Source organism: Polypterus senegalus, chromosome 2, assembly GCF_016835505.1.
Source record: "Polypterus senegalus isolate Bchr_013 chromosome 2, ASM1683550v1, whole genome shotgun sequence".
Classification (NCBI taxonomy): domain Eukaryota; kingdom Metazoa; phylum Chordata; class Cladistia; order Polypteriformes; family Polypteridae; genus Polypterus; species Polypterus senegalus.
In genome coordinates this window covers 79194977-79417297 of record NC_053155.1, presented here as the reverse complement: position 1 = coordinate 79417297, position 222321 = coordinate 79194977, and the positions used below count along the sequence as shown (strand labels likewise).

General features: G+C 39.0%; 3 protein-coding genes across 7 annotated transcripts; 2 read left to right on the top strand and 1 right to left on the bottom strand.

Moving 5' to 3' along the window:
• Positions 1–19657: 19657 nt before the first annotated feature.
• ankrd49 (ankyrin repeat domain 49) lies at positions 19658–25510 on the bottom strand. 5 transcript variants are annotated; one of them, XM_039744067.1, is made up of 3 exons: positions 24907–25510; positions 23329–23606; positions 19658–22731 (listed from the first exon to the last, which is right to left on the bottom strand). In XM_039744067.1, the coding sequence occupies exons 2-3, from the start codon at positions 23587–23589 to the stop codon at positions 22273–22275; spliced, it is 720 nt and encodes a 239-aa protein (XP_039600001.1). In that variant the 5' UTR covers positions 23590–23606; positions 24907–25510; the 3' UTR covers positions 19658–22272. The 5 variants fall into 5 exon arrangements, with proteins under 5 accessions (XP_039600001.1, XP_039599997.1, XP_039599996.1 ...); XM_039744063.1 differs by lacking the exon at positions 24907–25510 and adding an exon at positions 24557–24900; XM_039744062.1 differs by lacking the exon at positions 24907–25510 and adding an exon at positions 24347–24410.
• mre11a (MRE11 homolog A, double strand break repair nuclease) lies at positions 24475–161214 on the top strand. The gene is made up of 20 exons (XM_039744061.1): positions 24475–24574; positions 26070–26118; positions 46079–46211; positions 50701–50861; positions 51428–51515; positions 51706–51847; positions 66828–66942; positions 67168–67353; positions 68220–68391; positions 73359–73439; positions 86297–86423; positions 103759–103865; positions 104459–104632; positions 107660–107719; positions 111402–111609; positions 122990–123085; positions 123563–123624; positions 133896–133951; positions 136564–136663; positions 160397–161214. Exons 2-20 carry the CDS (start codon positions 26099–26101, stop codon positions 160451–160453), a joined length of 2145 nt encoding a protein of 714 aa, XP_039599995.1. The 5' UTR covers positions 24475–24574; positions 26070–26098; the 3' UTR covers positions 160454–161214.
• Positions 161215–188768: 27554 nt separating this feature from the next.
• LOC120523089 (probable G-protein coupled receptor 83) lies at positions 188769–216190 on the top strand. The gene is made up of 4 exons (XM_039744060.1): positions 188769–190294; positions 190531–190656; positions 205721–205854; positions 213525–216190. Exons 1-4 carry the CDS (start codon positions 189914–189916, stop codon positions 214150–214152), a joined length of 1269 nt encoding a protein of 422 aa, XP_039599994.1. The 5' UTR covers positions 188769–189913; the 3' UTR covers positions 214153–216190.
• Positions 216191–222321: the final 6131 nt, after the last annotated feature.

Genomic DNA, 222321 nt, shown 5'->3' with positions numbered 1-222321 from the left:
TTAGGCTGATTCTTTTATGTGAGTTATTGAAGTGATGTGTCAGCATGTACAGTAACTGAAAAATTGAAAAACTGAAGGGTATTGCCACAATGAAAAAAGAAGTTTTTAGACACAATGTTTGTTTTCCTTCAAAGTAGACTTACAGTATCACACACAGTCAAAATGTTGGGTCTCTAACCTTTACTTGTCAGTGTTGACTTTGATTCTTATACTGTATGACTGCTTCCACCCTCTAGCAAGAGAGAAAGAGAGATGTCCCATCACTCTCAACATTTAATTTAAATTGTATTCTTTTTGTATAGTATATTTGCTGATGAGGCTATTCAGTTTGTCACAAGATTTGTGACTGCCGTTGCTGTCGCTGAACCTTTCTTGTCTTTATCCCCTTGAAGTCTTCTGGGGGTCCCCACTTTGATACATATTTTTCCTTGAAGTGGAACCTCGCACTTAATGGGAGATTTCAGCATTACCTAGTAAACGACTCAACATCAGTGTGTTTTTTTAATCTCTACATCAGAGTTCTTAAACTCCGGTCCTGGAGGGGCTGCAGTGGCTGCAGGTTTTCATTCTAATCCTTTTCCTAATTAGTGACCTGTTTTTGTTGCTAACTAACTTCTTTTGAATGAATTTTGGGTGGCACGGTGGTGCAGTGGGTAGTGCTGCTGCCTCACAGTTAGGAGATCTGGGTTCGCTTCCTGGGTCCTCCCTGTGTGCAGTTTGTATGTTCTCCCCGTGTCTGCATGGGTTTCCTCCCACAGTCCAAAGACATGCAGGTTAGGTGCATTGGCGATTCTAAATTGTCCCACATGTGTGCTTGGTGTGTGGGTTTGTTTCCTGCCTTGTGCCCTGTGTTGGCTGGGATTGGCTCCAGCAGACCCCCGTGACCCTGTAGTTAGGATATAGCGGGATGGATGGATGAATTCATTTTATTTGCCCTGCTCCTGAAGACTCAGACCCCTTAATTGTTTCTTTTTCCTTAATTAGCAGCCAAACAATAATGATACAAAATGAGCCAAAACAGGACCAGCAAACTATGATCATCATACAATATCTGAAAGTAAAGAAAGGTGAAGGTCTCAGGAATTCTGATCTGCTCTTAGAAAAGAGCAAATCAACAATTTCAGAAATGTGTGCTAATGCACAATATGAGCAGCAACAAGCTATGGAATTAAATGGCAGGTTTGATTAACAACAAGAATCAGCGGTTAATGAAGAAACTGGTTGGAGTGAAATTGGAGTTTGAGGCCCTGACTTAGTTGGTCTTCTGTTGGCTCACTCACTTCACATTTCATTTCTGTTTAAGGAAAGAAATGTAGCAATTCAGAGGAATGATGAAGAAATTCAAGGAAACAAATCTTAAAAAACAAGTCAAATAAAATAAATTCAAAAGAAGTTAATGAGCAGCAAAACCAGGTCACTGATTAAGAAAAGGGTTAGAATGAAAACCTGCAGCCACTGCGGCCCTCCAGGACCGGAGTTGGGGACCCCTGCTCTACACCATACAACATTTTAGGATATCCAGGGTTAGGTAGATTTAGACTTGCCTTTTCTTTAGAACGGAGGCTCCAAATGTTTACTTACTCTTACTAGAGTTTGTGTAGATTTCAGTTTTGTTTTCCACTCCTCCATTAACAGCTGGGCTTAGTTTTAAGTACCTGAAATCCCCATCTGATTATATTGTTACTATTAGGAGATAACAACATCATGTTCAGGTTTGGTTTCTGCCTTTTGATTAATGTTTGATCCTGGGCTGAATTAAATGGATTTGATAATGAATCACTGGACTATTTTCAGAGGTAAAAACCCCAATAATCTCTGGATAGATAGTCATGTGTACATATTATATTTTATTTTGCTTTATCTGCAATTTGTACAGTGCTATAAGCTTGTTAATGGAAAGTGCACTATATAAAAATGAAGTGAACCCAAATGAATAGACAGATTAAATTAGCATATGAATTGTAGCTCCGTTCCCTAGACTGATTTGTATCTCTCATTGAGCTGCTCAAAACACATTACTGATTCTTCGCTCACACACTGATGACACATTATACTGAGGGTGCTATCAAATGCAATGAGACTTTTTTTTATTATTGCGAGAAGGGGGGAAATGTAATTAATTGTAGGAAAGAGAAAAAGCTTTGAAAATCAGAAGAAACTCAAGGAAAGGCAAAATCTTTTGGATGAGAATGAAAGACAGTAAGCACGAGGAACAGAAAAAAAAAAAAAATCCCGCAGGCACATTGCCATCTTGGGTTTTAAAAGCAGCTTTGGAGATGCACAGTAATTAATGGCTTCATTTAATTTTTTTCTGAACAAACAAGTTTTTTTTTCTAATTTCGCAGATACATTTTATCTTTTAAATGCAGCACAAGCATAAAGAATGCATGACATTTGCCCACTGACTTGCTAATTTATGGCTTAATTTTAAACTAAGGGTGTTGAAAAAGAAAGCAATTAATGCTGCCTTTATAATTACACACCTCGCGCAAGCCATTGCTTTTCATTCAGCATTACAGACAGCATCACAGGTCAATAGTTTTTTATGTCGTTAAAAGTGTTCTTCCTAAATTCTTCAGAGTTTGCACAGCTGTTTTGAACTGGAAATGTAAGAACATTAGCATCACAAATGAGGAGGCCGTTCGGTCCATCAGATATGTCCAGTTTTCTTAACCAGGCAGCAGGGTATCCACTCAAAGTATCCAAATGAATTTTTTTTTCCTGATTCCCACTGCCCTAAATGTGAAGAAATGCTTCCCCTTGGCTTCCACTGTCATCTTCAAGTGGATATTTTACTAGTGAGTAGCTAGAAACCTGCTGGATTCACTTTAAAGACACCATTAAGGATGATCTAACAGGGGGGATCTGGCCGATTATGTTAAACACAGGCAAATAGACAGCCTCCTTTCTTTTATAAAAAAGCACTTAGAGACTCTTTCAAATGATAGTTTCTTTTTCTCCCCCATTGTATGTAATTTTATAGTGGTGGTCTGCCTCTGATATTAAATCATTACATTGACACTTTTGTGTTTCTGCAGCTGCAGTCACTCAGGGGTTTTGAAGCTGCCCATCATGGAAATGGCACAAATCTGGCGTCTTTCCAAACTATCCATTCTCTTCTGAAGATAGAAGTGAAGAACTGCACAGCTGTTTGGCTGTAAAATTCTCAAACTGATTCCATTCAGAAATGCACTTTTGGTGCAGCCCTGAAGCACAGCACTGTTGAGGCTCTGTTCAGTCAGTTACAAAAGAAGCAAATCTGTCATTAAAGTTCATTGTCAGATGTATGGCAGTACGATGAAATGTTAATGTGCCTGCTACATCAGAAATACAGAAAGAAAAATGAACAAGTGAAACAGTTACAACCTCCAGCGGTGCTTTAATAACAGTCAAATATGCATTACTGCAATCCATCCAAATGATTGTGATTGAAGAGCCAGCCCTGGATGAGCTGACAGACCACTGTAGGGAATACTCACTCACACCGGGCCGATTTAAATTGGTCAATTAGCTTAACCTGCCTGTTTCTGGGATGTGGGAGGAAAGCCAGAGAAAACAGATATATATATATTATATATATATATATATATAATCCTAAGCCTAAAAGTGCAATGATTTTGTGCAACGATTTTATGTGAGGTGTTTATGTCATGTTTTTTGTCACGCTTTAAATCGGCTTATTTTAAAACCTACAGTGCATCTGGAAAGTATTAACAGCGCATCACTTTTTACACATTTTGTTATGCTACAGCCTTATTCCAAAATGGATTAAATTCCTTTTTTTTGTCAGAATTCTACGCACAACACCCCATAATGACAACATGAAAAAAGTTTACTTGAGAGTTTTGCAAATTTATTAAAAATAAAAAAACGGAGAAAGCACATGTACATAAGTATTCACAGCCTTTGCCATGAAGCTCCAAATTGAGCTCAGGTGCATCCTGTTTCTCCTGATCATCCTTGAGATGTTTCTGCAGCTTAATTTGAGTCCACCTGTGGTAAATTCAGTTGATTGGACATGATTTGGAAAGGCACACACCTGTCTATATAAGGTTCCACAGTTGACAGTTCATGTCAGAGCACAAACCAAGCATGAAGTCAAAGGAATTGTCTGTAGACCTCCGAGACAGGATTGTCTCGAGGTACAAATCTGGGGAAGGTTACAGAAAAATTTCTGCTGCTTTGAAGGTCCCGATGAGCACAGTGGCCTCCATCATCCGTAAGTGGAAGAAGTTCGAAACCACCAGGACTCTTCCTAGAGCTGGCCGGCCATCTAAACTGAGCAATCGGGGGAGAAGGGCCTTAGCCAGGTAGGTGACCAAGAACCTGATGGTCAATCTGTCAGAGCTCCAGAGGTCCTCTGTTGAAAGAGGAGAACCTTCCAAAAGGACAACCATCTCTGCAGCAATCCACCAATCAGGCCTGTATGGTAGAGTGGCCAGACAGAAGCCACTCCTTAGTAACAGGCACATGGCAGCCCACCTGAAGTTTGCCAAAAGGCACCTGAAGGACTCTCAGACCATGAGAAACAAAATTCTCTGGTCTGATGAGACAAAGATTGAACTCTTTGGTGTGAATGCCAGGTGTCATGTTTGGAGGAAACCAGGCACCGCTCATCACCAGGCCAATGCCATCCCTACAGTGAAGCATGGTGGTGGCAGCATCATGCTGTGGGGATGTTTTTCAGCGTCAGGAACTGGGAGACTAGTCAGGATAAAGGGAAAGATGACGGCAGCAATGTACAGAGACATTCTGGATGAAAACCTGCTCCAGAGCAGTCTTGACCTCAGACTGGGGCGACGGTTCATCTTTCAGCAGGACAACGACCCTAAGCACACAGCCAAGATATCAAAGGAGTGGCATCAAGACAACTCTGTGAATGACCTTGAGTGGCCCAGCCAGAGCCCAGACTTGAATCCAATTGAACATCTCTGGAGAGATCTTAAAATGGCTGTGCACCGATGGTTCCTATCCAATCTGATGGAGCTTGAGAGATACTGTAAAGAGGAATGGGCGAAACTGGCCAAGGATAGGTGTGCCAAGCTTGTGGCATCATATTCAAAAAGACTTGAAGCTGTAATTGCTGCCAAAGGTGCATTGACAAAGTATTGAGCAAAGACTGTGAATATTTATGTACATGTGATTTCTCAGCTTTTTTTATTTTTAATAAATTTGCAAAAACCTCAAGTAAACTTTTTTGACATTGTCATTATGGGGTGTTGTGTGTAGAATTCTGAGGAAAAAAATTAATGTAATCCATTTTGGAATAAGGCTGTAACATAATAAAATGTGGAAAAACTGATGCGCTGTGAATACTTCCCGGATACACTGTTATATAGTCACAATAACAAGACATATGAATCATGAAAAAGGTTTCGGGCAGCCACCCATATAATTCGGTTCCTGGCTGCAAAGTTGATGAAATGAATAAAGCACTGCTGTGCACAAAACTGAGTCCAAAACAGAACTGAGGGGCTAGGGAAAAGGTGTAGGTTTTTAAAGGGGAAGACAGGAAGTGAGATCATAGGGATCAGGCTCATGGTCTTCAGCCATTGGTTTGAGTCCGGATGTGACATCACTGGGGCCGGGGCTGGCAAGGTCTTCTTCCATAGGCTCGGTCCCGGAAGTGATGTCAAGAGAGCCAGGTGGGATCTCCTGTGAATGGTCTACAGGAAAGGGAGAAAAAGAGTCAATGCACTCTGCCACATTCCGGCATGCTTCAGAACTGCCCTTACTCAAGCCCTTTAGCTGTCTCCCATGCGCACGTGACAATATATATATATATATATACACATACATACAGCACCCTCCATAATTATTAGCACCCCTGGTTCTAATAATGTAATAATAATGTGTTCTTAGACATCTAATAAATTCTTTTTTCCCCAAAAATATAGGCTCACAACACAAAAAAGAGAAAAATCCAACCTTTAACTGAAGTACATTTATCCATCCATCCATTTTCTAACCCGCTGAATCCGAATACAGGGTCACAGGGGTCTGCTGGAGCCAATCCCAGCCAACACAGGGCACAAGGCAGGAACCAATCCTGGGCAGGGTGCCAACCCACCGCAGGACACACACAAACACACACTAGGGCCAATTTAGAATCACCAATCCACCTAACCTGCATGTCTTTGGATTGTGGGAGGAAACCGGAGCGCCCGGAGGAAACCCATGCAGACACGGGGAGAACATGCAAACTCCACGCAGGGAGGACCCGGGAAGCGAACCCGGGTCTCCTAACTGCGAGGCAGAAGCGCTACCACTGCGCCACCGTGCCGCCCGTACATTTATTCATTGGGAAAAAAAATACCACAACAAGAAATAAATGTTTTACATGAAATCATGTGTGCCACAATTATTGTCAATTCCTATAAAATAAATGTAATTGAAGCATTTTTGTAATTTCTAGTTTTTTTTTTTTACAGTTGATCAGAGTAAATGTGAATCTTTTAATTAGTAATTAATGGCTTCTTGTGTCCCTGGGGTATAAATATGATGTGACACAGAGTCCAATTGCTCGTAGCCACTCATCAACATGGGAAAGACAAGAGAACATGCCGTTCAAGTAAGGCAGATGTGTGTTGACCTTCATAAGTCAGGTAATGGCTACAAGAAAATAGCTCCTTACCTAAACCCACCTGTATCTACAGGCAGATGAATAATAAGGAAGTGTAAAACAATGGGAACAGGGATAAACAAGGCTGGACTAGGACCCAAATTTACCTTGCCACCACGCACAGTGAGGAGGATGGTAAGAGAAGTAAAAAATTCTCCAAAGCTCACTGTTAGAGAACTGCACCAAAGAGTGGTACCTTGGGGGTCACAAAGTCTCCATAACAACCATAAGACGCTATCTCCATGTCAACAGGCTGTTTGGGAGACATGCAAGGAAAAAGCCTTTTCTCACCTACAATCACAAATGTAAATGTCTGGAGTTTGCTAAGCAGAACTGGGGCTTCAACTGGGACAGTGTGCTTTGGTCAGATGAGATTAAAATTGAGATTTTTGCCAGCAAACATTTTAAGGGGGTCTGGTGTGAATCCAAGAATGAGTACACGGAAATGCACCTAAAGCTCACTGTAAAGTATGGTGGAGGATCTGCGATGCTGGGTGCTCTGTGTCTATTCCAAAGGCCCTAGGAACCTTGTTAGGGTGCATAACATCATGAACTCCTTGACATAACAGGACACTTTAAATCAAAATGTAGTGGCCTCTAACAGAAAGCTGAAGATGGGTCATCATTGGGTCTTCCAGCGGGATAATAACCCTAAACGTATGGCAAAATCTACACAAAAATGGCTCAGCAGACACAAAATCAAGCTCCTCCCATGGCCATCCCAGTCCCCAGAACTCAACCCCATTGAAAACCTGTTTGGGTGAGCTGAAGAGCAGAGAGCATAAGAGAGGTCCCAGGACTCTGGACGATCTAGCAAGATTGTGTAAAGAGGAATGGTCAAGAATCCCTGTCTCTTTATTCTTCAACCTTGTGAAATGTTATAGGAGATTAAGTGCTGTCTTGTTGGCAAAAGGGGGTTGGACGAAATATTAACAGCAGGGGTGCCAATAATTGTGGCACACATGATTTCAAGTAATGTATTTCTTAATGTGGGATTTTTTTTCCCAATGAATACATGTACTTCAATTAAAGGTTGAATTTTTCTCTTTTTTGTGTTGCGAGCCTATATTTTTGGGGAAAAAAAAATAATTTATTAGATACCTAAGAACACATCTTAACCAGGGGTGCCAATAATTATGGACGGTGCTGTATTTATATACAGTATATATATATACAGAATAGACAGTGTCATTCTTAAGATACTGGAAGGCAGCTGTGGCTGCAGGTTGCCTTTACCAATTACTGCAGTTATGAAACATCCTTCTTTTGACTTCATTTTAATTCACTTGCTTTTAAATATTTATAGCCCTAAATTGTTCTTTTCTCCTTCATTAGCAAACAAACAACAAAGAGACAACCAGCTAATGCCAGGATTCAGTTTGGTGGGCCACAACTTTCTTTCTAACTAATTTCTTAATTATAACCTGATTCTTGTTGTTAATGAAACATATCATTTAATTTTAATTTTTTCCATGCTCTCATTTAGAAATTTCTAAAAGTGTTTTTTTTTTTGTCTGAGAGCATTTTTAAAGTGTCTTGTGAACCAGAGCAGATCAATACTTTCCATACCTTCAATTTTCTTTTTTGAGATATTTTGTTGAAGCTGATATTATGTGATGTACACAAAGATGCACATGGGATCAAATTAGCTGGTCATCTCTTAGCTTGCGTGGCATTTCTTTATTGTTTGACTGTTGGTTAAGAAAAAAATGACTAAGGTAGGTCTGAATCAGAAAAATCCCCAAAACAGCAGTCAGAGCCGCATTCAGACTCAGATATTGACGGTGGAGTTTACACATTCTCTCTTTGTCTCATTGAATTTTCTCCAGCTGTTACAGTGTCCTTCCATTTCCCAAAGACATGTGTTAGCTTAACATGGGTATTCTAAAATATTCCATTATGAGGGAGTGTGCATTAGCAAGTTCTGTAATGGGCTAATGCTCTGTTCAAGCTGGTTCCCTGCCAGGTTCAGGAAAAGCAAGGATAGATGGCATATCTAAAGAGTCTGAGTACTTTTGCAAAGCACTATATAGGTGTATATACAGTATATGCTGTATATATATAATTTATATATATATATATATATGTGTGTGTGTGTGTGTGTGTGTGTGTGAATGTGCATATGTGTATTTTTTTCTTTCCTGAGGAACATAGCATAACACATGGAAAGAGACCCACAGGGTCCATGCATAAGAAGAGAGATCCATATGAATAAATCTGTATTTACTTTCTTTGTTGGTGGGCATCATATCTCACCTATCTAAGTGGGTTCCTAAAGCTGTATGTCCACATTATGTTTACAGGTTGTAGAGATTTTTACATCAGAATCAGGTACAGACAAGGACAGATGGGGCACCAGTTCATCTCAATTTCCCCTCACCTACATGCCCACATTTACTTATATGATGCCAACTTAAAATGATCAGTTAACCTAGCATGAATTTAGGCTGAAAACGGGAGTACCCAGAGAAAAACACATGTAGACATGGGGAGAATGTGTAACCTTCATATGGACAAACACTAGACTGCTAATTCAGACTCAATATATATCAGATAGCAGTGCTAACTACTGTGCCACTAACAAAATCAGTTGTTATATTTATTTATGGTGTACAAACGTCTATTTTTGATTTAAAAAATATGCACTAATGAAAGAACAGAATAAGAAAAGTGTTGGATCACTTTCAGTGTTTTAGTATGAAATGCATACCTGTAGTTGACTATAAATGGAAAGTTTACATTAATTTTATTTTGCATGTACTTTTAAATTACAAAAAAGTATGTTGAAACAAATGCAAGGGAGTAATAACTTCATTAAATTCTATTATCTTCATTCCGTTTATTTTGGTATAGTAATCTTCTCTGAGTGCAGGAACTGAGCACAGTTCATGGATAAAATGCAAATACAACCTTTGCAAATTACTAATTACATAATGAATACACAGAAAGACACAGATTTGTTCAAACACACAGTAAAACAAAGCAGCCCTAAACTGATTAGAATAAATGGAAAATATCATTATCTGTCCAATCGTTAGTTGTTGAGGAGGAGGAGGCTGGGAATTATGGCTTAATTCAGTCTCTGGACATTGGGAGGTCAGAGCCCATCCTGGCAGATGTGGGTGCAACACAAGGCACTCATTCATAAAGGCCAGTCTACAACTGTCCACTTACGCAACTCAAACACCTTTGGGATCAAGTGCTCTCTATAATGGTCTAGTAGTCAGTCCATCAGTGGTACCAGTTCTATGCCTAATGTTGCTGGGATAGGCTTTGGCCTCTATACACACTGCAAAATGGATGGATGGATGGTTGAGTGAGACAACTAGATAGTCATACTGCTGTTTACCAGGAGGACTTGTTCAATCAATGATACCTCTGATGTCATCCTTTGAGGAAGAATACATTGTGTTCTAGGTCAGGGGTGGGCAATGTTGGTCCTGGAGAGCGACAGTGGCTGCAGGTTTTTGTTCCGTTTCTTAATGAAACGTTGATTATTGCTGATGAAGCACTCACTTATCGCTCAAGTGACATTTTGATGCTTCATTTTAGTGGTCCCCTCCTTGAGCCATCACCTTATCGTGGTGGAGGGGTTTGCGTGTCCCAATGATCCTAGGAGCTATGTTGTCCGGGGCTTTATGCCTGGTAGAACCACCCAAGGCAAACTGGTCCTAGGTGAGGGATGAGACAAAGAACGGTTCAACACCTCCAATGAAGACTAAAAACTGTGGACGACGTTTTCCCTTGCCGGACGCTGGTCACGGGCCCCTCTGGAGCCAGGCCTGGAGGTGGGGCTCGATGGCGGCGCCTGGTGGCGGGCCTGCACCCATGGGGCTCGGCGGGCACAGCCGAAGAGGTAACGTGGGTCCTCCTCCCATGGGCTCACCACCTATGGGAGGGGCCAAGGAGGTTGGGTGCAGTGTGAGTTGGGTGGTGGCCGGAGGCGGGACCTTGGCGGTCTGATCCTCGGCTACAGAAACTGGCTCTTGGGACGTGGAATGTCACCTCTCTGAAGGGGAAGGAGCCTGAGCTAATGCGCGAGGTGAGAGGTTCGGCTAGATATAGTCGGACTCACCTCGGCGCACAGCTTGGACTCTGGAACCAATCTCCTTGAGAGGGGCTGGACTCTCTACCACTCTGGAGTTGCCCCGGTGAGAGGCGCCGAGCAGGTGTGGGCATACTTATTGGCCCCCGACTTGGAGCCTGTGCATTGGGGTTTACCCGGTGGGGGAGAGGGTGGCCTCCCTCTTCCTTCGGGTGGGGGGAATGGTCCTGACTGTTGTTTGTGCGTATCGCCCGAACAGCAGTTTGGAGTATCCACCCTTTTGGAGTCTCTGGAGGGTTGCTAGAGGGCATACCTTCTGGGGATTCCCTCGTTTTGCTGGGAGACTTCAATGCTCACGTGGGCAATGACAGTGAGACCTGGAAGGGCGTGATTGGGAGGAATGGCCCCGATCTGAACCCGGCGGTGTTTTTTTGTTATTGGACTTCTGTGCTCGCCACGGATTGTCCATAACGAACACCATGTTCAAGCTTAAGGGTGTTCATATGTGCACTTGGCACCAGGGCACCCTAGGCCTCAGGTCGATGATCGACTTTGTGGTTGTGTCGTGCGACTTGCGGCCATATGTCTTGGACACTCGGGTGAAGAGAGGGGCGAGCTGTCAACTGATCACCACCTGGTGGTGAGTTGGCTTCGATGGTGGGGAAGATGCGGTCAGACCTGGTAGGCCCAAGCGTGTTGTGAGGGTCTGCTGGGAGCGGCTGGCAGAGTCCCCTGTCAGAAGTAGCTTCAACTCCCACCTCGGCAGAACTTCAACCACGTCCCGAGGGAGGTGGGGACATTGAGTTCGAATGGGCCATGTTCCGTGCCTCTATTGTTGAGGTGGCTGACGGGAGCTGTGGCCGTAAGGTGGTCGGTGCCTGTCGGGCGGCAATCCCCACCCCGTTGTTGGACATCGGCGGTGAGGGATGCCGTCAAGCTGAAGAAGGAGTCCTATAGGACTTTTTTGTCCTGTGGGTCTCTGGAGGCAGCTGATAGGTACCGGCAGGCCAAGCGGAGCGGCTTCGGTTGTTGCTGAGGCAAAACTCGGGCATGGGAGGAGTTTGGAGGCCATGGAGAACGACTTTGGACGGCTTCGAGGAGATTCTGGTCCACCGTCCGGCGTCTCAGGAGGGAAGCAGTGCAGTGTCAACACCGTATATAGTGGGGATGGTGCGCTGCTGACCTCAACTCGGGCGTTGTGGGTCGGTGGGGAGAGTACTTTGAAGACCTCCTCGATCCCACTAACATGCCTTCCAATGAGGAAGCAGAGCCTGGGGACTCTGAGGTGGGCTCTCCCATCTCTGGGACTGAAGTCACCGAGGTGGTCAAAAACTCCTTGGTGGCAGGGCCCGGGGTGGATGAGATCGCCGGAGTTCCTTAAGGCTCTGGATGTTGTAGGACTGTCTTGGTTGACACGTCTCTGCAACATCGCATGGACATCGGGACAGTGCCTCTGGATTGGCAGACCGGGTGGTGGTCCCCTCTTTAAAAGGGGACGGAGGGTGTGTTCCAACTATAGAGGGATCACACTCCTCAGCCTCCCTGGAAAAGTCTATTCGGGGGTTCTGGAGAGGAGGGTCCGTCGGATAGTTGAACCTCGGATTCAGGAGGAACAGTGTGGTTTTCGTCCTGGTCGCGAACAGTGGACCAGCTCTTCACCCTTAGCAGGTCCTGGAGGGTGCATGGGAGTTTGCCCAACCAGTCTACATGTGTTTGTGGACTTGGAAAAGGCATTCGACCGTGTCCCTCGGGAATCCTGTGGGGGTGCTCGGGAGTATGGGGTACGGACCCCTGATAAGAGCTGTTCAGTCCCTGTACAACCGGTGTCAGAGCTTGGCCCGCATTGCCGGCAGTAAGTCGAGCCCATTTCCAGTGAGAGTTGGACACCGCCTTTGTCACCGATTCTGTTCATAACTTTTATGGACAGAATTTCTAGGCACAGCCAGGGTGTTGAAGGGGTCCGGTTTGGTGGACTCAGGATTGGGTCACTGCTTTTTGCAGATGATGTTGTCCTGTTTGCTTCATCAGGCCGTGATCTTCAGCTCTCTCTGGATCGGTTCGCAGCTGAGTGTGAAGCGGCTGGGATGAGAATCAGCACCTCCAAATCCGAGACCATGGTCCTCAGCCGGAAAAGGGTGGAGTGCCCTCTCAGGGTTGGGGAGATCCTGCCCCAAGTGGAGGAGTTTAAGTATCTCGGGGTCTTGTTCACGAGTGAGGGAAGAATGGATCGTGAGATTGACAGGCGGATCGGTGCAGTGTCGGCAGTAATGCGGGCTCTGCATCGGTCTGTCGTGGTGAAAAATGAGCTGAGCCGTAAGGCAAAGCTCTCAATTTACCAGTCGATCTACGCTCCTACCCTCACCTATGGTCATGAGCTATGGGTAGTGACTGAAAGAACGAGATCACGAATACAAGCGGCTGAAATGAGTTTCCTCCGCAGGGTGTCTGGGCTTTCCCTTAAAGATATGGTGAGGAGCTCAGTCATCCAGGAGGGGCTCAGAGTAGAGCCGCTGCTCCTCCGCAACGAGAGGATGGATGGATGGATGGATTTTAGTGGTCTCGCTTTGTTAAGGTTCCCCACCATTACTTGCTTATTTCAATCTTAAACAGCTGCATTCACTGTTTTAATAAGATGCAAATGACAAAGCAGCCAGCAGTTCTCCATCTAAATTGCTTCAATTTACATCTGTGTATGTTCATCATGCTCTGTTTGATTTAATAAAGCACCTAATAGAAAAATTGACAGACTGAAAATGATCCATTTTAGGCTTCAAATCCTTGGAAAGGAAAAAATCTACGATACACGAACATTACTTTGCGGGCTAACAAGCCATAAAATTAAATAAGGTCTACAACTGGCAAGAGACTGGTTTCTAATTAAGCAAGTGGGTTGGAATGAAAACCTGCAGCCACTGCAGCTCTCCAGGACCGACATTGGCCACCCCTGTTCTAGGTTATCAATAATGGCATGACCTTGTCCTTTGAGAAAGTCTGAAAATGTGCTGCAGGATAGCCATGATAACTTAAAACCTTTCCCTATAAATGAACTTCTAGAGCTAGCTGACTATACCTTGTAGCCATTCTGCCTTCAACCTTTTTTTCTTCTTCTAGGTGAAAATATGAAGTCTTCTTGGGTGTGGTAAGTGAACAGTGGAGTAGAGCACAACAATCCCATTGCCACTAAACACTGAAGCCATGGCTGTTGGTCAGTTGTTAGCCATTTAGAGCTGACCGCTGAATATCCTGCAGCTGCCTTTTCATGCACAACAGACTATTGGGAATGCCAATCAGCAGGGTACATTTCTGAATTGTTCAGCACTGAGAATCAAGATGTATTAAAATGAAAAAGAGGATTAGATGCCTTTAAAATCCATTTGGCATTGTGCCTGCTCATGAAACAAAAAAAAGCTGGCACTTCAGTGACAAACTAGCAATGGAGCATTTCTGATAGGCGAGAATTTCGTTAAGGCTTCATGTACTCAGTTGTTAGTCACTTTAAGTTGTAAACCTCCCTCATCTTAGCTTTGTGGTGCTACTACATCTATGGATGTCAGTCAGCATAGCCACATGGAGTCCAGTTACACAACACTGCCACAATGTAGGTAGCAACTTGCTTTTCGGTCATAGTGCAACCTTCAGTAACCCTAGAACATGACTAAATTGAACTGGCATAGTCTCTCATACTGAGGTAGAGTATACAAAGACAGCAGCACGTGAATCTGTGAAGTTGAGAGTAACTTAAGAAAATGTCATCCTCTGACAGACTCAGAGGATTTAACATGTTTAGTCTTGAGCAGAGAAGACTGCATGGGGGCCTAATCCAGGTGCTCAAATTTCTCAAAAACATTGATAAAATAGATCCAGTAGAATTCCTTCATCTTAACTGTGAATCATGTACTTGAAGGACATCATTGGAAATTAATGAGAAGTGCACTTAGGACTGAAGCCTGGAAGCACTTCTTTATGTAATTTGCTGTATTAGTCGGCAAGGAGTTATCAGGTCCAAGTAGCTGAAGCAGAAACCTTGAAACCCTTTAAGAAGTATCTGGATGAGATATTAGGACAGCTTACTGTAGCTATTAGCTAAATAAATGAGCTTGATGGACTGAATGGTCTGCTCTTGTTTATGAAAATTCTTATGTTCTTATGTAAAACAAGCACTAAGATGTTTTATATATGGCCAGCCACTGAAGATAACAATTAGATTTTTGCCATTGGCATCAAATCTGCACCTACAACAACAACATTTATTTATATAGCACATTTTCATACAAAAAGTAGCAGTAAAAGAGACACAGTAAGAAAATACAATAATTCAACTTTAATTAACATAGAATAAGAGTAAGGTCCAATGGTCAGGGTGGACAGAAAAAACAAACAAAAAAAAAAAAAACTCCAGACGGCTGGAGAAAAAAATCAAATCTGTAGGGATTCCAGACCATTAGACTGCCCAGTCCCCTCTGGACCTAGTGACTAGTAGTCAAAAGTTAAGATGTCAAATGCATTAAACAAGACAACCTGAAATGTCTCTTGTACCTTTAAGGTTTTGGTTCCACAGACACATACTGTATTAGCAGAACTTCTCTTTTTTTTAATCTATAAAGCATCTATTTGATGCACATAAAGTACCGCCACCCTCATTAGGCTCTTCAAACATATTAGTTGCTACTGATGTAGAAGAGTAGACATTGTTGCAATCGTAGCCAGACAGCTTTATCTACAAGTATTTCGTTTCCAAGGAAACATTCTCATTCAGTTGGCCATACTTATGCCTACAGGACCTAGCTGCTGCAGAAACCTGGGCAACCATGGTCCTAGCACATAACTAGTCATTATTTCATTATTTAATAGATTTTCTATATATTTATGCCTTCTGTGCTTGAGATCCTGTTGCATAGATTGTTCGCCCTCTGATAGATCCTCAGCCATTGAATCGGGCACAGATAAAAACCTTTCATGTTCAGAAAATTATTCATTGCCATTTTTCTTGCTCTACTCCTTCTGAGTCTAAGAATGCTATTTTTATTCTTCTGTGCAGCACATTTTATCAAGAACATTATCCTAAAGTACTTTGTCCAAATTTACAGCAGGATATATTTATTGATTTGTTGGCATATAGTATATACTACTCTATGTGTAATAGAAATACCTCTTCCCACCTAAAACAGCAATACTAACCAGAATTCAAATTATAGTATGAAAGTTGGTTACATTTACAACAGCAAACTGATCCAGGGTGAGTAGCTGTGGGTGCCCTGCTCTGTCCAGAGGTTGGTTCTACCTGGTGGTAGTAGGATAGGCAGAGACCTGCCGAGACCATGAGCAGGGTAAGTGCATAACAACAATGGCTGGTGCAGAATTATCAGTACAAGTTTATCTCACTCTGTATGGACTTTGCATTCTCTGCTATGTCATATCCATGTCCTATTTGCTCACAGAAAATAACTAAAATATATGTTGTTTTGAAAATCCTCAAATGTACGTTCTACCTGTTTTTCTGAACCTGTTGTATTCACATCAGGGATACAGGGAGACCTAGGCTATCCTGGCAGGAATCCACTTGAATGGAGTGCAAGTCCATTACATAGAACATCCACACACACAACCACACTTACCCAAAGTGTGACAATTCTCTGAATTATACTAACACAAGTCAAAGGGAAATGGTAGAAAACCGGAAAATCTGGAGAAAACCCACTGGAAGAATGTGCAAACTCAGAATTTTAACCCAAACCTCGTGATGGAAAGGAATAATACATTGAAAACTCTGCCACATGTTTACAGATTTGCTGATGCTAGCCTCCTTATGGTTTCAAACCCCCATTTATAAATACTCATTAGACTTTGTAGCACACTCTGGAACACTCTTCTTAGTTCTAGACACAAGGATCTGCCTCTCTTGACATTCAAACTCACCTTTTCTCTTTTGACTTTTAATTTGCCCTCCCTTTATTCATACTACTTGTAATTCATAATGACCTTCTTTCCTTTGTAGGCCATCCTGGGAGATAAAATACAATTTATTTTTGTATGGCTTAAAATCACACAAGAAGTGCTACAATGGGCTTTAACAGGCCCTTCCCCTTGACAGCCCCCAGCCTTGACTCTCTAAGAAGACAAGGACAAACTTCCAAAAATAACCCTTGTAGGGAAAAAATGGAAGAAACCTCGGGAAAAGCTGTTCAAAAAGAGACCCCTTTTCAGGTAGGTTGGGCGTGTAGTGGGTGTCAAAAAGAAGGGTCAATACAATACAATACAATAAACAGAACAGGACAAATCCTCAACACAGTATAAAAACAAAGAAATTACAAGTACAGAGCAGAATTAAACAGTAGATGATATCACATAATATGATTTGGATTTGTTTAGAGTCCTTGAGTCCTCAGTCATCAAGCTGCCTCCCCCATTTGGCCATTCCACAGCTGAAACATTGCTTGGCCAGCCAATCCGATGAATGGACCCCTCTACCTCACGTTTTCTGCGATCCTTCATCAGGGATGACTTTACCTTAGGGAGGCAAATCAACTTGGCAGGTGGGCTGTGGCACCAAGTGCCACATTTGAGTACCGAGAAGAGAAACAGAATGGGTGAGGGTTAGTAACAAATTATAACGATCATGTTACTTATGTGTTAGTGCTAATGACTGACAACAGAGATGCAGTCAGATACAGTTAATCAGCAGCTCTAGTCAGGATATGCTAAACTGAAGTAGTGAGTCTTCAGCCGGGATTTAAAAGCCAAGACTGAAGGGGCATCTCTTATAGTAGCAGGAAGACCATTCCACAGTTTAGGGTCAATGTAAATAAAAGCCCAACCTCCCACTGTTACTTTATTAATCATTGGAATCATAAGCAGACCGGCATCTTGAGATCTTAATTTGCGCTCTGGTTTGTAAGTCATGATAAGTTCAGGCAAGTAAGCCAGACCTTGGCCATTTAATGCTTTATATGTTAAAAGGAGAATTTTGAAATCTGCCCTAAACTTAACCGGTAGCCAGTGTAATGATTTAAGAACTGGAGTTATATGCCATTAATATCTTTTTCAGTTTTCCCAGTTTTGTTTTTTGGTGTGTAGTCATTGTACCCCCTCATGTTACTGTGTCTCTCACCATTGCTCTGTACCCTTTTTTTGTAATCTCATACAATAGCTGTTTGGAACTTGTCCAGTTCCTTCTGATATTTATACAAAATCTGCCACATAATGTATTCTAGAAGTGCATCTTGCATGTTTTTTTTATCTTTTGTATGAGCAACTTGCTTTATTTAATTATTGTTTTGTAATTTTATTAGTCTTGTGGAGATTTTTTCCCAGGAAGCTAGAGGGCAGACAATCCAGCAGGTATAAAATATGTCTCACTTTCTGTTCACATTGAGAAAGGGGCCAAGTAGGGCTGGTAAGAAGTGGCAAGATACCCTATCTGGCTGCTAGGTGGAAGCAGTGAGATGAAGTTGTCTTCCTATGTGAATGACAGACACTGTGCAGGTCAAATAGACTCAAAAAACTCTTGTGGCCACTAGAGGGTACACAATCCCAAACTAGTAGAAGTAGGTCCCTATTTGTACCATTACAGGAATGGGCATTGTGCAGGCTGACTGAGAGCTCCAGACCGTCAATGGCTATTGAAACCTCATGACTGCAGAAATGCCAGTCATTTCTAAAGGCCACAATTTTTTCTTAGAAGTCAGAGTGATTCTTAATGTTTTAGACCTAAAGTTGTCACTGGAAGCCCCATTATATAAAATTTAAAATGACTAGAAAAAAACAACTAAGAAAATGCACAAATGGCATATCATTTTAGTGCTTTAACTGATTTGAAATATGGAGCATTTAACATGTTTTAGTTACTTCAGTCAGTTTTCACATTTATGTTTTTGACCCTATGTTAGGATATAGCGGGTTTGATAATGGTTGGATGAAATATTTTTCCCATATTCAAGAATAAGTGATAAAAGAATGCAGTTACATGCATTAGTTAACTACATTTAATGCAAGCTTTTAATAGTACTTTACAATGTCGGGTAGTTAAACAAATAGGCTTGTGCTGGCTCAGTAGCTTGATAGCAGATTCTAATTCAAGTGATATAAAAATGGCATTGATTGATATACTATTATTACTTGTTGGTTGTGAAAGGTCTGTGATTAACTGTTAACTCAAATTTCTTAAACATGAGATTTTTGTAAGACATAACTGATGGAGAGTTCAAATCTCTGTTGAAGTCTCAAGGTAAAATTAATGGTTGCTTTGGTCCAAAGGTCTGGAGTTTTGCCTATAAATATGTTTAAGTGTTAACATACTGTAAATACTGAGTGCATATTTGTTCACACCATACTTACAGAGCAATACTTACATATATGGTTTTCTTTTACATTAATCTCTACAAAATTACTTTTTTTTTTTTAAACAATAAACATTTCCAGTTAACTTATCTCAAGCAACAGGAGAAATGAGCTGGTTTACTACTAGATGTCTGACTTGCACGTGCACATCACCTAGCATTTAACTAACTTTTTCTGGGGATCTGTTTTACCATCAGAAGCAGTGTTTGGGTACGTGAAAGAGACTAATATACAAACTATACAAGAAGAAGTGCCCTCCCTCTCTTAAGGTAAAATAGAAACAAATTCACAGAATATTTCTCTGTTTCAAAGATAGACAGGTTAAAAAAAAATTACTAATGCTATTCAATAAGAGATACTGAAGTTTCAAATAATTTGAATAGGGCTCTGTATGCAACACATTTCTGTGAAAATTAAACTTTCCAGACAAATTACCCTGAAAAATAAATGTACCAAATTTCAACAAAATGAGCCCACTTGGAGCAGAGTTGTTTCATGCAGCTGGACAGACAGAAGTGCACATCGTGACCTTTGTAAATATAGGGCGAAGATGTCACTGACTGCGCGTTAGTACGTGGTAACAACTGCTTCACAAAACAGCACCACCCACTGTAAACAAAATGGTGACAAAAACAACGCATAAATCATTCAACTATGTTTAAGAATTTTTATGTGAAAAAAATGGGGGGATTTTAAATCCATATGTTCAAAAAAACAAATAAAAAAATCAAGAAATGTATCAAAACACAGTGGGAAAGCAACAGAAAATTAACATTAGCAGCCAAGTCATAACACTATTACAGCTCAATACAAATATATCAAGATTATTTTTAATGGTTATGAATTTAGGAGGACTCTTTACAGTTTCAAGAGACATTATACAATCTCAAATTCATGCTTTTACTGAATATCTTGAGAATGTAAAGTAAATTTCCAGGTTACACTACTGAATAAGACTTCTTGACTATGTTTAAGAAGCTGTTTGAGTGAATAATAAAGGTATATGCTATTCAGACTAGATTTTCTAACAATAATTATCAGTTTGACTCCTAACTTAATATTTAAAAGGCATGGGTTATCATTATTTCATCTTTCACATACATAAAACATAGTATTGTCATTAATATTTTAAACTCAAACACAGGGTTGTGGCAATTGGCACAATGCAGAAACCAGCCCTGGTGAGAATGTCAGTCCGTCCTGTACTGCTCTGGATATGCAATAATGTGTGTGTCGCTATGAATAAAGTCATGTGACTTTACTAGCATTATTTTTGCTATGTTTTTTGAGATTTAGATTGCATTTAAATAAATAAGTATTTTGCTTACATTATAAGCTGTGTGTTTGGGAATCAACACCCTATTTAAGTATAAAACTTTTTACATTTTTCCTTCAAACCAAAGTACATTCATACAGCCGAAGAGCCAAGTTCCTCAACAACAGAGAAGATTCTTGCCCAAGATTATATATTTTTTTTTGCTCAACCAAAGAATCTTGTTCTGATTTTGGTGATTCTGTCCAGTACTCTGACAACTATTTAGCTAAAGAAGTATTTTTTTTTCTGTTTTGTCCTTTGTTACCTATTTTAATGTGGGTGTCTTCTGTTGAAGAATTAGACAATTAGCAAAGGTTGTAGAATCAAAAATATCGAGTGTAGTGCCTCTTGCAAAGTGCATACCCCACAACATATTAACATATAAACCTGACCTCACTCACATTAAGTCCATTTTGAACAAACAGTATGGATTAAAACTATTTCTCCTAGGGAGCAAAATAATAATATAAATAATATACAACCAACACCAGTCCTATATATATTTTTTACAATAAATATTTGATAAAAAAGAAAGCACAGCTTTAACATGTGTGACATACTATTAACATATTTCTGGTCTGTATGTCTCCTCAACTTGAAACAATTTCACTGTGACTAAATTCTCTACTTATGCTCTTGACAACAGTATTCTTAGACACGTTAAGCTTTCTTCACAATTACTGTAAACCTTAAGAGAGTTCCCTGTACGTGTTTAACTGAATCTCTTGTTTAATTCTGCACCATTTTTCCTATTTCATCATATTTGCAGATGCAAAGGTACATTTTTTGTATTCAGTGCAAGTTAAATGGCCAAGTGGGTAGAATTCCTGCCTCCTCAATATGCAGGGGCATTGGTTTGCTGTCTAGCTATAAAATATTCTGTGCTGAAATGAGTGTGTTAGCATAAGTTTGTTTTCACAGTCCAAAGACATGCCCTCAGATTGTCCGGCCGTGGTGAGTGCATGTGTGACAGCACACCCTGTGACCGACTGATGACCTGTCGAGTTTCAGTTTCTACCGTGCACCCATTACTACAGGGACAGGAATTCTGGAACTTAAAAAGCCTTTCAGGATAAAAAAAAAAAAAATGAATTGATATCTTTATAAAATTAAAAAACAAATCTGATACAACTCTTGACTTTCAAAACATATACAGTATAGTACATCCACAACTATTTTAACGCATTCAATTAATTACAAGACTACAGAATCAATATTATAGCTCAAGAAAGCTCTTGAATTAATGAAGACTCAAGCCAAGTGACCAGAAGGTTATATCCTTTGACTGCTGTTTTTGATACCTTTGTTAGATTCTCTGTCTGTACAGCAAGAACTGTCTGCATTATACTGTAAATAATTCTAATAAAAGATGTAATAGGGAAGCTCACTTGCCAATAAAATGGAACAAACAGAATAGAACAGTAACCACAATATATATTTTAACAAGACATTGTGAGCAATTTATGAACCTAGAATCTGAAAAAACAATGAATCTAATTAACTGGGGTTTACAGAGGTGTGGATGAGTTTTCTTTCAATTAATAGCTTAGCTGAAACAAAAGCATGCAGATACTGCAATCATGCAGGAAATGTGTGTCATACACTGTGCAGCCAACATTAATTACTATACAATGAATTAAACTCATTACTGCAAAAACAAATGTCAAAATTCTCTCCAAATGCTTTTTCTGTAATTGCTACACTCTTCCCGTTATCTTTAATATTATGTAACAGAAATATTTCGCAGTTTCTAACTCAAAGTCTTCCTTGTTTAGGTTTCTCTTTAATCTCCAAGGAAGTCAAAGACATCAAGCGGTCACAACCTAATGCCTGGGTCTATAGCAGCATGAGATTAAGGAAAACTTTAAACCTGTTCTAAAGTTGAGGGTAACTCTCACTGTCTTCTCTGCTATGTACTATAAGTTATTTGGATAAGCGTTCACTAAGCACCAACTACTCAGGTGTTGAGTTAGTGCAAGCATCCACAATTTCAAAAAGACAGTAATGAAGACTAGTCCTTCTGGCAATGTCTAATGCTGTCTCATTGCTGCTACTTTTCAACTGTGGTTGTAAATGCCGGTTCATAAGCAACAATTCTAGAGTTTCATGGGAGTTGCTGCTGCCAGCCACAAGGTGCAGAGGGGTGAGAAACCCATTGGTCTGGGCATTGATGTCAGCCCCATACTGCAACAGATAGGAAGCCACCTTGGCATTATTCCATTTGCAGGCACTGTGCAGTGGAGTCCATCCGTCTACTGTTTTTGCATGAATATTGGCATTGTGTGCAAGCAGTTCCTGGACCACCTCCAGGTGCCCACTGTATGCAGCTCGATGGAGTGGTGTATACTGATCATCATCTGTGACATTGACTAGTTCCACATGAGCAGACAGAAGCCTTTTTACAGTTGACAGCTGAATGAAAGAGAGCAGAAAGAATATTCAGATTGATTGCATATTTTCGAAAAAGACTACATTTTCCTAATGACTAGATTGACAGTCTTTTATAATGAATACTCAAGCATTACAATGGCACAAATATTAAAGTCTTAAAAGTTATTTTGGTTCAGTAGTGGGTGCATAAGGGACTGTGTTGCTTCATTAGGAATTCTAGCTAAAGCTAATAATCTAACTTCTTTGCAGGGATGAAGACAGAGAGAACGATGGGTTACTACTTACACTGTTTTCACAGTGGATAGGCTAAGGACTAAAATGTGCAATGTTTTGATCAAACTTTCCGAGGTGGAACATTATTTCCTGAAATTATTTTGTGCACTCTGCTCCACTAATTTTTCTAACTAATTTACTCAAGATACACTATGTCTTTACAAAATATGTGGACCCACTATTGTGCATTTTTTCTCACAGATTTATTCAATGTGACCCTGAACTGCAAAAAGATGGCCCATACAATAAAAGGATGAATCAATCTGGTCATCTATATTTTCGGTTTAGCATCCTAAAATGAAGTTCTCTCCTGTCAGAAATCATTTAGGTAGTAAAAAGACTAACCCGATTTTTCTCACAAGCCCACAGCAACAGCTGATCTGGGTAATTCTCTCTCTTCATTTCCTCTTGCTGGTACCACTCTTCATCACGCTCAGCTTCCTGATAATCATCATCATCCTCCTCCTCCTCTTCTGGCCAAAGGCTATGTGTTCCCACCGGAATCAAGTGTCTGTGAGTGTCCAAAAGCTCCAGTTGATTAAAGTCTTCTGGGAAATCCATTTTAGCCCCACGGGTGGGAGATGGGGAGGCTGTTAACTCATCCATTTTAAATTTTCACAACCCTGAAAATTCAATATTTAAACGAGAAATGAACAGCAGAAAACATTTAAATGAACTGCCTAGCGTGAAAATAGTGTTAGTGTGACTAAGCAACCTACATAGAGCCTGCTATACAAAAAATGCCTTCTTGAATTAATTGGAATTTTAAAATTTATGAAGATGTCAAACAGATAAAAACTGTTTTTATTCTGAACCCTTAGTCGGCTTAGTGCCTCCTCTGCCTTCTGCTAAGCAGCACGAGTTGCACCACCTCCAACCCCCTGGAAATGAGAGTGGAGAAAATACATATTAAAACACTGACTTCTGCAATCATTATTGGTAAAGAAGGGTCTACATTCACCTCCAACAATAAAAGGGATTTGTGATGGAAAGTAGCGCTCACTACTCAAGCAATTAAACTGACCGGGCAGAAGTCACACAATGATTTTATAAGATATATGTGTCGCCCCATATGCACACAGTCAAGTATAGATAGGGGTGTTGATTTTTAACATTACATGTAAAAATAGTAGGGCAGTACAGTGAGAGTTCCTGCTGCCTTTAACGTAACAATACACTGTACGTATGTACACCTTGTAAATCGCGTACCCTTCAGCTATGCGTACTCCTTTTTTGCATCGTGGATAAGAGACGTCGGCTCAAAGCTAACGAATCCATTTTAAAAACGTCCAAATAAATCAGTTCATTATAAATAAGCAAATAAATAAATACATCGAAATTACTATGCTCATAGAAACATTACCTCTCTCACCTACGACTAAAAAGTATCCGTCCAACCACTATATGACCCGTGTGTAGTGTGGGAATTGTAGTTCATTGTCTTTAAGACTAAGTGTTATACAAACAAAAGACTACAATACCCACATTTCAACCAATGTCAGACCGGAAGAAGCGTGTACACGTTTGACCCCTAGCGTGAGGGATGTTTCACGTGTAACCAGACAGCACTCACCGGATTCTCCACTTTTAAGTAAGCAACTTTTCACATCCATGGTTCCCGACTTATACGGAGTTATTCTTTGCAAGTCTCAAGTGTACATTAGTCATGCAACACTTCCGCGTTCAATAAAGTGTCGGTGTTTTTATTTAATGCGATAGGGGTGTTTGAGTGCTTGCGCAGCGAGTTTATGTACAGGCAGCACCTCGCGAGACTCGAGGAAACGCGGGAAAGACAGGTGTAAAAGTTTGGGTCTGTTGTATTTAATTAATGGGAGTTTGAAACTAGTGTAGATTTGATGTGAGTCACATTCTGCCTACTGAATATTTGTGCATCAATTTAAATTTAAAGAATTAAAAGTTTACGTGTAATGTCATGTTGAAGCATTACTGAGCGGAGTGAAAATTTTGTCTTCCATCCGTAAAAGTTCGTTGTAGAGTTATCTTCAGTGGCGGCGTTTCTAATTGCTCATTGTCAGCTGTGCTCATCAGACGACATTATTAAGGTGGTTATGGTATATAGTCATGAAGGACTAATGTTAACAAAAAAGTCTACTGTGTACTTCTAACAGTTGGGGATAATATAAATGGAATACACGCTGTGCATCAGATTGTCGAAAACGAACTAATGGAAGCCATTAATGACTGATGCAAACGGGTAGAATGTTTGCACCTGGTCGTTAGATACTAATGCAGATTGAAGCCGCGCTCAGCACCTGATTCTCCGTGGCAGAAGAAATGAAATCCCTGCGGTGCACCTGCTCGGTAAAGATGTTTGCAAATGGAAGTCATGCTGTACATCTGATCAGCAGGGACTGAAGAAACTAGAACTCTGTTTTTGCACCTATATAGCAGTGGTTGCTCCAAATTAAAGCTACGAATAGTACCTGGTAATCAAGAGATGGGACAAGTACAAGACATGCTGTGTATATAAATGACAGATGTACATGTTTAAGCAAAATAGTGGGCCTGGGCAGCAAGAGAGTATTAAACTGCAAGAACAACTAAATAGTTGGATGCTGTGAAACTGTTATAAAACTTAATGGGAATGTGCATCTTTGTGAGATGCTTAGTGTTGAGAATTTAAAGTTAGTGCCTTGTGTTTGCATGCTCCATATCCTTTCTAATAGGAAATCTAGATAGATGTATGTTATTGAAAATTTAAGTTATTATGAAAATTAAAACTTCACTAAACAGACAGCCAGCCAAACACACACATAATAACTTCTGGCTTAAAATATAGATAAGTTTAATATAAAGATAAATTAACTTGTTGGAATTTTTTTTCTATAGATTTGCATTTTGGATGGCTCTAAATGGGAGTAAAATTACTTAAGATTTATTTTAATGTTTGATTTGCTTAAAAAATGTTACTTTTGTCTTTTGTTGAGTGTTGAAGACTATGCAGTTTATTAAAACATTTAATGGTTTGGTGTTTTTAAGTAAAAAGTTATAAAATGTGAAAAAGAAGATAATCCAAACTGTGTAGTACTATGGTAATAAATGAACTAATGTATTTCTTATTATAGGACCTACATTTGCTTTCCTTTTGGGAAAAATGAGTGCTACAGAGACCATGTGAGTTGAACCCAATGGGCATTGTCTCCTCTTAATGTTGCTTTCTTTCTTTCAGTTGTAAGCTTCTCTCCAATGGGACATTGTTAATATCAAATTAAAGGTTGTGGTCATGAAATGATGTTGAAATATTGTTGGAGCACCAGATATAATGAGATGAAACGAAAGTGGTGTGTATGATTAGGCTATATGGCCTTGCAATTTAATTTTATGTAAATTGATTTTCATCTATATAATGTCTTTTCCTATTCTGACTTCAGAGTAAAGGATGAGACATTTGAATGTTATAATAGAAATTCATTAATAGGCCCTAAAAAAAAAAACAAAAAACAAAGTGTGTCTGCTTGCTAATTGTTTGTGGGTTCCTGGTTTAAGGCACAGTTTTGAGTTTGTAGAGGCCTGATATAATTCTGTACCTGCTTATCTCAGTAAAGCTTTGTTTTGGCTTTGTTAGTCCCACAGAGCTTGGAACCCACTTTCTTTAGTGCTGTTCCAGTGCATTGTTTTACTAATATCAAACAATATGCTCTTGTAGAGCATACATACGGTATTTGTCACCACTAAGAGATCGAGGCAATCACCTTGTAGTTATTAATATTTTGTCGGGTCTTTAGGATCCAGTTAAAGAAAAACAACTTTGAGCTTCTGCTTAACCATTTCTCTCAAAAGAGAAGAAACATTATCTTTGCTATTATTTTTAGAATAAATAGTGATATGACTGATGTTTTAAAGTCTGTGGTGTTTTTTTCTGGGAAATAGCTATGGTATAGATTAATTTCAGCATCCATTGTTTTGCATTTCTAGTTTGGAGCTTGTGATGTGATTGGAGCTAGCTGGATGTGACGATTACTATGTGATTGTTATTCTGTTGCATTTATGATGAAAGATAATGGCTGGTTCCAAGTTTTTTATGGATATGCAGGGACAAGGAAAAAAGAGATCCACATATGGAACATACCTGTATCCTGAATTTGCAGCTAGATCCATGAAGTATCGCAAGTAATTTCACAAACTCTATTGAGGAAAACAGATACTGGATTTAAAATGAGCAACAGGCTTTGGCTGGTGTAAAAGTGACACAAGTGTTGATTTCATCATTAAATAGGCAAACCCAGTCACATGCACACTGTTTATGTGGTCAATTCTGAGGTGGCATTTGTTCTTCTCGGATATATTTAAGCTAGAAAACAATGCATACTCCGAGCTAGGGAAAAATAGCTCTTTAACAAAGCCATATTTGTTTGACTTTTGCTAGGGACTGTAACTGTAGATCCATAAAGAACACAAAGGTTAGAAAGAAGAAGTTTGTCTTCTTTATATTTGTCTGAGAACTGCAGTTTCCACACTTAACCCAACAAGGTACAGTGCACAAAATAAACAGTTCATGCTTTCTTTGCTTGATAAGTTTATCCTTGGTTTAACCAGGGGGATTCACTTCTGTGTAAAATTTGTATTTTGCCTTATAGCGCTTTTCCACTGCATAGTACGGCACGACATGGTTCAGTTCAGCTCAGTTTTGGGGGGTTTTCCACTGGGAACAGTACCTGGTACCTGGTCCTTTTTTTAGTACCACCTCAGCCGAGGTTCCAAGCGCGCCGAACCGTTACCAAAGCGTGGCGTGTAAACTCTGCTGGTCACTGATTGGCCGGAGAAAATCGTCATTACTGCGTCACTGAACTTGCGACACGAGACACAACAGACCCGCTAGATTTTTAGCACAGCCAGCGAAGGTTCGGACGCACCATTTTGTTTCAACCAAAAATGTCTGTTTCGTGGTCTATTGAGGAAGTACAGACGTTCCTCGTTGGTAGCGAGGCGGATCCAGCGAGAGCTGGATGGGGCGGCGCGGAATGAAAAAGTTTTCAGGAGGTCGCTAAGCTCTTGGGCGCACACGGCTACCATCGGACTTACAAACAGTGTAGGGACAAGTTAAAAAAAAATTAAGAAAAATGTGTTTGTTTGTGGCGCGTTTACGATGATGTCACGGCAGTAGAAGCGGCGCAACTATAACGACACGTGAATAATCCCGCCCACTCTAAAGCGGTACTAAACTGCAGTCGAAAGCGCAAACCGAGCGAACTGAGCCGAACCAAGGTGAGCTGTACTGAACCGTGCTGTGCCGTACTATGCAGTGGAAAAGCGCCATACGTTACAATAAAACTGTTGGTGGAAGAAAAGTGTTAAAATAATTACATTAATAAATATGTAAATGAACCGATAACATGTACAATATAGTATTTTCTTGTCACAAACAGTCCCCAAACAAATATCTTGATAAAATATTACCATATAAGTTAAAAGGTAAAGTTTTTAAGGTAATGTACGTTTCTTTCTGAAGGTATGTACTGTTATTAAATTCAGTTGTCTTGATCCAAGCTGTTTTCATGATGTTAGGAGACTGAAGAGATGATGATTGGTGTGCAACAGTTTAAATAATTATTTTACTGCATTTACCTTTCAATTGAGAAAAGTAGGCTGAATCCACAGCTGAAGAGTGTCAGCCATTGATTTTTCTATTTCCTTGACATGTGAGTAGGTGTTGCTTCACTTGAAGTAAAAAGGGAGTGAGAGAGAAGCAGAGGTGTAAGTGGCACCTTCCATTCCAAGACCATCCAGGAATGATGCATTCATTGACAGACCTCTAGAAAAAAGTTGTGGTCTCACTATAGCACTTCAGAATTCTTTAACTAAAAACCTACAACTACCTGTAATCTTTTGTTTTTTTGACATTAAACCAGATTACTTGGTATACATTGTTCAGCGAGTTGAATGAACTCATTTCAAATTAGCTCATAATCAAAGTGATAATTTATCATAAGGCCCACAAGAATGGTGCTATCAGCAAACATTGACATTATTATAGATTCCACTATGAAATTTGCCTTCACAAAATAAATTAGTGTTTGATGAGGTACAACACTGTAAGTCACTTGCAGATTGTGGTGTTCTGCTTTACCATCTGTTTCCTGTCTGAAAGAAAAGCCAATAGACAGTAACAAAAGTACTGATTGATGTCCACATTTATAAGGTTGAGAAAAACATGTTTTTTAGTTGTGTTAAAGATGATTTTAGATGTTGAAAAATATTCTGATGACCTATGGATTCTGGGCTCTCCACTGGCTTACCTTTATTTGTATTGAAGTTCAAAATATGTACTTTTTCCTTGTTTAACATGATTGCCATAATCTTCAGAGTATTTTAAAGTTTAATAAATGATGTATTAGAAAAAAAAATTGTGAAAAGTGAATGTACAAGCATGTCTCAGAACTTTTAACCTACAACAAATCAAATGCATATGTTTAGTGTTTAGCATTTTCAAATCTTAATTATTGGCTCAGATTGGACCCCAATTCTAGATAACTTGCTCCATGTCTTCAATATTCTTAAGTAAATTTACTCTTAAATAACTTCTCTCTGTGCTTCCAAGTCATCGTTAAATAAGTAATGCCTGTAATTCACCTGGCTTACTCCTGTCATGATTTTCTAAAAAAAAAATCCTTATTCTCTGCTTTTAACCTCATTTCACTATGGTTGAAAATATTAAACTCTTTCAATGTTTCCTCAGAGTTCCTTTCTTTGTGTCTTATTTTAAGTGTATTCTTTTGTGTTGTTTTAGTGTGTTTATATCCCTATAATATAGTGATTAAAATAACATACTATTCCAAATTTTTCCTAGGAAATTCATTTTCTGGTATGGCAAATGTATACAGTGTGAACATAACCTATCTTGATTTATATCTTCTTTATGCATTAAATTCCTGGCTGAGTACTCTTTTCTTGTCAACTGTCTTGCACACACATGAGCCCACTTTTGTAATTTAAGACTGTTGTGGTGAGTTGGAGGGCACTTTGACTGAGTCACTGAGGATGTCCCATTACAGGACTGTGATCAAGGGTGTGCTCCACAGCTGTCCATAAATGCTGGAAAACATTATGTAGTGTGCGCCTAATTTTACACTCCATCTTTGTTTTTTCCAGATAGAGCAGAGGCAGGTGAATTAACATTCTCATGGTCACACAGTTGTTAGTAGTAGGATTTGAAATTGTAGGTCCTAAGCCTTAAAAACTATAACCCACTGCTTGACACTAATATTTCCCTGTGGGGTGTGGAGGGCGACTAACACATGCCATATAAACAGACAAGCACTTGCTTTCATGGTGTTTCTGATACACCCGATTAACCATCTGCACTATAACTGAGGCCAGTTGTCTTACAAAAGTTCCTGGGCACATTTCCCTTCATAGTCCTTTAGAGCACCATATCTGGGGACTGTAGGTGGACAGAGTGAAATTGATAACCATGGTGAGAGCCAGTATGCTAGAAAACACTGTTGGTATACATCTAAAAGTGCCAGTAATCAAAAGCAAAAAAAATGATATCTGCTAGCCCACTACAAGCACTAATGCAAAAAAATGTGGAGAACAGGGGAGTGGGGCATCCCCCTGCAATATAAACCAGAGGCACATGTTAATTTGAAGGTAAGTGGCAAAGGTCTCCTTTCAAAAATCTGCAAGTGCAAATGTATATTGCAGAGAAATAGATTGTGGGCGGCCAGTTAAGTTTAAACTGATTCTGTTGGTCCAGGTGCACTTCTAGAATTTCAAGTATCGGCGTCAAAGCTCTGTCTATGATTGCTGCATGAGATATTACATGTATATAAAATTGAGGGTGTGGTATCCCTTAGGGCTTTCACGTACATTTAGATAAAAGCGTAACATTGATCAGGGGCTATGTTGTATATGATGGACAAAAACGCCCTATTGGATGCCACTGCATCACTCCTGACTGATCTTGACTAGAAGGACACCACTTCCATCTATACTTCTCTGTTACTCCCTTTTTGCTTCCAGTGAAGCAACACCTACTCGCAGCCATAGTGCCTTATGCCGGCATTTGAGGTTAATAGCATGCTTGCTGACCACTGACCTTCTTCCTTGAACTTTGCCATATTTTCTTCTTTTATTTCATAACTGGCTGTAGACACCAGGACACCACCTCTTCCTCAGTTGTTCGTGTATCCAATTGGCTAATGCTGCAGTTTGCCCGGTCAGTAGCTGTCTTATCCATAACGTTACCAAATTTCAATTACATCTGTCAAAGTCTTATTTTAGGGTATTTAGTTTTTCTGTTGTAGGGAGTTTACCTGTAAATACTTAAATATTAAAATGCCCTTTCTTACTAGATACTTGGTGCCAAATTTCAAATTTATAATATTAGTATTTTTTTTTTTTTATTGATGAGTGAGTTAAGTCAGTAAGACAACTTTTGAGTTATACTGAACTTTTCAGCTTGCATTTCCATCAACCTAATGGCTTGGTTTTTACTCTTGTACATATTGTCAGTTGTGGGACTTTCTATAGACAGGTTTACACCTTTCCTAATCGCGTTCAATCAGTTGGATTAACCACAGGTGGTAGACTCCTAACAAGGAGTACAAACATCTGAATAATAATAAATAGGATGTGCTGCACCTGAGCCAGATTTCAAGTGTCATAGCCAAGGGTCTGAATACTTGGGTCAATGTGATATCAGTTTTTAAAATTTTTAATAAATTTGCAAAACTTTCTAAAATCCTGTTTTTGCTTTCTCACTCCGCACTGTAAAAATCGCCAGCATTTAACAGGAATTAACTACTTTTTTCACAATAAAATACTGTAATGAAAAATGTATTGTGTAATCACAACAAGCTAAGCCACCTTCTGTCATTAGAGAACAAATTATTGTAAAACTGGATTTATTTCTTGATGTCGAAAAGCAAGGACAATTAATTCCTATGAATGAAGATAGTGTTTACTCTGTTTGTGCTCAAGTATGCTATATAAGCATGCAAGTATATACATCATATCCAATAAAACGTGTTTTATCTTGGTAGAGTAATATATTTTGCTGTACTTACCCCTATTGTATTATTAACATGTAGCCTTAGAATACCTAATCTTACAGACTTACCACTGTTTATAAGGTATTATTGTATATAACTTAACCCCACCTTCCCTTCTATATCTATAACCTCAGGCAATTAGATGTAGTAAAAAGACAAGCAGGAGTTAAGTTACACATAAAATAATGTATTACTGATAATATTCATAAATAATAACAATGCAAAGTACATTTGAATATTGGCAACCATACAACCTGATTAAATGGTGATGTGTAACTCGGGTGGCACAAAGACTTGTAGTTACTTAAAATGTCTCTAGTTAAGGCATCATTAGTGCTCAGCCTTCTTCAGAACAGGCCTCAAGCCTGTCTCAATATAGCTGAAGCTGTGCTCTTCATTGTGCTGTTCTTGTCATTACATGGTGTGATGGTCTTCATCAGTTGTTAACAAGAGAAAGATACTTCTACATCATCACAGGTTAGCAAGAGAGATGCTTTTTCATCATATGTTGGTTAGAGAGGGAGAATGTGGTTGAGCAAGCAAATTTATAGGTTTTCTGTCCAACCCCTCCAGCCAATCCAGACTGTCATACTTCAGACCAATGGGTGAAATAGAACATCTTATCTCCTGGTTCAAAACCATATGTTAAACATCCCGACTTCCTTGCAGGGGGGTTAAAAGACTTTAGCAGAGAAATACTCATCAAACTGGTTTAAGACACATCCCTCCCCAAATCCTGTCATAAAATTACAAATAGAAAGTTGTAAAGGGGGATGGGGCAAACACGAATACCTCTCGCCAAAGTAATACTAAATTACATTGGTTTGCCTAAATTATAAATAAAGATATACAAAACATTTACCAAGTTATATGCAAAATCTCACATCACAACAACATGTAAACATATGTTATTTTTTCATCCTTTTGCACATACAGCTATAAGCACTGTACATCCATTCAATATTACATCCTTCTTTCCAGAGATGGCAGGATGTGCTCTTATGTTTAGTGCTATAGACACAGAAGTGCAAATGGGATCAAGGTAGCTGGTAATCTGTTGGGTTGCTTTCCACCGAATTGATGTTTAACTGCTGGCTGTAATTAGGATTTCTGAATCTTAAAAAGCAAGTCACTCATGAACACAAAGTTGTAGCGGCAGTAATTTGTTACTAGTTAAGAAAGTGGTAGAAAGAAAACCTGCAGTCACCATAGCTATCCAGGATCTTAGTGTAACACCTGTGCTTTATATACTGCTCAAAAAAATAAAAAAATCACTTTGAAAACATGTCAGATCTCAATGGGAGAAAAATCCTGCTGGATATCTATACTGATATGGACTGGGTAATGTGTTAGGAACAAAAGGATGCCACATTATTTGATGGAAATAAAAGTTATCAACCTACAGAGGGCTGAATTCAAACACACCCCGAAAATCAAAGTGAAAAAATAATGCTGCAGGCTAGTCCATTTTGCGGAAATTTCACTGCAGCAACTCAAAATCGTACTTGGTAGTTTATATGACCCCCACGTGCTTGTATGCATGCCTGACAACGTCGGGGCATGCTCCTAATGAGATGGCAGATTGTGTCCTGGGAGATCCCCTCCCAGATCTGGACCAGGGCATCACTGAGCTCCTGGACAGTCTGAGGTGCAAACTGGCAGAGTTGGATTGACCGAAACATAATATCCTAGCAGTGTTCTATTGGATTTAGGTCAGGTGAGTGTGGGGGCCATTAAATGGTATCCATTTCTTCATCCTCCAGGAACTGCCTGCATACTTTCGCCCCATGAGGCCACGCATTGACATGCACCAGGAGGAACCTAGGACCCACTGCACCAACATGGGGTCTGACAGTGGGTCCAAGGATTTCATCCCAATACCTAATGGCAGTCAAGGTGCCATTGTCTAGGCTGTAGAGGTCTGTGCATTCCTCCATGAATATGCCTCCCCAGGTCATCACTGACCCACCACCAAACCAATCATGCTGAGTGATCTTACAGGCAGCATAACATTCTCTACAGCTTCTCCAGACCCTTTCACATCTGTCACATGTGCTCAGGGCGAACTTGCTGTCATCTGTGAAAAGCACAGGGCGCCAGTGGTAGACCTGCCAATTCTGGTATTCTATGGGAAATGCAATCAAGCTCCATGGTGCCAAGCAGTGACCACAGGTCCCACTAGATGATGTCGGGCCCTCAGGCCACCCTCATGAAGTCTGTTTCCGATTGTTTAGTCAGAGACATTCACACCAGTGGCCTGCTGGAGGTTATTTTGTAGGGCTGTGGCAGTGCTCATCCTGTTCCTCCTTCCTCTGGTCCTGCTGATGGGTTAAGGACCTTGTACAGCCCTGTCCAGCTCTCTTGGAGTAACTGCCTGTCTCCTGGAATCTCTTCCATGCCATTGAGACTGTGCAGGGAGACACAGCAAACCTTCTGGCAATGGCACATATTGATGTGCCATCCTGGAGAAGTTGGACTACCTGTGCAACCTCTGTAGGGTCCAGGTATCACCTCCTGTTACCAGTAGTGACACTGACCTCAGCCAAATACAAAACTAACGAAAAAACAAACACTGTGGAGAGAAAAATGTCAGTGGCCTGCACTTGGTAAACCATTCATATTTTGGGGGTCGTCTCATTGTTGTGCCTCTAATGCACCTGTCGTTAGTTACATAACACCAAAGCAGCTGAAACTGATTAACAACCCTCTCTGCTACTTAACTTACGAGATAAATATCCCCTCTCTGCTACTTAACTAACGAGATAAATATCCCAGAATTTTCATTGACTTGATGCTATACTCTGATCAAAAAGTGTTCCTTTAATTTCTTTGAATTTCTTGGAATTCCCCTGTCACACTTTATAAGCCTAAAGGGAATCCTGGTAATGTTAGTATATGTTCCTTAAGGACATTAAAATGCCTTTGAATAGTGATTCCTGCATCTGAGCATAAAATACCCTTTCAGCCAGTACAATTAGGAGGGGAAGAAGGGAGACCACAAGTTTGGAGAGGTTGAGGAAGTGTGATGAGTGAATCAGTCTGGTAAACAGAGGATTATGTTAGTGGTTATGTAGACAAGCCACTCTTTGGGGTAGTCTGTCATCCTTTGTGTGCTTAGGGAGTTCAGAGGCCTTACTGTTTATTATTTTCACTCCTTTTGTGTATTCTTTCTTTCACATTTGTTCCTGGGCTATCCATTATTTGTGAATATCTAGAAACGTCCATAAACACAGTATGATGTGGTAGTTTACCACTCAGTAAGAATCTGGCATTGGTGAACGTAAAATTTCAAGGTGGTAATATTGTAAATTGCTCTTTTATAAACCATTCATATATCTTCTCTCTAAGAAATGCTCAATAAAATACTGCATACATTTTGAAACCAGTCTTGGATAGTGAGAGTACATTTTTTAACCAGCTGTGTTCTAAATGTAACATTTCAACAAACACTTTGGTTACATCCAAGTCAGTTTCCTTTTCTGGCTGTACGATATATGCCCAGATTTAGACCTTTCTTGAGATTGATGTCTTTACATGCTAACAGAACTAGGCCCTATATTTTGCATATGCCTTTCTGCTTTTTACCTTATTGATGAATATTTTGACTTGCATGACAAGTACAGTAGGTTTCCTAATAAATCTGTATCCTTTAATAGCCCTGTTTATGGTAATACTGTTTTAAATATTACTGGTTAACATACAATATATCATAATAGCTTTCAAATTACTACTAACTTGCTGTTTCATCCTGCTTTATTAGAAGCTTACTAGCCAACCCACGGCGTACCATATGCCGCATAATTAGGCCGATTTTTTTAATGATTTTTAAGCACAGGGAGAAAATTAACATTTGAAAAATCGGTAATGTTATAAATCAGCAAGAAAAGCAACATTGTAACAATGCACGGAACGAACCAACACACAATCGTCCATGACTGAAAACTGGCGGACCCTCATCGCGCCTTCTCCTGCCAGACGGAGGGATGCGAGTGCACTGTGCTCAGGCGCGGAGATTGGAACGGAAGGAGAGGAGAAGGACGTGCATTCAGCTCCCTCTGTCATGCTAGTCTTCTGATTTCTCGTTCAGTATGCACTGCCCGCTCATGTGCCCACCTCCAACTCGTCACTGGAGTTGCTGTCGTCTTTACACAGTCCAGATGCATCTGTGACTCACGTAGACGTTTCATTGCTCTGTGCGGTTTTGGCTGCTTTTCTATATATAATCCACCAAGACACGTAGTCGTGAGGTGGGAGGGTGGTGTGCACAAAGGGTAGGGACGCAACCACTGGGAGCGTATGAGTCGCACTTAGTGGGAATTCCACGGTTTGCAGCCCGAATGGGGTTCAACAGCTTACCCACGCCTCTCTGCGCCGGGTAGACACACGCTCAATCTCATGCATAATTATTAATTGAATGCTAAACACTTATGGAAAGACACGGTTGTCTAAAACGGGTTGGTGTGAGAATACAACAGTAAGTGAATGAAAAGATGGAACTCTAGAGAGAGCAAAATACAACACAATAGTGAAGCCGCGGCATAACAAACGCCACATAATTATTTATTGATGGTTGAACACCAGATACAACAGAAAGTGAATGAAAAGATGGAACTCTGGAGAGAGCAACATATAATTGTCCGTGAGTAAAGAAGACGCATGTTTGTTGCGGATGCAAATTGCTGTATGTAGCGTGTAAAACAGTTTGCTATGGTGCACGCGGTCGTGCGTCCTAACCGAAAACTTGTTTTTTAAAGACTGCTTACTTCATTGTGTTTTAACCTCAGTTGGAAAGGATTGTTTTAAGGATCCCATGGGATATCCCTCGCAAACCGCTTTACACACTGCATATGGCTATTCACCGCCGCGAGAAACTTGCCTCTGTGAACAGTCAACGTGGCTTGGAGGTGCCAGGAGTTGGTGGGCGTGGCTCCTTCCTGTGTGCGCCATAGGTGTCTTACTTGTCGGCTCAGTGAATCCACGCCCCTTCCGGCGTGCTTTCCATGGTTGTCTTGCCTTAGTGAATTATATATATAGATCCTGCCTTAACTTGTGCTGTCAGGCAGTGACATACTTCATTTGCATGTCTTTGCATTTTTAAATTAATGTTTTATTCAAACTAATAAGCTAATGTGTAATGTTGGTATTATACTGATACCTTGAAACTAAAAAATAGTAAGAATGAAAATGGGCCAAGGAAAATCATTTATCAAAAATGAGAAATGTCTACAAATGCAGACTACCTTTTTCTTTATTTTACTCTTTGTATCATTCAGCTTTGCTCCATTTTATATTATTTCCTTTATTTTCATGAGATGTATTTTCCTTTTACTGAAGTACTGTGAAGAATAATCCAAATGTTGAGTTCACTAGTCCAAAATGCGTGGAACCAGAGGTCAATAGTGGAAGTCTCAGATGTCCATAACCCTGGAAGTGTTTTTCATGTCTTGATTTGGTGTCTGCTTTGGTTAATTAATCTATACTAATAAAAGGCAAAGCCCTCACTGACTGACTGACTGACTGACTGACTCACTGACTCATCACTAATTCTCCAACTTCCCGTGTAGGTAGAAGGCTGAAATTTGGCAGGCTCATTCCTTACAGCTTCCTTACAAAAGTTGGGCAGGTTTCATTTCGAAATTCTACGCGTAATGGTCATAACTGGAACCTATTTTTCTCCATATACTGTAATGGAGTTGAGCTCGAAAGCCATGGGGGGCAGAGTTTCATGTGACATCATCACGCCTCCCACGTAATCACGCAGTACGTAGAAAACCAGGAAGAGCTCCAAAAACCGCTGATGAAGACATACATTATATAATTAAAAAGGCAGCGAAACAATTAGAAGCGAGCGAGTAACATATAAAACCATATTCAGCGGCTCACGTGAACTGACGCAGTGCGCAGACAAAAAGCAACAGTTCCAAAGAGTGCTGAACAAAAACCGAATTACACTGCTACGCTCAAATAGACAAACCACATGCCGTGGTGCAATAGTAGAGGCTTCGCCTCTAGCGCCGTTGTCCGAGGTTCAATTCCTGAGAGAGGAAGCACTGAGTATGTACGCGCGCTTCACGATTCATTTTAGCCTCGCATCCCCTTGGTTTGAGACGTATGAAAAAATATGCGGTTAACGCCGAAAGACAGATCACCAATTGAAGCTTTATGAATAATGGATACTTTATTCGCAATCAATGATTGTTTTGGTAAAGCCATACTCCGTGTATTCATTAGATGAGCGGTAAAAAGTAAGAGCGAGGGAGGTAACTTATTGAGGCACGCAGGCAAAACCACAATAGCACGCTGGCTCGATGTACTGTAGTGCGTCAACTCGATCTGAATTGCGATCACATTTGAAAAAATATATCTTTTCAAGTTCTATTTAGTCCATATGTGTCAAACTCAAGGCCCACAGGCCACATCCGCCCGTGTAATTATATCCGCCGCGAGATCATTTTATATATTATTGTTATTAATGGCCTGGGGATATGAAGCGCTGGTAACACAATAAACTACAGATCCCATAATGCAGCGCTTCAGCTGCCTTGCCGAACACTTACCGCGTTAATCAAGTCTAGCTTATGATGCTGCAAGTTATTGCGAAGCTAGCCCACACAATGCCAAAGAGAAAAGGTGATTCTGAACATAGAGCCTTTAAAAACCGATGGGAGGCTGAGTATATGTTTACTGACATTGCGGTAAACCCATGTGTCTCATTTGTGGAGCTAATGTGGCTGTAATTACAGAATTTAATCTAAGACGGCACTATGAGACAAAACATCAAGATAACCTGAAAGACCTGAATGCAATGCACAAGATACAGAAAGCAGAAGAGTTAAAGAAGAATCTGACGCTTCAGCATGCGTTTTTACCGTGCAAAATCACAAAGTGATTTCAAGTGAAAGCTACTTTTAATGGAGACACAAATGCACCAGTGCAACTTGCCCCACTTTTCCTGTTGCCAAGTAATGTTGAACCAAGTCGGCACTACGGTGTTCCCAAATACGCACTTTGCTGATAAACTGAGTGCACTGCGCACTGAGTTCGCACGGCACTTTGGTGGCTTTGAAGAACAAAAAAAGAATTTTGAGTTGTTTCGCAACCCATTTGCCGTCGATGTGGAAACTGCACCTGTGCAGATTCAGATGGAGGTGATTGAGCTGCAGTGTAATGGCACACTGAAGGCAAAGTCGATACTGCACGGCCCGCACAGTTTATTCACTCCATTCCCGCAAAAATGCTCCAGCTCCGTCTACATGCGGCTCGAACCTTGTGTATGTTTGGTACCACATATCTGTGTGAGAAGCTCTTCTCAGTCATGAAGACTAACAAAACAGCACACAGGAGTCGCCTCACTGATGAGCACCTGCAGTCCATCCTGAGAATCTCCACAACACAGAACCTCACACCAAACAGAAACGAACTTGTTGCCAAAAAAAGATGCCAGGCGTCCAGCTCTGATAAAATGACATAAGAGCAAAGACAACTGAATGATTTGATTTGTTATTGCTGAAAAGAACAAATTTTATTTATATTTCCAGGGTTTGTTATGCACCATGTTCATATTTGAATTTGTATAATTTTGACAGGATATATTTTTATGGAGAGCAAAATCTTTTGGGATATTTAAAATTTAAGTTTATTTTTATATAAAATTACATTAGAGTAAAGAAATTTGAATGTTTGTTCTTTTAACGTTTACTTTATTTCTAACTTGTATAATTTAGACAGGATATATTTTTATGGAGAGCAAAATATTATAAGTTATTTAAGGTTTGAGTTGATTTATTCCAGAATAATATTCTGTCGACTAAATAAAAATTCCTTCTATTTAAAATTTAAATAGAACTTGAACAGATACGATAGTTCATAATATCCAGGCAGACTTGCACGTAAGAGCGGGAGTCATCCGTTTTAACAAACATCGTATTGCACTGATACGAAATACCCTGCCCATTTAATTATTTAGGAATGGATAAATAAATTAAGATTTTGTACAAATAATGTTTTTCATTTTCTTCCTTCATGGATTCTGGCACCCCAGCAACAGTTGCTCGCACCCCAAAGACTGTGTGTATGTATATATATATATATATATATATATATATATATATATATATATATATACTAGCAGAATACCAAGCCATAGCGGAGAAGCAGTGTGTTAAAGAAGGTACGAAAAGAAAAGGAAAAATTTTAAAAATAACGTAACATGATTGTTAATGTAATTGTTTTGTCATTGATATGAGTGTTGTTCTCATATCTATCTATCTATCTATCTATCTATCTATATATATATATATATATCTATGTTTCTATATATATATATGTTGTTCTCATATCTATCTATATATATATATATATATCTATCTGTCTATATATATATATATATATATATATACCCGCGCTTGGCAGCGGAGAAGTAGTGTGTTAAAGAAGAGAAAGAAAAGGAAACATTTTGAAAATAACGTAACATGATTGTCAATGTAATTGTTTTGTCACTGTTGTGAGTGATTAGTGTTGCTGTCATATATATATTGTGGTCCCCGGCCGGGGCTGGAGCGGCCGGGGCGCCCAGGAGGACGTGAGGAGGGCCTGTGCCTCCTCCAGACTGCGAGGGGGCGTCCTTCCTGGTTCTGTTGGGAGCCACGGGTCGGGGCATGGAAGCCCTACCCTGTAGGGGCCCGTGGCTACCGCCAGGCGGCGCCCGATGCGGTTCATCCCGTGTGGCCCTCGGCTGGGGATGGAGCCCGGCCGGGACGCCTTAGAGGACCGGAGGAGGGCGTGTGCCTCCTCCAGACCGAGTGGGGGTGTCCGTCCTGGTTAGACAGGGGGCCTCGGGTACAGGGCTTGGAAGCCCAGCCCTGTAGGGACCCGTGGCCACCGCCAGGCGGCGCCCCAGTGCCTGTTTATTCCGGGAGCCCGGCACTTCCGCCACACCAGGAAGTGCCGGGGGGAAGACGACCGGGGAGACACAGATGGCTTCCGGGTGTACGGCCGGCACTTCCGCCACACAGGGGTGTGGCCGCTGTTAAGTGCCGGGAAGCAGCTGGAGCCCATCCGGCTCCCCATAAAGGGGCCGCCTCCAGTCAGCGGTGGAAGTCGGGAGGCAGAAGGACTGAGCTTGTCGAAGGACTGGAGGCGGCCAGGAAGGCACAAGGACTGTGGGCCCTGGACTTTGGGGGATTCAGTGCCAGCAGCACTGGGGTCGTGAGTGCACGTGACTTTTATAGTTCTGTAAATATAGTGTAAATAAACAGTGTGTTGGGCAAAAATATGTTGTCCGTCTGTCTGTGTCCGGTCCAGCGTTCACAATATATATTATATATATATGCACATATACACACACACACATATATACATACACATATATATATATATATACACACATACATATATACACATACATCCACATATATATATCTACATATACACACATACATATACATACACACACAAATACATATATATATATACATATCTATACATATACACATATATAAACATATATATACATATACATACATATCTACATATATACACACACAGCTATTTCGTATCAGTGCAATACGCTGCTTGTTAAAACGGATAACTCCCGCTCTTACGTGCAAGTCTGCGTGGATATTATGAACTATCGTATTTGTTCAAGTTCTATTTAAATTTTAAATAGAAGGAATTTTTATTTAGTCGACAGAAATATCTTTGGTAGGAATGGTAAAACAGACAGGAATATTATTCGTGAATAAATCAACTCAAACCTTAAATAACTTAAAAGAACAAACATTCAAATTTCTTTACTCTTATGTAAATTTATATAAAAGATAAACTTAGATTTTAAATATCCCAAAAGATTTTGCTCTCCATAAAAATATATCCTTTCAAAATTATACAAATTCAAATATGAACATGCTGCATAACAAAACCTGGAAATATAAATAAAATGTGTTCCTTTCAGCAATAACAAATCAAATCATTAAGTTGTCTTTGCTCATATGTCATTTTAGAGCTGGACGCCTGGCATCTTTTTTTGGCAACAGGTTCGTTTCTGTTTGGTGTGAGGTTCTGTGTTGTGGAGATTCTCAGGATGGATTGCAGGTGCTCATCAGTGAGGCGACTCCTGTGTGCTGTTTTGTTATTCTTTATCACTGAGAAGAGCTTCTCACACAGATATGTGCTACCAAACATGCACAAGGTTCGAGCCGCATGTAGACAGACTTTTTTTGTTCTTCAAAGTCACCAAAGCGCCGTGCAAACTCAGTGCGCTCAGTTTATCAGCAAAGTGCGTATTTGGGAACACCGTAGTGACGACTTGGTTTAACATTACTTGGCAACAGGGAAAGTTGCACTGGTGCATTTGTGTCTCCCATAAAAGCAACTTCACTTGAAATCACTTTGTGATTGTGCACGGGTAAAACGTCCGCTGAAGTGTCAGATTCTTATTTAATTCTTCTGCTTTCTGTATCTTCTGCATTGCATTCAGGTCTTTCAGCCTCACTGATGAGCACCTGCAATCCATCCTGAGAATCTCCACAACACAGAACTCCCTGATGTTTTGTCTCATAGTGCCGTGTCAGATTAAATTCTGTAATTACAGCCACATTAGCTCCACAAATGAGACACACGGGTTCAGTAAACATATACTCAGCCTCCCATCGGTTTTTAAAGGCTCTATTTTCAGAATCAACTTTTCTCTTCAGCATCGTGTGAGCTAGCTTCGCAATAACTTGCAGCATCATAAGGTAGACTTGATTAACGTGGTAAGTGTTCGGCAAGGCAGCTGAAGCGCTGCATTATGGGATCTGTAGTTTATTGTGTTACCAGCGCTTCATATACCCGGCTTTAATAACAATAATACAGTATATAAAATGATCTCGCGGCGGATATAATTACACGCCGGGCGGATGTGGCCCGCGCCCTTGAGTTTGACACATATGGACTAAATAGAACTTGAAAAGATATATTTTTTCAAATGTGATTGCGCAATTCAGATAGAGTTGACGCACACTACAGCCTGCATGCCTCAATGAGTCATCCTCCCCTCACTCTTACTTTTTTACCGTTCATCTAATGATTACACCGAGTATGGCTTTACCAAAACAATCATTGATGGCGAATAAAGTATCCATTATTCGAATGTGTAGATCGGGATATATAAATATACATATATATATATATATATACCCGCGTATTGCAGCGGAGAAGTAGTGTGTTAAAAAAGCTATGAAAAAGAAAAGGGAACATTTTAAAAATAACGTAACATGACTGTCAATATACAGTATTTGTTTTGTGAGTGTTACTGAGTGTTGCTGTCATCAAGGATTTGATTATCATTATTTCTTTCAATCAGGTTCGTATTTGTAGGATGTGTTGTGTTCAAGCTACATTCCGTGTTTGTCAATTGTTGTAAAAATGACAGGTTTCATTCATCGATTCGTTTCTTACTGCATCAATAAACAGCTCGTCTTCTTTATCTGAGACCTGACACACTGCATGCACGGGTTTTTTTTACACTGTCTTCCTTTAGCGGGACATTGACTTTTTCCAACGTGTGCTTTGTTTCCGCAGTAGTTGGATTTATGAATATGCTTGTATGTATCAACGCTTCATATTTTTTGCTGCCTTTTCAATTGTGTAATTCGGTTTTGTTCAGCGCTCTTTGGAACTGTTGCTTTTTATCTGTGCACTGCGTCAGTTCACGTGAGCCACTCGGTGTACATGCATCGAAGGTTCCCAGCTGTGCTGGTGCCATCTCGTGCTATGTCCATGGCTGTATTTAATGTTACCTTAGTCCTGGCACTTAAAACTTTCTCTCGTAGTTTTGCTGAGTTTGTGTCAAACACCACCCTTACCATCTCATCTTCCTCTCCATAAGCACAGTCCTTCATCCGTGAATATTTATCCGTGGCAGTTTGCTATTGGATTGCCGCTGACGGACGGCCTTATATGGGTGGGCACTAAATTACAAACGCCAGCGGCAGCCTGTCTATGAACTTAATTTAAAGTGTAGGTTTACATCGTGCTTTGTTTCAAGTAGCAGAACTCATGAATATGGTTGTATATTTCACTCGCTCGCTTCTTATTGTTTCGCTGCCTTCTCAATTATATAATGCATGTATTCTTAAGCGCTTTTTTGAGGTCTTCCTGGTTTTCTATGTACTGCGTGATTACGTGGGAGGCGTGATGATGTCACACGAAACTCCGCCCCACGGCGTTGAAGCTCATCTCCATTACAGTAAATGGAGAAAAACTGCTTCCAGTTATGACCATTACGCGTAGAATTTCGATATAAAACCTGCCCAACTTTTGTAAGGAAGCTGTAAGGAATGAACCTGCCAAATTTCAGCCTTCCACCCACACGGGAAGTTGGAGAATTAGTGATGAGTCAGTGAGTGAGTGAGTGAGGGCTTTGCCTTTTATTAGTATAGATATATGTATATATATATATATATATATATATATGTATATATGTGTGTGTGTGTGTATATGTAGATATGTATGTATATTGTGGAAGTCGACCCGGACACAGACAGGCAGACACGTTCATGTCACCCACAAACACGTTTATTTACAGTATTTACAAATGTTTTCAGTGGTCACACAGACCCAGTAATGGTCACTAAGACCCCAAATTAGTGCACAAAAACCCCAAAGTCACAGTCCTGGCCACAATGCCTTTCTTCGGGCCGCTTCCACAGCTCTCCTGAGCTTCGTCCTTCCTCCTCCCGACTACAGCCTCGAATAAAGGGAGACGGCCCCTTTTATACAGTCCCCAGATGAGCCCCAGGTTTTCCCGGCATTCCTCCTCTAACCACACCCCAGCGTGGCGAAAGTGCAGGCTGTCCTCCCGGCAGCTCTCCGGGCGCCGTCCTAATTCTTCCCCCCAGCACTTCCGCCACACCAGGTAACAGGTCCCCAAGGCATTGGGGCGCCTCCTGGCGGTGACCACGGGCTCCTACAGGGTGGAGCTTCCATGCCCTGTACCCGTGGCCCCCAAAGCACGCAGGAAGGCGACACATCCGGTCCCTCATGTCATCCCGGCCGGGTCATAGCCCCTGGCATCCCTGACAATATATATGTTTATATATGTGTGTGTATATGTATATATGTGGATATGTATGTATATATATGTTCATATATATGTGTGTGTGTGTGTATATATATATATATATATGTATTTGTGTGTATATGTATATATGTATGGATATGTATGTATATATATATATATATATTTATATGTGTGTGTGTGTATATGTGCATATATATATAATATATAAATATATATGACAGCAACACTCATCACTCACAACAGTGACAAAACAATTACATTGACAATCATGTTACGTTATTTTCAAAATGTTTCATTTTCTTTTTCATTGCTTCGTTAACACACTACTTCTCCGCTGTTTTATTATATTTCTCTAAGGTATTGCATAAATTGTGGTTGTGTAGTCACAGTAGTAGTATTATCACATATACAGAGTACAGTAATATTCTTACTTGTACAGTACATGTGTAGTCAGTCACGATGATCTGCTGAGAGCCATTCAGCTTTGAGCAGTGATAATCAACTACTAACAGCAGGTTCAAATTTTATGTTCATGTTGCAGTGAGCATTAATTCTGTTTAGTTCTTTTTTTTATTGATTATGATGAGTCTTTTTTTTTTATTATCTCATCATCAAAGGTTTTCTGTAACTGTGCAGTTTTTACACACATGTTTTTTGTGTAGGTAACTCGCTGATCACTCTTATATTGGTTTACTTAAAAAAAAAAAAAAATACAAGACGTAGAAATGTGCAAGGCCTGTTGCCACAATATGAATTTAATATGTGCCTCTTTGCTTATAAAGGCATTTATACTTTTGATACTGGCAAATATTGTTCTGATTTTTATCTTTTAAGTTAACATCCTAATATCTTATACTGTACATTGTGATGATTGTTTGCAGCAATGTATTATAGTTTGAATTTCAGCAAAGTAATCCATTTATTTCATAAGAGCTTTGTAGTGAAATTAGCACAATGAAACCTGTCAATTCCCAGTCATGCTGCAACTCTATCCAAATACTGTACATTGCTTTTTCAGAGATGATGAGAACACCTTCAAGATTTTGATTGCCACTGATATCCACCTAGGCTACATGGAAAAGGATGCTGTTCGTGGAAATGACACCTTTGTGACATTTGATGAGATTTTAAAATATGCTAGAGACAACGAGGTGAGTCATTTGTTTTATATACTGTATGCAGTCTGCTCAGCTGTTTATGAGGATTACACTTCCACAAGGTGAACAGTTTAAGACGTTGTGTTTGCTTGTGCTTAAAGATTTCTTTGACTGAGTTTGTACTTAACTACACGTGAGTCAGAGGTATGCAGTATGACATAACATATACAATTTATTTAGAACAATACTTATATATTCAAATAAATGAATATATATAGTATATCTTTACAATGATACAAATTTGCTTTCTTAGTAATCTATATGGGAGTATAAGCTTGAAAAGTGAATGTAAGGTTATTTTGTTGAAAACTGAATATCTCAGTTTGTTTAAACTTAATATCTCAATAATTAAAATTATTAAACAATTAATATGAGAAAAAAGCTTGCCTCATATGTAACTGACTAATTAAAAAAAAGATCAATGAAATACCAGTGTAATGTAATCTGTATTCCTTCACAATGTAAACAGCTCATTGTAAAATACAATGCTGTAAACAGTTTAACTATATATTATAAACAGTTACAAAATCATGTATAAATTTAATAAACAAAGATTTAAAATAGAACTTATAGTATTGTACTCTGAGTTCTTTCACATGAAATGGAGAAGTGTTTTTAAAGAAATTCAAATGTAATAAAAAGATAAATAAAAACCAAAGCTGCTGGGGCTACATCTTACCTGTTTTTGGCTGATGTGATTACATTTTCAGCTTTCTTTATATTTATGTACGGCTCATGGGTAATACTTTAGATTTCACAAATATGATCTCACACATGTATTTTCAAGCAGTTGAGAGCATGAAGCTGTGCAACATCTGGAAATGAATGCAGTAAACAACAAGCAGAGGTAAATGCAGTGAACATGTAGAGAGTAATAAACACACACACAAGAGACTCAAGTTTGGATAGCCCCTGTACAGAATACAGACTTTCCGACTGATACAGATATACCGGTATATGTTTATAACAATTACACTGCATTCATTTTCAGATTACAATTCGGGTAAATGCGCATGTGCCATTTCATCCGTCCACATTACTTGGCAGACTTTAGATATTTTGCTATTTATTTATTATTGTTGGTAGTTTTTACACATGGCCAAGCATGTGCTACTTTATCTAGGGCAATCTCAAGAGCAAAATGTAAAGTAACGTTTGTAATATAAAACAGCAAGGAAAACTAATTCCCAAAAAAGTGAGATTGTTTACTCAAAATATTACTTAAAAGATTTTTTGCCTAAATGTGTTATTTGATGCAATAATGAATTACAGTACATAAGAAACAGGCTTGTATATACAACAGAAAAAGAAAGAAAGGAAGAACTTTATATGTCCCCTGGAAGGAAAACTGGCAACATGTATAATTTGAAAAATGTAATCATGCAAGTTATTTATCCATTTTTACATCATTCTTTCATGCTGTATATTCTTTCAATTTTACAATCTTCTTTTCGTCAACAGCATGATGTGCTACTGTTGCTAGTCTCTGTTACCTTTCTAAGCATTCTTTAGTAATCTGTGGCAGATTTGCTAAACTATATTAGTTGCTTGTTTACTACACTTAGGATGGTCAGGAAGTGCATAGTTAATTTTTACTTTTCATTTTCTAATGTATGACGTTTTAAAACTTATCTATGGCCATGGCTTGGGTACAGAGAACAAATATATTTTGTAGGGTTTTAGTCCTAATACCAATTTCATGTTACAAGATTTGACCAATTCCAGTACCAATTTTATTTTCTTTATTCTTTTACATATTTAACATTTTTAGTTTCATTTCTGCTCTAAGCTACTGCATAAGCAGATGTATAGAAGTCTTGTGTTCTATATTAAAGTGTTTTTTTATGATTAAACTGCAGATCACAAATGTTACCTGCTTATTTTTTATAAAAAAAAAATGTAACTCTGTATGCTTTTTGTTCAGTGTCCAGAAAAATACTAAAATAAATACATACTCTTTAACTAATAAAACATAAACACAAAATAATTAACATAATACATATGACATAAAAGAAAATAAAATGCTTATCATAATTATAAACCATAATACTAATTAAAATGCATATAAGATCTTTATCAAGAAGATACAAGGCTAATATACTAAACAAGTTTACATGTGAAATGCGCACATTTTCAAGCTAGCAATTAATTTTAATTTGAAGTTAACCTGCCTAATGTTTACTATGCAGTTAGGGTAACTACTTCTTTAACTATTCTTTTTCTGAAAATGTAAGCTGCTTTACTAATCATAAGCTCCCTTACTAGTCGCAGTCAACAGGGACTGTCACTTTTAATTAAATGACAAAATGAAAAAGGTCTGAACTCATTAAACTAATTTTTCTTAATTCCTCCTATAGACGCACCTCTCTTTTTCCTACTTGACCACATATCGGTGGTTGTTTAATAGTATTCTAGTGTTGTTATATGTGGTTCAACTTCACATTTGCATTTTCAGTACAATTTGGGATGGCAGTTTCTGAGAAGTAATTGCATGGAGAAAACATAAATCTCTATTCAAGTTTATTGGTTAGTTTTTGAACTGCCTTTGCTGCCCACATATAAGGGCATCATTTCTTTTGATAAGTAATTCTGTATTTGACAGCCTCTGTATATATATCTCCTCCATGTTTTTTCATATGGCAATAATTCTTTCAAATGCAACGATAGTGTTGCTTGCTTTGGCTCAGTCTGGCTTTTGGGTATGGCATTTTATTTTTTATAAGAAAGGTCATTATATTGTTTGATAATTATCATACATTTCTATCATTCTGGACTACTATTTTTTATTCATCTGTTTTTATTTTTTTTAATGTTTAAAAGGAGTTCCTAGAGTTTTATCAGATGATGAACAAAGACATGGTAACAGAGAACTCACTGATTTAATTGTAGACTGTTTTATTTGAACCTATTCTTACTCTTGAACTTTTTGACCAAATTCATAAAAAATCCAGATATACACATCAGGTGAAAATTTTCAGAACCACATTACATCAATTGTGCTAAATCATGTGATAGCCTTGCAAGCCGAGATTGAACCTGGACCACTGCATAATAAAATCATCTGTTGCATTAGTAAGCAATATGTTCAGCAATTTCAAATTGCTTGCAATTGCACTAAATAGAAACACATTTTTTAACACTAACAGGTCTATGATAATTCATATCTTTGGAGTATGCATTTAAAGCACAAATGATTACAATTTCTAGAGATATAGCTTTTTCATGGTCACTTAAACCATCTAATTTTATCACTTGTTAAATTATTAAACTAATTAAACATGTGAGGACACTGTGGCACAGCGCTAGTGACGACCTGGTACCCCATTCAGGGATTGTTCCTGTCTTTCTGCTTTCTGGGATTGGCGTGACCCTGGTTGGATAGATGAATGGATTAATTAAACATGTACTATGAAGATATTTCAATGTTTCATAAAAGTTTTGAAGAATCGGCGTTCTAAGCTTACAGATGGCTTCGCATCTATTACAGAGCAGATTGTGTTAGAGACAGTACTGCTGCAGTAAATTATTATTATTATTATCATTATGTGTCCCTATTTTGTTTTTCTTTTCTGTGTACCCTAATACACTTCCATATGACACTCAGACACTGGGCTACAACTTGCCTTTTCACGGCGACTTTGATATCTCACCACTTCTTATTTATTTCGGACACTTGGCGACTTTCCGAACTTGAACTTTCAAGTTTCTCCACCACTCTGTTACTCGATCAACTTCCTTTTGTTGTTTATATCACTGCTTAAACCAACAATTAGTACGTTTTTCCTTGCCTTCACTTGGTATTCTCAGAAATTCTTCTATTTCCCCTGTGCTTTTGCCATTGTCTTTTCACAAAACGCTGAACTTATGGGCTGTTTATATTGATTTGCATAGTCAAAGAGTCTTAATTCTGGGAGGATTTGGAGAGTGTCAGCAGGCGCGTGCAAGCACGTTACTTTTCACGGTGACCGGTATTTATGTAGCGGAAGAACGTGGAAGTTGGAGTACGCACAGATTTATGCATCTGGATTTTTTTGGGCATATGCACATTTTCGAATTTGTCCATACGCCATGTTTTAGTGTGAATTCTACTCACGGCGTTATGCATGAGGCCCCTTGTATCTTAAGTAAAAAAAAATCTATATATATATATTTTCATCAAAGCTAGTTTTCTCCTGAATCTTAGATTAATCTATTTTTTGCATGTTTTTATTTTACCTCAAATTTATCTAACCAGTAAGTGAACCTAGAACAATTCCTACCTCTTGCAACTATGATAAATAATGTCACCAATGCTAGTTAATCCCTACAAAATATTTACCCTCATAAAGCAAGATAGTTGTATTCAGACCAATACTCTTTAGCTGCAGATGAAAGCAATTATGCATTGTAAAAAGGACACTTTATTCTCAACTTACTGCATCTCTCACACCCTTCCTTATTCCTTTCTCCACAATTTGACTAATGCTCAAGATTATTATTGCAGGTGGATTTCATTTTGTTAGGAGGTGATCTTTTCCATGACAACAAGCCTTCTAGGAGAACACTGCACAGTTGCATAGAACTTCTCAGGAAGCACTGTATGGGTGACCGGCCTATCCAGTTTGAGATATTAAGTGACCAGGCTGTCAACTTTAGCCTGAGCAAGTAAGTTGGGTTTGTGAGTGTGCCGTTGTTACATGGTGCTCCTTGTTTGTCTTTAGATGTCTTCTCTGTTGAGCAATCAGGATGTGAAATCCATTTAAAAATTCTATTCCAACTGTGCTGGATAAATTTATTATGAATACTTTTTTGATTTAATGATAGTCATTATCAATATGCAACTGCCTCTTTCTTATCCTGTTCCACTACTATCACTTTAGGATACAGTTCACTGTTTTGATCAATGTGGGCACGAACTGACCCTTTTGGCCCTCTCAGGTTAGACAGTTTGGTGTCATTTCTTTCCCTGGAATATCTTTAATAGTTGTTGTTCCAAAATTACTTTTTAGAGTATGATGCTGACCCTGGGGATAAAGAAACAAATGTTTTGGAACATCAACAGCCTTAACTAATGATCCCTTATATTTTCTTTCTTTTTGCGGAGTCTTCATGGTTTCATGTCACCATGTATACATAGACTGATGAACAACATTTATCATTGTAATTTACAGTAAATTGTTTCAGTTTGTGAACATACTGTTTTTTTTAACAATATTGTCATTCTGTACCAGGTTTCCCTGGGTTAATTATCAGGATGAAAACCTGAACATCTCAATTCCCGTTTTCAGTGTACATGGCAACCATGATGATCCCACTGGGGTAAGTTGTTATTGTTGTCAAAGTGTAAATTGACCATATTTGTAAAGGATTTTTTCATTCTTGCATATACTGTTGAGCATCTTAAAATAAATAGAAAACTAAATAAATATTAGAAAATCTTGCTGAAAACTGTCAAGGGATTACAAATGCTATAACTCTTTTCATAGCTTTTTCTTTTTATTTTTCTTAGGCAGATGCCTTATGTGCCCTGGACATTTTAAGCTGTGCAGGCCTGATTAACCACTTTGGCCGTGCTTCATCTGTTGAGAAGATAGACATCAGCCCCATTCTAATGCAAAAGGGAAGAACACAGATTGCACTTTATGGCTTGGGTAAGGCTGTCTAGAATTTATGAAGAATTCTGAAATACTGATAAGTATTAGTAGCCATTCTAGCATATAATGCAGAAACATGTTGGATTAAAGATGATTTTAGTGTTTTTCTTAAGCTCTTTTTAACACTAGAATTCCTGAAGCCTATGAAAAAACTCATACTCCAGGGTCACCTTAAATTCCTTCACACCTCGTCAACAGCTCATTTGTTTTCCAGATGTGTTAAGCAGTGCAGGCAGCAAGCAGCCTAATATCTCATCACTCCACCGACACAGCTCAAGTCACACAGAAGATTCTCGGAGCTCAAGCCTGTTTATCTGTGTGTGAGGTGCTTGGAATTGTAGAGGGCAAATAATATATCGTCATTTGGAATACATACGTTTCATGTGTGTTATGTGTCTACAATCTATGTAAATGTAGGCTTACAGAAAATGAGAGGCAGAAATTGTTGATCACATAACTAAAACAGAAACGTTTTTTATGTTTTAGTAATAACTAGCAAAATAACCGCGCTTCACAGCGGAGAAGTAGTGTGTTAAAGAATTAATGAAAAAGAAAAGGAAACATTTTAAAAATAACGTAACATGATTGTCAATGTAATTGTTTTGTCACTTGTATGAGTGTTGCTATCATATCTATATATATATATATATATATATATATATACACACACACACACATAAACATATATACATATATACATACATATCTACATATATATATATATATATACCGAGGTGTGGCAGAAAAGTAATGAGACTGATTTTTTATTTACCAAAGTTTTTATTTTTTTCAAACATCAATGTTATCCCCTTCAAAGTAGTTCCCTTGGGCAGCTACACACCGATGGAGATGTTGTTCCCACTGTTGGTAGCAGCGCTGGAAGTCTTCAACCGGTATGGTCTTCAGCATGTCCGTTACACTCTTTTTGGATGTTTTCTAAAGTCCCGAAATGGCGTCCTTTGAGGACATTTTTCAGTTTAGGAAAAAGGAAAAGTCACACGGACTGAGGTCAGGTGAATAAGGAGGCTGGGGAACCACAGGAATGCCTTTGAGGTCAAAAATTCTGTTATGGAGAGGGCAGTTTTTCGGCACCATTTTGGCACAGACCTTTCGCATGTGCAAATGTTCAGTCAAAATTTGATGAACGGTAAATCTGTTCAAATTTAATTATTCACTCAACATTCTTAATGTTAAACGACAGTCTGATCTAACAAGAGTGTTCACACATTCAATGTTTTCATTGGTTTTCGAAGTTGAAGTCCTTCCTGAATGGTGTTCATCTTCAACGTGTTTTCTGCCTTCCAAAAATTATTTGTGCCAGCGAAAAAGTTGAGCTCGGGATAAAGAATGTTCCCCATAGGCCTGTTTTAACTTTTTAAATGTCATACTTGCCATTTAATGGCACAACGTTGCTCCAAATTCCGCTGTTCCATTTTGCGTGACGTACAACCAAAAACACAACTTCGCTAATAACAGTCACAAAAATCACGTAGTTAACGGAAGGAGTTGAAACTCGCACTGAGCTATGGGAGGGTACTGATACACGTGCTCTATCAAGGACAACAGCGCAGCGTTGCCAGATCGCTTGCAGTGTTGCCAGTCTCATTACTTTTCTGCCACACCTCGTATATATATATACACATACATATATACACATAGATCCACATGTATATACATATCTATACTAATAAAAGGCAAAGCCCTCACTCACTCACTCACTCACTCACTCACTCACTCACTCACTCACTCACTGACTCATCACTAATTCTCCAACTTCCCGTGTGGGTGGAAGGCTGAAATTTGGCAGGTTCATTCCTTACAGCTTCCTTACAAAAGTTGGGCAGGTTTTATATCGAAATTCTATGCGTAATGGTCATAACTGGAACCAGTTTTTCTCCATTTACTGTAATGGAGATGAGCTTCAACGCCGTGGGGGCGGAGTTTCGTGTGACATCATCACGCCTCCCACGTAATCACGCAGTACATAGAAAACCAGGAAGACCTCAAAAAAGCGCTTAAGAAAACATGCATTATATAATTGAGAAGGCAGCGAAACAATAAGAAGCGAGCGAGTGACATATACTACCATATATTCATGAGTGTTGCTGCCTCGGAAAGAAAGCACGGTGTAAACCTAAACTTTAAATTAAGTTCATAGACAGGCTACCGCTGGCGTTTCACATACACACAGGTAATGACGGGATACAAGTTTAATGAGAGGACGCAGGATATAAACGAGTTTTGATCACTTTGTAACTAAGTTAAAATTGTAGGTGAAGGGGTGTGCTTATGCAAATTCCGAGACTGTGTTTGTGGGGATTGACAGTTAAAGGCGGGTGGGGAGTCACGTCATCATCTCCCTCCCACCTCATTTTGCTCTGAGCTGAGCTCATGCTAACGCTGTCTTCGAAGCAACTTCCTCAGACTGCCACCAAATACTCACAGAAAAATCCACAAGTTAATACACACGCTGTCTCTATAGAGTTTCTACACACTGAATCCTCCAGGCACTACTTACAAAAGGTCACATTGACAATCGTGTTACGTTATTTTTAAAATCTTTCCTTTTCTTAGCACAAGCACAGCCGAGAAGCTTGATGCATGTGCTCCATAACGTTAAAAAATAATGCATTTAATCACACTTTGCATTACAAGCAAAGGGGAGCTTTTGTCAATGCATGATTTCCTGGTACACGGATTACATTGATCAGCGCATCCCGATTCATTTTACCCTCGCACCACATTAGTTTGAGAAGAAGTATGAAAAAATATGAGGTTAACACAGAAAAACAGATCACCAATTCAAGCTTTATGAATAATCGATTCGCCATCAATAATTGTTTTGGTAAAGCCATCCTCCTTCCATTTTATAATTTTTCCGCCACTAGCCATGATTAAATGAACGGTAAATAAAGTAAGAGCAAAGCGAGGGTGACTTATTTAGGCAGGCATATATATGACAGCAACACTCATGACAATGTCAATCATGTTACGTTATTATTAAAATGTTTCCTTTTCTTTTCATTACTTCTTTAACACACTACTTCTCCGCTGCGGTAGCGGGTATTTTGCTATATATATATATATATGAATGACCTCCAAAGAGCTGAGACTTTTGATATCATGACCGTGTCTGCAACCTGGGGTCTCCTGCCCAGCAAAAGTCGAGCAGCCAGCGCATGCATAGCTGTGCCGGCCTTTGAGGCGCTGACTGCGCTTCTGCCTTAAGTCAAAGTGAGCACTTTTAATTTTTTCATCCTCCCCCTGCGCTATAGCCCAGACAAGTGCAAACACGGGACCCCTTTTCTACACCACGGCAAAATAATATTAAGGCGATTCACAATCGAGTGAGGCACAAATTTGAACGTTCACATAGAAAATGTAATTTCAATGTACCTGTACTTCTTAAAACGTTAATGTTTTACTGTTTAATAACTTATAGACTATAATTTATTATTTTTCCCTTGCACTCAGTGACCAAACCTATACACACACATATAGACACATACAAACATACACACAAGTATATGTATGTGTATATATACACACACACACACACACACACACACACATACATACATACATACATACATACACACATATATATAATTTGTGTGAGTGTGTGTATGTATGTGTGTGTATATATGATGTAGATAGGTATGTATGTATATATATATATATATATATACTAGCAGAATACCCGCGCTTCGCAGCGGAGAAGTAGTGTGTTAAAGAAGTTATGAAAAAGAAAAGCAAACATTTTAAAAATAACGTAAGATGATTGTTAATGTAATTGTTTTGTCATTGATATGAGTGTTGTTGTCATATCTATCTATTTATATTATATATATATATATAGCAAAATACCTGCGATTGGCAGCGAGAAGTAAAAAGAAAAGGAAACATTTTAATAATAACGTAACATGATTGACAATGTAATTGTTTTGTCATTGTCATGAGTGTTGCTGGCATATATATATATATATATATATATATACACATATACACACATACATATACATACATATACATATATACACATACTGTATATATACACATACTGTATATATACATACTGTATATACAACATATACATATCTACATATATACTGTATATACACATATATATACAAATCTACATATATATATCTACATATATATATATTAGGGTGGGACTCGATTAAAAAATTAATCCAATTAATTAGAGGCTGTGTAAGAATTAATCTTGATTAATCGTATGTAATCGCACGTAAATTTGCCCCAAATCGCAAATGTTTTTTTTTAATTTAAAACGGTTTTAGTGGGCGACAGAATCAAATAATAGACATGGACATGAATATTGTAAACTGAAGCTGTTTCAATTTCTGAAAAAAAGCTTTTAAACTGCATTTGAATTCAAAACAGAAACAAAAATATCATCCCTGGTTAAAATTGGGCAGACTTAAAAATAAAGTGGTAGTTTAAGTACATTTTCAGAATAGTATTGTCTTTAAATAATAATAAATTTCTACATAAAGTGCAGTTTTCTTCTTAAAAAATAAGTCAGAAACATAAAAGGTAATTTGACCAGCTTACTCTTTAAACTCTGAGTAACATTAGCCAAAATTATTTTGTACATTAGGCTAAAACAGTGTGATCATTGAACATTTTGTAATTAGATGTATTTAGAATTACTAACGGTCACGGAAGTCCAATGATCCCCAGTAAGAGCCACAAAGTCCGCTTTCTGTAATGCATCTAATTTTGCTTGCTTTTCAGTGTGCACAAAACCATGCTTTTATCAAGGCTTCGCGGGTAGTCGAAATGATCAGTCGTAGGAACGCTTTATTCCGACTCTAACATTTTTGTAGCTGTGATGTGTGCATCAGTGTAATGGATGTACCAGGAAATCATGCATTGACAAAAGTTCCCGTTTGCTTGGAATTGAAAGTGTGATTAAATGCGTTATTTTTTAACGCGTTATGGAGTACATGCATCGAAGCTTCTCAGCTGTGCTTGTGCTAAGAAAGGGAAAATTTTAAAAATAGCGTAACATGATTCTGCTTAACCTAATATTTTTCATACGTCCCAAACCAAGGAGATCGAAGGTAAAATGAATCAGGTAGCGTACATAGTCAGTACACCCCTCTCGGGAATCGAACCTCGAATGTCGGCGTTAGAGGCTTAAGACTCTACAATTAGCCACAGCGTGTGGCTTGTCTATGCTAAAGTATGTATTGTAGATCGGGTATATATATACATTTATATATATATACCCGTGTACGCAGTGGAGAAGTAGAAGTTATGAAAAGAAAAGGGAACATTTTAAAAATAGCGTAACATGATTGTCAATATACAGTAATTGTTTTGTGAGTGTTATTGAATGTTGCTGTCATCAAGGATTTGATTATCATTATTTCTTTCAATCAGGCTCGTATTTGTAGGATGTGTTCAAGTTACATTCCGTGTTTGTCAATCGTTGTAAAGATAAGAGGTTTCATTCATCGATTAGTTCCTTACTGCATCAATAAACAGCTCGTCTTCCTTTTTATCTGTGATGTGACAAACTGCATGCACGGTTTTTTTACACTGTCTTCCTTTAGCAGGACATTCACTTTTTCCACCGTGTGCTTTGTTTCCGCAGTAGCTGCACTTATGAATATGATTGTATGTATAAGACGCTTCATATTTTTTTGCTGCCTTCTCAATTGTGTAATTCGTTTTTTGTTCAGCACTCTTTGGAACTGTTGCTTTTGTCTGCGCATTGCGTCAGTTCACGTGAGCCGCTTGGTGTTCTTGCATCGAAGGTTCCCAGCTGTACTGGTGCCATCTCGTGTAATGTCAGCTAAGACCCGGCACTTAAAAGTTTCTCTCGCAGTTTCAATGAGTTTGTGCCAAACACCACCCTGACCATCTCATCTTCCTCTGCATAAGCACAGTCCTTCACCCGTGAACATTTACCGGCAGTGTTTGTATTGGATTGCCGCTGATGGACGGCCTTATATGGGCAGGCACTAAATTACAAACGCTAGTGGCAGCCTGTCTATGAACTTAATTTAACATAAACTTACGGTTCACGCCGTGCTTTGTTTCCGCATATGCGTCATTTGCTTCATAATGTTTTTCTGCCTTCTCAATTGTGAAATGGCGTTTTGTGCTTGGAGTTCTTCCTTGTTCTCTACGTACTTACGTAGGAGGCGTGATGATGTCACACGAAACTCCGCCCCCCACTGCCATCTCCAACTCAAGACTCCATTACATTATATGGGGAAAAATAGCTTCCAGTTATGACCCTTATGCGTAGAATTTCGAAATGAAACCTGCCCAACTTTTGTAAGTAAGCTGTAAGGAATGAGCCTGCCACATTTCAGCCTTCTACCTACACGGGAAGTTGGAGAATTAGTGATGAGTCAGTCAGTGAGTGAGTGAGTGAGTCAGTGAGGACTTTGCCTTTTATTAATATAGATTAGAGCATCCCTATTTTGTTTGAAACTTTGGAAAACCTAATTTTTGTTTTATGTGAGCTATAGATATTACTTGGGACTGTCATCTGAATTAATAACTGAGATTCAAATATTTCCTATGGAAATATACTAATATATATTCAAACGTGGGATTAGCGCTCCAGACCTGCATGTATATTTCCATATGAGGTACAGTCAATTTGGAACTAGATCATTAATGTGCCTTGTTGCTATAAATTATTTTGTAAGTCACCTCTGATGCCATGTTCTAGTTTCAAAGTGTATCTTCAATATTGAACTTTGTCAAAGGATTTTTGAAAGTCTAAGTAAATTATGTCGTATGCCTTGCTTTTGTTTACTATTTCTTTGAACAAATCTAATGATGATTAGTTCTGCTGCCTCACAGCTTTGTGGAGACTGTGCTTGCATTTCTGCCTGGTCACTGCCTATTTTTATGTCCTTACCTGGTTTCTGTAAATTTTTCCTGGAGTAAAGATGCATATTATGTTAATTAGTGTTACTTAATTGGCTTAGAATAAAAACTATGTACCCTTTGATGAACTTGTGCTTTGGTTTTTTGCCTTTTGCTGTTTGTTCTTGGTCCCTGATACATTCAGTAATGAATTATATGGTTTTAAATATAGATACAGTGGAACCTCGGTTCACGACCTTAATTTGTTCCTGAACTTCGGTCGTAAACCGAGTTGGTCGTGAACCGAAGCAGTTTCCCCCATAGGATTGTATGTAAATACAATGAATCCGTTCCAGACCGTACGAACTGTATGTAAATATGTAAATATATGAAAAGATTAAGCACAAATATAGTTAATTACACCATAGAATGCACAGTGTAATAGTAAACTAATGTAGAAATATTGAATAACACTGACACAAAACACCCAGGCTCCCTGCTCAGCCTGCTCGCGCTCTCTCTCTCTCTCTCTTTATCACACACACACACACACACATACACCTCCAACCCCCTCCCTCCTCCCCCTGCCTTCCCTGTCAGCAGCATGTGCTTGCTTGCCACGTGCTCTCTCTCTCTCTGTAGCGCACACACACACCACCCACCCTCTGTCAGCAGCATGTGCAGCAGTTTTTTAAAATGAATTTTAAGCACAGTGGGGAAAAAAGGAACATTAGAACAAATCTGAACTTTAAAAACCAACCACAAGCAACCAAAAAACATTGCAGAAGTTCATGCTAATAGCCTTACAGCCCGATCGCTGTAAACACTTTTTTTAAAATGAGTTTTAAGCACAGTGGAAAAAAGGGAACATTAGAACAAATCTGAACTTTAAAAACCAACCACAAGCAACCAGAAAACATTGCAGGAGTTCATGCTAATAGCCTTATAGCCAGATCGCTGTAAACACTTTTTTTAAAATGAGTTTTAAGCACAGCGGGGAAAAAAAGGAACATCTGAAAAAAGAGAAAAGTAACATTGCAACTAATTGCGCTATGAACAACTCCATCTGTAAACACTTTCATGAGTTTTAAGCACAGGGAAAAAAGAGAACATTTGAAAAAAGAGAAAAGTAACATTGCAACAATTCACGCTACGAACTGAAAAAGTAACTTCGTAATCCGTAGTACAAAAACCACCAAGAAAACTAACCTTGCATGAGTCGAGTTCTAGCATGAAGTGTTTTCCTTCAGGTGTTTTCTCCCTTGTGATTTCTTGGGTTTCTGGTGTTTTTAGCTGTTTAGCTGGTGGGAGTGAAAGCCTCATGCAGCCATTCCAAAAAGAAAGTTCTTGTGACCCAACCTTTCGTGTTTGCCCTCCACATTACTGGCAGTCTGGCTTTGTTTACATTGTGCTGCTTGAAGGCATGAGGGTTCTCAAATTGGTAAATGAGTAAACTGGTAAACAGTTTGTCCACCTCTTGTAATTTCTTTCTTTACTTCGATTTCAGTTTTCTTCAAAACTTTCTTCTCACCACTCTTCACTTGTTTAGAAGCCATAGTTAACTGCAAAAGCACACGAAATACTGTAGAGCACAAAGAGAGTGCAGGTAACGCATGCACGTCTGACTGAGAACAATGAACAGGGCTCTTGCAGGCACGCGGCTCGCTTGCTTTCTCTTTCTCTCTCAGCCTGCCTGTGCCGGGGTGGAATTGGGGATGGTTCAGCTTGCACGTACTGCCTGCAGTTAGGCAGGCAAACACGTGCAGCAATCTCCCCCTCCCCAGCAGGCACGTGGCTCGCTCGCTCGCTCTCTCTCTCTCTCATCTCAGGCAGGCAAGGGAAACTGGCTTGTTCGTATACCGAGTGTGTGGTTGTGAACCAAGGCAAAAGTTTGGCGAACCTTTTGGTCGTGAACCACTATATATTGATGCATACTTGGATATTCTCTTTCAAGTAGTGATTCTCATTTTTAAGCTTATAATTTGAAGTACAAATTATTCTGGTTTATTTCGATTGTGTCTTTCTAATGGTTATTACATTTTCTCATAACATTTTTGTCATCAGTTGCAGTGCCGTTTTAATTAGGTTTTCTGGCTGTTTGGACCTTCATTTAGGACCATTACATTGCAGCACAAATGCTTTTAGCAAGTATTTGTGGCCTTCTTATTCCTTACAGTTTTTTCCTTTTATCACTAGTTTAATATGTATAAATCCAGTTTTTAAAAATGGGTAATATTTCTGCATTTTTTCTTCACCAGTATGTTTGATTATATTTACTATCAAAAGGTTATGTTTGTGTGAGGCAAAAATCTATCAATGAGGCTTGGTGAAATTTTGAATTAATACTTGGATACTGAGCATAGCCGCCAGTGAAGCCTAAGTTAGTTTTGTTTTTATTGTTCAATATTATTAATGTAGTGGAGATTAACACTTTCTTTGGTATTGTGTTCCATACGTAGAACTTGCTCTGCAAGGTTTTACTGCTAATTTAGATGTCTTTCTTGCAAAACCATTGGGGTCACATTTTTAGCTGTTGAAACAATGTAAACTATTTTAGATTCTGAAATAGTTATATAAACCTTAAAAGTCTAATTCTCCATATAGACTGACCATGTCTTTTATATCTAGTTAGCCTATAACTTATTTCAAATGTGTTGCATATTGTACATTTGCTTTTACTATCAGCATCAAAACCACAGATCTGAGTAGAGTTGGAAATTTTCATTGTTTGAGTTGAAATGTGTACATTGTTAATAATGACATACAATAACAATGGATAGATAGAAATTCATAGTAATTGCATTGCATATCTGCATAATTGAATTGCATATCAGTAACATTACAACATAAATATAGGGAATAGAGTAAAACACAAAATAAGGCAAATTTTTGACAAAAGGAAATAATTGAAAATGTCAATGCTTAAGATTTAGTAGTACATAAAAATTACAAAAGAAACATTTAAATCACAGGTAAAGAGAAGAAAAATATGAAGTACCATGTAAAAATGTACAAGGCAATCCAAGAAAATATTTTAAGGCTAGTTATATAGGTTTATTAAAATTGTAAACTAAATGTAAAAACATTGAATAACACTGAGAAAACCTTGAACAACAGAGAAAACTAACACTGCGCTACGAACCGCTCGCTAAAAAAACTTTTTTTTAATGAGTTTTAAGCACAGGGAAAAACATTAACATTTTAAAAATTTTTGATTTAATAAACCACCAAGAAAAGTAACATTGCAACAATGCACGCTACAAACCGATCGCTGTAAACAGAAGTGAAGTAGAGGTTAAAATCCAATTGAAGAAAGTCTTCATTAAATACAGCGAGGTTAAAACAATGCTCAGATCTATCTCTTTAAAAGCAAGCCCGGTGCATTCTTTAACTGCCTTCTTGGCCTTATGCGTCCAGCCATCTCTCTCTCTCTCTCTCGAGTGCGCGCGTGTGTGTGTCTCTCTCATGCGCGCGTGTCTCTCTCTCTCTCTCACGAGCGTGTTTCTCTCTCTCTCACGAGTGTGTGTGTCTCGTCTCTCTCTCTCTTTAAAAGCAAGCCTGGTGCATTCTTTAACTGCCTTCTCGGCCTTATGCCTCCAGCCATCTCTCTCTCTCTCGCGCATGTGTCTCTCTCTCGCGTGTGTGTGTGTGTGTGTGTCTCTCTCGCGCTCTCTCTCGCTGCACAGGGAATGCACAGGGAGAGACTGAACACGTGCGGAAATCATCGGCGGGCACAAACCGAAAGAGAAACTGGCTTGTTCGTATACCGAGTCTGTGGTCGTGAACAGATGTAAAAGTTTGGCAAACTTTTTGGTCATAAACCGATTTGTACGTGTTCCGAGACGTTCGTGAACCAAGGTTTCACTGTAGTTGGTTGTAAGCTTTGTTAAAGAATTTTATAGAAACTGGGTAAGATAAAGACAAAAAACAGTGGAAGGCCCAAAATGCTGTCAAAATCTTCTAGGCATTATCTAAAGGTCACTGTTTTAAGAAGAATAAGGAAATTAAGTAGAATGCTTGCTCAGCACCTGGCCGTCATGTATCACTAAAGTATATACATATACCACACAGTAAATTACAACTAAGAAATCCTTAATGTGAAAAGGCAACAAGCAGAATAGGTTAACATATATGAACATTATAAGACATGGAGCAATAACTGGTAGAAGAAAATGTTATGGTGTTTGGAGTTATAATTTGAAATATTAGTTTCAGAAATATGGCAGTACCAGTATTTCAAAATTTGTATAGGTACACTGATTTCTGTGATGCACATTAACCACTCTGACATGGACTGGAGGTGAATTTCTCTCAATGGTGTACTTAATCTTGTCAAAATTAATGTCATGATGTATACTGAGAAATATAAACATATTTCATTCACCCTGTTGTACTTTCAGGAAAAATAACTATAAATATTTATATTCCATACAATATTGACCCTAAACCCACTACCAACACAATTAAGTCCTACTTGTAGCGAATGTGTGAAGATGGATTGCTAGTGGTATGAGGCTGGCCACCTCAAAGTCTTGACCTAAGCAAAGTTAAGGCTGTGTGGAATTTTTTGATCTGGGAAAAGGAAAAAAAAAAGCATCCAAAGTCAAAGAAAGAGGTACAGTATTTCAAATTCAGTTTTGCATTTTAAGGGAGGTCACACAAAATACCAATATGTTTTTATTTGTAAAAAAAACTATTACTTTTTATGCTATCAGTGTTTATTTTTGCTTATTTTAGATTTTTTTCACAAGCAAAGAAATCTTATTGCCATGACAACTTGTGCACAGCAGTGAACAACAATGAAATGCTTTCATCCGTAGTTAAGAATTGCCATGCTGCTGCTTAAACCTGAGTGACACTCAGAATGTCCTGATTCTTGGCTATCCAGTATCCACCGTGAGGCAACTCGGTAGAAGGCTGTTGTCTTTGAGTTCAAAAGGAGAAATGTATTAAGTTAATAAAAAGTGTAGAAAATTGTTTGTATAAACTTCTTATACATTACCAGAGTTAAATTTGAGTCTTATATCACAAATCACCCCATGCCATCATTTCAGATTACACTTAATAAAATCAGCAGTGCAAAGTGCAGTAAATTTTGTGATTGTCATAAGTGGTGCTGTTATATTTTACCCTGAGGTTTCTGTCTAGAGCAATTATGGTTATATTGGCCTAGCGCAAGTTTTGCTTGGCATATGCCATTAGATTTGAATATTTTGAAATATCTCATTATAAGATTTTTATTTTTTGAGGAAACAAATTTAAATTTATTTATTCATTTTCCATGGTTTTAGCAACAGTCTTAGCAGTGACGCTCATACATACTTTTCCCCAAGCCTTACTTGCAAACTCATACTGTGGGATCCCAAGGTGTTCCCAGGCCATCTGGGAGATATAGTCCTTCAGGTGAGCCCTGGAGAAAGCTCATTATTTTTCTACCCACGATCTCATTCTTTTGGTCATTACCCAAATCCCATTAACATAGGTGAAGGTTGGGACATGGATTGACTGGTAAATCGAGATCTTTTCCTTCTGACTCTGCCCCTTGTTCACCAAAACAGATCGGTATAATGACCGCACAACTGCGCTTGTCATCCCAATCCGTCTGTTGATCGTATAGCCTCAGATTTGGAGATGTTGATCCTTATCTCTGCCGCTTCATACTCGGTTTCAAACCATCCAAGTGAGTGCTGTGGTTCACAGATCAATAAAACCAAGAGGACCATGTCATCTGCAAAAGGCAGTGACACAATTCTAAGACCATCGAACCAGACCCCCCTCCCCCCGGTCCACCATTCCATTGCCTGGACAGAATCCACATTTCTCCTTCTGGTTCTGAGGTTCCACAGTTGAGCAGAATCTCTTTTATAGTACCCTGGTGTTAGCATTTCCTGGGAAAATGAGAAATGATGGAGACCACCACCCTGGTCTGCAGGCTCAGTGGCACAGCTCCCTATGACCATGCAACACTGAAAAGGCACGTCAGCCATGATGGCATGACAATATCCAGAAACTTAAGCATTTCTGTGTGATCTCATCCACCCCACTGCAGAGTTGCTCATCTACCCCAGTGACCTCCCTCAAGGAAATGGGCATTGATCCCCCCCTCCTTCCCCATCAGCTTCTGGTTCTGCCTCCTCCACAGAGGGTGTGCTCATTGGATAAAGGAGCTCCTCAAAGTGTTCTTTCCACCTCCAGACAACATTCTAAGTCTGGGTCAGCACTTTTCCACCCTTGCTGAGAACAGCCTGGTGATACCAGATGGTTTGCCAGAACCTCTTTGAGCCCAAACGATAATTGCTTTCCATGGTCTCTCCGAACTCTTTCGACACCCAGGTTTTTTCTTCCATGACCTCCAAAGCCGTAGCCCTTTTGGCCTGTTGGAACCTCTCTTCTGCTCCAGGAGTCTCCTATTCTAACCATACATGGAAGGCCTCCTTTTTCATCCTGATGGAATCCCTCACCTCTGATGTCCACCATTGGGTCCTTGGGTTGACACGTTAAGAGGTATTTATGGACTTTAGTTTGCAACCGTTTTCACCCACTTCCACAATGAAGTCTTTGAACAAACCCCATTTTGGACTCTATGTCCCCAGCCATCCCCTGGGATACTTGTAAAGCTCTTTCGGAGGTTGGATTTGAAAGTGTTCTTGTCAGAGGCCTTCCTTAGATGTTCCCATTCCACCCTCAACGCCTTGCTTGGGTTTCCAGGTCTGTCCAGGTGATTCCCCGAGTGTCTGAGCCAACTCATAACCAGGTGGTTATCAATTGACAGCTCTCTCCACCTGAGGGTACAGAACATAAGCCTATTATGAAATCTATCATAGATCTCTGGTACCAAATACATTTATGAGCAACCATTTTGCTTGAAAATAGTGTTCGTTATGGACAAAACATAGCTACCTCAGAAGTCCAATAACAAAACACTGCTCAGGTCTAGATTATGGAGGCCGTTCTTCCCAGTCATGCCTCTCCAGATGTCTCAGTCATTACCCACGTGGGCATTGAAGTCTAATCAGAACTATGGAGTCCCCAGCAGTGAGTTATGTCAAGATCACTTCCAGTGACTCCAAGAAGACCTGGTACACTGAACTTACATTTGGTGAATAGGCACATATGGCAGTGAGAGTCCTCCCCTCGCCAACCTCAAATCCTTTTGTTTTCTGGGACAAACTCATGCACTAGACAGGGACTTGATAAGATGTCCACTCCCACCAGGCAACGTCAAAGTAAAGGGGAGTTGTTTATGTTTTGCCTTCTGACTCTGCCCCTTGTTCACCAATACAGATTGATATAGTGTGTTTAAGTGTAAGTGATGAATTTAAAAATATATGCTGTTCTGTTATTACTTTCAACTTTTGCTTGCATTCAAAGTTTTAAATAATGTTTTCCTGGGTCAGTATTAAATAATAAATGTAACAATGTAAAACAGCTTTATCCTTTACTGGAAATGTGTGAAGTATGATAAAGTTAGGTCAGATTCCTCAAAGGGGCAAAGACATGTGATTGAGTCTAGGAATGGCCTAAATTGAGCATTCAAAATGTGTTTTTTCCTCAATGCATTGGTGTTATTTTACATCCAAAGTACTTGAAATTAGCAAATCTGAGTTGGCACCATATAGTAGCATGTGAGTACATGTATGAATGTGCCCTTCAGTGTGCTGGACTCCTACTCACTCTTGGTTCCTGATTTTGTAAGTAGTCAGTGCTGAAATAGTAGGTTCTGGCCTCTGCCTCTCTGAACTGGATGCAACAGGTTTGAAAGAAGGTGAATGGAACTACAGTATGTGTGAATGAACTGTGTATTTATTATACCTTTAAAAAATATTTACATTTTATTATTTTCTATTTTAACAATTACAATTATTATTATAACAATAATTCTGTGTATAGCTTTAGTACTAGCAGGATATAGTGTAGTAGTAAATAAAACTTAAGAAGAATTTTTATTATTATAAAATAATCTAATTTCTGTATTTCTTGTCTATGTCCATGACTATAACTTTCCCCTCATGTATGCTTAGAAGAATTATCACATTACAAATATTTTGTGCAGTGTGCAATAGCTTTATATGTGCACCATTATTTCTGGGTCTAAGAGTTATATTCCACTTGCTCTCTTTAGGCTCAATTCCAGACGAACGCTTGTACCGAATGTTTGTAAACAAGCAAGTGACCATGCTCCGACCCAAAGAGGATGAGGACAAGTGGTTTAATCTTTTTGTTATTCACCAGAACAGGTAATAGTCACTAGGAAACCCCATTAATTTTAAAAAGAGCAAAGTTTAATGGGTAGGAGAGTATTATTAGAAGAATGGAAACAACTGAGAATAATATGATCAGGTTTATAAAATTTCCCTGAATGTAACATGAATTTTTTGGAGTCATTTGAAATTGGGCTGCCGTTTGCCTAATGATCAGTGGTCATTTGTTAGTTAGTTGACATATGTTTCTGTTCTCTACAGGAGTAAACACGGAGCAACCAACTATATCCCAGAACAATTTCTTGATGACTTCTTGGACTTAGTGTTTTGGGGTCATGAACATGAATGCAAGATTGCTCCGGAGCGCAACGAACAACAGCTATTTTATGTTACTCAACCAGGCAGCTCAATAGTGACTTCTTTGTCGCCTGGAGAAGCTGTACGCAAGTGTGTAGACAGTTATGCTCTCATTTTGGGAATAATTTCTTTTTTTTACCAGAAAGACCTTACTAAGATCATCTTGGCCTTAATTTTTGGTAGACCTGGTAGATTGCCCCTATGGTGTCCATATTTTAAATTTTTTTTCCTTGGGTTAGTGTGGTCTTAATTGTGGGTAGGGATATTGACTTTTCCCATGGTGTCCAGATTTTACATAGTCTAGGCCAGGGATTTCCAACTAGGGGTAAATTTCTCCTATTCAGTGGGTAAATTTGCTTAAAAATGGGATACAAATGTACAGATACATACAGATGCGTGAAGATCTCAATTAGTTCCTAAATTCGACATGAGACTTGCTCTTTTAGCAACTGCACTAATATTATGCAGAATTGTAGGAGAAAAGCAAGAATTAGTGTTTCACTGATTGATGTGTTCTCATCGACTCAGTATGTTTTGCCCTGGTATCTGCTCATTGCTGCTTATTATTAAATAAGTGAAATAGCATTATTATGTGTTATTTTGTTATTCTTATTTGAACTTAAAAGACAAAAATGTTAAAAACAGTATCTTAACATTTTTCCTTTTGTCAGATCACTTTACAGTATTATGGTAGTATATGGATATATAAATGCAAATTACTGAATTAAACAGAATGGAGTTTATTTTTAAAAAGTTGCCACAGGGTATGTAAATGGGGCGAAAAAAGTTGTGAATCCCTGGTCTTTTAGAACTTCTGGAAATCAAAAGTTGCTTGAATGGTCCCTGTTTGTTTGTTTGTTTGTTTTTTGTTATTTTTGACATCAGCTCCTAATCTGATACTTAGTGGCAGCCAAGGGAAATACCTGTCTCACAAGTTCTCCCTGATGCTCTTACAGGCATGTGGGATTGCTGAGAATAAAAGGCAAGAAGATGAACTTGCAGAAAATTGAGCTTCGGACTGTGCGGAAGTTCTTCATTGAGGATGTTGTTCTAGCTGACTATGAGGACCTCTTTCATCCAGATAATCCTAAAGTTCTACAGAAGATTGAGGCCTTCTGTTTTGAAAAGGTATTTTTACATACCACTGTTGTTGGCCTGTCCCTGCTTTTGCAGCTCAGCTTTCCAGGTATTAGATTATACTGCACATGATTTGTGTTGTTCTTTGTGTGTTCAGTGCACTCTCGGATGTCAGGAAAAAAACAAAACAATCCTTCCATCTGTTTTCTCAACCCTCTTACCTAGGCCAGGGTTGCGAGGCATCTGTGTCCTATCTAAGCAATCATAAGGCACAAGGCAGGAACATCACCTGGACAGGGCAGGGCACCAGTTCATTGTTCAAAACATTATTAAGCATATTAGTGTGTTCAAGAGCGTTGCACTGGGTGGCGTTCTTATCCATGTATGTCTTCTTAAGCAAAAAACCTGGGGAGTGACCAATTAGCACTTGATTGCTACCTTGTCTCAAAATTACAGTGTGTGTGTTGTGAGCCAGCTATAGTAAATCTAACTGTGTCTTTTTGCAGGTGAAGAGGCATGAAACTTTGTTCTTGGCTGGCAGAGTATTGAATCAGTGTTCCCCCAGATTGCAAGCTTAGCTGTGCAAATGTTTAATATTCTCAAATGTTGTCTTGCATTCATTTCTAGTTAGAATTATGTATTGTCTGAGATTAGTGAATTACTACCCACAAACGGTCATTGTTTATTTTATTAATTTGTTGGTCCATGCACTTTGTTGTTACTACTAATTCCTCCCCTATATATACTCAGCAAAAAAAGAAACGTCCCTTTTTCAGGACTGTGTATTTCAACAATAATGTTTTAAAAATCCAAATAACTTTACAGATCTTCATTGTAAAGGGTTTAAACAATGTTTTCCATGCATGTTCAATTAACCATAATCAATTAATTAACATGCACCTGTGGAATGGTCGTTAAGACCTTAACAGCTTACAGAAAGTAGGCATTTAAGGTCACAGTTCTAAAAACGCAGGACACTAAAGAGACTTGTCTACCGACTGTGAAAAACACCCAAAGAAAGATGCCCAGGGTCCCTGCTCATCTGCGTGAACGTGCATTAGGCATGCTGCAGGGAGGCATGAGGACTGCTGATGTGGCTAGGGCAATAAATTGCCATGTCCGCACTGTGAGACGCCTAAGACAGCGCTACAGGGAGACAGGAAGGACAGCTGATCATCCTCGCAGTGGAAGAGCCCGGATCTCAATCCCATTGAGCACGTCTGGGACCTGTTGGATCGCAGGGTGAGGGCTAGGGCCATTCCCCCCAGAAATGTCAAGGAACTTGCAGGTGCCTTGGTGGAAGAGTGGGGTAACATCTCACAGCAAGAACTAACAAATCTGGTCCAGTCCATGAGGAGGAGATGCACTGCAGTACTTCAAGCAGCTGGTGGCCACACCAGATACTGACTGGTACTTTTGATTTTGAGCCTCCCTTCATTCAGGGACACATTGTGAAACATTTTTAGTTTATGTCTTATGGTGTTGACTTTTAGTGTTCATACAAATATTTACACATTAAGTTTACTGAAAGTAAAAACAGTTGAAAGTCAGAGGACGTTTCTTTTTTTGCTGAGTATATTTTAAGATGCTATAAGTCAGACTTATTTCAGCAGAGTACATTTTGTGTGGTCTGGCAACAGTATACTGTATGTAATTGAAAGGTCTGGCCCATTAGAATTGTGCATCTGGACCAAGAAAGTACAGAATATCACTTGGATGAATCTTTGTGTTGCTCTTTGTTTTTAGAAATCAAGATAAAAGTCCAGTACTCTTATTATTAAAATTAAACAAGACATGATGGAGTCCTTTGGAAACTGAGCATATTTTGTGTTGATAGTTACAGTGATAAAATTAGTTGGCTTCTAAATGTAAACCTTCATTACACAATCAATAAGTGGATTCTGATTACATGTATTTCTATTTGGAACTCCAAAAATGACCATTTAGTTTATGGTGCTCCTGCGTTGGCCACATGTGTCTTTAGCTTTGTTTCCATCAATTTGGCAGATAATTTTTAAGTGAACATTTCAAAATTCAGTTAAAATGCATGCATCTTTTCCTTTCAACTATTTTTTTTTTGTTAAACTGTCCTAAAGTGAGTAATAAATTATTGAATTCATGAAAAACACATCCTTTCAAATAAATGTTACCTGATACAATAAAAGACATATATTGTAAAAAAAGGATTTATAGATGATGGAGAATTGAAAGTGGTACATCTCATTTGTTAAATTAATGGAGAGGGCCAGTTTTTGTCACCATTACAAATTCACATCTTGTGTATATCTACAGTGCATGCGGAAAGTATTCACAGCACATCACTTTTTCCACATTTTGTTATGTTACAGCCTTATTCCAAAATGGATAAAATTCATTTTTTTCCTCAGAATTCTACACGCAACACCCCATAATGACAACATGAAAAAAGTTTACTTGAGATTTTTTGCAAATTTATTAAAAATAAAAAAATTGAGAAAGCACATGTACATAAGTATTCACAGCCTTTTCTCAATACTTTGTCAATGCACCTTTGGCAGCAATTCCCGCTTCAAGTCTTTTTGAATATGATGCCACAAGCTTGGCACACCTATCCTTGGCCAGTTTCGCCCATTCCTCTTTTGCAGCACCTCTCAAGCTCCATCAGGTTGGATGGGAAGCATCGGTGCACAGCCAATTTAAGATCTCTCCAGAGATGTTCAATCGGATTCAAGTCTGGGCTCTGGTTGGACCACTCAAGGACATTCACAGAGTTGTCCTGAAGCCACTCCTTTGATATCTTGGCTGTGTGCTTAGGGTCATTGTCCTGCTGAAAGATGAACCGTCGCCCCAGTCTGAGGTCAAAAGCACTGTGGAGCAGATTTTCATCCAGAATGTCTCTGTACATTGCTGCAGTCATCTTTCCCTTTATTCTGACTAGTCTCCTAGTTCCTGCCGCTGAAAAACATCCCCACAGCATGTTGCTGCCACCACCATGCTTCACTGTAGGGATGGTACTGGCCTGGTGACGGTGTAGGGACGGTGCCTGGTTTCCTCCAAACGTGACGCCTGGCATTCACACGAAAGAGTTCAATCTTTGTCTCATCAGACCAGAGAATTTAGTTTCTCATGGTCTGCGAGTCCTTCAGGTGCCTTTTGGCAAACTCCAGGCGGGCTGCCATGTGCCTTTTACTAAGGCGTGGCTTCCGTCTGGCCACTCTACCATACAGGCCTGATTGGTGGATTGCTGCAGAGATGGTTGTCCTTCTGGAAGGTTCTCCTTTCTCCACAGAGGACCTCTGGAGCTCTGACAGAGTGACCATCGGGTTCTTGGTCACCTCCCTGACTAAGGCCCTTCTCCCCCGATCGCTCAGTTGAGATGGCCGGCCAGCTCTAGGAAGAGTCCTGGTGGTTTTGAACTTCTTCCACTTATAGATGATGGAGGCCACTGTGCTCATTGGGACCTTCAAAGCAGCAGGAATTTTTCTGTAACCTTCCCCAGATTTGTGCCTCGAGACAATCCTGTCTCGGAGGTCTACAGACAATTCCTCTGACTTCATGCATGGTAAAGGCTATGAATACTTATGTACATGTGCTTTCTCAATTTTTTTATTTTTAATAAATTTACAAAAACCTCAAGTTAACTTTTTTCACATTTTCATTATGGGGTGTTGTGTGTAGAATTCTAAGGAAAAAAATGAATTTAATCCATTTTGGAATAAGGCTGTGACATAAAATGTGGAAAAAGTGATGTGCTGTGAATACTTTCCGGATGCACTGTATATTCATTATTTGAGTATTTGTGCTTGTCTTAGCGAAAAATCAGATCTTACTGTATAATGTATTGTTTAAACAAGCTTATAATAAAGTTCATAAATTGTTGGAAACATGTTGTCACAGCATTTTCAGCTATTTATAATTCACCAAAATACCTCCACTTTGGGCTTACATTAAACATGAAAATGAATACTTGTTTTGCAAATTATAACATATCTGAAATATGTGATGCGTGTGATTTGAAAATCTTGTTTTCCTCAATTTTTTTCCTCTTTTATTCATTTAGAAGTAAATGGTTGTATGTGTTATGTTAATATTATTTGTTTGAATGACTAGCATGTCATTTTAATATTCTGTTTTTTTAAAATAAAATACAAAACATACACTTACACAAAACAAGAATCTAAAATTAACTTCAATATACTGTAACAAACTGAAAGTGGAGAACTGGGAGAGTGAATAAAAGCAGTATTTATTGAGAGAAAAAATAGAATGCAATGCTATCATTATCATATTAGAATTCAACACTTGCAAACTTCCATCATTAATATTTATTTACATTTATTGTTTTAGACATTTAATTTTGGTGAATAAGTTATAAGTGAATCACATATTCAGTGCTATAAATCAGATCACATAATTCTTCCCTTACTTATGTAATATCAACAAAGGTGTCTTTTGGTTGTCAACAGGAAAGACAGTCTATTAAAACAGCAGGAGATAATAAGTATTTTAAGGTTTGCTTTTTAATTTTTTTGCTTTTTTTTGTTGAGAAAACAGGCCAAGGTTTCTTGGGTAAAAGATAGGGAGACACTAATGACAAAACCAAAGTGAACACTGAAAAACAAGATGTCTTTACTGTAATTTGTTTATCTTTCTGTAACTAAATTTGTTTTTAGTATTCAATCCAAAAGCTTGGGTGCCATGTACTGTGTGTCTCGTGTCATTTCATCATTCTGTCATTTTACTAGCAACCAGGTGCTGTTGCTATCAACAAGATGGGTCGTGGTTATCTGAAAGTGTATAAAGTGGTGCTGGCAATTAAAACAATAACCAAAATGGCTTTTTGTTGATGTAAACAAAATAACATTAAGTATTTCAAAATAAAATAATTGTAACTAGTAGAATATTTAATCAAGAAATAATTTTTCTATGTACCTGGGAATATTTGAGAGAGAAAAGAAATAAACTCAGCCTTTCTGATAATTCATTAAATGCTGCTTTAGATACAACCATAATTGCTAAACATTGTGTTGTTCCTATAGGTGGAGGCAATGCTGGATTTAGCTGAACAGGAACAACTGGCGAACCCTCAACAGCCAGACAAACCACTTATTAGGCTTCGGGTATGAAGAGGTCCAGTCTATGCAATTGTAAACCAAAACATTGTTGATTTTATTTTCTTTTGTGTATATGCCAGTCTTGGTGTGTCTTGTTGGTACAGTCTGAAGTTTATGTCTGATTTCTTGTGTGTGTTTAATTAGACTGTTAAAAAAATAACAAAAAACATATGTCTTGGCCATTATTAGTTATCCAGGAATTATTGTGTGGTGCATGATTTAGTAATTGGTTTCTGATCAGAACTGAACATGCTGCTTGTCCAACATTTTGTCTTAATCCACATCCTGAACTGACCCATAATTATAACAACAAATATCATTTAGCACAATACTAGTCTGTTTTTTCACAGGGTCTTATGTACCCAATTATTATTATTATTATTATTATTATTATTATTAAGGATAAGGTTGAGCAACACATGGCAAGAACAGGAGTAATTCTGGACAGTCATCATGGGTTCAGAAGAGGGAGGTCGTGTTTTACTAACGTGCTGGAATTCTATGAGGAGGCAGCAAAAGGACACGTTCAAAGTGGAGCATATGATATTATTTATCTGGACTTTCAGAAAGCATTTGATAAGGTGCCACATGAGAGATTGGGCCACGGGGACACAGTTGGAAACTTGTTAAGGGTAAATTTCGCACAAACATTAGGAGGTTTTTCTTTACACAAAGAACCATAGACACTTGGAATAAGCTACCAAGTAGTGTGGTAGACAGTAAGATGTTAGGGACTTTCAAAACTCGACTCAATGCTTTTTTGGAAGAAATAAGTGGATAGGACTGGCAAGCTTTGTTGGGCTGAATGGCCTGTTCTCGTCTAGAGTGTTCTAATGTTCAATGGTATCTTTCCTCTTAGATATTTATTTTGTTTATTTGCTATTCTGCCTTTATCATGTGATTTAGTGCATCTGCATTTTAGTATTTAAATTGAGGAGGAGAGCATGTGTGTAATGAGAAGTTTACCTTGTCAAAAACAGAATAGATCCATTACATTGTAGGTCAGTAGGTGGGAAATGGGGATCAGATGCTTTTCTGGTTTTTACAGCAAGATGTAATTTCCTAAATTACAGCTTTTAAACCTATTTATTTACTCATCACTTTTTAAATTGTTTATTTGTACTAATAGATCAGGTAGATTACTAAATGGCAATAATTATAGTAATTTACAATTTGTACAGTACTTCCAAATCTTCAAATGAGCGATTAACACTTTTTTAACATTAATTAAAATTAATTACAGTTGTCAATGTCAATAGAGGGCTAGCAAATTAATGTCTTAATAGTTTGTGTTTTGTTGTTAGGATTTTAGGTTTTTGGCAAGTGAGGGTGCATTTTTTGTTATCACCAACTGTTCATCAAACAAATTAGGAATCAAAAGATACTGTTGGCAAAATTAGGTTTTTCTGTTCAGGTAACAAAATTGTTTGCATTATCAAGCAAAATAGTACAGTATATTTAAAAAAGAAAGGACTACAAACACTATATAAATATACAAAAAAATTAATACTAAACACAAAACTGCACATCTCTGATGTTCCCTGTTTTGAGGCTTTATTAATCTCATCCATCTCATTCAAGAACAAGGATGAAAAGACTTCTATAACATCCTTGAGTTTCATTGGATTGTAATTGAATTGACTCATAGTCTTATACATTTTTTTTAAATGTATAAGAGTGATTTGGAAATTGTAGATGTGCTGCTTAAGTTAAATAGGCTGAAATCAAACAAATCACCTGGGCTAGCTGATATTTATCTTTGAGTGAGTTAGTGAGTACATTTGTATCCCATTCATTTTAAGATATCTGAAATTGATTTTAGATATATACAGTAATCCCTCCTCGATTGCGGGGGTTGCGTTCCAGAACTCCCTGCGATAGGTGAAAATCCGCGAAGTAGAAACCATATGTTTGTATGGTTATTTTTATATATTTTAAGCCCTTATAAACTCTCCCACACTGTTAACATTATTAGAGCCCTCTAGACATGAAATAACACCCTTTAGTCAAAAGTTTAAACTGTGCTCCATGACAAGACAGAGATGACAGTTCTTTCTCACAATTAAAAGAATGCAAACATATCTTCTCTTCAAAGGAGCGCCATCAGGAGCAGAGAATGTCAGAGAGAGAGCATGATAGAAAAGCAAACAATCAAAAAATCAATACGTGCTGTTGGGCTTTTAAGTATGCGCACCGCGATAAAGCAGCCGCAACAGAAGGGAGCAATGTGAAGGTAGTCTTTCAGCATTTTTAGAGTAACGTCCATATCTTCTAGGCAAACAGCCTCTGTGCAAACAGCCCCTCTGCTCACACCCCCTCCGTCAGGAGCAGAGAACGTCAGAGAGAGTGAGAGAGACCGAGAAAAGCAAACAATCAAGCACCGCTCGGGAAGCACATTGCATATCATTGAGGAGTTTTATTTAATACGCAATACATGCTCTGATTGGGTAGCTTCTAAGCCATCCGCCAATAGCGTCCCTTGTATGAAATCAACTGGACAAACAAACCGAGGAAGCATGTACCATAAATTAAAAGACCCATTGTCCGCAGAAATCCGCGAACCAGCGAAAAATCCGTGATATATATTTAGATATGCTTGCATTTAAAATCCGTGATAGAGTGAAGCTGCGAAAGTCGAAGCGCGATATAGTGAGGGATCACTGTATTTTAATTTCACTATTCAAATAGGATCTTTTGTTTGTTTTGTGATATGTAAAATTAAGTTTCAGATATGTTAAAATAACATAAGGGTAATTTGGAGATATTTTGAATTACATATTAAATATCTAAAATTAGATATCTGGAAACAAATTTGTATGTAAGATGAATTAAGATTTAGAGATATCTGAAAATGAATTTCAGGTGTTAAAATACAATTCACCTTTCCAGATATTTGAAACGTGTTTCATGATATCTGAGAATATGCTCCTCTATGTTTTAAGGTGTCAAATACATATTTAAATATTGCAAACTCACTCTATGTAAAATTTCTTATTCTTTCAGAACTTCCTGTTTATTTTTGGATATCTTGAAATGTGCAGGAAATTATTGTTAGATATTTTGACATTTCTTATTTTAAAATTTGCTAGAAACTACAGTATTTTGAGATACCTGGAAATACACTTTAAATTATATTGAATTGTATTGTTGATATACTGTATTGTCCTAGATATCTTAAAATAGCTTTCTGTGAAATTCTAGATATCTCACATTTAATTTCAAGATATCTTAAAATGAAAGAAAGTTTCTTTGAAATCATAGGAAATTTTACAGGAAGTCATATTGATATGAATTTAACTGGAATTCAGACTATCTGGAAATGCCAAGACTTTGTTTAAGATATCTCAAAGTACCTAGGAGGCTATTTCAAGAGATCTTTAATTGCATTTGTGATATCTTGAAAAAAATCTGCATTTTTCAACATATGTTTAAATATATACTGTCATTTTATTTTTGTCTTAAAAGTGTATGCTTTTATCTTTTAAAAAAACAATTAATTTTATAATATTGATGCACAGGATGTAGCTCAAAGTGTTTACAAGAAGTGAAAGAAATTGTTATAAGAAAAGAAAAACAAATTCAATTTAGTTAATCATAATAATGAATAAATAACATACAAAAATAAATCAATATACACTTACATAAAATAGAGTAGTAAAGTACTTATTTATGGTATCTTTTTAACTCTCTAAAGTAGAGTCCAGTGATAAATAAGGTCATATGACTGGGAGGACATGGAAAAAAGAAAAAAGGAGCCAAGAAGCTGAGAATAACCCAAATCTGCATACATTCCAAGGTCAAAAGACCTTATAGTCCCCTCTGCGCATTCTAACTAACATAAATGCACTTAAGCCATTTTTTTTTTGTTTTTTACGGCTTTGTCTTAGAGGATGCAGTTGGTCTTGTGGATAGTTGTGATGTCTGCTTTCATTTGAGCATCACAGACAACTGCACCGTGCTTTGATGAGGTGATCATGGCACAAAAAAAAAAGTGTAAACACTTCCATATACACACATACTAGCTGTTCCACCTGTCTTCTCCAGGAATAATGATAAAGTGTATGTTACCTGTGTAACATAAATAAAAAACAAATCGGACACATGTCCCTCTTAATGCGGCAAAAGGACTTAATATTTTTTTTGTATTATTTACCATCAAGTGCCTCTGAGCTTATTATTCCCTCACCAAATTTTACTGCAAAATTACATATAAGATTAAAGAAACAGAAGTCATTTTGCAGCAAGTATCAATTCTTAGAACAATGATAATTATTCAGAAGTTCTATAATGATATTGAAATGGTATAGAGTATGTAGAGGGCACCACAGGTTGTACCATAGAAGTCAATCTCAAAGAGACAAATGAGGGACAAGTGGCACACCTCCTCCTCCTCCTTTCTAGCACACACATCCCTTCTCACACCCATCAGAAAAGATCATTTGTAACCGATCATAACTTATTATACCCATGAAGGTTTTTAAATTCCAACCTAAGAGCATACTCCTTCTTTCTCACCTGTACATCATTGTTACTCAAGAACTAATTATTTCCTCATTGACAATAATTTTTTGCCCACTATCAAATCTTGTAAGTACGACACTATGCCCCTCTGATCATGAAGCTTAAATTTCTGCATCCTGCACACTCATCTCGTAGCTGGTGCCTTAACCCCCTATCATTAGCTGATGAGAACTATACTGAATTCATATCCAAGCAAATTGATTATTTTCTTTAGACAAATGCATCCTCAGAGGTCTCAGCAGGTTTACTCTAAAAAAACACTGAAGGCATTTTAAGAAGACAGATTATTTTATATCTTTCTCACAAAAATAAATTGGAAGCCAAGAAGGCATTTGAGTTAATCAGTAAAATTACCAGAATAGATCTAGAATGCGCCAGGTCTCCAAATTAGGCACTTTTTAGGAAAAGACAGGTTTTGAAATCAGAATTTAGCCTCTTGACTACTAAAGAAATAGAACAGCTCATCTTTAAGTTGCGCCATCATTATTATGAACATTGAGAGAAGGCCAATTAGTTCTTATCCCAACAAATCCACAAGCAGGAAGAATGCAATGCAATAACCGCAATTACCAACATAGATGGAAATAAAATTTTGGACCATAAAAATGTAAGTTACACATTTATAGAATATTATAATTCCTTATATTTTACTCAGTTAAAAGGAGATAAGATACAATCTAATGGATTTTTTAATTAATTAATTAATTAAATTTAATTTAATTTAATAGATGCTATAAACTCACTTCAAAGTGGGAAAGCAGCCAGCACTGAAGGCTACCCAGTAGAATTTTATTAAAAAAAACTTCTAATTACAGTAGTTTGTTCCACTATTATTAACAACATTTATAGAAGCTAAAGACAACAAAATTATACCTCAAACATTTTGCCAAGCATTAATTACCATCTTTCCTTAGAAAAATAAGGACTTACTACAATGTGCATCATAATGACCAATCTCACTTCTGAATACTAACACCCTTGTCACCTTTGCTCTTTGTAATCGTCATTGAACCATTGACTGTATATATTTTGAAATGCATCAGATAAATGGGATTTTCAGAGAAGGACTTGAACAGAAAATACTGAGCCCTGCGGGACACCATATTGAACTTCTGTGTATAATGATGGAGTACTGTCAGCACATTTCTGTACATATTGGAATCGATTTGATAAATAAGAACTAAACCAATCGAGCACGGTGCCTGTAAGCCCAACATCATTTTCTAGCCTGTGCAGTAAAATAGAATGGTCAGTGGTTTCAAATGCTGCACTTAAGTCTAACAGCATAAAGTTTCCTTCATCAGAGGATATCAGAATGTCGTTTACAACCCACGTTACTGCCATTTCTGTACTATGACCAGTGCGCAAACCAGACTGGAATTTCTCGAATAAATTGTAATGCGTAAGATGTGACTGAAGCTGATTGGCAACTACTTTTTCTAGTATTTTAGAGAGAAAGGGTAAATTTGAAATAGGCCTATAATTATTAAGTATGTGTGGGTCTAGGTCTGACTTTTTAAGTAATGGTTTAATGACTGACACTTTTAGTGCTTCAGGTACTGTACCATGCAATAATGAACTATTGATAATGTTTAGAATAGGCGCTGCAAGAACATCCATGGCACTTTTTACTAGTTTTGTTGGCACTGGATCTAGGGAACAAGTAGTGAGCTTCATTTTAGAAATTAAAGTTAAGACTTCCTGCTCAGTTACAGGATTAAAATGACTAAAGTGCTGAATGCAATGTGCGGCAGGGTCTGCTAAGCTAGTATTTGATTTGTACTGTGATGCTGAGATCTGGGATCTTATATTTTTAATTTTCCCATTGAAGAAGTTCATAAAGTCTGTACTGCTAATGTCTGTTGGTATTTTGCACTGTAGATCTGAATTCCCATTTGTTAATTTAGCCATTGTTCTAAACAGTACCCGAGGATTTTTATTATTGCTATCTATTAATGTAGAATAGTATTCTGAGAGAACTTTAAAGAGGAATTTTTTATATTTATTAACACTCTTTGTCCATGCAGTTTTGTTGTTCTCCATCTGCGCTCCAGTTTTCGACACTCTAATTTAAGAGCGCGAGTGTTTTCATTAAACCAGGGAGAGTTTCTATGTGCTTTGATCACTTTTGTTTTAAGGGGAGCCACTGTGTCCAGAGCATCTCTCAAGGTCACATTATAATGTGATGTTAGCTGATCTAAATTGTTTTCCACACTTACATTTGATGTTAACTGATCTAAATGGTTTTCCATAATTACACTCGACTTACTCAGAGTATCTACAAAAATTTGAAGCAGAATTACAATCTAGATGTCGCACTGTCTTTGTTTTAATCTGTTCTGCAAGGGCAGAACTAAATCACATTTAAGTAAGTAGTGATCGGAAATAACTTAATTTAATGGAGTAATATTTACATTTTGAATTTCAACTTTATAAGTTATAATTAAATCTAACGTGTGGTTATGATTATGGGTTGGACCTTTGACAATCTGACAAAATCCTACTGAATTTAACAAATAGGTAAAACATTTGCTAAAAGTGTCAGTTTCCACATCAACGTGTACATTAAAATCCCCCATCAGTACTATGTGATCATAATTTACAGGAATCGCTCTTCAATCGTGGGGGTTGCTTTCCAGAACCCCCCGCGATAGGTGAAAATCCGCGAAGTAGAAACCATATGTTTGTATGGTTATTTTTATATATTTTAAGCCCTTAGAAACTTTCCCACACTGTTTATAAATATTCTCTGCACAGTTATACAGTAAACCTTTTTTTATCACGGTTAATCCGCTCCAGACAGATAAATGAATTTCCATGAAGTAGGATTCTTTATTTATAAATCTAATATTTTCGCAGTTAGAGCATTGAAAACCTGTTTACGACCTTCTACCGGTAAATATGTTTTTTAACATTATCAGAGCCCTCTAGACATGAAATAACACTCTTTAGTCAAAAGTTTAAACTGTGCTCCATGATAAGACAGAGATGACAGTTCTTTCTCACAATTAAAAGAATGCAAACATCTTTCTCTTCAAAGGAGTGCGCGTGTCAGGAGCAGAGAATGTCAGAGAGAGAGAGAAAAGTAAAGAATCAAAAATCAATTGGTCTGTTGGGCTTTTATGTATGTGAAGCACAGCGATAAAGCAGCCGCAATAAAGGGATCAATCTGATGGTAGTCTTTTCAGCATTTTTTAGATGAGTGTCCGTATCTTCTAAGCAAACAGCCCTTCTGCTCACACCCCCTCCATCAGGAGCAGCGAATGTCAGAGAGAGTGAGAGAGACAGAGAAAAGCGAACAATCAAAAATCAATACGGGCTGTTAGAGCTTTTAAGTGTGCGAAGCACCGCGCGGGAAGCATATAGTATATCATTGAGGAGTTTTATTTAATATGTAATACGTGCTCTGATTGGGTAGCTTCTCAGCCATCGGCAAATAGCGTCCCTTGTATGAAATCAACTGGGCTAACACACTGAGGAAGCATGTACCATAAATTAAAAGAACCATTGTCCGCAGAAATCCGCGAACCAGCGAAAAATCCATGATATATATTTAGATATGCTTACATTTAAAATCCACGATGGAATGAAGCTGCAAAAGTTGAAGCGTGGATCCCTCGCTATATCACGCTTCGACTTTCGCGGCTTCACTCTATCGCAATTTTTTTCTCATACACGCTTACGTCACTACACATGCGCTTTCTGAGAACTTTTATCTAAGCCCTACGATGGCTCCTAAACGTGCTGCTTTTTCTAAGCCTTCTGACAATATAACTAAGCGCCGGAGGAAGATGCTTACTATCCAGGAGAAGGTGAAGCTCTTGGATATGATTAAAGGTGGCAATACCCTACAAAAGCCTCTTCACGCATATGAAAAGACAGTGCCAGCAACTGCCTATCAAGATGTTCTTCAGCCGCGCACCCAGACACCCACTGCCTAGTACTTCTTCACTGAAGACAGCAACGCACCTGCTGAAGATACTGCACCACCTCTGAAGACTCTCCTACTGAGGTCGTGCCTTCATAGGTTACTGGTTGTGTGCAATTAAATGTACAGTACAATAATCTACTATAAAAAAGTGTTCGGGATTGTCCTTCCGTCCCGTGAGTGCAAAGCGTAGCGGTATTCCGCTTATTACAGACTTACTACTTGCGGCTTGAGGTGCGAAGTGACGCGATCTGAGCAGAGTTCTGGTGCTGTCATCGTTCCCTTGCTTTTTGTGCGATGCTGGAAAAATAGACAAAATTATGTCTCTGGAAATAATTAATGTTGATGGAGTACAAATGCCTCACCGCGTAGTAAATATCAGGGGAGATGGTGCTTGCTTATTCTCATCTATAGCTTATTTAGTGCCTGAAACTCCGTCTTTAGCGGTACAGATTCGGGCTGACATTGTACGACTTTGGACAGGCACTTGAGGGGATAAAAAAAACTTAGGTTTTCGGGAGATGTTATGAATGGTCACTTTGATGTTCTCATTCCCTACACTTACATGCCTGATGTACACATGGAGCGCACAAAAATTGAGGATAAAAGTCGGTCGCCTTTAAAGGCGAGTGCGCCTAGTAATATATTTGTAACATCTAATATGTCTTATTTTCTCTTATTTTGTCTAATATATTGGGTAATACGAGTGTAATGGTGACTAAAGGGTGTTATTTCATGTCTAGAGGGCTCTAATAATGTTAAAAAACGTATTTAGAAGGTCGTAAACAGGTTTTCTATATTCTAACTGCGAAAATATTCGATTTATAAATAAAGAATCCTACTTCGCGAAAATTCATTTATCACGGTAGAGTCTGGAACAGATTAACCGTGATAAACGAGGGTTCACTGTATAGCCAAATCAGATAGAAGGTTGCTAAATTCAGTCATGAGCAATGAATATGGCCCTGGTGATCTGTAGACTAGCACTATAATTGTGTTAAAATCAGTTTTAACTTTTAAAATGAATGCCTCAAAGGATGTAAAGTTGCCTAGATTTTTAGATGTGATTTGCATTTTGTTACAATAAATTATTCCAAGGCTGCCTCCTCGACCAGAATCTCTAGACTTATGAAGGGACGAGTATCCATCTGGTGATGCCTCAGCTAGAGGAACAGTGTCACATTTACTAAGCCAGGTTTCAGGGAGAAGCCACAGATCAGATTTTGTACTTAATATAATATCATTTACCAAAACAGCTTTATTGCCAAGAGAGCGAATGTTCAATAAGCAGCATTCAAAACTGCATGATTCTTTCTGAACTGGTGATAAATTTTTGTTTTAATTTGAAGTAAATTTCTATTACAGATACCCCTGGTGGAGGGTCTGGTTTTATCCCTTGGTCTAATTATACACCTTATTTTTTGGTTATCAATTAATTTAAGGTTTGTATCAAGACTAAATTTGCTGGATGCCCCACAACAGGGATTTTGGGTAACAGCTTCAGTATAGTAACAGGTGGGATAAACAACAGCCTGTGATTTAAGATCACATGACTGCGGCCTGCATGGTGCTCTGATCAGTCAACCAGGCAGTTTTGCTGCCATATTTTGGAATAATACATAAGATCCCCTCCAGTTAAAATGAAGACCATCTCTTTTGAAAAATCCAGGCCTTTCCCAAAAATCATCCCAATTGTTCACAAACGCTATGCTTTTATTTGCACACCAGGTTTCTAGCCAGCAGTGAAGGGAATGCAATCTGCTATAAATCACATGCCCTCTATATAATCTTGGTAAGGGACCAGATACAATTAAATTCTGACATTTTCTTTTAGCTTTGGTGCATAGAGAGATGAAGTTCCGCTTTAATACCTCAGATTGCTGTAAATAAATATCATTAGTGCCGACATGCAGCAATAAGGTAGATGCTTCATTGTCGGCAACACGGTCCAATGCGGCCTCTATGCCAGAAATCTTGGCCCCTGCTAGGCATTTAACATTAACACTGCTGGTTTAACATAGTTTGGAATTCTAACATTCTGCACTATGGAATCGCCAATTATGAGCACTTTCTTATTCTCAGTTTCCACAGGCGCGCTGCGGAGTGCTGAGAATCTGTTCTGGGTCCGAATTGGTGACCTGGGTGCTGAGGGACTAAATTTTGGCTTCTTAGACCCCTGTCTTACTGCTACCCACTCGCCCTGTGGTTGAATTAGTGCAGATGACTTCGGCCGCGCACTGACTACAGTGGGTCCTGGAGAGACTAAATCCAAATCAGAAGTAGCCGAATTGTCTAAACAAACCGAGTCGATCCAATTTTCGGTTTGCCCTAATAGCTATCAGGTTCCTAACGCGGTCCTCCAATTCGCGTATTTTCCCAACTAACTCTAAATTAACTAAACACTTTTGGCAGGTGAAGCTGTCTACACTGTCGGCCGGAAAACCTGAGCTATACATGCTGCAGGGCACACAACATATAAACGTGCCTTTAACGGGCAGAGAGCAGATTGAACTTAATGTTTAGTGTTGATCTCATCTTCGCCGTTTTTGTAGGTGCTTCGGTGCTTTACGTGTTCAGCTGAATCACTAAGAGACTGTCGGCCTTAAGATTCTACCACCCGCTGAGCGATCAACTTTGATTTTTCACTGCCGGTTATTTCTCCTGGTCAGCTGCTGGCTTTACTTCTGTTGAATTTACTTGGGTGTTTGCGAAAGGCTATGTGCCTGTGGGAGACGCCGCCGCTCTGCTCTCCCTAATAGTACATAGACTTATCTTGCTGAACTGGAAGAATCCCACTCCACCACTTTCAAGTCAGTTGGTAACTGATGTTCTATACTATTTGAAATTGTAAAAAATCTAATTTTCAATTAGATGATCTGTTCAAATTTTTTTTTAAATATGGCATAATCTAATCAATAACTTTTTAGAAAAACTTCCATTTCGGGGAGAAATAAACTCTTACCTTCTTATGCACGTTTAAAGAGTAGCTTTGGTTGTTGACTCTCCTCTCTTTCTCTTGGGTAGAGGTTGAATTTTGCTTTGTTAGGTTTGACTTGGTTGTATGGAATGTTATCTGCTTCTAATTAAAGTCAATAAAAACATATAAAAAAAGACTTCTGATGCTTCAGGTCAGGCACAAATCTTGTTACAAATGGGTCACATGCACACTAGTGGCCAGAAGTTTGGAATTGCTCAGAAATGTTCAAATTTTTGATAGAAATGTAACTTTTTTAGCAATGTACCATTAATATGACTCAAAAATATAGCAAAGACGTTACTAAAATTGCAAATGACTGTTATTGCTTGAAATGACCAGTGTATAATGTATTATTCACCTGTGACTGCAAAGATCCATTTTCAGCAACCACTGTTCTAATGGTGAACTCTTCTCTTAATTACTAAACTATAATTAATCACGTTTAAATGCCAATTGGTTATTACAGAAACCATTGCAACTGTGTTAGCTCAGGCAAAACAGATTATTTGTTTAATAAAGAAAGTCAGTTGTATTTCCATGGGTTGAAAGGTACTGGAATTCCCAAAATTCAATTCAGAGGTAAAAATGGTCTTTATTTTAGAAGCACATGAATATATTGTTGTTCTTGAAAATAAAAATTGTTCAGTCTGACAGATTACAAAGAAGCTGAACATTTTGTACAAAAGCGTCTGCTACTTTTGAGAGAAGAGGGCAAACTGATTCTGCCCAGGGTAGAAAAAACAAGTGGAAATCCCAGATACACAACTGCACAAAAATGTTAAGTACGGAGTCTGTAGTTTGAGAAACAGATGCTTTACAGGTCCACAGATGCCTGCCTCCTTAATTACATGCATGGCAAACACCAGTGTCATCTACAACAGTATCAATTTCCATTAAAAACATGAAGATTTCTGTGTGATTCTAAACTTTTAACCACATGTGTGTATGTACATATCGTTTATTGGTATATACTTTTTTTGTAAAGTGCTTTAAGCTGCATCAGATATACTTTATTAGTTAGTATCATTAAGTAATGCTATCTAAAAATGCATGTTAGAAACTTTGTCTCAGATGTGAGTGAATTTGAAGGTATCTAAAATGAATATCTGAATACTTTAAGATAACTTTCTTGCATTTCAAGATATCATAAAATATCCTTTTACATTTTGGAAATATTCTGGAATGCATTTTGAGGTATTTTAAAGAAGACAAGATTTCCATCTAAAATGTATAAAAATGTGTATATATATGTATAAAAGATATATTTACAGGAAGTAATTTATAGGAGGTTTAATAGGGTAACATTAAATGCACAGTTAAAAATGTATTAGTTGACATAGTTGTATTTTGTTTTTGTTTTCTTTTACTATATTCACTTGTTATATAATATTGTCTCATGGCATACAGTACATGTAAACACACGTCTTTTTGACTAAGGTGGATTACAGTGGTGGATACGAACCCTTTAATGCTTTACGCTTCAGTCAGAAGTTTGTGGATCGGGTGGCCAATCCTAAAGACATTATTCACTTCTTCCGACACAGAGAGCAAAAGGACAAAAAAGGTAGGCTACAAAATGATAATTTTGCAAGTGATCCCGACTGTTTTATATGGAAGATATATTAATTTCATCTATACCAGTGGTCTGCAACCTTCACTATCAAAAGAGCCATTTTGCCCCCTCTTCCTCCAAAGAAAAATAGTCTGGAGCCGCAAAACATAACACAGCTTATAAACTTTTAAAAGTTTTAATCTTTTTTTAAAATTTGCTTACTGGTGATGTTTGTTGCCATTTTAATGGTCCTGTCCTTGACGGTCTTTGCAGAGAGAGGCATTTCTCTAATTTTCTGAACAATTTCCCGTTTGTCAGAGAATAGATGCTCTGATATTTTTAGGAACGATTCTTTCATGTATTCTCCGTCTGTGAACGGCTTACCCCTCAGCACAGCTGAGAAGAGCACTATAAGAGTGAAATGCTTAAGCCCTTCACTTATGCTTCTGCATGTGAGTTGATGGCTGCCACTGAATTATTCGGTTGTCGCTTTCAAGTGTACCGAATGGCCAAATATTTTACACCTTTGGAGAACCGCCAATGCCTCTTAAGCATCTTAGATTCAAGCATCTTAGATTCACAGGTGACAGTTTTAGTAGTGGACACTTTAATGTTTATGAATGTTCCAACTCTCAAAAGCTGGATGCGAAGTTATCGATGAAATCGGTTGTATGCTTACAACGCTTGACAGATGCCGAATGTCACTTCAACAACAAGTCCATGACAAATGCCAGCGGCAGCCTGTCTATGAACTTAATTTAAACTTAAGGTTTACACCGTGCTTTGTTTCCGCAGTAGCTGCACTTATGAATATGCTTGTATGCGTCACTCGCTTCATATTCTTTTGCTGCCTTCTCAATTGTAAGCACAGTCCTTCACCCGCAAATATTTTGCGGCAGCATTTCTATTGGATAGCTGCTGACGGAAAGCCTTATAGGGGCAGGCACAACTCCGCCTCACACGCCGACTGAGATGCTGGCTATAGCCATTTATATGGACGAAAGTAGGTTCCAGTTATGACCGTTATGCATAGAATTTCGAAATGAAACCTGCCTAACTTTTGTAAGTAAGCTGTAAGCAATGAGCCTGCCAAATTTCAGCCTTCCACCTACACGGGAAGTTGGAGAATTAGTGATGAGTGAGTGAGTCAGTCAGTCAGTCAGTCAGTCAGTGAGGGCTTTGCCTTTTATTAGTATAGATAATGTAAAAGTGATTCTGCCTTCCCTAGTCTTTGGTTCATCTGGATCTGAATTGGGAACTTGTTAAATATGAACTCTGTACCCTAATTAAAACTGAACCAAAAGAAGTATTTTATTAAACAAATGATAAACAAAACTAAAACTTGACTGAAACATGAAACGTTAACTCAGTTTAAAACCACATACAATTGCCAATGGGCTACTGTTGATCAATGTTCTCCCTGAAAAAATGTGCCTATGAGAGTGTGGACAGCTCTATATTTTAGCACTGAAAGTTTAAAAATGAGGAATAGCACAACAGTCTTCATCTCAGTAATCTAGTTTTAAAACCTAGCATGAAAATCCCATAGGTCAGTTCTATGAAAACTGCCCTTAAAGTGACCCACTTAGTTTGTCTTATGTTCACCCATCATAAATGATATCCGTACACAGTTTAATGATTATTTGCTTTGAAGTAATTTTGCTTTGAAAAACACAGTGAAGCAGTGATAATGTGAGTTCAAGCCATTCAGTCAAAGAATATCCCAAAAACTGGAGTTTAGGATAAATTAAGTCCACCATAGAGTTAACAAAAATTATAACAGAATATTTTGTAAAACAACAGTTTTTCTTTGCAATGATATGCAAAATGTACCTTGTTTAAAACAATTTCTGTAAAAAAAAAAACACACACACAAAAGTATTCACCAGTGTGCAAAGCATGTTAATTAACATGAACTTTGAATTAATAAATGGTATCAGTTTAGCCCCCATAATCAGAGTAACCCAAATCATTTTCTAATCCTTGCTCTCTGTTATTACTGTACATAACATTTTGAATGTGGTTGAGTGCTTTTGATAGTGATATAGCATTTTATTTTTATTTTTTTAAGAAAACTGTAATTGAGTCTGTTTTTGATTACACTAGATGATGTTTGGTTAGGCTCTGGTGGATCATGAATGAACGGTTGGATTAAAACGACTATTTATTAAGTTAATATATTATTGTACATTTCTGTCTGGCAGTCATTTTCGGAAGACTAGAATTTGACTATTTTTAGACTTTAATGCAAATGCTGAGTTTTGATTTATGACAATTTTAAGTCTGAATGATGTTTAATAATGATTTTTAATAATCTAGTTGTACGTTATCCAACCAAAGGTTTAAATACTGTACATATGCAAAACATTAACTTTTGAGTTTTTCTTCTTCAGTTGAATATCTGCAGAAAATGGTTTATGATGACTTTGATATGTATCGTTACAACATAAAAGTTCAAATTAAAAATACAGAATGGATAAATACATGTACAAATCTTTTGTCATGCAAGAAATTATGACCTTCAAAGGGATTGAATGGTTTTGAACACCACTGCAAATAGTCATTTTAAAAAATAAAATGAAACTGTGAACCATACCTACTTTCTAACATGGCTGAGGTGCATTAGTTCATAGATGCACATACAATACACTTAATTCAGTTATATCTGGGTGTGGTAATGATATAAATTATTATTTTGTTAAACTGTATTTGTTTAGACCGTAAGACAAAACAAGTTGGAAATGTTTTTTTTATTATTTGTTAGTTGCTCAATGTTGCTATGTGCAGCTTCTGCCAGCAGTTTAGGTTGACCTAACTCCCTATTTTTAAATGTAATGTTAAACTGTTTTGAAGCTACCTCAATTTATTGTTACATTGTAGGTCCAAAAAGTAAATATCGAATTTAAAATTAATGCTCGCAAATTGGAAATACAGATTTCTTTGACTAATTCCAAACTTAAGTTTTTAAAAATTTCAAAACATCATTTATCTTTTACCATTTAAATGTGTAAGAATAACTGCTGTTTATCTGAAAATACGAAAAATAAAATATGCCATTGTTAGGGGAAAAATGTTTTTGTCAATCCCCAGTTTACTTCAACAATATTATACAAATGCTGTCAGGACTCCAGCAAGTATATAAGAAATTTATTTAACAACAATGTCTAAGGGTCTTATTATGCATATCATTGGTATGCTAACAATTTTTGGTATGGACAAAGCTTTTATACAAGAGCATCCTTAGCATATTGATGATAGCATGCAAATTGTGGGCAAGTACATGTCTTTAAAAGATAAAGGACAATCCTGTTTGTTTTCCTTATTCAGCAGCTTTTCCGTGTGTATAATCTAGGTATTCTTAATTCCATTAATATCAATCACAATATTGTTTAAAAAAAAAAAACTCAATTAATGAAACACCTTTCCAGACGCAAGTCCAAGTGCAGACTGAAGTCAAGATGGTGGAAGGATCAGGGTCAAGGGGCCGGACCCAGGAAGTAATATCAGGTGTCTTCCTGTCGCCAGATATTAGGCTTGCCAGAGAGAAAGGAGGAAAAGCTTTTGGCAACAGCGCCAACTCTTGACTTAAGGGTGGAAATACTGTTTAAGTTGTCTCTTAAGTGCTTGTATGTGACACGACCCACCAGTCACCCCCTTAGGCTAGACTCATTTGATCAGGTGGCCAGAACTGACAGGTAACATATCTAAGAGTGAATATTGGCATTGTGGTGGACGGATCCTCATCGATGTTGGCCCTTGAACTTATATGGCTGTAGGTCCAAAAACTACCTCGTAACCCAGGGATTCAGCTGCTTGTGCAAGGTCATCCATTGTAAAGGTTCTTGACAAGAATGAACTCTCAGCTGAGAAGGTAGTACCTCAGCTGGTTAATGGTCCATTTAAGTGCCAAGGCTTTCTGTTCAGCTACCACATACCTGGTGTCTTGGTTCTATAATTTAGAGCTTAGGTACTGTACATAAGTGTGAGTAAAGGAGAGCTTGAACATGACATATGTGTTCCTCATAAGTGCTTGAATAGATTTCAAAGGCAAATATAAGCAATAGTGGCCACCTACCAGTCTTGCAGATTCTGAGGCTATGCGCATGAACTTGATGTCCTCCTGTGACATGATTTCTTCCTTCTCTTCACAACTGCACTCAGGAAAGTCTGTGTTATACTGTTGAAGCAACATATCTTCAATTTCTACTATTGACACATGATTGATTGAATGTTTAGACAGCTTACCTCTGTGCTTTATGAAGTCATCTACGGCCCACCGATTATCCATCCAAGTGCAGTTTTCACAGTGTGAGGTCCACCTGGTTTGCTAAGTATGGTTTGCCACAGCTCGAAGAACCCTTGGGGTGTTGATATCTATTAAAGATCAACTTAAGAATCTATGAATGGTAGGTGTACCTCCTCAAGATAAATCCACTTCTCAATGTCTTCTTGTCGTGGAATATTTTCTCTTCCCACTGGAATAGAAATCTGTGTATAGACCTTTGGCAAATCAATACGTTCATTATCATTGAGACCACAGATTTGCAAATCTGATAAGATAGAACACTTAGTTGGCACTTTTGAATCATCATTATGATTATTTACAGTTTTCAGGAACACTTGAGTTCTTCGTCCATGAAGGTTTAACCATCTCTGTAGGTTTTCAGTACAAATTGTTGCTGTACTACTGGAGTCTGTAAGGGTGCATGATTCTAAATACTTTTCGCTCTTCTTAGATTTTACCTAAATGGGGACTGTATGAAGTGCTTATTCTTTTCTGGCCCCTTTAAGGATGCAAGTCCCCTTCTCGAATTCCCCTTTAGTTGATGTTACCTCACTGGAAGTAGTTTTAGTGGATGTTGCTCCATCCTATTTTTTGATGTGCAAGATGCCTGGTGTTGCAAAGAACATATCTGACACTTAATTCTTTCTTTACAGTTCTTACCAAGGTGCCTCTGTTTGAGACACGAAAGCATAAACCTTTTAGATTTTAGATTAGATTTGTCTTTATGTGGAAGTACTTTGATTTTACTACATTCAGCAAGAGTTGCAGTCTTTTTGACTGAGGTTTCTCGAATCCCCTTTTCAGCAGTTTCGGTGATGCTTGTAGCAAAAGTACTCCCAGTACTCCCTTTTCTTTGGCGACAATTCAGGGGAGACTTACCTTTGTCAGTCTTTTCCTTTTTCTCTGTGCTACCTTATGGAACATTTCCATAAACGTGATGCATCAACATCTTAGCCGGTCGATATAGAAAAGTAGTTAGATCGTCAATATCTGCCTATTTCTTCTAGTTCATAAGCTGAGTTTTGCCACTTGTCTTGCAAAGAATATGGGAGCTTAGAGAGTATGGTATGGATGTTTGGATTGCTGTTGAATACATCATGGCTCCTTGCTTTGGCCATGAGTCCACACACTTATCAAGTAAGGTTGATAGCCTCTCAGGGCCTCCCCATCAGTCATTCTGCTTTGTATGAGGCCACTTCAATGCTTTATCTGTGTATGCATCAGCTATGAATATTTGGTTGCCATAGTAACTTTCAATTTGCTTTCTGGCCTTTGCATAGCCTTGACTTGGAGGCAGTCATACACAGCCCTTAACCATTTCCTGGGTAGGACCTCTGGTATATTGGATTAGGTAATCTAATTTATCTTGAGGGTTCTCTAACACACTGCCAACAGTGTGATCAAAGGCCCTAATGAAATCTGCATAAGACAACAGATCACCTACAAATAAAAGGGACCTGTCTGTGTGGTACTTGACCACGCAATACAGGAGCTTCCTTTTGTTTATCTTTTTGTTGGGCTAACATTTTAGCTATTTCACCGACTGCCTTCTGACATTCGGCTTGATTGTGCATGAGCATATCAAGTAGATCATGTCTGTAACTCTGCAGGTGGGTCCTCGCGTTAGTAGTAGGTTTTGCCAATCGTTCCTGCTTTTCTGCTTTAGACTCAGCCATGTGAAGAAGCCTTTGTAGGATTTTATCGAGTTCTGACTGCTCAAGTGTGACTGTCGATGAAGACGCTGGTGCCACAGCTCTTAGTTGGGATGATGAGCCGCATTTACTATTGAGAATGTGCTTCAACTGAAAGGTTTGTGGAACTCTGGATTCTGTGCTGACTCGAACTTGTAGCTGTAATTCTTTGAATTAACAAGCTGTTCATCAGGTGGACTTGCTAAAAAACTCTTCGTATCAGTAAGCCATGCTGCTGTAGTACAACTAAATTCATTCCGAATCTTAAAATTTTCTGCAGTCGGCGTTTTCTGTTTTTTGATTGCACTTTTTTTCTGACGAAAAAAAATACTAAAGTAACAAATTCAGTACTAACAGATTGCCTAGCTTTACTTGCATTTACCCAAAATTACCAAAGTTCTGCAGTTTTAGTTTGCTTCGTGGGATTCTAGCAATAGCTTGAAACATTGAAATGATTCCACAGACAAAATATCTTCCTTTTTTTAAAACTTCAGAAAAAATTCAAGGTAAAACAGTTCGCACAAAAATAAAGAAAAAGTTGGTATTGCAAAGTAAAGAAAAGTTCTGGTTTTAAGAATAGTTCTGTTTAAAGCTTGTATATCTTATTTGTTTCTTTAAGTTTTCTAATACAATTGAAGCATTTATAAATGGTCAGAAAACAGTATGCCTATCCCACTTACACAAACCGCAAGTGGGTCTTTCAATCCATGCTAGCAATGAGACTAATTCTAAAAAACTGACTTAATTAACACACTGTATCAGAAATATAGCTTAGAATGTTATATCTCATGTTAACTTACAGGGGGTAAAAGGTGATACCATAATCTATAGCTATGAAAGAAAATTGTATTCTATTCAAATTAAGCAAACACTAGTATGAGTTTAACTTAAAGTATTAACTTTCTAACTTTGGCTCTTACACTAGCAAATAACATCATTTGTGATATAACATACACAAATTATACTGAGCATTTGGATAGAGAGGAAGAGTGAAAGAGGAGGCAGAATGTCAGGTTAAGTTAAAAGCCTTCCTGAACAGAGGAGGTTTAAGTTGTTTCTTAAAAGAATGAATAGGGAGTCAGCTGGTCTAATTAATTTAGGAAGGCCATTCCAAGGTCTGAGCACTATACAGCTAAAGGCCCTTTCACCCATAGGGTACAGGTTATTATGGGACACAACAAGATTGCAGTATCAGAAGACCATAGTAGGTGAACATTAGCAAGTTTCTCAGCATTAGAAGAGAAGAGGAATGAGCAAACACAGGATGTTACAGAGGTGAAAGTAGGAAAGTTTCTTAATGTGGTTTATGTGGGCGGAATAAGAAAGGGAGGAATCAAAAATGACACCCAGATTCCTGGCATTAGAAGAAGGTCTGATGAGATTATCGTGAAAAGTGACTGAAAAGGAGCTCATTTTCTTAAGTTGCGCTTTAGTGCCAATTTTGTTTTGTTGCAGTTTAATTTTAAGGAGTTCTGCTCCATTTAGGTTTTAATTTTACTGTGGCAAATTCTGAGCTGAGAAAGCTCTGATGAAGTTTCGCTTTTAACTTTAAAATAGAGTTGAGTATCATCTTTATAAAAATGATAGCCCAGTCTATAGCTGCAAATAATATGGCCATTGGGAAGCATATGGATACAGAAGATCAGAAGGCTGATAAAAGAGCCCCAAGGAACCCTTTTTGTGACTGGTGCTGAACTGGATCTGCTGTTGCCAAGACTAACAATCTCTTGTCATTCAGATAGGATATAAAGCACTGGAAGGCAGTGCCAGAGATACCCAGCATTTTCTCCGTTCTGGACAGTAGAATGTCATGTCTGACAGTGTCAAATACTGCACTAAGATCGAACAAAATTAATATGCTGGTTTGAGTTTGCAGCCATAAGCAGATCATTAGTTACATGAAGCAGAGCAGTGTCACAGCTGTGCTGTGACCTGAAACCAGATTAAAAGGGTTCCCTCAATTTTAGAGGTTAAATAATTAGTGAGTCAGGAGATTACAACACACTCAAGAACTTTTGACAGAAAAGGTAAGTGAGAAATAGGATGAAAATTGTTAAGATTGTCAGCATCACGACCAGACTTTTTTAACAGTGGGGTTACAAAAGTGATTGTAAAAGTGGCTGGCACAAAGCCATTGCCAAGTGATGTATTTATTATTGTTGTAAAAGTTGGGATTATGGCATTAAGGCAGGATTTAAGAAGTGTAGTGGGGATAGGGTTCGCTATACAGGTAGTGGGCCTCATCTTTCAAAGCAGGTCATTAAAAAATGCAGACGTGTTGGGCGAAAATTTAGAAAAAGAACTAGATAGAGTGGGAAGACAGGGAAATATATAAATGGATGAAGGGTTTATGTTAGTTGAATAATTTAGAACTTTAATTTTATTGCAGAAAAAGTGGAGGAATTTTTCACAGACATTGGTAGTTGGACCAGATGTAGGCTGAGGTAGTTTATTAACTGCAGAGAACAAAACTCTTGTGTTATCATGGCCACTTTCTATTATTCTGATGTGTGTTCTTTGCTGCTGTGCATCCTTGTAAGCCCTTTGAAGGCCAGTCTTGCATGAGATTTTCTCAAGGTGTCGGCTGGCTGCTTTTGTAGACTGTAACTGAATTGTACCATGGAGCTGAGCACTTAAAGGAAACCTCCTTATGCTTTAACGGAGCTTTTTTATCTAGTGCTAAAAGAAGGGCTGTGTTATATTGATGAACAAGACTATCTAGTGTTGATGGAATAGTTGAAGACAGAAAAAGATCAGAAATTGAACTGGCAAGGATAATAGAACAGATATTTTTAAGGTTTCTGAAAGAAATTTGACGTTTACAGGTAAGAGGAGAGAGTGGTAATGAGACAGTGAAAAATACTGCATTATTATCATAGAGGCCCAAATCACTGCTATAAGTGTTGCTGACAGATAAGCCTGATATACAGATCAGGTCCAATATATGACCACCAGAGTGAGTAGGAAAATCAACATGTTGCACCAAGTAATAACAGTCCAGTAAAGATAAGAATTAATTTCTCAGCTTACATGTAGTAATGTCGATGTTGAAATCACCAAGAAGAATGACTCACTGCGAAAGGGAACTTAAATGGGTTAATGATTCAGTCACATCAGATAAAAAAGATGCATTGTATTTTGTGGAATGATAGAAACAATGAGTAAGACATTGTTATTAGCTTTAGAGCCAGACACTTGAAAGACAATGGGCAGTCAACTGTAATTCTTTTGATGTTTAGTTCAGTTCTAACAATTACTGTGACTCCTCCTCCCTATCTGAGCTGCTAGGCTCTTCGAAGTAAATGTATCTGGATGGTGTTTCCTCCATGAGATATGTAAAATTGTTTGTTTTTGCCAGGTTACTGTTAGGCAAAGCATGTCAAGTTTGGAGTCTGTAATGAACTCTGAAAGCACCAACACTTTGCAATTAAGGGATCGTGAGTTAAACAATGCAATATTAGCTGACGAGAGTTAATTGTGGATAGATCCATGATCAGAGTTTTTTTTTTTTTTAAATACTGCAAATTTGGCACGCTGACACACGTATTTCCAAAGCCAACAATAGGATGCTGTATTACTGAACAAATGCTGCCGATTAACTTTTCATTCGCAGTCAGGCAGTGGTGGCGACCTGGCCCGTGATGTAAATATTCAGGCGTCACACGATGCCAGTGTCTTTTAGGACATTCCAGTCTGACCATTTGCTCTGGGCAAACTGTTTAATATGAAGGAGTTTGTCACTAGAGTATTTTAGCAAAGTACAGAGCAGTATTTATCTGATAGTAGCAGAAATACAGCACAGCATGGTGGAGAAGAGTAGATGAGCAGGGTGGGGTGGCACAGATGAGTGGCGATAGCAAGCAGTAGGAAAAGCATAGTAGGAAATATTAGAAGATGCCCATGAAGATTCCAGAATTCGGAGGTTCCAATGTACAGCCACATACATATATATCACTGGGTATTATTGGTGCAAAATCGCCTCAGAGCCACAAGCCAGGTGGGAGTAAAATCAGATCATTAAGTATGTATAAAAGTAATCCAGACTAATCCAGTATTTCCATTATAATCCAGAAGACACCCCATCCCTGGCACCTAGATCGCCCCGGTGCAAAGAAATGTTCATTAGCCTCATCCCATGAACCACCGAAATATTCATTTGCTGAGTTGTTTTTGGCTGAGAACCCAGTCAGGCAAAGTCCATAAAGTCTGTAAAAATAACTTCAAGTCAGTGCAGTTCAAGTCAGATGCATCCATGAGCTATATTATAATACGGTACCGTGTCTGTCCAGGATTTTAAATCACTTTTAGCTCGCAAACCGTTTGACCTGAAATTTTTGGTACACATATACTACATGACATCTTCTGTCCGCATTCGGGGAGATGATTTTTATTACTCTTTTTTTAATTTTATTTTATTGTAGAGTCAACTATCGGCAGAGGGGCAGCTGTGTGGTGCATGCGTACGGGCACCATTATCATCCCTACCACCTTCGCTGTCACTTCCCCTTCCTCTTCATATCTTAAATTATTCTTGAGGCAGATTGAACATTTGAATCCTAAACATCCCAAGAAAGACTATGAAAACTATGAATGCTAACGCCAAGTGTATTCACTGCATGTTATCGTGCAGTGCACCATTACTGGTATATAATAAAATAAATGTGTAATAAGTGTCAATTTTAACAGTGTTTAGTGTTAACAGGGAGGAACCGCAGCAACATGCGTGCGCCAGCTTCCCCTACCTGTGTTTTTAAATGTGATGGTAGCAATATGTCTCAAAAAAGTTGGGATAGGGCCATGTTTACCACTGTGTTGCATCCTCTCTTCTTGTAACATCAGTCCGTAAACATCTGGGAACTGAGCAGACCAGTTGCTGGACTTTTGGGATAGGAATGCTGTCCCATTCTTGTGTGATATAGGATTCTAGCTTTTCAAAAGTCAGGGTGTCATCAGGATGGAAGCATACAGTCATATGAAAAAGTTTGGGAACACCTCTCAGCCTGCATAATAATTTACTCTGCTTTCAACAAAAAAGATGACTGTGGTATGTCATTTCGTAGGAACATCTGAGTACTGGGGTGTTTTCTGAACAAAGATTTTTAGTGAAGCAGTATTTAGTTGTATGAAATTAAATCAAATGTGAAAAACTGGCTGTGCAAAAATTTGGGTACCCTTGTAATTTTGCTGATTTGAATGCATGTAACTGCTCAATACTGATTACTTGCAACACCAAATTGGTTGGATTAGTTTGTTAAGCCTTGAACTTCATAGACAGGTGTGTCCAATCATGAGAAAAGGTATTTAAGATGGTCAATTGCAAGTTGTGCTTCCCTTAGACTCTCCTCTGAAGAGTGACAGCATGGGATCCTCAAAGCAAGTCTCAAAAGATCTGAAAACAAAGATCGTTCAGTATCATGGTTTAAGGGAAGGCTACAAAAAGCTATCTCAGAGATTTAAACTGTCAGTTTCAACTGTAAGGAATGTAATCAGGAAATGGAAGGCCACAGGCACAGTTGCTGTCTGGCAGGCCAAGAAAAATAGAGGAGCAGCATATGTGCAAGATTGTGAGAATGGTTACAGACAACCCACAGATCACCTCCAAAGACCTGCAAGAACATCTTGCTGCAGTTGATGTATCTGTACATTGTTCTACAATTCAGCGCAATTTGCACAAAGAACATATGTATGGCAGGGTGATGAGAAAGAAGCCCTTTCTGTACTCACGCCACAAACAGTGTCGCGTTTTGTATGCAAATTCTCATTTAGACAAGCCAGATTAATTTTGGAACAAAGTGCTTTGGACTGATGAGACAAAAATTGAGTTATTTGGTCATAACTAAAAGCACTTTGCATGACGGAAGAAGAACACCGCATTCCAAGAAAAACACCTGCTACCTACTATCAAATTTGGTGTAGGTTCCATCATGCTGTGTGGCTAGTTCAGGGACTTGGGGTCCTTGTTAAAGTCGAGGGTCGGATGAATTCAACGCAATATCAACAAATTCTTCAGGATAATGTTCAAGCATCAGTTACAAAGTTGAAGTTACGCAGGGGTTGGATATTCCAACAAGACAATGACCAAAAATACAGTTTGAAATCTACAAAAGCATTCATGCAGAAGTTGCTGCTTTGAAAGCTCAGCCAATGATAAACAGAAATCCAAAGAATTAAGAGGGGTTCCCAAACTTTTTCATATGTTGCTCTAAAACCTGTATATGCCTTTCAGCATTGATGGTGCCTTTCCAGATGTGACAGCTGCCAATTCAATAGGCACTGATGCACACTCATATCATCAGAGGTTCAGGATTTTGTACTGAGCACTAATACAAGCCGGATCGTCCCTCTCCTCTTTAGTATGGAGGGCGCAGCATTGATGTTTTCAAAAAGAATTTCATACTTTGATTCATCTGACCACAGAACAGTTTTCCACTTTGCTTCAGTCCATTTTAAATCAGCTTTGGCACAGAGAAGACAGTGGCATTTCTGGATCATATTCACATATAACTTCTTCTTTGCGTGATAGAACTTTAACCTGCATTTGTGGATGGCACAGCGAACTTTGTTCACAGACAATGACAATGAACATTACTCTGAAATTGTTCCACAATTTGTAGATGCAGTTTTTTGCAGATTGATATACTTCTGCCCATCTTTACTTCTGACAGACTCTAGATCTGTAAGATGCTCTTTTTATACCATATCATGTTAGCTGACCTGTTGCCTTAACCTTAACCTTAATTAACCTTATTATTTGCAAAATGTTCCTCTAGCTGTTTCTTTTTGTACCACTTACTTTTCCATCCTTTTGTTGCCCTCCTCCCAAATTTTCTGAGACATGTTACTGCCATCAAATTTAAAATGAGGTAATATTTTTTCATGAAATAGTTAAATGTCTCTTGTTTCAATGTATTATATATTTTCTGTGTTCAGTTGTGAATAAAATATGGGTTTATGAGATTTATAGATTATATATATAATATATATTAGGGTTGGGAATTAAAAACAATTAACTAATCACATAAATGTATGTAATTATTCACAATTAATTGCATTTTACATTAAAACAAGTTAATTTAATAATTACATAAATCATGAAGTAAATACACACTGAATCACTAAATGAATATAGAATCAACACAATGGAATTAAAAAAAATGAATTAAACCTGAACTTTTAACAAATTTCTACTTGAGTAAGTACAACCTGAATTTGAATATTTTCCTAAAAAGCAAGTTGAAAAAGAAGGCAATTAGAAAACTAGGCCAATGTATTAATCCTCAAATTGGCATAGAATATGAGGTGCAGACGCATCAAAGTAAAAATTAAATGATTGAAATGATAGTTGACTTTGAATGCACTGCTGAATACTGATTTATTTGAAATAGTAATGTCTTAAATTCGCATACATTAAAACGGGTTAAAACTCAATAAATACTATCCTCAATTGTTCATCATCATTAACGACTTGATAATTATGCTCTACATAAGTGTTTTTTAACTGGTGCACCTTAGAAATAACAAGTAGTGTTCCTGGCTCCTGACGTGAGAATACACCTGACTGAGGAGGACAAAATACCTGGAGAAACTGGTATAAAAGCAGCTCCGTGATTGCCATTTTGCAAATACAGCACTTCGAGAGCACTTAGGCATCCAGGATAGTGTGTGTTCACCAGCAACTCTCGCAGAGCCAAGGGCTAGTGGGCAAATGATTTGCCTCTGACCCTGGGTCAGTGGAGTAATGCAGAGAGAGGGACCACAAGTATGAGCGGGTAATGGGACGAAGCAGCTGGGAAATGCATCCAAAGTGCTCACTAAGTGCTATGTCTGCGAAAGTCATACTCCGAGCTGCTTTTTTTGCCACCCCCTTGTCCGGCCTCTGCAGATATTTTGGCACCTCTGAGAGGTTTAATGATTTTTTAGTTGGTAGAATTCCGCTATGCCATGGGACTTTTTCAGTTACAAAAAATGTGCGACCACTACTCAATCTACATCTTTGCTCCTGACACTCTAAAAAAGATCTCCACAGCTGTTATCTTGCTTAAAAACTGACACTGTACATTACTTGGATGGTTATGTTGCATTCTTTGCAAAGTGCAATAATGGGAACGGATAATCATTACACTTCTGTTTCGTACAGTTTTGTCATTATATTAGGGCAGTCAGCACTGTAAGCTACCTGATAGACCGGTGAGTTAAACATAGAGGTAGTATAGCAGTGGTACTGAATTAAAACTTAGAGGTCCAACCAACAAATGTTTCTCCAATCAATGGTCCAAACCTCACGTTTGTGGTATGATTCAGATCCCTATATATATAGTCATTGAAAGTCTATAAAACAAATAAGATATAATTACCACAGCATTTCAACAATATTTATTTTCAATTTTTAGTAAGGATTTTATGCATTTCGACCCTTTGAATTTAATTGGCTTTGCATTTATATGCTCTATCTCTGTATTATATAAAAAAAAATCCTGGAGAGAAACACTAGGGATATGAGACGTGATCTTCACGTGAAGATCATGGAAGATACTTAAAAGACTCGTGAGACGACAGAGATTGGCCGCACAGCATCTCATGGGGACCTTAAACATGAGAGTTTGTGCCAAGAGATTGACCCAAGACCGTCTTGCTGGAACGTAGAACATGAGATTCTTGCAAGAAACGCCCTACTTACAACCAATATCAAATAAGACCACAGTCAGCAAAACACTTAGTCGTGCAAAGGCTTTGAGCACACACAGATCCAGGGCTCTCAGCGCATATAAAGCGTATAAGGACAATATGTTATAAATTAAACGTAGACAACTAAGCGAAGAAGAAAGCAGCGTGGAGAAAAGAGACTCAAAAGCGTTGGAGAAAAGAAAAAGAATAATCTAGGTGCAGATTCAGAAAATAATGAAAGTAATTATCAGCCCGGAACAAGATGAATTGAAAAAAAGCATGTTCAATTGGGCTCAGAATTAAAAGACAGAGAGTAAAAGACAAAGTAGAACTTCATAAAGACGTTCATAAATATTGGCGCTATACACATGCAGGGCAGGTTAGAGATTATGAAAGTAGTGGAATTCGGAAGGCTCTAAAAAAAAAACCGGCGCGATACATATGTAGAGAAAGTTTAAAGAATATGAAAGTATGAAAATTAGAAAGTATAAAAAAAAAAAAAAGAAAGTAAAGATCGCAGTAGCGCAAACAAATTAAAATTATTACTCGAAAAAGGGAAAATAATCACCACAGATCAGGTGTCATTGAAAAAAAAGCAGGACAAAGCAAAGTCAGAAATAAAAGACAGAGTAGAAAACAAAGTAATACGTCATAAAGAGGTTAAAAACAAGGGGGCCAAACACATACAGAGCAGGTTAAAGATAATGAAAAGTGGAATTCAAAAGACTCAAAAAAAAAAAAAAAAAAACATAGGCACAAAACACATGCGGAGCAAGATACAGAATATGAAAGCAGAAAAAACGACAGCATCAAAACAAAAAAGTAAAGATCGCATTATCGCAAATAAAGAGAATTTATTACTTGGAGAAATAATGAAAAGGTGAATAGAGATTGTGTATATGGACATAGGTGTTATTTTAGAAGTATGTAAAAATTGTAAGGCTTTGAGGTTTAAGTCAGAGAATTTCAAAAATGGGGTTTACCTCACATGTATTGGTTACTTTGCAAAAAAAATTATTAATGACTGATTATGTAGATCGTTTTGTCTGTGCTGAAATTCCAAACAGAGAAAACATAATTGAATTATTGTACAAAGTCATTAAATACATGTCTCACTGACCCCATTTAAAAGATTCAGCATATTTGGACTCGAACGATTCCAAATATTGTTTTTGCAGAAGGTCTGAAATACAAGTGAAACTAATTAAATAGCAACAATTCAAAAAAAAAAAAAATCTTAAAAATGTGTATCCGGAATACCAAAAACAGGGGTTGGTGAGTGAAGCCCCCTAGTTTAATAAAAATTAAAAGATTCACATTTTAAGTAAAAGAAAACAGAGTCATCTGAACACAGCTAAAAAGGGCACTCCTTTACAATGGTCTCATTAGAATTTTTTTATTTTTTTTTTTGTTGCCCCAAAATCTGTGCTACTCTAATTGAAAATTAATTTGTATAATGCTGGGCTGTAAAAAAATGTGAAAGGACTCTGGTGAATCTGTCATAGTGGGGTCTCAGTTTTGTTATTTTATGTGACCTCAGTTCGGATTATTGCGAATATGTTTTCTGTAATAGTGGCTCTTCGTGTTGCTTCTTTTTACTAAAGCCACGGTTTCAGAACACTTGACACAAACTGGTTTTGAGCTACCTGCAGGAAGAATGAATATGTATCGGTTTGTCCAATCATCTTTGAAAGCTCAGTTTTCTGCATCTGCTTTCCGTTTTTTGGAACAAGCAATGCTTACTTTTGCTCTTTCATTTCTGTTATTTCCTTCTGCGGCATCCACACATTTTACCGATACACTGTAGCAATCACACAGATTCACTCTCTCTGGAGTGACATGAATAGAAGCTCACAACTCAAGAAGGAAAGAAAAAATGCTGCATGAATGTTATCGGTCATTCTCATTCATTAATCAGAAATGGATTATGGTGCAGATAGTGCTGTCGCTCTGTCTGGGTCTACAAATTAGCGATACCTGTACTAGAGACTTATCTTTCAGTGGCACCAAAACCAAAATAATTTATTTAGTACTTTGGTGATATGACTTTGATTCAGTCTTCTTAAAGAAAAATGAAATGAAGAAATAAAAGAGAGAGAGCGCGTATTTTTTTCTTTTGCATTACACCAGGACTGCCATAACTCCCACAACCCTGCACCTATGTCAGTATGTATAAATTGAGAAAACGAACGCCAGTGCTACATATTGAAATGTGGCGTATCGCTGTGAATCATGTAATACCAAATTTCAAACGTTTAAATGAACATTTAATTTCATAAAATTTTTAAAGGTAGTATATAAATGTGTATCTAAATCATTAGGAACACACTTAACTTTTTTGTATTATTGTTTTGTAATGTTTAAAAAAAATAATTTACATCAATGTGCCCCTTGACTAAAGCACTGCCTGAGGCATTTGCCTCATTGCCAGCCCTAGATGCTACAGTATTTTTGACTCATTAAACAGCACACATTAATCACAAAAATGAACATGTCAACTTTCCCAGGCCTTATATAGTTCTTCCGGAGATGATCAAGCAATACCATCCTCATGATCAAATAGATTATTTCCATATTGCATTACTATTTCTGATTTTCTTTTTATGTTATTTTGCATTTAGATGTCAGATCACAGAAGTGTTAAATGTATAGTTTATTGCATGAGTTGTAAATATTAAAGCTCCACTTTGTCTTTATATTTTAATAGAAGATGAAAATATAAACCTCCATAGCCTAATAGCAAAACCACCATCAGAAGGCATGATGCTGAGAGTTGAAGATCTGGTTAAACAGTACTTTGAGACTGCTGAAAAGGTGAGCAAAATCAGGACTATAACGCTAGTGCTTTGGTGGCATGACTGGACTGGTTGTGAGAAGCAGTTTCCTTTAACGACAATGAGCATTTGGATCCCTTGAGATTACTCAATTTAGAACAGGACCATTCTTTTTTTCACTCTCATTCTAGAACTAATTTTGGAGGGAACCAGGTGAGGTGAGCTAAGAAGTCTGTGTGCTTGTGTACATTACAAAACCATATTAAAAGATACAAGTGACAGTGTCTCTTTGATCTTCAAAAGCAAACAAATTAAATTAGTTTTGGCATCCTGTTCAATATTTTTGGGAACAGTGTTTTATGAATTCACTGAACACTAAAGTGATGACTAAGGAATTCACTTAATTTCATTGCTGGACATGCTGTGACACAATTATGCAACTATATGTGTGGGTTTGTGTTGATTTAAAATATGACACCGATTTACTAAACAGTACCTGGTGCTTTCTTGTTTGAGATATGGAAAGTTGCACATATTTTAGTAAGTGTTCAGCAGTGATCATTATAATAATTTTCAATATCTTTTCTTTGGTTTGTGGCCTGGATTATTAATTTCAGTAATTTCTTTGAGCAGAATGTCCAGCTTTCTTTGCTCACTGAACGAGGCATGGGAAAGGCCGTGCAGGAGTTTGTGGACAAAGAGGAGCGGGATGCCATTGAGGAACTAGTGAAGTTTCAACTTGAGAAGACTCAGCGCTTTCTAAAGGAGCGCCGGATTGATGCAGTAGAAGACAAGATTGATGAGGAGGTGAGTGCCTTGCATAGAATGTCTATTTTTCCACTTCTGCCTCAACGTAATTAGAAAAGTTGAGAAACACGGGTCAGTGGCTTACCTTACAGAAAAAGAAAATCCATTTCATTAGGGCTAAAGTGATTATCCAGTATTGTCGGCATTGTTACTAGTAAAACATGTTGAAAAATGCTTCTGTTGTTGACTTTTTCTTCAATCAATCAATCAATCAACATTTATTTATATAGCACATATTCATACAAAAAAAATGTAGCTCAAAGTGCTTTACAAAATGAATAGAGAAATAGAAGACACAATAAAAGATAAACATAAGTCAACATTGATTAACATAGAATAAGAGTAAGGTCCGATGGCCAGGGTGGACAGAAAAACAAAAAAACTCCAAAGGCTGGAGAAAAAATAAAATCTGTAGGGTTCCAGACCAAGAGACCGCCCAGTCCCCTCTGGGCAATCTACCTAACATAAGTCAAACAGTCCTCTTTGTATTTAGGGTTTTCATGGAAGGACCTGATGATGATGGTCACGTAGACTTCTGGCTTTCAGTCCATCAATGTTGGTGCATCCTGATGCTTTGAGTAGGTGGTGGTGGCACAGGCCGCCACCACAAAGAAACCGGAAAAAGAAACAGAAGAGAGTAGGGGTCAGTATGGATTTTGGAGCCACTGTGAATAATTATTATGAAGAATTGAACATACAGAGTATCAGTATTAAGTTAAAGTGAAGTTATAAAAGGCCATGTTAAAGTAATGTGTTTTCAGCAGTGTTTTAAAGTGCTCTACTGTATTTGCCTGGCGAATTCCTATTGGCAGGCTATTCCAGATTTTGGGTGCATAACAGCAGAAGGCCGCCTCACCACTTCTTTTAAGTTTAGCTTTTGGAATTATAAGGAGACACTCATTTGAAGATCTAAGGTTACGATTTGGAATATAACGTCAGGCATTCCGATATATAAGATGGAGCGATTATTTAAGGCTTTATAAACCATAAGCAGTATTTTAAAGTCAATCCTGAATGACACAGGCAACCAGTGTAGTGACATCAAAACTGGAGAAATGTGTTCGGATTTTCTTTTCCCAGTTAGGATTCTAGCAGCTGCATTCTGCACTCGTTGCAAATGATTTATGTCTTTTTTGGGTAGTCCTGAGAGGAGTGCGTTACAGTAATCTAGTCTACTGAAAACAAAAGTGTGAATTAATTTCTCAGCATCTTTCAATGATATAAGAGGTCTAACTTTAGCTATGTTTCTTAAGTGAAAAAATGCTGTCCTAGTGGTCTGATGAATATGCGATTTAAAATTCAGATTACAGTCAACGGTTACCCCTAAATTTTTTACTTCCGTCTTAACTTTTAATCCTAGTGCATCAAGTTTATTTCTGATAACCTCGCTGAATCCATTATTGCCAATTACTAAAATTTCAGTTTTCTCTTTATTTAGTTTGAGAAAATTACTATTCATCCATTCAGAAATACCAGTAAGACATTGTGTTAGTGTATCAAAGAGTCGGAGTCATCAGGTGCTATAGATAAGTACAGCTGTGTGTCATCAGCATAGCTGTGGTAGCTCACGTTGTAACCTGAGATAATCTGACCTAACGGAAGCATGTAGATTGAGAATAACAGCGGACCCAGGATAGAGCCTTGTGGAACACCATATCGGATATCATGTGTCTTTGAGATTTGATTACCACAACTCACAAAGAATTTTCTCCCTGCCAGGTAGGATTCAAACCAATTTAAGACACTGCCAGAGAGGCCCACCCATTGACTAAGGCGATTTCTAAGAATATTATGATCAATGGTGTCAAATGCAGCACTCAGATCTAAGAGGATGAGAACAGATAAATGGCCTCTGTCTGCATTTACCCGCAAGTCATTTACTACTTTAACGAGTGCAGTTTCTGTACTGTGATTTGTTCTGAAGCCTGACTGAAATGTATCAAGAATAGCATGTTTATTTAGGTGGTCATTTAACTGCATAATGACTGCCTTCTCTAGAATTTTACTTAAGAAGGGCAGGTTAGAGATGGGTCTAAAATTTTCAAAGGCAGAGGGGTCAAGATTTTTTTTCTTGAGCAGGGGTTTAACTACAGCAGTCTTAAGACAGTCTGGAAAGACCCCCGTATCTAATGACGAATTAACTATGTCCAGAATATTGTCAGTTAGTACGCCTGATATTTCTTTGAAAAACCTGGTTGGTATTGGATCAAGGACGCAGGTGGAGGGTTTCAGTTGAGAGATTATACTATGTAATTCAGGTAAATCTATCCTGGTGAAAGCATTTAATTTGTTTATAATGGAGTACCGGGGCTTTGGAGGTTCTGCAGTGTTGGGGAGATATACTATGTTATCTCTAATATCATTAATTTTTTGAGTGAAAAATACAGCAATGTTCTCACAGGTTTCACTGGAAGTATTCTGGGGGCATTCCTTTGTGTTACCTGGGTTTAACAGACGGTCAATTGTTGAAAATAAGACTCTGGGATTACTAGCATTGTTATTTATAATATTAGAGAAATAGCAGCGCCTCTCAAGGCGGACTGTGTTATTGTATTCTGTTATTTTAGCCTTCAATATCTCATAATGGATAGTTAGTTTAGTTTTCCTCCATTTACGCTCAGCTCTACAACATGTTCTTTTTAAATCAGACACTCTTTGGGTCTTCCATAGAATAACAGTACTAGAGGATTTTTTAACTGTCTTTTCTTTACAGTTAAAGGTTCCTCAAATCTCCAGTGGGTTAGTAATATAAGCTCCTTTCACAGCGGTCATTCAACATTTAATCCTCACTACAGGTACCTTGATCTGATCTGGGATTGGTCAGGGGGTAGGCAGTGTATTGAGACTGATATACCTGAAATATGCTCAAGCAGCAACAAAGAAACAACTAGAGACAGTGTGATAATTATGGATTAAGTTGATGAAAAACTATGCCAGAAATTAAAAGAAAAGATAAATATGGGGATGTAATCTTTAAACAAAAGAGATTAAATTAATCTTAACTTTTTAACTTGCTTAACTATTTAGGTTCGTCGCTTTAGAGAAGCAAAGAAGAACACTGCAGAGGAAGATGATGATGTTTTAGAGGTAAGATGTAACATGGTGGTATTCCTGAATTATGAGATTGGTACTTTTAGTGCACATCTTTAATCATGTGTATTTCCACTTCAGCTTTCTTCGCAAATGACTCTTAGTAAGGCAGATGAGTTCATTCTTTATTTAGTTTGCTTACTTTTTCTGATTATGATATGACTGGTTCTAAAGGTTTTATTCTTCTTTGGAGGTTAGCTGCTGTTTTTGATCACCATATTATAATAATAACTTTTTTCCTAAGAAGTCAAAACTCAAGGCTGTTCAATGTATCTTGCCTAGTGATTTGAAATATAATTTGCAAGAGATTATCATAGTATTATTTTATCTGCCTCTTCATGTTTTATTATGTATGTTAAAAGAGAATTATTAAGGTTTTATCAAACCGCAAGGGAGTAAATTGACAAAAGCCTTGTGTGTTGGATGTAAATATTTTATTTATTAAATACGTAAGCAAGCTAAGTAATCAACAATTAGTTTAATGGAAATGTGTGTCAAAATACTAGCAGCTTTCACTTTTAGTCTCCAGTATTTCACAGTCATTAAGATGCTTTACAGCTCATAACAAGAATTGTAGTCATGGGCAAACCAAGTCATATCTGGGAAGGGCAAGCGAAATAGGCAGCCAGGACACAAGGGACAAAACAAGAGTTAAAGTTAGCGGCAAAAACAGTTCAAAACAAAGACATGACTTAGTATTAGGCCTACTTAAATGAGTAAACTCACTCTCTTCTAACTCCAACTGAGGGACAACACAGGCCTGGATCGACAATCAGTTCATATGTCTTTGCTGCTGATGGTCACTGGCATGTTGAACAGGATAACTAGACAAAATCCTAGTCATTATGACAAAAGACAACATTAAAAAGTAAACTTAGTCAAAATAATAATGCTTCCAAAATAAAAAAAAAAATTTCTTCTTAAACGTACACAGACACAAATAACACTGATTACTGTGACACAGTTCTACCATATTCTATAACATGTATTCAATGTAATGAGATCACAGTATTAAAAGACTTTCTTTCAGTATGTTTGCTTTATTATGCTACATAAACTTAGCTCTAAAATCTTTCACATGACAGACATTTCAGTATCAATTCTACTCTCTTGTGGCTACCTATTCTGTAAATTTGAACGTTTATGTTAAAAGAATAAGTATCTTTCAAATCAAGTATATTTCTTCGCAAAGATGGTATGTATGCATTTGCCACTTGAAATTGTTTTAAAAATTCAAGCATTTTCTATAAATTTTTCAATGTCTCCTAAATGTTAAAGCCACAGTTTTCTTCAAGAATCTAAACATTTGCTACTTCAAAGTGGACATATTTGGTAAGTTTTAAGGCTTTTGCTTTCCAGCTGTGAATTCCAATGTAAAGCACCAGTGTGGCCAACATATTTTAAACATTTGTTAGAAAGCACTTAACTTCGTAGCACAATCTTGTAGCAAATAGATATATACCATTTTTGTGAAGATATAACTTTGACTTGAAAAATACCAAACTTTCCTTGAAGTGCTTTATTGTAAACAGCTGCAACACCATGGTAATACCATGGGACTCGGTACACATTATACAGAGTGTACTAATACTGATGTATTTAATTTGTTTGCTGCGATGGAGATTTAAAATTTATAAGGCAGCCACCTCAAATCTAAAGCATCTCTCATGTACCATTTTCAAAGGATAAAATAGGCTTAAATTCAAGTGACCTAAAATTGAAAGGAAAAAAAAAACAAAAAAAATATTTATTTGTCAGGATAATCAACTGTATTCTGTAATGTAGATATTACTGAATTTTTATAGCATTTGGTTTACATTTAGACATATGTATACTAGTTTATTTAGTAATATAAAGGTTCAGATTAATAAAAAACCTATATACAGTATAAATTGCCCTTTACTGCTTTATTTAATACACCAAATCAAAATACCTGTCCTGACAGATACTTAAATGAACCAGGCACAACTCCTCACAGTAATTTTTGAATGCTGTAAATAGTACAATCCAATAAAACCCTACTATAAAATTTTCAAATCGGTAAATTTAAAAATTAATTAAAAGGAAAGAAGTGATAAAACATAATATGAGGAGAACATAACACATGTCCTTGAATTGCCTGTAATACTGCAATAAAAATAAAAAAACTGGAGGAGTTTCCTTTTTCACTAATTAAGGGAAAGCAAGAAAGGGGACCCTTACTTGAAAGGAGCCCATCAAGATCAGCTTTGTAGCCAGCACAGTCTTTAAAGCTGGGTGGAACTTTAGGCCTGGCTTTAGTGGAACTGTGTTGTTCCTAAAGGTTGACATCGGGGTTGGGGTTCATATCTATTATTAGAACTATTAGTGTTAATCTCACTAGTACACAACACAACCTTCAATTTAAAACAAGGCAACTTCTCATTTATGTCTTCCTTTTTTAGGCCAATACTTAGTTTTTATTGTTATCCTCCAAATTAAATCCTGTCTGTTTTCTCCTTGAACCTGAACCGGAACAACAAATTGTGCCTCTTCATTCTTAGTCTTTTTTTTTTTTTTATTGTGGCTTTGCACCTGAACTGTTTAGCAAAGCTGTAATAGTACTATTCTGCCTAGATGAAAAAGGCACAATTAAATTACTGCAGACAAGGAGATGAACTAGATAAATCATACTCAAATGGGAAACAATGCTCCAAATCAAGTGTACACACCATAATCAACCAACTTGTAACCCAAAAATCAATGTTAAAACAAAATTAATAAAATCAAGCAAAAAAAAAAAAAGTTAGTTTTACTTTGAAAAAATTTCACATAGCAGTCCAGAATCTTAGGACCTTCTGAAGTGTGATGTATGTCGTGACTTCTGGGACCGCACACCTTTCGAACAGACTCTCGAGTCATAGCAACAAGACGCAAAACAATGTCACATGAATTTCAGACATAACTATTTCAACAAACAAAATAAAAAGAAACATTAAATGTTCAAAACAAAAAACCCCCATTAAAAATTTGAAAGACTCAAAAGAAAAATGTATTAAGTTTAGACAAATTTTAACACCCTAATTCCCATAAAGGTACATTCACAACAAGTACAGTATTACTGTATGCTCCCAGCATGCTAATATAATTCACTTCAAATTGATATTCTGGTAGTAGTCTGTAGGATTAGTGAGACCTGACTGAATAGTTTTCGTGTTGTGGTTCAGAATTGATCAGTGCAGAAGTAGGATAAATATTGTGAAAGCAGGTAGGAGTGAGATTAAAGAAAAACTGTCTGAATTCGTTTCATTGCTTAACTTTTAATTGGAGTGGCAAAAATTTCATGGATCTATTTGAATCAAGATATGATGGAATAGTTTTATGGGTACCTGCAGTTGGGTGGCTTATTATCTATATGTGTAATGTACCCCTGTCTGTTTTCTGAGTTTATAATATGCATCAGGTGAACTAGCATGAAAAATGTAGCATTTGTTATTTTTAGAAAATGGCTTGCAGTCCAAAGAAATGGTTTCAGCAGGTCAGTTTGGCATAGCCCTGGTCTAGAGTGTTTAAGAATACAGTACAGTATAACAGTACTGTTTCTCTAATGATAGTAGTTTAGTCTTCTTTTTTTTAATTTAGGACAAACATGATACAGTCTCTTTTTTTTATAACTGTTCTCTGGAATTTTATAATCAGTTGATCTTTTCACATTTGCCAGGCTATCAACAGGGCAAAATCTCACCGACCTCTTGAAGAGCCATCTGCTGCCTTCAGTGACCTGGATGTCGACATGTTGGAAGAAGCTAATGCAGATGACTTGGATGAAGTTGTTTTAGCTCACACAACTCGTGGAAGGGGGAGGGGAAGACCTCGTGGACGAGGAGACCAAACTACATCAAGCAGAGGAACGTCAAGGAGAGGCAGAGGTCAGCATTTTTAACAACTGATAATTAGTTTTTTCTCTCAGTGCCATATTGACACCACATCTACACCTCTTAATCTGTCTAGCATGTTTCCAAGTGTGGGAAGTATTGGAATTAGTTGGCACCTGATGCTTCACAGCATCTGGCACAGATTGGAATCCACCAGAGTACCACAGTACCACTCAAATGTTTCAGTAAATGTACATGAAATAATTTTTTCATGATTATCAACTGTTTAAACTTGTCCTTAACAACTATATTTTATTTGATGAAATGTATGTGTATACTTACTCTAAATAAACAGATAATCCTAAGAGCATTTTATTCAAAAATACTTTTAAGTATTTACCTAACAATGTCCATGACAGTCAGAAAAGAGTTTAAGATTTTGTTAGGACCATTGCTACTTGTTCTGAGTTAAACAGTATAATTAACCTTCAGTCATAAAGTATTGTTAGCAGGTGATCACTACAAATATTAGTAGCATAGGCACAAATTTGTCTTTCCTAAATGAAAAAGTGTAGAAAATTTCAAAATATATTCAATTAAAGCTGTAATTTTATTAAGGATTTTTAAAACAGATTGAAAGAACTTCATAAGTGTCTTTAAATGCTGTGACCAATATAATCTTGAGGAAACTTCATTCATTCAGCTTTTTTAATCATAGCACTTTCTTACTTAATTTATCTAATGCTAGGTTCTTTAACCCTCTGGTTTGTAGCTTTGGAAAGCAGAGTTGAATACCAGCCAATACATGCACAGATTTCATATATATTTCTTTTCTTTATAGATGAAAAACTGCATAAACTTATCTACCCTGAGTTGCAACCAGCATCTAGATTTTCATAGGAAAACTTAAATAAGAAAAAAAACAACTTGTAAGAAAACCAAACATGCTAAGCAATGAATCTTCAATACATAGTGATTATCACCACAAAGGTCAAACTGTTCACATCTCTGAATATATTTATTTTTTGTTTCATAGTCTCAGGTGGTATGTTGAGACAGTATAGGGATGGGTTGGCTTGCATGCAGTGGTGTCTCAGTGTTAATATTACACAAGTGATTATATTGCTATTTTAATTTTGACTTTGCTAATAGTGGTGTAGAATGTGGGCAACAGAAAATTAGCTGTCAATAAGTACCTAGATCAAAATACTAACTGAGATTTGGAAACTATCGATAGATATAACATTAAAGCAAATATCACAAAAATGAACCATTCAGCCAATAAGCTTATCAGTTTCTATTCACCTGTCTTTAGCCAAATAACCCCCAAGGGGCTACCATCTATCGCAGTGCTTGGTAACCTGTTCTCTGTATTTATGATGCAGTGTGTCAAGAAAAACTTCATCCATCTGTCCTCTTCCTCTTATCCGAGATCGGGTCGCGGGGGCAGCAGTTTGAGCACAGATGCCCAGACTTCCCTCTCCCTGGCCACTTCTTCTAGCTCTTCCGGGGGAATCCCGAGGTGTTCCCAGGCCAGCCGGGAGACATAGTCCCTTCAGCGTGTCCTGTGTCTTCCGGCTCTACTCTGAGCCCCTCCCAGATGACTGAGCTTCTCACCCTATCATTAAGGAAAAGCCCAGACACCCTGCGGAGGAAACTCATTTCAGCCGCTTGTATTCGTGAACTCGTTTTTCGGTCACTAAACATAGCTCATGACCATAGGTGAGGGTAGGAACGTAGATCGACTGGTAAACTGAGAGCTTTGATTTACTTCTCAGCTCCTTTTTCACCACGACAGACCGATGCAGAGCCCGCATCACTGCGGACGCCGCACCGATCTGCCTGTCAACCTCACGCTCCATTCTCCCCTCACTCGTGAACAAGACCCCGAGATACTTGAACTCTTGCACTTGGGGCAGGATCTCGCTCCCAACCCTGAGAGGGCACTCCACCCTTTTCCGGCTGAGGACCATGGTGTCGGATTTGGAGGTGCTGATTCCCATCCCAGCCGCTTTACACTCAGCTGCGAACCGATCCAGAGAGAGCTGAAGATCGCGGCCTGATGTAGGAAACAGGACAACATCATCCCAATCCTGAGTCCACTAAACCGGACCCCCCTCAATGCCCTGGCTGCCACTAGAAATTCTGTCCTTAAAAGTTAGGAACAGAATCGGTGACAAAAGGGCAGCCCTGGCGGAGTCCAACTCTCACTGGAAATGGGTTCAACTTACTGCCGGCAATGCGGACCAAGCTCTGACACCAGTTGTACAGGGACGGAACAGCCCTTATCAGGGGGTCCGGTACCCCATACTCCCGGAGCACCCCCCAGAGAATTCCCCGAGGGACACGGTCGAACCCCTTTTTCCAAGTCCTCAAAACACATGTAGACTTGTTGGGAAAACTCCCATGCACCCTCCAGGACCCGGCTAAGGGTGTAGAGCTGGTCCACTGTTTTGCGACCAGGACGAAAATCACACTGTTCCTCCTGAATCCGAGGTTCGACTATCTGACGGGCCCTCCTCTCCAGGACCCCCGAATAGACTTTTCCAGGGAGGCTGAGGAGTGTGATCCCTCTGTAGTTGGAAGACACCCTCCGGTCCCTCTTCTTAAAGAGGGGGACCACCACCCCGGTCTGCCAATCCAGAGGCACTGTCCCCGATGTCCATGCGATGTTGCAGAGGCGTGTCAACCAGGACAGTCCTACAACATCCAGAGTCTTGAGGAACTCCAGGCGTATCTCATCCACCCCCGGGGCCCTGCCACCAAGGAGTTTTTTGATCAGAGATGGGAGAGCCCACTTCCAAGTCCCCAGGCTCTGCTTCCTCATTGGAAGGCATGTTAGTGGGATTGAGGAGGTCTTTGAAGTACTCCCCACAACGTCCCAAGTCGAGGTCAGCAGCGCACCATCCCCACCATATACAGTTTTGGCACTGCACTGCTTCCCCCCTCCTGAGACGCCAGATGGTGGACCAGAATCTGCTCGAAGCCGTCCGAAAGTCGTTCTCCATGGCCTCCCCAAACTCCTCCCACGCCCGGGTTTTTGCCTCAGCAACCACCGAAGCCGCATTCCGCTTGGCCTGCCAGTACTTGTCAGCTGCCTCCAGAGTCCCACAGCACAAAAGGGTCCTGTAGGATGACTCCTTCAGCTTGACGGCATCTCTCACCGCCGGTGTCCACCAACGGGTTCGGGGATTGCTGCCACGACAGGCACCGACCACCTTACGGCCACAGCTCCGGTCAGCTGTGGGACGTGGTCGAAGTTCTGCCGGAGGTGGGAGTTGAAGCTACTTCTGACAGGCCTGACCGGCATCCTCCCCCACCATCGAAGCCTAGTCACCATCAGGTGGTGATCAGTTGACAGCTCCACCCCTCCCATCACCCGAGTGTCCAAGACATGTGTCCGCAGGTCCGACGACACGACCACAAAGTCGAACATCGAACTGAGGCCTAGGATGTCCTGGTGCCAAGTGCACATATGAACACCCCTATGCTTGAACATGGTGTTCGTTATGGACAATCTGTGATGAGCACAGAAGTCCAATAACAAAACACCGCTCAGGTTCAGATCGAGGGGATCACGCCCTTCCAGGTCTCACTGTCATTGCCCACGTGAGCATTGAAGTCTCCCTGCAGTATGAGGGAGTCCCCAGAAGGTATGCCCTCTAGCACCCCCTCCAGGGACTCAAAGGGGTGGGTACTCCAAACTGCCATTCGGTGCATACGCACAAACAACAGTTAGGACCCGTCCCCCCACCCGATGGCGGAGGGAGACTACCCTCTCGTCACCTGGTTTAAACTCCAATGAACAGACTCCAAGTCGGGGGGCAATAAGTATGCTCACACCCGCTCTGTGCCTCTCACCAGGGGCAACTCCAGAGTGATAGAGAGTCCAGCCCCTCTCAAGGAGATTGGTTCCAGAGTCCAAGCTGTGTATCAAGGTGAGCCCGACTATATCTAGCCGGAACCTCTTGACCTCACGCAGCAGCTCAGGCTCCTTCCCCTTCAGAGAGGTGACAAGAAAAACTTGTTTCTGTGAAATTAATCCTTAACCAGTTTTCATATTTTTTTAAGAGATCATTTTAAAGCCACAGCAGGGGTCTGCCATTCTAATTTAAGCTCCTTCAGTCTTTCCTCATAGATTAAAACCCTTAGTTTTAGAATCAGTCTTGTTACTCTTCTCTGTAATTTTTCTAACATTGTCATTTTGTAGTACAGAGATCAAAACCATACGAGGCCTCACAACTGTATCATCTGTGCTGAGCAAAAAGCAAAAACTCCCTTTACTTGTATTCTGCACATTGTGCTGTTGCCTAACATATTAGCCTTCTTACTTGCACCTTGACACTGTCTAAATGTAGGAAATACCAAGTCTTCTACAACATCCTAGTTCTTCTTTTATCTTCAAATTTAACATTTTTACTTCATAAATCTGATACATTACATGTGTTTACATTAAACTTCATCTGCAACAAGTCTGAATTCTACCCATGCTATTCCCATTAAGTAAAACTAAAACTATATCATTAATGAAAAAATAATCATGTTGTTAACTAAAGTAAAACTGAAAATCTTTCTGAAATCTAGAACTAATAACCCAGAGAACTAAACGAACATGAAATGGTCTTTATATTTTAGCTTAGATTTTCCCAACACAATGTATATGCAAGTGTGTAGTTGCTAATATAGTTATTCAATATTGTTTAAAACCATGCAACAGTAAATATGGCTAGAAATTTGATTTATGTGCAAGTATCGCTTGTTGCTGGTGACTGAATCTTTGGAATTCATTGTTAATTTCATCCATCAGTCAGCTTTCCCTTTTAGAATTGATAGCACATATCAAAGCCTCATCAATTGTCAGTGACTTATTCTGTGAATTTCATTGGCCACAATTGAACATCAATTGCAGTTAGCCCTTTGTCGACAAATGGCAGACAACATTCAACTTAAATTCAAACATGCCACACATACCTTGAAATATACATCTAAATATTTTGAAAATTAGATCAACTGAGGATTTTTCAAATTCAAATAGCGACCTCCATGCTTCAGTATTTAGACAGGAAAAAGATGTTACTGTTAATGCCAAAGTTAGTAGGAATTTCAGCAATTTAACCTTGCTTCCCACAGGTATTGTTTATTGATGGTACCTTTGCAGTGACAGATTAAGCAGAAAGTAGCATGCTGTTGATGTTCTCAACAGAGCCAATGCTACATGTATAATTTTAGTTTTAATCAGGTTAATTAGTACTGATGTTTGAACGTGGGTGGTTCAGTTTTGCAGAGCTTTATCAATCCCAAATGGATGGACTGCAGTAATCTTAATATATTTAGAATGCTGCAGCATTGCAGAGTTTTTAACAGAGGATTGTGATGTTCTGTGCTTGGGAGCTCATCAGCACTGTTAACTCTAAAATACACCATTCCTCTCATAATTCTCTTTAACAAGAGAACCAAATCTGCTCTTTTGAAATAAAATAAACTCTGGTGTTGGATCTGTGTGCAGCGAAGTTTCTTTGTCTAGCATTGCTGTGCTTAACAAAAGGCTCATTGGCAGTAAAGCTCTAGAACAGATCTGATTCATTACAGATTGCAATCTTAATATCTCTTGTAAAAACAAAAAAACAAAGCCTCGAGGAGTTTGCATCTGTAAATGAGACAACCCCTGTGTTGTGTGTTTACTTTGCAACAGAGGTCAAGTTAGGTTGGTGGATCTGTACAGAAGAGCAGACAAGCAGCAATTAAATAGTCAATATTGTCCAGCACTTGGCTGTAAAATGTGTTTATGAAATCTTCTCTTATCCTGTTCATTGATCCTTACCACTGTCTGTGATTTTAACATCTAAATTTATATATCTCTATGTGTAATTGTACAACAATTGTGTTTTTGTTCATGGCTTTCTCCACTTTTTTCCCTGCTTCTTTCTAAGTCTGTTTCAGATCTTTGACTTTCAAATGTGTATTAATTTTTAATGTTAGTTTGTATCCTGTGTTTTTGATGACACCTTTGTATTCCTATTTGTGAAGCACTTTGAGCATCAAAAAGGTGCTATATGAATAAAATGTATTATAATTATCATTATTATTATTACCCAGCGTCATGAAATCAGGTTTAATTGCTAACCTGGTCAGCAACTGCATGAAATTTGCTTGTTATGTGGACCAAGTTTGTGTAACAGATATTGTTGTAGAGCAGAATATTCAAAGTGTGTCGTTAAGCACTCTCCATTGCCAAAATCTGTTCCTAAGTTACGTCTTCCCATGTTAAGGTCACAGGTAGCTCCTCAGGTTTTACATGTTGCTGAATGAGTGAATGATTTGAGATGTCGCTATAACAGATATTCTGTATTTAATGTAAATTGTATGCTTGTAGAAATGCAGTATATACAAGGAAAAAACTTTAATTTCTATTTCTGCAATTATAGTTGTTAACACAGTTCAAATAGTGTCTTCAATGGTATTAAAACAAATAAGTAGCTTCACTGGAAAAAAAATATTCTTTCAAAGTTTTGAAATGGGTAGAAGACATATAATCAACATCAGGAGAAATCAAATGTAAATATAAAATACGACTATACAGTATGTGTCAGGTGATCTTACTGCTTGCAAAGTGAATGTAAAAAAAATAATCAGAAAGTGTGTTTGATATTAAATAACCATTTGCTTAAACTTGTTGCAGGTTAAAGTAATACATGACATCAAATCACACTTTTTATTTTCTTATACTGCATTGCCTGATTTACTGAAAGCCTAGAACCTTGATTATCAGGAGAAAATGGAGTTGTGTCACAGACAGTAAAATTATGTGGATTAAGTTGATAGGTACAACATGAATGATATACAATTTGACAACTCTAAAGAAAACTGTGCTTTACACTCACAACAGTATGTTAATGAGGATGTTTTGATGTGACAAAAACTGGAGGGTAATTGCTGAAAAGCTAAATGCAAGCAAATAAAAGAATGAAAAACTAAAATTAGAAAATGGTAAAAAAAAAATAAAAACAAGTAAAAATTTAAAATAAAACAAAAAATAACTAAATAAAAACTAAAACTTTTTTTTAAAAACTACAAATACACTTAATTATATACAGCTCTATATGTAAAGACTCAGCTGACACTAGATTGTCTGCTTTAAATTACCTGCAAATGCAAACTTAACAAATATCACCTGAAACTTTAACCAGACGGATTTGTTTTAATATATTAATATCTGTGTTGAGTTCAGGTAACTATACATACACTTCCATATGGGGTATATGACAGTAGAAAGTAGACGAGTTTCCTGTTTTCATAATATGCCAATATACTTCAATATATTTGTGGTACTGCTATTAAACAAGCAAAGTATTTTGAACACAGTTGCGTTTTAATACGAATACAAGTTAATTAACTGCTTTTTAAAGGAATTTTGACCCATTTTTCTTTGCCTTCAAGAAACGTCATTGTGACTTATGCATTAATCACTCTATTAGTTGGAGTGAGATTGAATCTTTTATATGCTTCACACAGAGATGATTTTTGTTTTTTTTGCACAAAATGATGACTTCCAACTGAAGCATAACAGGTGTGCAGTTTGAACAGAGAGCTATTAACACTGTTACATAAAGGTGAATCCGTGGTAACGTTATAAATGAGAGGTCAAAAATTATCTGGCAGATTACGCAAATGGAACTGTATACATCTGATATTCCTATCTGTAGCACATTGTAATGGTTCTCTACATCCTTCCAGTGGTTAGAATATATGCCATTACTACCATTTCTTATATAAATTAAAGCACACTCTGTATGGTTATGAAATGGAGCAACTGAAGATACCAAATTGTTATTTTTGATAGTTTATCATTAATTGTTTACTGGTGGGTTCTCATTTGTTACTTGCAGAATGTCTGTAAAATTCAATTCTGCAGTAGATTTAAAAAGATACGTGCCTCACCATGCCAGCTGAGTCCTCCAGCTGAAGGTATGTCTCAGTGGAGCACTGCAGAGTAATATGTGTTTGAAAAGGAACATACTTCTCTTGAACATAATCCTGTCTGTTTCTATGATGACAACAGAAACATATCAACCAAAATTTCATATAGGCTGTTCCAGGAAGTCATATGTGAATATTGGAGTGGCTCAAAGAAGGAATAGGGCCATTGTACGTGACTGGATTTGTTACATTTTAATCTTGGACACAAATTACTGCCCAGATTATTTTATAAATACATCTTAACAAGACAGAACACCAAAGAAAAAATCCTCTCAGCTCTGCTAATAGAGCAAACCCTGCTGAACACAAAAGGTACTTCAAAACTTGAATATGAAACCCAAGATTGGTCCGTCTGTTTTCATCACATATGCAAACAGTGAAATGTGTTCTTATAGATTTCAACAGTTTTCTAAAATTGTAAGATTGTAAGATACCTTTACTGTCATTGTACAATATAATGAAATGTCATTTGGAGCAAGCCAATATATGCTTTAGATAAATGTATATCAGGGCAGATATTAAACTATAAGAAGCACAAATTTAAAAGTAAACATTAGTAAAGGTATATATGTTCCACCTTGGTCATGTATAAGTGTGTAACTATCTATGGTTGATGCAGAAGTTTAGTTCAATCTGTGGTGTTTCTGCCACGGGAAAGGGCAGTGATCACTGTGCATTCAATAGACTGATTGCTTTGGGGTAAAAACTGTTCTTCAGCCTGGTAGTATGGGCATGCAGATGAGTGAAAATAGTATAGCTGGGGTAGGTTGCATCTTTGCAAATGTTCTTTGCTTTTCTGCTGCAGCGGGTAGTGAAGATATTTTCCAGTGATGGTAGCTGAGCGCCAGTAATTCTCTGAGCCGTTTTCATTATCTGTTGGAGGACCTTCCTGTTCTCAGAGGTGCAGCCAGAGTACCACAATGTAATGTAGTATGTAATGACGGACTTTATGGTTCACTTGTAGATTTTAACCAGCAGCTGTTGTGGGAGTTGTGCTTTCTTCAGGCTTCTCAGGAACTGAAGCCTGTGAACACCTTTCTGGGCCATTGCTGTCTTGTTTGTCGTCCATAACAAGTCCTGACTGATGTGAACTCCCAAGAATATGAAACCCTTAACTGTCTCTACCCTCTCACCATTAATGCTGATGGGATAGTGACCACTGTAGTCCAGTCTCCTGAAGTCCACAATCAATTCCTTTGTTTTCTTGGAATTGAGTACAAGGTGGTTGTTATGGCTCCAACTCGATTTCTTCTCTATAGGCTACTTTGTCATTATTGAACATCAGGCCTGTCATGGTGGTGTTGTCTGCAAACTTGATTATGATGATTACAGTCATTTGTGTAGAGGGAGTAAAGGAAAGGGCTTAGCACACAGCCGGACAGTACTCCAGTGGATGAAGACAAGTGCTTACCCATGCGCACAGTTTATGGTCTGTTAGTGATGCTTTGCTAGGTTGTGGTGGGCTTGAATTGATAGACAGAAAAAGTGCTTTTGTAAACCTTTATATCTTTTAAAATTGGAGAAGGGATGATAATTGTAACAAGTCAATTACAAAAGCTGGCATAATAAGCAAAGTTGATATGTGTGGCTTCTGCACAGATATTACAGCTTCCTTTCATGTAACTTAGTTTATAAATCAACACAACTAACACACAAACATCTATGTAATTTTTTGGATTAATAGCAATATATACAGTACGTTGTTTGCATACAGTGAAGTAATAGTTACCTACTTAATTTTAATAAGGCATATTGTTTTTTCTCTGTTTCTTCTAGTGAAAGGAGACATGCACTTGTGCTTGGAAGTAATCAGTTAGGTCTTGATGGAAGAAAAGGATATTTGGATTAAGGAGGGGGTGGGAGGGGGCTGGAACTTGAGTCACTATACCTACCCCTTTGTGCATGTCCCTAGTGCAACACAGAACTAAAGGGTAAAGAGTTGAAACTTTCATTTTAGAATGTTCATGCTCTAAAACAAATTTGAATATATTTTATATGCAAATATTAATTTGACAGCCATTCTGCACATATGCTAGGGAGATGCATTTTATATTTTGATCATTTGAAATTCTTTGCTTTTTCAAGCTTATAGAACTTATTGATGATTTATCTTTATTTTCTAGTATTAATTTTGTCAAATATGGAACATGTATAATTTTGAAATATGTTAGATTTTTTAATTTAAGTTTGGACAAAGTGTGTACAGATAATGGAAGGAACATGGTTCCCATATTTTCTAGTAAAATAAGATGACATTTTACCCAATATAATACTTGGGATGTACAGTTGAAGTGAATTTGCCAAGGAAGGTTGTCACACCACTTTACGTCCTTCTACAGTGGAACCTCAGTTCACGACCATAATTCGTTCCAAAACTCTGTTTGTAAACTGATTTGGTCGTGAACTGAAGCAATTTCCACCATAGGATTGTATGTAAATACAATTAATGTAAATATATATTTTTTTAGTTTTTAAGCACAAATATAGTTAATTATACCATAGAATGCACAGTGTAATAGTAAACTAAATGTAAAAACATTGAATAACACTGAGAAAACCTTGAACAAAGAGAAAACTAACACTGCAATAGTTTGCGCTATAGTGCTAGGAACCGCTTGCTAAAAACACTTTTTTTTAATGAGTTTTAAGCACAGGGAAAATAATGAACATTTGAAAAATCCGTAATTTAATAAACCACCAAGAAAAGTAACATTGCCACAATACATGCTATGAACCGATCGCTGTAAACAGAACTGAAAACAAAAACAAGCCTTTTCTACCTTATGCGTCCAGCCCTCCCTCTCTTGCTCGGTCGCTCTCTTTTTCGTGTGTGCATGTGTCTCTCTTTCGCCAGCCTGGAGTGCCTGTGTGTGTCTCTCTCTAGCCTGCACCTGTGTGTGTCTCTTTCTCTAGCCCATGTCTGTGTGTGTGCCTCTCTCGTGCCTGTGTTGTGTGTCTCTGGGGGGCCTGTGTGTGTGTGTCTCTCTGGCAGGCCTGTGTGTGTGTGTGTCATGCTCTTTCTCTCTCTCTTGCTTGCTCGCTGCACAGGAAATGCACAGGGAGAGACTGAACATGTACAAACCGAAAGGGAAACTGGCTTGTTCGTATACCGAGTGTGTGGTCGTGAACTGAGGCAAAAGTTTGGCAAACTTTTTGGTTGTAAACTGATTTGTACGTGTACTTGGGTACTTGGACCCGCAGGGACATGAAAGTTTTGATCTCATAGATGTGCAAAATTAATTAATTTGCTCCTCAATATATATCATAATTATTAATAATTATTTTCCGATTGACACTTATTCCTGCCTTTGCCTGTTATCAAAGGTCACTTACATGGACAACTTGTTACTTTTTTTTTCTGAATATTAGGCAGAACCTGTGCTCATAAGTTTTCAGATGATTTTACCCTCTCTCTCTCTCTCTCTTTTTTTTTTTTTTTTTTTTTTTAACTTAATAGGATCTACAAGCCAAGCTGAATCCAAGTTGACCGGAAGAGGGAGAGGTCGAAAGGCCTCTGCTCCAAGTCCTCTTAAAAATGCTTCCATCTTGGATTGTAAGAACTTTCTGAATTGTTAATATTTTGTTTTACAAATATGCCCTATCTAGTTCCTGAAATTTGACAGTAAGCTTGTTCTCCACATTCAAATTGGTATTCACTGCTTGGTGCATTTCCTGATTGACTCAAATTCTTTCAGTCTTATCGGGGCTGCTTGTATACATCTAGTTCTTGTCAATGTAGCTGCAGTATAGTACAATGTATATATGTATAAAAGAGGCTATGAGGATTTTTTTTCTTTAACAATTTCTTATTAAGCTGGTTCAGAAAAGTGGGCAGACGGACAGTTATTAAGAAAATGTCAGTTTAGCCATTTTAATTCTTAAACAGGTTTTAATTAAACACTTAATTTCCAAATCATTGCTTTTTGTCAACACCATGATTCTAAAGGTATTTTTATAAGAGTGTTGTGAGTTACAAGTATTTTTGAGCCTGGACAAGATACATGTTGTAAAATGATTTTAATGTGTTTAGCTTTTAGGAATGCTGCCCAGAGACAAATACGAACGCAGATTCCCAAGAACTATGACGAAGAGGTACAAGTCACATATAGTCAAAGATTATTTATTGCCACCTCCTCTTGAGGCACCTGTTTGATGGCTCTGATATAATAGATCATATCTATTTTCACTGGAGTTAATTTTCTGGCATATCATCAAACAATTTCTTTCCCTGTCGTCTCCATCAAACTTGTTAGATGTCACTGTTTTTATTAAAGTACAGAAAACACGGAAATTATAAAAGAGTGCACCTTGGCACTGAACAACCAATGTATTTTTATGTTTTGCTATCTGTGTGAGAAGCTAATAAATGTGATTCTGGTATTGATAGCATGTAACCACAGTGATCATATTAAATTAAAGTGGCTGCTTGCTTTTGTTGCTCAGCAGCATTATCAGCAAACTAAAAATAATCTAATGTTAAAGTAACTAGACTAGAGGAGAGGGCCTGGGGTATAGTCAGACTGTGGGTGTTGCTGGCCAAATGGTAGGGTGTCTTGGGATCGGCTACTGATTTATTCAATACGAAAGTAGGCATAGGGTTTATCTAGTACGTGGCACCTAACATTCTGTAGTTCAGTTGTATCTTTTATTTCTTACTGTGATAACCAGAGGCAGTGTATTGTAGAATTAAAATTACTATTTTTTTTAATTTATGACTTTTATCTAGGGGTTTGTATGCAGTCCTGTGGTAATTTATTCAGTCATCGGTGTGTCTCGTATAACTGAGGAGGTATATTTTCTCTCAGCAACTTAATTAAATTAGGGTACTGTTTTGTGGAATTAAACATACAATGTATTTTCTATTAACTTTGTGTGTAAAAAGTTTGATTTATAGAGTTTCAGCAAAACAACTAGTGTTAAATTTACACAGAATCCATATAGTTACTGTTATTTATTTATTTATTTTTGCCATTCCAGTCATTTACAGAATTGTTGTATCAATCAAGTCTTATTTTAAATATAGAACCTTTTATTATTGAAACTTTTGATGATGTTGCCTGAAACTGGATTTAGCAAAAAGTATATTGTGTGATGATAGGACATACATTGCCCTGTAGAATTATTGACACCCTGGCAAAGATAAGCAAAAGACTGGGGGGGAAAAAAAGTATTTATTGTATAGTAGCCCAATCTTAACACTCTGGTTATGGGAGAAATCAAACCTTTTGAAAGAAAATAACATTCTTGCAAAAATATTTTTTGCTCAAAACATGTCAACATTATTGGCAACCCTACATTAAGTACTTAATGCACTTGCATTTTGCCATGATAACAGCACTTGGTCTTTTCTTAAAATGTATAAAACCAGAGAACACATATAAAGGGATCTGAGATCATTCTTCTACACAAAATCTCTCAAAAAGTGTTGGAAATCCATGGACCTCACTTGTAGACTATGCTCTTCTCCTCAACCCACAAGTTTCCATTAGAATTTAGCACCAGAGACTGGGATGGACACTGTAAAAGATTAATTCAGTGAATTATTTATGTATGTATTTTGTGGTTTGCTTTGGATTATCTTTTAGCTGGATGATGCAGCCACAATCAAGTCTTGGCATCCTGACTGAGACCAACAGATTCTGAACTAAAGTTGCGTCTCTCATCGTTACGCCTCCCACGTAATTGAGTGGCTGCCCATATAAGGCCGTCCGTCAGCAGCAATCCAAGAGAAACACTCTACCGCTAAATATTCGCGGGTTTAGGGATGTGCTTATAGAAACGAAGATGAGATGGTCAGGGTGGTGTTTGCCACAAACTCAGCGAAACTGTGAGAGAAACTTTTAAGTGCCGGGTCTTAGCTAACATTACATACAGCCGTGGACATCACACGAGATGGCACCAGCACAGCTGGGAACCTTCGATGCATGAACACCAAGCGGCTCATGTGAACTGACGCAGTGCAGAGACAAAAAGCAACAGTTCCAAAGAGTGCTGAACAAAAACCGAATTACACAATTGAGAAGGCAGCAAAAAAATATGAAGCGTCTGATACATACAAGCATATTCATAAGTGCAGCTACTGTGGAAACAAAGCACACGGTGGAAAAAGTCAATGTCCCGCTAAAGGAAGACAGTGTAAAAAAAAAAACCCGTGCATGCAGTGTGCCACATCTCAGATAAAGAGGAAGACGAGCTGTTTATTGATGCAGTAAGAAACGAATCGATGAATGAAACCTCTTATCTTTACAACGATTGACAAACACGGAATGTAACTTGAACACAACACATCGTACAAATACGACCCTGATTGAAAGAAATAATGATAATCAAATCCTTGGTGACAGCAACACTCAATAACACTCACAAAACAATTACTGTATATTGACAATTATGTTACGTTATTTTTAAAATGTTCCCTTTTCTTTTTCATAACTTCTTTAACACACTACTTCTCCGCTGCAAAATGCAGGTATATATGTATACCCTGATCTACATACTCTCAATAAGACAAGCCACACGCCGTGGTGCAATTTTAGAGGCTTCGCCTCTAGCGCCGACATCCGAGGTTCGATTCCCGAGAATGGATGCACTGAGTATATACGCGCGCTTCCCGATTCATTTTACCCTCGCATCTCCTTAGTTTGGGACGTATGAAAAAATATGTGGTTAACGCAGAATCATGTTACGTTATTTTTAAAATGTTTCCTTTTCTTAGCACAAACACAGCTGAGAAGCTTCTATACATGTACTCCATAACGCGTTAAAAAAAATAACGCATTTAAGCACACTTTCAATTCCAAGCAAAGGGGAACTTTTGTCAATGCATGATTTCCTGGTACATCGATTACACTGATGCACACATCACAGCTACAAAAATGTTAGAGTCGGAATAAAGCACGTTCCTACGACTGATCGGAGGAAAATTTCATTTCAAAAGACTACCCGACCGAAGCCTTGATAAAAGCATGGTTTTGTGCACACTGAAAAGCAAGCAAAATTAGATGCATTACAGAAAGTGGACTTTGTGGTTCATACTGGGGATCATTGGACTTCCGTGACTGTTAGTAATTCTAATTACATCTAATTACAAAATGTTCAGTGATCACACTGTTTTAGCCTAATGTACAAAATAATTTTGGCTAAGGTTACTCAGAGTTTAAAGATTAAGTTGGTCAAATTACCTTTTATGTTTCTGACTTATTTTTTTAAGAAGAAAAACTGCACTTTATGTTGAAATTTTGGTTATTATTATTTAAAGACAATACCATTCTGAAAATGTACTTAAGGTACTTAAACTACCACTTTATTTTTAAGTCTGCCCAATTTTAGCCAGAGATGATATTTTTGTTTCTGTTTTGAATTGAAATGCAGTTTAAAAGCATTTTTTTTTTCAGAAATTAAAAGAGCTTGAGTTTACAATATTCATGTCCATGTCTATTATTTGATTCTGTCGCCCACTAAAACCCTTTTAAATTAAAAAAAAAACATTTGCGATTTGGGGCAAATTTTCATGTGTGATTACATACGATTAATCAAGATTAATTATTACACAGCCTCTAATTAAGTGGATTAATTTTTTTAATCGAGTCCCACCCCTAATATATATATGTAGATTTGTATATATATGTGTATATACAGTATATATGTAAATATGTATATGTATATATGTGTATATATATATATATGTTTATATATGTGTGTGTGTGTCTGTGTGTATATGTATAAATATATATATATATATATATATATATATATATATATTGTCACACACGTGTGCATGGGAAGCAGCTGAAGGGCTTAGAAATACTGTTTATACATCTGCCCAGGGGCGGGTGCACTGACGCTCTTTCTGAGTTCTCTGCAGGTCTTACCGGGAAATCCCACCAGGAGCCGCCATTTCCAGGAAGGACACATCACTTCCGTTCCGCCCCAAGAATGAGGTCACTTCGGTTCCGGCCCCAAGGATGATGTCACTTCCAGTTCCGCCCAGAGGGCGACATCATTTCCGCCCTCTGTGCTATAAAGCTCACTGCCTTTGCTTAGGCAGGCAGTTCTGTTTTGGACTCTGTTGTGTAACAACTGTTTAAAATGCCTCAAAGACTTTTGCAGCCGGAAACCGCATTAAGCGGGTGGCTGCCCCAAACCTTTCACGCCTCTGGTCTCCTCTTCTTACAGTGGCGTAGTCGGCAGGATGGTGTCCCCGATGAACCGGGACACGAACTTCATGGAACCAGGTGGGTGAGTACCGGGCCGAGTTTCAGGGCAGGGAGTGCGCGGAGGGTCAGGAAGGGCGCGTGCAGGCTCTGCTCCATGAGCATAACCGGGTGACCACCCATCTCGTGGAGAAGGTAGAGGGGACCCACAGGCGTGGGCTGGCTTCTGGGGAACACACCGAGTGGCTCAGTATGCTCTCCTTGGCAGGAAAGCCGAGCTGCCCATCGGGACCAAGGTCCCTGTTAGCGATGGGTTGTCCCCAGGCTGGCAGGTGAAGGAAATAATAAACTGGGAGTTTAACCCAAACAAAGGGCTGTCAGAGCAGGCTATGGCTCTCTGGCAACAGGTGGGTGAGTGGCTACGGCCATTGAGTTGACCCCTTACAAATAGTGCAGCAAGTGGCCTGTTTTTGCTGCTAAAAGCTACCCAGGAATTTGCCCAGCCGGCTGGGGCGAATTCCATTCTATGGACGAGCTGCTACAGCCTTGCAAACCCAGAGGCCGGCTGTGAAACCTGGGAGGCAGAACAGCCGCTCTGTGGACTACCGGGAGCTATGTCCTACTAAAGCAGTCCCTTCCACGCAATCCAGAGCCTGTTCAAGTCGCGGGCCGTCTGGCTTGCGACCTGTCGGGAACAAGGCGGACCGTAGGGGACAATGGCGGGGTTGTTTGTGTGCCCTTAGCAATCCCTGGCGGATAAACATACGGGGAGCTTCTTATTAATGGACATAAATAACAGCGCTGTTCGATTCCGGCAGTAGCGTGTCTGTCGTTGCTCGCCGTTTTATTCTACCGCAACAGTGGATTAAAAAGAAGACCAGTCTAAAATGTATACACGGAGATATCCGCACATACAATACCGCCCGGTGTTACGTATGTCTCGGAGGAACCCTTCGACAGCTTACCGTGGCGGTGCATCCGGATCCTCCGTTTCCCGTAATCCTCGGGCGAGACTGGTCTGATAGTAACGGTAGTTTAGAAAGCATTCCCGAAAACTTATGGCCTCGTTATAGATGACAACGATTCATCTCAAGTTGCTTCCACACCGTGTAATCAGCCGACAGGGAGTGGGGCGGTAGGCCAAGAGAGTGACGAAGACACTCCCGGACCGTCGCCGGGCTACTACGTCATCCACTAGCGCCCGGCAGCGAGGAGGAATCTCCGCCCTTGAGGTCAGACCGACCCTCTCTCTGAGTTGCACTTTCAGTTTAGAGCACACCGGCTTCTTTCAAGAGAACAGTGGAATGACGACTCTCTGAAACACATAAAGAATGCAGTGGTTCTCGTTAACGCCAACGCACGCATTTGCCCATGCCACAGGGACCTCACTTTGTCATTGATAATGATTTGTTGTATCGGAACGCTGAACATGAGGGGAAGGTCCGGAAGTTGTTGCTAATCCAGCGGACCTACCGGCGGCAGGTTTGCGAGTTAGCACACTCCCACCTTCTTGGAGGCCATCTCGGCTCCGATAAAACATTAGAGCGAATTAAGCTCCGTTTTTCTGGCCGGGATTAATGAGGAGGTTCGCGCTTTTGCATTTCCTGTCCGGAATGTCAACTGCGGCAAATTCCTAGGAGGACCGTGCTCCTCTGGTTCCCCTTCCCCTTATTGGCGTTCCTTTGATAGGATTGGGGTTGACATAGTAGGACCCTAGAACCCTCAGCCGAGGATATAAATATATACTCGTCCTCGTGGATTATGCTACCCGATTCCCTGAAGCCGTTCCGTTGCGCTCGGCTACCACAAAAATATTGCACGGAACTAGTAGGAGTCTTTTCAGTAGGCATTCCTAGAGAAGTCCTGACGGACCAAGGAACGCCTTTTACCTCGGAAGCGTTCAAGGAGACTGCCAAGTTACTGAAAATAAAGCATTTAAAGACCTCGTGTATCATCCTCAAACCGATGGCCTAGTGGAGAGATTTAATCAAACTCTCAAGCAAATGCTACGTAAGGTAGTCAGCAAGGATGGGAGGATTGGGACCAACTCCTCCCCTTTTCCTCTTTGCATATCGGGAAGTTCCTCAAGCCTCTACGGGTTCTCTCCATTTGAATTACTGTACGGAAGACAACCCCGGGGTTTATTGGATATTTTAAAAGAGGGCTGGGAAGGGAGGCACAGCCCTCCACTAATATTTTGGAATATATCGCCCAATTGCGCGATAGATTTGATGCAATAAGACCGATTCTAAAAAGTCATATAGAGGAGGCGCAATCAGCACAGGCCCGCCTTTATGACCGTGGCGACTCTCCGGGAGTTCCAACCGGGGATCGCGTCATGGTATTGGTACCAACTTCTCACTCTAAACTGCTCGCATTGGCTAGGCCCCTCTGAAATTAAGGAAAGGAAGGGATTGGTTGACTATTTGGTGAAACAGCCCAATCGCCGACCAGCTGAGCGAATATATCATGTAAACCTGCTGAAACCGTGGAAGGAGAGGGTCCCGATCCCTCCTCCGGACAGCCCTGCTCTCTCTTGCTGAAGTAAGTTCCCTTAATTTGGCGAGCAGCTATCCCCAGGCAGAAACAAGAGCTCGAAGCAGCTATCCGCTCTGTCCCAGAGGTGGTAAGTGAAAAACCCGGTCGGACCTCTCTGATTGCGCACGACATATTGACTGACCGGGGTGATCGTCCGTGGCGACCCTACAGACTCCCGGAGGCAAAGAAAGTAGAAGTGGAACTGGAAATCAAGCGAATGCTGGCACTAGGAGTAATCGAGGAAAGTAGTAGTCCCTGGTCCAGTCCCATCGTCTTGATTGCTAAGCCTGACGGCAGTTGGAGGTTTTGCAATGACTTCCGTCGGCTCAACCAAGTTTCCAGATTGATGCTTATCCCATGCCTCGCGTGGATGACCTCCTCGAGACTGGGACCAGCCAAATTCTTGACTACACTTGACATGACAAAGGGGTACTGGCAGGTTCCTTTAACGGAGTCCGAAGGAAAAACCGCGTTTAGCACTCCTAGCGGACACTGGCAGTATCGTGTCCTTCCATTCGGGTTACACGGGGCGCCTGCGACTTTTCAGCGTCTGGTGGACAAAGTGCTCCGGCCCCATAACTCGTTCTGTGCTGCCTATCTGGATGGCGTTGTCATCTATTCCAGCACCTGGAAGGAACACATACAGCAGGTCACAGCAGTATTACGGACACTGGGAGAGGCGGGCTCGAATCAACCCCAAGAAATGTTTCTTTGGATTGAGGAAGCCAAATATTTGGGCTACCTAGTGGGCGGGTACTGTGAGGCCACAGTGTTCCAAGTTGCAAGCCATAATGGCCTGGCCCGTCCAAAACCAAGCGGCAAGTCCAATCCTTTCTCGGTTTGGCGGGTACTACCGCCGGTTTGTGCCTCGCTTCTCCGAGAGCGGCGCCTTGACCGATTTGACAAAGAAAAGAGCTCCTAATACGGTGGTATGGTCTGATAAAGCGGGGCTGCATTCAGTGACTTAAAAGGGCTCTGACTTCAGCACCTATCTTGATCTCCCCTAACTTCTCTCTCCTTTTATCCTCCAGGCGGACGCCGGACACAGGCTTGGGTGCCGTGTTGAGCCAAAGCGTCGGCGGTGTTGAACACCCGTTATGTACCTGAGCGGAAACTGTTGGACAGGGAGACCAGGTGGGGGCGGTGGAGAAAGAGGCTCTGGCGATCAAATGGGCGGTAACTCAGCTGCGGTACTACCTCTTGGGTCGCGTGTTCACTCTGGTGACGGATCATGCACCTCTGAAGTGGATGGCCCTTCACAGGAGTCGAATCCACGGGTCACGCAGGTGGTTTCTTGACCTGCAGCAGTACAAGTATCGCTGCTTCATCGACAGGGGTCTCTTCATGCCAACGCCGATGCCCTCTCCCGGCCCACGACCTCTCGGTGCAGGTCGCCCGACCCGATGGGTCTGGGCTGAGGGGGGAGTCTTGTCACACACGTGTGCATGGGAAGCAGCTGAAGGGCTTAGAAAATACTGTTTATACATCTGCCCAGGGGGGGGCAGGGTGCACTGACGCTCTTTCTGAGTTCTCTGCAGGTCTTACCCGGGAAATCCCACCAGGAGCCGCCATTTCCAGGAAGGACACATCACTTCGGTTCCGGCCCCAAGAATGAGGTCACTTCGGTTCCGGCCCCAAGGATGATGTCACTTCCAGTTCCGCCCAGAGGGCGACATCATTTCCGCCCTCTGTGCTATAAAGCTCACTGCCTTTGCTTAGGCAGGCAGTTCTGTTTTGGACTCTGTTGTGTAACAACTGTTTAACAATGCCTCAAAGACTTTTGCAGCGGAAACCGCATTAAACGGGTGGCTGCCCCAAACCTTTCTACGCCTCTGGTCTCCTCTTCTTACAATATATATATATATATATAAGCCAGCAACACTCATAACAGTGACAACACAATTACATTGACAATCTTGTTACGTTATTTTCAAAATGTTTCCTTTTGTTTTTCCTTACTTCGTTAACACACTACTTCTCCACTGCAGGTTATTTTATTATATATATATATATATATATATATATAAATATATATATATATATATGCCAGCAACACTCATGACAATGACAAAACAATTACATTGTCAATTATGTTACGTTATTATTTAAAGGTTTCCTTTTCTTTTACTTCTCAAGCTGCCAAGCGTGTATTTTGCTATATATATATATATATATATATATAGATATATAGATAGATAGAGATATATATATATATATATATATATATATAGATATAGATAGATAGATATAACAACAACACTCATATTAATGACAAAGCAATTACATTAACAATCATCTTACGTTATTTTTAAAATGTTTCCTTTTCTTTTCAAAACTTCTTTAACACACTACTTCTCCATGCTTGCTGGTATTCTGCTCAGTATATATATATATATATATATATATTTATATATATACTAGCCATGTGCGCCCAACTATGTTGCGCGTGTTAAAGTTGTCTGTGAAGGGCTCCCTGTTTAAATGTGGCTGCCAGTCGTGAACTGGGCCCTTAGCGCACAGCATTATGATTTTTTATAAGGGAAACAAAATTACAAAAGAAAACCCTTGGACATTGATTCGATAGGAACAGCCTACTCGGAATCACTGTCCGAATAGTAATTATGCGGTGGTGTAGGAGCATTTCTGCTTCTGTCCGTTCACAGTCTGTCTCATTTTCACGACGGTATCGTTTCCTCTCACAATCTCTTATCAACCTTTCTCCAATCTCTCATTTTGCTTTGTGGCAATCCAAAGAGTAAGGCAATATACACGGAGCAATGGTTATAAAAGGGGGACACATAGGTATCCAGGCTCTTTAAAGCATAAATAGGGATCACTTCACTGACATGTGAGCAAGCCACGGTACAACTGTGAGATGCACAGCACTCGCCGGCTACAATGTAACAATAATAATTTCCGGAACGTGCTGTTACGTTGTCATTCATTTTACCCATTGTCTTTCTTTCATTCATATGTTACGTAGGCACGTACCTTTTATCTTCTTCAATCTTATTGTCTAACCAGGCCTCAGGAGCTAACCAGCGTAACACTGTCCACCACCCCTTTCGTTATTTCAGCACATTGTTGACATCCGTGAGTAGTAATAACGTACTAAACTGGAAGGTGGTCTACGCATGCGTGGAATTCGCGGACAAAGATCAAGATCTAAATGAAGATCTCTTTAGTTAATTTAAAGCACAAGAATTTGTTTAGTTTGAATGTCTGTGTTTTGAGGTGTGACTGGCGTACTACAGTCTTCAGTAGTATAAGCCTGGAAGAGATTCTTAATGCAATGCCTATGTTTTAGCTGTCTCTCTACTGCCATCTAGTGCTTCTTCTAATTCATTCACGGACAAACAAAGGTCAAGATCCAAATGAAGATTATATATAGAGATATATATATGTATATATATATATATATATATGACAGCAACACTCATAACAGTGACAAAACAATTACTTTGACAATCATGTTACGTTATTTTCAAAATGTTTCCTTTTATTTTTCATTGCTTGTTTAACACACTACTTCTCTGCTGCGAAGCGTGAGTATTTTGCTAGTATATAATAAAAAGCAGAATAATGTTTCACAAAATCTGCAAAGCCATACATGGGATGACGGATCACAGTTTGCAAAACATTAAAATACTCTTTTTTACTCTTTTCTTGCAGATACTCATTGATGATGACTCTGATGATGATACTCCCTTTACAAAGCCGAATCAAAGGTCAGACTTTCTTGGTTAATTAGCTGTGTAATTAAGGTACAGAAAACTAGTAACTAGATTTTTTTTTTTTTTGTTTGGTCTTAAGATTCTGTGTGTAGTGTGTGTGTGTGTATATATATATATATACTGTATGTATATACGTATATATGTATATGTTTATACATATATATATATATATATATATATATATATATATATATATATGTATATGTTTATACGTATATATATGTACAGTGCATCCGGAAAGTATTCACAGCGCATTACTTTTTCCACATTTTGTTATGTTACAGCCTTATTCCAAAATGGATTAAATTCATCTTTTTCCTCAGAATTCTACACACAACACCCCATAATGACAGCGTGAAAAAAGTTTACTTGAGCTTTTTGCAAATTTATTAAAAATAAAAAAACTGACAAATCACATGTACACAAGTATTCACAGCCTTTGCGCAATACTATGTCGATACACCTTTGGCAGCAATTACAGCCTCAAGTCTTTTTGAATATGATGCCACAAGCCTGGCACACCTATCCTTGGCCAGTTTCGCCCATTCCTCTTTGCAGCACCTCTCCACCGCCATCAGGTTGGAAGGGAAGCGTCGGTGCACAGCCATTTTAAGATCTCTCCTGAGATGCTCAATCGGATTCAAGTCTGGGCTCTGGCTGGGCCACTCAAGGACATTCACAGAGTTGTCCTGAAGCCACTCCTTTGATATCTTGTCTGTGTGCTTAGGGTCGTTGTCCTGCTGAAAGATAAACCGTTGCCCCAGTCTGAGGTCAAGAGCGCTCTGGAGCAGGTTTTCATCCAGGATGTCTCTGTACATTGCTGCAGTCATCTTTCCCTTTATCCTGACTAGTCTCCCAGTTCCTGCCAATGAAAAACATCCCCACAGCATGATGCTGCCACCACCATGCTTCACTGTAGGGATGGTATTGGCCTGGTGATGAGCGGTGCCTGGTTTCCTCCAAACGTGACACCTGGCATTCACAGCAAAGAGTTCAATCTTTGTCTCATCAGACCAGAGAATTTTGTTTCTCATGGTCTGAGAGTCCTTCAGGTGCCTTAACTCCAGGCAGGTTGCCATGTGCCTTTTACTAAGGAGTGGCATCCATCTAGAAACTGTACCATACAGGCCTGATTGGTGGATTGCTGCAGAGACGGTTGTCCTTCTGGAAGTTTCTCCTCTCTCCACAGAGGACCTTTGGAGCTCTGACAGAGTGACCATCGGGTTCTTGGTTCCTGACTAAGACCCTTTTCCCCCGATCGCTCAGTTTAGATGGCCGGCCAGCTCTAGGAAGAATCCTGGTGGTTTCGAACTTCTTCCACTTATGGATGATGGAGGCTGCTGTGCTCATTGGAACCTTCAAAGCAGCAGAAATTTTTCTGTAACCTTCCCCAGATTTGTGCCTCGAGACAATCCTGTCCCGGAGGTCTACAGACAGTTCCTTTGACTTCATGCTTGGTTTGTGCTCTAACATGAACTGTCTGCTGTGGGACCTTATATAAACAGGTGTGCCTTTCCAAATCATGTCCAATCAACTGAATTTACCACAAGTGGATTCCAGTTAAGCTGCAGAAACATCTCAAGGATGATCAGGGGAAACAGGATGCACCTGAGCTCAATTTTGAGCTTCATGGCAAAGGCTGTGAACACTTATGTACATGTGCTTTCTCAATTTTTTCATTTTTAATAAATCTGCAAAAATCTCAAGTTAACTTTTTTCACGTTGTCATAATGGGGTGTTGTGTGTAGAATTCTGAGGAAAAAAATGAATTTAATCAATTTTGGAACAAGGCTGTAACATAACAAAATGTGGAAAAAGTGAATACTTTCAGGATGCTGTGTATGTGTGTGTATATATGTGTATATATATATATATATATATATATATATATAATGAATGTATTCTGGAACTCGGCCTGAGCACAGACAGGCGGACACGTTGTCATCACCCAACACGTTTATTATAGGTCCTGGGTCCCCAAGGCATTGGGGCGCCCCCTGGTGGTCACCACGGGCCCCTACAAGGTTGAGCTTCGGTCCCCATACCAACCAGGGAGGTCACCCCCACGTTGTCTGAGGTGGGCCTACGCCCTCTACCGGCCCTCCATGGCGTCCTCCCAGGCATCTGACACAGTATATATATATATATATATATATATATATATATATATATATATATATATATATATATATATATATATATGTGTGTATATATACTGTATGTGTTTATGTATATATATATATATATATATATATATATATATATATATATATATATATATATATATATATATATATATGTGCACTCAAGTCATATTAATTATGCAATAATGTTGCAACAGGTTGGATTTTTTCCAGTGTATATGGTAGTTTACCATACCTTAGATCAGTGTCTGCAATCTACTTTAAATATTTAAATTAACTATATGCCATGCCACAGATGATGAATGCATACAGTGTCCCAAGCATGATAAAGAAATTCAGCTCCTTACAGCACACCTTGATGCTGCTTTTCCACAATGGCCTTATAGTGCTTTTAGAAATTAACATATTTGAGGAATATAACCTCTCCTTATCTTTTTCCCCCACCGTATTTTGACCTTTCAGGAAGGAATCCATGAAGTCTGCGACTCCCAGCTCACAAATCTCTCAGAGCTGTAGTCAAACATCACGAGGTGTTTTTTTTGAAGAAAACAGTGATGAAGAGGTAAGCTTTGGATATTTTTCAAGCTGTGGATTTTTTTTTTCAATTTATTATATATGTTAAAAGTGATTATGAACAAATATCATATATTATAATGTGTACTGGAAGCATAACCTGGTGCTTTTCGAGCATTGTGGACACTAAACATATTAAGCTCTTTGTTATAATTACTGATGCTAACCAGTCCATGTTGATCCATTCAATAAGCTTTACTACTGAACTTCTTTCACTGTGGAGTGATGGGAGGGTAAGTAGTTTCAGTTTGGTTGTGCACATTTAATATTAAAGAAAAATTAATGTAAAGTCAGTGGCATTTTATTAGACACACCTACTGTCCAAATTCCTTAAATGCCAAAAGGGACTCTGCTCTGTTGGGGCCTTGAGCAAGGCCCTTAACTTGCAATTACTCCGTCCTGGGTATGACGTTCATCTGCATCCACCAGCCCTGCATGTAGGCCCTTCAGCCTGCAGGGAAAAACTAGGGGGGTTGGTGGCAGAATTGGCACTTCAGCCACCATAATAAAAACCTCACACTGTCCCACTCTGTCTGAACTAGTGTGATGCTGAGGTTTCACCCGTTACATGGCTGCACTCGGGTCCTAATCTGGATCCTTAGTTTGTTTGTCATGTCGTGGGTGCAGCAATGCGCTGTATCACTGCATGCATCTAACCTCCTTCTCCTCTTCCTACTTGTAAATGCATGCATAGTCTACTTCTCTAAATGGCTGCACATGTGACTTGAAACTTTGTCTGTGTTTGTGTGTGTATGTATGTATGTAAATAACACAGTGGGTATAGAAAAGAATCACTCCCTTCGAAATATTCCCATTTTTTTTGCTTTACAGCCTTAAATGAAAACACACAAACTAATTTTTTTTCCAGCTTTACTTACTTAATGCAATCTATAATATCCAAGTGAAAGATATCACAGGTACAGTTCAGAAGAATTAAAAAAAAAAAATAGAAAACAAGAAATACTGAAATTAATAAAGGATCACCCCCCCTCCTAAACAATATTTGCAAACTCAATCAGGTGTAAGTAACCATCATTTCCATTGCAGGACCATAGTTACTGGCTTCCATCTGTAATCCATGTGATTGGTGAAGCATAAAAACAGCTGTTCCTGGAGTATTCTCTTGCTCGGTAGTGCAACTGACAGCAAACAACTGACTATGGGACATAAGCCACTTTCAGAAGATCTCAGGTATAGAGTTGTGAACAGACATAAGGCAGGAGATGAATACAAAAAATCTCAAAAGGCTTTGTAAATCCCAAGGAGCACAGTAAAGTCCATAATAAAGAAGTTGCAAGTGTTTGGTACTACTAGGGCCCTCCTTGGATTCGGCCGTCCCTCCAAACTGGATGGAAGAGCAAGGAGGAAACTGGTAAGAGAGGCTATCTAATTACAGGATTTTATGGCACAGAGTGGTCATTGTGTGCATGTGACAGCAATTTCACAAGCGCTACACAATTGTGGCTTGTTTGGGAGGGTCACAAGGAAAAAAACACTTCTCAAGAAAGGCCACATTAAGGCTCATTTGAGCTTTGCCAGAATGCACCTTGAAGATTCTAATGCCAAGTGGAAAAAGGTCTTATGGTCAGATGAGACCAAAAGCAAACTATTTGGCCTCAATACCAAACGGTACACCTGGCAGAAATCCAATGCACCTCACCATCCACAACACACCATACCTGCAGTAAAGCATGGAGGTGGCAGCCTTCTTTTGTGTGGGTGTTTCTCTGCCGCAGGTCCTGAGGCTTTCGTTAGGGTAGAAGGAAAAATGGATGGGGCAAAATACTGTCAAATTTTTGAGGAAAACCTGCTACCCTCTGCCAGAAAGTTGAAGATGGGCAAAATGTTCACCTTTCAACACAACGACCCGAAGCAAAATTGACCACACAATGGCTGAAGGAGAAAAAAGTGAATGTCCTCATGTGGCCCAGTCAGAGCCCAGACCTAAAACCCATTGACAATCTGTGGAAAGATTTGGAGATAGCAGTCCACCAATGCTCACCATCCAATTTGACTGAACTTGAACAGTTCTGTAAAGAAGAGTGGGCAAATATTGCTCAATCTAATTGTGCAAAGCTTATAGAGAAGTATCAAGATATCAACTAACTCAAGGCTGTCATTAAAGCAAAAAGTGGTTCAACAAAATATTGACATTGGGGGGGTGATCCATTATTAATCTCAGTATGTCTTGTTTTTGATTTTTTATAATTTTTCTGAACTGTAGCTGTGATATCTTTCACTTGGATGTTATAGGCTGCATTGAGTAAGTAAATCTTGGAAGAAATATTTTGTGTGTGTTCATTTAAGGCTGTAAGGAAAAAAAATGTAAATATTTCGAAGGGGGTGACTCTTTTTTATACCCACTGTACCACATATATGTGTGTGTGTGTGTGTGTATATATATATACTAGCAAAATACCCGCTTCGTAGCGGAGAAGTAGTGTTAAAGAAGCAATGAAAAAGAGAAGGAAACATTTTGAAAATAACGTAACATTGTCAATGTAATTGTTTTGTCACTGTTGTGAGTGATGAGTGTTGCTGTCATATATATATATATATTTACACACACACACATAAACATATATATATACATATCTATACATATACACATATATATACACACACATATATATATCTACATATATACACATACATATACATACACACATACATACACATATATACACACAAATACATATATATATATATATACACACACACACATATATAAACATATATATACATATACATACATATCTACATATATACACACACAGCTATTTCGTATCAGTGCAATACGCTGCTTGTTAAAACGGATAACTCCCGCTCTTACGTGCAAGTCTGCGTGGATATTATGAACTATCGTATTTGTTCAAGTTCTATTTAAATTTTAAATAGAAGGAATTTTTATTTAGTCGACAGAAATATCTTTGGTAGGAATGGTAAAAACAGACAGGAATATTATTCGTGAATAAATCAACTCAAACCTTAAACAACTTATAATATTTTGCTCTCCATAAAAATATATCCTGTCTAAATTATACAAGTTAGAAATAAAGTAAACGTTAAAAGAACAAACATTCAAATTTCTTTACTCTTATGTAATTTTATATAAAAATAAACTTAGATTTTAAATATCCCAAAAGATTTTGCTCTCCATAAAAATATATCCTGTCAAAATTATACAAATTCAAATATGAACATGCTGCATAACAAAACCTAGAAATATAAATAAAATGTGTTCCTTTCAGCAATAACAAATCAAATCATTCAGTTGTCTTTGCTCATATGTCATTTTAGAGCTGGGCCTGGCATTTTTTTTGGCAACAAGTTCGTTTATGTTTGGTGTGAGGTTCTGTGTTGTGGAGATTCTCAGGATGGATTGCAGGTGCTCATCAGTGAGGCGACTCCTGTGTGCTGTTTTGTTAGTCTTTATCACTGAGAAGAGCTTCTCACACAGATATGTGCTACCAAACATGCACAAGGTTCGAGCCGCATGTAGACGGACTTTTTTTGTTCATCAAAGCGCCGTGCAAACTCAGTGCGCTCAGTTTATCAGCAAAGTGCGTATTTGGGAACACCGTAGTGGCGACTTGGTTTAACATTACTTGGCAACAGGGAAAGTGGGGCAAATTGCACTGGTGCATTTGTGTCTCCCATAAAAGCAGCTTCACTTGAAATCACTTTGTGATTGTGACGGGTAAAAACGTCCGCTGAAGTGTCAGATTCTTATTTAATTCTTCTGCTTTCTGTATCTTCTGCATTGCATTCAGGTTACCCTGATGTTTTGTCTCATAGTGCCGTCTTAGATTAAATTCTGTAATTACAGCCACATTAGCTCCACAAATGAGACACACGGGTTCAGTAAACATATACTCAGCCTCCCATCGGTTTTTAAAGGCTCTATTTTCAGAGTCAACTTTTCTCTTCAGCATCGTGTGAGCTAGCCGCAATAACTTGCAGCATCATAAGCTAGACTTGATTAACGCGGTAAGTGTTACAAGGCAGCTGAAGCGCTGCATTATGGGATCTGTAGTTTATTGTGTTACCAGCGCTTCATATACCGGGCCATTAATAACAATAATACAGTATATAAAATGATCTCGCGGGCGGATATAATTACACGCCGGGCCGGATGTGGCCCGCGCCCTTGAGTTTGACACATATGGACTAAATAGAACTTGAAAATATATATTTTTTAAATGTGATCGCACAATTCAGATAGAGTTGATGCGCACTACAGCCTGCATGCCTCAATAAGTCATCCTCCCCTTGCTCTTACTTTTTTACCGTTCATCTAATGAATACACTGAGTATGGCTTTACCAAAACAATCATTGATGGCGAATAAAGTATCCATTATTCGAGTATGTAGATCGGGATATATATATATATACATATATATATACCAGCGTATCAGCGAGAAGTAGTGTGTTAAAAAGCTAGAAAAGAAAAGGGAACATTTTAAAAATAGCGTAACATGACTGTCAATATACAGTATTTGTTTTGTGAGTGTTACTGAGTGTTGCTGTCATCAAGGATTTGATTATCATTATTTCTTTCAATCAGGTTCGTATTTGTAGGATGTGTTGTGTTCAAGTTACATTCCGTGTTTGTCAATCGTTGTAAAGATGACAGGTTTCATTCATCGATTCGTTTCTTACTGCATCAATAAACAGCTCGTCTTCTTCTTTATCTGAGACCTGACACACTGCATGCACGGGTTTTTTTACACTGTCTTCCTTTAGCGGGACATTGACTTTTTCCACCGTGTGCTTTGTTTCCGCAGTAGCTGGATTTATGAATATGCTTGTATGTATCAGGCGCTTCATATTTTTGCTGCCTTTTCAATTGTGTAATTCGGTTTTGTTCAGCTCTTTGGAACTGTTGCTTTTATCTGTGCACTCGTCAGTTCACGTGAGCCGCTCGGTGTACATGCATCGAAGTTTCCCAGCTGTGCTGGTGCCATCTCGTGCTATGTCCATGGCTGTATTTAATGTTACCTTAGTCCTGGCACTTAAAACTTTCTCTCGCAGTTTCGCTGAGTTTGTACCAAACACCACCCTGACCATCTCATCTTCCTCTGCATAAGCACAGTCCTTCACCCGTGAATATTTAGTGGGAGTTTGCTATTGGATTGCCGCTGACGGACGGCCTTATATGGGCAGGCACTAAATTACAAACGCCAGTGGCAGCCTGTCTATGAACTTAATTTAAAGTGTAGGTTTACATCGTGCTTTGTTTCCGAAGTAGCAGAACTCATAAATATGGTTGTATATGTCACTCGCTCGCTTCTTATTGTTTCGCTGCCTTCTCAATTATATAATGCATGTTTTCTTCAGCGCTTTTTGGAGGTCTTCCTGGTTTTCTATGTACTGTGTGATTACGTGGAAGGCGTGATGATGTCACATGAAACTCTGCTCCCACGACGTTGAAGCTCATCTCCATTACAGTAAATGGAGAAAAACAGCTTCCAGTTATGACCATTACGCGTAGAATTTCGATATAAAACCTGCCCAACTTTTGTAAGGAAGCTGTAAGGAATGAACCTGCCAAATTTCAGCCTTCCACCCACACGGGAAGTTGGAGAATTAGTGATGAGTCAGTGAGTGAGTGAGGGCTTTGCCTTTTATTAGTATACTAGCAAAATACCAGCTTAGCGGAGAAGTAGTGTGTTAAAGAAGCAATGAAAAGAAAAGGAAACATTTTGAAAATAACGTAACATGATTGTCAATGTAATTGTTTTGTCACTGTTGTGAGTGATGAGTGTTGTTGTCATATATATATATATATATATATTTACACACACACATAAACACATATATATATACATATCTATACATATACACATATATATATATACATATATATATCTACATATATACACATACATATACACACACACATAAATACATACACACACAAATACATATATATATATACATACATACACACACACATATATAAACATATATATACATATACATACATATCTACATATATACACACACAGCTATTTAGATCAGTGCAATACGCTGCTTGTTAAAACGGATAACTCCGCTCTTACGTGCAAGTCTGCGTGGATATTATGAACTATCGTATTTGTTCAAGTTCTATTTAAATTTTAAATAGAAGGAATTTTTATTTAGTCGACAGAAATATCTTTGGTAGGAATGGTAAAACAGACAGGAATATTATTCGTGAATAAATCAACTCAAACCTTAAACAACTTATAATATTTTGCTCTCCATAAAAATTTATCCTGTCTAAATTATACAAGTTAGAAATAAAGTAAACGTTAAAAGAACAAACATTCACATTTCTTTACTCTTATGTAATTTTATATAAAAATAAACTTAGATTTTAAATATCCCAAAAGATTTTGCTCTCCATAAAAATATATCCTGTCAAAATGATACAAATTCAAATATGAACATGCTGCATAACAAAACCTAGAAATATAAATGAAATGTGTTCTTTTCAGCAATAACAAATCAAATCATTCAGTTGTCTTTGCTCATATGTCATTTTAGAGCTGGACGCCTGGCATCTTTTTTTGGCCACAGGTTCGTTTATGTTTGGTGTGAGGTTCTGTGTTGTGGAGATTCTCAGGATGGATTGCAGGTGCTCATCAGTGAGGCGACTCCTGTGTGCTGTTTTGTTAGTCTTTATCACTGAGCTTCTCACACAGATATGTGCTACCAAACATGCACAAGGTTCGAGCCGCATGTAGACGGACTTTTTGTTCTTCAAAGTCACCAAAGCGCCGTGCAAACTCAGTGCGCTCAGTTTATCAGCAAAGTGCGTATTTGGGAACACCGTAGTGACGACTTGGTTTAACATTACTTGGCAACAGGGAAAGTGGGCAAGGTGCACTGGTGCATTTGTGTCTCCCATAAAAGCAGCTTCACTTGAAATCACTTTGTGATTGTGCACGGGTTAAAACGTCCGCTGAAGTGTCAGATTCTTATTTAATTATGCTGCTTTCTGTATCTTCTGCATTGCATTCAGGTTAACCTGATGTTTTGTCTCATAGTGCCGTCTTAGATTAAATTCTGTAATTACAGCCACATTAGCTCCACAAATGAGACACACGGGTTCAGTAAACATATACTCAGCCTCCCATCGGTTTTTAAAGGCTCTATTTTCAGAATCAACTTTTCTCTTCAGCATCGTGTGAGCTAGCTTCGCAATAACTTGATTAACTCGGTAAGTGTTAGGCAAGGCAGCTGAAGCGCTGCATTATGGGATCTGTAGTTTATTGTGTTACCAGCGCTTCATATACCGGGCTTTAATAACAATAATACAGTATATAAAATGATCTCGCGGGCGGATATAATTACGCCGGGCGGATGTGGCCCGCCCTTGAGTTTGACACATATGGACTAAATAGAACTTGAAAAGATATATTTTTTCAAATGTGATCGCGCAATTCAGATAGAGTTGACGCACTACAGCCTGCATGCCTCAATAAGTCATCCTTCCTCGCTCTTACTTTTTACCGTTCATCTAATGAATACACTGAGTATGGCTTTACCAAAACAATCATTGATGGCGAATAAAGTATCCATTATTCGAGTATGTAGATCGGGTATATATATATATATATATATATATATATATATATATATATATATATATATACGCGTATCGAGCGAGAAGTAGTGTGTTAAAAAGCTAGAAAAGAAAAGGGAACATTTTAAAAATAACGTAACATGACTGTCAATATACAGTATTTGTTTTGTGAGTGTTACTGAGTGTTGCTGTCATCAAGGATTTGATTATCATTATTTCTTTCAATCAGGTTCGTATTTGTAGGATGTGTTGTGTTCAAGTTACATTCCGTGTTTGTCAATCGCTGTAAAGATGACAGGTTTCATTCATCGATTCGTTTCTTACTGCATCAATAAACAGCTCGTCTTCTTCTTTATCTGAGACCTGACACACTGCATGCACGGTTTTTACACTGTCTTCCTTTAGCGGGACATTGACTTTTTCCAACGTGTGCTTTGTTTTGGATTTATGAATATGCTTGTATGTATCAAACGCTTCATATTTTTTGCTGCCTTTTCAATTGTGTAATTCGGTTTTGTTCAGCGCTTTTGGAACTGTTGCTTTTATCTGTGCACTGCGCCAGTTCACGTGAGCCGCGGTGTACATGCATCGAAGTTTCCCAGCTGTGCTGGTGCCATCTCGTGCTATGTCCATGGCTGTATTTAATGTTACCTTAGTCCTGGCACTTAAAACTTTCTCTCGCAGTTTAAGCTGAGTTTGTACCAAACACCACCCTGACCATCTCATCTTCCTCTGCATAAGCACAGTCCTTAACCCGTGAATATTTAGTGGGAGTTTGCTATTGGATTGCCGCTGACGGACGGCCTTATATGGGCAGGCACTAAATTACAAACGCCAGCGGCAGCCTGTCTATGAACTTAATTTAAAGTGTAGGTTTACATCGTGCTTTGTTTCGAGTAGCAGAACTCATGAATATGGTTGTATATGTCACTTTCGCCGCTTCTTATTGTTTAGCTGCCTTCTCAATTATATAATGCATGTTTTCTTCAGCGCTTTTTAGGTCTTCCTGGTTTTCTATGTACTGCGTGATTACGTGGGAGGCGTGATGATGTCACACGAAACTCCGCCCCACGGCGTTGAAGCTCATCTCCATTACAGTAAATGGAGAAAACTGCTTCCAGTTATGACCATTACGTAGAATTTCGATATAAAACCTGCCCAACTTTTGTAAGGAAGCTGTAAGGAATGAACCTGCCAAATTTCAGCCTTCCACCCACACGGGAAGTTGGAGAATTAGTGATGAGTGAGTGAGTGAGTGAGTGAGGGCTTTGCCTTTTATTAGTATAGATATATATATATATATATATATATATATATATATATATATATATATTGTGGACTGCGACCCAGACACAGGCAGACGGACATCTTATGTTCACCCAACACACTGTTTATTCTACAATATATACAAGTTTTTGTGCACTCACACACACCAGTGCCTCCAGCACCGATTCCCCCAATGTCCAGGCCACACAGTTTCTCTGCCTTTCTCCTGGCCGCCTCTAGTCCTCCCTCCAGCTCTGTCCTCTTCCACCCGACATCCACTACTGACTGGAGGGAGACGCCCCCTTATATGGTAACCCGGATGGGCTCCAGCTGCTTCCTGGCACTCCCTCTTGGACACACCCCAGTGTTGCGGAAGTGCCGGCTGTGCACCCGGGTGTCTCCTGTCTTCTTCTCCCCAGCACTTCCTGGTGTGGCAGAAGTGCTGGGCTCCAGGGTTTCTCAGGCACCAGGGGGGCCGCCTTTACCCGAGGCCCCCCACATAACCAGAGAGGACGCCCGCTCACGGTCTGGAGGAGGCACAAGCCCTCCTCTGGTCCTCCTGGGCATCCCGGCTGGGGACCACACAGGATATTCCGGAATCGGGGTGCTGCCTGGCGGTGGCCACGGGTCCCTACAGGGCTGGGCTTCCAAGCCCTGTACCTGAGGCCTCCAACATAACCAGGACGGACGCCCCCTCGCTGTCTGGAGGAGGCACAAGCCCTCCTCTGGTCCTCCTGGGAGCCTGGCCGGGGACCACTATATATATATATATATATATATATATATATATATATATATATATACACCAGTGTTTTTTCAACCTTTTCGCTGGAGTGCAACCCTGCGTGAATGGTTACCTTGCTCACGGAACCCTGTGCAGTTTTCCACCAGTATGACCTATAGATTTAGGTCTTTTTCGGCAGAACCCTTGGCTAGTAATCACGGAACCCCGGTTGAAAAACACTGATATACACAGTCATGGCCGAAATTATCGGCACCCCTGGAATTTTCCCAGAAAATGCACCATTTCTCCCAGAAAATTGTTGCAATTACAAATGTTTTGGTATACACATGTTTATTTCCTTTATGTGCATTGGAACAACACAAAAAACAGAGAAAAAAAGCCAAATCTGACATCATTTCACACAAAACTTAAAAACCGGGCTGGACAAAATTATTGGCACCCTTAATATTTGGTTGCACACCCTTTGGGAAAAAATAACTGAAATCAAGTGCCTTCATATAACCATCAACAAGCTTGTTACACCTCTCAACTGGAATTTCCGACCACTCTTTTTTTGCAAACTGCTCAAGGTCTCTCAGATTTGAAGGGCGCCTTCTGTCAACAGCAATTTTGAGATCTCTCCATAAGTATTCAATCGGATTTAGATGTGGGCTCATTGCTGGCCACTTCAGAACTCTCCAGTGCTTTGTCTTCAACCATTTCTTGGTGCTTTTAGAGGTATGTTTGGGGTCATTGTCCTGCTGTAACACCCATGACCTCTGACGCAGACCCAGCTTTCTAACACTGGGCCCTACATTGCACCCCAATATCTTTTGATGGTCTTCAGATTTCATGATGCCTTGCACACAGTCAATGCATCCAGTGCCAAGGGCAGCAAAACATCCCCATAACATCTTAGAACCTCAACCTTGTTTGACTGTAGGTACTGTGTTCTTTTCTTCGTAGGCCTCATTCCGTTTTTTGTAAACAGTAGAATGATGAGCTTTACCAAAAAGCTCTACCTTGGTCTCATCTGTCCACAAGACGTTCGCCCAGAAGGATTTTGGCTTCCTGAAGTACATTTTGGCAAACTCCAGTCTGGCTTTTTTATGTTTCTGTGTCAGCAGTGGGGCCCTCCTGGCTCTCCTGCCATAGTGTTTCATTTCATTCAGATGTTGACGAATAGTTTGAGCTGACACTGTTGCACTCTAAGTCTGCAGAACAGCTTGAATATGTTTTGAAGTTGATTGGATCTGTTTATCCACCATTCGGACTATCCTTCATGCAGTCTTTTATCAATTTTTCTCTTTCGTCCACGTCCAGGGAGATTAGCTACAGTGCCGTATGTTGTGAACGTCTTAATTATGTTGCGCACAGTGGACAAAGGAACATGAAGATCTCTGGAGATGGACTTGTAGCCTTGAGATTGTTGATATTTTTCCACAATTTTTGTTCTCAAGTCCCCAGTCAACTCTCTGCTCTTCTTTCTGTTCTCCATGCTTAGTGTGGCACACTGAGACACACAACAGAAAAGTTGAGTCAACTTTTCTCCATTTTAACTGACTTCAGGTGTGATTGCTATATTGCCAGCACCTGTTTTTTTGCCACAGGTGAGTTCAAACGAGCATCAAATGCTTGAAATAAAACGATTTACCCACAATTTTGAAAAGGTGCCAATAATTTTGTCCTGCCCATTTTTGGAGTTCTGTGTGATATGATGTCAGATTTGGCTTTTTTTCTCTTTTTTTGTGTTGTTCCAATGCACATAAAGAAAATAAACATGTATAACAAAACATTTGTAATTGCAACAATTTTCTGGGAGAAATGGTGCATTTTCTGGGAAAATTCCAGGGGTGCCGATAATTTCGGCCATGATTATCTATATATACTGTACATGTTACTGGCAATGTATGAAAAGCAGGTATTGTATAGAATACCTTGGCAAAGTATACAATGCCTGCTGTTTTTAGGCAAGGTATGAAATATCTCCATTGTTACATACTTTTCCTAGGCATTGCATAAAATGCCTAGGCATTATAAAGAATGGCAAGTACTATTTTACGCCAAGTGTGAAATGTCCAGATTGGAAAGGTCTTTAATAACAAAATGTCTAAAAATGAAAGAAGAAATACAAAATGAACTACAGGATATGCTTACTGGGAGAACAAAAGAATCAAAAGTGTCATTACTTAGCCTACTATTTGTTGCAGCAAGGAAGGCTAGAATGGCATTTTGAATTGCACTTAATTTTCTTGTTAACGCAAAGGCATTTGTTGTTTTGACACTTAGTCTTGCACATAAACCTCACAAATCCTTGGCCACTTCCTATGGACTAAGCAGTAGCCGCAGATCGAAGAGCTATTTCGTGGTCAGGAACGTCTTCAACCTTGAGTAAGCCCTTTTGACAAACACTGAATTGTGATCTTGCTGCTCGCCCCTTGTCAATGTCAGCGATAGGAACCCGCACAGTGTCCCCCAATGATGCAGGAGGGCATTTTTTGTCAGTGTCCTTTTTCATTTTTTTGGCCTGTACTTCTAGATTCCCTTTCGATTGTCTCTTACTTTCTACTGCATTCTCAATGTTGAAGCAAATAGTGCACCAAATATTAACCCCATAACCTTCCATTTCCTCACCGCCATTGTCTTTATTAGCATGTCCACAGATCGCATGAACGTTTCGGCCGCACTTTCTGCACGTATGGGCACCACTGCTTTCCTTTAAGCACACACAACACGTAGCAGAAAAGAAGGGTTCTTCACTATCCATGTCTTCCCTGCTACTTTTGTTTCCTTCATCATAGATTGAATTCTCGTCAGTATTTTGTGCAGTAACCTCAGTCTCTTCTGTCGGATGATCTGTTTCTTCCAGCTGTATTGTTTGTAAACTTTCTATTATGTTTTTCAGTTCTTCTTCTGTCTGTACACCTTATAAAACATCTTGGGGTATGGAAGACGTTGTGAGACCCACTTTAACTTTGCAGCCAAAGAGAGCTTTGTACAGTGTTCTCTGAATCCCAGAGTGAAAGGCCCTGTTTTTCATAAGTTGGACGAACCGTTTTCCCTCGCACCAGCAGTAGACAGCATATTTTCTATGTCTTGGTTAGCTCGTTTGACACTTCCCTGGCTTTGTGAGTGGCGCGGCTTCCCATGGACAATCTTCAAAGTTGGCCAGTCTTCCTTCAGGCTGTTGACCACTTTATTCGCAAATTCCCGACCATTGTTGGACTGTAAAATCGATGGTGCTCAAAGCAACGTAAATATGTCTATCAAGTTGTAAGCTGCTACTTTCGCTGTCTTTGATTTGAGAGGCCTGAGAACCACAAACTTGGTGAGATGATCTTGGTACACCATTATAAACTTGTATTCCTTATCAGGATGGGACTGAAAATCAATTAGATCCATCTGACAGCGGGAATTGAAATCAGAAAACACCATAGGCTTCACTACAATGCCTTTTTTTTACACCTTTTTGTTTCTTTTGGCATGGCTCACAAAGGTGAATGTACAGTTCAATGTCATGACAGGTAACGTTCTTATATTTGGGTGCAAGCTCTTTCAATATTCTGTCTCATCCTCCATGGCCAATGGACTATTGAGCGTCGTGAAGTACGTCAAATAATTCAGAATCTCTGACGTAAAACTGGATAGCACTGATGCCTTATTTAACAGGATAAATCAACTTGCTTTTGTTCTCTACCATTATCACATCGTAGCGTTTCAGCAGCCAATAGTCCCGTGGTTCTTTCTTAGTAGTCGTTTTAGCCTTTGTTACATCATTCACTAACTTCTCGTAAGTGGCTTCTGTTAGAAAAACAAAATTTTTAGCTGCGTTGGCTCGCATTTGGGATAGTTCTTTGTAGAACTGTTGACGCATTTCAGCATGTCGTGATTCTTCCCCGTACACTACATTCTCTTCTCCCATCTTCACACAGCACAATATGGGTCAGCTTCTGTAGTGGTACTTCACCAACCACAATATATGGAACAGTCTCTGCTGCGACACAGCAAGCACACATGCTTCCACACGGACGAACAAAGATCCAGGCGCCACTGATGAAATGTTCTGGTGAGGATAAGCTTATTCTACACTCTGCCGGTTTGCCGTTTAGGTATTGTATAGAATGCCTAGGAAATGTATGAAATGCGACGTACAGTAGTCCCTCCTCGATTGTGGGGGTTGCGTTCCAGAAACCCCCGCGATAGGTGAAAATCCTCGAAGTAGAAACCATATGTTTGTATGGTTATTTTTATATATTTTAAGTCCTTATAAACTCTCCCACACTGTTTATAAATATTCCCCGTACAGTTATACAGCATAAACCCTTTATATTCTCTTAGTTATTAGGTAAGATACGTTGAAATTATGTATGTAAACACACTGTTTGTATACTACTCACAAACATACGTATCGTATATCATTGAGGAGTTTTATTTATTACGTAATACAGTTTTAAACATATTGTAATTGATTAGGTAATATATAAAAATAAGTGAAAAATTTATAACATATAAATGCTGTACATAAAACCAAAATGTTATTTTAAAGATACTGTAGAGCGTCTCCGATTATCACATATGTTACAGCCATTAAGATAGACAGACGACCGGCAATAAATACCTACAATGCAAGAAAAACTGTGTAAAATGTGTGTACAGTTACAATAAACGTACGTACATGTACTAAGTACGTAGAAAATTAGTTATGGGTACTCACCAACAATGACACGATGACTTGTCCGATAATGATGAGTTTAATTTTACTGCACACCAAAGGAGAGCGTTACAGCTCTTCTAAAGGAGCCTCTTCAGGCGATTGTGTAGCACCGCCGTTGTTCTTCTTCCAGCAGTCTTAAAGCAGATTCTATCCGGACTACCACCTTATTACATCCACTTACAATTCGTTTTGCGCCCTGGTTAAAGGACACTGCGGCATTGTAGCTGTTCCCTTACTTCAACATATCCAAAACTTTTACCTTTTCGGCAATCGTTAGCATCTTCCATTGGCACCTGGGCACGACTCCTGAAGCAGTAGCAGGAGCAGATCGTTTTGGAGTGATAAAAAAGGGCTTGACTATGCACAAAGATAAACACAACAGTTAACTCTTTACACAGCGAAACACGTTGATGCTGAATGAGTGAGACGAGTCTTCCTGGTTAATGCAGCGGAATCGAATTTGGCGCTCCGTCGCTGAGCCAGTCAGCACACAGGAACTTAACTGCATGCTCTGATTGGATAGTTTCTCAGCCATCCGCCAATAGCGTCCCTTGTATGAAATCAACTGGGCAAGCCAACTGAGGAAGCATGAACCAGAAGTAAATTGTCTGCAGAAACCCACAAAGCAGCGAAAAATCCGCATTATATATTTAGATATGCTTACATATAAAATCTGAGATAGAGTGAAGCTGCAAAAGTCGAAGCACAATATAGCGAGGGATTACTGTATTTCATATTTTGACGTCCTATTTCGGGCGTTGTGTACATTGCCTAGGTATTCTATAGAATGCCGGTTTTTACACATTGCTGGTAACATATATATTAGAGAGCCTTTATGGATAACTTGACAGTCACCACTACCTCAGTGCCTGGGTGCAGGTGGATTCTCCAGGGCCTGGTTAAGCTCATTTCTTGGGCGATGAGCAGCTTCAAGCCAACAAAATCCAGGTCTATGGTACTGAAGAGAGGGAAAGTGGTGGACAAGTTTCGCTTCTCAGTGGATGGCGTAACAATACCATCAATTAATGAGAAACCAGTCACTAGCCTAGGTAAGGTTTTTGACTGTAGCCTCAGAGATACTAAGTCCAATACAGACAACGATCAAGAAGCTGGAAGCTTGGTTGTCGGCAGTAGATAAGTCGGGTTTACCTGGCAGATTTAAGGCATGGATATACCAGCATGGCATTTTGCCACGGATTCTTTGGCCGCTGTTGGTGTATGAAGTGTCGATGTCTACAGTAGAGACCCTGGAGAGGAAGATCAGCTGTCATCTCCGAAGATGGCTTGGCCTGCCTCGCATTCTAACGAGTGTAGCACTGTATGGCAGGAGTAATAGGCTTCAGCTTCCTTTCAGCAGTCTAGAGGAGGAGTTCAGGGTTTCTCGTATAAGAGAGGCCCTAGTCTACCAAGGCTCTGGAGATTCTAGAGTAACAGCAGCAGGTATTGAAGTGCGAACAGGAAGGAAGTGGAGAGCACAAGAGGGACTGGAGTTGGCAGAGTCTCGGCTGAGATACAAGGCACTTGTGGGTACAGTGGCAACGGGGCGAGCAGGTTTGGGAGCAATCCCATAGCCACAGTACAACAAGGCTCAGGGCAAGGTGAGACGAGAATTGGTCCTAGAGGAAGTCCGAGCAGGTGTCGAGGAGGTGAGGACCAGCAGGGCGGTGAGCATGCGGCAGCAAGGGGCATGGACAAGGTGGGAAGGAGCGCTGGAGAGGAAGATCACCTGGAATGACATCTGGAAGGCAGAGCCACAGCGTATTAAGTTCCTGGTCCAAACTGTGTACAGCGTGATCCCCAGCCCAACAAACTTGCATGTTTGGGGCAAGAGTGAAGTTCCATCGTGTCCACTCTGTCCTGGACAAGGATCTCTGGAGCATATTCTGCCCAACTGCCCTTGGAGAGGGCCGATACCGTTGGCGACACGATCAGGTTCTAAAGTGTATAGTAGAGACCATTTCACAGGCAGTGGCCAACAATAAATATGTTGGAAGCCAGAGAAGAATTGCTTTCATAAGGGCTGGTGAACAGGCGCAAGCAAAGCAAAAATCAATTAGCCTCCTTTCATCTTCAGCAGACTGGGAGCTGCGGGTTGACCTGGGCAGGCAGCTCAATTTCCCGGAATTTGTAACATCAACTTCATTGAGACCCGATATAGTTTTAACATCTGCATCGTCCAAGCAAATCCTTTTGTTGGAACTGTCAGTCCCATGGGAGGACCGCATGGAAGAGGCAAATGAACGTAAGCGGCTCAAGTACCAGGAGCTCATTGAGGACTGCCGAAGGAAAGGTTGGAAGGCTTGCTGTGAGCCTATAGAAGTAGGGTGCAGAGGCTTTGCTGCTCGATCCCTGTGTAAGATCTTTGCCAGGCTTGGAATCACAGGAGCAGCAAAGAGGAGAGCCATTAAATCCATCACAGAAGCTGCAGAAAGAGCCTCGAGGTGGATTTGGATCAAGAGGTCCGCAAAGTGGGCCAGTGCTGCTGGGACACAAGTTGGGGCGTGATCAACCCCAGCTGGGTCACCTGAGAGAGGGTGTCTGATGTTGTGAGACCCGAAACACCCGATGATCTTAGGAAACATCACTGATGATGTGTCCCAGCGCATCCAGAGATATATCTAAGTACAGAGAGAGAGAGAGAGATAAAGCATGCTGAGCATTCAGTCAAACATTACAATGGGCAAGGTACATAATTCAAACAACTTTGACAATGGTTTGATTTAATTGTTGGTATGAGCCATAGTTGCTCTTAAAACTGAAATACTGCCTTTCTGGGATTTTCACACATTATAATCACTACTGTTTGCAGAGATTTACGTGATAACCATAAAAGTATCCAGCAAGTAACACTTCTGTGGGCAAAAATACCTTGTTAATAAAGTATGGCAAAGGAGAATGACCAAGCTCATTAGAATTAACACAAAGGTTACAGATACTCAAATAGTAGCTCTTTTTAACGGTGTTGTGCAGAAAGACCACTCTTAACACACACTGTATCAAACCTAGAAGTGAAATGACTACAGTAGCTTAAGACCACATCAGGGTTCATATTTGTGAGAATGCAGTATACAAACCTAGATAAATGACGATTGAAACAGTATTCACTGGTCTGATGAATTTTGACTTCTGCTGCTACATACAGATAGTGGGGTAAGAATTTGTTATGTACTGCACATATAGATAGAAATCCTCTTTTACGTAAATGGTAAAGGCCGGTGGAAGTAATACAATGATATGATGAATGCTTTCTTCGCATGCATATTATTTTTCTAAATACCACTGTGTACTTTAGCATTGCGGCTGACCATGTCCAACCCTACAGTCTGCCCTTTTTAAACTGGGTACTATCAAGATTCATCATCAGAGACTTGTTCTGTGAACACAACAGTGACCTTAGTTTTGCATATTTAAATATAAAAGAAAAGCTACTTAAAATGTACATGTCTAATAATATAAGTAAGTGGCTAGTGCTCAACATCTGGCTTCAGATCTGTCATTGATGATGGCAACCAGTATTCTCTCTAATTCTGTATAGGCTGTGTGCATAAAAATATCTTTTGTATGGATTTTTTTAAGCCAACATTGCGCTACATTATTCAAACCTAAATTAATCTATCTTGTTTGCTTGTGACACAACATAATATAATTATACTGCACCAATGGAACTAATGAAAGATGAAATAATGAAGATTTGAAACTTTTAAACAATTAAGTTAAAACTTACAGATATATTTAAAATATTCTTATCAGTTATTTGGTCATAAAAATAATTTATTAATGTTAAACAATAAAATACAGGCAATAATGCAAGTTACATTTGGATTATTTTTTTTTTTAATTATCAATTCTTATATTACATACATGAATTTAAAAGTCTTTAAAGTTTTTTTCCTAAGATCTTTCACTTTCACCCATTCTGAGTAAACTCTTTACAGATCTAATGATCCACCATCCTGAAGTAGCTTGTAGCATAAGTATTTCCAAATGTTCCAAGTGTAAACGATTCCTTTATTTTTTTAACTGTTCATTAAATTGAGACTATGCTTGTAGTTTGCACAAGATGTCAAGAATGTTCCCACAAAATCCAGTAATTTTTCTAAATCCAGAAACTGATCATTCTGATGTGCAAATGTCACTATACCTGGAAGGCTGACTATTAATTTACTTTTGATTTTCTCAGCAAGCAAACATTAGAGGACACTGTATTGCTGAATTACAACACTTTCCTCTGCAAAAAATATTTTGTACTTTGAACACAGAGAATAGATCTGTTCAATTTCAAATCTGTAGTCACATTGTGGTACTGTATATCTGTACATTCAAAAGCAGACCATTTCTTAATTTCATTTTCTAGAAATCTTTCACACAAATGCAAATAAATGAATTTGAAGAAAGTTAATGTGAAATTAATATGCACTGAATAATTTTCTTCAGAACCTTTTTCAAGAATCCCGTTAACTTTATCACTACATTTAAATCTATCTAAAAGAAGAAGCTGAGAAAGTTAAAAAAAAAATAAATAAAGGTACAGTTTTCAGATCTTATTCAATTTACCATATAGAAGATGATAAGCATCTAATGGTTAAGCCACGTTTTTGAAAGGTTGTAGTTAATAAAGCTAAATTTGTTAAAAAAATATTCAGAATATCTATTGTTATTCAGAATTTTTAGTTATTTAGCATTTTGTAATACTTTGAAAATGGACTGTTATCTTTGTCTTCTTTATAATAACCCAATAAAGGGTCATAATTTCAAATAATTGAACTACAAAATATGTAGATAACCAGCACAAGAAACCTAAACTGAGTCACATTCAAATGCATTCACTATTTCTTGAAAGTTTCATCTTTTGATGGAAAACCTCAAAACACTGTATAGACAGTTCTTATTAAGGTTTTAACATCTTTCATCATTTTTACTTCATCCAAGTTTCTGAAATCCCCAAGTCTTCCTGATGTACAACACAGTGTTGCCTCACTAGATGTGGAATATAATTTTTCACCTGCACTGTAACACCATTAAGTCCTGCTGCAGTGCCTCCATTGGACGTAAACATTATTATTTTCATAAAGTCCAGCTTATATTTTATATGCAATTTCCTGACTGCAGTGACTATTGTAGTGGCATTGCATGCTTCCAACTGTAATATCCCACCAGGAATGTACTATATTCAGGTGAATTTGCTGGTTTGCATTTAAAGTAGTGTGTTAAGTATTTGTTAGCTGAAATTTCTGTGCTTTCACAAATAGTTAACGAGTATGAAACATTGCTGACACTATGTTGTACCATAAGATCATTTTGCACAATGCTGTTCATAATTTCAAGAAATTCATAAACATATGTTTTACTTCTTCAGCACTCTGTTATGTGTATGTACTTTGCTATGTGCTTGTTAATATCTTGAACAGAGAGCATGGACATATTAATGTTAATGGCCGTCAAAACACTATCGTTAAAAGCTATAATTTCATCTGGACTTGAATGGTACCATTCATTGTTGATTTGCCTGGTCCCTTTTCAGCATGACTTTCTTGGAACATGCTGATCATTTCTCTTCTTAAAGGAAGATTTTTACTTCTGAGTCTACTTGCACTGTTGGCATGGTGTTTCAAGAAATCAAGTTCCCACACACTACTCCACACTTTTTCCAGTTGTGAACCTTAGCCTGTTAACAATATAAGCAAACTACTCTTTTAATCTTGTCATACATACATATCTCCCGCAGTTCAACATGCATTGTTCTTCTGGATTTGAATGTGTCCTTTATAACAATTTATTCAAGCCATTCAGATTCAGCTGCAGTTCACTTGGGTTATGACCTATTGAAGGTATCATTTGTAAATTAGGACTGTTTTTTAAATTGAATTTTACCATTCATTATACCAATACAACTTTCTATAACCTGTAGAAATATAATTCCATGTGTATAACTTTCAAGAAAATGCCAGAACCAATACTTTCTTTTTCAGAGTTCAAGCACCAAAGATGATGAAACGATTATGTATTAATAAGAATGACTAGTAGCATGCAAATACAAAATCAACAAATGATTATCATTTGCGTAATTTTACAGTCTGGACTAGAGAGCGCCTAAACAGAGTAATCTGTCAAATCCAGAATCTTATTTTTTATCATTGCCATTTTCTTCATAACTTTATGCAAGCTGCATTCATTTTTTTGTTGTGCACACTTTGTTCAGTCATGTGCTCGTTTTTTTTTTTTTTAAAGCTGTGCGTGTGGGGCAAGTTTGTCGATGCAATTTGAATGCCACTTTCCAAGATCAAGAAAGCTACCATGATTTAAGTGGTAAATATACCAAGCATCACTATAGAACATTAAGCAGACAGATAGTTAAAGACCTAGTATTAATTTATTTACCCATTTCTTATGAATACCATAGTGAGAAGGCAGTGTGGTGATTCTGATTCTCACAACATGAGACAATATTATCTCCATATACTTTATCTGCAAAACTTGTCATAACTCTTACTCTCTCAGTGATTTTGCCTGTTTAAATGCACATAGTGTTAAAGATCTTTGGTACCGCCTACAATCATACAAAAAGTAATTAACAGGAAATAATTAACCAATAAGAAGGAATAGGTTTAGCCCATTGGTTTTGATTAACAAGTAACAAAATCATCATGAAAAGAGACATTTTGAAATATAATAGCACTGGCATTGAAAGAGCAATTCAGAAATGTGGCATTCAGAAAAGTTCCATTGTTAAATAAAAATGATTGTCAAAAGTAAGACCATTTTGAAATAAAACCAGCAATAACAGTACAATGTCCTGTTTAAATGCACTTATTGTTAAAGACCTTTGGTACCACCTGCAATCAGACAAAAGTAATTAACAGGAATTAATTATCCAATAGGATAGGTTCAGCACATTGGTCTCATTAACAAGTAACAAAATCATTAAGAAAAGAGGAATTTTGAAATAAATAGAACTGGCATTGAAAGCTATTCAGAAATGTGGCATTCAGATAAGTCCATTTTGAAATAAAACCAGCAATAACAGTACAAAAAAAATGATTTTTTTATCATCCGAGTCTGATGTCAATGAAAGCTACTTTAGCCACACAAGCCTATTCATATAATATATATAATATTCTAAAATGCATTTAAAAAGATACGGATTTTACTTACTCTACTAATGCATATAATTACATTATATTATCATTGTTTTTTTGTATGATTTGTTACAAAATGTTTTATAAGCAAACATTTATTTTCCTCTTTGATGAAGTAAATACTGTAAATAAAAATTTTAAAATGGCACTGTTTTTTAAACAATTAACTAATCAACCTGAATGCACTTGAATGTTACTCCATTAATAAATTGTTTGACATGTTTCAGTGTGGGATTGACCTTTACCTAATTTTTCAGCAAAGTGACTTGTTTATTGGGTAAAACAACAGTGTTGAATGTACATTGTTCCTCTCCTTAGTTCATATAAAATTACAAAAAAAATTTTTTTATTTGTTTAATGAGAATATTCCACATGTGAAATTATTTGAGAGCAACTTTATTGATGCACCTACACCCATAAACATGAAAGGAGGCAAAGTTACAGGTGATTGTTTTCCTATGAGAAACCATGTGTTGTCTCTCTTCCTCTTGTCTGCCTTTGTAAATGAAGAGCAGCAGCTGCTACAACTACTGTATTTAATTGAAAGGACCGCTTCCTACATATTTTTAAACAAGCTCAGCATTAGCTGTAGGTCTCTTACTATCTGTACCTGTTGGGAATCAAATTACCAATGTCCATACTTCTACCCTTATCCATAGAAACCCACACCAATACATTTGTTCTGCGTCCATTACCATACTCTTGGATATGTCTAGTGTGGACTGTGCTACACTAAGCTCAGATCACACTTCCTGATAGAATGAGTAAAATTTATATTTAATGTGGCTTTGATATAATATGAGTTGCATCAAGAGGCTTGGTCTTGGTCACCAGACATCTAATAGTCTGTCAGTAGCCCTAGGCATTCTAAGTCTGTGCAATGCCCATTAATTGACCAGTACTACTTGAGGAAAGATTACGTGGCTGTTATAAAGTGAGCACTTCAGTTGAAAAGCTGTAACAACTTAAGAAATATCAGTTCCTAGGATGATTGTAATACTTTTTTCAGTAGTGGCATTGGACTGTCATTTTTGTTGTCATAATCTTTTTCACCCTTGCTTCTGCTTGTTGTGCTCATTTTAATGCTGAAATCAATCTGACTGCATACAAAGTTATCAGGAACATTAAGGGTAGCTTGCTATGGATATCCATAGCTATTATAAACCACAAGTCTAGTGGTTTCCTTTAACTGCCATGCTAACTAGAAGTGACATCCTGTGTGGCATCAGGAACAAAAACATCATTAAAATTACTTTACTCAACAAATGGTTCACTATCATTCTTTTTGAGCTTGTATATACCTACTCCAATTATTGGCTGCTGAGGATACCACTTTGCATAGCAGAAGTATAAAATGTTTGTTCCACTCTCATCAGACATTCACATAAATTTGCGATGCCTCATCAATGTATCATTCCAGTCCATGCATTACAATGTGCCTGCCTGGTTATTCAGGTTAAATTAGCTGTTTTACATGTAAGTTCCATTAACATTTTTTTTGTGCAAAATGTCATTTTTGAGGTCAAAATTTATTAATTGCAGTTTACTTATAGCACCAGTTGATACTTATATTTTGTGTAGAGAGGTTATATCCAATCATCCATCTAGCCACCTCAATACAAATATCGGGCCGTTAGAAGCCAAATCCTATATTTGGATCTGCAGAGGGTAATCTTGAGGCCTACTGCCATTTCTTCTAAAAGAATTAGTAACAGCTGTTCACGGCATTTCCTATAATTACTAAAAAAAATGCAACATAAACATAACACAAGTAATTAATGGAATTTCTTTGATATTGGTAGGTTATTCAATGCTTTGGGTATCTTTAGTTTAACATTGTGTCTGTTAGATTGTATTTGTATGGGACTTTTAAAAATGATTTTATCTTTTTATCAGTGTACAGTCTGAGAAACAGTTAGTAATACGTTATTTAACATAAAGGAAGAAGATCTCGTCATTCATAACTTGGATTTTAACTTTGATAAAGATTACATCTAAATTTGATGCAGATTTCTGACATAGAGAGCTGCCATTGCTGTTTTATTTTCAGAACTAACATTTACAAAAATGACTTTTATTTCCCCTAAATTTAAATAAAATAAATTTTGCATTCAATTGTCTCGTCATCTCATCTGTTTAATGTTCAGGATTGTGCTTTTCTTTGTCTAGTAGAAAATCCACAAGGGATGCACATTTCACATGATTTAAATGTTCTTATGATTGTCATCTAGCAGTAAACCTAAAGCCATATACTAGGGCTATATTGCAATTTACTAAAGCTGATATTTATTCTATCCCTTTCCTTTAGGATGAATATGACCCCTTTAAGACTGCAAAAGGAAATTCTAGGGGGAGAAGGAAGTAAATTGTTAGAAGTGCACACTTCTTATCTCTTTGGGAGGCACCTAGGTCCAGACATGCATTCTATATTCATGAAGGAAGGCATGGCCTCGGACTTTTTTTTTTCCTTCTTTAACTAGTGGCCTAAAGGAGATAACAATTTCTTGTTTGAGTGCTGATAACTGCTCTGCTGATTTCAACGTATTAGTTCATAAAAATACCCATCTTAAGGTTCAGATGATTATTCTGACATGGAAAAATCAGTGCTGCATTTGATGTCCATTCATGTTCCAGGAGGATTTCCTGTTAAGAGCACATCTGCCAGATATTTGCGCCTCTGCCAGTCTGACCTACAGGCCACTGCAAATTCCTTATGGATATTTCAGAGGACAGCATTATACAATCATTACCAGACTGTACAGCAATAAGAAAACTACTAATTGTGCATGAAGAGCAGCATTATCAATTTTTCTGCTGTTTGTTGCGGACTTTGGGGCAGCATTTTAAAAATTACTTTTTATTAGCCTGTCTGTGCCATAAGGTTTTCTTTCCGTGTTTTGCTTTTCTAGGAGTTATACACAATTACTTTGCCCTGTGTAGGGGAAGAATATATTGCCATTTATACATTGGGTTTGGACACTTTGTGCATTTCATGGTCATTCAAGCTTTTCACACCAGCTGTCACTTGTAATAAATAAAAAGTGTTCAAGAGAAGTGTGCCCCAATTCTCCACAAACTGTTGGAGTGAATTTAATATAAATATGTGCTTCACTGTACTCTTCAGTATCTACTTTTACAGGTCACCTTTGTGATTTATATATTTCAAATTTATTTTGAATTCTGTCATACAGGACAAAGCCATGCGCTTAAAAAGTATGTGCAAGCCCATCATTTTGCCAGTGCCCACTACCCTAATTCTGCATGTTTGACAGTAAGTATTGACAATCTGATTAGTTCTTCTTACAGTGGGCATTTGACTTCCTGATGTTTTGACCATGTTAATAAGCTGTGTGTACCAAGTTTCTGCTTCTCCCTTTCTCAAGACCTGGTCACAAAAGTCCTTATTGCGATGTTATCCTATAGAGTTTGTGACCATTATTTATTCCCGGAACGTGGCAGCAGTTTGGTGTTTGATTTACCTCTCTCTCTACACCCCTTCCTGACCTATAGTCACAAGTTTTGAGCAGTGACCGTAAAAATTAAACTGAAACTGAAACTGAAAGTGGCACAAGTGAAGTTCCTGTACAGAGTTGCTGCACTCAAGTTTCTGTGATAGTGTGAGGAGCTCATTAATTCCAAAGGTACTTTGAACAGTCAAGAGGAACCAGTTGAGATGATTTGGGCATGTAGTTAGAATTTACCCTTGGACACCTCTCATGGAAGGTATGCAAGAAACAGCCTGCTTGGTGAAGATCTTGGACACTCTATATGTCTCAGCTGGAATGAGACTTCCTGAGGAGGTGTTGGAAGAGGTTACTATGGGTACAGTGCACTCCACCATTTTGCTACTGCAGTTTTCATTAAGATAAAGAGTCAAGATGATAATGAATAGTGAAACAAATATGAATGTGCTATCATAAAAGGAAGCTTGTGAGTAAAAGTTGTTAAGTACAAAACATTTAATGGAGTTAAGCTAATCTTGTATTCTGCTTTCGGCAATTTTTCTAACAGGGGTGGGCGAAATATTGTTGGAAGGAATACACCAAAATAATCTTATGAAAATGCATTACAATGGGATTTTAAAGCTTTCCTTCGTTAAAAATGATAATTTACATATTTTGTATCCATCAGTCTACGTTTTTTTTTGCAAATTCATATACTTGAAAAAATGTGAGACAGAATTCTCAGCCGGTATTTTAAAATGAAAAACTAAATTCTCCTACTTACATAAGTTCCAATGCTCTGGTAGCTGATTGTTAAGCTTAATGACTTTTCTCTGACTACCTCTGAAGTCATTGCTACATTGTCTGGATCAAAATTGCATTCTGTTCAGAATTCAGTAGGTCACACAGTGAATTGGAAGTATGAAAATGAAGACTAAAAAACATTCTGATGTTTTAAGAGAAAAATGCAAGTCATAGATTAGGAAAAGAATACAAAACAACACCAGGGAGTTTAAATATCCCTCTGCACACTTGAGTAAGTGATCAAGTAATGGAAGTTGAATCAAACCATTTAGATATGGCCTGTAAAACAAGCTTCAACACAACTCTGCCCTGAAATATTAAATTGAGATACTACAGAGCTATGTTTTTTGAAAAGATTTTATGGTCAGATTAAATCATGGCTGAGATTTTTTTGACCAGTTATGTGTGGGGCATTAATTGAACACTGTCCAACTCCTAAGCTGTGTAGTGTGATAGTAAGAGTTCCATGTTGTGCAAATGCTTCTCATCAAAAGAAACTGGGTAATGTGTTAGAGTTGAATGACAAATTGATATGGAAAAATGCCTGAAAATATTGAAAGGGAGCTTATGTCTCTTTGCTACAATGCCATCTTGGGAGGAGGTTCACTTTAAGGAGGATGGTAAACTGAAACATTGGGCCATAGGAATACCAGGGTAGCTCCATGGGTACGTGTCCTGCAGTGGCTAAGTCAAATTCCCCAGCTCAGCTCCTTGAGAAATAATTTGAAAATGACAACCCATAAGTGCTGGTTAGTTTAGCTCTGAGACACCAAAAGGACATACAGTGGTTACTTTGGAATCTACACTGTGTGCACAATTATTAGGCAAGTGAGTATTTTGACCATATCATCATTTTTAATGCGTATATTCCAACTCCAAGCTGTATTAACTTGAATGCTTATTGGATTTAAGCATGTCAGGTGATGTGTATTTGTGTAATGAGGGAGGGTGTGGCCTAAGTAGATCAACACCCTATATCAAGGTGTGCAGAATTATTAGGCAGCTAGTTTTCCTCAGGCAAAATGGGCCAAAAAAGAGATTTAACTGACTCTGAAAAGTCAAAAATTGTAAAAAGTCTTTCAGAGGGATGCAGCACTTTTGGAATTGCTAAGATATTGGTGTGTGATCACAGAACCATCAAACATTTTGTTGCAAATAGTCAACAGGGTCGCAAGAAACGTGTTGAGAACAAAAGACGCAAATTAGCTGCCAAAGATTTGAGAAGAATCAAACGTGAAGCTACCAGGAACCCATTATCCTCCAGTACTTTCATATTCCAGAGCTGCAACCTACCTGGAGTGCCCAGAAGTACAAGGTGTTCAGTGCTCAAAGACATGGCCAAGGTAAGGAGGGCTGAAACCCAACCACCACTGAACAAAAAACATAAGTTGAAACGTCAAAACTGGGCCAAGAAATATCTGAAGACAGATTTTTTCAAAGGTTTTATGGACCAATGAGATGAGAGTGACTCTTGATGGACCAGATGGATGGACCTGTGGATCAGTAATGGGCACAGAGCTCCACTCCAACGTGGAGGTGGGGTACTGGTATGAGCTGGTATTTTTAAAGATGAGCTAGTTGGACCTTTTTGCATTGAAGATGAACTCAAAATCAACTCCCAAACCTACTGCCAGTTTTTCAGAGACACTTTCTTCAAACAGTGATACAGGAAAAAGACCATGATTTTTATGCAGGCCAATGCTCCATCACTTGCATCGAAGTTCTCCACTGCGTGGCCAGCCAGTAAAGGCCTTAAAGATGAAGGAATAATGACATGGCCCCCTTCCTCATCTGACCTAAACCCTATCGAGAACTTGTGGGCACTTCTTAAACGCTAGATTTACGGGGGAGAAAAACAATACACCTCCCTGAAGAGTGTCTGGGAGGCTGTAGTCACTGCTCCACACAAAGCTGATCGTCAACAAATCAAGAAACTGACAGACTCCATGAATGGAAAGGCTTATGACTGTTATTGGAAAGAAGGGTGGCTATATTGGTCATTGATTGATTGATTGATTTATTTTTTTTGAAATGTCAGAGATGTTTATTTGTAAATTTTGAGGTGTTTGTTTATTATTCTCACTATAACAGATGAAAATAAACAAGTGAGATGGGAAAATTTTCATTTTTCCTTTAGTTGCATAATAAATCTGCACACTAATAGTTGCCTAATAATTGTGCGCACATATGTATTCCCCTGATGATGTTCACACTCACATTTCCGTTGTGAAACATTCTGGTTTCAGGTTTATTAACATTTTGGATTGACTGATAGCACTGTGTTTGTTCCATATTAAAATTAATCCTCAAAAATACAACTTGCCTAATAATTCTGCACTCCCTGTATGGCTGAACCAAATAATGGTGTCTATAAATACTAATAAAGATACCAGCTGATAAAAATCTCAAGTTATTTAACGTTTTTATCTCTGCCTATTTATGTAGTTTGGATCAGCTTGTGCAAGGATCAAGTGTAATTCAGTAACACCTGAAAACTTTTAAAGGGGTCTGAATGTTTTTGTAAGACACCGCCATTTTTGGAAGTGCACTATTTCAAAACCTGGTATGAATTGTCAATTACCAAATCCTAGAACAGTGGCCACCAGCTGGTGGACTCCAGTCCAAATCTGAGCAGTGAGAGGCCATCTTCCTCTTCTTTTGGCCTCAACCTGTTAAGAGTTGCCACAGCAGATCATCTTTTTCCATATTTTATGGCCTCTGCAATTACTCCTGACACCCTTCTCCACCCATTCCACCCTGCCTACACTCTCTTTTTCACCTCTCTTCCAAAATCCCCATTCCTCTGTATTGTTGATCCCAAGTTTTTAAACTCATCCACCTCCTCCAACTCTACTCCTTGCATTCTTACCATTCCAATGACCTCCCTTTCATGTATACACATGCATTGTGTTTTGTTCCTACTGACCTTCATTCCTTTCCTCTCCAGAGCATCTCCACCTCTCCAGGGTCTCCTCAGCCTGCTCCCAACTATCACTTCAGATCACAATGTCATCAGCAAATATCATAGTCCATCGGGACTCCAGTCTAATGTCATCTGTCAACCTGTCAATCACCATTGCAAATAAGAAAGGGCTCAGAGCTGATCCCTGATGTAATCCCACCTCCACCTTGAATGTGTCCGTCACTACTACCATAGTCCTCGACACAGTCACACTTCCCTTGTACATATCCTGTACAACTCTTACGTACTCTGACTTCCTCATACAATACCACAGCTCCTCTTGAAGCACCCTGCCATATGCTTTCACCAGGTCCACAAAGACGCAATGCAATTCCTTCTGGCCTTCTCTATACTTCTCCATCAACATCCTTAGAAAACATATCTTTGGTGCTTTTTCTTGGCTTGAAGCCATACTGCTGCTCACTAATCATCACCTTACTTCTTAACCTAGCCTCCACTACTCTTTCCCATAACGTTTTGCTGGGGCTCATCAATTGTATCCTCCTATAGTTACTACAGTTCTGCAAATCCCCCTTATTCTTAACTATCGGCACTAGTACTCTTCTTCTCCACTCCTCAGACAACCTCTGGCTTTCCAAAATTCCATTAAACAATCTAGTTAAAAACTCCACTGCCATCTCTCCTAAACACCTCAATGCTTCCATAGGTATGTCCTCTTTTCCATTCTTCATCCTTTTCATAGCTGTCCTTACTTCCTCCTTGCTAATCCATTGCACTTCCTGATTCACTATCTCCACATCATCCAACCTTCTGTCTCTCTCGTTCTCTTCATTCATCAGCCTTTCAAAGTACCCTTTCCATCTGCTGAACACATTCTCCTCGCTTGCGAGTACATTTCCATCTTTATCCTTTATCACCCTAACCTGCTGCACATCTTTCCCAGGTTGGTCCCTCTGTCTAGCCAATCGGTACAGGTCCTTTTCTCCCTGCTTAGAGTCCAACCTGCCATACAACTCATCATATGCCTTTTCTTTAGCCTTCGCCACCTTTCTTTTCACCTTGCACCTTATCTCCTGGCACTTGTCTACTTTCTGACTATCCCACTTCTTCACCATCCTCTTCCTCTGCATACTCTCCTGTACTTACCTATTCCATCACCAGGTTTCCTTTTCCTCCTTCCTCTGTCCAGATGTCATGCCAAGCACCCCTCTTGCTGTCACCTTCTTCTGTAGTTGCCCAACTGTCTGGTAACTCTTCACTGCCATCCAGTGCCTGTCTCACCTCCTTCCTAAACTCAGCCTGTCTCACCTCCTTCCTAAACTCAACCTTGTAGTCTTCCTTTTTCAACTTCCACCATTTGATCCTTGACTCTGCCTTCATTCTCTTCCACTTCTTGATCTCCAACGTCATCCTACAGACCACCATTCTATGCTGCTTAAGTACATCCTTGTGGGCATTGTACTTTGAATATTTGTTTATTAGTTAGCCTCTATAAATTAAAGGGAAGAGCTGTCAGAAATACCTTTTTTTTAATTCAAACTTTCAGTCTGCTAGTATGCAATTGATAAGGAAGAATTCCCAGACAGAAAACAGACTTCAAAACCAAAGGTCTGGGTCTACAGAATCAGTGAAGGACACTGTGGTACATTTCCAAACTTGCCTGTTCAACATTCCTCATCCTCTGGAAGAGGCACATCTCAAAAGCTTTCATGCACTTTGGAATTTGCTGGTAGGACTATCGGTTGTTTCTTTTGGTGGAAGTTCTTCTGTATGGGTATCGCTTACCATTGTTAATCCACAAATTTTCATTTACATCTGGACTGTGCAGTTATGGCTAAAAATATTTTAGATGGTGCACAGTTTCTTCCACAAAATGTATGGCATGGCAAAATGATTAATGTTAACGTATGTAACATATGTATTCAGCCAATGCTACACAATGACAAAACACTGAAGAATGTATTTCCAGAACCTCCCTTCCTGGCATACAGACAACCACCAAACCTGCAGCAACTAATTGTCTGATGCTCCCTAAGTGAACCAACAGAAAATGGCACATCTTCCTGCCTACAGAATAGATGTAAAACGTGTGCTCACATTTATAATACAGACCATGTAATTTTACCACACTGCCGACTGGAATAATGCATGAAGGGATCATTTTCCTGCAGATCATGAAATATGATCTACCTAATTCTCTGTATGAAATATCCTGACACTGCACTCTATGAGGGAGAAACTGAAAAAACACTCTGCCAAAGAATGAATTTCCACAGGTTCCACATCAAGCATGGCAACACAGATGTTCCTGTAGCAGCTCACTTCAACAGCTATGGACACTGTGAGAGGGACTTTAAAGTCACAGTGTATATGGGCAACTTCAGAACACAAGAGAGAAAAGAATGGGAAGTCAAACTGCTAAAATATAACACATTACAACATGGTTTGAATAGAGACACAAGTTTTATGGCCAGATATGAGGATTGTTTGCATCTCTCAGACGGACACAGACAACCTGTGTACAGACCCATATTGTATTGAAAAACTCATCAGAAACTTTGTTGGACAGTTATCTTATCCAAAGATCTTGACCATACTTTGCTCTCCTCTCTTCCTAAGTGAATCTTAGCCTGGAGCGGTCTATTAATTTTTTACATTTTAGATGTCTCACTTAAAGGTTTTCCAACAGGAAATTCCAGTTTCTGTATTACATCTTGCCTGAAGAAGGGGCCTGAGTCGCCTCGAAGGCTTGCATATTGTAATCTTTTTAGTTAGCCAATAAAAGGCGTCATTTTACTTGACTTCTCACTACATTTCTTTAAATTAGAAAAAACACAGAAAACCTTGGTGGGGGGATCAAAATCTAATCTTAAGTCACACAGAACCCCAAAAGGGGCATTGACAAAATTATTGGTGCTTTTTTGAAGTTGTAAGAAATAATTGGATTTTAAACATCCATCCATTTTCCAACCCACTGAATCCAAACACAGGGTCATGGGGGACTGCTGGAGCCCATCCCAACCAACACAGGGTGCTAGGCAGGAACAAATCCCAGGCAGGGCACCAACCCACCACAGGACACACACACACCAAGCACATACTAGGGACAATTTAGAATCACCAATCCACCTAACCAGCATGTCTTTGGGAGGAAACCAGAAGGCACGCAGACACGAGGAGAATCCAGGAAGCGAACCCAGGCCTCCTTACAGCGAGGCAGCAGCACTACCACTGCGCCACCGTGCCGAAGATTTTAAACAGATGCAGGTATTTTCAAAGTCGCATACAGCATTCACCCACTTTAAACAGCGCAAAAGCAATTTGACTTGTGTTTTGTGTGCCACCCTCAGCATGGAGAAAACTAAAGAATTGTCTATAGAGGTGAGAAGCCCCACATTGTACAAAAGCATAAGCAATTGCACAATTGAAAGTCCACCTTCAAAGACCTTCATGTGTCTGTATGCAATGTTATCAAGAAGTTTAAGGTCTATGGGACTGTGGCCAGCCTTGATGGATGTGGATGGAAGCGACAAATTAGTGAAAGATGGCAGCAAATGATTTCTACTAATGGTTATGAAGGAAACTTGCTCAACTGCTACAAAGATTCAAGCTGACCTTCAGACATGAGGTGAAACAGTGTTAGCTTACATCTCAATAAAAGGGTAGGAGCCCCAGGAAGATCCAGCTTCTGACACAGAGACATAGAAAAGCCAGACTGGAGTTTGCCAAAACACTTTTGAACAAGCCTAAATCCACCTGGGAGAATGTACTCTGGACAGATGAGACCAAATCAGAAATGTTTGCTAAAGCACATTGTCTTTGAAAATGAAGTCTTCAAAGAAACGAGTAGTATCACTATTGTCAAATACAGAGAGTAATCACTGATGTTTTAGGAGGGGTTTGCTGCCTCTGATGCTGGGTGCCTTGAAATTGTTTGACTTTATGGCATCCATAGATTGCCAAGGAATGAAGTGCAATGTAAGACCCAGTCTCATAAAGCTTGGTGTCTGTTGAAGGTCATGTGTCTTACAACATGACAACGACCAAAAGCACACTTCATAAAGCACTCAGAAATGGTTTTAAAGCAAGCATTGGACTGTTGTGAAGTAGCCAGTGATGAGTCCTGATCTGAATCCCATTAAAGTTGTGGGGAGACCTGAAAAGAGCTGTCAGGAGAACGCACCCATCAAATCTGGGAGACTTGGAGAAGAATGGTCACAACTTCTAGTGGAGTTGTGCAAGAAACTCATTCATTGCTACAGGAAGCACTTGGCTCAGATTTTGTCTACCCTGCCCTTGACTCTGATATATCAAGAGTACAAATCATTTTGTCAATATCCTTTTTGGAGTTCTGTGTTAAATAAGATTAGATTTCCCTTTTTTTCCCAGGGATGTTGTTCTTCTATTGGAAATACATGAAATACACATGTTAAAACCAATCATCTTGTATTTTCATACATTTTGTGTAAGATTTGGTGCATTATCTGAAGAAACTGCAGCTGTACATCAATTGTGAACGTGATTGGGACTCTGTACATACAGTTTTATGTTTGTGTTATTCTAGTTCTTGTCTGTTTGAGGGTGTTGCAATTATTTGAATGGGTTGTTGATAAGCAAAAATATTTACAAGATTAATCTTGGCCTTAAACCCTGTCCTTTTCAATTTAGGCTCATGATCTCCTAGAATTCAAGGTCCGTCTAGACACTTGATGCAGCTACAGCTTTCCTTGTTTTTCTGCTTTCCTCTGTTGCGAGTTCGGGGCCACAAAACTTCCAAACAGGCCTTAAACTCATATTAGGCCTAGCTTTGAAATTGAAAATCAAATGTGTGCCCAACACATGAAAAGGCCCTGGCCTAGAAATCTTAAAATGGGATAGGGGAACTGAAAACTCTCTTGGCCTAAAGAATGAAAACAATATTTCTTAAGAAAGATAAAGTTTATTAAACAAAAACGGTAAAAAAGCAAAACAAGAAGTAAAGATTAAAGATTAGGTGATCTTTAACAAAATGTTACCTCAAAAGAAGCAACCAAAAATTAAAACAAACCAATATTCAAAACCAAGACAGCAACAAAAAAAAAACATAAACTAAACAAGAACTTGCAAAAAACATTATGGAATCCAAAAAGACAAACCAGGCATCATAAGCTGGAGCAAATGGCTCAGCACTAGGCTGAGGCCTGTAAATGGGTTCAGCTGCAATGTCAGGTGGCCCTGCCTCCTCGGTGTCTAAGTTTTTGGATAAAATCATACCTTTTGCGAGAGTTTTTTTTTGGTGTAAGGAATTCTTAGCTAGATTCTCTAAAGGTGTTTTCATACTCGTAATCCATTTGCATTGTGGTGAGATTATTTGTTATTTTGTTTTTGTTTTCAGTTTGTTCAGGTGCAGTACACATCGAACTTTCAAGGGAACCAAAAGCAACAATGGACATACTCTGGAATTGTCATGGTCTTTATTCATCCATCTATTATCCAACCCGCTATATCCTAACTACAGGGTCACAGAGGTCTGCTGGAGCCAATCCCAGCCAGCCAGCCCACCAAGCACAATTTAGAATCGCCAATGCACCTACCGGACTACTCGGAGGAAACCCACGCAGACACAGGGAGAACATGCAAACTCCACTCAGGGGGACCCAGGAAGCGAACCCGGGTCTCCTAACTGTGAGGTGTGGAAGACGAATGTTCTCTTCGTTCCCTTGTACTAATTCATGTCTGAGAAGTAAGCTTTACAAAACCATGTAATAGCATGCTTTGTTTTAGCAAACAGAAAAATGTTTGTGCAAAGGACTCAAGGTCTGAGCATTCCACACATGAGTCTGCCTTATCACGTTTTCCCTTAGCTTACATCTGAACGCCATAACAAAAGGAGCCAAGAAATCAAGTTGCACAAGGGGCGTTGAAGGGGCTAAAGGTTTGTGTATAATAAACGTGTTGACTGTTACATTTTATAATGATATTAAATTACGCATTCTAGGGGTATAAAACTGGACCCCACCCAACAGACGGGGTTCAGAAGAGCCCTGACGCTGTCATGTATATTTGATTGTCTGCATTTCTGAAACTCTTCTCACCGTGACTCTGAATAATAAAGCTGCTTTATAACCGCACCTGCTGCCGGGTCTGAGATTTCGTCCACAGAGGCAGCAGCACTACCCACTGCGCCACCATGCCTCCTGGTCTTTATTCATCGGGCAGAAATTCATCGTGAAGATTTGACAAGAGCTGCACTTGAGAAACTTGAGTTAGTGATGATTATGTGGTTTGCTTACCAAGAAGAACTCAGTGAACTATATGGAGAAGAGAACATGAAAAAGATGTTACTTTGCATGCCACTTAAGGACACATTTCTTCATCTTCATCGCAAGCTCTCCTGAGGGCATAGAATGATGTGCCCCAATTTAATTTAGAGAGTAGACGTATTAGGTGAATTTAATTTCATTGTGTGATGTTGCCTGTCTACTTTCCAATACCCTCATGTCACCTCTGTTTCATTTCTCAGATCACATTTCTGTCTTTTGGCCTTTAAATATTTGTTGATAATGTTCACTTGGGATTTTTTGATTCACATTTACTACTTCCTACAAAAGTTAATGTGCCTGCGGTGTCCTAAATGTGCAATCGCATTGAGAGGTTGCACCACTCTTGTGGTGTAAGGTTAGGAAGGTTTGATTGTTGGTCGCACAATGGTGTATATGGGCAGTTTGATCTTATGGTCAACTGCTATCCAGTCCTATTGTGAGTGGGAAAAGAAGCTCAGACCTGAATCAGGTGCTAATTTTGATCTGAAGGCCTGGTACTTGTGAAGGGTGTTTTATGTACACTTGTATATATGTGAATGTATTTTTTGTAATAAGATTTCTTAATTACCTACAGAAATATTTTGCATAATGCTCTGGATTTCCTGCAGCTTGGACGTCCTGTATTGGATCACATTCATACCTCAAACAAGCTTCTCCAAGGTTCACTTGATACTGAACCAAGACCACCATTTCCAAAGGGTCTCAATACGGTTGTTTTGGTTTGCATCAGGTTGTGATTGGTGTGTTCACATCTTTCTAAACAAACTGGAGTTAGATACAGTAGATAGATAGATAGATAGATAGATAGATAGATAGATAGATAGATAGATAGATAGATAGATAGATAGATAGATAGATAGATAGATAGATAGATAGATAGATACTTTATTAATCCCCAAGGGGAAATTGCGATGTATAAAACCTAAACTTGGCATAAAGCCATGCACATTTCCACGGTACCTCATACCCTGCACTGGGTTTTGCAGGCTGGCGGCATCCAGCGTCAAAGCAGTACTACTGTTCCAGTGTGGTTTCCCTTTCTTTTTTAGATTCTTATTCCTGACACGGCTTTATAAATACACTGAAATTAACCGCATATTGTTTATTAGTTTAATGCATCTGATTGTAATTAACCTGCTTTAGTGTTGTTACTCTCCTTCTTCTTCTTTAAGCTGCTCCCTCTTAGGGGTTGCCACATCAGATCATCTTTTTCCATATTACTCTCACTGCACCACTCAGAGTATTTATTTCACTGTATCTCAGTGGGGAATCACAGCAACAGCTGATCGGATAGAGAATTATCGGTATACAGCACACGCTCCCTCAGCCATGTTGTCTATTTAACTGCTCTCATGCGGCAAACGCTTCAGAGCCTTTCCTCTACAGACCTCGCGGTTCAGAAACAGTTTCATCCCAAGAACTCTAAACGCACTCAATCAGTCCATCAAGTGCTCCTTGTAGAACTGTTTGTACTTATTAGTACAATCACCTCACTGTAAACTTGCGATACAATTAAAATATTGCACAACCTCAGCCACTTTATAAAGCGTGTATTTACATATGATGACAATATCATTTTTAAGATGAAATGCAGCAAAATATGATTATTATATCATACAGATAAAACTTTAACTTAATTTAAATAATCTATATCTATACTAATAAAAGGCAAAGCCCTCACTCACTCACTCACTCACTCACTCACTGACTCATTGCTAATTCTCCAAGTTCCAGTGTAGGTAGAAGGCTGAAATTTGGCAGGCTCATTCCTTACAGCTTCCCTACAAAAGTTGGGCAGGTTTCATTTCGAAATTCTACGCGTAACGGTCATAACTGGAAGCTATTTTTCTCCATTTACTGTAATGGAGTTGAGCTCGAAAGCTGTGGGGGTGGAGTTTCGTGTGACATCATCACGCCTCCCACGTAATCATGTGAACTGACTGTCAACGCAGTGCGTAGAAAACCAGGAAGACCTCCAAAAAGCGCTGAAGAAAACATGCATTATATAATTGAGAAGGCAGCGAAACAATAAGAAGCAAGCGAGTGACATATACGACAATATTCATGAGTGCTGCCACTTCGGAAACAAAGCACGGTGTAAACCTACACTTTAAATTAAGTTCATAGACAGGCTGCCGCTGGCGTTTCTCATGCCCACGGGAATGCGGGATACAAGTTTAATGAGAGGACGCAGGATATAAACAAGAGTTTTGATCACTTTGTAACTAAGTTAAAACTGTAGGTGAAGGGGTGTGCTTATGCAAATTCCGAGAGATTGTGTTTGTGGGGGATTGACAGTTAAGGCGGGTGGGGGAGTCACGTTATCATCTCCCCTCCCATTCACCTTATTTCGCTCTGAGCTGAGCTCCGCGGCTAACACAGTCTTACAGAAGCGACTTTGTGACGCTGCCACCAAATACTCACAGAAAAATCCACAAGTTAATACACACGCTGTCTCTACAGTTTCTCCACACTGAATCCTCCAGGAACTACTTACAAAAGGTTACATTGACAATCGTGTTACGTTATTTTTAAAATGTTTCCTTTTCTTAGCACAAGTACAGCTGAGAAGCTTCGATGCATGTGCTCCATAACACGTTAAAAAATAATGCCTTTAATCACACTTTGCATTACAAGCAAAGGGGAACTCTTGTCAATGCATGATTTCCTGGTACACCGATTACATTGATCATCGCTTCCCGATTCAGTTTACCCTCGCACCCCCTTGGTTTGAGATGAAGTATGAAAAAATATGAGGTTAACACAGAAAAACAGATCACCAATTGAAGCTTTATGAATAATCGATTCACCATCAATAATTGTTTTGGTAAAGCCATACTCAGTGTAATCCTCCTTTCATTTTATAATTTTTCTGCCACTAGCCATGATTAAATGAACGGTAAAAAAGTAAGAGCGAAGTGAGGGTGAATTATTCAGGCAGGCAGGCGACAGCTCAATAGCTCGAATTTGGATATAAGTAGGTTCTATTTAGTCGCCAGAAATATCTTTGGTAGGAATGGAAGTTGAATTTAGTCTTTAAATTTCTATGGTAAAGAAAAAGTTATGCAATAATGACTAAATTTAACTAAATAAAGTCAAAACTTTTATATATAAAGTCATTCCCGAATATATAAAGTCAAAACTTGATTATATAAAGTCTTTCCCAAATATATAAAGTCAAAACCTGAGTATATAAAGATGGCGTTGGAATATATAAAGTAAGCTCTGCAATATATAAAGTAAAAACTTCAATATATAAAGTCAGCGTCGGAATATACAAAGTCAGCGCTGGAATATCCATCCATTTCCCAACCCGTTGAATCCGACCACAGGGTCACGGGTCTGCTGGAGCCAATCCCAGCCAACACTGGGCGCAAGGCAGGAACCAATCCTGGGCAGGGCACATGCATCATTTTCAAAACATTAACCGAACAGTGTTTTTTTAATTTATTTTTCTGAATACGTTTTTGTTAACTTAGTTCACTTCAGAGTCGTTTCAATTAATAGATTTTGACTTTCACTTTATATATTCAGGAGTGAGTTTATATACTCCGATGTTGACTTTATATAATCAGGAATGACTTTATAAATTCCAGTGATGACTTTATATATTCAAGTTTTGAATTTATATATTCCAGCGCTTACTTTATATTTTCTGACGCTGACTTTATATATTCAGAAAAAAGTTTTGACTTTATGTATACCGACGCTGACTTTATATATTCAAGTTTTGACTTTATATATTCTGACGACGACTTTATATATTCATAAAATCAATGTATTTGCCTGTTTGGCACCCCATAGTATATGTGTGTGTGTATATATGTACACATGTATATATATATATGCCAGCAACACTCATGACAATGACAAAACAATTACATTGTCAATCATGTTACGTTATTATTAAAATGTTTCCTTTTCTTTTTACTTCTCCGCTGCCAAGTGCGGGTATTTTGCTATATATAGAGAGAACAACACTCATGACAATGACAAAACAATTACATTAACAATCATGTTACGTTATTTTAAAAATTTTTCCTTTTCTTTGTCATAACTTCTTTAACACACTACTTCTCCGATTCGAAGCGCGGGTATTCTGCTAGTTGTTAATAAATTAAACGGACACATTGTCGCAGCGCTAGCAAGGAGCTGGCGCTCCGTTCACCGAGTGTTCCTACCTCACGATGTATTCTTGCTGGGACTGGCGTGACACTGGATGGACAGAATAATTTACTGTAACACATACTACGAAGATATTTCAATGTTCCTTAAAAGTTTTGAAGAATCTGCGTTCTAAGCTTACAGATGGCTTGACGTCTATTACAGAACTGATTGTGTGGCGATTGGGTATTTGGAGAAAGAAAAGAAAGGACTGGAATTGGGGGTTAATACGTTTGAAAGAGACAGTACTGCTGCAATAAGTTATTTCATCGAAGGTTGCGCATAGTGCAGCAAGTATCTTGTGTGAGGCATGAACAATCACTGCGTCACCGTGTTCTTAATAACATGCTTTAATTCCTATCATCATGAAAATGATATCACATATACATCTCAGTATTTTAATTAGTCAGAGAGCTGTAATATGACGAATGTAATGGATTCTGTGTCCTGTCGGAGAAAGAGAAAGAACGGAAGCACGTAGTGATTCACACACATAGAGCACATAGAAGATCAAATACAGGACAAAGCATTTAACGTGCTACCTTAGTTATGATGGGATTTGAGAAACTAGTAAATTAAACAATGATGTTTATGATGTTCTACTTTAATGACAAAATAAACTATGTGATTAAAGTGGACATTTTCGAGATTAAAGTTGACATTTTATGCTTTTTTCCCACTGTGTCCCTATTTTTTTTTTCTCTGTACCCTAATTAGCTTTCATATGACACTCAGACAGTGGGCTACGACTTGTCCTTTCAAAGCAACTTTGATATGTGACAACTTCTTTTTTATTTCGGGCACTGTGCGACTTTGTGAACTTGAGCTTTCCTGTTTCTCTGACACTCTGTCATTCGATCAGCTTCCTTTTGTTGTTTATACCACTTTTTAAACTAACAAATAGTACGTTTTTCTTTGCCTCCACTTGGTATTCGCTGAAATTCTTCTATTTTCTCCCGTGCTTTTGCCATTGTCTTTTCACAGAAGGCTGAGCTTAAGGGCTATTTATATTGATTTGCATATTCACAAAGGTGTAATTCTGGGAGGAGACGGGGCGGGGCAGCAGGCGCGTGCATGTGCGTTACCAGTGGCGGTTCTACATTAAATTGCTCCCCGGGCGAGACTCCCTCCGCCCCCCAAAAAAATAACATGACAAAACTACACATTTTGTACACAACACACGTTTTATTGTAGTAATTCCGTCATTCCGTAACAGACCAATTTTTGCAAAAAAATAAATAAATAAATAAATAAACTGCTCATAACTTAAGTATACTCTGTACAAAACCAATATTATTTAAGAAAAAATAGTTTAAATTATTAAGAATAATATATAAATAAAATATAGAATAAATCACACTAAAGAAAATTAAATTATTTCACTGCAGAACAGAAAACACAAACTGAAACTAAAATCTGACATTTCTGGCCTTTCTAGATTTAAAGTCATCAATAATGGCATCATATGAGATATGCTCCCCTACTGAATGATTAATGCTTATGACAGCAAGGCCAGTGAGTCGTTCCTGAGACATTGGTTGACCTCAGGTATGTCTTGATTAACTTCAGTTTGGAAAAGCTCCTCTCTGCTTGAGCCACAGTCACAAAGGAATTTTGTAATAGTTTCACTGGAAAAAAGTTAATGGTTCACAATGGTATTTAATAGAAACCATTAGAATTTCTGTGATGGTTTGTATATTAGGCTTTTACTGTGTTTTTTTTTTTAGCAAGGTAAGCATAACATGCATCATAAGCAAGAAGGCTAACAAAGTAAGAGTTAACGTTATACCACTAATTAACACAATGACATGAATACCTTAATCATACAGAGAGAATATTGTTGCATACCTTTATCTTTTGCCCGTTTCTCCTCATCATCTTTTCTTTTTTCCTAAATTGGGCACCTGACAGCTTTGGCCTTTTTCTCTCCATCGCTGTGTTTACTAAGTAATTGCCAATCAACAGATTTCCCATCATCCCCCAACGCTGTCACTCACGACCAGAAGTCAAGACTAAACCAATTCACCTCCACATCATAATCGTTTTTTATTACCTATTTTTATTAGCCATTTCACACAATTAAATAAATAAATAAAAATGTGCCAATTATTGGTCTGTGTTTAAAATATTTTGAATGAAATGTGCGTTATTTGTAAGAAAGTCAGGTGTCACTGACATAGTTTAGCCCCCCTCCTTGTCCGCTTCATTTGGGAGAGGTGAACTGTACTCTGCGCCTTCTCCCCCAACCCCCCACCGCCCCTCATCCCCTCTCCTCTCTGCTCGCTCAGCTTCTGTGCGGCTCCTTCAGCAGCAGGGCGGCGCAGGTATCATAGATAATAGAAAACCGCTTAGCGGCACAGATGATTTTTTTTTTCCTCCAAGTTCGTGTGCCGCCCCCCACGTGTCATGGAAAAATGCAGCCCCGTTCGCCCATGCCTAAAACCGCTACTGTGCGTTACTTTTCACGCTGACCGGGATTTATGTAGCTGAAGAACGTGGAAGTTGGCAAACGCACAGATTTATGCATCTGGATTTTTTTGTGTGTAAGCACATTTCCGCTTTTGTGTTTACGCCATGTTAGAGTGTGAGTTCTACGCATGACGTTATGCATGAGGCCCCAGGTCATAATAGCTTGTACATTTGCCTTCCTGTGATAAAATCAAAAGTTAGGTAGTGTGATGCCAACTTCTGCTTTAGGTCTTTGTAGAATCATTCTGTGGATGTGTGGATGTTTTGAAATCCAAATAAATTAGGTTAAAATTGAGCCTAATTTCTTAAAGAACAATTTGTTTATGTATAGGGGGATGATCTGTATTACAAAAAGAAGCTTGGGAAGGATGTTTACCTTGACAGTGTTGATTCTTCCTGCTAATGTGAGATGGTGGATAGTCCACCTGTTCACATCCTTAATTTTTTCCATGCTAATAATAAGAATAATAATTCTTTACATTTATATAGTACTTTTCTCACTACTCAATATGCTGTCTTGGCAGGGAGGACCTGGGAAGTGAACCCACAATTTCCTTACTGCAAAGCAGCAGCGCTACTACTGAACCACCTGAGTGGATAATATAGCAACATTTTGTTAAACAAAATTAATATTTACTTGTGATATTTGCCTGTAGGTATTTGAACTGATCTGCTAAAATAAATGGGAAGCTGTCCACCTAATATTGTGCAGTAGAGAGTTCACTGAAAATGCACACTGTTATTTCAATTAATTTTGAGTCCAGATATCTTTTTGAAATTCTGCTAGTGCTTTGAGAACTGCTGGTTTGGAGATTTGTGGATCTGATATATACAGTACCATTTCATGTGCATAAAGTGATATTTTCTGTTCGAGTCCTTCTCTGGTAGTCACCTTCATTCTGACTCATTTCAAAAGTGAATGGCTAACTGCTCAATGGTGATTGTGAAGAGTAATAGTGATAAGGGACATCCTTGTTGAGTACAACATTCTAGTTTGTAGTAGTTTAGAACAATGTTGTTAATACAAACAGAAGCTTCCGGACTGGTGTAGAGTAGTTTGATCCATGCAGATATATTTGGGCCAAACCCAAATTTGTGCAATGTGGTGAATTGGTAGTCCCATTCAACCATATCAAATGCTTTTTCTGCATCCAAAGATTATAAGATCTCTGGTGTGTTAGATTTTATGTTTGAGTATGTTACATTAAACAAACATTGAAGATTAGAAGCTAAGTGTCTGCCTTCAATAAATCCAGTTTGGTCTTGTGATATTACAGAAGGAAGCACTATCTCAGTCCATCTATCTAGAAATTTGGAGAGCACCTTAACACCATTATTCAGAAGGGAAATTGATCTGCATCATGCACATTGTAGCAAGTTCTTATTTTTCTTTAGAAAGATGGTAATTAATGCTTAGCAATAAGTTTGAGGCAGAATTTTGTTGTCTCTAGCTTCTGTAAACATTGCTAATAATAGTGGAGCAAACTTATTTGAATTTTTTTTATAAAATCTACTTTGGTAGCCATCAGGGCCTGCTGCTTTCCCTCTTTGGAGTGACTTTATAGCATCCAGTATTTCTGAGAGTGTTAGAGGTTTGTCCAAGTCCTCCACGCTGAGAGTACCTAGCTGTGGTGTTTGTAATGTGTCAAAAAAACTCATTAGATTTTGTGTTATCTACTTTAAACTGAAAAGAATATAAGGACTTACAGTGCTCTCTAAATGTGCAGGTTAATATTTTTATGGTCAATAATTTTATCTCTGTCTGTTCATAGTAATGATGCCACAATTTACAGATGAGCTGTTCTGCTACTTTTGTTGTGAAGATGTTAAATTCTGATTGCAAAACCTCTCTTTCGTTATAAAGTGCCTCATTTGGAGACCAGCCGTATTCTTGATCTATTCTGGTAATTTTGCTGATTAAATGTGACGGCTTCTTGGTTTCCAATTTCTTTTTGTGGTAAAGATATGAAATAGCCTGTCCTCTTAAAAATGCCTTCAGAATTTCCCACAGTATTCCTGCAGAGACCTCTGAGGATGCATTTAACTCTAGAAAATAAACAATTTGCTCAGAGATTAAATACGAGGTGTGGCAGAAAAGTAATGAGACTGGCAACACTGCAAGCGATCTGGCAACGCTGCGCTGTTGTCCTTGATAGAGCACGTGTATCAGTACCCTCCCATAGCTCAGTGCGAGTTTCAACTCCTTCCGTTAACTACATGATTTTTGTGACTGTTATTAGCGAAGTTGTGTTTTTGGTTGTGCGTCACGCAAAATGGAACAGCGGAATTTGGAGCAACGTTGTGCCATTAAACGGCAAGTGTGACATTTAAAAAGTTAAAACAGGCCTATGGGGAACATTCTTTATCCCGAGCTCAAGTTTTTCGCTGGCACAAATCATTTTTGGAAGGCAGAAAACACGTTGAAGATGAACACCGTTCAGGAAGGACTTCAACTTCGAAAACCAATTAAAACATTGAACGTGTGAACACTCTTGTGAGATCAGACTGTCGTTTAACATTAAGAATGTTGAGTGAACAATTAAATTTGAACAAATTTACCGTTCATCAAATTTTGACTGAACATTTGCACATGCGAAAGGTCTGTGCCAAAATGGTGCCGAAAAACTGCCCTCTCCATAACAGAATTTTTGACCTCAAAAGGCATTCCTGTGGTTCCCCAGCCTCCTTATTCACCTGACCTCAGTCCGTGTGACTTTTTCCTTTTTCCTAAACTGAAAAATGTCCTCAAAGGACGTCATTTCGGGACTTTAGAAAACATCCAAAAAGAGTGTAACGGACATGCTGAAGACCGTACCGGTTGAACACTTCCAGCGCTGCTACCAACAGTGGGAACAACATCTCCATCGGTGTGTAGCTGCCCAAGGGAACTACTTTGAAGGGGATAACATTGATGTTTGAAAAAAATAAAAACTTTGGTAAATAAAATATCAGTCTCATTACTTTTCTGCCACACCTTTTGTACCTTATGTACAGTTCTCATCAGCTAATGACAGGAAGGTTAAGATGCCAGCTACGAAATGAGTGTGTAGGGGATAGTCATTTAAGGTCCATGAACAGAGGGGCATAGCCAAAGATAACAATAGCATTGTACTTGCAAGATTCGATAGAGGGCAATAAATTATTTAACTATACAGAAATAATCCATTTTTGAGTAACTATGATGTATTGATGGGAAGAAGGAATATGCTCTTGAGTTTGCATTTAAAAATATCCATGGGTCTGATAAGTTATGTTCCATTATGAACTGCGTGATTGTTTTTATGGTATCAGATGTTATTGTTACCGTAGTTGAAGACTTATCCAGGTCTGGATTTAAAACACAAAGTCTCTGCCCATTATAATTTTATGAGTGTTCATAGTAGTAATAGGTGCAAATGCATTTTGAATGAAATATCTATCATCCACTTTATGTGGATAGATATTTAGCAAAACTAATTTAGATTTAAATTAATTACCCATCACTATAACATATCGTCCATCAGAATTAGATACTACATCTGTTACAAAAAATGTTTGATTGTTTTATTCATTAAGATTCCCATACCTGTAGAGTGAACGATTTGCTTGATTCAATCTCTTTAGAACCAAAATTGGACCTTACTTATTAAGTGAGTCTCCTGTAAAAATACTATCTTGGCATTTAGGCCTTTTAGGTGATTGTGATTGAGACCTTTGACTATCCAGCCCAGAAATTCATTGTTTGGTCAGAGAGACACTGTTTCTGAAATTTAGAGTACATTTTGTAATCTTAAATAAAGGTAAGTATATTGTTTCATACAATAGCTGTAATCTTGGTATCATATTATTGGCAGATATTATGGCTAAGGAGTCTGTTATTGTATTTGCTCTTACAGATGATTACAGCTTGCTTGCTCTCTTTCAACCTGTCCCTCCAGTTTGCCTCACAAAGTGAGACTGGACAACACTTCACAAAGTCCCAGTCCTCTGACATGCCAAGAGAAAAGGTTCGTCCAAAACAAACCCCCAAACACGGTGCAGTAACAATTAAAATTGAGATAATTTATGGTCTTGATTTATTTTTGGTTTTATCACCCTCAGCTCAAATACAGTAGTATGTTCCTATCTTCTACAAGCTTTGAAAGCGGACTTATGTATCCTGTTGGAGTTGATTTTGTTGACTCACAGGTGGTGCTTGTAGTAGTTGACACCGGGGATAAAGAGACCATTCTTGGTTCCAGTATCCCACCTGAGATCAGTAAATTCTTATTGCCCGCTTCATTAGCAGTTTTACTTCCGTGTTCGTTGTTGGCTGGAGCAGATACTACAGCGTGAGGTCCTGGCTGTTCCATCCCTTCGCCTGTTTCTTCCAATTCTGTGGCAGGTCGTAACATGAACTTGAGACCGTCTAAGACTTTGATGGAGCTTTAGCTTCCTTTTACTCTTTCTGACCCCTTGGTCTCCTGCACATGCGTTTAATATACCTGTAATTAAATCTTCCCAGGTTGACTAAATACGGGATATCTCAGTTAGATTATAAAAAAGCTAAATAACATCGGTGCCAGCAGAGCAGTGTTTTATAAATCGATGATTCATATTTTTTTGTCATACTAGGTAGCTATTAATAATGATTGTTGTATTTACTATAAATGGTAACAATTTAAAATGTATGTTTTGTTCACTGTGCAAATTCAGTGAAGCTGAAAATTATCTATGATGAAAGGAGAAGGGACCAGTAATACAAATGTTTTGGTAAATGCTGCAAAATATATATGTAAAAAAATCACTAATAAAATTGATGACTGTCTGTTTTTCCAGCAAATCTCCCACCTCTGTGTCATTCAGTTTTAGTTATATGAACATAACAGAAGAAGAATAAAAAAAAAAACATTAGAGACCTCGGGCCTTATGTGTAAAACGTGTGTAAACCATTTACTTACACGAAAGAGTAACAATGCTGCTAGTCTGACCATTTCTTAGTCTTACACAAAGTTTTAGCAACTACAGGCAGCAGGGCAATAAAGTGAACAAAAATACTTCTTTCATTGTGCATTAAAATGACATGTCAGTCACATCCCAATGTTTTTTAACTAATTATGTCAAAGTTACCTGACATGTTCTCTCAATGCAGCGGTCTTCAACATTGGTAATAAATAACACCTTAATGCATAAGTTTAATGTTAAAATGCCTTAGTGTACAGCCTATCCATTTTGTCTAAAAAGGGTGTGCTATGTGTTGTAGGACATGACTTGCAATGGCAGCGTTAGCTCTTTTGGAGGATGGCAGGCTATCAAGGATCACAAAGAGTTTTTGGTTCATGATGATGGTTGGCTTAAGGGCCGATTTAGACTTCTTAGAGCTGTTTTCTTGGAGCTGTGTGCTACACTGGAGCCTGCATTACAGAGACCATCATAAGTAAATCACACAATCCCTTTTCTGTTAAAGGTTTCATCAACTGGCAACAGGCACTTTTCAGCGTGAACTGGCTGGCCAGTTACGAATCTCGCAGACATGCATGAGCTGTGTCATACTATCTTCAGAGAACGGTTTAATCAACATGCTCCCAAGGTACGTGCAGTTTCTTTACGGTCAAGGTAAGGAAGTTGAGATCAAAATGTAATTTGCAGCTGATTTTCCTCATGTATTTGGTACAATTGACTACAGATACAGTGGTGTGAAAAACTATTTGCCCCCTTCCTGATTTCTTATTCTTTTGCATGTTTGTCACACAAAATGTTTCTGATCATCAAACACATTTAACACAAGTAAACACAAAATGCAGTTTTTAAATGATGGTTTTTATTATTTAGGGAGAAAAAAAAATCCAAACCCTGTGTGAAAAAGTAATTGCCCCCTGAACCTAATAACTGGTTGAGCCACCCTTAGCAGCAATAACTGCAATCAAGCGTTTTGATAACTTGCAATGAGTCTTTTACAGCGCTCTGGAGGAATTTTGGCCCACTCATCTTTGCAGAATTGTTGTAATTCAGCTTTATTTGAGGGTTTTCTAGCATGAACCGCCTTTTTAAGGTCATGCCATAGCATCTCAATTGGATTCAGGTCAGGACTTTGACTAGGCCACTCCAAAGTCTTCATTTTGGTTTTCTTCAGCCATTCAGAGGTGGATTTGCTGGTGTGTTTTGGGTCATTGTCCTGTTGCAGCACCCAAGATTGCTTCAGCTTGAGTTGACGAACAGATGGCCGGACATTCTCCTTCTGGATTTTTTGGTAGACAGTAGAATTCATGGTTCCATCTATCACAGCAAGCCTTCCAGGTCCTGAAGCAGCAAAACAACCCCAGACCATCACACTACCACCACCATATTTTACTGTTGGTATGATGTTCTTTTTCTGAAATGCTGTGTTCCTTTTACGCCAGATGTAACGGGACATTTGCCTTCCAAAAAGTTCAACTTTTGTCTCATCAGTCCACAAGGTATTTTCCCAAAAGTCTTGGCAATCATTGAGATGTTTCTTAGCAAAATTGAGACGAGCCCTAATGTTCTTTTTGCTTAACAGTGGTTTGCGTCTTGGAAATCTGCCATGCAGGCCGTTTTTGCCCAGTCTCTTTCTTATGGTGGAGTCGTGAACACTGACCTTAATTGAGGCAAGTGAGGCCTGCAGTTCTTTAGACGTTGTCCTGGGGTCTTTTGTGACCTCTCAGATGAGTCGTCTCTGCGCTCTTGGGGTAATTTTGGTCGGCCGGCCACTCCTGGGAAGGTTCACCACTGTTCCATGTTTTTGCCATTTGTGGATAATGGCTCTCACTGTGGTTCGCTGCAGTCCCAAAGCTTCAGAAATGGTTTTATAACCTTTACCAGACAGATAGATCTCAATTACTTCTGTTCTCATTTGTTCCTGAATTTCTTTGGATCTTGGCATGATGTCTAGCTTTTGAGGTGCTTTTGGTCTGCTTCTCTGTGTCAGGCAGCTCCTATTGAAGTGATTTCTTGATTGAAACAGGTGTGGCAGTAATCAGGCCTGGGGGTGGCTACGGAAATTGAACTCAGGTGTGATACACCACAGTTAGGTTATTTTTTAACAAGGGGGCAATTACTTTTTCACACAGGGCCATGTAGGTTTGGATTTTTTTTCTCCCTAAATAATAAAAACCATCATTTAAAAACTGCATTTTGTGTTTACTTGTGTTATATTTGACTAATGGTTAAATGTGTTTGATGATCAGAAACATTTTGTGTGACAAACATGCAAAAGAATAAGAAATCAGGAAGGGGGCAAATAGTTTTTCACACCACTGTATGTTACAATAAAGGCACTGTCACAGAATTAATTTTCTTTTGCAAACAGAAAAGATTTTCATTCAAGTAATATACAATTAATATGTGATGCTCAAATGTGTCTGACTATTTTGTTGTGAGGTGGCCTGGCTAAACCCAAGATTTCTTTGTTTTACCAAATAGTAGTGTGGGAACCAGACTTCAGGGTCATGCTGTGTGTATAATGAAAGGCATTTCTGCACACGGTCAGTGATAGAATGGACCATTGGTTCTTTAAAAGGTAAAGATGACAGTAATTGGGCATGTTGGGTGGCACACTACTGTACAGCCCCACAAAGTTTTGCTGTGTTGTGATGGCTTGTGCAGTACTGAACAACAAAGTGTAGAAACCTGGCCTGCTTTGGCCACCTGAGATAGGGTCGGGGTCATCCATGTGCTTATCTTAGCCTGTCTCTTACGACATCAACGCAATGGCAATTCAAAGCCATTTGGATATTGTACGTCAAGATTAAACAGACTTGTATTTAATGCAACATTGACATTTACTCGGCAAAATGCTTTTATTTTTCACAAGTTCAATAAGGATGTTTGTATTGTCTCACAGTTCTGCACATAGAGCTTGCATTGATTCATGCCATCTACTGGCAGCGGTTTAAACACTGCATGATGGGACTTTTCTGTTGCTCTCTGCACTCAGCTGCTCCCACTCTTGGTTTTCTTCTCTCTGTGGGATACACAGAAAAAGACAATCAGAAGGAATGTTTTTAATGTTCTCCACTTCACTCAAATACCTCATGCTCATGTTCCCTGAAGTTTCTTCTCCTGCATTCTTCCATGGTTTGTAGTAAAGATGTAACTCAGGAAAATGGAGAGTGGCTTAAATACATTTGCATGAGCACAGAGTTTTAAGTAGATTTGAGATTTGTAATGGAATCGGCCATGGCACATAGTGTATGTATGGTTTTATACATTCAAATTTTTTTTGTGCATACATCAAGCATAAGCAAAATTATTGTGTGAAATCTAAGCAAGGTTTATAGGCCTTGCAGGCGCCAGAAGTTAACCATGTCATCTACAACAGATGAAGTCGTGCTAAATTGTACGATTAACTTAGAAACAAACTGGAAACGTCATCATGTTTGCCTCAAGCCTTAACTCAGACATTGTGAAACTAACATTGTGAATTAATGAGAGGAAGCACTAAATTGTAACTTACTAACACATTTGGTTAATCAGAACAATTGATTAGAAGTTCAAATGTATGTAATATTCGAGTTTGTTATCTTTTATCTGGTAATGCCACAACACTTTTAAATGTCTATGCATTGTATTAGAACATTACAACAGTTTTGACAAGAAGAGATCATTTAGCCCAACAAAGGCTAAATAATAATAATAATTCTCTAAAATAATAACAAGCTGAGACCTGAAGGTCCCCAAAGTCCTACCATCCACTACATTACCTAGTAATATATTCCATGTGCCAATGTTCTCCATATGAAAAAACTTCACCTTTAGCAAGTTTCCATCCATGTGTTCATGTTAAAGAATTTTTTTAAGTATTCTAAATGAGAGTTAGGTTTTTCTTCACACTATGTGTCATAATTATTGTTAAAAGTCTAACAATTTGGACTGTATTTACCACCTAAGGTGGACTGCAGTGCCTTCCGTGAAAAATATACAACAAGGTTTGCAGTCTGAGCTGAATTAATGACCCTCAAGATAAACAGAGTACTTGTGGCTGGCGGTCATTGGGGTGGGGTTGCTTGTGTAAATCAAGTGTTATTTATTTATTATTATTTTCTCAGATCTCCCTGTTATGAGTGGCACTGCTTGTTGTATTGGGCGCATAAGTGTGAGAGTGGGCCCTGTGATGGACTTTCCAGAGCAGTTTCTTGTTTTAAGCCCCCACAACTATGAACTGAGTTATATGGGTTAAGTATATTATGTTATGTTTGTTACATCGTATTAAAGCATGTTGTCACTGTTCTGAATTGCAAATCTGCTTTGAATTGATTTTCCCCATAACTGGTTTTATATAAGAATGTCACTTTAAGTTGTAAGTTCAAAATGGATGCTTTCCCCATTTAAACTGGCTTTAATGTACTCTGCAGAATGTTTTGCTCTTATTCTTATTATTGGTGTAATTTACTTAGAAGAGGCTTATTTTTCTGAGATACTGAGTCATCGTCATTTTCCTTTAATAGGGTGTAATTTGGTCCATGCTATGATTTCTTTCAAGTAAAAGGAAGCTGGGAGGAGACCCTGGTGTTGCAAATGGCTAAGCATAGAAATTGCAGACCTTGTAACATGGCTGGCTGAAGCGCTGAATGATTTAAAACTGGACGAATGCCACTTTGGCATAGTCTCTCCTTAGAATTTACGGGCTTCCTGGATGACACTATAATGTGTGGGAAAAGGCACCCTTTATGGTCGTTCATTACTGTACATCAAGGTTTATTAATCTGACCGAACGTCTCAGTATAAATGAGATGTGGTTTATCTTGACTGGTATCACTTCAACAGCTGTAGGGCAAAGGAGTAAGTTATCTTAGTAAACAGACATACACCCATAACACAGTAAAACACTTTTTAGTCATTCTTTTCACTGAGTATTGTTGTATACACAAAGGTATAGCTAACACAACGGACAATATTCAGATTATGTCTGCCTTTTACCTGCAGACAGTAAGGCAAATACAACCAGGCTGCATCATTCAGTGATTCAGTTCAGCTTGATCGTGTACATTGCTCTTCACTGAGTATGAGCACAAAGTGATGTGACAAGTCCACAAGACAATCAATTACACATTTTATAAATTACTAATTACATAACTGAGTACACATAAAGACATACATCTGTTTAAACAGACAGGAAACATCTTTTAAGACTATGGCCAGTTGACAACAGAGGAGAAGAAAACAAAAACTCCAAGGCAGCAACATCCCTGAAGACAATAAACGTCTACTGTACATTAATGATTTCCATTTTGTCCACATATTGAGAATCTTTTCAGAGTCCAAAGAACCCTTCACAGAACAAGATGGTTCATTTTCAAGCAATGTTCTATGAGGAGCCACATAACACAGTGGAGTGCCATTGCAGTATTTTTAAGAGTGAATTGGATTTCAAATGCTGCATGCTGAAACATTCCGGGATGATCGTCCTTCCAATGCTACACACACTTATGCATTATTTAAACAGGACAGACGTGGCATGCAAGTATGGTCTGCGGAAATCCGCAGAGACCAGCAGACTGAACCAAAATAGCATTTATTGTCTAACTCTGTTGACAGTTTTGGTGGAAGTGTCATCAAACAAATCATCCATCCATATATTTTCTTACCTGCTTTTCCAGTTCAGAGTTGCAGCACTGGGCACATGGCTAAAATACTCCATCACAGGGCACACTCACCCACACATCTCACCTCACCAGGTTCAGAGTCGCATGAAAGTCTTCGGGATGAGCGAAGGAAAACCCGTTAGACATAGGGAGAACATGCAACCTGCACACTTGGAGAAATCCGATCTAAATATTATACTGCGCGCTTAGTATTTTGCTAGGAATTTGTTCTGACTCGTTAGCACATCATGTTATCCCTCCGCGTTTACAGTACCGAACACACGCGGTTCCTTGAAGTAGGCTGGACCTGACAGACACTAAACAGCAGCATAAAAAGGCTTCGCAGTCCTAATTTTGCGAGACATTCCCATGTCGGTTGTTTATTCCACTTTATATTTCACTGTCACTTCCCACTCCACTCGGTGCTTTTCTTCACACGCCAGATGTTCGTTGTGAGCTGAGAGCGCCACGTGCGCCTCCCGTGTGAAGCCGTCCTTGTGAGAAGGGCCCAACGCCCACCTTTCTAGAGTCTGAGGGTGCGGTCGGATCGCAAGTCGTGTCTGTAAATCGCCCTGCTGCGCTCACAAGAAAATGTGCCAGACACCTTCAGACAGTGACGTGGTGATGGGTGAAAGAGGGGACTTGCTTCGTTCCTTCATTTCAGGCAGCCCCTAAAATCCAAACTGAATATTGTTGCTGCCGGAGAATTATAAAAGTTGGTTTATGGTTGACGTCAGAATCAATGGACTGCCAGGAGACCAATCGCAGCTTGGAAAGCAGCTCCGATTGAAAATCGCAGTCGAGAGGCGCTGGAGCGCATTTGTCAAAGATCTGCAACAGGTGAAGAACGCTCTAGGTGGCGATTTAAAGGGTTATGCGCCGGGGTGTCCCAGTGAAGAAGGTGGGCGATCTCGGAAATCCATAGAAGGGGCAGGTAGACCCTCTTAGATGGCTTATTAGCAGCACTGAGATTTCAAAGAAAGGCAAGGTTGCCGACGGATTCTTTCTATTCCATGAGACGCACTTCTCGGGCTGTCCCAGTAGAGAAATCTCAGTTGTCGAGAACAGCAACAGCCGGATGATTTCAAGTTCGCTTCTTCTGCGTTTTTAATTTCTGTTTACTGGCTTCAAATATCTAAAAGAAAAACTTTAGTTGAAATGTTGACTAAATACGCCTGGCTTCCTCTTACCTATTTGGCGGATAGTTTCATCACGTCAGAGGGGCTTTTCAACCGCTCAGTTTTGGAAGTTGTAGGTGCCAACAGTTCGAGCATATTTAGACTGGACAACAACACGATGGCCGAATGGCAGTCCCTGGTGGGAAAGAAGAAATACGGAATCGAATCACAAAATCCGACTGTCAAGGCTCTACTCATTGTCGCCTACTCCTTCATCATCGTTATTTCTCTCTTTGGGAATACGCTCGTGTGCCATGTGGTCATGAAGAACAAGCGGATGCACTCGGCCACGAGCTTATTCATCGTGAACCTGGCCATCGCGGACATCCTCATCACCTTGCTCAACACGCCTTTCACTCTGGTACGTGGACCTTTTAGAGCTACAATGTACAGTACTGGCGCTCTCCGTGAGACACACTGGAACTCGTTTTCTCCCTGATCTTTTCTAAATGGCTTGTGGTGCGCTGGTCAGTCCAACGATGCTCAGCCATGCCTGCTTTACTTAACGTGTTGTTATCCGGCCTCATGTCCCCTTAGCGGTCTGGCATAACTTTTGTTAATAATCCAGGACCCTGTAACCCTCTGTTCTTCCTACAGGTTCGCTTTGTGAACAGCACTTGGGTTTTCGGGAGGGCGATGTGCCACGTGAGCAGGTTCGTCCAGTACTGTTCCCTGCACGTCTCAACGCTGACCCTGACTGCCATCGCGCTGGACAGACACCAGGTATGGGACTGACCGCTCCAAGCCCGTGTTTAAAGCCCGCTGCAGTCATCAGGCTTAGGTACCCAACAGTAAAGAGTCGCACTGGATTTCAGCTGTTGTCTCTTGGCTTATTTTCTTGTATCGTTGTAACAATGAGTTGTTTTGTACTTGTCTGCTGCGACCACATTTCCCTCTGGAATAACAGTCTACCTAACATAACCTTAAAGTGATTTAAATCTCAGACATTTTCATTCCCAGCACGTGCACCACAGGACAAAGAGGTACATTAACAATTACGCACAGCATGAACGCCAGTGTTTAAATAACATTTATCGGTCTAGCTATCTCTAGTTATTCATACACTTTTTAATATTGGAGATTATGATCGTTCGCCATCACAAAGGTTATTCACCGACATGGAAACCTGCAGAAATACCGACGCGCGCACAGGCATTCGGGCGTAAAGTCGCCGAGGGTAACAGTCGGGCGCGGCGCGCATACTCAATCGCTTATTGATTTGCTTTTTTTTTTTGTGGTTTTTATGTGGTTGCTCTTGCCATTGCACTGTTAATTATACAGGCGCTCACATCCCGGCACATCACAAATAAACTCGGCAAGCGCACACTGCTGTTTCATGTACACCGCTCTGTAGCCACTCCGGCGATTGTTCTCTCAACTGGCGCTAATAAAGCCGGATTTATAGTTTCATATCGTGCCGATTTTTTATTATATAGTAAAGAAAAACCAGAATAAGCTATTGTGTTTTTGCAGCTTGTGTAAACTGACAAGAAAAAAACAGACGAGTGTCGTTTAGTTGCACTTCGCTATACGGATGGAGAGTCGCTGCCTACATAGGAAGCCTTACGCTTTGCTATACGTTCGCCGTTATTTTCCTTTCTTGGTTCCCTTAACAAACTTCGGCATGAAGGAAAATAACAGAAGCAATGCCCAAGTGATTCCGGAAATACTCACAGACGGTCTCAATGCCATTAAAACAAGTAATCATAATCTTTAACTGGAAGCAAAATTCAATAGCACGTGGGCGCAGTGATTAGCGCTCATGCTTCCCAGTTCCAGAAGACCATTCTAGGCACCATTTACATTGGGTACAGATGGTGTTTTTCGGGTATTTCTGTTTCTGTGCCCACAACCCAAAGACGAGCCACAAGATTTAATTGACACGGAGTGATTGTGACTGCACCCTGCGACATGGCGCTCGGTTCAAACCAGGTCCTGGATTAGCATTAAAAGGGTTCAGCAAATTGTTATTAAATCTTGATATCCAAGAGTTCGCTCAAATGGTCTGCAGTTGTTTTCATCTGAGTCACTGGTGGCCTGAATCCCGCAAAATATAAAAGGGTGCAAAACAACTCATTTGGGTCGCATCTGTGGGATGTGCATGGGAAAAAAAAAACAAATCAGGGGCTCGGGACACCATGAAAGAGGACGAAACGTTTCAGCTCTGGATAGTACCCTACTAAGGCTGCGAGGGATCAGAAGTACAGGATCACTGCGCCACCTTGCGAACAGCATACTTAGCGCACCATATACTACGTAGCATTGTACAGTTCACTTGCCCTATTATTGTATTTTTAAAATTGCTCACTGTTATCAAACTCATTTTAACAATAACAAATTACCCATCCATTGCCCGTACTAGAAGACAAATTACTCGAAGAGAGATCCCCGCTGAACAAGATTAATGGTTGCAGTCACTCAGGCAGAATATGTAAAACATATCTACAGGTAAGCGCAGTCTGTTTCTTCGAAATGTAAAGGTGAATTTGGAAGCAAGAATTGTTAGAATCTGTAGACCTAGCTGGTCAGTGTCCAAGTCGCAGGTTTAGAAAAATCACTCATTATGACAAACAAGCCTGGTGAGGTGAGGTGAGGTGAGGAAGCGCAAGTCAGTCAGCGATGGATGAGGTGTCAATCTAAAAGTAAAGGAAGAACATTTCTTGAGCACAGCATCTCTATCGATCGATCTGTCCAATGATATACAGTAATCTCTTTCTTTTGTGTTTGTGCCATATTGATTAACAGTGGGCTGCGCCGTTTGTTGTGGAAAACCTAAATGCACTTTTGAACCTAATCGGGAGAGAAACTTCAAATTTTAACATCCGCTTCAGACGAATGGCCTTGGTTACCATTTTGTCATGCTTCAGCAAAATCTAGGAGTGCCAAGACAGAGATGAATATTTAATCCTGTACTCGCTTGATCAAATAAATTGCACTCTGTCCGACTTTTTATTTGGGTCATTTCTCAATCTACACAGGCAAATGCTATTTGGAAAGAGCACGGACAGGAGGAGAGGTTAATCTTTACAAAATTTTGTTCCCAAAATGCCCCTTTTAAGCTATAGGGGTGTCGGTAGAATCAATGCATGAGGTACCATTTAAGCAGGGCACACACACTACCACCAATGGGTAAATCTCATTTAACCACAGACCAAATGTACGTGTCTTTGGGATGTGAAAGGAAACTCATAGTAATTTAACTTATTATCATATTTTTAGTTTATATCGAAGAAAAAGAAAATCCAGTCACAAATAAAAGGTGCCATTATGTAATAATTCCATTTAGCATGTTATGGTAACTTTAAAACCCCGAGGTCCATGGTTTTGCGAGCCTTCTCGGCTGATGAGCACTGACGCTCATACATAAAATCATGAAAGAGCAAGTGAGCTCCGCTAACGGTCCGACCACATCTGAAGATAACACCTGCCGGCAGCGAGCGTACCACCGAGGGGAATACTGCGTCTAAAACAGCAATGGCAACAATGTAGTCCAAAATCAATTGAATCCTATCTTATTCGTGTGTATGAGATTGCGTCTGACGTCACGTATAAAGTAACAAGAGCGGCGTTTGGGGGTGCTAAGTGGGGCTACCGCCCCAGGGCCCGCGACAAAGGGGGGCCCGCTTTTGAGGTCCGCGTGTCCCGTTTGAGCGGATTTGTCAAGTCATATCCTCCAGTGTGTATATACTGTATATATTTGAGATGCTTCTATAAGAGGAACCCTTTTAAAACCCCTCTTCGGGGTAAAATTCCGTACGTCTTTGAAAACATTCCACAGTCCACCTTCATTGCCCGAATACGGTCGCCAGTATAATCCCTTCCTAAAATAGTCGCTGGGTTGGCTTCTCCTATCTATAGAGAAAGACATTGCATCCAGATTAGACTACGAAGATGGCATCAACAACGCCACGAATCGGAAGGCAAGAAAAGTGGATTTTCGTCCCTGAACCTGGAAACCGGTAAGAGATTTCACGATGATACCTCTACGTTAATTTCACACTTCCTTTCGAATCCCTGAAAGTCACATTTTATTTGTCGGTCATAAACATGTCCGAATATTAATGCACACAAACCTGTAACGCTAATGAGTTATGACTGTGACATCCTGCATATCGAGACTCCGAGTATACTTTTCTAGAAGAGGCCCTCCTAATTTCCGCATGACACCGCTTCGCATTTCGTACTGTTGTGGTATTGTCATGAATTATGAAATGCACTTTTTAATAGATTATATCGTTATATTTTGATAAAGTCCGCGTGGTATCTTGCCAAAATTTAGCTGAATAATGTAATGAGAAAATCTGGTGTATGGTAACATTATTTCTATTAGATTCGCGCGCAAGTTTATACAATCCACACATACCAGTGACAGCGTTTGGCGTAACCGGCCCCGCGTGGGGTTGATCAGCTCCAGGCCCCGCACACCTCTAAGGCCGCCTCTGCAAGGTAATAAAACATTGTTATAGCGATGCACACTAAAATTATTGAAAGAACGAAAGTGATTCTCACATTCAATAACAATACATTCTTTTCAATGGCACTATCCAGCATAGCGAACCAAGTAGCTCACCCAAACTCCTAATAAGAAAAGGAAATTACATCTTACTGGGTTGTGTGGATCCTCGTAGCAGCAGAAGGGTTCTTTATGTACATACAGTTGATTCATTAAGCTTTGAAAAGGTTCCTATGGACAAAACAGAAATCTTAAATGTACCTAATTCTGAGAGATCTTCTAAGTTACTGTATGTAGAAAGAGTCCTTTTAAAATCGGGAAGCCATTGGTGTTTCACATACACTTTTAAAAATGGTGGTTCCTTGATGCCAGTTTGCTGTTCTTTATTGGTTTGTGTGGATCCTCATAGCACCACTGCTTGACAATGAACCATTTCATTCTTGGAAGGGTTCTCATTCTCTGCATATGAAGTTGGTTCTTTGTGCGTCCTAATATGTAGAAAAAACAAATCTGAAATGTTTAATGTATGGTAGGCAGATCACTAACAAATTAAGCAAACCTGCCTTAGCCTGTGTTTGCAGTAAGAATCCTTTTAAAATCACGAGCCACTGGCATTTCATAAATTTAACAAATCTGTTACCATCTATTCATGGTTATTTAGTGCACTGCGCGTGTTACACAGCTAAATAAATAAATGTTCTTTCAGGAAACTCATGTGGATCAGTCTTTTGGGCAACCAGATATCGTTCCCCTGTGTCATCGCTCTGAAGAACCACTGTAGCACCTTAATTGTTAAGAGTGTTGTCAATTAATTCATGGTTTATGTATGAAACTTGTTAAGTAATCTAAATAAATTCTTTCTAGAACATACCTGTGGATGGTTCTTTTGAGAACCCTTATGGCATCGCTCTGAAGAACCACACTTACCCCTTTATCTCTGCCAGGATGGTCTAAACGCCCAGTATTCCAGATCACGAAGATCTAAAAGTCGAGTTTTCTTTACCGGACCTCGATGAGGCAGAGGGTTAACACAAGGCTAATCAGAACAACTGAAACGTTTCTTCATTATCTGCAAGAGTAGAGCCAGTTGTAAGCTCCGCCATTGCGGGTCTCACTCTGTCACACACCGCTTCTCTTCTTAAATTCCAATTAACGCTGTGTGAGGGACACAGAATTAGGACAAAACCGCATTTTGTAGATGGTGGATCTACCATCCTGCCTTTCTCAGTGCGCTCCCAGGGGATTTTTCACGAAGCCCCCTCCTCACCCCGCTCGTTTATACGTCGAAATGTCCAGTTGGAACTCTTCGTTGAAACGCTCCTGAAATCACCAGTCGAAATGATCAAGGGGGACCCCCAAGGAAGTGCTGATTTAGTCTTACCCCTAAACGAAACGCGAGAAATGCCCTACTGCACTGAACGAACCGGTGTACGCGTGCTGCATGTTTAAAAGGTCCTCTGGTAAGGAGCTCAGTCATCCAGGGTCTTCTTTGGGGGGTGATAGGGGGGTCCTTTTTAATCCGGCCTTTTAGGCAGGCAACTAAAGGTTATGGTCTGCGCAGTTAAATGTTTTTAATGAAATGCAAAAAAGAAAGGTTGAAATGAAAACAGTAATATATATATTATATATATATATACATACCAAACTGCCATTCGACTTCCCATAGACACGCTTGCCAGGTTGGTCAGCGATTCAAAACTGACCTTGAGTCTGAGTGCATGGTCATCAGAAATGGACTGGAGCCTTGTGGATGGATTCCTGAGACCCTTAAACCTACCCCTGCAGACCACCGCCAATTAATGTCAAAAATGTTTTTTTTTTTTTTAATCTAATAGTGAAATATTTAGGAGTGATGTGGTGTTAATATTTTCTTCTTATTATTTTTGCCATCCCATAACATGACACAAAGGACCAGTACAGGTACCACATAACCGGTTGCGTAGCGAACGATCAGTGCAACCTGATCGTTGTGAGTGACGTCTGTTGTGGAATATTTCCTCCCGCAGGATATGCATCTGTAAAATGCTCTAGGCACTCCAAAAAACGCCATTATATGGAGAAGAAAGTTGTTTGTTCTCACCACGAAAGGGCAGGCCACGGGAGGCGAGGAGTTTAAAAGCGGCCGTTCTCCCTCAGTATATCAATGAAGTAAGCTTGCCGTGCAGTTCTAACTTTAACTAATCAAATGTAGCATCCATTGCTCCATTGACCCTTCGTGTTCAGATGACTAATTATAAATGTTTTACCAGTCATTGTGTCCTGAACTAAATGGGGCGTCTTTTTAGAGAGATCTGCTCGGTCTGGGCAACAGCGCACCAAACCATCATCTTCCTTTGATCTTGACGAAGTGCTGCTAGTTTGCCCTCGGGCTTGTGTTATTCAGATAGAAATAGAACATGGTAACGAATCTGTGTGCTCAGGCTCCTCGTCATTATTATTACAGTCTGCCTTCTTCAAGTGAAATTCTCCTAAACCTCTCCAAGGCCACCCATTATTTATTGAAATAATTTTGTTCTGTCTTTCGTTTAGCAGCCTTATTTCACGGTCAGGTAATACATTACATACATACGATCGAATAGCTGACCTCTCTGAGCCGACTATGCAGTAGTAGTACAACATATTGATGGACAGATGCTATTTAATTAATACAAGTATGTCTATGTTACGCAGGACAAGCGTTTACCTTGCAATACGAGTATTTAAATGTACAGAATAGTGACGTCACTAACGTGCTATAATCGCCCCCAACCCCCAAAGATTGTGTCTGCATTGGCCTGTGCCTACTTTGCCCTTGTCCAGTTCCTGCATGGCGCTTGCGAAGCAGGCTTTGTCCCCGTGACCATGAATTGAATTTGAGAAAATTATATCATTAATAAACGGTATGTAAAAAATAGCTACCGATCTTCTTTTGACACGTTTAAAGTGGACGATGTCCTTAGACTTCAGCCCCTTCAAACGGGTATGGAATAGCAATACACAAAGTGCAAGTGTTACCTTCGATCTGAAATGTATGTGGAGTTTCTGAGATCGGACGAAACGCGGGCCCTGCCCTCCACTCTGACGACGCGAATTCCAGCATTTTAGCTGCCGAGTGAATATTTGACTGCGAGTGCTGCTCTTGTAACATATTTGTTTTATTTGAGCCTTTTCTCATCCTGTAAGATTAAAAGTTTATTGACGAACATATGGCAGCTGTAATATGAGCCAGCTTTGAAATTGTGGCTTGTTAATGAAAAAAAATGTTTGTGGTAAAACAAAGATGTTGATTGCATTTGCTTGATTAAAGTAAGCTGTCTTTATACTTCAAGCATTTCATTTTCTTGAGTGCCACCATATTTGCTCTCTCTTCCGTTACTTCTCTTTTTTGTTTCATCTTCAAAACAGATCGTAATTTTAATAAGAGCAAAATAAAGACATCTACTCGTTTTTGCTTAGAAACTGCAAGTAGATAAACAATGTTAAATGGAAGCAGTTCCGGAGATGTTATGGCTCAGTCCGCTTAAGTACCTCTGGAGTGTAAACTTGAGCGAACCACCTCACGTAACCCCTTCAAATCAGTGGAAATATGCACACATTTTTTCTTCCACTTCATCTTTTCCTCCTTGGGGTCGAGGTGCTTGATCGAAATCATCCTTACAGCTTGCTCCAGCACCTCCTCCCCAGTCAGATGCTTTTTCTTCAGATCTTTTATTTTATCCATCCACCTCCACTTTGGTCTCGCTTCTCTCTGTACTTCCATTTCCATCACTCTGTTGCCCACATTTCCATTGTCTCTCCTCATCACATGTCCATACCACTCCAACCTACTTTTCTGTAAATTTCTTAGATATCTCTCACACTTTTGTTGTACCTCTGATTGTCTCATTTCTTTTTCTGTCCGTTTTGTAACACCACACATCCATTACAACATTCTAGTTTTTGGCCCGTCTGACTTCTTCTCCTGCGCTCCCTTCCATGTCTCAACTCCATATATCATTGTATGTCTTACCACTTTCCTAAAAACCTTATCTTTAATTATTTGATCACACCATACTCCTGATGCGTTCTTCTAACTATTCTATACACTACACTCTTTTGGTATTTTCAGCATTTAGCTTTCCACTCTTTTCAATAGCTCTCTCTGCAGGCTAACCTCTGAATGCTCCACATCATTTAAACCTCTTATATTCTGTCTTCTTACTATTTATGTTCCAAAGCCCTTCTCCATTTTCTTCTATCTTCCCCTCCACTTCATCTTTTCTGGTGATATATAAAACAATGTCATCAGCAAAAAGCTACACGAGAAGGACTGGTCTTTAATCTCATGATGAAACCCATCCACAGCCAGATCAAAGTGGTAAGGATTTAAAGAAGATCCTTGGTGCAGACTTAACTGGCATCTTGTCTGTTAACCCAACACTGCATTTAACCGGAGTCCTCACTCCCTCACACATATTCCTGGACAATCCTCACATATGTCTCTCCTACTTCTTTCTCTCATAAGCACCCCAATGAAACATGGACAAATTAGATCTACATGGAAATATCATCTTAATACATAAATAAGACTCTCAAACCCACTCTAATCATCTTTGGGTGAAGATCTGGGAACCTTCCTCAGCAGCATTGCGCGCAAGGCAAGAAACAGCCATGAATAAGACACTGGTTCATCGCAGGACCAATTTAGAATTAGTAGTGTGTCCCTCACGTATTTGTTAAGAAACCCCGAGGATTAACACACACATAGACGAGGAGAACGTGGAAACTGCACAATGACGGCGCCCGTGAGTGAGATGCGAAACTCGGACGCTTGACATTACACCTAAACACATATTCAAACTGTTTTAATTGAAGCGAAACTTTTCAAAATGAAACCAAGTTAACCTGCGACTGCGCTTGCTTACAGATCATTTTTCGATCTCTAGATCATTTCCTTAACTAATTTGGAAACAAGGTACAACAATCCAGCAGAATTTAACGACACCTGCCCAATACGATTAACTGCCGTTTACTGTATTTTGGGCGCCTTTATACAGACGTGAAAATAACGGATAGAAGGCGGGGAGGCTCGCTTGTGCACGCACATTCACACACACACACACACACACACACACACACACACACACACACACACACACAGCGCGTGAGCTGCAACGCAGTAGTTCAATGTGTGGTGCGCCTCTCCCGACTCCCTCATTTGCAAGAAAACTTCCGTGAGACCACACCAAGTGTATACGTGACCTCTAATTTTAGTCGATCAGGGAAGCCTCGTATTATTCACGATGTAAAAAACGGCATTGTTTTAATTTCACTGTGAGGAACCAAGAAAAAGGAATCAGCACGACAGTGATATAATGATGTTCTATTATAATAGTTTTTGGCTTTTATTGTAATGGCCTAAATACTTTGCCTCCTCCAACCCCCCCAGGTTTTCACGGGTGTTACCTACGAGGAGCTGTCCGCCCTACGGTTCTGAAGTGATGGCGTTCACGTGCTGCTAACTTGTTTTCTTTAATCTTTTGCCTCTGAACCATAACTTGGAGTTCTAAAACGGGACACAACTCTGTAACCCAGCGAGTTTAGCAGATGTGAATTAATTTGAGTTCTAAAAATGTATATTAATCCAAAGAGCTTCGTCCCCCTTGGAGTTTTGTGCGCTTTTATTAAATGAACGGCCAACAAAAACATGCCATTATGTTAAATTCCAGGACGCAATGTGTAAAAAAACGGAACCCTCCCGAAAACAAAGGGACTTCTGGTCACCCAAACCACACTGGGATATCAAACGTAAGTGGCTTAGGAAGATGGGTGGCTGGATGGATTTGTTTTTATCATGTTAAGTGCGAAACTACTGAAGCCTTGCTTGACCTTTAGCTTATTTCCTTACCTAAGCCTATTGCCTTAGATTTAGAAGCTATCAGATTCTGGCTTGCAGGCTGTTCATGCATTATCAGGCTCAAGGTGGGAAACCAAACTTGAAAAGGACCCCATCCCACCGCAGCACAATCTTACACTGGAAACAGGGAATACACAACAAATTAGCTATATGGAATATTACCAGTTAATAAATAATCAGTAAATGTGCAGTCATGAGCCTGGTACGTCTGGCCAGCATCATGCAGAACAGCTTTTCACGAGAAGTACAAACATCTAGTGTGCACAAAGCTAAAATGGTGATTTCATTCTACAGTTTAAGGCATTGTTGTCTGTGGACCAGTGTACTAAAGCTTCATTCTACCACAGACCAACGCTTCCCTCTTTAGAGCATGGAAGGCCTTCATGAATGTAAAGCAGTGGACTCTGTTGGGATCACAGTATCGGCTTTCTCCATCATTTTCTGCTGTCCACCATTTTTCAGCATCACTGAAATCAAAGCAAGTATTTATACACCTATTTGTTTATTTTTTTGTAAAGTCTCTACCACAAGGTCTTCTGCCATCCAAGCCTCTAGCCCTGCCCAGCCTGTGAAAAGGCCATAGACGGCTGCAATCCCACAAAAGCCTATGAACAGCTGGAGGATCCAAAAGGTTAATTAGGGGGTCCCTAATTGTAAGGTTCATCTTTGCATGGGATTCTCTAGGATCTCCACCATCACCCACATCACAGAAGCATATAAAGATTTTTTCTGGTGATGGTATGTTCTCTTTGGCAGCATAGTGGTAGCACTGCTGACTCACAATGAAGCGCTCAGGGTTCAAGTCCCAGATGTTCCAATTTCCCCCTTGGCAATGCAACACTGTCCCTGATGTCTGTGTCTGTGTCCTGCAATGGACTGGTACCCTGCTTGTTCCTGCCAGGTATTTCTTGGGATAGGCTACTGCTTCTCCTCATCCCTGCTCTGGATAAGAGTGGATGGAGAATATTCTCCTGCTTTGAGTCTGTGGTCTGCGATGGACTGGCATCTCGTTCAGAACTCAGAATATGGATGGATGAATGGAGCCGCATGTAAGTTCAATGCAATAATGGCACAGTCCTTCCAAAAACATTTCTTTAAACCATTGTTTGTTTGGGGATGGAATTGCTGCACCTGTCACTTTTAACTTAGACAAAGTTGTATTTGACTTTGTTAATTTCACCTAGAATCCCTTTTTTGGTTGCTTTGTATTTAATTTTATTTATGAAAAAAAACATTTATTCTATTTATTTCATTGAGATTTGTCTCAGTTGTGGCACTAGTTTGTTAGTTTTATGCACAAATGGATTTGGTTTGTTTGGATTATTTTAGAGTTGTTTTGAATGTACTTAAATTTCTACTGTTCACCAAACTAATCAATGGCTAAACTTGGTAATGCGGTCCTAATGCATGATTTTGATTACTCCTGTTTTGTTGTCATTTTATCCAGTTAGTTTGTTGTGTTGTTTAAAATAGCAATTTATTAGTCTGTTTGTTTTGTGAATAATTATGATTTGTGCTTAATATTAATGTATTTTGTGTTATAATGTGGTTTAATGAGTTAATATATCACTTGAGGAACATTACTTTTAAATGTAAATTAGTTACATTACTCATTGCTTATAAAAAAGTAGCTAAATATTGCACATACTGTATATAGTTACTTATTATAAAATATAAAGAGTTACAAACAGTGTGTTACTTTTGCGTTACTTCTTTTTTTTTTTTGTATGAAAAAATTGCACCTTTTCCTGGCCAGCATTTGTTATTAATTCTAGTGCTTGAAGTAGGCGTTCAACGTACCTGCTTTTTTCCATTTTAGCCTTGGCATACAATTAATGGTTGTACCGACATATCCCGCCAAACATCGATCAGACCCGACTCCACATCTCTCATTTCTAATTTATGAATAACATCCCAATCGACACTCCAAAAGGGAGCCACCATTACCACCTCACACCTCAAAACTTCTGCCCTCACCCTCGCTCTCCAATTAGGAAATCTTGTGAAACCGGAAATGTGAGGTAAGGAGTACCAAGGACCAAGAAGTTGACAAAAATAGAAGTTACCGGCACTTACTGTATTTGTTTCCACTTCAGGCACTGATTAAATCCTAGCCCAGATATGAACCTTTCTGTGATTATAAATACATTTAGAACTTCAGGCGCTGTGAATTAAATAACATCCATTGGTTTTGTTTTCCATTTCCAATCAGAATCCCCAAAAATTTGGGGTATGAACACTGGCCACTGCCTCAGCCTGATCGCATACTGCTTCAACATATTGGAAGCAACAGGATTTAAACTAAACCAACGATTTATTAATGGGGTTCTCTTACTGGATTGCACGTGGCACACTATTTTCTGATTGGTTGTGCTAGTGAGACTTGCACAGATTCAGATCGTTCATCACGTCAACCGTCGAACAAGTGCTGCTGCGATAATCACTGGCTACCTGTGATCCTAAGCTGGGCGGATACAATTTACTCTACAGCAGAAGCAGGATTACTTTTGTTGATCTATTTTCACTTGATTGCTTGCTACACACACACACATATATATATCTTTAAATATAATACACTACCGTGGCTTTCCGTTTGTCTGTCCAGGATTTTAAATCACCTGTAGCTCACAAACCGTTTGACCTATTGACCTGAAATTTGGTACACATATACTATGTGACGTCTACTATCCGGTTTCGGGTGATGATTGACCTCGAAGGTTATTCCTCTTTTTTTATTTTATTTTATTGTAGAATCAACTCTCGGCAGCGGCCAGCAGGGTGGCTGTGCAGCTCATGCTTACAGGCGCCATTCTCATCCCCGCCACCTTCGCCATCACGTCCCCTACCTCTTCATATCTTAAATCATTCTTGAGGCAGATTGAAGACTTAAGTGTTAGCTTAAGTGAAAAATTAAGGAAAACGTACTGGGATTTGAAAAAGAAATTTATAACTTGGTTAATTATCAGTTTTGCCTTTAGCAATACTGGTAATTAATATAATAATTTGCCAAGGCTCCTACTTATTTAACTTTCTCTATTGTAGCAGCCGGGTCTCTGGCCTTTAGACTTGTATCAAGGTAACTGAGGTATACTCGATTTAAGAAACGGAATAACACTATTGTTAAACACAAGGATTATAGAAATATGATAATTGCATATAATGTATGCAGTAATCCCTCGCTATATCGCGCTTCGACTTTCGCTGCTTCACTCTATCTCGGATTTTATATGTAAGCATATCTAATTGTATAATGCAAATTTTTCGCTGTATCGCGGGTTTCTGTGGACAATGGCTCTTTTTATTTCTGGTACGCGCTTCTTCAGTTGGTTTGCCCAGTTGATTTCATACAAGGGACACTATTGGTGGATGGCTGAGAAGCTACCCAATCAATGTGTGCTGATTGGCTCAGCGACGGAGCGCCGAATTCGATTGCGCTGCGTTATCCAGGAAGTCTCATCTCGCTCATTCAGCATCAACGTTTTTCGCTGTGTAAAAAGTTAACTTTTGTGTTTATCTTTGTGCGAAGTCAAGCCCTTCGTTATGGATCCAAAATGATCTGCTCCTGCTACTGCTTCAGGGGCCGTGCCCAAGCGCCAATGGAAGATGTTAACAATTGCCGAAAAGGTAAAAGTTTTGGATATCTTGAAGGAAGGGAACAGCTACACCGCTGCAGGGCGCCAATGAGTCCACGATTCTTTTTATTTAAAAAGGAGGAAAAGAATATAAGATCTCTGGCCACAGTGTCCTTTTAACCAGGGTGCAAAACGAGTTGTAAGTGGATGTAATAAGGCAGTAGTCTGGATGGAATCTGCTTTAGGGATTTGGATTGAAGACTGCCGGAAGAAGAACAACGCTGTAACGTTCTCCTTTGTTGTGCAGTAAAATTAAACATTTATTCTGACAAGTCATCGTGTCATTGTTGGTGAGTAACCATAATTAGTTTTCTGCGTGCAGTACTTCGTACATGTACGTATGTTTAGTGTCACTGTACACACATTTTACTGTATACAATTTTTCTTGCATTGTACGTATTTATTGCTGGTGGCCTGTAACATATGTGATATTGGAGACGCTCAATATCTTTAAATTAATATTTAGGTTTTACTGTATATAAACAGTGTGTTTACATACATAATTTCAACGAATCTTACCTAATATCTAAGAGAATACAAAGGGTTTATGCTGTATAACTGTGCGGAAAATGTTTATAAGAGTGTGGGAGAGTTTATAAGGGCTTAAAATATATAAAAATAACCAAATGAACATATGTTTTTTACTTCGCGGATTTTCACCTTTTGCGGGGGGTTCTGGAACGCAACCCCGCGATCGAGGAGGGATCACTGTACATTGACATATAAGACTAGATACAGACAAACATATAATTTATAGGCTGGCTGTTTACTGCTGTTTTGAATTCTTGTCTATTTTGGCACAGATAGGTTTATGATACCAAGTCTTTATCGATAATATCTGATATTGTATGGAGTTGTTGATCTGGGTTTGTGTTGGGATGCACTCTTTCTCTTTGCTGTGTGATCCTTGTCAGTGCTGTGCTCCTGCTTCCTCAGCTTGCTTTGTGCCAACTTTGGACACTTCATCAGGAAAAGGCAATACTCATTCTGGCCCAAGAGTTTAGATGTGGAAGTTTCCCACTTGAAGTCAAGGCTTCTCAACCTCATCAGGGTATTGGCACACAGCTTTGGTTCGACAGACCGGGTCTCAGTTTATGGTCCACAAAGATAAGAGTTTGTTAAATTTGGCTCTCCAAAAAGAATGTCTCATAGCTTTTAGGCTCAAAGATCAGGATTCAGATATTTTCAGTTATTTAGGAGAGTTCCCCTCCCTGAGGGGATCCCTAAACGTCTCGACTTGCCATTCTCTTGACTGTTTTCTTCTTCTTGCTTACTTTAAGAGAAGGTTTGCCTATGGTTTTAAAAGAAGGTTGAACCTTCTCTTGATCGAATTAAAGTCATTTCCAGTTACAAAATCAGTAATTAAATTTAATTTAATAAGTGGGTTCTCCTGTTTATCGTAGTTGTTATCCCTTGAATTCTATGTCTGTGTCCTTGCTCAAGTCAATTATGCGCCCTGTGGGTCAAGATGTCTGCAGAGAGGCCTCTGGAAAGATGTCCGGTCACTTCAGATTTACACCTTTTGTTATCAGGTGAAGTCCAGACAGATCCTGGTACAAGGTGAAGTTCGGTCACTTAGTTTGGAAAACACGTTGAGGAAGGTACAGCTGGATGCCTGCTTCCCTGTTAAATTTACTTTCTTAACAGGCCTGGTATGCCACAAAAGTCTAGCAGAATGGGCATTAGCCACTTTGTCCTACAATGGCAATGTTCTGTCTGTATGAGTTTTGGTTTATCTTTCACAAATGTTTGATTTTTCTTACAGATCAAAGTAATAGCATATCAGGATTGCCATTTACTTAAACATGTCATAATGTATTCGCACAGGTCATCCTGCACCCGCTGAAACCCCGGATGTCCTTGGCTAGAGGGCTCATCTACATTGCTGTCATCTGGATCATGGCAAGCTGCTTTTCCCTTCCTCATGCCATCTACCAGAAGCTTTTCACGTTTGCTTACAGGTGAGATGTAAGGGTTAGAGGGCACATTTATGAGAGGGGGGATTCTTTTATATATTTAAAAAGAGACGTTACACCTTGGTACTACAGTGCTGTCCAGTCTTTTAGTCACGGGCCAGTTCAAGCTGCTAATGAGCCTGTATCCTGCAGGAGGTGCTAGCTCCCATGTTGGAATAAGTTCTTTTGTAATTGCAGTAGGGCGGCATGGTAGCGCAGTGGGTAGTGTTGCTGCCTCTCACTTAGGAGTCCGGGTTCGCTTCCTGGGTCCTCCCTGCGTGGAGTTTGCATGTTCTCCCCGTGTCTGCGTGGGTTTCCTCCCACAGTCCAAAGACATGCAGGTTAGGTGCATTGCCGATTCTAAATTGTCCCTGGTGGGTGCTTGGTGTGTCTGTGTGTGCACCCTGCGGTGGGCTGGCGCCCTGCCCGTGGTTGGTTTCCTGCCTTGCGCCCTGTGACCCTGTAGTTAGGATACAGCGGGTTGGATAATGGATGGATGTAATTGCAGCATGTCACATAACCCAAAACTATAACTATAATATAAAAAGGCGATACCCCTCTTTTAGTGATACGGCGGTAAGAAATCACATACCAGAAATAACACGGTTTACGCTGCATAACAGATGAAGGAAGCCATGACAAGCCTGATGTATAGAGTCTGCCATTTTCGTCACTGCATTGGAAGGATTTTCGGGATCGGATGACGTTATCACCCATCCATCCATCGTCTTCAAAGGTGTGCCAGGCAATGTTCCATGGCTTTATACCCTTTCTTTGTGTGCAGGTCCCCAGTTAGGTGAATAATACAATTCCAAACAAGGCAATGAGGATACAATTTCATGCTGACTCTGACAGATGAAAAATAGTGCCATTTCCCCAGCTGTCTTTATCTGTCTTGTCTTATGCTTTGCCGAGCAGTTCTAAATGATGAGCCCCTGTGCTAAATCTGTGTGAACTGTGCATGTGAGTAGAAAGAAAAGAAGATTTGTAAAATATTTTGTACAGAGCACAGTGACATATTAAACCTTGTACACTTATTACTGAGCCATACACCCAATATTCTTTCAGAGGATCTGGCAGCCCGAGCTTCCTCTTCTAATCATGCATCACTTCTCCTTTTTATTGTTTTTAATGGTTTTCACATATGGGTCTCTTATATTTGGTGCTGGCTACTCATTTATGTTTCAGAATCAATTATGGATGTTAAGAAGACATTTATTATTGGGGGCCCCTGTCTTTCATTCTTAGCACTAGCCCATGGCCTCAGTGATAGCAATGCTGGAAATGCTACTGTCCATCTTCAATGAATGTGCGCAAACATGAAAGAACTGGCTGTATTAGAAGTTGTTGGCCCACAAAGCTCCATAGGACTGGAGTTAAACATATTTCAAACTACAATTGCACATTTATCTTGTCTGGGAATCATGTGCATTTATTTTGTTAAGCAGCTTATCCAGGCTCTAGAAAGCATCAAGTCCAATGTTAAAGATGAATTGAAATTTTATTATTATCCATCCATCCATTATCCAACCCGCTATATCCTAACACAGGGTCACGGGGTCTGCTGGAGCCAATCCCAGCCAACACAGGGCGCAAGGCAGGAAACAAACCCCGGGCAGGTCACCAGCCCACCACAAGACACACATCCACACACCAAGCACCCACTAGGGACTATTTAGAATTGCCAGTCCACCTAACCTGCATGTCTTTGGACTGTGGGAGGAAACCGGAGTATCCGGAGGAAATCCATGCAGACACGGGGAAATACATGCAGACTCCATGCAGTGAGGACCCGGGAAGCGAGCCCGGATCTCCTAACTGCAAGGCAGCAGCACTACCCACTGCGCCACCACGCCGCCCCGATTTTATTACTATGGTAAGTAAAATTATACACAAAGTAGAAGGGAAGAAATACATTCTCTTAGCATTTGGTAAGTGTTTGAGACATAACAGATGATGCACTAATAAGGCTTCATATTATATAGTGCTTTTCATAGTTTGTAGCATCCCTAGTTCCTTTGTGAAGCTGTTTGACTCGCATGAAGTAAATGACACTAAAAGAGCACATGTGGGATTAGTTTGGACAGGATAGGACTATACAGCAAGGAAAAAATGGCAGAGAATGAACAACATCAAAGATGAAGAAGGGAAAGTAAAAAAAATATATATATATATATAGTATAAATCCATCCATCCATTTTCTGAACCCATTTAATCCAAGTTAGCTTCACAGAGAGCCAAAGCCCACCTTGCCATGACTGGCCTACAAACTCAGGATAACTGGACTTGAAAGCACTCATTTCTCCAGATTCTTTATTCAATCGTACGTTAGAAATGACTAGCTTAAAAAACGAGACTAACATTTTCAGATCTGTTTAATGCAATTCAGGGTCATGGGACTGAGGAAGGGAAGCCTATCCCAACTGAACTGGGTGCAGGACAGCAAAATAAGCACCGAACATGGTGCCAGGTCATTGCAGGGCTCACTCAAAATCGCCAGTCAAAATAACCAGCATGTCTTTGGGGATGTGGGAGAAAAAACCTGAGCATTCAGAGGAAAACTAACTCATACACGGGAAGAAGGTGCAAACTCCACAGAAACAATGACTGTGCATTCCTTATAACATAATACAGGTTCAAGGTTATTACCGTGCATACAGAGTACAAGGAAATCCTTAAATGCATGTATGACCAACATGATGCATGTTGCCAGACTCGCCACTCTCTGATGCCATGCTTTAGCCCCAGTTACTAGCAAATATGAACCTAACTTTGAGACATGGATATGCAGAAATGACCGCAGCCATTTTAACTAGCACTGCAGACCACGAATCATTTAGAACATACACTAAGTAATCTACTATTTATACAATATTGTGATAATTATCATTGATCTAGTGTTATAGGAAACCTTTGCCTGGATGTTGTCTGTATGGATTTTGCACATTTTCTGTATGAGTGGTTGTAAAAAGCATTTGAAGAAAGCACAGTTTTTAATCCTGATTTCAGCATTAGGACTGAAGGAATATGTTACGAGAGAGCTCCAGGGTACTAGAGCCACCAAGTTATGACATCTTCAGAGGCAAAACAAAGTGCATCCTTTAGCAGGTCTTGGATATCTTACAGCTTTAGATGAGGGTAAGCATTATGGACAAATCTTTCCAGGGGGTTCAAGTTCAGAGCCTAATAAGTGACCAGAAGTCCCATCAACCTTCTCTGTCAATTGCAGAACTAAGCTTCTAAATGTACTGAACACACAACCTGGGAAACCTGTCCTCTCCAAATCAGAGCTACTAAGCTCCTACTGGTTTTAGGGCCAAAGCCTCCTCACAACGAACACCTTCAATTCAATAACAGTCTGGCATTCGTGTGATGACGACCATTAAAATATACATGGCCATTTGTTAGTCCCACTGCACACTGCTAATCTTCAACTGATCATCTTGAAGATGTGCATGTTTCCCTTGGCAGAGTGTCTATTTATACTCCTGCACATTTTGGTAGCAGATGGATCTTCATCTGCTCTCATTTGAAATGTAGATGTAAGAAGCGCATGACTGGAGGCGTTGAAACCCTACCAGATTCAAATGTTTGCAGTGAGAGACCTGAATTGTGCAACAGGCCTCTTTCCCTGACATGAACCTGTTTTGGCTTTTAAAGTAGCAGTGAGAAAACTTGAGCTTTTTGGCCTCCCGAGGCTTATTGTGTCTCTGTACTGAATATAATAAATATAACTGATATGCCAAAGTTTAAGATATAAGACATTTACTAGTATGTAGTTTGCATTTAAGATTAGCACCCAAAGTGGTCTCACTAGGAAAATGTAGAACTCAAAATGTCCTTCATAACACTTGGCACAATCATACTCTTGTAACAGGGTGGTCCTACCTCATAGAACTTGGTGTTTATGGAGCTTACTAGTTCATATGGTTTTTCCCCACAACCCAAAAACATTTTGTTAAATTTATTTGCTACTTTAAAACGGATCAGATTGACATTGAATGTGGGCATCCTATCCACGTTTGGCTACTGCAACTGCGTAAGTATCAGTGTTGGTTGTAACACCCAGTGACCTTATTTATTTGCATAATAAGCAGATGCATATACAATATCCATCCATCTATTATCCAACCCGTTATATCCTAACTACAGGGTCACGGGGGTCCGCTGGAGCCAATCCCAGCCAACACAGGGTGCAAGGCGGGAAACAAACAACGGGCAGGGTACCAGCCCACCGCAGATATACAATATTAAAATGTTTATATATATATATATATATATATATATATATATATATATATATATATATATATATATATATATATACGTATGTATGTATGTTTGTGTATATGTGTATATATATATATATATAATATATATTACAAAGGATCAACTAGATAAAAAAGGTGCAGAGTGCAAAGATAACATAGAAACCCATACTGGTTTTCAGTGTACATTTCAGAATCTCTCTCTTTTTGTCTAGGTCTTTTTGTGATTGTTCATTGACCTATTATTAAAAATAAAAGAAATGGAACCATATAATACAGCATGGATACATCAGCCCCCCCTACCCCAAAAACAGGGCATTATATGACAAAACAAGGTTCTAGGGTAAATGCTTCCAGAGGTTTCAGTTGTCCAATACTTTATAGATCCACCCTGAGCTCAGAAGTGATTGCAAGACCTTCTCTTCAACTTTAAAGGCCATTCTGTAGAGCACCAGAGGGTTAGTGTGTCCTTAGTCAGGGAGTGCATTAGAGAAAAGGTCTCACTAAAAGGAAAGGGAGGCCATGTTAGCAGTGAACATGAGAAATAACAATTTATATTGTGATCTAGAAGAAAAGGGCAAGTGTGTGCACCACCCCACAGGCTTCAACATCTTAATTGGAAGGCCCTGAGTCGGCATCAGGGTTGCACAGGACAGGAGGAGGGCCTGCTGGGGCTCACGGAAAGACAAAGGTTTCTAAAGAATTTGATCTTTTTAAAAAAGAGGATGTGATGAAACCCTGAATGTGGCATGGTGTGCTGAGTCTAGAGAGACCAGGAGTTTCTAAACTGGACATGTCTCTTGTGACCTGTTATACACGCAAAGCGATTTGAGCAGGCTGTTATATAAGGACACATGTTTGTAAAGATGTAGTAATAATAAACCTTGTAAGATGAGGATGCAACATTTATGAGAACTCGTTCCACATTATGTAATAATATGTCATCGACTATATATTTATTTTTTTTGCGTGTCTGTTGGACTGTTGGGCAATGTCAGTCCTGGAGGGCCGCATTGGCTGCAGGATTTTGTCCAAACGCAGTTACTTAATTAGAAACAAATCCTTGCCATTCTCAGACCTTATTTAATTTTATGTCTTGTTAGTGTACAGTGTAAGGTTCTTATACCGTAGATTTTTTGTCCTTTCCAAGGATTTTGTCGAAATGATTTAAAGCCTAAAATGTGCAATTTTCAGTGTGTCACTATTTTCTATTACGTGTTTTATTAAATCAAACAGAGCATGATGAACACACACAGATGTAAATAGAAACAAGCAAGATGGAGAGCTGCTGGCTGCTTTGTCTTTTACATCTTATTGCTAATAAAGAGCCATTAAAACAGCAAATGCATCTGTTTAAGATTGAAATAAGCAATTAATGGTGGGGAACCTGAACACACAAGACGACTAAAAATGAAGCATCAACGTGTCACTTGAGCAGTAAGCGCTTCATCAGCAATAACTGATTTCTCATTAAGAAACTGGGTTGGAACAAAAACCTGCAGCCACTGTGGCTCTCCAGGACCGACATTGCCCACCCCTGGACTATGAGGAGAGGAGAGATTACAGCTCTTTGCTGCACCCACTACATGACAAACCAACTCAGGACCCCAGGTTAGGACCCGAGTGCAGCCATACAACAGGTGACACCTCAGTACCACACTGGACTATGGTAATGAAACAAAGGAGCTTCTTAAGCAGAAGCTCACAAGAGAAAAGGCACTCATGTTTGTGAATTATTTGCCAAGTATTAATAAGTAGACATTGTAGTTGCAGTTGGTTTATATTCATGCAACTACTGGAATGGCAGAGGTTTGGTTATTTAGTTTTATATGTAGCCCCAAAAAACAAACTTCAAATCCATGCAAATGAATTTCAAATTTTAGTAAAGTATTTAAAAAAATGCAAAAGATAAAAAGAAGAAAATCCAAGCAAATACAAAAAAAACCCCTGCCATTTTAAGTCCTTACTACTGACTCATTAGTACTACTGCTCAAAATAGCAAGGTAATGCAGTAGGTCAGGATATTTCTTCTATATCTTAGCTTGTAGCAGACAAGACAACCCCTTCAAACAGTATTATCTATCTCGTATTCTATTCTGTAAAGCCAAATATTTTATTATCCATCCACCCATCTATTTTCTTAACCTACTTCTGCAGGGCTGCGGGACAGCTGGAGCCTATCCCAGCAATCATTGGACATATCTAGTACATTTTTAAATGAAATGAATATTTACATCTTCTACCAGAAGGCAAGTTGTGTGTGCTGCCACGTCCTTCCTCGTGGTCATTAGATGCTTAAATCAAACAATAAGAAAACGGGCTGAGATCACTACTGTATGGGTAATCAACGCGTAGATGGTGCATAGTGGGCCAAGAGTATGAGCTTAAAAAGACGAGCTCCACCAATTCTAGCCAATCAGTGGTCATTATTTTGCGTGAAAGAAAGCAACACATGCACAACTGGCCAATCTAAATTAAAGCAGGAGCCATACTGCATTATACATTTAAGGAAGCATCCTGAAAATAATCCACTCGTTCCTACTTTCAGACATGCAATAACAAATGCGCTTAATCTAGTTCATTGTGTAAAGTATTAGCCAACACTGAAGAGACTGCCAGTACACCAGCAGGGCATAACTTCTGGATTTTCTTAAATATGTTGTAGATACTTTTAGGTGGGTGGCACAGGTTTACTATTAAGATAGCACTTTTTGTATTTCTCAATACACAAGCCTGTCATCTGCAGTGCAGGCAAGTTAACATTACAGTGTGATAAGCTGGAGTCTGAGGATTGTCCCTGTTGAATAGGGCCCATGAGGTGGGCATCCAAGGTGCCATCAAAATGGAGTAACATCAGAAAATTTGTGGCAGCATTTCTGGCACAAAAGGTTGAGAGAATTGCTTCTGAATACATAAGACTGCAATGTAAGTGTTTAGCATGCAGGGTACACAGTCCAGCATTAATGGATGAAGGCAAAACCCAATGAGTGATGGACTGTAAATGCTACCTCCATGATAGTATCAGCCAGTCTGTGGCCTCCCAGTTTCAGACAAATATCCAGATAGCCTGACAGGACTGTATTCATTTAAAGTGGTCATGCTTACTGAATGTGGCAAGAGCCGTGGGGTGGGAACGTCGCTTTATTTAGCACAGTTATGTTTTCATCTCTTTGTGTAATTTAAGACTTCACTTCCCCTGCCACCAAACTCACCCAGACTACAGTGGTTTGGTGTCCTGTGGAAAGTCACCTTCTCAAAAGTCAAATGTGAGCTTCCACCGGATCTGGAGGTCCCATTGGCACACCAATGTCAATTCCTGGGAACATGTTCACCCTTTCTTCACTGTGTTTATGCCTATTTCCTCTAACACAGAGGCCCCCATTCACTCTTTTTCTTGTTTCCTTGCAGTAAGGACAAGATCAGAAGCCTGTGTGTCCCCGACTTTCCTGAGCCTTCCGACCTCTACTGGAAGTATATCGATTTGGCCACCTTTATCCTGCTCTACATGTTGCCTCTACTCATCATTTCGGTCACTTATGCCCTGGTAGCTAAGAGGCTCTGGCGTCGCAATGCAATTGGAGATGTCACCACGGAGCAGTACTTTGCCCACCGAAGGAAGAAGAAGAAGACAATCAAAATGCTAGTTGTAGTCGTGGTGGTGTTTGCTGTCTGCTGGTTCCCTCTAAACTGCTATGTCCTACTCCTGTCCAGCCAGGCTATTCGCAGCAGCAATGCCCTCTATTTCTCTTTTCACTGGACAGCCATGAGTAGCACCTGCTACAATCCCTTCATCTACTGCTGGCTCAACGAGAACTTCCGCTCTGAACTCAAGTATCTCCTGAACATCTGCAAGAGGTCTAGCAGTATTCAGGATCGCATGCTGCCCACAACAGCATCACACCATCGAGTTGCCTGGCCCGAGAGTCATGCTAGCTATAGCAGGGTAAAGGAGTCCCAGAGTCTGCGCTCCACCACCAATATCCATTCTGGCAAAACCGATATTTCGTCCGTTGAGCCTATTGTGGCAGTCAGTTAGTCAACAAGAAATAGCCATGAAATCTACTTGTATACATGGCCTAGAGGTCGGACTCTAGCATGATTTTTAACCCATTTCTTTAGACTGTGAATTGGCACCTTATGTGCCCAGTGACATTTGGCTGGATGGCTAGGCATTCTCTTATCTATCAGAAACATGGACCTTCCTATGGAGGCAATCCAGTAGAAATGCCTCTTTTAATGCACAGTGGTACCCTTCATTAGGGTGAGACTAAATGTTACTTCTCGCTGCTATGTTTCCCATAATGTGAGAGATGCCAGTATGAGGCTAGCTTCTGTTTGTGTCATTTGGTGCACATCTTAGCACAAGCACCTATTGTGTGCCTTCACTGTTCAAATATCCATTTCCAGGAAGTGTACTCATAATAAATGGCAACTTTGTGGTTCATTCCACTGTGCTAAGTTCCTTTGTGTTGCTCCTAACCCCACTGTCACTAAAATCTGCTATGTGCAAAAGTGCGTAGCTTAATGAAGGGCGCACTGGGAACAGCCTTTCAAATAGCAAGCTTGCAAATACTACCTGTTTGAAAATTTAGGGGCACTGTCAAGATTTTGTAAAAGACAAGAGAGGTGTGAAAAGGTTTGGGGGATCCACCTCACATACTTGAAATAAGAATAAACAGCTTGTCAAAAATAAAGAGTAGTCAATCGAGACCGTGTCCAATATGGGACTGACTGAGAAATGAAGCATTGAGGGTTTTATGGGTAGGAAGGAGGAAGAGGTGTGTCTTCTGAGCTTGCCAGAAGTGAGGTCAGAGGGGGGTTGAGAATTTGTCCGGAAGTGGAATCTGTGGAGGAAAAGGATGCGTAGTTATGGTGGCTTCTCTTCTGGGGATCTGGGGAAGGAGAAAGAGAAGTGCGCCCAGTCGAGCCTTGTCTCTGCATACAACGTTCAGTTAAGCCCACTGACTGCCCCCCATGTGTGCGTGTGTGTGTGTGACAGTGTGTGACAGTGTATAACGCTAAAATGACAGGGGTGTAGCTACACTGTAAGAGTAATGTTTTGGGCAAAATGGTAGGGGAGACTACCTCTACCTCTAAGCGGCAATATCAGACAAAGCTGCAAGTGAAACCCTAGCACAGGTCAGTAAAGGAGGCCAGGGAGTGTCCATTGCTGTCCTCTTAAGGTGGTATGGTGAACTGAAATGTATTCTGTAAGGTAGAGCTCCTCTTGTAACTCTGTCTGGCACTCGCCTCCATTACAGTTCAACCAAGCCCAGATTCTTTACTTTTCCTGTGTTTGCCATCCAATGGACCACCCTTTTCCTGTAGAGGGGCGCAGACTGCCAGGCTGGTGAAGTTGGGATGGTGTAAATTTACGGCATTTATGTCAGTCTGAACAACACTGGTGGTTCATAATCTCAGTCAATTATATTGGTAGGACTTGAGGGCAGTGAACCACAATGGGAATAAAAGAAACTTTTATAATGTCATGACGGTCTGGACTACACTAGGTGGTGGTGTCTTTGTTATATGCTTATAGGTGAAATTCTTACTTGCATGTGCTAATCAACTTGCAACATGTGACCACCCTCCATGATCATAATTAGTAAGTAAAATAAGCTTACCTCAAAGCTTCTGTCTACCTTACCTGCAACAACTAGTATGGATTAGAATGTATAATGGAACTGCGATGACAGGTCTGGACCACAATAGGCAGCTGAAGGCCTGACAGGTCTAAATAACACTAAAGGGTGGCGTACAGGGGTGCATGTAATGTACTTTAGAATCTTATGACTTGACATTCCTTGTCAACCCCAGGTAGAGGGGAGTGGGTGGTCTAATAATTAGTGATCAGGTGACTTGACAGGTACGGGCCTCACTTGGTGGTGTAGGATGTGCTGTATTTGTTGTAATGTGTAATGTAACTCATACATGGATGTCGACAAGTTTTATGTACACTGGGTGAAATGGAGAACAAGTGTTTAATATACTAATTAATGTAATTTATAACAGAATAAATTAAATGGTCTAGATTATAGGAGGTGAGGGTGTTTGTTGTAGTAATTAATGTAATTTATAAAGGGACGGCTTGACAGGGATAGACTACACTAGGTGAGGCTGGATGGGGCATATGCCTGGTAACATAATTTATAATGGAATTACTTGGCAATTATGGAAAACATTTGGGAAGGGCCTATCCTCTGTGGTAGTTTCTAAAATCTATAAATGGATAACTTGACATATCTAAACTATACAGGGTGCTATGAGTTTCCTTTTTTTTCTTTTCTAACAGTGTAATTCAGTAGGGCTTGACTTTATCAGGGAGGTAAGTTATTTTTCTAAAAACTAGTCTGTTTATTGCCAATAGTGTAAATTGTATTGGTGATGGGATTCTACAAGTATGGAGTATTTGCTGGTAATAGGATGGGGCTAATAAATAATGTAAACCATTAACTGGATCATTTAAAAGGTTTTAGCTTCATTGGGCAGGTGCTCTCAGGTCTATCTATTATGGTAAACAATGTCATTTATAATGTGATGGCTTGACAGACCTAAAGTACATCTGGATGTTGTGTTTTTTACCTAATGATTAAGTTCAATTTCACATTTATGATCATTAATGTAATTTGTGTTGGAGATGGTAATACTGCAGGCACTAAGGGGAGATGGGATGAGCTAATAATTTATGTAATGACTTGACAGGTCCGGACTGGACTACATTCGAGGGTTGGCTTTTTTGGCTATTTAGTGAGTGTTGTGAATATGTATCTGCTGATGCCTCAATCTGGACATTTCATCAGTAATGTTCCTGGGATCATTGAGTGTTTTATGTCTTTCAATATCATACACTCTGCTCCAGGTGACCCCACGGGGTTGATCAGATCCCAGCATATGTCCAGATGGCTAGCTAGTCTGAGCCCATGTCTCTTCTCTCCTGAGCCACAGCCATCTTGAGGCTGTCTCGGACACTTCAATTGTGCTGCAGATGGCTCTCCTCTTCCTCTCTCCTTTGATGCCCAAACTGCTAAAGGCTCTATCCAAAGAACCCCTGCACCCAACCTCCACTGGGAAACATGTAGCACTCCATCCCAACTGCTGACAGATGCTGCCCAATTCCATGTACTTGGAGAGCTTCCTTTCGATGGCTTCATCCAAACAATCTTCCCACTGGACTATTAGCTCCAGAAGCACAACTTGCTTGGTGGATTCAGATACTAGCACTATATCTGAATATAACTGGTAATGGGGAAGATTCCACATCATGTTGATACATTAGCTTGCATTTTAGGCTCATAATGACCCATTTTACATGTTCTCTCTGCACCTGCATGAGTGATCACCTTGTACAGGTTATTTAATACCTCTTACTGTGTTTGTATGTGTCCTATACTGAGCCACCATGCCATCCAATCTAGTTTAATATCAAGCCAGGATATGCAGCAACTGACACTTGGATGGAAAAAGCAAGTTCAAAGATACAAATGATAGAAGACTTTTTAAGTCTTGAATAAATTATTAGGAAGGCTTCGGGCTGAAGGAAGCAAAGCTGTTCACATCCACCTCTTTTATAGTGGGACAGTTTATTAATGGGGATAGGATACTACAGGTGTAGAGTATTACTTGGTAATGGAATGGGTTAATAAGTAATGCACTGCATATCACTGAATGTATCAGGAATACTGAAGTATCTAGAGTAAAGCCCACAGGGAAACTGGAAGAAAATGTGAACTCCATGCAGGCAGGAATCTGATTCTAGGCCAACGGAGATGTGAGGCAGCTGTGCTAGAGCTTTGACTAAGCTTTTAGAATTCATACCAAGATGACAGGTTTGGATAACGAAAGAGAGGAGGCAGGAGGACAATTATTCATTCATCCATTTTTGGAACTCTGTCCAATAGAAGATGGGGGGTAACCCCGGGTAAGGACACTATTGTATAACTCCCAACTTGGGGTGTCATTAGAAGAGACCGAGCAACCAAGGGATGGAGCAAGAAAGACTCAGACAACAACAGCAGTGTCCATACTATTTTACAAAGAAATGTCTTGCAAATATATATATATTTTATATTTACTGAAACAGTAAAGTGCAAAGACACGTCCTAAAAGAAAAATCAGTGCAGGTGTTATAATATTTATAGTGGATTCCAAATCAAAAGTGAAGAAAAGACCAAAACAGAACAAAAAAACTCTTCCACCAACTTTATCCAGCTACAAAAGGGATCACGAAGGAAAGGCAAAAACAAAATAATCAAAACGAAATAAATAAAGTACCCACTATATACACAAAGAACAGTACGTATCTCCACTACTTAAATACATCAGTAGCACTGATATACACTACAGCTTGAAGACCTGGTCAAAAGACAACCTCTGGTGTTCGGACCCTGGTTTTATATCACAAGCCCATTTTTTTTTTTTTATTTTGTTAATTTTATTGTAATCATTCCATAGAAATAGATCAATTTTTACAAAAAATAGGATTGAAAACAAGTCGCCCCCCACCCCTAAGAGAGAGATCATGGCCAACGGAGTAAAACTTAAGGCTTGTAAGCATACCTAAATTGATGAGTTTAATAGGCCAATAGAGATGAATGGAGAAGAAAAAGAAATGAGGAGATAATTGCTTCCTCAGTGCTTTAAGAGCTTATTCTAAAATATTATTGATTAGATCCTGCCAGGTTTTGAAAAAAATCTGTACAGATCCTCTAAATGAATATTTGATTTTTTTCCAATTTCAAATACAGTGATCCCTCACTATATTGTGCTTCACTCCATCACAGATTTTAAAGGTAAGCATATCTAAATATATATCATGGATTTTTTGCGGATTTCTGCAGACAATGGGTCTTTTAATTTATGGCACATGCTTCCTCAGTTGGTTTGCCCAGTTGATTTCATTCAAGGGACGCTATTGGTGGATGGCTGAGAAGCTACCCAATCAGGGCACGTATTACGTATTAAATAAACTTCTCAATGATATACGATATGCTTCCCGCGCGGTGCTTCGCATACCTGAAAGCCCGAACAGCACGTATTGATTTTTGATTGTTTGCTTTTCTCTGTCTCTCTCACTCTCTCTGACATTCTCAGCTCCTGACGGAGGGGGTTTGAGCAGATGGGCTGTTCACACACTGGCCTAGAGGATACGGACACTCCTCTAAAAAATACTGAAAGACTACCTTCACATTGCTCCCTTCCTTGCAGCTGCTTTGTCTGGCGGTGCTTCACATACTTAAAAGCCCAAACAGCCCTATTGATATTTGATTGTTTGCTTTTCTCTCTCTCTGTCTCTCTGACATTCTCTGCTCCTGATGCGCTCTCCTTTGAAGAGGAAGATAAGTTTGCACTCTTTTAATTGTGAGACAGAACTGTCATTTCTGTCTTGTCATGGAGCGCAGTTTAAACTTTTGAGTTAAGGGTGTTATTTCATGTCTAGAGGACTCTAATAATGTTAAACATATTTAGAAGGTCGTAAACAGGTTTTCTGTGCTCTAACTGTGAAAATATTCGATTTATAAATAAAGAATCCTACTTTGTAGAAATTCATTTATCGTGGTAGAGTCTGGAACGGATTAACTGCGATAAATGAGGGTTTACTGTAGCATAAAACATCGGTTTCCCACTGACTTAAAAGAGGAGAGTTAGGATTCTTCCAGTTTCGCAAAATAAGTCTGCATGCCAAAAGTGTAGAAAATGCAATCACAGTTTGTTTGTCCTTCTCCACTTTAAACCCATCTGGAAGAACGCCAAACACAGCTGTTAATGGGTTAGGAGGGATTGTGACACCAAGGCTGTCTGAAAGGTAATTAAAAATTTTGGTCCAGAATGATGTTAATTTGGTGCAGGCCCAAAACATGTGACCCAGTAAGGCTGGGACTTGATTGCAGCATTCACAGGTTGGATCCTGCCCTGGAAACATTTTGGACAGTTTTAGGTGAGACAGATGTGCTCGATATATAATTTTCAGTTGAATAATTGTATGCTTTGCGCATATGGAGCTCAAATGAAGCCTCTGCATTGCTATTTTCCACTCCTTTTCTGATATATTGATTAAGAGATCTTTTTCCCAGTGTCCTCTTGGATCTTTAAAAGGGAGGGACTGCAAAATAATTTTATATATTGCAGAGATGGTATGAAAGTCCTTGAAATTGAGCAATATTTTTTCCGGCATGGAGGAGGGTGCAAGATAAGGAAAATCGGGCAGATTGTGTTTAACAAACTTTCTAATTTGAAGATAGTGAAAGAAATGTGTAGCTGGAAAGTTAAATTTGGAATGTAATTGTTCATAGGATGCAAAGATGTTGTCTATATAAAGATCTCTAAGCAATTTAATCCCAAATCTTTTCCAGATATTAAAAACTGCATATGTTTGCGAGGGTTGAAAGAGGTGGTTCTCTTGCAGAGGTGCCACAGATAAAAGTTTCTCCATCTTAAAATGCTTTCTACATTGGTTCCATATTCTGAGTGAGTGAAGCACAATTGGGTTATTAGTATATTGCCGATAACTTGCATTTATTGGGGCACAAGACAGGGAATATAAAGAAGTACCGAAGGATTTTACTTCTATTGCGGACTACGCCTGTGTATGTTCATCTATTTGTGTCCAGGTTTTTATAGCTTGTATGTTTGCTGCCCAGTAATAAAACTGAAAGTTGGGTAGAGCCATGCCACCTTCTGCCTTAGGTCTTTGTAGGGTCGATTTTTGGATACGTGGATGTTTTGAGTTCCAAATAAATGAGGTTATTGTTGAATCTAATTGCTTAAAAATTATTTATTGATGTATATTGGAATGTTTTGAAATAAAAAAAGAAGCTTAGGAAGAATATTCATCTTAACAGTGTTAATTCTTCCAGCTAGAGTAAGATGAAGGGTTGACCATCTATGCAAGTCTTGCTTAATTTTTTCCATACAGATGGTGAAATATTGTTGATAAAGAGCTGTATTTACTTGTGATATTTACCCCTAGGTATTTAAACTGATCTGCAATGATAAAAGGTAGGGTGTCTAATCTAATATTATATGCTTGAGAATTCACTGGAAAGAGTACACTTTTATTCAAATTAATTCTGAGACCAGAGATCTTTTGAAATTCTGTAAGTGCTGTTAAGACTGCAGGCACAGAATTTTGTGGTCTGATATATAGAGTACCATATCATCTGCATATAGAGAAATTTTCTGTTCCAGTCCTTCTCTGAAAATTCCCTTTATCTGATAAGAATTTCGACAATGAACCACCAGTGGTTCAATGGCGATTGCAAATAGCAGTGGTGACAAGGGGCATCCTTGTCTGGTACCACATTCTAGTTTAAAGTAGTCTGAACAAATGTTGTTAATACAAACTGAAGCTTCTGGATTGGTATACAGTAGTTTGATCCATGCACAAATGTTCGGGCCAAACCCAAATTTCTCTAATGTAGTGAAAAGGTATTTCCATTCAATCATGTCAAATGCTTTTTCTGCATCCAATGATAATAATATTTCTGGGGTGTTTGACTTTGTTGGTGAGTATATTACATTAAACAGGCGTCGAAGATTGGAAGATAAGTGTTGACCCTTGATAAATCCAGTTTGATCTTGTGATATTACCGAAGTCAGCACTTTCTCCATCCTTCTAACTATGATTTTTGAGAGTATCTTAATATCATTATTCAGAAGTGAAATTTGTCTGTATGATGTACATTGTAATAAGTCCTTATTTTGTTTAGGAAATATGGTGATTAATGCTTGGCAAAAAGTTTGAGGTAGAATTTGATTGTCTCTAGCTTTTGTAAATGTTGCAGATAGAAGGGGAGCTAGCTGAGTGGAGAATTTCTTATAAAATTCTGCAGGGTAGCCATCAGGGCCTGCTGCTTTCCCACCTTGAAGTGACTTTATAGCATCTAGTAATTCTGATAATGCCAGAGGTTTATCCAGTTCCTCCTCACTAAAAGTATCTATTTGTGGTATCTGTAATGTATCCAGAAATGCATTAGATTGTGTGTTGTCTTCTTTAAACTCAGTAGAATATAAGGATTTATAGTAGTCTCTAAATGTGTGCATTATATTTTTATTGTCAATGATTTCATCCCCATTCGTGTTGGTGATTACTGGGATTGCACTGAGAACTTCTTGCTTGTGGATTTGTTGAGCTAAAAGATTATTAGCTTTCTCTCCGTACTCATAGTAATGATGCCTGGATTTATAAATGAGTTGTTCAATTTCTTCA

What these genes read in the sequence shown, in the direction of transcription:
- ankrd49 (XM_039744067.1), bottom strand. Translation starts at nt 23,589, where the DNA reads ATGGATGAGTTAACAGCCTCCCCATCTCCCACCCGTGGGGCTAAAATG. An exon ending in GGGCTTGTGAGAAAAATCGG is followed by an intron (nt 22,732 to 23,328) that starts GTTAGTCTTTTT and finishes TCTTTCATTCAG; the next exon opens with CTGTCAACTGTAAAAAGGCT.
- mre11a (XM_039744061.1), top strand. Translation starts at nt 26,099, where the DNA reads ATGAGTGCTACAGAGACCAT. An exon ending in GATTGCACTTTATGGCTTGG is followed by an intron (nt 51,848 to 66,827) that starts GTAAGGCTGTCT and finishes TGCTCTCTTTAG; the next exon opens with GCTCAATTCCAGACGAACGC. An exon ending in ACTTTGAGACTGCTGAAAAG is followed by an intron (nt 103,866 to 104,458) that starts GTGAGCAAAATC and finishes TTCTTTGAGCAG; the next exon opens with AATGTCCAGCTTTCTTTGCT.
- LOC120523089 (XM_039744060.1), top strand. Translation starts at nt 189,914, where the DNA reads ATGTTGACTAAATACGCCTGGCTTCCTCTTACCTATTTGGCGGATAGT. An exon ending in TCAACACGCCTTTCACTCTG is followed by an intron (nt 190,295 to 190,530) that starts GTACGTGGACCT and finishes TTCTTCCTACAG; the next exon opens with GTTCGCTTTGTGAACAGCAC. An exon ending in TCGCGCTGGACAGACACCAG is followed by an intron (nt 190,657 to 205,720) that starts GTATGGGACTGA and finishes GTATTCGCACAG; the next exon opens with GTCATCCTGCACCCGCTGAA.